The sequence below is a fragment of the Python bivittatus genome, unplaced genomic scaffold (genome assembly GCF_059951505.1).
Source record: "Python bivittatus isolate LINGU-HERP-01145 unplaced genomic scaffold, Pbiv_v1 ctg000590_np1212, whole genome shotgun sequence".
Taxonomy (NCBI): Eukaryota; Metazoa; Chordata; class Lepidosauria; order Squamata; family Pythonidae; genus Python; species Python bivittatus.
The window spans coordinates 1,377,010-1,640,993 of record NW_028277086.1 but is presented as its reverse complement, the minus strand read 5'-3'; the positions used below and the strand labels follow the sequence as shown (position 1 = coordinate 1,640,993).

At 50.6% G+C, this 263,984-nt stretch overlaps 12 protein-coding genes and 1 non-coding gene across 36 annotated transcripts in view; 7 read left to right on the top strand and 6 right to left on the bottom strand.

Annotated features, from left to right (window-relative positions):
* Nucleotides 1-7,367: 7,367 nt before the first annotated feature.
* Nucleotides 7,368-22,285, top strand: LRRC24 (leucine rich repeat containing 24). Of its 2 annotated transcripts, none has more exons than XM_088148846.1 (5): nucleotides 7,368-7,622; nucleotides 14,880-15,051; nucleotides 16,493-16,771; nucleotides 18,457-18,625; nucleotides 19,502-22,285. In XM_088148846.1, the coding sequence occupies exons 1-5, from the start codon at nucleotides 7,597-7,599 to the stop codon at nucleotides 20,512-20,514; spliced, it is 1,659 nt and encodes a 552-aa protein (XP_088004972.1). In that variant the 5' UTR covers nucleotides 7,368-7,596; the 3' UTR covers nucleotides 20,515-22,285. The 2 variants fall into 2 exon arrangements, with proteins under 2 accessions (XP_088004972.1, XP_088004971.1); XM_088148845.1 differs by having other exon boundaries at nucleotides 14,877-15,051.
* A 130-nt stretch (nucleotides 22,286-22,415) lies between these two features.
* On the bottom strand, nucleotides 22,416-25,854 carry LOC148214722 (uncharacterized). Its single transcript, XM_088148858.1, has one exon. It carries the CDS (start codon nucleotides 23,922-23,924, stop codon nucleotides 22,428-22,430), a length of 1,497 nt encoding a protein of 498 aa, XP_088004984.1. The 5' UTR covers nucleotides 23,925-25,854; the 3' UTR covers nucleotides 22,416-22,427.
* A 9,366-nt stretch (nucleotides 25,855-35,220) lies between these two features.
* LRRC14 (leucine rich repeat containing 14) lies at nucleotides 35,221-50,652 on the bottom strand. 5 transcript variants are annotated; one of them, XM_088148853.1, is made up of 6 exons: nucleotides 50,514-50,597; nucleotides 45,984-46,096; nucleotides 41,080-41,448; nucleotides 40,155-40,512; nucleotides 38,039-38,674; nucleotides 35,222-36,446 (listed from the first exon to the last, which is right to left on the bottom strand). In XM_088148853.1, exons 4-6 carry the CDS (start codon nucleotides 40,475-40,477, stop codon nucleotides 35,876-35,878), a joined length of 1,530 nt encoding a protein of 509 aa, XP_088004979.1. In that variant the 5' UTR covers nucleotides 40,478-40,512; nucleotides 41,080-41,448; nucleotides 45,984-46,096; nucleotides 50,514-50,597; the 3' UTR covers nucleotides 35,222-35,875. The 5 variants fall into 5 exon arrangements, with proteins under 5 accessions (XP_088004981.1, XP_088004979.1, XP_088004977.1 ...); XM_088148855.1 differs by lacking the exon at nucleotides 45,984-46,096 and having other exon boundaries at nucleotides 35,221-36,365; nucleotides 50,514-50,652; XM_088148851.1 differs by lacking the exon at nucleotides 45,984-46,096 and having other exon boundaries at nucleotides 50,514-50,652.
* An 80-nt stretch (nucleotides 50,653-50,732) lies between these two features.
* RECQL4 (RecQ like helicase 4) lies at nucleotides 50,733-80,148 on the top strand. Of its 3 annotated transcripts, none has more exons than XM_088148835.1 (26): nucleotides 50,733-50,819; nucleotides 51,537-51,652; nucleotides 52,099-52,208; nucleotides 52,338-52,371; nucleotides 53,368-53,468; nucleotides 54,151-54,294; nucleotides 55,306-56,417; nucleotides 57,353-57,452; nucleotides 57,691-57,814; nucleotides 59,954-60,076; nucleotides 60,947-61,093; nucleotides 63,384-63,476; nucleotides 64,480-64,616; nucleotides 65,265-65,348; nucleotides 66,085-66,273; nucleotides 67,726-67,908; nucleotides 68,418-68,613; nucleotides 70,035-70,312; nucleotides 71,309-71,446; nucleotides 72,113-72,269; nucleotides 72,928-73,057; nucleotides 74,526-74,698; nucleotides 74,980-75,166; nucleotides 77,085-77,244; nucleotides 78,303-78,411; nucleotides 80,016-80,148. In XM_088148835.1, the coding sequence occupies exons 3-26, from the start codon at nucleotides 52,125-52,127 to the stop codon at nucleotides 80,135-80,137; spliced, it is 4,305 nt and encodes a 1,434-aa protein (XP_088004961.1). In that variant the 5' UTR covers nucleotides 50,733-50,819; nucleotides 51,537-51,652; nucleotides 52,099-52,124; the 3' UTR covers nucleotides 80,138-80,148. The 3 variants fall into 3 exon arrangements, with proteins under 3 accessions (XP_088004961.1, XP_088004959.1, XP_025027727.2); XM_088148833.1 differs by having other exon boundaries at nucleotides 57,691-57,820; nucleotides 77,085-77,238; XM_025171959.2 differs by having other exon boundaries at nucleotides 57,691-57,820.
* Nucleotides 80,149-82,751: 2,603 nt separating this feature from the next.
* SLC33A2 (solute carrier family 33 member 2) lies at nucleotides 82,752-89,618 on the top strand. Of its 4 annotated transcripts, none has more exons than XM_088148861.1 (6): nucleotides 82,752-82,985; nucleotides 83,925-84,610; nucleotides 85,574-85,679; nucleotides 86,813-86,916; nucleotides 87,560-87,669; nucleotides 88,110-89,618. In XM_088148861.1, the coding sequence occupies exons 2-6, from the start codon at nucleotides 83,944-83,946 to the stop codon at nucleotides 88,260-88,262; spliced, it is 1,140 nt and encodes a 379-aa protein (XP_088004987.1). In that variant the 5' UTR covers nucleotides 82,752-82,985; nucleotides 83,925-83,943; the 3' UTR covers nucleotides 88,263-89,618. The 4 variants fall into 4 exon arrangements, with proteins under 4 accessions (XP_088004987.1, XP_088004985.1, XP_088004986.1 ...); XM_088148859.1 differs by having other exon boundaries at nucleotides 85,532-85,679; XM_088148860.1 differs by having other exon boundaries at nucleotides 83,878-84,610; nucleotides 85,532-85,679.
* Nucleotides 89,619-92,257: 2,639 nt separating this feature from the next.
* Nucleotides 92,258-109,362, top strand: ADCK5 (aarF domain containing kinase 5). Of its 4 annotated transcripts, none has more exons than XM_088148836.1 (15): nucleotides 92,258-92,408; nucleotides 94,519-94,622; nucleotides 94,790-94,939; nucleotides 95,318-95,393; nucleotides 96,852-97,052; nucleotides 97,744-97,884; nucleotides 98,131-98,244; nucleotides 98,970-99,101; nucleotides 104,321-104,404; nucleotides 105,003-105,084; nucleotides 105,612-105,690; nucleotides 106,302-106,393; nucleotides 106,762-107,020; nucleotides 108,338-108,454; nucleotides 108,611-109,362. In XM_088148836.1, exons 1-15 carry the CDS (start codon nucleotides 92,391-92,393, stop codon nucleotides 108,723-108,725), a joined length of 1,764 nt encoding a protein of 587 aa, XP_088004962.1. In that variant the 5' UTR covers nucleotides 92,258-92,390; the 3' UTR covers nucleotides 108,726-109,362. The 4 variants fall into 4 exon arrangements, with proteins under 4 accessions (XP_088004962.1, XP_088004963.1, XP_015746701.1 ...); XM_088148837.1 differs by having other exon boundaries at nucleotides 92,259-92,408; nucleotides 94,519-94,619; XM_015891215.3 differs by lacking the exon at nucleotides 92,258-92,408 and having other exon boundaries at nucleotides 94,257-94,619.
* Nucleotides 109,363-110,391: 1,029 nt separating this feature from the next.
* CPSF1 (cleavage and polyadenylation specific factor 1) lies at nucleotides 110,392-136,277 on the bottom strand. Of its 4 annotated transcripts, none has more exons than XM_088148831.1 (38): nucleotides 136,142-136,277; nucleotides 134,627-134,783; nucleotides 133,780-133,807; nucleotides 132,787-132,917; nucleotides 131,859-131,939; nucleotides 131,272-131,423; nucleotides 130,448-130,594; nucleotides 129,742-129,881; nucleotides 129,330-129,440; nucleotides 128,677-128,770; nucleotides 127,650-127,737; nucleotides 127,317-127,439; nucleotides 126,498-126,549; nucleotides 125,862-125,956; nucleotides 125,091-125,165; nucleotides 124,763-124,843; nucleotides 123,834-123,929; nucleotides 123,065-123,178; nucleotides 122,543-122,684; nucleotides 122,152-122,330; nucleotides 121,537-121,673; nucleotides 121,043-121,217; nucleotides 120,753-120,959; nucleotides 119,941-120,030; nucleotides 119,444-119,587; nucleotides 119,033-119,185; nucleotides 118,793-118,909; nucleotides 118,525-118,615; nucleotides 117,582-117,666; nucleotides 117,134-117,275; nucleotides 113,592-113,744; nucleotides 112,894-113,070; nucleotides 112,741-112,807; nucleotides 111,879-111,926; nucleotides 111,401-111,556; nucleotides 111,021-111,150; nucleotides 110,778-110,916; nucleotides 110,392-110,590 (listed from the first exon to the last, which is right to left on the bottom strand). In XM_088148831.1, the coding sequence occupies exons 2-38, from the start codon at nucleotides 134,768-134,770 to the stop codon at nucleotides 110,543-110,545; spliced, it is 4,332 nt and encodes a 1,443-aa protein (XP_088004957.1). In that variant the 5' UTR covers nucleotides 134,771-134,783; nucleotides 136,142-136,277; the 3' UTR covers nucleotides 110,392-110,542. The 4 variants fall into 4 exon arrangements, with proteins under 4 accessions (XP_088004957.1, XP_088004955.1, XP_088004956.1 ...); XM_088148829.1 differs by having other exon boundaries at nucleotides 132,787-132,920; nucleotides 136,142-136,276; XM_088148830.1 differs by having other exon boundaries at nucleotides 123,065-123,175; nucleotides 132,787-132,920; nucleotides 136,142-136,276.
* Nucleotides 136,278-137,438: 1,161 nt separating this feature from the next.
* SLC39A4 (solute carrier family 39 member 4) lies at nucleotides 137,439-158,820 on the bottom strand. Of its 3 annotated transcripts, none has more exons than XM_088148828.1 (12): nucleotides 158,396-158,820; nucleotides 151,312-151,590; nucleotides 149,339-149,543; nucleotides 148,045-148,532; nucleotides 147,220-147,391; nucleotides 145,917-146,089; nucleotides 145,263-145,427; nucleotides 143,604-143,717; nucleotides 141,575-141,632; nucleotides 141,139-141,291; nucleotides 139,983-140,170; nucleotides 137,439-139,088 (listed from the first exon to the last, which is right to left on the bottom strand). In XM_088148828.1, the coding sequence occupies exons 1-12, from the start codon at nucleotides 158,594-158,596 to the stop codon at nucleotides 138,960-138,962; spliced, it is 2,325 nt and encodes a 774-aa protein (XP_088004954.1). In that variant the 5' UTR covers nucleotides 158,597-158,820; the 3' UTR covers nucleotides 137,439-138,959. The 3 variants fall into 3 exon arrangements, with proteins under 3 accessions (XP_088004954.1, XP_025031546.1, XP_025031547.1); XM_025175778.2 differs by lacking the exon at nucleotides 158,396-158,820 and adding an exon at nucleotides 153,561-154,078; XM_025175779.2 differs by lacking the exon at nucleotides 158,396-158,820 and adding an exon at nucleotides 153,497-153,517.
* A 19,934-nt stretch (nucleotides 158,821-178,754) lies between these two features.
* TRNAR-CCG (transfer RNA arginine (anticodon CCG)) lies at nucleotides 178,755-178,827 on the top strand. Its single transcript has one exon. It is a non-coding gene; the product is annotated as a tRNA-Arg (tRNA).
* Nucleotides 178,828-181,105: 2,278 nt separating this feature from the next.
* EFR3A (EFR3 homolog A) lies at nucleotides 181,106-218,957 on the top strand. 4 transcript variants are annotated; one of them, XM_088148825.1, is made up of 26 exons: nucleotides 181,107-181,515; nucleotides 183,092-183,305; nucleotides 185,716-185,831; nucleotides 186,232-186,284; nucleotides 190,960-191,036; nucleotides 192,333-192,460; nucleotides 192,798-192,948; nucleotides 194,905-195,026; nucleotides 195,845-195,994; nucleotides 196,209-196,343; nucleotides 197,374-197,452; nucleotides 198,126-198,261; nucleotides 200,854-201,018; nucleotides 201,756-201,870; nucleotides 204,248-204,299; nucleotides 205,153-205,325; nucleotides 207,078-207,153; nucleotides 207,670-207,831; nucleotides 208,031-208,162; nucleotides 208,545-208,612; nucleotides 210,078-210,205; nucleotides 213,203-213,291; nucleotides 213,945-213,993; nucleotides 214,585-214,688; nucleotides 215,320-215,369; nucleotides 216,467-218,957. In XM_088148825.1, exons 4-26 carry the CDS (start codon nucleotides 186,272-186,274, stop codon nucleotides 216,570-216,572), a joined length of 2,460 nt encoding a protein of 819 aa, XP_088004951.1. In that variant the 5' UTR covers nucleotides 181,107-181,515; nucleotides 183,092-183,305; nucleotides 185,716-185,831; nucleotides 186,232-186,271; the 3' UTR covers nucleotides 216,573-218,957. The 4 variants fall into 4 exon arrangements, with proteins under 4 accessions (XP_088004952.1, XP_088004951.1, XP_088004950.1 ...); XM_088148826.1 differs by lacking the exons at nucleotides 183,092-183,305; nucleotides 185,716-185,831 and having other exon boundaries at nucleotides 181,106-181,515; nucleotides 216,467-216,561; nucleotides 217,875-218,957; XM_088148824.1 differs by lacking the exon at nucleotides 185,716-185,831.
* A 2,473-nt stretch (nucleotides 218,958-221,430) lies between these two features.
* Nucleotides 221,431-224,248, top strand: VPS28 (VPS28 subunit of ESCRT-I). Its single transcript, XM_088148827.1, has 9 exons — nucleotides 221,431-221,604; nucleotides 221,708-221,736; nucleotides 221,959-221,996; nucleotides 222,212-222,301; nucleotides 222,636-222,741; nucleotides 222,903-223,004; nucleotides 223,106-223,159; nucleotides 223,430-223,521; nucleotides 223,719-224,248. Exons 1-9 carry the CDS (start codon nucleotides 221,568-221,570, stop codon nucleotides 223,834-223,836), a joined length of 666 nt encoding a protein of 221 aa, XP_088004953.1. The 5' UTR covers nucleotides 221,431-221,567; the 3' UTR covers nucleotides 223,837-224,248.
* Nucleotides 224,249-224,258: 10 nt separating this feature from the next.
* Nucleotides 224,259-248,155, bottom strand: TONSL (tonsoku like, DNA repair protein). 3 transcript variants are annotated; one of them, XM_088148820.1, is made up of 27 exons: nucleotides 247,936-248,155; nucleotides 247,063-247,158; nucleotides 246,453-246,595; nucleotides 243,010-243,193; nucleotides 242,699-242,828; nucleotides 241,578-241,749; nucleotides 240,390-240,504; nucleotides 240,148-240,296; nucleotides 239,230-239,382; nucleotides 238,957-239,082; nucleotides 238,043-238,235; nucleotides 237,162-237,223; nucleotides 236,942-237,031; nucleotides 236,017-236,089; nucleotides 235,728-235,891; nucleotides 235,187-235,310; nucleotides 233,858-234,522; nucleotides 233,701-233,771; nucleotides 232,049-232,205; nucleotides 230,952-231,030; nucleotides 229,560-229,861; nucleotides 228,243-228,414; nucleotides 226,948-227,043; nucleotides 226,296-226,474; nucleotides 226,089-226,162; nucleotides 225,433-225,566; nucleotides 224,259-224,945 (listed from the first exon to the last, which is right to left on the bottom strand). In XM_088148820.1, exons 1-27 carry the CDS (start codon nucleotides 247,964-247,966, stop codon nucleotides 224,740-224,742), a joined length of 4,140 nt encoding a protein of 1,379 aa, XP_088004946.1. In that variant the 5' UTR covers nucleotides 247,967-248,155; the 3' UTR covers nucleotides 224,259-224,739. The 3 variants fall into 3 exon arrangements, with proteins under 3 accessions (XP_088004946.1, XP_088004945.1, XP_088004947.1); XM_088148819.1 differs by lacking the exon at nucleotides 226,948-227,043 and having other exon boundaries at nucleotides 247,936-248,042; XM_088148821.1 differs by lacking the exon at nucleotides 224,259-224,945 and having other exon boundaries at nucleotides 226,309-226,474; nucleotides 247,936-248,043.
* Nucleotides 248,156-250,452: 2,297 nt separating this feature from the next.
* The window catches only part of ZFTRAF1 (zinc finger TRAF-type and ring finger containing 1), a 21,724-nt gene continuing 8,192 nt past the window's right edge, over nucleotides 250,453-263,984 (bottom strand). The window contains exons 2-4 of the mRNA XM_088148818.1: nucleotides 260,041-260,279; nucleotides 258,753-258,964; nucleotides 250,453-255,855 (exon numbers count right to left, since the gene is read on the bottom strand). Of these exons, the coding sequence (XP_088004944.1) occupies nucleotides 255,464-255,855; nucleotides 258,753-258,964; nucleotides 260,041-260,279 (843 nt within the window). The 3' untranslated portion in view covers nucleotides 250,453-255,463. The remainder of the gene's footprint in view (nucleotides 255,856-258,752; nucleotides 258,965-260,040; nucleotides 260,280-263,984) is intronic.

Genomic DNA, 263,984 nt, shown 5'->3' with positions numbered 1-263,984 from the left:
CCCGGCCTTAACTGGGGAAGCCATTGCAGGCCTGACTTTTGGAAAGGCGGTGGGGGGGTAGCCTCGCTGGCTTGCCCGATGGCTACTGCAGCCGGCAGATGATCTTCTGCTAGCACTGATCACCCGGCCAGCAGCGGCGTCTGCGGGGTGGGGAATTGCCTGAATGTTCCCTGCCTGCCGTGGGGTGCTCAAATGCAGGCAGACACCCTAGAGCTGCTCTGGGGCCAATTCATGAGCTCCTCCTTCATGCATTGCCCTCAGGGAAGCCCGGGCTGGCTTTGAGCTCAGCTGTCGCTGGCTGGCTGGCGAGGGGTCTGCAGGGAGGGGTCAGAACAGGGCATGTGCAAAGCACAGGCCCTCAGTCGCATGGCCAGGCCACCATCTTGCTTCGGAGACCCCCAGCCACGCAAGGAAAAGTAACCGCTCGGTGCTCTTCCAGAGCGGGAATGAAACTGCGCCTGAAGAAGACAGAGAGCACGAGGCAGGCGGGGAACGTCTCCTCTCGGGCAATTTGGCAGGTGGGCTTCATTGGTTTTCAGCCAGGGGCCAGGAGCCTGCCCCCAACCCGTCCCGGCAGCTTGGCAATCTTCATTCCTCCTCCTTTCATTCCACTAATTGTTTACATTCATCAACCGGTTTCCCATCAAGATTGCAGAAAGCATTGCAGTATCAAAACCCAGAGCAAAAATCAAGGCGGTAACGGAAGGAAAAAAGCATCGCTCCCCCCAGAAGCAACAGATGAACAAATGCATTAGAGAAAGATGCACTTCCAACTTGGAAAACTAAAGGGAAATGCAGAACCTCTCACCGATTAGTAATTCTGTGGCTGTTGTAAGGGAAAAGAGCAGGTCTGGGCGCAATCTGAACTGGGACCCCGGCAGGGGATGGGGGGGGCCTTAATCTTTGCTAAGTAGCCCCACACCAACCTGCGGCTCCAATACAGGTCGAGGGCCCTGCAGCTGCTATTTACGCTTCTTTGGAAAAGGCACACAGCAGGGATGACGTCCCGGTAGTTCAGCAGGGCCTCAAAATGTTCACAGTTTGCATAAGGAATACCAGGAGGCAGACAGAGGATGATCCAGAGACAGAACATACCAAAATTTATATTTTCCTCTTTTACATCTCAGTAACTCTGAGGAATTTTATTTTATTTTTTTTACAAAATAAAATCAATTTTATTGATAAGGGGCACCAACCAGCAGGGGGTCCATCTCATGGGTTCCTTGCAGCCACGCTCCCGGGAGACACGAAAGGACTTTGAGATTTCAGGAAAGGAAGTGGGTGCACTTAATGCACCCAACCCCACCGAAACTGACTCTGCTTTGCTCCAGAGCAGTGTTTCTCAACCTTGGCAAGTTGAAGATGAGCGATAAACATTCACCATTAAATAAATGAAGAAGGAACAATGTAAAATCAGGTAGTTGCTAGGCAAAAGCCGTTCTGGATTCCAAATCTCAGAGAGCTGGCCAAACAAATCATTTTTTAGTAAGTTTTCTAAAATCCCTCCGGGAAGACATCGGCCAATGAATGTGAGAAAGGGGACAGTGAGGCTTCTCTATTATTTATTGATTCATTTACTTACTTGTTATATTTCTGTACGACTGCATTTTGCTGCTCTGGCTTTGTGTGCCGAGCAGGCCTTTCCTCCAGGGCATTGGGCGGGAGGCACCCTGTGGAGAGGGAAATTTTGGAGAGTTCAGCGAATCCCTCCTTAGCCTTTGTGGGATCCAGAGGACGGGCAGGCAGAAGTTTGATCCTATTAACCAGCATTGTCTCTGAGCGCTGGCCTCTGTGCAGCGCTCCTGGAAAAACCCTGCTGCAATTTTCCCTTCTCACGGAAGAGCCACTCAAAACAGCTTCCAGTGAAAAAATACATCTGGAAACACCCTCGTGGTACACCAAATGAATTGATCCAGAGGGCTCTGTCCTTGGAGACAAATAGATTGGCTTCTCACGGAACAGAATTTTACTTCTATTCCTTGTTTTATTTTCATGCGCATCTGTCTGTATGTGTGGGAGAGGGAGAGAGAGGAGGAAGATAAATCTTTAATAAAGATGCAGAGATACACAACCAACATGGCCTTTCTTCCCTGCAGGAATCGTTCCTATAAAAACAACATCCCTCCTAACGGAACCTTTAATTAACAAATTGATCAATGCGCTAACGATGCTTTCAGCCCTAATGGCAACATGTCCAAACTGTTTCTTCTGCCACGCTCGGTTGATCAATTCGCAAGGCAGAGAACGCTTGTGGATTGGTGTTCCATGGCACACGGGAGGACACGCACGCACCACGATGCAGCACGGTGGGACGGAAGGAGCCATTTGGCCCCTTCCTCAATTGTTCCGTTTTTTCCCATCTCACCCCCACCACGCTCCACACCAGCGCCACAAGGAGGAAATTAACGCTGCGATATGCAGATGTGTATTGGCAAGAGAAGAGAAAACACATTGCCGTGGTAACACCAAGGAAGCGATATTTTTTCCTCCTGACTTCAAAGACGCAGCTCTCTTTCTGCTGCAGCTTTGCAGTCCCTCCGCTATGGCCAACGCACCTCAGTTCCTTCTTCTTGCTAGCATGTGCCACCAAACCCAGGGAAGTTGGGCTGCCTTGCAAAGAAGCAGAACTGGGAAGGGGGCCCTCATCCACCATTTCAATAAGGGGCACCAACCAGCAAGGGGTCCATCTCATGGGTTCCTTGCAGCCACGCTCCCGGGAGACACGAAAGGACTTTGAGATTTCAGGAAAGGAAGTGGGTGCACTTAATGCACCCAACCCCACCGAAACTGACTCTGCTTTGCTCCAGAGCAGTGTTTCTCAACCTTGGCAAGTTGAAGATGAGTGGACTTCAACTCCCAGAATTCCCCAGCCAGCATGAGTTGAAGTCCACTCATCTTCAACTTGCCAAGGTTGAGAAACACTGCTCCAGAGCATAAGAAAAGCCTTTCAGGTTCAAGCCAGAAACTCCTCTAGGGTAGACCAGCACACTGGGGGCCTCCCTATGCCAAGCCAGCCCCTCCAGGCGGCCCAGCAGCAGAGTGGGAAATCAGGAACTCCACGTTGTGTTTTCAGAGGGCAACCGTGGTTCACCCAGCAGGGCCTGCCTCCTTCCTCAAGAGGTTCATGTGTAGAAAAAAGCTTGTTCTTTGCAATGCACCCTGTCCTTCCCCACCCCAACAAGTTCCAGTTATGTGTTCAGGTGATAGCCCCCGGGACCCCCAGTTCCAGCTTTTTTGCACTGCGGTCCCAGAATTCATCGAGTTGGCAAGTGGGATTTAAAGATGGCTTCCTTCCTCCACTATGGCCAGGATTTGTAACCTAGAGGAGGGGCAATGATAGGGGATCTCCAAGGGGTCATCACTGACATAACTGACCTTGTCTCCCAGGTCCAAAGGAATTCATTGATTGCCTCTTTGTCTGAGCATCCTTAAGAAATGGGCCACTTGGATGGTTGGTTATTGGATGATGTAGGAAGACCTCCATCACCTCCTGTGATGAAAGGAGACATCTGGTGCCAGAAATGTCCTGCAAGGAGCTGCTGCTTTTCTTGGTGTTCCTAAGCAAGCTTGAGCACTGTGAGCTTTTAAAGTGGGTCACATTCAGAAGATTCCAATTCTGTTTCTTGGAAGACTGGGCAATTGGGGATTGATCCCACTTTGGCATTTCTCTGGTCTGCACTCTAGCCCAGCTCTGCATCTTCTGTTGTTTCTTCTGGTTCCTGTGGTTCTTTTTAGAAGCAAACCATCCCCTTGTTCTTCTTCTTCAGAAGCACCCCCCTCCTGTCTCCATGCCATCTGCTCATCCTGTCCCCCGGGATGGCTCCTCTTGAGCTTAAGTGGCCTCATCTCTCTTCCATTTTTCTCGGGAACTTCGCTCTCCTTGACAGTCTTCTCCAAGCAAGTCCTTGTTGCGGGTTTACGTGAGAGGAAGGGGAGCATCCAACTGACCTCGATGCCACAGCCTAAACAGTGGAAAGAGTTGGGCTGTTTTTCCCAGGCACAGCATAGGCAGCAAGAATTGGACACACAGCTTTTTGTGGCACTTCTGGGTATCCATTTTCCACTTTAGAGGGGGGGCAGGGAGAGAAGACTTCCCCAACCTGGTGCCCACTCCTGGCATGGGGGGATGTACTACCTACTAAAGGACATAAGGTTATCAACGGCTGTAGACCTCAAGGACATGTCTTCCTCTTATATTCTTCCTAGAATATAAAGGTGCATGTAGCTCTTGAACATGTGCTTTTTCTTCATCCTTTGCTTTTCTTTTCCTTTTTTCTTGGCTGGGAGCATAGAAATTCCACACCCCATTAAGGTAGGTGTTTGAATGCAAAAAAAAAAAAAAAAGTCACGGTACATTTATATCACACTCCTCCTCAGCAAAGTGCTTCTGAGCCTTGCACCAAAGCTTTCCCCAGCATGGTGCCCACCAGATGTGTTAAAACCCAAACTCTCCAGCCTGTATGGCCATCAGTGTCTGGTCGAAGCCACAATGGATGACATCAGGTCACACATGACATCATCGTGGCTTCTACTGGACACCTACGAATACAAATGATTGGTGGGATTTTTAATGCGTCCATCTTGAAACCTTCTCATTTGTCCCTGACAAGCCATGCAGGACGGAACGGTCTTTCTTCTCTTGCCCAAATGGCAGAAGGAGGGGGCTGGCTCCAAGCAAGCCGCCGGAAGGCTCAGGCTACCACAGGCAGCCCACTCCTCCCTCCCCACTTTAGAGGAAGGGAAGTTGGCAGAGCACAGGAGATTACCTTCTCCTTCTCCTTCTCCCCTTCCAGCATTTCCTTAGGGACCCTTAAGGCCAGGATGTCTGTTAGTAGCTTCCAGGGTAGACCTGTCAAACAAGCCTTCTTTTATTGGGCAAGATCCAGACTGCGTTCCATGACTAGGATTGTTCCAAGGGGAGGGTGTCCAGATGGCACCAGACCTTTCTCAGCTCCACAGGCCTGTTCCTGGCTCTGCCCGAGGGGCGAATGGTCTCCTCTCAAGCCCCATCACCTGCGGAGCAAGATGCCTTCTACTTAAGGTCCTCTGCTAGGGGACCCTCTCTCACCTCCTGCTGAGGGGAAGGCAGTGCCCCCCCCCCCGCCCCACAGCTACAGGAAAACCTGCCCAGCCTGGCTGCCCCATGGAAGAGTTCTTTCTTCTGTTCATTACAGGAGGAGAGTCCTGTTAGTTTATGGCAGTGTTTCTCAACCTCAGCAACTTTAAGATGTGTGGACTTCAACTCCCAGAATTCCCCAGCCAGGGTGGCTGGGGAATTCTGGGAGTTGAAGTCCACACATCTTAAAGTTGTTGAGGTTGAGAAACACTGGTCTATGGTAGCTAAAAATCAGGAGGAGCTCACCAAATTGGTGAAATAAATAAAACTGGTTAGTGGAAAAAGGTGCTACTGGACTCGTCCTGATTTTTTTCCTCCTGTCGTGTTATTCACTTGTAGAATTGTAGACTTAGAAGGGATCGCTAAGATCACCTAATCCAACCTTTTATTCCCTTTAAACTTCAATTCTCAAATATTGGCTCAGAGGTCAAATAGGAAATTTATTATATACAGTACTTACACTGTCATATTGGTTTCCCTTTCTTTTTCTCCTCGGGTGAAAAAAAATGGTTTTTAGAGAGGCTGCCCTCCCCTCCCCATATATCCCCTGGCTGATTATAAAAATGTAATGAGAACAAAACAGAGTTGAAGGGTAGCCTTTCTACACGTAGCATTCACAAGATTCTGCTGGGTGTAAAAAAAACTGTTTAATGTCTTCTCCATTCTCTCCGCAGCAACTTTGCCCTCCAGGCATGTTGGACTACAAAACCCAGTGACACTCAGCCAGCTAATTTACAATCTCTATCCTAAAGTGCTTTCTAAGCATCGCCCCATTTTACTTCTGGAATTCACTTGCCGAGCCCCTGACTTTTTGGGGCCATCCTGTGCCCCCAAATTCTGGGAATGCACACTAAGCACTCACACGGTGGCTGCTGCAGGAAGACAAATACCTTCCTGATGGCTTAAGAAGAGGCTGGAAAACCGGCTTAATTTGCAGAGGGTGGGACTAGATGACCCTTGGGATCTGTTCCACCTCCACAATTTTGGATGCTTTGAAAATATCTGAGTAGAGGTGGCCTGGTCCCTGGACCCACTCTCCAGAAGGCAAACAGATGAGGGTGAAAGAAACATACAGTACTGTAGTTAGACACATCGGCACGCTGGATCTCAGGCTGGTCAGCCGGAGGCTTCCCAGTCTATGGCCCAGTTTCCCCCAAGGGAAACAGAAAAGAGGGACTGGCCGCTTCAACCCTTGATCCAGGTTGTGACCAAGGCAGGGCAGCATTAAGACCCTGGTGGGCCCTGGGCCCATTTATCTTCCTCCGCCCTCATTGTGGATATAAACTGGATGTTTAGGATTATAAAGGTATTCCCTGGAGCTCTAATGTTCAGTAAGTCATAGCAAGTATACTTACATTAGAAGACTAATAACATCTTAAATATATTTTATTTTAGGATATACCCATTTTTATTTTATTTTTTTTGTACTTTTCATACTTCCAGATTTGTTTTTAACAAAGCATTTTCGTAGACCCCAAAGTTGCACAGGCCCCAGCACTCTGCCTAAAGCAGGCACAGGCCAAGGGAAATTGTGGTGTGGGGTCAGCTGGCATTTGGATGAGGGACTTTGGTTGCTGGGTTGTTGTTAAGGTCTGAAGGGGGTCGGGCTAGATGACCTCCGGGGGGATTCCAACCTCTGATTCTCCGAACTTGGAACTGTCCCAGCTCAGGCGCTATGAACCGGACGGGATCGGTGTTCAGCTAAATGTGGCTGGACTCTTGAGGCCGCCTTCTTTCCAGCATCTGCTGTCCCCTCTCGGCTTGGCCGGCGCCCAGTTCTGCAGACCCACCTAGCCCTGAGCAGCCCCCTCCCGTCCGGCACGGCACCGGGCTGGGGGACTCAGGGGGGCCCGGCAAGGGGGCAGCGGTCCCAAAGGCAGCCTTGCTCTCTTCCAGGCGCTTCCACCCTCCCATCCCTTCCTCCATCCATCCCACCCGGCCGTTCCCTGCCCTGGCTGGGTCCCCACAGCGGCCGGGTCCGCCGAACCCAACGCCGGCGCGTCCGCACGACCTGCGGGCGGAGCGGGGGCTGGGCTGGCCTCCGCCTGCGCGCCGCCTGCGCGGAGTGCCCCGAGAGCGGGCGCCCGGGCTGCCCAGCAGGCGCCTCGCTTTCGGACGCGGCTCTGCCCGGCGGCCCCCGCCCGCGGCCTCGTTCCAGGCAGGGCGGCGGCGGCGGCGGCGGCGAGCGCCCCGGGGGGGCAACCGCCGGGGTCGGGGCGGCGCTGACGTCAGGCGCGAGCGGCGCGGTTGGCGGCCGTGGCTGGCTTAGCGCGGAGCCGCGCAGCCCCGCGGGTTCAGAGGCGAGCCAGCCAGCCAGCCAGCCGGGCGGGCGGGCGGGCGGGCGGGCGGGCCGGCAGCCGGGCAGCAGCCGGGCAGGCGAGCGAGCGAGAGCGTCCCGGACGGCCTGGAGCCGCTGCGCCTGCCCGAGCCGGGCGCCCGCCTCCGTCCCTCCTGCGCCCCCGCCGGAGCGAGGCCGGCCGATGCCATGGAGAGCCGTCCGGGGCAGGTGAGCTCCGCCGGCCGGTGGGTCGGCGGGTGGGCGGCCGGGCAGGCGACCCGCGCGAGGCCTCCGCATTCGGCTGCTCGGGGACGCTGCGCCGCTTCCCGGCCAGCCGCCGCCGCCGCTGCCGCCGCCGCCGCCGCCGCCTCCTCTCCCCGGGAGCTGCGGCGCCGGGCAGGGACGGCGGCTGCCCGGATGGCTTTGCGCAGCAGGCGGGCGCGGGCACGACGGGGGGCGTTTCCCCAAGGGCGGGGCGGGCGTCTCTGGGGCAGCCGCCTGGGAGGACCCGGCAGGGAGGGGCGCCCGCCTCGGCCGCCGGGGCTCCTCGCCGCCGGGACGGGGGGGCGCCGAAAGGAGCCGCGGGGCGGGGGGGAGAAGCCCGAAGCGCCCTCCTGGTCGAGCGCCGCCGAGAGGTCGCCCGCCGCCCCGTCGCCGGAGTCAGCGCTGTCCGCGGGGAAGGGCGGGTCACAGTCTCCCTGCCACCCGGCGGCCCGGCCGTGCCCACCGTTCCAGCCGAGGCTTGCATCTCGGGGCCTGACCCGCCCAGAGGCCGCCGCCGAGCGCCCCTCTTCCCCTCGGAGCGGGGAGTTCGCCGCCCCAGGCGCCCGAAGCCTCTCGCCCGCGCCGTCCCGGGGGGCGCGGAGCCCCGCCGCTCGGGCCCCTTCCCTGCCCGCTCCCCTCGAGAGCAGCGGCGCCTGCGGTACCGCCCGGCACGGGCGCCGAGGGCGGCATCCCCGGCATCGGGCTCCCCGCGGGCGTGGAGCGGGCTCCGTAGCGCCCTTTGCGCTGAAGGGGCGGGCGGGGGGCCGGGGCCAGCTTTGGGTTGATCGCCGGCAAGCTTTAAACAGTTGATTACCGCAGCATTGGAAAGGCGCAAAAGTCAGTGAATGAGAAGGAAAGTTTTATCGAAGTGGAGGGAGCAGCTGGCCTGCGCGAGCCAGTTGTGATGCCTATAACAAACTCTGTTGTGTTCTGGCGGGGTGCGGCACAATACGCAAACCCAACCGCGGATGCATTAGGTGGTTGACCCACAAGCAGCCCCGTGTGGCTACTTAGCTTCGAGTGCCCGGGGTCAGTCGAAATGTTGGAGGGTTATTTGTAAGGATTTCTGCTGATTTTTTAAAAAAGGTTTGCTTAAGAGTTTGTTCAGATGTGTTGTTTGCCACAAGACTGTGGTGAGGTGTGCATTAAAGGTTAAGCTGTACATTAAATGCAGTGCGGGAGGAGGTGGAATTAGGGAAAAAGGAGGATCAGCTGAAGCAAGGCGGAGGGGCTTTTACCGGTAAGAATAAAATGAAATTAAAGAGTTCACAATTCTGGAAGTTCCATAGTTGGAGACAGGACTGAATGGATCCTAATTTGCAGGCCCAGGGATTGTAAAGCGAGGCAGCTTGAAATAGGAAGACAATCTTCTGAATGGGCTCCAGTTCCATCTCCCGTGTCCTAGGGCAATGTTTCTCAACCTCAGCAACTGCAAGATGTGTGGACTTCAACTCCCAGAATTCCCCAGGCTGGGGGAGTTGAAGTCTACACATCTTGAAGTTGAGAAACACTGTCCCAGGAGGTTGCCATAGCTACTTCGGCATCTTCTATGAGGGGGGAGGGAGAGTAACCCACAGGCGCTCCATCCTCCAAGGAAGACGGTGGCGGCGTCTTTGGGTGGGTCTTGCGACACCCCCAAAAGGCTTAGCATGAGGGCAGAGCTGCCTCCAGAATCCCTGGTTGGTTGGTTCTGGCTTGGTGGTGTGTGCCAGCCCAGTCCTTGTGGGTTGTAAATCATGAGTAAACCAGCCAGCCAGTAACTCCTTGCAGTCATCTTGACTGATTGCATCTCAAAGCTTCATCTATTTAGTTTCTCCCTGTAAGGCAGCTGTTAAAGGCTGGAAATGACTTGAGACTTGCCCCCAGGGTATCCTCGGCCTCCGGGCAAGGAAGGTTTTCCCCAACCGCCACCCCCCACACCCCAGATACAAATAGTCCTTCTGAACCCCTTCGAGCTGCTGCATGTTGAGAAGTTCTCCATCTGAAGAAGTTGGAAGAGCCAGTTCATGGTGAAGATGGGGAGTCCGGGCACCCCCTTTCAGCCCAGCCAACTCCCCAGACCTGCTTGTGCCCCCTTCAGCTCTCAAGGAAGAGCCAGGACCTAAATGCAAGAAGAAACTGAACAACTTACATATAAAAAAGTAACTAATCGAAGAGAATATATGTAGTTCTGGGTTGAACTGTGGAGTCCTTGGTGCCCTCTGAGCTTGGTTGTTTTCTTGCAAATGTTTTGTTACCCGGCTAGGTAACATCTTCAGTGCTAGGACTCCACAAAAAGTTTATTCATCTGGGAGCTGGTTTGTACCTCACGCAAAGCCAGAATTTCTAACTCTGGTTTGTGAATAACCCACACTTGGTTTGGTTTTCTAAAAGCCATATTATGATTTAGTGTGAAATATGCCTTGCTTAAAGTGGCAGGAGAAGATGGCTTTTAGGAATCAAGTTTATGTGAAATGCCGCGTAATTTCCTACCAGTCAGAACCGAAAGTGCCCTCTGGGCACCAGGCGAAGGGCCATTTGAAGTTCAATTTTCCAGCATTTCTACCAACACCCTGAGGCCGATGGGCTTTCTCTGCCTGATGTCTAAACCAAACAGATATTCACCACTGCGTTTGTTAGATAAAAATAGGATTGAAATAATATATACATACATGCATACAACATTGACATAAAATAGAAAGTTTGTCTTGCCCCAAATCCGGTTGCACATTCCGACCTGTTTCACTCATGCTCTTAACCCATCACGTGGCTCAGGGGTGGCCGCCCACGCGGCGCATGTGGAAAAGCGGTGCAGCTTCGATTCCACGCCACAGCCGCCGTCGCAGGGGTGGCTCTTTTGGCCCTACCCCTCGGACCCCCTCGCGTGGCTTACCTGGTTTGGCTCAGCACGAAGTCCGCCAGATGGTTCAGCCAGCTGTGTGAATCAGGTCGTGATCCGCGTGCAGGACTCCAGAGGCATTCGGTGCCTTCACCTTCATTTGAACGTGCAGGAGCCTAAATGGGACAGGGTTCAAAAACAAGGAGGAGGCGTGTGAGTGGCCAACTCAGACGGGGATCGCTGCGCAGAAACTCTAGAATGCGCGGCTTTCGCTTGGACCCGTCTGCCCTCTGTGTCCCGCTGCCTATGTGGGCGGGTTTAGTTAATGGGGGGGGGCTCCGCCTGCTCCGACCCTGTTGCTCTGGGCCAGATGCATTTCACAGACCCCTTCTTCCACTCCCCCACCCCAAGGCACCACGAGAGCTTTCCTTTCATAGGGCCCGTTCCCTCGCTCCGTGGGAGCTCCTGCCACCTGAACCCCAGAGCCGGAGGGCTGGGGAGCGGCCAGCCACATGGCGCTGCTGCTGCTGGGAAGGCGTGCGCCCCCTCAAGATTTGGCTTCCTGCCCCTTCCGAGACACCATCGGCAGACGCACGCACGCCTCAGGCTCCTGGCTGCCCCCCTCCGGTTCTGCAGCCCATCATTTTCTGGCTCAGAGGCTCCCGTGCAGCTCCCCTGGGCTGCGTCTGGCTTAGGCGGGGAGGCTCCTGGAGGCCATTTCTGCATCAGCTGGTAGACATATGCCAGTCACAGTTTCCTTGACAAAACACATCTTGATTTTCCGCTCAACCTGTTGTTAAAAGTGGCCTTTTTCCTGCATTTGCATTCTGAGAGGAGCATTTGGTTCCCTCAGTGCCAGAGGAGTTGAGGCATTCCAAGGGGCTCAGCTGCCATCACAGGCAACGGTGTTTGCTGAACGTGGTTACCAAAGCAAGCCATTTTCTAGCTTTGCACAAAGCATTAAAGCATGCACAGAACAGGCCCGGGTTGCGCGTTGGGCTAAGCCAGAGAAAAGCCAACCTGCCAAGCTGAACATCTTGGGCAAATGCAATTCCTTATACATGGATCTGGTTAAGTATGTGTGAGCTCAACCTTTGGGTTCAACTCATGGAAAGGTTTGCTCAAGGAAGAAGAGTTGGCTAGTGACCAAATCTGACTCTTGCTCTTCATGAAAGAGCAAATGTGCATGTGCACCCACACGTACCCCCCCCCCCACAGCAGCTCTAGATCTACAACAATTTCTCAAAATCTCCAATGTGTCTGTGAGCCAAAAAGTTTGGGAACCCTCAATCTGCAAGTCTGTTGGCAAAGATTCTGAGTGACAAGACTGCCAATTCATTCATCTTGCCTGTAGCCGCCCATTCTATTTCAGATCATTTTTTCACTTCCAAGAGTATATGTGTTTCTGTAATTTATATGCTACACCATTCCAAAAAGGCTCTGAGCACTTACATTTCTTAATGTGGATCACAAGCTCCTGTTTCACCAAGATGCATAAAATGTATATCTGAAAGAGGGAGAAATGCTATTTTTTTCCTGTACTAAACACTCATTTGCTATATAAAACTTCCCATCTTTTTCAAAATAGGAGTTAATGGAGCTGGTGCACTTTTATTTAGTCTGCAGACAGTGGTAGCAAAGAAAGTCACTTCTCTGTATGGATATCTGCATTTTCTCTTTATGGAAGATGGGAGGAGGGGTGTTTTTTTCTTCCCGTGCCAACGCGTGTGCAAAGGACTGCACGGAAACTATTGTGGATCAAACATTCTCCTACTGTAGAAGAGTAATATCATGGCAGCTGTTGGGCATGAATTAATTTAAAGCAAAACATCAGAGCTTTTGCAGGCAATCTGGTGATACAGCCATGCGAGCTATCCCAGATTTGCAGCTGTTGCCTTAATACGTAGAATGGAAGACAGTGAATTCCTCTTTGTATCCAAACAGCCAGATGTTTTATAAACCAGCAAATTTAGGCTGTCTGCAGTCCCAATGGTGGCGTCCAAGGCTGACCAACCCAGACTTCTCTGTATTGTAGCACAAACAGGGTGCAGCAGCAGCAGCAGCAGCAGCCAGATTTAGTGCCAAAGTGTGCATCTGTGTGCCAGTGCGTGAAAGAAATGCCATACAGTATGAAGAAATACTTGCATCCTCAAGTTAAGAATGACGTTTTTAACCCGTTCCCTTTCAATGAAGGTCTTGCCAAAACAAAAAAAATCCTTAGATCTGTTCCCCCTAATCATTTGCAAGGAAGGGGTATGGCTCTGACTACTTTGGAGCACACGCGGCCCCATCTATGCCTTGGGCCTTTTGAAGCCCGTGTGTCCTTCTTCCTGAGATGTACGTGTGCACCACGTGTGCCTTCCCAAACAGCCTGGCATCAGTCAAGCCCTTCCTTCTCGCGGTGGGCTTCCTAGGGGCTGCCTCTCCCATCCATCCTGGGCCTATAAGCAGCTTTAGAATGGCCACAGTCTCCAAACGCCCCAGGAAACCAACTGGAGGGGGCTTCACTTTCTTCCTTTGCTGGAACGGAGCAGCTCCTGAAAGCTGCTGAGCTGTTGCAGGAAGAGCCCCTCGAAGATGATCTTGCAAAAATGTAGCTGCCGCTGCACCCTGGGAGTTTACCCCACAGATGCTCCTCTTGTGCCCCCCTGCCCCGTCCAGCATGGAACCTAGAAATGCTGTGCGCTGAATTTGGGGTCTGCCAGGTGTGGGGAAGATGATCCATGCCAACCAATTCCTCCCATAAATCCACTGCCTCGTTTTAAACCTCAAGGTCACATTCGTTACTTTCCCTGTGGCTGAGCTTTATAATGAACTGTCATGCTTGATCCATTGTAATCTCAAAGGAGTATCCTTTATAAGCCCTTGCTATTTTGTTAATGGCAGTTTTATTAAAAATTACAATTGCAACAATAAAAACCAAGGCAAACTAAATAAATAAATAAAAGAACAAAAAGAAGATAGAAGATGCAGAAAATTAAAAAATAGAAAAATAAAAAATAAAAATATAGTAAAGAAAATATATGAAGAAATGACTTCCCCGTTCATCACAAGTATAAACAACTTTAATAACTTATCATCTTCTCTTAAAACAAATGATCTCTTCTTCCCATATCCCATCTCTTATCTATAAACAAATCCATAAAAACCTCGTCATTTCAGCAAAAATCCATTTAGGGTTACCAAAGATAACAACGTATCTATTTTAACCTCGATCAAATAAACCAACTTTACATTCCTTCCTTTTAACAGTCTTGATCTTTAGTCCCTTCAAATAATGTCCTAGCACTTGATTTCTTTTCATTTTTTTTCTTTATCCCTTCTCACAAAATTCTTCAAAGCTTTAACAAGCCTTTTCTGTAAATCCAATATAGGAAAATTATCCAGGTCACTCTCTTGTTTATTATTTGTATATCCCTTTTAATTATTAAGACATCAGCTGGTTTCATTTGTAGATCCACTGTAGCATCCTTTTCCATGCCATTCTTGTAGCCTGTCATTTTTAAATCCGCTTTCAGATCAGTCTCAATCTTGTCCAGTAAAACTTGTTCCTCTTCCATAACATCTTTTAAACACAATCTGTCTACAAAGGCAGACACTCTTAAAATGAATTTCTGGGTCCATTGTTCAAAAATATCGTGCCCAATGTTCAGGTATGAGAAGAAGAGACATCAAGTTGTAGTGGCTTCTTAGCCAGTCCTGCTAGATCCATCAGTGGTGCAGAAGCCCCTTTCCCAGGTCCAAACTGGCGGTCAGGCCTGGGAAATGAAGACTCAGCGGCAAAGACTCTGGCTCAGTTTGACTTGTTAGTGCTTCAGCAAACTGGTTCAGAAATGGTGTGGGTCTTACCAGGTAAGCAGTGTGTGTGTGCGCCAGCCTGTGAATTCACTGGTTTTCAAAGCAGGTGTATGGATCCATGGTGAGCCTGATGCTTCCACAGCTTCCTCTGAGAAGAAGCAATCCCCATGATTGTTGGGGGCTTAATTCTGAGTAAACATAAACAGGATTGGGCAAGAGCAGAGCCTGGTGGGTCAGAAGATAGAAAATTGGACTGGGACCCTACCAGACACCCTCAGTCCAACCTACCTTGGAGGGCTGTAGTGAAATAAAAGGGAGAGAGTGATATATTAGCTTGAGTGTCCTAGGGAAGGGGTGGGATGAAATGTCTTTGATAATGAAGAAGCAGTAGGAAGTGGGGCAGTTATGTGTACAGCCTGTAGTCTGAGGCCACTTTCTCCAGCCCTCCCTGTGCTCTTAGATCATCTGAACAATTATCATCATCCCCAGATTGGGTGGAGCTGACCAAGGGTACCATCCAGCCGTCTTCGGGTGACCTGCCTTGGTCTCTCCTGTGGTGGGAGCTCTTTGGCAATTTCCTTTTTCTCTCTCTCTCTCGTCAGCAGCTGGTCTAGGATGGCCCCGGTGAAAGCCCCACTGGTCTGCCTCTTGCTGCTAGGGCTCCTGGTGCTCCAGGCCCACGTCTGCCCTGCCCCTTGCCGCTGCTACAGCCTGACCGTGGAGTGTGGTTCTTTGGGGCTGAAAGACATCCCGGGGAGCATCTACCCCTCCACCCAGGTGAGGCCATCAGTGCCCAGTTGTGGGCCTGCCGCTTACTCTCATTCCGGTGCCATGCTCACTAGCAAGGCAAGGGGGACTTGAAACAGGGACACTTCAGTGGTGGCCCCAGGTCTCCAGAACTCTCTCCCTGTGTTGATACCAGACTTTGAGGGGCTCTCACTACCTTTGAAGATGCTCCCAAAGGCTGTGGTTTTAGCCTAATGCAATGCTAGTTCTTTTTAACCACTTCTGCTCTTTAGCTGTTTAAGTATTCTGTGTTACACATAGAATGTGTTGGCTTGGCTTTTTCATCTATAATCAAGGAGCAAAGTTTTCCGCAAGGAGTAACGAAAGAGCAGTGGTGGTTTGGTTTGGTTTTTCACAATAGGGGTGCACAACCTACATGTGACCTCTGAAAGCCTTGGGAATGGCCTCCAGAGCCCTTCCAAAAAGGCTGTGACATATTGATCTTTTACACCATGGTGGTCCAGTGGTGAAGGTGCTGGCCCAGGAGTGGGGAGACACCGGTTCTAGTCCCCTCCAGTCATGGAAGCGTGACCATTTCAGCCTCGTGCAATATGTTGCATGAACCCAGACACGGTGGGTTCAAGGATCTTTCATTCGTTCTTATCCATGGATTGCGGTTTAAGGAAAAGGAAGGGACAGAAATGTATCCATTCATTAATCCAATTTATATGGTCACCATCTAGCCAAAGAAACTTTGAGTGGCAAACAAAATAAAAACAAATCATGCCATTAAAACCAAAAGAAATCAAATTGAGGCCCAATAAAACCTCAAGCACCACTAGTCCCATACCCCTGTGCCACCGGTCCCGTGACTTACATCCTGGCCCCAGTGCTTGGGGGTCTGAAAGGCTAATACAGTTAGAAAGAGGAAGAGGAAGCAGCACTGTGGAGCCTTTTCTTAGCTTCTTTTTTGTATAGTTGAAAGATTAATTGTATTAATTTTAATTTTATTAAGTTTATAGAGAACTTTCAACTCTCTCGAGTTTTTCTCTTGACTGATTTTCTGCCTGGGGGACTGTATCCTGCAGCAGTGTGTGCACGTGCAAGCGCATGTGCTTCTCAATGCTCTTGGTTCAGATTTGCATAAACTGCTGAAAGAACAAAGATTCTTTAGGGATGCAAGAAAAAGAGAAACCAATAAATTGAAAGACTCATAAAAATGTGTGTGGACCCCCACAAATATCTACTTCATCAGCAAGTCTTTGGGCTTCTAATCTGGAGAGAGAAATTTGAGTTTTTCTAGCTGCCCTTCTTCACTTTCAAAGGGCACAGCTGAACCGAGCCCATAGGGATCTGGTTCAAGCCCTGATGACGTCACATTAGCTCATGATGTCATTGTGCAAACAATGCCAGTGATGTAATTTATGTAACAAAGGACGTGTGACACCCATGATAGAATCTGGGCTCTCTCCCTCCCTCTCTGGCTTGGCAGACCATTTTCCTGCAGGACAACAGCATCACCCAGATCCGCCAACAAGACTTGGCTTCTCTTTTGGACCTCCAGTATCTCTACATGCAGAACAACACCATCTCAGCCCTGGAGCCAGGAGCCTTCCACAACCAGAATCGGCTGCTGGAACTGGCTCTGAATGGCAACCGGATCCATCTGATCAACAGCAGCATCTTTAAGGGGCTGGAGCACCTGCGTGTCCTCTATCTCTCTGGCAACCAGATCACCCGACTCCCTGATTTCACTTTCAGTGACTTGGAGGTGAGGTTCTCTGGGGGACCAGACAAAAGGAGGCTGGAGTTCATTCGGCCTTCTCTAACAGCAACGTCTGGCATTGTAAGCCCTGTTTGTGGAACTGAGGCAGAAATTAGCCTTATGCATTGAACTAAGCCTTGGTTTGTGTTAACCAAAGTTAAATAAACCACAATGGGCTACATTCATTCAGCGCCCGAAGCCATAGACCATGGTTTCCAATGCTTAGGAGCAACGTTCAAACAACAAGCTAAATCATGTTAGAGTTTGCAATTATGTGTGATCCAGGCTTCAGCATAAGCCCAGATTTAGCCAGAGTTGGATTCTAATCCTGCTCTTCACCGGCCCTGGGTATCCAGAGTACAAGTACGCGAGCTGCTTAAGGAAACTCTTACCTTGTTCCAGTTCCATCTCCTTTTTCTCTGAAAAGTAAATATCAGAAGTGACTTTAAATATCACAAAACGCACCATGACATTGTGCAATTTAACCAGAGAACCCCAGAAAGAGCAATGGAACCACCAGCTTGGGAAAGTCAAACAGGAAGGTTAGGAATTGCGCGTCAGGGGTATGCGTGGGGTGGGAGGGACACTCACTTAATAGGTGGCAGGCAGAATAATCAAACAAATTAAGTGAGGATGGAACTCCCAGGTTTCAGTCTCAGCCATGAGATAATGTTGGATCCTATTTATTTATTTTTAATCCAATTGAGTCACTCCTTATTCTGACCCTGCAATCCTTTTCCCACATTCTTCCTGCCTGTATCTCAGGTGAGGGCCTCACAAAATCTAATAGAGCAGTGTTTCTCAAACTTGACCACTTTAAGATCTGTGGACTTCAAATCCCAGAATCCCCCTTGCTGGCTAGGGAATTCTGGGAGTTGATGTCCACCTATCTTAAAGTGGCCAAATTTGAGAAACACTGCTATGGAGTAACGCTAAACTAGCCAACTCACCTTCTATGGAAGAATATAGACCTGGCCTCAGGAAGGGCAAAGGAGCAATGAACCATTAAGATTTCTCGCTCCTGAGAAAAAGTGTGAAAAAGAAGCTCAAAATAACCTTGTGTTGATTGTGTAGGGTGTAAGGCATGGTAGAGAGAGGATTTCAAGATTAGTATCAGCCCTTCGAGGCAGGCCGGGCCAGGAAACAAAAGCAGCAGGGATTCCAAAAATGTTCTTTCTTGGTGTGGGATAGAATAACAGAATCTTGAAAGCCAGTCAGTGTTTCTCTCTACTTCATCTTATACCCAGCAAAATCAAAGTGGGGTTATGTTGAGGTTCTTTCTCACACTTTCCTCTTTCTCAGGACTGAGAAGTCTTTTCTCCTCCCTTGATCATTCATTGTTCCCTTCGCCCTTCCCAAGGCTGGGGCTACATTCTTTCACACCTTAGCCTCACCCACACTTGCACAGGAGAAGGCCATTCATTTTGCATTGCGACTGTGATCATAGCAGCCCTTGCTCTCTGCTGCAAAGGGTATTGAATGGGGTCTTGGTTACCAGAAGAATAGGTACCCCTGAGTTAGCAGGAGTTGTGCATGCCCATGACACACATCCTGGCCAGGACCACTTCTGCCCTCAGGCTGTTGTCAACCAGGCAGATGAAGGAGGTGAAGATACAGGAAGGAGTAAGGAATGGAAGAGCCAAAGAGTCTTCTGCTCACTCTGAAGATGTGCTCCTGTTTTCCCTTTGCAGAGGCTGCAGGAACTTCACTTGCAAGAGAACAGCATTGAGACTCTGGAGGACCAAGCACTGACCGGGCTGACCTCGCTAGCCCTGCTGGACCTCAGCAAGAACAACCTGCGCACCATCAGCCGGGTGACCTTGCGGCCTCTCATCAGTCTGCAAGTGCTGAGGCTGACAGGTGTGTCCAAAGTGACCTCTGGCAGTCCTCCATTTCTCCTGGATGAAGGAAAAGCTGGGGAAGAAAAAGAGATCCTTTAGTCAGTGGGGAGGAATCTCAGCAGAAAGGACTAAGAGAAATGTGGAGCTCCTGGGAACTTGGATCCAACAATGTTCTGTCAGGTCCATTTGGCAGGGACCATAAAATGTGGGAAGCCCTTGGGTGAGGATTTTGGGGAGTGGGGCCTGGCATATTGGAGTTGGGTCTAGCCCTGGAATTGGACTCAGCTTTAGCAAGACAATAGAGCTGGATTCAAAGCATAAGAAGCCCTGGACCAAAGGCTGGTAAAGAACTGTTGATAATTCCTCATAACGGTAGTTCCCAGGCTTTGTGGGGAAGGGAGGGATAATGTCACAACCACTTGCACACAGTTTGTGTAAGAGATGGGTCTGAGCTGTGGGTAAGAGAATCAGTGTCACTGATGATGTGACCTAATCGGGTCATGAAAGGTCCTCAAGCCAACCGCCAAGCTCGGAGAGCACCAAGGACTCCTTAGTCCAACCCTGAGCTACAGGGATTCTCTTCTGTTGGAAGAATCAATGTCTTTGAGTCACCTCCAAATCACACTGGGAAGCCTACCTCAACTTGGTCCCTTCTCAGGTGCTGGGGACAGTAGGTCCAATGTGTCTTGAAGGTGCCAAGTTGGAGAAAGCTGATGTCAGAAAGTCAAGCGGAGTGGGTTTGGCAGGCAGGATCCCTGGCTCAGTTTCCTCCTCCATAGGGGATGCAGGACTGAATGGACCATTGGGCAAACAGTGGAGTGCACATGGGACCCAGGTGGCTTATGGGAGCTGGGTGAACTCTTCCTGGTTGACAGGACACTTTTTTTTCTGGCAGAGAATCCGTGGCGATGCGACTGTGCCCTGCACTGGCTCAGCAGTTGGATCAGAGAGGAAGGGCAGAGGCTCTTGAGTCCACTGGACAAGAAGATTGAGTGTTCGGAGCCACCACGCCTGGCCTACCAAAGCCTAGCAGATGTCTCCGGCAACAGCTTGATCTGCATCCCTCCTGTCGTGCAAGTGCAGCCCCTCGAAATAATGGCCCGGCTGGGTGACGACTTGCGCGTCTCCTGCCAGGCCTCGGGCTACCCGCAGCCCCTAGTGACATGGCGTAAACTGGCCCATTGGCGGGCAGGGGGCTCCAAGGGAAGCCGGGCCCGGCTGCTTGGTGGAACCTTTGAGCTGAGTGAGCGCAGCGTGGGGGAGCGCTTTGAGCAGTCAGACACTGGCAGCGGGATGCTCTTCCTCAACAATGTGACGGTGTCCCATGCCGGTAAATATGAGTGTGAGGCTTCCAATCCAGGTGGTATGGCCCGGGTGCTCTTCCACCTCATGGTTAACCTCTCCCAGCAGCAGCAGCAGCAGTCGCAGGGCTACCCGACTTCAGTAGACATTAGCCAAGAGCCCCTCTACGACATGGAGAGCATGGAGTTCCATGCCCTTGGCATGGCCACCCAGACTGCCATTGCTGTGGCCATCTCCCTGCTAGCACTTGTAGCCCTCTTGCTGGTGATCATGATCTACCGGAAACACCGCAAGCGGAAAAAGGCCAAGAAGGAGGAGAACATCCTGTACGTCAATGACTATTCCGATGGGCCCACCACTTTTGCCCAGCTGGAGGAATACCGCGATGAGAGGGGCCACGAAATGTTTGTCATTGACCGCAACAAGCCCCTCTTTGCTACCTATAAGGACCCCCAAGGCTTGGCAGGGGTCTTCCCGGATCAGCTGCAAGATCAAGCTACTCAGACTCTGGAAGGGGAAGAGGACTGTCCCCCAGAAGCCAGTGAGCTCTTTGCCAACCAGGGACTGATGTTCCAGCCTCAGATAGCATACGAAATCCACTGCTGAGTGGAGCTACTGAGCCCTGGGGTGGATGGACCTCCAATGGAGCTGTTTCCTTGACCTCCTCCCACCTCTCTCTGCTAAGTCTGCTTTCTCTGTGAGTTCAGGGTCCTGAGAGGAGCAACCTGTAATGTTCTGTTGACCATCCCCATGGGTGCAGAGAGGACTCTTGGATGTGCAGCGAGGGATATCACCCTGTGGGCATGTTCTGCCCTCACTGTATTGACCATCGCCATTGCGTTCTTGGAGTTTTCCACTGCTCTCTGAAAAGACTGGGGAGCAATTCATGAGGCCCCACTCAAGCTCACCCTCGAGTCCGAAAGTATAACACACAAGAATAGCTTTGCTAGAAGGGTCGTCTTAGTCCAGCATTTTGTTTCTCACTGTGATCAACCAGATGCCAGATGGCACTCACAAGCAAGAGATGGATATGCTCCTCCTCCTCCTGACATTGTTCCCCAGCATATAGGATGTGGAGGCACGTTGCCCCCAACCTGGAGGTCTTCAGAACGATAGACCTGTCAAAAGCACGATAGGGCAGCTGATGGACAGCAGCAGATTTGACCCCTGAACTTTTCCCAGCAGTCAGCTGTGACCCTCCCCAGGTGCTCTGCAACTGGACATTAGGACCTGCACGCTGGGCTTTCGGTCACAGTCAGCAAAGGAAGCGCAGCTTGAAAAAAAGTCACAGTTCTATAAAGACGGCTGGGCGAGACGTTCACTGTGCAAATTTGACCAACCCACTTGTGGAGAGACTTCAGTGACGATGGACAATCTTCTCAGTCCCTCGTGCAGGCTGAGTTGGTTAAGTGGAAATTCTGTTTTTTTGGTTTGCCTGTCACTTTTTTTAAAGAGATAAAAATAATGCCAATCATGAGCAGCAAAGCTGCCTTTGTCGGCCCCACGGGAAACTCCCTCCTTACCTCAACCTCACCCTCCTCTGTAATGTGACAGCTCCTTCCCCCCACCAGTCCCAAAACCAGAGAGAACAGGGAGGCTGTGTAGTTGCGCCAGGAAAAAAAGGCTGCGTGGGTGACTTGTTCGAGCAAAGCCTCAGTAAAACGTAGCCAGCCCCTTGGGGCTGCCAAGGCTCGGTTGTCTTCTTTTAGTGGGTTGGTGACCGGGGATAATGGGGAACGGAACCTCTGTTGCTCTGAAGGGTTCCTGCTAGCTGGACAGTTTTCTTGCTGTCGGGCTGCGCGTGCAGCGATGCCCGTGGCTGGGAAGGTGCCCACGTAGGTGGTAGCGTCTCTCTGACCAACACAGTTGCAGCCCAAAGGATTCTGCCGCCCAGCGGTCACCTGGGGAGAGCATCTGTCCTGCTCCAGCTGTGCGGCTGGAGGATCAGGGTGGAAGGGTCCCCAGAACAGGTTACAAAGGGGTGGCAGTTGGTTGGTGGTCTCAGCTGGAGTAGGAAGTGCATCTTTCTTAATGGACTGTTGTGTTTGCACATGTGTGGGGCTTAAAGGAAAAAAGAGGGGCAAAAGGGTGGGTTACCAGGGGAAGGCAGAATTCTCCGAATCCCTTCCCCCTTCCTTTTATTGCGCAACTGCAATTCTGTTTTGGAAGCCTCCTACAACTGTGCTGTAAACACAAAGGACTGAAAATGTTACTTCTTTGGTATGAGTGTGTCTGTGTGTGTATAATATAGCAGATTTTATACGCAACTACATTCATTCACATACCTATATAATATGTGGTATCAGATATATGCGGCGTCACATGTTAGACTCATAGATCTGGAAGGTGGGATGGAAATGTAATAAATAAGACTGAGAAACATTCATAATTAGGATCAATTTATTAGGATGCAAGCTTGCTTGTTAGAGGAGGCAGGGAAACAGAGGCGGAAATAGATGTTCAAGCCTCTCTCTTCCTTCCCCCCGGTTCTCAGAGGACCCAGTCCTCCGAAAACAGTTTTAATCTGTATCTCCTTCACTTAGGACTCCCACCTCCATGAGGTAGACTCTGGTCCGGTAACCCCGATAGGCAGACTGGATCTTGATTGCAGCTTCTTCCTGGACACGCAAGAGTTGCCGTGCCCTCCAGCCCCGCCAGAAGGCCTGGATCAGGGTGGCTGCGCGTACCACTTGCCACATGTGTTTCCTGGTCTTGAACACTCGCTTCTGGCCTTCGCCCATCCGGCGGCTACAGTAGTTTTCGTACAGCCAGTCGGAGGTGCCCGGGGAAGGCATGCCCTGCTGCTGCTGCTGCTGCTGCTGCTGCTGCTGCTGCTGCTGGAGGCTGGTGGATGAGAGGCTCCGGGCAGTGGTCCGCTCCCGTGTCAGTCGTACGGAGGTTGGCGTGTTGGTGGCCAGGCGCTGGCTTAAGCCTCCGGGTTCCCGACCCTGCCTCCGCGGCTGCTCTTCGGCAGGAGTATAATAGCTTTTTGAAGGCGTCTGATAGGAGTGTTGGGGCCCATAACGGCGTGCCTGGCCAAGCACCTGTCCCTCCTTCTGCCTGGAGGCATAGGATATCCTCCTCGTGTTCCTGGAAGGAGGGAGATTTGTGTGCCCTTCACACTCACTGTCCTCCATTTCTGATTCAGAAGGCGGGCCTTTGCCCACACCCACAAGCACACGGATGTTGGTGCACCTCCCACAGCGTGGACACGTCTTGGGCTGGGAGGGTTCTGTGTCCTCTTGCTGGCCCAAGTAGGATGGGGATCGTGGGACCTTGCTTCTCCATTCTTCAGGGTCTCCCACAAGGCACTTGCGCCAGTGTTTCCTGGGGTACGGGCCCACCCAGGAGGAGCTTCCTGGCATGTAGCTGGGATGGCCATAGTAGGTCCCCGTTGGGAGACTTTTGGGGCTGTAGTGGGTCCTCCTTAGGTGGGCAGGAGGGTAAGTGTGGCTTGCTCCTTGGGCCAAGTCCCGTCGGGTACGGTATCCCCTCCAGTGGGCTTGAATGGTGGTAGCTGCCTGCTGGCATTCGGAGAGGGCCTGGCGAGTCATGTAGCCCCGATAGTGTGCCTGGATGACCTGGGCAGCTCTCTCCCTGTCCATCCTGGGGTGCCCCCGGGATTCTCTTCCCCCCCCAAAGGATGAAAGGGAGGATGCTCTTCGGCGCCTGTACACTTGCTCCAGTGGCACCTGCTGCTGCAAGGCCCGGTACTCGCGGGCTATGTATTGCCTCCAAGCGGCCTGGATGGTGGCGGCCGCAGCCTGCTCAGTCATGAGCTGCTTCCTGGTGAGGTAGCCTCGCCACGTAGCCTGGATGGTGGTAGCTGCCTTGTCCATGAGCATATCAAGCTCGTCCACCAGGAAGGAGGACCGCCGGCGGGATCGGCTGTTGCTCCGGGCTCTCACTTTGGCCAGCTGCCGATCATGGCGCTGCTCCTCTTCCTCATCTGTCACCTCTTCCTCTCCACTTGGATAACTGTAGGAGCACCAAGGGTGATCCTCATAGGTCTCCATCTAGAAGGGGAAATGCAGGGAAGTACTGACACCCTTGAGAGAGAAAACAGAGATCTGGATCCCCAAAGGAAAATAGAGAATTCTGGGGATGGAATGCAAGTGGCAATAAAAAACATCTAGAACTGCGAATTTAAAACTTTTCCCTGACCTTCTACTGTTTCCCCTCTGCTCAAAGGACCTGCCATCTTTCCCTCCCCCTCCTCCTAAATTTGTTAAATTTGTATGCCACAGAATCCTACCAACTCTCTAGAAGCTTATAACAAGATAAAATACCATAACCTCTTGGGGCAAGCTTTAGAAATTAAAACTAGCATGGTTTGGTAGCCAGTGCGCTATCTAAGACAGGTTAAAGGGATCATAGCAGCTAGCTCCAGTCAACAAGCAGGCCACCAACCATGGTGTCCAAGTGGTCTTCAGAGGCAGCCCCACAAAGAGTGCGTTGCAGAAGTCTAGGTGCGTGGTGGCAGGGGCTCGAGTCACTCCGGCCTAATTTGTCACATTTCAGGACGAACTGCAAGTGGCACATCCAAGGAACGTATAGAAAGCCCTCCTGGCCACAGGTTCCACCTATCCATCCATCCAGGGGTGTCCTCCGAGTATGGTCAAAAAAGTCCAAGATGGTAGGTGCAAAGGTATGATCAGAGCTTTGCTTGTTTTTTAATGTGCAAAATCTATGTGGTCACCAAGAGTCAACACCGACTTGATGGCACATAATAAAAAAACACGTGACACACATGAAAAGCAAGTGGAGGTTCAGTCGCACTATTGTGCCTGCCATCTTGACTTTTTTGACCATACCCTGTAGATACCCCTGCATCCAGCAGTAGCTGTTTCATCTCTTTTCAGGGTTTTCTGTAACATTCTGCTTAGGCCTGAGTTTCTAGTCCTGAAATTTAAAGACATCAGTTTGCTTCAGACTTTCCTTAATCCGCCTCCACTTCCCCATCTCTCAATCTGCCATCCCCGTCTCCAAGTGCCTTGAACCCCAGCGATAACTTCCACTGTAAAGCAGCCCACCCTAAAATTGCTGTTACAAGGTGCCATCCAGCTCCCAGGCAGGAAGGAGGCAAGATGGCTACCCAATACCCGGGTCCAATTCAAGGTGTTGGTTATTACCTTTAATGTAATACATGGCATGGATCCAGAGTCCCTGAAGGACCGTCTCATCCCCGTCACATCATCCCGTCCCACCCGGTCATGCAGAGAGGGCACGCTGTGGACCCCGCCTGCAAGAGAATTTCATCTGGCGGGGTCCAGGAGGCGAGCCTCCTCTGCAGCAGCCCCTGCCCTGTGGAACACGCTTCCGCCAGCAGTGAGGTTGGCCCTCACTGGGTTTTTCAGAAAAAAACCGAAGACCTGGTTCTGCATCGCGCATGGGGCGGGGATGGGAATAGTTGCCGTCTCTTGTGTTGGGGTCTGAGGTAATTCAGGAGTTCATGGCCACCATGATAGCCATGGGCCTGTCCCAGGTCATCCAGAGCTCAACACATAATGGTGGTCATACGCCCGACCTGTTTTTTTCTGTCGGAGCAGCGGCAGGGTATTCTGGATTTGGGGGAGATACTGGTTTCTCCCCCGTCGTGGTCAGATCACTCCCTGGTGAGCCTCCAGTTCTCTGGCGTCACCCCGCTCCGCAGGGAGGCTGGACCTAGAAGATCAGTCTGCCCCAGGTGACTGGTGGACCCAGTTAGTTTCTAGACCGAGCTTGGGGTTGTTCCAGAAGGTCTGCTGCATGGTCTGATTGAAGCCCTGGTGGCCACCTGGAACAGGAAGGCAGCTGAGGCTTTGGGTCGGATTGCGCCTGAGCAGCCTCTCCACACCCATGGATCCCGGAACTCTCCGTGGTTTATGGATAAGTTGAGGGAGATGAAGTGGGCGAAGAGATGCCTTGAGCGTCGCTGGCGGACAACACGGAGCGAACTCGACTGAACATGGGCTAGAGCAGCTATTAGACCAGTGTTGTCCAAACTTGGCCACTTTAAGATGAGTGGACTTCAATGCTGGCTGGGGAATTCTGGGAGTTGAAGTCCACTCATCTTAAAAGTGGCCAAGTTTGGACAACACTGTATTAGAGCCTACCTTGTGGTGGTAAAGGCAGCAAAACACAACTATTTCTCTGCCCTTAAACTGCATCCACAGCGAGCCACCCAGAGGTCCTATTTTGGGCAATTTGGACCCTCCTTGGAGGGGTAATTCTGAGGTTTACCTACAGCAGTGTTGTCCAAACCTGGGCACTTTAAGATGAGTGGACTTCAACTCTGACCTACAGGGTTAGGGTTAGTACACTAGACTCTGATGGATTTGCTCTGCACTGGACACCAGCCTTGAAGCAGGGCCAGTGGAGGCTATGGGGACTGCCTTGCAAGGTTATCTGAGAAGAGTTTGATCCTGTTAAGCCTGAGGAAGTGGACAGAGTTCTTGTTGCTGTTAGTTTGGCCACCTCTGTATTAGATCCGTGCCCCTCCTGGCTGGTCAAGGCTGCCCAGGAGGGGATGTGGGATTGGGGCCGGGCAGTGCTTAATTCTTCCTTTAAGGAGGGGGTGGTTCCACCCGCTCTTAAGGAGGCGGTGGTGCACCCCCTTCTCAAGGGTCCATTGCTTGACCCAACCAGTCTGAAGAGTTTTCATCCAATTTCATCCAAAGGGAAGGTTGTGAAGGTGATTGCACTGCAGGTTCAAAGAACTCTGGATGAAACGGACTACCTGGATCCCTTTCAGTCAGGATTCAGGCTGGGCATGGGCCAGAGGCAGCATTGATTGCGCTAGTTTGTGGGGGGCTCAGGGCTCGGTTCTTTCTCCCCTCCTGTTTAACATGTACATGAGGCCACTGGGTGAAGTCATCCAACAGTTTGGGGTGAGGTATCACCAGTATGCTGATGATGCCCAGCTTTATCTCTCTACCCCGGGCTGCTCGAGTGATGCTGTGGACGTCCTGTCCCAGTTTCTGGAGGCTGTGGGGGCCTGGATGTGGCACAACAGGCTTCAGCTCAACCCAAGCAAGACTGAATGGTTTTGGGTGTTTGGACCTTCTGGTGCCAGGGACTTTCCGTTGTAGGTCTTGGATGAGATGGCACTGCCTCAGACAGACCCAGTGTGCAATCTGGACTCATGGCTCCTGCTTGAAGAGCAGGTGGCAGCCACGGCTAGGAGGACTTTTGCATGTCTTCAAGTCGTGCACCAGTTGTGCCTGTTCCCGGACTGGGAGGCCCTTGTGAGCTCCCAACTGGACCACTGCAATGCGCTCTACATGGGGCTGCCCTTGAGCATTTGGAAGCTTCAACTGGTGCAGAATGCAAATGGCACTGGTTGTTTGGCATGTGTAACACCTCTACTCCGTGAGCTGCATTGGTTACCAGCGTGCTTCCAGGTGCAATTCAAGGAGCTGGTTGTTACCTTTAAAACCCTTCATGGCTTGAGACCGGGTTCCTTGAGGGACTGTCTCTCCCCAGTTATTTCTATCCGTCTGATCTGGTCAGGCAGGATGGGCACGCTTCAGGCCCCGTCGCCTAAAGAATGTTGGTTGGTTGGCGGGCCCTAGAAGACGTGCCTTTTCTGCTGTAGCGCCTGCCTTATGGAACATTCTCCCTCTGGAATTCAGGATGACCACTATCCTGCTGGCTTTGCTAAGTCCTTAAACGCCTGGCTCTGTGGCTGGGCCTGGGGCCCCAAGCGTGTGCAAGGACCCTTTTCGTGGTTAATTTAGTCATTACGATGGGTGCTTTATTCTTGGCTGCTATGTATTTTAATCTTCGTATTATTTTAATTGTTTTTCTTTTTTAAATTTTGTTCGCTGCCCAGAGTCACTTGGCGAGATGGGTGGCCATACGAAACAAACAAGGCAGAATTACAATCTCCTTTACCTGCACACAAATGGACCGTGCCCCAGGAAAGTGAAAGATGGCTGCAGAGGGTGGATGGATCCAAAGTGAGCAGGAGCAGATCCATTATTGGAACTTGTTCTGAATGATGATTCCCTGGCTGTAACACTTTTTTTTCCTGGGCACGCATAAAAAACATGTCCCTCCTAAACCACTGTTATGTATCTTTCATTTCCTGAACATTAACCGTTAGGGATGAAGCAAAGCAATTTGGATTAAAATAAAATATTGCCTTCAAAGTGGACAAAGGAGACTGAACCAGGAGCTTCCTAGAAAATAAATGGAATTATGGTTTACTTACAAGTGCTGTGTATGTGGACACAAGAAAAGGAAGAATACTTTGTATTGTCAAAGGCTTTCACAGCCAGAATACGATGGCTGATGTGGGTCTTCCGGGCTGTGTGGCCGTGTTCTGGAAGTTTTGGTTCCTAACATTTCGCCAGCATCTGTGACCGGCATCTTCAGAGTGCAGGAGCACAGACAGGAGCGGTTCTCTCTGGGCACCAAAACTTCCAGAACACGGCCACACAGCCTGGAAGACCCACATCAGCTATCGAAGAATACTTTTATTGTCCACTTGCTAAAGGAAAAGGTAGCAAGAGAGAATGCAAAAACTACAGGGGATTCGTTTGTTAAATGACTCTGGGATGCTGGGATGTCTGTGGGGAGGAAAGTCAAAAAAGTCAAGATGGCACTGTGACTCTGCAACAGACTACTTCAGTATGGAAAAGGGGCAAGGCTTTGATCATGCGGTTGCAGGTGGCACCTTGAGTTGTTTGAATTCCCCACCCCCCCGGGAAGGTAACAGTGAACTAAATTAGAGAAAGGCAGTGCGACTTGATGTGAGGCAGAGAGCGGGCAAACCGGACATTTGCTCTTTGGCAAGTTATTAAGAAGCGGCTGCAGCAACGGTCCAGCCTACCTTTCTCAGATCACCATGTCAGCTCCCTCGGCTCTTCCTCACGGCTGCTTCTGGGCTGAGGAACAGGGCTGGATGTTCCCTGGGAGGAGAGAAGCTGTTCAGAGTGTCCCGGAAGGAACCTGCCACAGCATAGAAGACCACCCCCTTGGCTCACACCCACAGGTGTCTTCTCCTGGGATGGGATTTTCTCTGGAGTTGGCACGAAGAAGTCCTTCTTGCAGAAGGTGACTTTGCAACCTCTTTCCTGCTTGCCCACCCATTTTTCCTTTTCCTTCTTTTTTAACCTTACAGACACTTGTCAGCTCATATAGGTAGTCCTTGACTTATGACTGCAATAGGGACTGAAAATTTTGTCATTAAGCGCTCCGGTTGTTAAGTGAGGCATCATGTGACTATGACATGCAACCTTCCCTGCCGGCTTCCCTGTGACTTTGCTTGTTGGAAGCTGGCAAGGAAGGTCACAAATGATGATCACATGACCACGGGGATGCTGCGACAGTCATAAGTGTGAGGACTGGCCATAAGTCACTTTTTTCAGCACTGTTGTAACTTTGAACGGTCATGAATGATCATAAGTTGAGCGTTACCCGTACCTAGGTAAATCAACTTATTTTTCAAACCCATCTAATCACCTCCATTTCATCCACAATCTAACCTTGAACAATGAACATTCTTTCTAGTAAACTAGGACGGAAGGATCTTTATGCCAACAGCTATAATGCAGTTGAAGGAGCAAATATCACCCTTATAAAATATTCCCACTCCTGTACTTTAATTTTAGTACCTTTCAGGCTGTCAGTCCCACTGAGGTCATCTCTGTTAATTTTAGTAGTTTTCCTTATATTTTACTTGCTTTTTGCAATTCTTTTTAATATTTTTCTTCCTGAATGTTTAGCTTAAATCCTCAGGCTTATAATATAAACCTCTTGAGCCATTCTTGCAAATTTTAAACATTTACTCTTTTCACATTATGCATTAATCAAATCTATCTCCCATCCTTGAAGGATGCTTGGCACAGGTTGGGGTTTTATTCTTGCAACAAGTCAGTGAGGTGCTTTAGCCTGAGGAATGGTATCCCAACCATCCTCTGTGAGGAAGTGAAGCTGGGATTGCTGTCCATGCCTGGGAAAAACAGCTGCAGCCAGGCAGAAACATTTCCCACCCCCACTTCCCCAAGGCTCAGCACAGCTCATCCTTTCTCCCAAAGGGCCATCAAAGTTTAAGAAACTTGAGGGGAGATGGGCTCATTCATTCCCCACTCACACAGTTTACTCACAAGCATCCACACTGGCGTTCCAGGTGCCGGGCTAATTGAGCCACACCCTGGTGTTTGTAGGAACATGCCAATGTCTATAGGTGTGATGGAATGGAATTATGAAGGCCAGGCTCAGGGAGATAAACATTTTCTTAGCTCCCCAGAAGAGCGTGGGAGGAACAAGAGGATGAGGCTGGCACCTCCCTGAGGAATTCACACTGTTGTGGCTGGCTGACTTTGGGAGCTGGGGTTTCAGTCTGGGAAGATTCTTGCTAGAGGTTGTAGCTAATAAACATAACTGGACTGAATTTGCATTGTCTCTTGGAGTTCCTTGGGCCAGGCCTGACATCAATCTTCCCAGACTGAAACCCCAGCTCCCAAAGTCAGCCAGCCACAACAGTGTGAATTCCTCAGGGAGGTGCCAGCCTCATCCTCTTGTTCCTCCCACGCTCTTCTGGGGAGCTAAGAAAATGTTTATCTCCCTGAGCCTGGCCTTCATAATTCCATTCCATCACAATAGGCAGCTTTACCCCACCGGGGCCTTACCCTACAAAAGTGTGGGTGTGTAGGAGAAAAGGAGAAGACCACAGGCAGACAAGGAAGTGGGAAGCGACGTCTGGAATGTACGATGATTGCAGGCAAGCAAGAGAGCTATCGGCCCGTGGCCAGGACCACAAGCTACGGTAAGCAGCCCATTGTGGTGGGATTCCTGCCTGGAGTTTGGTTTAGAGCTTGGCCTAGAGCTAAGGCAGCCCCTCATCCCAACCAGGAGCTTGTGGAGGGAGGCAAAGGTTCCACTTGACAGACTTTGAGACTTTCGTTTGTTTTAAGGACTGAGTATTCAAGACGTATTTACATGGCTACATCAACTTGCAAAGCCTAGGAGGATGGAGTTAAGCCAGAGCAACAGCCTATTGTTGCAGAAAGCATGTGCCCCAATAAAGCATTGTGTACAGTTAGCTGCTATGCCATGGTGTGTCCAGTCCTTGGAAAGCAAAGAACCCTCACAAGGGATGATCGCGGGGGGTTCCAAGACTGCAGAGCATCCCCCAGACACCAGCAGATGGAGGAAGAAAAGGCAAAGATGGCTGCCGAAGGGCAAATGGAAGAACATGAGACAGAGGACGAAACTGAAAGCAAGCTTGACCTGGTAGAACATGGGCCAGTATTATGAAGGAAATGCTTCAACAAGAGCGGGAAGAGTGTGCACATCTCTTCAGAAGAGAGGAAAAAGAAAAGAAATGGCGAGAAGAGATTGCCTAGAAAGAGAAAGGAAGGAGAGAGGAGGGCTAATTTCCAAGGGGTGAGTTTAGAGAGCTCATTTCCCTTCTCAAGAACACAGACGCCGCTAGGCAGGAGTCTCCAGTTTTGGCTAGCTCTACTCCTAGTATAGGAGGTGGTGTAGGTCCCTGTTAGGGATACAAAAGCCCATAAATTTAGTTAGGATGAGGACATGGAAGCACTTTTCTCTATGTTTGAATATGTGGCAGCATCATGTAAATGGCCAAGGGAGGACCGGGTGGCTGAGTTAGCCTTATGTTTGACAGGAAAGCCTCTAAGGGCGTATACAGGTCTCTCTGTTCAAGAGGTAGAAGATTACAAGAAAGTAAAGGAGGTGATCCTCTACCCTGATGAAGTTATGAAATACACTTACAGGCAGAGATTCCAGGAATGTAAGTACCAGGAACAGGAAGGAATGAGAGAACTTTGGGCAAAGCTGGCAGAGTTAGCTAGAAAATGGTTACAGCCAGAGGGACATAGAGTGGAGGAAATGATGGAGGAAATTGCTTTGGAACAGTTCCTGCAGGCCCTGCCTGGTCCTGTTTGGTTTTGAGTGCAAGAACATCACCCAGATGAAGGGATTAAGGCAGTGTCCCTAGCTGAAGACTACCTTGCAACCAGAAGAGCTGAGGAAGCTAGAAGAGGACATGGAGAGGTTGGAAAAGGGAAGAAAAACGCTGAGACTGAAAAAGAAGGTATATAAGGGAAGGCATCTTTCTTCCAGACTAAGGGAGATGGAACAAATAAAGGGCAGGCTAGATCCTGTTGTAAATGTGGCAAGGCAGGAGACTTAGCTAAAGATCGTCGAAATCGCGAAGGACAGGGACCTTTCTCAGCCATGTTGAAAGCCCCCAGTGGGTCAGAAATAATACAAACTAAGGTCAATGGAATTCCTGTTAGTTGGTGAATTTTCAACCTGGGATTCCTGGTTCACACTCAGCTTATCTCACTACAATGAGGTAAGAGGCCAGCTCTTCCAAATATGAGTTTCTGTGGAAGTCTTAGGTGGGTTCACATGTCATACTAAGCCAAGGCACCATAATATGCTTAAAGGCAATATGTGAACCCATCTTGCAGAACAAGTAGCAAAGATGTGATTCTGAACTAGATTAATTGGCATTTAAAATGGGGGTTATTCTCTACCTCCTTAAAGAAAGAGGGCTTGAGAGGAAGCCATGGTGCTTTTGCTCTCTTTCTGAGCCAGTAAGGAAGGATTTAGTGCAGATGCCATAATTAATTAGGTTATAAACCAAAAGATAGTTCTGTATTACTCAACATTTATGAACTCAATGGCCCAACTAATTAGAAAATAGTATTTCCCAACTTACTTGAAATGAAAATTGCATGAGCAAAACAACAGGGAAAAGGCATCCAGGATCACTGTATTAGTAAGGTCAGGAAACATACATTTTTGTGAGTAGAGATCAGAGTTTGCTGTGTCTATTAACCCAGCCTCATCAATTTTCTTGCAAAAAGTTCTTATTCTGATCAATGAAGAGAAAGGTTTTCAACCTTCTCTTGAATTATTTATGTCCCTGGAGCCTTTTTTCTGAAATGCATCTTTGCAGAGAACTAGAATAGATGAAAACCGAGATAGTTACACTGCCCTAGTTTAGTCAGGAAATAGACCTCTTTGTCTCCTTCCGAGGATTAGACCTGAAACCTTAAGCTGGACTAAGTTTTGGAAAGTAGCCATTGTTTGAAGAAGTCAAGACTTGCTTCAATGAAACTTCACCCTGGTCAGCCTAAGATCAGCAATCTTAGTCTTCAGCAAAACCTGTTGGAAATTTCAAAGGCAACCTGCACTGATTGATTTTATGCGCAAACCAGCAGAGGTGGGCTACCTTGATGGCTTTCTCTGTGGCTGATCTCTGAAAGGCTGGGCTGCGTTGCTATGAGTTGGTCTGCGACCTGGTGAAGAGAAAACAAGAGGGTGAGTGGGCAGATGAGAGTGCCCCTGCCCTCCTGAAGGCTTCTGCATTCTTGGTGAAGCCAGCCTAATGCCATATCTGGCCCAAAAGGGAACACTTGTACACACCCTATTTTTTCTGCCTGCAGGGCCTTCCAGCCAATTCTTACTTAGGCCAAGAATTCTGCCAACCCTGACCTCAAGTGGTGATGTCACCACAATTGTGGCATCATGGCCTGTGTGCAGCCAAGCATAAATTGCTGGGAAAAAACTGGGGCAGCTGACATTCGGAATGGGAGCATCCATCTTTACTGTATTTTTCACAGGTATGACATACAGCCAACGAGTGGATAAGATCCCTGGGCCCAGTTTTGAGTCTCTACTCAACCACAGAGCTCACTGGGCGGACTTGGACACTCCTCCTTAGCTTAACCTCTGTCACATGGTTGTTGCAGGGATAAAATTAGGGCTGACCCTTATGCACGCCATATTGAGCTCCTAGAAGAAAGGCAGGATATAAATGCAATAAATACATACAGGTCTATATTTCTAAAAAAAATTGCTGCATGTTATAGCAGCCAGCAAATCATTCCTAATGTTCCTGCTGGTCTGTCTTGAACAAAACTATGGATGCTTGTATCTAAATGATGAACAAATCACAGGAATTATATTACGTCAGAACTTTTTTTTTTGGCATAATGCATAAAAGTTGGTCACGTATTCAGTTGGTGTCTTGATTCTAAAATCTGCTCCATTCTGGAAGATTTGATTAGCAGGAATGACAGAACCATGCATCTTGCTCACATTCTTGATTGCAGAACTATAAGAAACACGTCTGTAAACAGAGGCCGTGGCCTCCAGTAACCTGACTAGTTCATTGAAGTCCAGCTGCAGGCAGATGAGAGAGAAAATGCTGTGGGAAGGCTGCCTGGATAAGCAAGGGAGCTTTAGAAGGGGGCGGTTTCTGCTTTTGGGGTTACTGTATTACTCTCTTTTGCGTGTCTTTTTCTGTCTTTCTTTTAGGATGTTTTCACATTCCCTCAAAATCAAAGTACTCATCCAGGTTTGGTTTCTCTGACCTTTTTTTGGGGGGGTGAGTACAAGCTATTTCCTATCCTTTTTTTCAAAAGCTGCTGGGCCACCTCAGTTTGATTTAAATTTAGTTTGGGTTTGGGTGCTACCCAGCTGACAAGGGAACAGTCATCTGTTACAGGGAAGCCCTGAGGAAGGCTGCAAAGGACTGGGACACTGGAAAGAATGCCTCATATTCTCCACGTGTCGAGATTTCCTTCCTGCCTTCTCTAAAGACTCAGGGAAGACCACCCAGAATTTAGTGCAGTCCTCATGACAATCCTTAGTTTTGATCAGTCTTAGCTCTCTCATGCTGAGGCTGCTACTCCATAGGAGAGTGTTTCTATGCTGGGGAAAAATGTACCATTACAGCATCCAGGACTGAAAGCTGCAGAGCGTACGTGTTGCCCTGGTTTAGTGCACTGGAACAGCAAGAAAAACACACAAGTCATGTCAACTACACACAGGGATTTTTCACTCAATCGTCTTCTCCCCATTCCATTATAGGTTGGATGGACAGCCCACACGGACCAAGGCTCAAAGACCTCCTTGAAGCACGTAGGAGGGATGACCTACTTATCTCCGGTTTGATAGCCAATTAACCCATGATCTTAAGCCAGTGTTTCTCAGCCTTGGCAACTTTTTTGGCTGGGGAATTTTGGGAGTTGAAGTCCACACATCTTAAAGTTGCCAAGACTGAGAAACACAGGTGTAAGCAATGGTAGCTGAGAATTTTGCAGGCCAAAAGACCTGCTGTTGAGTCAGAAGTCTTTCACATCATTTCCTCTTCTTACCATCCCATCACTTAAATTTTCTCTGCTCAGCTATAATCCAACTTGGACCTGACCAGAACTTAATTCAAGATACTCCTTGGAACTAGTTCTCATTGCAGGCAGAATCCAGCCTTTCCCATAAGTAAATGACAGATACTAGTACTTTGCTCTGAGAGGCATCATCTTTTATTTCAAGATAAAAGTTCACTGGGTAATCTCCCCCCCCCCGCCGCCCTTAATAAAATCAGGTGTCCCTCTAAATTCAGGATCCACAACCTGCCTGCTCCCATCCCATCCATCAATGAGAGAGGGCAAATGTTACAGGTGAAAAGCACCCAACTGCACCCTCATCTCAGACCCCACAGCAACACAATGCTACACTCTGATGTTACAAAATAGAAGTAAAAAAAAAAACAACAACCAGAAAAAGACCCCCCTCCCTAGCTATTGCTACATGCACTGGAAATGGTCTTCAATCAAAAAGAAAAAGAGGGCTTCTTGGACCTGGCCTTCAGTGCTGGCATCCACCTTCAGCAGGGATAAAAAGAGAGCAAAGGCTCCCCCTCTCTCCCAGCTGTGCTTCCCCATTCCTGCAACGCAACTCCTGTTCACCTGCTCCTTTAGGGTCCAGCACAACTGGCTGAGAGCACTCTGGGCAATGGTTGTCCGGAGGTGGCTATTCTGTCGTGCCCCAGGAAAGCACCCGCAGGCTCTGAATGGGCTGCCTGCAGGGTTACCTCAGGCACAGCTTCTGGCTTAGAAGCACAATGACTGCCAGGCTGGTTCAGATCACTGACAAGGGGGGAGACAGAGGGGTGGCCTATTCCAGATTTGTGGGCAGAAGAGTACTGACCCCAGCAGGGCTATAAACTGAAATAGTCAAGACTGTTGTGGCGGCAAAGGTTTGTGGTCCAGATGGCGTCTCCCCGGTTTGCACTCAGCAGCATCTGCTGCAGTTCGTTGCTGACCCGGGAGAACTTCTCCTCATCCACCGAGCCATTGAGCAAGTTGGAAGAGGTGGGGGGCCAGGGCAAGTCGTCTCCGTAGCAGTCCACAGGGTAGGGGTAGATGACGAGCTGCAAGTCCAAGAGGCCCACAGTCTTATGGAGCAGGTTCTTCACCCCCTTGGCTGAGATGGGGTTGCCAAACACGCCCAGGTAGCGAAGCCGGGTGCAGCGGCAGAGTGCGGGGAGGAGCAGATTCAGGTGGGTATCCATCAGGCGGCACTCCATGATGTCCAGGTGGAGCAAGGTTGAGGCCGCCTCAGTCAGCAGACCCTGGAAAGGCTGGAGAAGGCTGTCGGACAGGTTGTTCCCACTGAGGTCTAGCTTCTTCAGGGCCGAGGTGTGGAGGCTTTGGGAAAGGTAGGCAAAGTCATTGGGCAGCAGGTAGCAAAAGGCCAGCTCCAGGCTCTCCAAGGGGCTTTGCAAGTCCCTGCAGAGACAGCAAGAGAAAAGGCCACTTACGGACCGGCAGGGCACCCCTTGTGCTCTCCTGGTGCTTTAACACAGGGCTATGCAGCAGTTTCTGGGGGAGAAACACCCTCAGCCCTACAGCCAGGCATCAGCGATACATTCCCAAGAGGAACAGGCGGGGCCAGGATGCAAAAGAAATTTTGATTTATTACATTTGCCTAGGAACATATGCTTAAGAGGATATAATTAATAAATCCAATAATGAATTTCATTTTTTTCTCTCCCCTTTGGTCACGCTGAAAATTACAATTTGATACAGGTAGTCCTCACTTAACGACCACATGATTTGCTTAACAACCATTGTAAAAAAGGTTGCAAATCGTGATTATGTGACTGTGGGTTGGTATGATGGTTTGTGATGTCATAAGTGCAAGTACAGGTTGTAAAACACTTTTCCCGAGACCATCGTAACCTCAAACCATTGTTAAATGAACGGTTGTTAAGTGAGGACTATCTGTAACATGTCCTGAAAATCTCTGAGGCTTCATCAAAGGTTTTCAAGGGCCACACCTATGCCAAGACCTGAGATTGTGCAGCTCCAATTTAATGGGTCTTTTAAGAAGCAAAAGGCAGTACAGGAGAGAATTAAACAACAAGGCAAAGCTACATTTTAAGCCCCACAAACACCTGCCATAATACAAACTTAAACAGCAAGCCTATACCTATCAGCTCCTTCTCTGCTCCCCACAGGTAACCTGCCCCAGAAAGGAATTACGCTGCCACAGAGAAGACCCTATCCAGGTTTCCTTCCAACCTAACCTCACTGGGGACCCAGAAGAAGGCACCTGAATCAGATCTTAATGTTCCATCTCATACAAAGGATGGGAAGTCTTCTGAACTTCCAGCCAAACCATTTAGGACTTTGTAAGTCAGCATCAGCACCTTGAATTGTGTTGGAAACAAGCTCAGAGAACCAGTGCTCTAAGCTGAGCTCAAAGCGCACATCAGAAAGTAAACCAAAAAGTGTAGTTTGCATAAGCTACTGTTTTCAAATGCTCTTTGAGGTCGGTCCCACAGGCAGCGATTGCTAAATGGGGGATTATTATGGGATGCATGTTAAGGAAGCAGCACAACTGGGTAAAAGTATTCCGAATCCTGACAGTACTTAGATGAGGGTCTCCTTCTGAGGACTGAAAAAACAATCCCACTTTTAAACCGACTGATGTATGGCATCAGTCAACCCAGATCCATGCTGGGCCATCTAGAAATACCCTTATGTTCTCTCAGCATTCAGATGTATCACCTCATGCTGTTCTTGTGTCTGAATTTACACCAGCCCACAGATTTGGTCTGGCAACCTCCTGAAAACTATGGACATCAAAAATCACCAATAAGGAAGGGAGCTTGCAATTTGTCCCATAGCAAATGTTCCACCTGAGAGAGGAAGCTCAGAGATGAACAAGTGGAAATCAAAAAGCACTTGAGCAACACAGGTGGCCTATTCTGCATTTGGACCTTTGAACCAGGGTGTGGATGCTTTGCTAAAATCAGTAAATCTGCACTCCCTTTCTCTGCCCCACACACAGACCCAACTCTTCTCGAATCTCTTACCCTAGGAGTTGCCGTAGTTTGCCCGAAAGCCTGGAGGAGCCCAGGTTCAGCTCTTTGAGGCAGCTGAGACGGCTGAGCTGGGTGGCAAAGTACTGCAGGTTGCCTTCCATGCCCACTGTTAGACGCCGGACATCAATGTTGCTGTAGGGCAGCTTCAGGCTCGCCAGGTTGGTGAACTTAGTCAAGTGCGGGAGGACCACTCTCAGGCCAGAGAGCCCAAGGTTGTTGAACCTCAGGTCCACCTGCCGGACCCCAGCTGGGTCCAGGAACTCCAAGAGTCCCACGGTGCTGGCAATGGAGAGCTCCTCTGCCCGGAAGTCCCGACACCGCAGCCGCAGCGCGTTGCTGCTGTTGATCTGCAGGGCATCCTTCAGGACCACGTAGGAAGTGCTGTTCACAAAAAGGTCCACCCAAACGTCCACAGAAACAGGCTGAGGTGCTGGCAAGGCCACTGAGCTGCTGTATGGGCCCTTCCTCCTCTTGGAGGACCGCTTCAGGCACTTGCTTTGCTGCTTGGAGACGTCCAGGCAAGCCTTGGCCAGCGTGACCGTCCTGGACCACAGGCTCATGCTCTCCGGGCCCTGCCCTTCATCCTGGAGGCCGGTCATATCAAGGATCTGTAAGTACTGCCCCTTGCTGCCAGAGAAGTGAAATAATCAAAGCTATTAAAGCAGCAGCAGCAGCAGCAACTACCAGAATACCTTCAGCTGACCCCTGGGTTGGCTGGCTTGCCTTCCTAGAGATCCCCGTTTGCACAAGCCTACAAAATTTTTCCTTTGCTGCGATGGAACTAAAAAGGATCACAGCAAAGGAAAAATCCAACTCCATAAATACCCCTGTAAATTCCTAAATTATTAGTTATTTAAACAATGAAATAATGAATTTAAATTAAAAAAAAAAGAAAAATACAACTGCATGTTCTTAGATTCTGGCAGGATTCTTCTTGAACTGCGCCCTTTGGACAGCTGGATTTTCTGCTCTATGGCACCAGCAGGATAGATATGATGCACAGAAATCTGGACACTTTTTTGAAAATGGGATGGCCTGGAAGAAAGGAGAACAATGGGGTAGTAAACTGGGGCTCCCTGACTGTCCCTGAACTCCAGTTCCTGAGGTCCAATATGACCGCTGCTAGGGGGCCAAGAACTGTAGCTTGTCAGAATCTGGAAGGGCCATGGCCAAATTCGCAGCTAGATCAGATACAGTAGCATGCGAATTCAGATCAAATCACACTCAATGAATACTCTGCCAATAAAAAAAATGATCAAATTCTTCAAAACTTTTCTATTTTGCTGGTGGATTTTTCAATTTTTAGTGGCAATTGCTATATCTACTAATATTGCTGTACCTGTTTTAAAATTACTACTTTCATTCAAAAATAGTATTAGTTTAGGCACTGTTTATCAATAAAACCACTGTTTTTTCCAGTTGGAAGTGTGACTATGGCCTGGGCACTGGTCATGTTTTATCCTCTTGCCTTCTGGACTACACCTGGACTTGGATTAGACCACCAACTTAATGGGAACTGGATATAAACAGCAGCAAAGAGAGTGGCTCATCCTAACCAACTGATTACAAGGGACATTATCATGATGATGGAATCGCTGGATTTAGTGCCCCACTTTCTCAAGTCAAGTTTGATTCCTTTGTGCCCACTAGTGATTATACTGGATTGCTCCCTTAACAGTGATCTTTGCTAAAATTATTCCAGCCTTCCCTGGAGGCTAATAGCTTTACTACTGGATAGCATTATTATGCACCGCTTGGTATGCTCAGCATCTACAGAGATACGGGGTGGGGACTGGGCAAATAAAATGAACATAAGGTGCATGAAACCAACGTGCATCTTCACATGCAAAGGTTTTAACACCATTGTGTAGGAAACATAAAGAATGAAGAATGACCTTCCAGACAGATAGAGGGTCACGATCTTAGAAATGCTGGAGAGAAGCTTAAGTTTGTGATAGAAGTACAGCCTAAAATGAAAAAGCCAGGCTAGATGTACCACAGATCAGAAATTTTAGGGAATCCTGGTTTTAATATTCTCTGGTCTCAGTGAAGATGCATCTACTCCCCATCTCACTTAGGAAGACAAAAGAACTAGGGATGCACATACCTCTTACTACAGGTTCGATCCTCCAGCATCTTAATGAGATATGTCACTACGCCCAAAATAATGGCCTGAATGCACAACTTGTTTGGTTTCTCCCGGATCAGGGCCCGTTCACAATGCTGACATTTCCGCAGGAGTTTCTGGAAACTGAGGACTGGGAATGGCCAGGTCTGCACTAACTGCTGGAGTGAGGGCGTTCTCTTGTCCATGAAGGCAGCCTTGAACAGGACAGGATAGAGCTCCTTCGGGAGGAAATCCAGGGCATCTTGCAGGGTAGTGTAGTGGGAGACAACCTTCTGAGCACAGAGGAAGACCAGGGAGTACATAGCACCGGCTGGATGGGGAGCGAGCCGGAGGGTCACTATGGAAAAGAATAATTTTACTAGGCAATTTTTCTCCAGTCTACCTCAAAACGTCCATCTAGGTTTTCAAAACTTCCTAGTGACTTTAGTCTTGAAAACATTTGATGAGAAAGTGACACGCATAGTGCACTTTATAAACAAAAACAACAAAATTCCTGCAAAGGCAACAACCATTATTTGTCAACTGCTGCCAAAAAGCCCACATCTTGAGGCACCTTAACAACTAGTACATGGATTATTGCATCAGCTTTCTGGACTACTGTTTAGTTCATCAAATATATGGATCCAATTAAGTGCTCTGCAGTCTGTGAAAGCCTATACTGAAGGACCAGGTTAGGGGCAGACCGTCATGGAGAAAATCTATCTACTGTACAGTAGGTGGTCACTAAGAACTGACCCCGACTTGATGGCACATAATCCATCAATCAATTAATCTTGAAAGGGCCACAAGCCTCATTGTTAAAGTTAAGAAAGGGCTTGAACCCGGTATTTCAATCACGTTCCACTGGCTGTAACAGAAGAACAAGCATGTGAAATCACTGCCTAGTTAAGTTTAGATTACATGCCTTCTTGGTCCTCCAAGGGATGGAATGCTACGTTGGATGATCCCCCTTTGAAGACTTACAGGTCTTGGAAGTTTCTTGATGTCTTGGGATGGGAGAGGGATTTTTCCTCCCACAGATACTACCAGCTGTTCCAATGAGACATGAAACTCTCTCTGGAGAGAGGTGAGCTCAGGCACTGTAGCCAAAGAGCAGACTCAGCACCTTCCAACTCTAAGGACTGCTGCTGCTGCTGCTGCTGCTGCTGAGGGACAGTTTCTTCTGACTTGGTCTACAGAGCTATCCAAAATGAGTTGACTTCCTCATGAGATGTAGCTTTTTATACTGTATCTTCTTCAAAACGCTTCTCTTCGGATTCATCCATGACTAAATCTGAGGCAGAAAAACAACAGTATAATTAACTAATGAATGGAGTTTTTGATGGAGCAGGGGTCTCTTGCAGATACTTGCCTGGCCAAAAGTATGGCCATCAGGAAAAAGAATGTCAGGCACTATTTTGAATGGTTCAGGAGGGAGGCATTGGTTAGGCTTGCAATACAGTGTGTGGTTTCAAGAGAGCAGTCTGTACGCCATTATATAAAAATTCCAATTATGCTTTATTCCTGTGAAGTGGTAGCTAAGGTTTGCTAGCCTTCTTAAAAGCTACTATAAACCAATTCTGATCTTCATAAAGTGCTGTTGCAGCTATAAGCTATATCTGAATTACTACTATTGAAATAACTAATGTTAACATTTAAGGTCTTTATAGTTGTGTAAACAAGTATCTTGATCATCTGAATTATTTTCTTCTTTACTTTAAAGACATGCACTTTGTAAAACTCCCCAAGAATTTCTTAAAGAGGAGCAACTTTTCTCAAAACAAATCTGACTGGGCTCCATAACTTGTTCGGCCTATGGCTGGATACCCAAAGAAGAAAACTAGGTTCTTCACTCAGGGACTTAAAAAGACCCTGCTCTTGTCCAAAGGGGGTGGGGAGACAACCACATCAGAGGGACCAGTGATATGACTCAGCATTTTGCAATTTGCAAACTCATATACTGGTACAGTCTTGAGAATAGGCAGAATATAAATCTACCCCCCACCCCCCTGCAATAATGATAAAGAACAATCCTGGGGGAGGAATGTTGGTTTTGTTATTAAAACTACCCAGGAGCCAGTGATTCCAATCATTCCCATTCTCTTGCCTGAAGGAAGAAGGTGCAAAGCGTTCAGCTGGGAGAGGCATGGTTGGCAGCAGGACTTCCCATCTTATTCTTCACATCTTATGCTTACCTGGGAGAAAGCTCTATTCAACCAATGGTGCTTACTTCTAAATACATACAGTCAGGACCAGAAATATTGGAACAAGGATAACTGTTTTGGCATTTGGCCTCTGTATACCACCACATTGAAGTTGAAAGGAAACACACCCAGATGGGAGCGAAGTCAGGACTTTCAGCTGTAATTCAAGGGGTTTGACAAAAGTGGGGCACTAACCATTCAGGACATACAGCCAGTGGCATACACACAACCCCATCGTTGGTGGCTCATAAGTAATGGAATGAATGGCTGACAAGCAGCTGCATGGCCAGGTGTGGCCTGTTTCCTGGGTACCCCATGACCAATCAAGCAGATAAAAGACCTGGAGATGGTTCTGAGTGTTACATCTGCATTTGGTAGCTGTTCACTGGAACTCTCAACATGAGGTCCAAAGAGGTGTCCATGCAAGTGAAGGAGGCCATCATTAGGCTGAGAAAACAAAATAAACCCATCAGAGAGATAGCAAGAACATTGGGAGTGGCCAATACAAGAGTTTGGAACATCCTGAAAAAGAAGGAATTAACTGGCAAGCTCAGCAACAGCAAAAGGCCTGGAAGACCACGGAAGACAACTAAAGTGGATGACTGCAGAATTCTGCTCATGGTGAAGAGGAACCCTTTCACAACATCTAGCCACGTCAAGAACACTCTGTCAAGTCCATGATGTCCAACTCTCAGTTCTGAAGCATTCTCACACAACCAGGCTTGGGTCAGATAAATACTTCTTTATTAAGAGGTACATGTAGCTTGTAAACAGAACATTGCTAAAACTAACGCCTTGGGTAAACCTCCCTCTATTTATCCCCCCTCCCCTTATTGCCTGGCCTCTGACTCCTCTTCACTTGTTGTTGACCTCTCTCCTTCCTCCCCTAGCTTCTTCCTGGTTCTTTGGGCCCCAGCTGCCTGGCCGGCAATCAAGCCAGTCTAAATTGCCCATATATAGTTAAGCTGCTTCCCAACTCCCCTTACAACCATTAACAGCCACCCCCCCTCCTTATTTACAAGTGGCAGAAACAAATCAATCCAACTCCCAACGAATGCAATACAATGGAAAACAACAACAGTTGGGTGATGCAAGTTCTGACACACTCTTGAGGAGGTAGGCATGTCATTGTCAACATCTACAGTCAAGAGACGGCTTTATGAATGTAACTCAGCATTTGGTCATGTCCATGGGTTCCAAGCTTCAGGCAGTCATTGACTGCAAAGGATTTTCATCCAGGTATTAAAGGTGATCCTTATGTTTGTCATGATGTTGGTTTGTTCCACTACTTATGAGCCACCAAGGATGGGATGGGGGTGTATGCCACTGGCTGTACTTCCTGAGTGGTTAGTGCCCCACTTTTGTCAAACCCCTTGAATTACAGCTGAAAGTCCTGACTTCGCTCCCATCTGGGTGTGTTTCCTTTCAACTTCAATGTGGTGGTATACAGAGGCCAAATGCCAAAACAGTTATCCTTGGTCCAATATTTCTGGTCCTGACGGTATGTTTAACGTGTAAAAAAAGTATTAAACTTTACCAAAGATTCTTCAACAAGCTGAAATGTAACCTTACCACCAGAAAACTCAATTCTTCTCCTCTTTCCTCCCTTTATTTCTACCTCTTTTGCCTTGATTGATTTTTACCTCCTCACTGTTAAGAAAGCCATTTTCCATTCTAATACTTCTCCCTGACTGCAAGATCTGCAGCCTGAGACACTTTCCTCCCTTGCATTTATACTTGAGCCAAATGGCCTTGGGACCCCAAGGGTTCCTTCTTGAGCCCAGGATGCTGGTTTTATTGTGGTGCCAGCTCAGGATTTAAAATATGATTGTTCCTCCTATTCCCCCCCCCCCAAAAAAAGGTTCTTTAAAAAATGTCTAACTGATGAGGTCCCAACATGGTAATAAGTTATGAAAAAGCCATTGTCTGTCACCACCCCTTTTGGGGGAGATGAGATCAGGTAGACCCGTTGCAGCGTTGGACCAGAAGTGCGCCTTGAGTGTGTAAGAAAACGCATCCCTATCCCCTTCCCTTCAGTCCCTGGCAAAGGGCTATATTAGGCATGTCGCTGATAAGACATTAGTCAATCGCTGGCCTGAAAATACGGTCACTTAATTCACCAGCTCCAGTGGTTTGCGAAGCAAGGTGCTATGAATATAGGACAGGGGTCATAAACTGGACAACCTAATTCAAAATTGACACAGCTCTTTCTTTACTGACAACAGCCAGCCAGGTAGGTGGCTGCTAGCGAGGAAAGGCCCCGAGACAGAAGATCAAGTTCCACTGTGCATTTCTCTATCCTGATTTTTAAGCTGGAATCTCTGCCTGATTTAATTTGTAGCCGAAGAGTTGTGTTAGTCTATGGTAGAAATAAAACAAGCTGTCCAAGCTTCTATATGCATCTACTCACCACAATGGGAGGGCTCCACAAACCCACCCCTCAAATAGTGTGAACCTATATTCCACCAAGCTGAAGAATCTGTTCTTTCATGAAGCTTATCTTTTCTTCCCACTAAACTCACAGAAAATATGCAACTCTCTGGGGACTTGGAAACTTGAGACTTAAGGAATACTTTCAAGACAAGAAGCAAGGCACAGAGACACAGCCATCCTATCCTATGACAACATATAGCTGCAGATCACATCAAATCCTAAATGCCTAAAAAAACGCCTCATGGATACTTCTCAATGGAGGTAACATTGAACTGATTTCTAAACCGAATGCTTTTGCCAACAACCTCAAGCCATAATCATCAATAAAGAAATTCTCCTTACACAACAATCTCAGCAGAGCAGAACAAATGCCATCGAGACTAATAATGACATCATATTCAAACAAGCTGAAGGGAAGTTGACTGTGCTCAGACTTTATGCCACCACCAGCACTCCCAGTGACATAAGAGACACCACAGACTTCCTAAGAAGACTGAAATCTATTGACAACCTCTAGGACAACTCCATTTAGCTATCATTGATGGTGAGGTGCCACAGAACAACATCCCACAAACATGGGCATCAAGCTATCAGGATCATCATCACTGATGTCAACACAGTATGCCTTGCTACCAGACTGTGTGAGTTTGTATTCACCGATAACTACTTCATCTTTGGCAACAACATATACCAAGAGATCAGTGGCACAGCCGTGGGCACATGTGCAGCACATTATATTTTTATAATATATCTATATATAACTCAAGGCAGTGAACATACCTAAGACTCCTGCCTCCTACTTTCCTGTGAGGTGGGTTGAGAGAGTGACTGGTCCAAAGCTGGCTCTCATGCCTAATATGCCAGTATCATCATGGCTGACCTAGAACAATGCTTTCTCAATTCCCATCACCCAAAACTCCTCCTTTATTTGAGATTCATTGATGACATTTTCACCATGAAAAAGAATAATCAAATTCTATCATGACTTCAACAACTTCCACCCTATCATCGGCCTCAAAGATAGGCCCACTTCCTTGATGACATGATAAAACTACACAATTGGATATATAAATACATTATACAAGAAATCTACATATTGTCATGCATGCCTGTATGTTTCCAGCTTCCATCCAGAACACATCACCATATCTATCATCTACAGCCAGGCTCAACCACACTTATTGTGACCTACCTGACAGAGATGCTCAACTGATGGAATTAAACCAGGCGTTCAGGAGACTGATCCACCCACCCAGTGAGATCAACAGACAAATCAATAGAGCCAGATCTATTCCCAGAGAGGACCTATTAAAAGACAGACCACAAAAACAAAATAACATAACACCACTAGTTGTCACTTACAGTTCACAGCCTAAGACATTCAAATGCATTATTAATAGACTACAACCATACTTGACAATGACACTGAACTTTCTCAAGTACTGGGTGGCAGGCCCATACATGCATACAGACAACCACCCAGCCTTAAGCAGATTCTCACAGGAAATAAGAAAAAACAAAATTATGACACAACATAGGAACCAGATCCTGTAGCAAACCCAGATATCTACTTTGCCCCAACATTTATATCAACAGCAACATCACAGGCCCCAACAACTTCACACAGTATAAGTTCTTGATTGAGAGCTCAAATTCTGCAGATGCTTTTACAATGTATAACACATAGATATATAACCTTCACAGTTCTCTATCAATAGACTATCATCCTATAAGCAGATCCCTCCAGCCTAGGCAGAAAGAAATTCTGGTTTGATCAGGATTCTATACAAGCCAGGGTTGATTTAGTAACAATTTTCCAATGTCACACATTCAGTAATTATTCTGTCAATAGGAATCAGCTTCTAAATCTCAAAAGAAGCTGTAAAAACCTAACAAAAAAACATACAGACAACCACTCAATCTAAAGCAGATTCACACAGAAACAAGAAACAACAAAAATGCGAAAAGAAACAATGATGCTAAAATGGGAATCAGACCCTACCAGAAGTCCAGATGCCTACTTTCCCCAACTTTTATACCAACAGCGCCATCACAGGCCCCAAAATCTTGGAGGAAGAGCATGTGAAGGCACCTCTAATATGATATATGCTGGATTCTTCATAGGACAAACAGGACAAACTTTCAGCAGAAGAATTAATAGACATAAGTTTGACATCAGAACTCAAAACAAGGACAAAGTAATATCAGAGCATTTCATGCTTCCAGGACGCTCCATTACAGATCTCAAAATAGCCATCTTGGGAGAAAGAAGAAATTTTGCCAGCAAGAGATTGCTGAACTCACATACATCAAAAGGTTTCAGGCTATCTCTGAAAGCCTCAACAAACCCAATGGATTTTTAACACAGTACAAAATCTGTTTTACATATAATCTGCATCTGTATAAGCAAACTCTTCCTCTCCTCTCCTCTCCTTATCCCAATTTAATTAGCCACTTGACTGCATCTGATGAAGTGAGCTGCTGCTCACAAAAGCTTATAGGTAGTCCCTGGGATGAGAATGCCCAGGCTACAGACTACCCATAGTTAAGAACGGAGCCTATTGTAGCAAAATTTGAGTTAAATACACAATGGTTCGAGTTCATTACACAATACTACTTATACAGTATAATATAATAGTATTGTTCTGGTTTACATACAAATTCGACTTAAGGGCAGACCTTGGGAATGGAACTCATTCTTAAACTGGGGGCTACCTGCACCTTTTAATAAACGTGTTAGCAGAAAAGGCACCACCAGACTCTTCTTGATTTTTTGCTTGCTTTAACTTATTACACAGAACTACATTATCTACAGTAACAAGTGGCTTAGTTCCCTCCATCTTCTTACATTTGAATTTGAGCTATCTGTCCCAAATCATAGACAAACTTAAATGCCTAATTATCACCTAATTCACTTGCTTTTCAAGTGAATAATTACCCTAAGAATGGCTTCATCAAAACCTATGCAAAAGAATGCAGAACAAAAGGCTGAAATTAATTTCTGGCCCTGACCCAATCCCTTCCCCTCCCACATTTGCTACAAAGGAACAGATGTACCAAATTCCTCACTCAGGCTCCTTTAAAAGATCTACACCCAATGCATAGGCCAAAACTTGAGATTCAGGCAAAGTATTCTTCTTCTTTTTTTTTTTTGGTGTGCCTTCAAATCAGTGTTAACTCCCAGCGACTGCCTGGACAAGTTCCCGCAGTTTTCTTGGCAACGTTTTCAGAACTGTCTCCTTCCTAGGGCTGAGAGTCACTGGCCCAAAATCACCCGGCTGGCTTTGTGCCTAAGGCAGGACTAGAACTCACAGTCTCCCAGTTTCTAGCCTGATGCCTTAACCACTAAACTGGCTATCCTTTTTTTGCTTCTAGGCCAACCCAGGATAAGGGGACTTTCCAGAATAATCTGGCTGATTACAACAGGAAAGAGACAAACATTTAATCCTCACATATTTTTAAAAGTCAGTCAATATGGAATATCCTTCTGCACATTTTTTTCTTCCTAGCATTTTCCCCAAAGGTGCAGGGTCTGCTTTTTTGGATCAACCAAATGTTGATCCATTGGTTGCAACAGCAATTGATCCACCAGCTTGTCACCTGAGCCTGACGTCGTGGGTTGAGAGGCAGTGACTGGCCCAAAGTCACCCAGCTGGCTTTCATTTCATTTATTTTAATTTATTAATCTATACATGTAATCCTCACATATTTTTATAAGTCAGTCAATGTGGAATATCCTTCTGCACATGGGCTTGGGCAAATCAGATTTATTATTTTCAGAGGACAAACTATGAAATATGATACAGAACTTATTTTGTCTGATTTCATAGCTGAGGACCACCTAGATTAGGACTAAGTAAAATGTTACCAGAAAATGTGCAAGCTTCTGAGTTTTTGTGTGGCTTAAAAAAAAGGGAAGTCTCCTCTGAGTCAAACTTGACTTCTAGTGACTTTTAGTTGGTCCAAATAAAGCTATATTGTGAAACTGAGGATGAACATGCTTTTCTTTTGTCTTTTCTTTTAAAACTGCAGTTCTCAAAACCGTGCCTACAGACATCTTTCTTGGTGACCAACATGCTCAAGTCACTGCCCTGTGGCAGCTTCCTTGGTGCTTTAAGAGTTTCAGGCTCACGAAGGAAGACATAATCTTCTGCTTTGGTTCCTGCCTGTTGCAGGGGAGCGTAGCTTCTGTTTTGCTTGCACGTGTGCATGTTGCATATAACTACAGTAGTGTTTTCTGCAGGGCACTGTGGGCACCTGGAAACTGAGTGTTTTGAGAGTAGACATAGGTGTTGTGATACCCATTTAATGAAAGCACCCACCTCCAAATTTCAAAAGTCTGCACTAATTCAGAGACTTGGTAAGCCCTATATTAACACCACAAGGCTGCCTATCTCCATGGCTTCCCAGATTTGGGTTTTACTTGTATATAATAATGGTGTAAAACGAATTTCTCTAATTTGGCATTCTTATGTTGCTAGACTCAAACTCTCACACCAACAAAGAATCTTGAGGAGATTCTTAATGAGACTTCATTAACCATAATCACAGTCCACATCGTTAGATGCATCAATTTTGAATCCTCAGAACCTTCTGCTAGTAAAACTAATGTTACCTTTAAGGTGTCACAAGACTCTTCACTGATTTTGATACAAAAGCAGAGAGTCTTGGGATCGCGGCCGACCAAAAAAATCAAACTGGAAATTCTCCAAGTGGGCCTCTATGAAGCACCTTGTAGTCCAACAGGACTGGAAGACACCAGATTAAGGGAACGCATTTATGAGCAGGTGCAGGCACTCCTAAATCTATCAGCAAGACACGGATGCTTACTGTTCTCCATCAAAGATACGTTTTGGTTTTCTGCCAAACTTAGTATGAAACAGCATGTAAACCTGGCACAATATGGTGGTAAAATGTGATATGACCTACCAGGCTGCACACCAGATATGACACTTCTCATATTCAAAAAAATAAACTTGCCACAAACAAATCCTGCGCACGAGGAAGAAAAGCCAAATCGCTGCTGCACCTTCACAACTTCCTGAGCACCCCCTTGCAAGCAGTTATTTAAGGTGAGCGTATAAAAAAACAGCCTCTCTGGATGCCTCACATTCAAATCTTTGCAAGCCCACTGCCCTCCCAGCGGATCCCAAGGCAGGGTTCCTCAACCTCAGCAACTTTAAGATGGGTGGACTTCAACTCCCAGAATTCCCCAGACAGCCATGCTGGCTGGGGAATTCTGGGAGTTGAAGTCCACCCATCTTAAAGTTGCTGAGGTTGAGGAACCCCGCCCTGAGGGACTAATTCTCCCGCAGCCGCGCTCCCAAAATGTTGGGCGGCATCTCCCTGCAGGAGGGAAAGCCTCCCAAGCTGAGAGTCCCGGGGGAGACCGACGTGGGGAGGTGGGGGGCTTCAGGGGGAGGGTCCACAGGGGCGAGCCGCGGGTCCCGTAACGGATCCCAAGCGCCCCGGGTTGGACCCAGCCCCGCAAGAGGGAGGAGATCCAGCGGCCATCCGGGGGCCCCCGCAGGGCTGGCCAAAAGCCCCTGAGGTGTCAGGCCCCGCGCAGTAGCTTCCGGAGTGATGGGTGTTGTAGTCCCACCAGCCCGGGGGAGCGGCCGGTCTGGGCTCAGCCCCGCTCCGGGCCTTCTCGAGGGGGTCTCCATGGTAACAAGGCCCACCATTACCCCCGAAGGCCCCGCCGACCTGGACACGCCCTTACCCGCGCCACGCTCCACTGAGCCCCCGCTTCTCCGGAAGGCCATTCCGGGGCCCCAGCAATCGCAACCGAGGTCCCGCGGCGGCCTCCGTACTTCTCCCCGCCGCGCACGCGCAGACGGCGCCCCGCCTTCCGGCCGACGGGAGAGGCTGCTGATTGGTCGAGCGGGCCCTGTCCGCGCCCCCGGCTCCCCTATTGGTCAGCGCGCGGGGAGCGCGGGAGCGGAAAAGTCCGCCAGCCTCGGCGTGGGGAAGCGGGGCTTCCGCGCCTCGTCGGAGTCCGCAGCGGCCTCGGGCGCCGGGCTTTCCTGTAGGTTTGGCCGGCGGGGAAGTCGGGAACCCGGCTTCCTTCTCGTCACGTGTCGCCCTCCTCGCTCCCCTCCTGGGGAGGCTCCGGCGCGGTCAGGCCAATGACAGTCCCGGTTTCTGGGCGGGCAGCCAGCCAGCCAGCCTCCCTCCCCATTCTGGAATAAGGTCGATTCTGGCGCTGCTTTTGCCCAACCCTTCCAGGAGCCGGCGCCCGGGCCCCGTCCAGGCCCGCCTTCCCTGAGCTGGTGGCCCCCCGCCCCGCCTTCGGGAGACGAAGTCCCTCTCTCAGCCCAGCCCACCTCACAGGGTGGTTGTTGTGGGGAAAATAGCAGGAGAAAGGAGCATGACGTGCTGTATGTCCGCCGCCTTGGGTGATTTATAAAAGTAATAAAGGCGGGATAAGCAATAATAATAACAATTTAAAAAATTGTTTAGGAAACAAAACTTCCAGAACACGGCCACACAGCCCGGAAGACCCACACCAGCCATCGTATGCCGGCCGTGAAAGCCTTCGACAATACAATTTTAAAAAGAGTTAAAAAGCCCGACGCCTGGGAGGGGAGGGGGCCCGCCTTCATGCTCTGCACCCTCTTGGCCCTCCTTCCGGCCTTCTCAGGTCGATATTTTACGATTCTCAGGATTTGCAGGCCAGGCCTCAGTCCCGCGGTCTCAGCTTACCTTCTTCCACTTGTCCCCTTCTTGTCTTCTTCTGCTTCAGCACCTTCCTTCCTTCCTTCCTTGAAGAGATCTCCCAGGGAAAGATGGAGTTGCTGCACAGCGTCTTTGGGTTCCTGTAACCCCCCTACTCTTGTATTGTGCATCTTCATAAGAAAAGTAGGCAGTCGTAATAATTTATTACACTTAATAATGTTGATGTGTTGGAAAAAAAATAGAAATGGGAACTCTGTGGTCACAGCTTTGGTAGGACCAGCTCACGTAGCACAAAACCATCTCACCCGTGATGTGTGTCTGCTGTAAAGGATCTCCAGTTCCACCAAAGTGTTAAGAAGATAAAAAGTACTTTTAAAATTCTGTACCTATGCTTAAACGATAAGAAAATGAATAAAATATTTTAAAGTGGAATTTTAAAGATGCTGAGTTGACTGTTATATATCAACATCTGAATGAGAATATTGTGTGATGATTGATGTTTATGTGAACTATTTGGATATAGTCTGTTTGTAATGACCGCTCTATGTTCTCTCATGCTATTTCTTGCTAAGTTTTCTGAGGGAGTTTTCTTGGGACTAATTAACCTGACATTCTGTCTTTTCATACAGTTTTTGGGAAATTACCAAATGGAGCTATGGACCCTTTTAACAAAATTAAGGTCCTACTGAAAAAATGGGAGACTACTTTTTTTCAGGAGCACCAGAGGAAGCCCAGCAAGGTATTTGGAATGTGATTTGGTACCTGAATATAACAGGTCTCATTGTTATATTCAGACTGATTAAACCATTTGCAACACAGCGGAAATCAGGCAGATTTCTGAAATTATTTCTTTGTGTTTGTTTTCCAGGCAGATGTTCTGGATGCTCCTGAAAAAATAAAAAGTAAGTATGAATCTTCTCCAAAGCACATTGTATTCCTGTGTATGGAGATAGCAGATGTGATAAAATATCAGTTTTGATTAGTGGAAAGTGATAGTTATTTGCAAACATTTAAAGTGTTATGATTTGCTCATTTTCTCATCAGAAAGGAGGTAAGGAAGAGTAGGAATCTTATCTAAAACCTTTTAACTAGATGCTAATTGAAATGGTTTCATAACAAAAATAAATTGATGTTGCTCGTTTTGATTGCATTGCTATATGTTTTGTTAAAAGTGACTTTAACTTTTTACTAGTGGAAAAACAAAAATACTAATGGTATCAAGTCAGTCATAATATAGTATGAGGACACTGGTGACTGCCACCAAAGAGACCATTGTTCAAATCCGCCCTCAGCTACTCCCACTCAGCTCAAACTTTGTCAAAAATTTGAAAATCTGTGATTTTTTTTCCTGGATTGAAGCTAAGGTTTCAATCATTTAAAGGAAGAGCTATAGCTAAATCTTTCCTTCCCCGCTTCTATCAACTGTAATTTCAATGAGTTGTAACTAAACACGCTTTTGTGCCTAATTTAGTAAGAGAATTTTCACTGTTTAGGATATGCAAAAAATTTATTCTGAGGGCAACATTTCACAAACCTCCCCTCCCTTCATCCCATGTTTTGAATATGAAACTATGTCTTTGAGTGCAAAGTGGATTGTTTTGAGCATTTGAAAGCTCAGAGGGCTTTTAAAACAGCCACTATCATACTCAAAACAGTTTTTCACACAGAGCAGAATGTTTTGTGAAACTTTGGTCTTTGACATTTCAAAACAGAATGACCCCCTGTTAACTACTGAACAATATTTCATAGAGATAGGTTTTTACATAATTAAATATTTTAAGTCTCATACTGTCTGAACAATTGGATAACATGCTACCAAAGAAAGATTGTGTATTTGATGGACAGTAGAATTGATTTGAGTATATGATTCTTAGCTCAGAAATCTCATTTGCGCACAGATCTATACAAAGAGTACAAGGCTCTAAAGGAATCCAAGGGGCATCTTGTATCTGTCATGACCTGCCAGGAAGAAAATCAGGAACCTCCAGCATCGGAAAAGGTAATGAATGGGCCACTGTGTTTTGCAAATATGTTGTTCTCTATGAGTCCTGATATTGAAGGGAAAAATATTCATTGCGTGCTTTTTTCCTTCAAAGCAAAATTTGTTTCAACAACACCTCCTGGTGGTTGGGTTTGTACAACATGCTTAACCTAGTTACTGCAACAATCAGGTTTATGAGTTCACTCAATATATTGAACTATAAACTACCTAAATGGGATGGGCTCATACAATACAATACACTGGGCCACAAAAAATAAACCAAGGTTAAAACTAACCAAGCTCATATGTTGTGTGAATGCGGCCACTAGGTCTTTAGTTGACTTGTTAAATGAGTTGCATGAACACAGTATCAGTTTTCCTGAAATATTTCTTATGGCTAGTTAACATTTTCTTTACTCCTTTTGTATACAGCATTCAAAACTCACTGGTTGTATTTGCACAGAATACAAACCCTAGTTTACCTAACCATGGTTTACCCATTTAACCCAACTGTCATGATTTGCATAACACTGTAAACTGTACAGTAAACTAATCACACTAGCTGGAGTCACACAACTGGGCAACCAAAAATATGATTGTCAAGTTTGTGGCTCAGTCTGGGTCTTTTTGAAAAGATGGTACCAATATTAACAACTGAGTTGCCTTTCCATCTTCTCTCTGCTTGGGTCTATTTTCTAAGATACCTGATTTTGATTCCTGGGGAACGCACCTGAATCGAGGCCAGAAGATTCCTAAACTGACCCAGCAGGATCCGGAGGCACTTCAGGCTTCTGCACAGCATTTTGGGATGAAGCTGAAATGCAACTTAGGTGCAAGAATTAAGGTCTGAGAAGTGTGTGATTGATTTGAGAAGTGCATACAACATACTTAACTTGGTTGCTACACTGTTGTGTTTTCTGGTTTCATACAATACAATATATATCATGCAAAAGATTGTAGTTTTGAATGTAGAAGTAGCTTGGCTTCTGGAGGCCGAAAGTGGCTGAAGAGGCAAGGGGACCCATTTTCTTTTTTAAAAAGTTATTCCTGCTTTACTGTCAACAAAGTTAAAACTATTGTGCCTCATTTTGGGTTAATTACTATAGGTCCCTCCTACTGCACTTCTCTGCCCTAATAATTCAGAACTGTTCACCAACAGTTGGCCTGGAAGTGAAATCTACATCAGTTTTTTAATATATTAAAATAGCAGCATGACGTGACTGATGAAATAAAATCAAATAAAATGAAGATTAGAAAAATAGCCTTCTACAGGTGTATCACTCCAGTCCAGAAATAGAGAAATAAACCTCAAGAGAGCTGACTTCCTCAAGAAGAACCAGGGAAATAGAGTGCAGAGAGAAAATTAAAGGGAGTTTTTTCCTCTGTTTCTTTGGTTTTTCATGACCAGGCTTATCTCCTGGTTTTAAATATAATTTTCTGATATGACTAAAGAATAACTTTAGAGGCTGTCATAGTTTATACTCTAATTAACCCAACAAATAGTCTTGATTGTTTGGCTTCTTTTGACCATATAAGTAGGGCAGGGGAGAAAAGGAGGTGAAAGTGTATATTTAGGCCCAGTTTTCTATGAAAACTAGTCAAATGAGCCCCAATTTTAAAATGACATTGTTCTTCTTTTGGCCTATGAAGAATATATTCATTACCCAGAGTTTCTTGGATAAATGGGTAGCCGTATAATTTGGATAAATAAATAAAATATCCATAGAGTTTGCAGGCAACACCAAAATAAATATGAAATAATAAATGTTAGATTTGAGAAGTTGGGAGTGTTGTGATAGTTGTCAGCATTGATATCCATCTGATTCTACTAACTGATTTTTACTTTTGATCTCAGGAGTGTCCTATGACTTTAAGGAGATCCCTCACTCCCAAAAGGAAACCAGTTAAATTAGCACAGAAGGATGAACCTCAAATTGTGAACATTGTGCCTTTCCCATCACCAGAAGTTCATTTGTTAAAAACTGACCCAAATAATTTGCCTGATTCTAATGCCAAGGAACGTGCAGCTCTTCTTCCTTCTTCATTTCCAGATCTGACTGGAACTCAGTTCCTCTCTCCTGATCCAAAATCAAGAGTGTCACCACCAGATCGGTTTCAGTGGCAAAAGCAGACAGTAACAAAACGACTGAGCAGTTTAGATGCTGGGTGGCTAGACAGGTGTCAAGGGACAAAATTGGAGACTAGGGAGGAGCTAATCAGAGACCACAGTTTGGTCCCAGTTAATGGAGCAGAGCCATACCAGGGATTGCCAGAATGCATTTCTTTCCAAACACTGACTCCATTTTTCCAAGCTGAGAAAAGAAAATGGGAGAAAGATTGTAAATCTCCCCAGGGAAATTGTCACCAGGACACGTTAGAGAAGCAGCCCCTGGCCCAAAGTCCTAAAGGCCTCAGTACATTGAGCCTACCGGATAATCAAACTGCAGGAAAGGCATCAGACACAGAAGGGATAAGTGTTACATTCAGTGAAACCAATGCTGACGCTTCCACCACCAAGCAGATTCAGGGCCTGGAGACTGGCAGAAAAGATGGCAGCCAGAAAACGGAGGAGTCTCTTCTGCAAGGAGGTTCGCCAGGGCTGAGGGGTGCTTTGGGGGATGTGGAGGGTGGGCAGCTTCCCCCTGCCAAGAAAGGGAAAGTGTCTTGCAAGAAGAGGCGTCTGGATGCTGCAGTTGGTGGTGATGTTGCTCTGGGCATTTCTGAACGTGATGGCATTTGTACAAAGCACCCAAGGACTACAGAGCTAGTTGAGGACTGCCCTGTCAAAAAACTGTGCCACGTCAGTCAAAAGCCAGGGATGGATGAATATGACTTTGATCAGGACACTGTCAAAGTGCAAGAGGAAAAGAAAATGGTGGTTCCCTTTTCTTCTGAAAATGTACTTGGAGACCTCAATGAGGAAGAGTGTCCTAAGTGGAGTGGGAAGTCGAGCATTCCAAGCTGCAGGTATCTCTCTCCCTTTACTGAATGAGGAACTGCACTTTTTCTGTTACAGGGCATAAAAAACATCCTGCTGCTTGCTAAATTTTAGGAGAAGTGGTAGCATCCATTGAACACCATTGTCCCTAGTTTGCTTAAGTCAAATATCTTGAAGCAAGACTCTCCCTCCCCCACCTGTTTCAGCTTCATTTTATGTTCTCTTTGTTAGGATGATGTGCTCACATTGATTTCTGGTGCAAAAAGGGAACTATCCATTATGTGGATCTTATCCATAAGGTCCATTACAGGATGGCTGTTTTTCCTCATTGGACAAATTCCTGTCAAATATTCATTCACTGCCTTACTGCAGAGTTTTGAAGCCTGGTGTCTTCTGGGTATGTTAGATTTCCACTCCCATAATTTCCAGCCAGCATGGAAATAGAATTTAAATCTAAAACATCTGGAGGGCAGTTGGGAGAACCAGATCCTTAGAGACATCTCTGTCCATGTTATTATTTTCCCTGCAATTAATTTCAAGAGTTGCTCCAAGTTTTATCTCCATAAATGCATGAAATCGCAAAGAAATTTCCTTGGGCAATAGCAGAGGCTGAGAATTGGAAAGAATTTCTGTTCTTAATCCATAGAAATCTTCCTCAGCCTGAGAGATAACTTGAACTACAGTTCCCACAGTCTATTGCCACCATGGTGTTTGGCCATGAATTGTAGGAGTTCTAGTTCAATACATCTGGATGGCTCCAGGTTTGGGAAAGCTGGCTTATGTGCTGCTACTGCAGCATTTTATTTATTTTATTTTTTATTAAATTTATATGCCGCTCATCTCCCCCAGAGCATATCTTGCCCTTTCTTGCTACTGTCTATATAGGCCAGAACAAAAGAGCAGCTATATATTCCCAGGGCATCAGGAGCCTTTATGCTGAAACGAGGCTGTTTTTTTTCCGCAGGTTGCCACCAAAGAAGTGTGGCAATTTTGTCCGTCTCAATATGAAGAGAAAATCCCACGTAAAGAGTTACACCTTGAAAGGAAAACAGCTTCGCAAGCAGGTAAATTCCCTTACGACCAAGGTCTGTAATGGATCAATACAGTATTAAGGCCTTTAACTGTTTCCCAGATTCTGTGCGGGGTCACCTTTTTTTTCTCTCATGCTGGAAGATCAACTCTTAGGATTTAATGCCATAAGTCTTACTGAAAGAGCAAGCAAGACTAGCCCTGAAATCAACGGTGATGTAGGAAAGGACCAGACAGGCCCTCTTTGGCTCATCTGTCTTCGATTCTTCCTAGGTGTGGAAGCAGAAGTGGCAGAAAAAAGGGCAGCAGTTTGGCGGAGGTGGCAGGCTCGTGGACCGAAGTTCTGATGCTTGCTTCAAATGTGGGGGACGTGGTCACTGGTCTTCGCAGTGCCAAGGTGAAGGTGGGTCTGGCTGGCTGATGTTATTGAACTGGAAAGTTGGGCTACAGAATCCAGGCCAGTTATTGGCAAAGGTTGCCTTGAAGCCACAGAGGGACATGCTATATTTATAGAAAAGACTGTTCTGGATTTAAGACAATGTTCTCTCCTGCCAAAGAAAGAGTAAACAGTAAAAAAAACCAAAACAAAAGAACCTTCCCTACCTTGTTGATCTGGGATTTTGTTTTTTAAATTTTTAATAGTGGAATACAAGCAGCTCCAACAGAAAGAAAGTACAGTGGTGGTTACAGAATGAGAAAAGAATCTACCTACACTGGTGGTGATTAAAATAAAGTAAACATGGCAAAAAAAGAAAGGATAACGTTATTAAAGGAAAAAAGAGCCATATTCTGTCAACTTAATAACAGTACAGAATTAATTCCTTACGCTTTTCATTAAATCTAGACCATATGGAGACATAGTATTTCATCTTTTCATATTTAGAAGATACAGATTTTTCAAAACTAGATAAGAGACTCGTATCCTGAATCAATTCCTTGGTATCAGGTTTCTTTCCATTTACATAATATTCTCTTTTTTTCTGAGGCCCAGGATTGGTAGAACCGAAGCTCTTCACAAAATGACAAATTACTTATTTTAGAAATACAATTTGGCGCCATATTTACATCTTTAACAATTAGATTTCTTTCCAAAGTTGTATTAACATATCTATGATTTGAAATGAAAACAAAGCTATGGGCTGGATAAGACCAAATCTGAGGAGTTAAAGAATCCTCAAATTTCTTTCAGTGCCAGCACAAAGAATCTGATGCCCAACCCTTTTAAAGCATTCTTTGAGGGGTCTGATAGACACAAAAGAATATTCTCTGTTTCCTGGGTTACATTTCTTAAAACCTGGATGCTGATTTTCCACTTCTTCATTCCACAGTTTAGTTACATAACAAATGCCAACCTTCATTCCCTTTTTTAATTCCTAATTAAATTGAATTGTTCACTTTGCTTCAAGCATTCCACCTCTTAAGGATCCTCAGATTACAAGTACCTCTGAGGCTGCTAAAGCATCCTGCCATCATGTTTAGTCAGTAAATGTTATTGCCAAGCATGTGTTACATAGAAATCATATTCAGAACGCAATATTTCAAAGTTTTTATAACTACCATTATAAATCAATGGACTTGAGGTATTCCTTCTTTGGCCCCAGTGTTCTAATAGAACATCTTCTCCTCCAGCTTCACATTTCACTTGTTCCCCAAAGTCAATTTCTCATGTGCTTCTGGATCAAAATTTAACTGCTTACCTATTGAGAATCAAATAGGTCTAGCAGTTTTTGAGGCTGGAAATGAAGATTGTTTTAGGGTGCCAGGAGTTCTTTTTTTCAGATGTTTTTTTTTAATTGTTTGGAGTTTTCTTTTTACTGTTCTGTGAGCCACCCAGAGTTTTGGTTCATAAGATGGGTGGCCACGTAAATATCTTACATAAATAAATGATTAATCATAAACCTCTTATAATACAGGTGCCAGGACATCTATCAAAGTTCTATATACCATTCAACTGAATTAACTGGGTCCAGGGTTTTCACTAGTTTCATAGATTTTATTGTCCCTATAATTTCTTGTAATGTCATTGGTTCTCCCATGCGTTTTTAAAATCTTCCTGAGAGATTTCTTCCAATTCAGTATTTCCCAAGAAATTAATAATTTGCTATTCAGTTACAGATGTCTTATATTGATGTAACTGAGTATAAAAGTAATTAAACTGGTAATTAATAACCTCTGTCTCACTACATAACTGACCATTGTTGGCTTGAATTCCAGATATAAAATTGTACTGCTTTTGTTGCTTCAGCTTGTGAGCCAGTAATTTTCCAGCTTTCTTTCCTGATTCCCCTGATTAATGCATTTCAAATTGTTCTGAACATATTAGCTGAACAGAGAGCCATACCTCCACGTAGACAAAATATTTCTCAAGGTCAATTTCCCAGTGTAACTCGTCTTAATAAGTAGCAGAGGCATAAAAAGAAAGCATTTAAATAATTATCTAAGCTAAAATAAACATAATACAAACGTGATTAAGAACTCCCCCCAAAGTGTACTAACAGAAAAAGTTATTTGCAATTCTTTGGTATCCCCCACACAGGTCATCTCTCTGCCACTGACACCCAGCTGGAGGAAGACAGCTGTGCTGCTGAAGAGGAACTACCTTTGTTAACCCTGGAGGAAGTGGCTCAGATGACAAACACAACCTACACAATAATTTCAGGTAAGGGACAAGAACTGCATCTGCCATGCCGAAGTATCTACTTCTAGACTGATTCTAGGTTGTTTCAAACCAGGAGGTAAGGCATATAACCACCATGAGGTTGGGCTGCTATTACCCATCAGTGGTCATGACGTCTGGTTTCATTACCCCATTGATGATTTTTAATGCAACCTTTATTTTCTGTAAGATGCAGAAATAACTAGATAATGTGAACAAACACTTGCAGCTTATGTCCACATATCTTCTACAGATACAAAGGGAAGACTGAATGTGCGACATACAGTAAATTTAAAAAAGAAGCAAGCAAAATACAGGAATTCCATCTGAGAGTAGGTACAGGATTGCAACCTAAGGAAAAGAAGGCTTTACTGCAGTTGCTCTAATACACGGGCTAAATACATTGATGGAGTTAAGATACAGAACTTTGCTTTGAAGTGGGTTATTAATTATATACAAAAGAGATTATGAGGAGATCTGAAAAAATCGTTGCCAGTTGGGCAAAAAGCCATAAAAGGGTAGCTAAGACTCAGAATGCATTATTGACTGTGGGGGTGGGAGCTGGGGTCGCCTAAGAGGGCTCCAGTGAAGTGCAGAAGGTAGCTTGGAAACAGTGCGGTCAAGCGATAAAAATGTGGTTTTCCCCAGCTGTTGTTGAAAGTGAGATATAAAAGTTATTTATTTAGAAATCAATGTATGTAAATGTATGTAAGTTAGCACCTCCACTGTTAACATACATATATCACTCTGGGGGGCTAACAGCCATCAACAAGAAAATAATATAAAACCTCTGTAAACAGAACAAAACAGAATTTTAAAAAACCACAATACCTCCTTCTAACAAGGATGTTTAAGTCATTTCTCCTTTCTCAGCAAAGAGTGAGAGCAGTCAAGAAACCCTGAAGCAGGGTGCTCAGGAAGGAGGTTACCTGCAAATAGCAAGGCCTGCCTATGAAACATTCATTCCACCTGCACCAACAGAGCCTTTTTATGAATTGGGGCCAGATAAGAAGGTGAGAGGTAAGTGTAGTTTTTGCTGACTGTTGGGTAAGAGAGGCAGAGCTCATAGCAGAACCCTGCTGAAGAGAGGGTTGACACAAGAAAGCTGTAGCAGTTTAGAGCTTGCCTGTGTTGCGTTCTGCTCTGTGGTCAACTGTAGAGATGTAAGCAACTGCTCTATCTACATAATCCCCTTGTATGTCAATTTTAATTAAGTCATTTGTTTAAAAGATTACTGGATGCACAGAATTTTTGAAGCGTGACATCAATGTTTCTATCAAACATAAATGAGGTCATAAATGGACAGCGTTTATGTTTGAATCATTTTCTGAGGCCAAAAGAGTCTATCTTTTTATGAAAACATAGCTCTGTTACAGTTAAAATAGGCAAAAATCCTATCAAAATATTTCAGAATTAATTTAGTGGGTGCAGCATTCACACATTCAAAACACTGAACGTCCTTCTACACCAAGGCTTGTACAGGTAGTCCTGGGGTTGTGACCCTTCATTCAGCGACCATTCAAAGTTACAACAGGGCTGAATGAATGGTACTTACAACCGGTCCTTGTAGTTCCGGCCATCGCAGCATCCCCGCGGTCACGTAATTGTGATCTGGTTCATGATTATGATGTTGCAGCAAGCTGCGGTCACATGATCACAATGTCCAACGTTCCCTGCTGACTTTCCACAAGCAAAGTCAATGGGGAAGCCAACAGGAAGTTGGAAGTTGTGATCACAGGAGGTGCTTGCTTATGAACCTGCGTGGTCCTCGCTTAACAACAACCAGGACTGCTGGAATTGCCGTCGCTAATTGATGCAGTCACATGATGTTGCACTTTATGACCACATCACTGAGCAATGGAATTCCGGTCCCAATTGCCATTGTAACCTGAGGACTATCTATAAAGGAGTTTCTTGTCATTGCCTTCTTCCTAGGGCTGAGAGAGTGACTGACCAAAGTCACCAAAGTCAAAGGCTTTGTGCTAAGGCAGGACTAGAGCTCACAATTTTCTGGTTTCTAGCCCAGTGCCTTTAACAACTACATCAATCTGGCTCTCAGTCTAATATTTACTTAATTATTTGTATGCTATGTTTGACAGATACTTATAAGATAATCTGAGTTGACACCATCTAGTCTCCCAACTCATAAAATATGTCAAATATCTTTATCAATGTACATTTTTCTGAGATGGATTTACTTAGGTAAAATAATATTCCCAATATTTGAAATATCTGCACAAGGTCTTCTGTAACACTTTCTTCTGTCAAAAAAAAAAATCAAACAAGGAGTATATGATTCAAAGACTTCTCATTATATGGTCCTTCCAGACTCTTGAGTTCTACCAGGGTCAGAGTTAGGGGATTCAAATTAGCGGTTAAGTGCTTTTTCCCAGGACACTTTTTGTTTCATTGACCTGCAACCAAATGCTGTTAGAGATTTTTTATATTCACCAATGTTCTCATCCAAATGAAACTGTGCAGGTGATGCTTCTATCACAGAGAATCAAATACTTAATTTAGGATGCCAGAGATTTATGAGGCCTATCGGTGCTGAATGCAGGCATCAAATAAATCCTTAGATGAAAGGGTCTGACAAGAAAGTGCCTGTCACACACGTGCCCCTCTAGAGTTAGAGGGGAATATAAGTATTCTGGCCTCCAGATTACATTTCTCATAAACTCTAATGCAGGGTTGCTCATCAAAGCCAATGGGGTCACATGCTGTCCCTCCAAATACTGTCACCAAATGCATCACTTCTGATATTGCAGAAGAGAGCCAATTTGGTATATGGTTAAGGCATCAGGCTAGAAACCTGGAGACTCTGAGTTTTAGTCCTGCCTTAGACACAAAGCCAGCTGGGTGACTCTGGGCCAGTCCCTTTCTCTCAGCCCTGGAAGGAGGAGGCAAAGGCAAGCCACTTCCAAAAATGCTGCCAAGAAAACCTCTGGACTAGCGCAGGCAGTTGCCAGGAGTCAAGACTGTCTCGAAGGCACCAAAAAAACAAAACAGAATAATAATATATAATTGAATTAAACCAAATTTATTTTTGTCCTGGCTCTGCAAATTTGGACCACAGCCTCAGGCACGCCACTTAGCAGCCAAGAATGAGCCTCGACCTCAGAAAAGTGGTGCCTTCCTACACTAATTCATTAGTCCTTTCCATATACAGCTGAAGGTAGGATGTAGAAGCTGGAGCTGTCAGCTGAACTGGCAAGAGGGCACCTGGAAGACTTCTTGATCAGCTCCTCCTGCTGAGTCCTCCTTGAGGACGAGCATCCTTAACTGCGGTTGTGCACTATGTCTTGTCCAGATACGCCTCCCGAAGTGTTCCGAGCGCTGGCTGAGCTGGGCTATACTTCCTTCCGGCCAGGACAGGAAACAGCAGTGATGAGGATACTCTCAGGTAAGACGTAAAGAAGCAAAAAGTTACCCTTAACTAGATGGATCCTGGCCGTTGTTGCTGGTGGCCAGACGCTTCTAGCAAGCCTGACTCCTGAAGGACAAGCAGGTGGCTCTCGGCTGGCTTTGGTTTGTCCTAGTCTCCTGACAGGGCCTGGTGGGGTGACATTGGCACCAATGGGTGCCGGGCACAAAAGGTATCTGCTTTTTTCCTGGAATGCTTGTGCCACTGCACATGGGAGAAGTCAGGACTGCCCCCTGGTGAGTCTCCGTGGTTACCTGAAGCCGCCTTCTGTCTACTGACAGTAGGGTCCAGTGAAAATGCACATTTTGGATTATGAAGCATCGTTTTGTGTTGCAAAATGAATGGAAAGAGAAATATAAAGTGGTGTGGCACCTTCTCTATTTTTCTGAGCAAGACGTGGCCTCTATTCCCCAACCCTCTATGCATATATCAGGTGAAATTCCTGTTTTCTACTATGTCTGCTCTAATATGTGAGTGGGCACTGTGCATCCTAGCTAATTCTTTAGACTGACTCGCCTCATAGGACCTCTGTAGTCAATTCCCTGCCAGCAACCCTTGAACTGACAAGCATCCTGGAGCTGTCAGAAATGGACACCTAGCTCTAGTGGGTTTTTTTTTTTTGCAATTTGTTGGATAAATGTTTTTCTCTTCTTGCATTCACAAGATCTCTTGGAACCCTTCCTGGTCTTCAGGGAAGTAGGTTCAAGCTAAATGTTAGGAATTTTTCAAAAGTATGGTCAGTCAGTGAGTGGAACAGGCTGCCACGTGGAGTGGGGAGTGTTTCACGGAAGGTCTTCATATAGAGGTTCAGCGGTCATCCGTCCAAGGTGCTGTGATGAACCCTGCGCTGAGCAGGGGGTGGGACTTGATGACCTCTAGGGTACCTTCTAACTCTGCAATTCCGTGCGAGTGCCAGGCCCAGAGGAAGGCTCCCACGGCTGCTGGCTCTGAGGCTGACTCCGTGGATGTTGTTCTCCTGCAGGGCTCTCCGCCTTGGTGGTCTTGTCAACGGGAATGGGAAAGTCTCTCTGCTACCAGCTGCCTGCATATCTGTACAGCAAACGGGCCCCCTGTATCACTTTGGTGATCTCTCCCTTGGTGTCACTGATGGATGACCAAGTAAGCTGGAGGGTGCCCTTGGCTTGGGAGCTTGGTGTGGTTGGGCCTGGAGGGCTTTAGAGGTGACAACCAGCACCTTGAACCGTACCTGGAAGCAAACTGACAACCAGTGCAGCTCGCGAAGCAGAGGCGTTACATGGGCGTATCGAGGCATGTCCCTCACGGCACGCGGCACTGCATTCTGGACCAGTTCAAGCTTCCAGGTGGTCTTCAAGGGCAGCCCCGTGTAGAGTCAGTAGTCAGTGAGGGGTCAAAAAATGTAACTGGGTATAAGCAGCATACTGATGATACCAAACCCCAAAGCAGCGGATGAGGCAGTGGCTGGGCTTGGAGAAGGACTGGGAGGAGGAGGAGAAAGGCAGCTGCTGTTCCAGGTGGGGGAAAAAGAAGGTGAGAGAGAACGAGGATAATAGGGAAAGAGAGTGGCACTGACAGCTGATGGAAAGTAGTGCAGGCCAGGGACATTGTAGCTTCACAAGGCAGGCAAAGGGTCAATTCAGCGTTTTTTTCTGGGGAGAAGTTGCAGCAGGAGGAAAAGCAGCAGGGGCTTGGCTCCTGTTCGATGTGCAGGAGAGGGTTCTGGCTTCCTGACCCTGGTTGACCATGTTTGCCTGACTCTGAATGAGGTGCGGTCTGCATTTCTTGCAGGTCTCTGGCCTTCCTCAGCGCCTGAAAGCAGTTTGCATCCACTCCAACATGTCAAAGGCTCAGAGGGAGGCTGCGATGGAGCGGGTGAGCCAACTGTATGGAGGCAAAGCCTTCTTGTTGTAACTGAAGACTGCCCTACCTAGGACCCTCCAGATATGCTACCCTGCCAGGCCCTCCATTCCCGTGCAGTCTAGGAACTGTGGAATTTGTGGTCTCAGTTGGGGTAGGGTCAGGTCGCTGGGGTGTGTTTGGGTTCCTGCCAACCTCTGGTTTTGAACTTATGCAGTAAATAATGAAATAATCCTTAACCTTTGTAATGTTTCAGAATGTTCATAGCACTTGTTTACAAGAACGTGGAGTAACATAAATCCCTTATTTTTCTCCCTGTTGCAGATGGGTGGGGAAGGGCTGAGGCTCAGAGGCAGCCTGGCCTAAAGCTCCTGGAGGGTTTGCGTTGGAGACTTGATTCAGACCAGGAACTTTCTCATTCCCAGTTTGACCCTTCAGCAGGGGGCTAATGAAGGGGCCCTGTTGCATTTGGTTCTAAGCTGCAAGGAGCTGACAATTTTAACCTTAGGACAGTTCCATGGGAGATTTAAAGGGGGTCGAGGGCAGCTTAAACCATGTCTACCACCAGCAGGACAGAAATTGGGTCAGTCTCCTCCTGTTGCTCAGGAAAGGGGTGTTGGCAGGAGGCAGAAGAAAAGTGGGCAAGGGAGATATTCAACCCTGCCACACAAGGCTACGGCTGAATGTCCAAAGCTCAGCAGGGTTGCAATAAAAGCCAGTGCCCCTGACCATCTGGGTTGTGTGCTTGCAGGTAAAGGCCGGGAAAGTCCAGGTGCTCCTGCTCTCCCCCGAGGCCCTGGTTGGGGGGGGGCTCTCAAGTGCCAGCTGCCTCCCTCCTGCAGATCAGCTCCCCCCTGTGGCTTTTGCCTGCATCGATGAAGTGCACTGTCTGTCCGAGTGGTCTCATAACTTCCGCCCTTGCTACCTCCGGCTCTGTAAGGTACAGAAGAAGGCTTTGCATGGAGAAAAGTGAGTGGAAATGTGGGTTGGGGAGCAGGGAGGAGTGGCTTGAGGGGCCTCTGAGGTCAGTGACACTGGGCAACCATGCCAACATCCCGTGAAGTCGTCTTGCGCTCTCTCAGCCTCAGGGTGTTTCTAGAGGAACTCAGTGGCCAGAAGCTTCCTGGAGAGTTGGAAAGAGTTTGAAGAGGGCTGGGCTCTTGGAGCAATCCAGCGGGTAGAAGTAAGGAGTGGGTATGGGGAGCAGGCCCTCAAGTGGGCAAGTTTAGCTTGCAGAAGAGGGAAGACCGCTAGAAGATGTAATAGCAGTCTACAACTATCTGAGAACAGACCTGTTCTCTGTTAAAAGTGAGAGCAGGACACAAGCCAGCAGGCTGAGGTTAAAGAAGATTCAGGCTGACTATTAGGAAGTGTTTTCTGAAGGTAGCAGCTGTAAGCAGTCTCTCTAGAACAAGAGTGGACTCCTCCTAGCTGGGAGATTTCAAATAGGCTGGATGGTCACCTGTCAGAGTCAGTTTGGTGGATTCCTGCATTGAGCAGGGGTTGGTCTAGATGACCTCATAAGAAAGCTCCCTTCCAACCCATACCTTCTGTGATTCTAAGTGGGAGAAACTCCCCATCTGCAGTATTAATTGGGGAAAAAAAACAGCAGAAGGGTTTGGCTCAGGGTTTGTGGCCATGTAACTGTTCAGAAGAAATGCTTGTTGCTTTTGGTTGCAAGATCGTTTGTCTGGGAAAATGTGCTGAACTCATTCCAGGGAGCGACACAGAAAGAGAAAGAGTACCACGGAGCATATGAAGGGTAGGGAGAGCCCTGAGCAAGAACAGAGTGCTCTCTTCCCATTCTGAAGCACTCCGCAGGCACCTTAACTCAAAGGAGGCCAAGGTAAAGATGTTAGGGGAGATCATAAGTCTTCTGGTAATTTGAGCCGCCGGCCCCCCCCCCCGCCCAACAGATCCCTGTAAACAGAAATGGAATTCTGCTTGAAAAGGACTGAAAAAATAGTAGTGTACAAATAGGTCTTTGAGGCTGTGCTGTACTTTAGGACAAGGAATGGCCATGTAAGTAAAATAATTTTTAAACAGTCACATGTGATAATAAATCTAAGTATGATGCCCCAACATTGGGAAGGCTGGGCTACCGAAGACCTGCCTTCATCCTCATTTAATGCCACTAGCGATGAGTAAGGGGAATTGCAATTCCCTTTGAAGCGATTAAGATCTTGCACAAATAAGCTCTCTTATCAAAACTTTCCTTTTCCACTGGGAAGAGCAGTACACGATGTGCAAAGGGGTGCGTGAGCGTGAGTTTCTGAGGTGAAGGTGGCATTTTTATTTCTCCAGCTGGGCATGGATAAGCATACGGCCAGGGCTTTGGCTTCTTGTGCTTCCCAAATTGGGTGACCTAAGCCTAACCATTTCTCCCTGGCAGGTTCTTCGGGAACGCTTGGGTGTGCGGTGTTTGTTAGGCCTCACGGCAACTGCCACCGTTTCGACGGCACAGGATGTGGCCCATCACCTGGGCATCCCAGAGGGCGAGGGGCTGGCTGTGCGTTCTCTTGCAGTTCCTCCAAACTTGTGTCTCTCTGTCTCTACAGACAGAGACAAGGATCAAGTAAGTCTGGAGTCTAGCCAGATGCTTCCATGTAAGATAGCAGGGGGGAGGGGAGGGGCAGGCGGAGTTCAGAAGCCTCCTTTAGCAATGTTGCTAGGTGTATATGTTGAGCTGTGTCTTCCAGAAGCTCACGATAAGGCGGAATCTAAAGGCTTTTCTAAGAAATCTGGTTTTCTCCATCAACAGGAGTCAGGATATCCTGTGCTTTTACTTCCCATCCAGAAGATGCTACACCTTTAGAATGCTTTTGCAGTATTAGTAGCCAGAGGGCTGGAATGGATCTGTCCAGGTTCAGAACTCCGCTGCTTTGGGAGAACTTGCTTTGGGGGGTCAATCTCCTAGAATTGAGAGGAAGGCCAGGCTAAAAATGCAATAAATAATTCCCTAGATAGGAAATGTTTTCCTTCTGGGTATTCTTTTCTCCCATCTCTAACGGCACAAGCATCTTTTCCTAAGCTATCCAGGAAAACAGTTCTGCATCTCTGTTGAAAAAGATTAACTGATTGCAGGCTCTTGTAAGTTTGCTGCAAGGGGAGAGGTTTGGAAGCCTGGACTCAATCATTGTGTATTGCACGCGCCGGGAAGAGACAACACGGATTGCAGCGTTCCTCCGCACGTGTTTCCAGGGGGTGAAGCTAAGAACCCCACCCCGTGAAGAGACAGAGGAAGAGGACCATCTCCCTGGAAAAAGGAAGAAAGCCAAAGGTAGTTGTTGACTGAGGATTATCAGCAGAACCAAGCTGGGGAACAGCTGGGTAGGAAATAAGAAATGTGGCAGAAACTCAAAACAATTATTGTTCTTTCTGAAGTATTTGTTTGCAGCCTTCCCCAACTCAAAGACTTGGAGTGGATGACAATAGATGTATCATAAGCAAGACTACCCTTAAAAGCAAGAAAGTATTAGAACCCCCTTAAGGTTCATCTACACAATGGCTTACTTCCAACCCCTTACCACAACCTCAATGTTCAACTGAAAAAAGCAAAATGTGGTGCTTCTAAAGGATTCTTAGGCTTCCAGAATTCAGGTTAGATACTTGAGAGCCAAAATCATTCTGGTCAGCATGACGATTTTAAAGCAGGGAGGTCTGTTTATAACCCTACGCCATGGTCAGTTAGAAAGACCCAGAATGGACTGTAGGTGCAGACAGGAAGCCAAGAGAGGCAAGAGGCTGGATGTGCATTGCTCAAGGCAGGGTGGATGAGAAAGCAGGCCTGATTCCCATTCAGGCTGCTGCCTTCCACCATCCTGAATCAAAAGCCATTCAAAGTTTGTGTCTGCTGGGAGTGTCAAAACCATGACTTCCAGAATTCTCAGGTTGCATGGCCCAAAACCATGCAAGCTAAGAATATTGGGAGCTGCGGTCTCTGGACTTCTAGAGGGCAGAGGCTGGTTTTAATGTGCATACAAATTATAAAATAAAAATAGCAGGCAGGACATCTGGGAACGTGTCTTATGATTCAGAGGAGTTGGGACTAAGTCACTGGAAAGTCACAGCTTGTTTTTTATTTATAGAAACATCTAACCAGCATATTGCTAAGGCAGCTTTTAAATAAATAAAATAGCTAAAAACATAGATTCTTCCGAGCTTGGATCGTGGCAACTTCATGGGCGTGTTCATGCAGAATATTTTGGCATCAGTATGAATGTGCTCTGCTGTTGCCTTTTTCCAGGATGTCTTTTGGATTTCCTGGCCTAGCCTATGGCACTGGGGTTCCTTGGTGGTCTCCTGTCCCAGCACTAACTTAGTTGCTGTTGTTTTTTTAGTGCTGCCATATGCTGTGAAATATACAGACAACATATTAGAAGCAGAAACATTTGAAAAATGGCACTGTAAAACTATAAACAAGATAAAGCTGTCTACATTTAAAAATTGGGGGAGGGAATTAATATATCTTTGCCTAGTGCCAAAATGATGTCAGAGTAGGAGTCCACTAAGCATCTCCAAAGTGAGCTCCTTCTGGAATTGGAGCACAGCCAAATAGAAATGAAATCTTTCTGCTTGTGGAACACGAACCAGCTTTTTCACCACATTTGAATCCTTGAAACAAGTTGTGGTTTAGTGGGGTGATGTTTTTCCCAGGCTCACAGCGAATCTTGTCTTCATTCTCCTTTGATTTCCACATAGCTAAAAAAAACATCCGCCACCCTCTGAAATGGATTGCCGATGCCTACCATGCCGGCCTGTCTGCCCCTGAACGCCGCCGCGTGCAGAACAGCTTCATGTCCGGACAGCTGCGAGTTGTAGTGGCCACAGTGGCCTTTGGTATGGGTTTGGACAAGTCAGATGTGCGCGGGGTTGTGCATTATAACATGCCCAAGAACTTCGAAAGCTACGTGCAGGAGATTGGGCGGGCAGGACGGGATGGCAGACCAGCCCAGTGTCATCTCTTCCTGAATCCAGAGGTAAGGCATGGCTCGTTTTGTGGGATTTATTCAGAGGAGAACTTAAGCCTGAAACCGGACCATGTGCATGCATCACATGCTTGCGAAGGAACTTGGAATTCTGCATCTGAATCAGATATTCCCATGTAGCAATTTCACGCAATGGGGATTTGGGATGAAGGGAGGAGGGAGGCCCTGAGGCGTCCAGCCAGTTGTAGCGCTGATGGAATGAGGATTTCTTGCTTTTCATTTCTGTCCTCCATCATGCAGAGGCATAGCAGGCTCACACGAGCACAGTGTGTAAAAGTGGCAGTACAAAAAGTAATTAACAAAAATGAAAATAGTCTAGGTCTTGCATAGCTCTGGTGGAGAAAACCAGACATTGCAGTGTTCCTGGAAAGTATTCGGGCTGGAGCCTGGGTGAACCTCCATAAGCACAGAATTCCACAATTATGGAGCAGCCAGTGGGAGTTCTCTCCCAAAGGTTTGACATTCTACTGGCATGATCTTGGCTGTACTTCAAGGTCATGGGGAAGAGGAGTAGGTCTGGTCCTTGATGGAGCCTTCTAAAGCTTGAAGTGTTCTGATGAATTCGGATTGTAATGGTTTTCCAAATTCCTGGACAATATGGTCCTGGTGGAGAAGTCTGGCAGCCTGGATTCATCTGGAAGGGATCAGGTTGGGAAAGCTGGTGCCCTCTGTAGACTGTCTCCTTGTTCTAGCAGCACTGGCTTGCTGATTAGTGCTTGGAAAATAATAGAAAATCACTGGTACTTTATTAATATTTCATTCTCCACTAACCATGAAAGGCAGAATGCCTCATGGAGTACAGTTCAGTCTATTGGGTCTTCTTCCAAGAAGTCATGGCCACATTCCTTATCTGTCCTTACCCTCACTGCTCCCTTGTGAGGTGGTGTTGACACAAATGATGGTCACTTGGCCTTGATCAGAGATTGCCTACCTGATGAAACAAGTGATAGGCGTTTCTACCATTCACAAACTTGGTCTTCTTGCCAGGGTGAAGATTTGCATGAATTAAGGCGGCACATTTATGCAGACACGGTTGACTTCTTCACCATAAAAAGGCTCGTGCAGATGGTTTTCTCACGCTGCAGATGCCAAGAGCTTCATCAGAAGCAGCAGGAACTCAACAAGGTGAGGAAAGAGGAGTGAGCAGGCGTAGGGGAGGACAACTGGCCAGAAACCTCTTTGAAAGCTGCTTTGTTCCTTATGAGAACCAGCATGGTTGGATGTATCTTGTGGTTGTAAGAGCTGATTCAGGCTGTGCAATGAAGAACCACCTCATTTTCTTGCATCATTGAATCCTGTCGTTTTTTTCAAGGCACCCCAAGAATTGCTTGAATGTGTTCCTGAATCTCAGCTGGGGCTTTAGCTGACTTTCAAGAACATGCACATGACCCAAAGGAAAGACCTTAGAGATCTGAGCAGAACAAGGCAGCACCAGCTTCTCCTAAGCCCACAAGGCCTATGAGTCCCTTGATAGCCAGCTGATTGCCCAGATCGGGAGAATTCTGTTTCCTCTTCTTCCTTCTCATTGGCTGCACGTTCCTCTCAAAAGTTTCTAGTCCAACCACACTGTTTTCTTCCCTCATGTTGTGTGGCTTGGGGGGGTTGAAGAATCCAGTTGCAATATCAGACATTAGCCTAAAACTCTGCTCCCAGAGAAAGAGATTTAAGCCCAGTAGGACTGTCTGACTCTCTGGTTAGCCCATCCCTCTGTGCTGGGGACTCGAGATGAAAGCTGGACTCTCTGCCCACCCCATTACTCTTGTACATGACCAAAACGTTTTTAATCCCCAGGGCTGTGAAGTGGAGGATGCGGAGATGCTGACTGCCCAAGAAGGAAGTTCAGAAAAGCCACTTGACCCAGAAAATGGACAGTCGCGATTATGTTATAAACATGAGAGAGCTGTCCCTATTCAACAGACTGTGGAAGCTCTGGACATCCGAGAAGAAGGTGAGGACCTCAGGTGTTAGGAATCAGAGAGTTGAGAATTGTCTTCCTGAAGCTTTAAATATGAAATAAAACTAATCTTGTGGAAGCAGGGGAGTGGCCCTCCATGTCTGGCTGTTCAGAATGGCCTGAGAAAAAGAAAGAGTTGAAGAGGTTTTCTGTACCTTCCTTGATTAATCATGCTGCCTCAATTTCTTCCTTATCTGAAGAATCCAAATCTGATTCAGGATAACTATCAGCCAGTATTTAATAAGATACTGGAAAACATAGTGCCTTCTCAAATCTAACTGGTTTTGGATTATCCTAAGGGTTGGGCATAATTACAGATTGATTTCTAGCTTGGTTTTGGAATAGAAGCAGCCTGGGAAAATATTTTTTTTACCATAGGATTCTCTGGAAGCTTAAGTAATCTAGACCTTGATCCATCTTGAGCAGGAGGGCTGGTTTCCTAGAGCTTGATTTTTTTTAAAAAAATTTCTGAGCTAAACAAAGACGGCCTAGCTCCTTTGTCAACAGATGGCACAAGTCTGATTGCGGAAACTGGGGTGGGGGTGGGAGCGTTTCCAGCAGATGGATGGAAAGCACTAGCGAATATGCTATCAAATGGATAGGGCAGTGCTTGTTCCTGTCCACCTAACAGATGGCATTTGTCATCATTCAGGTATAGAGACACTTCTGTGTTACCTGGAACTGCACCCCTGTCACTGGATAGAGCTGCTGCAGCCTGCCTTTTCCTGTTGCCGGGTTTCATGCTACGGAGGTCCTCAGCAGCTGCGGGCGGTTTCTCGAAGGTGAGGGAAGGAGGGAAAGGAACAGGACAGCGTGAGGGCGGGTAGGGAAATTCAGAAACAAGGCTGTTTCCCAGCAATCACGCAAATCCAGCAGTGCTATTTATTTTTGCAGGCCAAAAATTTGGTGTGCAGAGTTGGAGGTTGAGGATGAGAATGAGGATGATTTGTTATAGCTTCCCCAGTCCAAAAGATTCTGGGCAGCTTACAACATCCAATATACAACTTAAAACTATTAAAAACAGCCACACAGCGTAACAGCCTGGACGACAACAACAATAAAAACCAAACATGACAGACCTCTCCTAGCACATAAGGGCATCACTTTTACTGTAGAAGGGTTTGCTGCAGTTGGCATTTTGGAGCAATTGGCTTGAACATGATATTGCTGTTGTACAAAGATGCAGCTGAACTGGGGGTGGAAAGTGCCTAAGTCAGACTGTTTTAACCAGTTTTCCTCCACTCTGGGAGAAGTTTTTTCATTTATTTTAGTGGCTTATGAGCCATTCCAGTCAAAGCCGATTCTTCAGACTGGCCATCCATTGCCATCTGTCAGTGGCAATGGAGTTACTCGGGCAGTGTCTTTCAACCTTGGCAACTCAAAGATGTGTGGATTTCAACTCCCAGAATTCCCCAGCCAGCATGGAAGTTGAAGTCCATCCATCTTCGGATCTGAAGTCCACGCATCTTTAGATCACCAGCATCAGGCAAATAGGCGGCCATGCCCAATGTGTGCTCTGCTGCACACGTGAGAGCAGATACCATTGGTGCAAGTCCATGGTCACAAAGCCTGCAGATGCTCCTTAGACAATCTCAGGGTGGACACTGAAATCCCCCAGGACATGGAGCCATGGGCCACTGAATGCCGTGCCTAGATCACTCTGGGTAGTTCAGGAGACACTGCTAGGCAGCAGGGTGGATAGTGCACAAACTGTCCTGGTCAACCACAGCAGCTCTCATTGAGGAGCAGCCATCAACAAGAGGGGATTTGGGTTGGCCACTCCAAGTTCCTGCCTTCCAGTCCTACCTAGCTGGGCTCGAAGGGATGAATCATCCCCTCGTCTGTCAGCTGGGTCAGCGCTTTCATCCAGCATTAAATCCTGGATCGTCGGTGCTTTATCAACAGCTGATCTGGCCTCGAAGACCGGGCTGCTTCCTCAGGGCTAGGGCCAGGCTGTGAGTAGAGCCCAGCATGTATGGTTTGATTGGATTATAGCTTTTAGGGGCCTCAGCTTTGCTGTTACGTTGTTTTATTATTTTTGGTTTTTATGTCTTGCATTATGAAGCTCTCAGAGTCATAAAATTGAGATGGGCCACTATATAAATTCTGTATTGGTAGAATATCAGGATTTTGAGGTTGGAGTATAGAAAAGGTATCGGTGTTTGTTCCATTCCTGCAGTGAAGTTTGGTGGGTAAGCATAGGCTGTTGACTCTCCCGGACTCCTCACTTGCTGCCTTGTCCGCCTCCAGGTGCCCTCCCCTTGCAGTTTGCTTGGCCCAGCAGCGTCTAAAAGGGATCCAGGCCAGCCAGGCCAGCTCTGTGGAGTTCGACATCATTGAGCTGGCAGATTCTATGGGCTGGGAGGCCCTGCCTGTTAAACGAGCTCTGCAACAGCTGCAGTGGAACCCTCAGTGGCAAAACGGTAACCCAACGGGGAGCTTGGTCGACTGGCCGGCAGAGGGCCGCCACGGGAGGCTTTTTACCTGAGCTAGTTCTCAGTCATGGAGCAGAAAAGAAGCAGAGGACCTGAACTGTGTTTGCCACTCATCCCTTGCTTTCAGAATTCATGAGCACCAGAGATCTCTCTTGCAGTCTGCTGCATTTCAGGGAATATCTTTCCCCACCAAGAGACAGGGATTCAGAATGTGCTGGAGGACTGGGTGATTTAAAGACATTTTTCACCATTCTTTTCTTCCTGCTCAGGTTCCCAAGTGTCTAGGAAGAGTAAGATCCTGGTGGAGTTCAAGGAGCTCTCCTTTCATCTGCGCTCCTACGGGGACCTCAGTGATGATGAGTTGGATGCAGTGTGTAACTTCCTGCACCAGCGAGTGATGGATCGTGAAAAGGCAGCCCTCCACCAGCTCCAAGTGTGCTTCCAGGCTTTTCAGAGGTGGGCAATGGCAAAGAGGCCATGTAAACCCCACAGGAGGCTGGGTGGATGTCTGACAAAGTATCTCTCTTCCACATGACATGCTGAGGACAAAAGAATTAAGTATTCAGTAGAGTGAAGGGAAAGGAGACAAACTTTCATTCTAATAACTTGAGGGGTGCAGCTCCCTTAATATATATTCAGCAGGGAATCTTGCTTTCAAGCTTTTCTTTTGCTCTTGCTTTCTCTCTATTTCCAAATTGTCTTTCTGGGGAACCCCAACATGCTTGAAACATACTCTGCAATTTTGCTTTTTAAAAAAAATCTGGACCTCGATTTCATTTCCGTGATGAAGGGAGAAATGACTTTGAGGCAGACAGAAAAAAACAGAGGTTCTTTGGAGATACAAAATGGATGTGGAAGCCACTTGGGAAAAACGGCTGCTCTGTTTTGTACAGATCCCAGTTTCCCCATTGTTTCTATCAGCAGTTTTTCCATCTGCTTAGTGTAACCTGTGGAAGGACGGATGGAAGGAAGCCACTCCAATCTGTCATGACCCTGGGCAGTGTACAAAATAAGACAATAAAAATAAATGCACTGTATACTGTATATATATAACCATAAAAAATAGATTGAAACACTACATAAAGAGTCCGTCACCCATGTTAACCCAAGGCCTGGAGGGACAGCCAGGTTTTAAAGGCTTGTTTAAATAGAGACAGGATGGGAGCTGTATAAATCTCTTCTGACCCAAAGCGTTAGCACACATAACCTCTTTGCTCTAAAGCAGTGCTTTTCAACCTCAGCAGCTTTTAAGGTGTGTGAACCATCTTCCAGAATACCCCCAGGTGGCAGGAAGTCTACGCATCTGAAAATTGCTAAGGTTGAGAAACACTGCTCGAAAGGGTAAGTTAGGTTTTGGGTTAAGAACCTTCCTTCAAGACCTTTAGAAGAGGTCAGCATCAGAAGCAAATGCCCTTACTGAATTGGATCTTCCCCAACTGGATGCCTGGCAGGTGTGGGGCTGTGCAGACATCTTCTCCTACACAGTTTGAGAGGTGTTTTAGGAGGGTCGTGGTACGCTGCACTCTTCCCTGTGACTTTGTAGAGAGCAATGCCAGAGGTATTGGCCCACTGGAAGGCCCACTGGTACGTAACAGGGAGCCTCTGGGTTTCGTTCTGGAATGGAAGATCAGCTGGGACCACGGCTTTAAGATTAGAGGTAGTTGGATTCAAAACAACCCTACAAAGTTCTTCAAAGGCATAAGTGGTAGAAAAGCATATAATAAAGCTGCTGTGTGAATGAAATACCTTCTTATTGAGATTCTTTGTCTCCAGAATCTGACAAAACCTGTATAGATAGATGGACATGGATGCATATTCACTAATGTCTTTTCAGATGATTTCAAGACAGTTAACAATTATTAAAATACAGGCCATCATCTCTCTCCATTTGGATTGAAGGAGTAGATCGCTTTTATCAATAAACAAATAGGCTGAAGAATAGCTTTTATTTTAGAGCTGTAACTATGCTGAACTCTACCGTATAGTGCAGTATTAATGCAGTATCAGGGGTTGTGCAATGGTGAATGGAATGTGAAGGTTGTATTTTATGTGTTTTATGTGTTCTATGGTTTTTATATTTTTAAAGCTGCACTGGGGTGGCATTTAATTTCGTTGTACGAGAAGTACAATGACAATAAAGATTACTTACTTAAACACATGTCTAAGTTTTAAAATGAATTGTAGTGTGTAGAACGTTCATCTACAGTTTGTTTTGTGGCTTCATTTTTGTGTGTATGCATATTTCTGCAAGACATACTGTCCATGCTGAAAATAATAAGTCAGGAGAATCTCTGACATCACAGAATCAAGACTGGTAAAGGAGCACAACTTCAGGCTGTCCTTATCTCCCTTGTGCGTCTGTGTTTTTCCACAGCGTGGCTTTCCCTACTTACGACTCATGCTGTGACCATGCAAACAAGGAGAGGAGCACCCAGCTGAAGTGCCTGCTGATGGCTTACTTTGAGAAGCAGACAGTGCTGGATGAAACATCCCTGGGTGGAGAGCACGAGGCTGATCACCTCCAGGAGGTTCAAGTCAGAAAATCCACTCTTTCCTCTTCTGTTGGCTCCAAAGCAGGGATGCTCACGAGCATCTATTCTGGCTTGCCTTCTGCAGACTGGTGCCTCTGCCAGGCTGTGGGAATCTTGGGAATTGCAGTCCCAATGCCAGAGGGGGAAGGCTGATCCAAGGGAATTGTTTTATTTATTTAGAGGGTGACTTTCTACGCCCCAACAAGGCATCATTGTGGACCTTCTCTTGCACACATCCTGAAAAGTTTCCAAAACTTCAGAGACTCAGTCTTCTTCCTCAGCTGGTTAATTACCCTTCTGTGTGTCACCAGGCATTGCCAAATATCTTTTAAAGATGGACACCCTTTTATATATTTGGACTGTGTTATCATGGAGTACATTTTGAGAGGAAAAAGTTTGGTTTCTATTCCTGCTGCCTTCTTAATTTCAATACCGTAATCCATTCAGTCCTTGATATTTCTGGTTAAAAGAGTTAGGGAGCAGTTGACCAAAACCGGCCTTTTCTGTCTAAGATCCTGCAGAGCTGCCAATAAACTGGGTAGCAGAAAGCAGCCGCCTATGCCCCTTGCTAAATAACCCGTGAGGAATCTTCCTTGATGGGGGAGACCGGCCATAAGCCACTACCCTCTCTCATATGGAAAAAGACACCCCTCCTCCTGTAGAGAGCAAGCTTGCCTGCCCTTCTCTCCCTCTAACCGGAACTAGAGAACCAGCTTAGGGGGAGACACTGCCAATTACAGTGAGCTATAAAGACTACAGTCTAACTTGATATAAAGCAGTGTCCTAAGTCCAAATTAAAATGCATGCATCTCTGTAAAATTATCCATTAAATGGCACTGATATTATGCAGGTGATAAAAAGCCATCCCAGATCAATTGGAGTGGTTTAAAGTTGAGATTGGTAGGAAACGTTCATGCCTGGCTGCATAATTTTATAATTTAACAGCACTTGCACTGAAGTTGAAAACTTGGCCCTTGCTTGAGATGTATTTTTACAGTGCGCCAACATTTATTCCCTTAACACTAATTTCACTTTCTCTGGAATTTGCTTCCTAATTATAGTTCCAGGAATGGGAACAGCAAATCCGAGCTGACATACGCCACTTCCTCTCCATCCGCCAAGATGAAAAGTTCTCTGGGAGGGCTTTGGCCAGGATTTTCCATGGCATTGGTAAGGCTCCTATTACAGCGAATCTGCATTCTGCTGAATTACATGGAAATGCACAGATCTCTTAGTGAATTTTTGTTCAGTCGTTTAAAATAAAGATAAAGCCTCCTAGGCATCACTTTAAGCCCCAGGACCACACATTCACATGCACAGAGTTTTCTTGGCAACAATATGGAGGTGGTTTGAGTTTTTTTAAATCCAGATTAACCCAGTGCAATCTTTTTTAGTTTATGAGCTCAGAGAAGGTCCACCGAGGGTGAACTAAAAAAAATAAATAAAGGCAACTTGACTAAAGATCTCCAAGGCTGAGAAAATGTTGGGCTAATAGGTAGCTGATGGGCTGATAACCTTATTTTCATTTTTTTTTGAAGAAAAGAAATTACAGATTTTTTCCTGAGAAATAGAGATATCTATTCCTGCTCACCAAATTGCTGCAGCACAGTGGTAACCTTAGTTTTTTAATATTCAGATTACGATTTAACATTGCTGGTGAAATGAAGTTTTCCATCCAACTAAAACTGATCCTAAGATACCTGAGACTCCTTGTGTTTGTGGCTATTGATTACACTTACTAGATAGAGCCTGTGATATCATTAACTATGACCTTGTACCATAATCTGGTTCTTAAGGGTAGATGCACAATTTAAACATGAATCGCAACATAGAAAAATATACTTATTTAATTCATGTGTATCCTGCCTCTCTCTGAAAGCCATATGTGTACGTATCTCCTAATTTTTATTCCCAAAGTACTCTGTGAGGTAGAGAGAGCTGAAGCTCCAAAATCACCTGTTTGCTTGAAATGATGATTTCAACCTGGGTCTCCCTAGTCCAAATCCAACACCATACTAGTTTTCTAAATCTTGTGTTCTCTTAAGGGATTCAACAGACTTTTAAGTGGTAAAGTGGTGATAGATGTCAGTATGTAAAAAAAAACCAAACCAAAGAAGACTGATTATTTATTAAGCAAAACAAAAACAAAACTTCTTTAGGAATTATAAACAGACATTTCCCCCATTTGCCAACTTGGTTCCTCAAATTGCAACAGGACTATTTCCAATAGTTATCCTGTACAGATTGCCTGCAGAAAGAAGTTGAATATAAGCACGCTGTCAGCAGGAAAGTCATTTCTGTTATTCCAAAAATGCTTTCTTTTAGGTTGAAAATTAAAGATAGTGAAAAAACATATTGAGATGAGTTGCTCTGATCCCTAAAAAGAAATGAAACACAGGGAGGATAATAAAGAGAGCTGGGGCTGGGGCACTGAAAGGGACTGATTGAAGGAGAATTTACCAGTCTTTAATCCTCTTTTGGAGCCACAGTTGTTTGTAAAGCAAGGTCTTTAAACAAGGCCCATTCTGTTATAGCTCTACTCTCCGAGGACTGTAAAATCACTTGCAGAATCTGAAAAGAGGTGATGATAGGAAGAGATGATCCTTGGGTGGGTGAGAGCTGCACTGAGGCAGAGAATTAGCTAGTTAAGGAGGAGAGGCTCCAGCGTAGAAGCTCTCCTGCTATCTCTACTACTTCAGCTTTGCTAATGCAAACATCAGGTTCTTTGATTTTGTGGCAGCGCTTGCTTCACTGAGCTTGCTTTGTCTACACAGGGAGTCCGTGCTACCCAGCTCAGATTTATGGCAGAGACCGTCGTTTCTGGAGAAAGTACCTTCGCTTGGACTTCCATAAGATTATGCGCTTGGCTACGGAGGAGATCATCCGTTGGAAGTGAACTGAGCTGGGCAGAATCTGGAGAGATGAAGCCCCATCGCAGAGCTGCTTGTTCCCTCAAGTCTGAATGCAGGTTACTCTGGCTGCAAAAAGGAGGTGGCCATATGCCAACTGGTAAATTGCTGGAAGACCCTCTTGCAGCCAGATTTTCCTCTGGTTAATCGTCAAAGCTTTCTACAGAGTAGGTGGAGCAACTGAAGAAAGGTCACCATTCTCCTGGCCTAAACAAGAGTTGGTAGGGAGAGCCCTTTAAAAAAAATAATCTCTAGGCTTTTGCATTCACTCCAAAACATGAAATACTACATATTTGGCAAATCTTGAAGAGCATTCCTTCATCTCATGACTTTCCCCTCCAGAATTTGGGCAATGATGGGGTTGGACTGAGGATTTGGGAGTGGATTAGCATTGATTTATTGATTTTTTTGAATGAGAGATAGGCAGGTTCTCTTCCTGAAGAGAACTGGAAGTCTTGATCTGCGTTCTGGCATTTGAACTGGACAACAAACATATATGTTGCTTATCTACACCAGGCAGTATCATTAAGTAAATACCTCTAAGTAAGAAGAGGAACGTTTTTGTATAGTGTCACAGAATTTTCCCTGGCAGAACTTGACCTGAATATACCAGTTTTCACTTAATCTAACATACCATTTTTGTCTTTGTTGTTGTTGTTGTTCTTTACTATATAAAGAGCATATCTTTCTCATTTCAGTGGGATGTTAAAGTTTTGTGTAAGAACAGTGACAGGAGGGGAAGGTAGGGTAAAGAGAGTCCTTCCTTGATACTGTGTCCTCTGAATCACATAATATGAGAGCCGGAAGGGGCCTTTGAGGAGCCCAACCCCCTGCTCAATGCAGGAATTAAAGAATTCCCAAGAAAGGGAGCCCCCACCTCCCTTAGCTGTGGGTTTCACCATCAAACTGGTTCCAGTTCAGTAGTTTTGTTCCTAACGTTGACTTTCCACAGCATCCCCCCTTGTGAGGCTGCTAAGGGCTACCTCTCCTTCACCCACCCCAGACTAGGCTACCCTCAAGGCAATGGCAGGGCTCACCCAGTCTCAGAGAAGCGCCCAAGACACTTGCAACAAGCCACACAGGCTTGGAGCCCAGTGGAAAACCACAGGAACTTGGAAGGAAAGAGGCCCGTGCCTGTCTCCCAGGCCACTTTTGTCATTGCTTCTCCCTCCCTTCAAATGTCTAACCAGTCTCCTCGTTGTGGAGAAAATGGTGTACTCTGAGCTAACCTAGAAGCCTGGGACAAATAAGGCTGAGCGATGTTTTCTCTTTCTTCAGCATGGCCACTGGGCCAAAGGTCAGCACCGCCATTATGGTTAAGTATTAACAGAAGTTCCTAACTCCAAACTGCTTTGCTATAATGAAGGCTTACTTTCCAGGGGTGGCTTGTGTAGAAAAGCACCTTGTGTGAGACTGCTCCGCCGTCACTAGAGAGCAATGGCCTCTTTACGCTCCCTGTAATTTTGGACACCTTTATGCCAACAGTGTTTTCTGCGAGCTTTGGAGCCCTTGGGGTTCTCTGAGCTTGGTGGTTTTCTCGCAAACGTTTCATTACCCAGTTAGGAAACGTCTTCAGTGCTAGCTTTTGTAGGGCTAAAGCACCACTAGAATACTTTGCTAACTCAGACTTATGTGCCAGCTTTATGACATAGCCTCCAGCCAGATTTAAGTCACGATTAAGGCTTCTCTGTCTTGTACTGAAAAAAAAAAAAGCAGAAGCGCCCTGCTAAATCAATCCTTTCAGGAGACCGGATTCAAGGCAACCTTCAAACGTCCAGATGTTCCCAGCACTTCTTACTTTTTGGAGAGCAGTTCTTCTGTTAGGTAAAACTCAGCCAATTCGTGTTTCCAAAAGAAGCGAATCCGTAGCCCAGGGCTGAACGGGGGGGGGGGGGGGGGGGGTCCTTGGGGTGCCCTGGGCTTGGCTGTTTCCTGGCAGGCGCTTCGTTACCCGGCCAGGTGACACCTTCAGTGCCGGAGGGGAGCGGGGTTCGCCCTGCTCCTACCCTGCGGCACGCCGTGCGAGCTCGCCAGCCCGGGTGCCCACCTGGGAGGCTCGAGGCGCTGCGAGCTCAACGTTATTCTTCGCACAGGCCCGCGGGAAGACGCGAGCGGGGATTTGGAGAGAGCCGGGCCCGGATTCGGACCTGGCGGGAGACGTCAGAGGCATCCCGCTCAGGGGGACGGGGAGGGGGCGGCTGCGGAGCCTGGCAGGAGGGAGGCTGCCGACTCCCGTTGCCGCTCGGCGCCTACCGACCACAGCCCGCGGCAGCCCCGAGTCAGGGGCCCCATCCCCGGAATTGCGCCCCCGGGGTCGGGGCGACCGAGCGGCCCCCCCCGGCTGCGCGCGAGGGGCTTCCGCCATAGAGCGGTGAAGCCCAGAGCGCCCCTCCAGGGCCGACGGGACGCTCCCGCCCCACAGAACGCTGCCCCTCCTTCCTCTTCCAGGCTCCCGGCAGCAAAGCCAACTGACGGGCGGAGGCCCAGGGCGCCCTGGAGTCACCGGCAGAGAACGGGCGGCCACCCCGCCTCTGAGGGAGCGGGCTGAGCGCGGCTCCCCTCACCAGCCATTTCTCTCACGTCACTTCCGCTTCCTGTGGTCAAGGAGGCCGGCTTCCCCCGACGAGCGCCTCCTCCCGGTTGCAGCGCGGAAGGGTCCGCGAGCGGAGTTGCCGTGGCAACGCCGGGCTTGGGGACAACGCTTCGCCGGCCAGATGGGGGTGCCTGGAAGGGGCGCCGGGTGGGGGAGGCCGGCCCGGCCGGCCCTGAGCAACAGCCCCTGACGGCCTTCTGTCCGAGGGCGGCCAGTTCCTCTTGGGAGCCATCCGGCCGGCGGTAAGGAGTTCCGCAGTCTCTCCGGGATCCCTGGCCCGGCCCTTGCAGGAGGACCCCCCCCCCGGCAGATGCCTCGGGGGAGCGTTGGGGAAGCCGCTGGACCTGAGGGGGAGACCCGGTTCAGCCCTCTCTTGGCCAGGGGGTCCCTGGGGGGCTGCGGTGGAAAGCAGGGAAAGCTATTGTTTCAAGCCGCTGTTCTTCAAACTGGGCAACTTTAAGAGGGGTGGACTTCAACTCCCAGAACTCCCTAGCCAGCCGTGCTGGCTGGGGAGTTCTGGGAGTTGAAGTCCACCCCTCTTAAAGTTGCCCAGTTTGAAAAGCACTGGCTTAAATAAAAGGCAGCTTTATGTTCACAGGCCAAGGAAAAGAAGGTTTCCGTTGGCTGCTTGTCTTTCCTCCCGTTTTTCTCTTCTGCTTTTTACAGGGAATCCTGCAATGACAAGAGTCACTTTCAGTAATATGTTTACTTCCAACAATACTTCCATGCTTCCCCATTCACTCTTAAGGACGTGGGAGGTGGGGTCTGAGATGCTGTGAAAGATATTTAGGATGGTATTATGTTATATTAGGAATACAGGTGAAGGCAGGTAGAGTAAAGGAAGAAAAAAGGAAGAATCTTTCTTTCTTACATGCATTTCCACTTCCTTCCAAATGGAGGAGAGAAAGGTGTAATCCATCCTGTAGTCTCTCATCTTTCTTTTCTGGGGTGGCAGGATTTTCATTTGGTAATTCCTAGATGCCTAGTTGCTGATGGTGGTGTTAGACCCCCCCCCCCCCCCAATGGTGCTTTTGAGATTCCTGGATAAGGCAAAGAGGTTCTGGATTCTCCCCCTGTTATCTGGAAGCCAGCCTGCTCTTCTCAGGTCTCCTCACTGAAGCTTTCCTTCTGCAGATGTTCCAATCAGACACCGCTTTAAGCCTGCCCACCTTTCTTTGCAGGGTGGACCACAGGTGAAGAATGACCTTCAAATATTTGTTGCTCTTCCTGCTGTATTTCGTGCAAGGAATACCATATGGGCTACAGTCTGGACTGCTGCCGATCTATTTCCGAACAGTGGGTGTCTCCTTCACCAAGATCAGCCTTGCTAGGCTGCTTTATTTGCCATGGATCCTCAAGGTGCTGTGGGCCCCCTTTGTGGACTGGTATTTCACCAAGAAGATCTGGCTGTTGTTGACCATGTGGGGCTTGGCCCTGACCTGCCTGGCCTGCTCCTTGCTAACACCAGAAGTGGACTTCCTCTGGGTGGCCATCATTTTACTGCTCATGAACTTGTTTGCTTCTGTCCAGGATGTTGCAGTTGATGGGGTTGCCATCCAGTTGTTAGGACATGAGGAGGTGGGGTTCGGCAACAGCATCCAGGTTGTGGCCTACAAGCTGGGCTCTGTACTGGCAGGAGGTGGCCTGCTCGCTTTCCTCCATCATCTAGGCTGGAGAGCTCTCTTTGTGTATCTGGCTCTATTGTATGTCGTGGCCATCATATTCACCTCAAAATTTCATCTGAGATCCCCTTCCCAGGACAGCCATGCTAAGGACACGAACTTAAGCCTTTGGGATCTCCTCCACGAGCTTCTCCTTGTGCCAGACACTCCTTGGACTGCTGGCTTAATCCTAATCTATAAATTGGGTGAGTCCTTCTCAAGACTAGGAACTGCAGAATTGATTTGTTGGTGAACCTTAGTAATACTGTATCTGTTGTTTGTGGAAGAGGTGTTTGTAGTCTGGAAAAACATGTCAGTCCAACTTTGTTTGAGAGCTGCTCTGTGCAGGCCAACCCTGTGCAAGTCTCACAATTCTTTTCTGGCAATGGCATTTCACACCAGATGCTGCAATAGGAATTTCACTTCTGGGTGTGCTCCATGTGAAAAGCTTTGCTCATCTCTTAGATGTCCTTTGGGGTGGGGGGAATATAAATCTTGCTACAGATGGATTGATGAATAGCGTGGATTATTAATGTTGCTTCTTCAACATTTACCTTAGGAAGTAAAATTGACCTATAAAAGAAATCAGTGACCTAGCAGGTTTTTGCTAATGCTGTTAAAAAAGTTGCTGTATTATGAAAGAAAATGACCGCAGCAGGTGGTTGGTTCCAAGAAAATAGCAGGAAATGTTTGTGCCACTAAGGTTCTCGTTAGCCAGAGTTTTGCTAAAGGCTTGCAGAAGCAAAGAAAGGGTGGGGGCGTTGTACCATTAGCAGCCACCACCACCCCTTTTCTGAACAAACATTGTCTTTCTTAGGCCATCTGTTTTGTAAATGTCACTGGCTTGATTCACTCATGAGGCTAAACCATGGTTGGCTGAATGAAGCACAATTGTCTGCATTTGTGTACCATTGTGCTATGAATTGAATTTTACAAACTGCAAGAGCTACGTTCATACATCTTGTTACGTTACACTGTGGTTTGCTTAGTTTTGTGAGACCAGCCCAAGCCTTGAGATTCACAACGACAGCATTTCCCTTGGCCTTTTGGACTCTCCCACTTCGGCCGCCATCCAAGATCCCTTCTCGTGTGCATCACCAGGAACTGAACCTCAGTTCTCTCTGCAGGTGAACAGGGGTCGGTTTCCATGTTCCCCCTCTTCCTTCTAGATCACGGCTTCTCTCCACAGAAGCTTGGTTTCTGGAACGGGATTGTGGCCACCGTCTTTTCCATTACAGGCTCTTCACTAGGCGGCCACCTGACATCAAAAAACAGGTAAATGATGGAAAGTATTTTCTCTAGTAAATGGAATCTCAGTCCTCTCCCTGGGATTTAAAATCCAGCATCTCCAGAAGGCTGGTGTAATTATTCTCTTTCCTGAAGCTATTCCTCTCTCTCATCTTCGACATTTGCCCATGGGAGAAGCGGGGAATATTGAGGAGGCCTAACTTGCATTCTGGTTTCCTGTAAGCTTTATCTTTATGTCTGCACAGTGTTTGGACAAATAGGAAATCTTTTATAAGATTTGTATACCGCTTCAGTCTGGATGACTTTCAATGGTGTACACCAGAGCAACAGTACAGTATAGAATTATGCCTTCAAGTTGTCTTGACTCCTGGTGACTACATTGGCAAGTCTACGCAGTTTTCTTGGCAGCATTTTTGGAAGTGGTTTGCCCTGGCCTCCTCCTTCCTGGGCTGAGATAAGGTCAGCCAGTTGGCTTCCTGTCTAAGGCAGGACCAGAACTCATGGTCTCCTGGTTTCTAGCTCAGTGCCTTTAACCACTCTACCAAACTAGCTGTCACAATATAGAGTATACCAGTGCAAAATAATATTACTAAAATGCTATATTAAATATAACAATTTTAGAATTTTATCCACTCTTTTCTGGAGAGCTGCAGTTCAAAAGAACCCTTTCTTTTCAACAGTGCAGAGGCCTAATTGGCTGGCTCTTGTGAGAGTCATGAAAATTTGCTCCCAGCCAAAGAAATGAAGGGAAAAAAATGCTCTGAAAGTCCAGCAGAATAACTAAAGCTCCAAAGTGCTTCTACTTGGAAAGCTTTTCCTCTGGGGAACATCTGCTACTGAACACAGGGATGTGACTAACATTCCCAAATAGGCAACCCTGCTACTTTGGATCCCCTAAAATCCACCTGTTGACTTCCACCCTGGCAGTAGGGTTTGGTGGCACCATCCTTTTTTCTGGCTTCCCAAGGGAAGACCACTTTTTGCCCTGGATGCAAATTCTAAGAATTTTAGGGTTTTTTCCCTCCCAAATTGGCCTGACATCTTTGATTCTAAGTCTTAAGTCTTCACCCAAGCAAACATGTGATGTCCTGGAATGCTCCTTTGGTTCCATGCTGCCTTCCATTCCATGCTGACCTCTCCTTGTGGCCTGTTCCCACCAGGAACTCCAGGCTTCTGCAGACCTTGCTGACCCTCCGCTTCTGCAACCTGCTGTTCCAGACCTGGGTGATGGTCACCTACACAAACAAAGCAGTTGCCTTTGAAGGTGAGTCGGGTTCTGCCCAGCGCAGGAGCCGTTCCCCCCTGGCTCAAGAACGTGTGGCTTCTGCATGCAGGAGTCCCAAGTTACCACTCAGGAAAGCGATACAAAGTTTGGGAACCTTGATCTGAAAGTGGGAGGGGAGAAAAGAGGCACTGATCCTGGCATGTACCGGAACGACCAAGCGCAAAGGAGGGTTTCTCTGGTGTGCAAGAGGGAACCCTGTGAAAGGCCAGCGGGATCTGAGTTTTGCCCTCCTTCAGGGTTGGGGGTTGTGGCGGTAGAGGTGCACTGGGGGAGCAGCAGAGCAGAGACTCCAAAACGGGGGGTGAGAACTGTGCCACGCTCAGACACATGGACAAAGGAGGACCCGCAACCAAACGTGCATCTACACATTGTGGGCTGTGAGGTTGCCCATCGGTGGTTTAGCATGCTGTGTGAACCCAGACCATTGTGGCTTATTCAGTGAATTGTGGTTAAGCAAACCACGGGTCAGTGGACCGAGAACATGGCCCACATCTGGCATTGCATTTCTATCCAGTATTATCAGCGAGGGGCTGCCCTTCCTGATTCCAAGCCACAACCCTTTCCTGTTGATACAAGCCAAGCAGCTGTTCACCTGAGCTGACCAGATGGCATCTCATTGCAGTGGCCGCAGTGCTGAGCATCTGTATCCAGCACTTCATTGGGGGGCTGATCACCACGCTGGTCTTCAGTATGATGATGCTCTGCACTCAGAAGGCAACAGAGGGGATCCAGGTATGGTTCTTGGTTCAGAGCCTCATGCCTTTGCCCGTGGGGTTCATTGGGTGCATGTAGCCACAATGGCCCATGACTTCGATTCCCAGTAGAGAGTTTGAATCCCACAGAGAAATCTCTGGCTGCGTATGCCTGATGGGTGTGCGTGGCTTCCTGGTGGTCAGTGTAAGTAAAGACAGCTCACAGGTGGTGGGGAGTTTGTCATGTATAACCTCGTAAATGGGTGCATGAAGCATGTATCATCTGTATCTCTGGTCTGGGGGCTTAAGACAAGGAAGATGAGCTCACTGTGCTGTTCTAAAAGATGGCTTTGTACTGGGGCTCAGCAAAGACCCTGTCCCTTCCAGGGTCTGTTCATCCTCCCTTCCCCCTGGATAGCGGGGAGAGCTGTCCAGACTCCCCGCTCTGCTTGGCTCACCTTGCCTTCCTTTCCCCCATAGGCCACTCACTACAGCCTTCTCGCTGCCCTGGAGGTCTTAGGCAAGCTGGCCTTCAGCACCATGGCAGGTAGCCTGGTGGACTGGCTGGGGTTTCTGCATGCCTTTGGGATCTTCCTCGCCCTCTCCTTTGTCTCCTTGCTGTATACACTGTAAACCAGAACGGGGCGGAGGCTGCTCGGCCAGGATCAGTCCAGTGACATCGGCCAAAGAGAGAGAGCTTTCTTGGTTGTTCCTGCCCTCACGGTGAAGCCCTCGGGGAGAAACAGAGGTGAAGCCCAATGAAGCCAGGGACATCTCATTAAAACAACTGCCTCATGCAACTGTTTCCTGACCAGTCCTCCTTGACAAGGGTGGGGAAGGAAAGTCAGCACCACTCACGTGAGCCATGAGGAACATCAGATGGGGAACAGAGGTTGCCATGCAGATTACAGGTAGTCCTTGTTTAGCAACCACAATGGGGACCAACTTGTTTTTTAAACAAAGCAGTTGCTAAGTGAAATCATGACTGTGCTTACGATCTGACATCAATTTTCCTTTGCTTTACAGACCTGTGAAGGTCATAAATGTGAGGATTGGTTGTAAAGTTACTTTTTCATCACCATGGTAATTGTGAATGGTCGCTAAATGAGGCAGTCACTAAACGACTGCCTGTAATGTACTCGCAGCCAGCAACTTTGGGTGTCCTTTCCTACTGTGGAGAGGGTATTCTGGGATGGAGTTTCTCCTCCCATTTGCTCCGGTAATAGGTTTACTAGATGTGTAGAGTGGGAGAGCTTTCTTTATCTTCCCTTTTCCCCACAGCTGGGGAGCCCAACACTGTCACTAGACTTGGAGGGGGGAATTCCTCTGGTAACTGGAACCAGCGTGGCTGCGGTTCTGCCATTCTTCATGTTGCTGGCTTCCAGCTTCACCCAGTGCTGGGTTCACTGTCACTGACTGGAGGCATGCGAGCCTCTCCAGTGGACAGTAGAAGCGAAGAACCTGATTGCCTAGAAGGGAGGCATAGAATGACACTATTGTGGAGTTAGTTTTGGAAGGAAGTCCTTGCTAGCTAACTCAGAAGCTGCAGTGATTGAACAGCTGATGATGGTCTTCCGTAAGGATTTTCTGCACGATCCATTATTCTCTGACTTATCTCTAACCATTCAAAAGGGAGGATTTTTCCTACACTTTGTAAGTGTGCAGAACACTGAAGGAATATTTTAAATAAATGCTTATTATCTTTTCTGTCAAAGCTTTACTTAGGCTGTTGTACGCCTGCATCTTTTGCAATCTTTGGCCTTTGTGGGGCCTCCCTGCCCGTTCAGCAAAGAAGCGTGCTTTCAGAATTAACGTGCCTCTTTGTTAACTCTCACACGGCCACGTCTGTGTCCTTTCATCTTGGTTTCTCATTGTTTGTATCTTATTTCTTCCATTGTTGCTCCTGTTTTGTCCTGAGCCTAGACCATTCTGAACGAAGTGTTGCTTAAGCGAAAGCAAATAAAAGTCTCCTGCAAGTTGAGTTCGACTCATGGGATAAGTCCTTCCCATGTTGTGTTCTTGGCAACAACGCAGAAGTGGTTTGCCCTTGCCTTCTTCCTTTCACCTTCCCACTCCAGCCTACTCTCGCTGGAGGTCTGACCTCCTTAGCTTCCAAGCCCAAGTCAAGAGCTACTGAGATACCCGCAGAGGAGGGGCAGGCACAGAACTGTCCTTCTAAGCAAGTACCCTTCCAACCCAACCCATTGTCAAGGTAAATCTAGCCCTTCGTTTCCCCCCCCTTATGAAAAGTTTCCTTGTGCTGCTTTGGAGGGAAACAGGACCAGTTCTGCAAGGAGCATGGCTAGGACCGCCTGGGCCCTTCTTTTCACCGAGGCTCCCTTCAACGATAGATGTCAAGTTGCTCCATTGGCGTTGGCATCTTTTTTGATTACGGAAGTTCCTAAAGCTCTTGCACGGGTCTACCTCCCACCCTCCTGGGTCTGCTTTTGTACTTCCTGTTTTTTTACATCCCGTCCCTGTCAGGCTTTCTCTTGAATTTCTTCCAGTCCCACAACTGGAAGGGACAAGCTGGTCTCTTTGTTGCAACTGTCTTAATTCTGCCTGAGCAGCCCGCTTTGTGGATACCCTCCATCTGCTATAAAAAAGGAAAGCTTCCTGGGATTTTCGGTGATACCTTCCTTCATTATCAATTGAGAAGAGAAAGGCCGCATATCTTGCAAGCAGCCTGGGGACCCGTGAATGGCAGAATATCAGATAGATAGGTTGGCTGGTGTGGGTCTTCCGGGCTGTGTGGCCGTGTTCTGGAAGTTTTGTTTCCTAACGTTTCGCCAGCACCCGTGACCGGCATCTTCAGAGGGCAGGAGCACAGACAGGAGCAGTTCTCTCTGTGCCCAGGGTGAGGTGACCCTCCTGTGGGTATTTATAGATTCCCCCCCCCCTCAGATCTCTATAAATACCCACGAAAGGGTCACCTCATCCTGGGCACAGAGAGAACTGCTCCTGTCTGTGCTCCTGCACTCTGAAGATGCCGGTCACAGGTGCTGGCGAAACGTTAGGAAACAAAACTTCAAGACCACGGCCACACAGCCCGGAAGACCCACACCAGCCATCGTATGCCGGCCGTGAAAGCCTTCGACAATACATCAGATAGATACTTTAAATAAACGGACACAGAGGGGCTTACTTCTCAGGCTGGTGGTAAGGGAGCTGGCAACTGAAAGGAAAAGACCAGGTGGCCAGCCCCTCACAGCCAAAACATCCTCATCCTCGCATCCCACCTTTATTTTGTGCAACTCAAAGTAGTAGTCACAGTGCCCACGCTTCCTGTTTTCTCCACAACAAGCAGCCTGTGAGGTGGGTTGGGTCAGAGAGGGCGAATGGCCCAAAGCCACCCACCCGGCCTTCCGGTTTCCAGTCCAGCACATCGACCTCTAAACTGAAATGGCCACGGAGGCGCCCAGCTTCGCGATGGGGAGCAGGCACTCCCTGCTGTCAGTGCGGGAAGAGGAGGAGGAGGAGGAGAGCACCCCTTCCAAGCTGGGAGAACTAGAGACCGCTTGGCCGCCGGGAATGCGGCGGAGGTGATGCCACCAGGACGCGTTCCTCCAAAGATCAGTCAAGCGTCCTGCGCCAAGGCAGCCCTCCGCACCCTTCGCCAGGCTCAGCTCACCGCAAGCTCCAGGGGTCTCCTCCCTGCAGTCCGAGCTACCCGTGCGCGCCCTGCCTCTGTCGCCCTCTCGCTAACCTTTCTGCTGCTCCTCACTGGAATGGTCTGCCTTGCACTGAGGAGGATCTCCTTCTACGGGGACTCGCCCTGGCCCAGGGCTGCTTCTCCCTCCCTCCCTCCCTCCCTCCCGCTGCCGCCGCCGCCGCCGCCGCAGAGCCCGGCCTGCGAGCCCTGCGTCGACTGACGTCCCGGCACTGCCGCCGAGCCGCCCGGCTCTGGTTTTTCGTCGCGGCCGAGCGCCGCAGCATCCGGCGGCCACCTTCCCCAGCCAAAGCGTCTCCCTTGGCTGGAAGCGGTCGGGAACGACCCTCCGCGCCTGCCCGAGCCGCTTCAGGAGGGGCTTCTCAGCAGGAAATCGGGACCCCCCACCGGGAGAGCCGCAAGCCGCCCCCTCGCCCGCCGGCTCGTGCAGGTGGACCTCCCGGAGCCCCTCCCAAGGCCGTCCCCGCGCTCGTCCCCCCGGCCGCCGGGCAAAGGAGCGGCGGGTGCCTGGCCTGGCCCGCCCCCGGAGCGCCCCCGGGGCCCTGAGCGGAGACCCCGACGGGCGACCGAGCGGCTCTGCTCGCCGCTGCCGGCCGCGCCTGCTCGGCGGAGAGGGCTCGGGGCGCCGGGAGCCCCCGCGGCTCTTCCTCGAGGGGGACTGGAGCCTCCCGGGCGCCCGCAGACGGAGCCCCGGACGGAGCGGACCCTGCGGAGACCCCCCGACGCTCCTTTCCCGGGCTCTGCTCTCTGCGCCCTCCCTCCGAGCCCCAGAGCCTCCCCAGGCGGGGGACCGCGGAAGGGACCGGGCCGGCGCCGCCAAAGCCCCGCCGGCCTCTCGAACGCCCGGCAGCGGCGGAGGGGCGGGGTCGGGCCGGCGCTCCTCCCCCCGCCGACGAACCTCCCGGGCCGCGGGGGGGCTGCGAGCGCGGGGGCAGTCGGCGACGTCTCCGGCGGGGGCGGGGCTGGGGCTGGCCGCCGCGAGGCTCCTCCCCGCGGGGGGGCGCGAGGCGACCGCGGCGGGCCAATCGCAGCGGGGGGCGGGGCCTCGGGCTGCAGGCTCGGCGGCGAGGAGCGGCGCGGCGGCGGCCGCGATGGAGCTGCGGCGGACGGTGAGTCCCCGGTCCGCGCGCGCCCGCCTCGCCCCGCCGCCCCGGGCCCCCGCGGCCCCGGCGCTGGCCCGTCCGCGGCCCCGGAGCTGTCGCTCGGGCAGCCGCGGGCATCCTCTCCCGGCCGTGGGCGCCGCGTCTCTCCGGCGCGGAGACCCGGCGAGGGCCCCGTGCCCAGGAGAGGGGCCCCGAGGGAGGCGGCCGCGGGCGTGCCCCTGGCCCGGGCAGCCGGGCTCCCGGGAGCGGCGGGGAGGCTCCTCTCGCGGCTGTGGGCCCGGGGGGAGCGGCCCGGCCCGCTGAGCCCCCGAGCAGGAGGCCCGTCTCTGGGCGCCCGCCCCGGGCCCCCGGGGTTCTCGGCAACGCCGGGGAGAGGATCCGCAGCGCCGCCGCCGCCGCCCTCCGGGGCTCCGGGCTCGGCCGGGGGCGGGAGGGGCCCCGGGGGTCGCTGGGCTCGGGCCGGGCCCGCCCGCCCTCGCGCTCCCTCCGCGCGGCGCCCGGCCCCGGGGCGGGCGGCTGTGCTCGTGCGCGGCCTCATCCCGCGCTGGCGCCTCTCCGCGCGGTGCCTCGGCCCGCCCCGCCCCGCCCCGCGCAGGCTCTGCCGTCCGTGGGGTTGGGGTCGGGGTGCTCCGGCCCCCAAAGCGCGCACCCCGCCGTCCGGGCTCGCGGCGCCCTGCAGGTGGCCGGCGGGCGTGGGGCCCTCGCCTGCGGGCGGGCGGAACGGCATCTGGGCTGCGACGGGCCGCCTTCTCCGCGGGCGGGCGGCCGCCCTGAGCCGGGCTGGCGGCTGTTCGGGTCGGGGAGCCGCCGGAGCACGGGCCCATCCGGACGCCCCCTCCGCCAGGTGCCCCCCGCCCCGCCCCGCCTCCGGTGCTCGTAGACGGGCGTGCCAGCGGGGCGCGCCGCTGCGCTCGGATTGAGGAACCGCCTGATGAGCCGGCAGCTGCGGCCTTCTGCCTGCGGAAGACTTTCCCTGTTTCCACGTCTGGGGAGCCTCTGGGCCCCTCGTCCGCAAGTCTGGGGCGCCTGAGCCTCTTCAGGCTTGCCTACAGCCCCAATGGGTGGGCCCTCCCTGGCAGGGGGCGTGGGGGGCTCTTCTGGTGCGGCTCAGAGGGCGCTTGGGAGGGGCGCCCCTGGGCTGCTCCCCGTCTGCCGAAGGCCCTGGGTCTCTGGCCTGTCATTCCCAGAAGCCACCGTCGCATTGGTTTGGGGGTTGGGAGAACCGACAGGCCCCCAACGTGCTCCCGAGGGTGGGCGAGCCTCTCTCCCCCTCTCTCTGCCGGCCTGGCAGAGGAGGAGAATGGAGGTGCCTTTGTCCAGCCCTGGACGCCCGGCTGAGGCGCCCTTCGGCCGTCTTCCCAAGAGCAGCAGGTCCTGGAGAGCCTCGCCTCGCTCTGCGCCTCCCGCTTTTTGCCCAGATGGAGGGAAATTTGCTGCGAGCGGGCTCCTGCGGTCTTTCCATCCCTCCTTGACCCGTCTGCTCCCTTGAGCTGTGCTGCAGATGTCCTCCGAGATAATGCCCTCCCACCGCCCACACCAAGGCCTTGGCAGCCTCCTCCGTGCTGGAACGGCAGGTCAAGGCCCTCCTGCTTGGTGCACTGCAGGCTCTCTCTGTGGGGGGACCGGCATCTCCTGGGGCCGGATGCAAGCTGGGCGCGATGTTCTCCTCCTCTCCCTGGCGCCGAGTCCCGCTGGATCCCACAGCCTCTCTCTAGACTGCCCTCCCTCCTCCCAGGGCTTCGGGTGTGGGCACGGCAGGGGCAATGCTGAGCCTCCTCCCTTTGTTTGCCTTCCTCAACCAGGTTGGGCTGGAGGTGCTTGGAGAGCAGTCCAGCACCTCCAGGGTTCCCTTGGCTGGGGAAGGGGCTTCACAAAGCTGGAGCCATTTCCTTTCTTGGAGACTCGATGCCAGAGCCCCTGCCTGGCACCTAGGCAACCCTGACCCTTCCCCTTCCCTGCTCTGACCCCTTCCTCAACTGCCATAAAGGGGAGGATGGCCCGCAGTGCCCCGAATCACGGGCCTGAATGCTTCCACTCTCCTCCACAGTGGTGGCCACTTGGACTTCCTGGAAGTGGCCTGTGGGTTGAGTTTTCACTCAGTCTCTCTTTTCTGCAGCTCCAAGTTTGCCGCTTCCACCTGCACCTGCTTCAGCGCAAGAGGAGCCCCTGGCTGGTCTCTCCGCCCTGCCGGTCGTGCACTGAGGCTCGGTCAGCCAGGTAGCTGGTGCTCGACCCAGGCTGACTTGGGGCACAAGGGCTTTCTCGTTCCTACAGATGTCCCACCGGCGTCAGGAGCCTCCGGGATGGATCTGGGTCCTTGGGGTTGCAAGGAAGAGATGGTCCCTGCTCTGCTTGGTTCATGGTTGTCTGTGTCTCCCACCCTATAGCTCTACTGGACAGAGGGGGCTGCTGAAGAGGACCTTTCTGGGAACAGCAGTGGGGCTCCCTTTAGTGACGGGCATCTACTATGGCTTGGCCGAGAAGCAGGAACAGCGGAAGATGCGGTTACTGGCTGGTGGCGTGCTGCGCTTTGTCAGGTGGCTACTGGAAGGCACCCTTGGCCCTTTCCCTGGGGGGTGGCCTGGAGAAAGGAGAGTCCCTCCTTATGAAGGCCAGCTCAGCCATCATGGCAAGATGTGGCTGGCTCTGTGGGTCCATCAGGAGTTTGGCCCATGAAGGACACCCCCGAACTAAGGAAGCCACAAACTCTCTGGGCCTGACTGAGCTCACGAGGGTCTCAGGTGCCTCCTTAGGGACCTTCAAACACTCTGGGGCCAGCCCTGGAACAGGGATCCCATTATGCAGAAGGAGCCGCTTCCTGGATCCTCCCCAGACTGCCCCAGGTTTGGCCTGGGGTGGCAGCGAGCAGTGGGAGTGAAGGGACGGCCCTCAGCCTGGCTTATCCTTTCCCAAAGGTCCCTGCGGCTGGGAGTCCAGATCTCCTTGGATTACTGGTGGACAAACCACGTCACGTTGAGAGGCCTGGACGAGGTACAGTTGCTTTGAAACCAGTAATTCAAAGACTGAAACAACACGAAGTACAGCATATTTAAAAGCCTGGGAGAATAGAAAGATCTTCATACTTGTGCCGTTTCTTTGGCTAAGAAAAGGTTAGAAAAATTGTATGAGGCAGCAAAGGGTGAGAATTCCATCATTAACTTATCAAAGACCAAGATGGTTGTGTCTGACATGGAAAATGAAAGGAGTGACTGCAGGTTAGACATACATGGCTCCGAAGTGAAGCAAATAGATTGCTGAATATGGGGAAATGAAGAAGAAATTTTAAGATGTGCAGATGTTGTTAGAAAGATGGTGAATAGGATGTGGTCTGTTGGGAAGAATGAACGTACGTTGAAATAAGCAGAAGCCTCTATGCGTAAGAGCGTGCTTTTCCCCGGGTGTTGTACGGAAGTGAACGTTCAGTATGTCAGGAGAAACGCACAGGCAGGTTGAATGGGCTGCCTAAGGAGCATAATGGGTAAAGGAAGAGAGGCCAGCAGTGAATGGGCAAGGAGAAAGGAAAGCCGAAGACAAAAAGGGTACGAAAGCAGTCCGTTGAAGTGGCTTGGCCTTGCGGAGAGAACGAGGGAGGGAAACGCATTGGAAAACCAATACGTGAAGGAAGAGTGAACAAGAGGAGGAGGAGGAGGAGGAGACCAAGGGTGGTCAGGTGGAGCTGATGAGGTCCTGGAAGAGAGGGAAGCGAGATGTTTAAAGAGCAGAAAGCAGCGCCCTGAGCTGGGCGTGGGTGTGGTAGAAGCTCGCAAGGTGAGCGAAGTGCAGAGGAATTGCGAATAGCAGCAGCGGGGCAGCCAGATGTCTGGGCGGTTGTCTTCCTTGCGGTTTCTGACTCCTTTCCTGCTCTCGTGTAGCGTGTATCAGAGCGGTGCCGCGGCCCACCGTCCCTTAAGAGAGGTGCGGGGTAGAGAGAGAGGGAGGTTACGCTGTGTCGCCTCCCTGTCCATGAGGTGTGGTGGGACTTCCCCCCCCTTGGAGGGGGCAGAATTTCCCTCTTTTTGCACAGTGTGTTTCCTGTGGGGTGTTTGCAGTCGTGTTGCTGCTGGGAGGCAGTGCTGTTGCTTACCCCAAGAGGGGGTTGCATGATAGGTGTGTGTGTGCGTGCACGCGTGCGTATGTGTTTGCTTAGTGCAGAGGAAGCACGAGCAGCACACCTTTTGCTTCACGTGGAAGAGGAGAAGTTGCTCCCGAGCCAGCCGAGCCGCCTCCCTGCTCGCTTGTGACCGTCAGAATCCGGGGGTGGGGGCGGCAGCAGGCTGGGAATCCTCATCCGAAATGTCCCGGGGTAGCCTGGCTCCCCCCCCCCGCTTCTTGGGGGCGGGGGGCTGATGGGAGGGGCAGCCGGCCGAGCTGTCCGTGTGCTGCCGCCTGTGGCGAGGTCTGCCGGGCAGGCCTGACCACCTGCCCCTCGCCCTCCTTCCCTGTCGTCAGAACAGCCCGGAGTATGCAGCGGCCGTGTCGCGGTGTCACCAGCGCTCCGCCGAGAGCATCGTCTTCGGGGCCACCCAGAACGGGGGCCTCTACATCAAGCTGGGCCAAGGCCTGTGTGCTCTCAACCACCTCCTCCCCCAGGAGTACATCGACACGCTGCGCATCTTAGAGGACCAGGCGCTCCGGCGGGGCTACACGGAGGTGAGCAGGGCGGGGTGGGGGTGTTGTGGGCCGTGGCCGTGGACGCCAAGCCGGGCAGGCGGAGAGATCGCCGAGTTTCAGTGCCACGTCTGCCGAATTCAGAACCGGCTGCGCTTTGGGACCCGGGGCCACCGGCACTCGGTCTTCCCCTCTTTCTTGGGTCACCAGTTGCCGGCCCCAAAGCGGGGGGCTCTGAGCTTCAGTCGGAAAGTGACGTCCTTCCGCTCTTCTCCTGGCGGCCACATCGACAGCTTCCGTTCTAATAGCAGGAAAACTTCCCAGTTTACACAACGCCCCTCGTGGCTTGTCCTTCTCCTTTCCTTTCTGCCGTTTATTGCAAAATGTTCTCCTTCAGTTAACTTGGGGCAGATTTGGTCTTGCTTTAATTCAGTCTTTCCATGTTGTCTTATTTATCAGGCATATTCTTCAGTTGGCTATACGGGTAGCCTGTATTCTTCTTGTACCTAAAGGACAGTACGAATTGAAGTTTTAGCTTTGTGACTGCTCATTCCAGGGTCCGTCTCCGTTTCAGCAGACCTTGAGAACCTTCTTAGGAAACCTCGCTTAAGTGACTCTGCCTCCTTTCTCTTTCACCTTCCTGATCCGGAGGGACGGTTAGTTTCCAAACTCACCTCCTCCGTCCGAGGCGCTTGCTGACGCCCCGTCTCCTGTGGCCCTCCTGTGGCTGTAGGTGGACGACCTCTTCCTGGAGGACTTCAATGCCAAGGCGAACCAGCTGTTTCTGGAGTTTGACTACCAGCCCATCGCTGCCGCCAGTTTGGCCCAGGTGCACCGGGCTCGTCTCCACGATGGCACCCCGGTGGCCGTGAAGGTGCGTCTGGGGGCAGCTGAAGGACCAGAGGGGTGGAATTGCTGAACGACGCTTCCCGGCACCCCTTGCTGCTGGCCTATGGGAGTTGGGGGGGAGCAGTTCGAGGGGTCACCCTCCCCTAGCCTGGTCCCCTCTGGGGTAGGGCACCCGGTCGGGGAAGGCAGGCAGGCAGGGATCTTGAGCTGCGGCTCTCCTCCAGGACCGCCCCGATTCCCAGGGAATCACCGTCTCCTGCTCCCCTCGCAGGTGCAGTACATCGACTTGAGGGACCGGTTTGACGGCGACATCCGCACCCTGGAGTTTTTGCTGTGGATCGTGGAGCAGATGCACCCCACTTTTGGCTTCAGCTGGATCTTGAAGGTATCGCGTTGGGAATGCTGGCCCGGATTCTCCCGGAGGAGCCCCCGCCCCGGCACCTCTTGCTGCTGGCCTGAGAGAGCTGCGCCTGGCCACCTCCTCGCCCCCTGCAGCACCCTGGATTGATTTACTGGCTTGTGCTTCTGAGCCCCTCCAGTCACTTGGGGGGGATGCCTCAGGGCTGAGCCAGGAACCTTTTGTCTCCAGCCTCAGCTACAGAACCTGGCTGGTAAAAAGGAGGGTCTGAGGGTTGAGGGACAAGGCCAGGCCAGGGTGGACCTTTAAGAGGATCCCCCCACCTTTCAACACCCTTTCTTGCTCCCTCAAATGCGTCTGGAAGTTTCCAAGCAGCCCCTGGACGTACGAGCCGGGTCCTCGCTGCTTTAAGAGGAGCAAAGGGGATCCTGAAGGCCCACCCTTGGCATGCCCTTGTACCCCTCCCCTGGGAAAGGTTGGGCCCAGGGGGAGGGGTACAGGGGTGGCATCTTGGTGGCAGAGCAACCCTGGTCCTCACTCCCCCCACGTGCAAACCCAAGGTTTTGTTGCCGGAAGCCTGATGGGCTCCTGCTGGTTTGCCGAAGGCACTAGGAGCAGCAATGCTGCCTCCGCACCATGCTCTTGGGTCTCTGGGCGGTGCCCGGTGTGCTTGGCACCCCAGTCTCCCGGCGCTGCTTGGCCAAGGCTGCCTCTGCACCCCACTTCTCCTCCTCCCCATCTCCTTCCTCCAGGATCTGAAGGGGACGCTGGCCCAGGAGCTGGACTTTGAGGTGGAAGCCCGCAACGGGGAGCGTTGCGCCCAGGACCTGAGCCACTTCCACTTCGTGGTGATCCCGCACGTCTACCGGGAGAAGAGCAGCAAGGTGTGTCTGGCACTCCCTCCGAGGAGGGTGTGGGGCGAAGCACGGAGCACGCAGCTGTTTCCTGCCGAAAGGGGTCGTATTTCTTTTAGAGGGTGGCTTGTCCTCTTTGCTCCTCCCCAGAAGGCCGCCTAGCCAAGGCACGGGTATCGTGGTTGGATCCACGTACTGAGCCAGGCCCTGGTGCCGGTTACACACATTGCACTAAACCACAAGACGTTGTTGTCAGTAGCTGGTGTCGCACCAAAACCAGAGAAACCACACAATGGCTTAACGTAGGGATGGGGACCTTGCAGCTCCACCCGCTGGGCCACTTGTAGCATCCACCTTCGAAACGTGGCCGCCTCTGGTTTAGCGTGACGTGTGAATCCGGCCAGCGTCCTTTCAGAGTACCAGCTTTGGGTTATGGAGTGAGGCTGCCAGATTCCCGGTGTTTTGGGGAACCCAAACGTTTGTAGGTCCTTCTCTCTTACCCACCTGGAAACATCCCCTTAACTTTTGCCCTGGGGCTTCAGGCTGCTTGTGATGGCTGAGAGCTTTTCCAAGCCTTGCCTGATGAGCTGCTGCATCTCCTGGAGCAACGGAGGACCTCAGATCCCAACCAGAAATGGACACGATGCTGGGTCCGGATTTTAGGCTCCCTGAGTTACTCTTTAGTCAAATCCAGAACGGTGGTGACTGATTCTGACTTCTCAGTCCCCCTATAACAACCGAGCAGGAGACTAGCCATTATCATGCCAATGTTTAAGAAAAGAAATAGGGTAGATCCAACCAGCCACCACCTGATTCGTCTCTGAACCACCATCAGCAAAGGACTTCACCTGGAACGGTCGAGGGGGAAAGGTTAGTCCCTAGAGAACAAGCCAGATTTTGAGAAGAGGAGATCAGCGACAGACCGTTGCATAACCCTTCAGCATCTAATTGAGCTACACACCAGTATTCTCAGAGGATCCTTTTGTGTGACGTTAATTGATTTTAAAGCTGCCCTTGATTCAGCTCCAAGGCCTTCACCCCCTCTCTCAGAAGAAGGGGCCGCGTCAGTGGCCCCTGTGCCAACACTGAGAGGAGTAAAACGAGTGTGTTTTGACACTGTTACTATTTAACTCAGTAATTAATATAATTATGATAATTCATGTCCTGATTAACTGGTCATGTCCTAGTCAGGTTCTCCATGCATCTAAGTTTGTAGACAAAACAAGTAGAAGTTCTGCTTATTGAAGGTTGGTGAGAAACAGCCCTGAGGGGTGAGTTCTGCAGGCCGTTGTCCAGTGAAGCCCTTCCATCTGAGATGGAGGTCATTTAGCAGAAAGCCAAAATTGCGGGGGCTGTTTGCCACAATTCTGGGTCCTACAAAGACTTGCTAAGTAGGGCTGTGTGCCTGGGTGGGCACATTGCTTCAGGTGGACCCCCTTATTTATGTGAAACATGTCTTGGGCCCATTGTGTGAGCCCAGGAAGAGAGGCCTCTGAGCAACCCTCTGCCAACTTCATAGCTCAGCTCAGTGTGGCAGTAATTCTGGGACTCTTTTTCTCTAGAGGTTATTCCAGTGTCTTTAAAGCTTCTCGGGGCAAAAATTCTAGCCCAGTTTTCATGGAGCTGAACTTGAGGCACTCTCTGTATTATCCCTAATCCAGTCCAAGTCCCTGAGGCAGCCTTTCAAGTTCAGCTCTGTAATCAGCACTGTTTTGCAACTTGAGGTTGGGCTCCTGACATGAGAGGCATCTTCCTGGCAGGTTGGCTCGAGGTAGTGAACAGGCACGCAAGAATCTGGGAACAGGTTTTTCTTGTAGAAGAGCAGAGAAGGCACAACAGAAGAATTCCATCAGAGTTAGGCGGCTGATAAATTCAAATAAATAAACCAGGGACTGGCTTGCATGGAAAGCAAGCCCTGTATATGGCGCACTCAGGGTTCAGTGTTTGCGTCTCCTCCCACCTCCGCTGTGCAGAAGCAGGAACGGTGGGAGGCCTGGTTGGAGATCGGTCAAGAGGAACAATGCGTCTCTTGCTTTGGTAACAGCCAGATCTGATGTGAGGTGGTGGTTTTTCTGACAGCATGAGAACTTTCACACCAAGGTTCTGGATCGCTCTTTTCAATGTTGGCTGAAGTTGAAATTAACCCTACGGGCTTTGGCTCCCCTTCTCTTGATGGGCTCCTGTCAATCTTGGAGTTAGCTTTTACTGACTTATGCTCCAGGGCTAGAGAGGGCCAGAGCCCACATTAAGCGAAGTGCAAGCCATATCAACCCCTGCCCATCGGATGCTCCACTGATTCCAATTTGAATAGAATCCATTGTTCTTGGAAGCCAGCAGATTGATTATCCAACGTATCCGTTCCCAAGGACCTTCTTGTTGGCAAATGGTTCTGTCTGGGTACTATAGGAAAATTCCATACTGGTCGAGTGAGAACTTCCCGTTTCAGCCCCTGGGAGGGAAAATCTGGAGAACCATTTACAGTTGCAAGAAAAAGTATGTGAACCTTTTGGAATTTCATGGTGTTCTGCATTAATTTGTCATAAAATGTGATCTGACCATCATCTAAGTCAAGAGTACTGACAATTATAATGTGCCTAAAATAATAACACAAAAACAATTCTGATCCTTCATGTCTTTATTGAACACACTCATTCAACATTCAAAATGCTAGTGGAAAAAGTAAGTGAACCCTTGGAATCAATAACTGGTTGACCCCCCCTTGGCAGCAATAACCTCAGCCAGGCACTTCCTGTAGCTGTGGATCAGACCTGCACATCGCTCAGGAGGGATTTCAGCCCACTCTTCCTGGCGGAACTGCTTTAGCTCTGTCATATTCTTTGGACGTGTCATGTGCACAGCTCTCTTAAAGTCATTCCATAGCATCTCTGTTGGGTTGAGGTCTGGGCTCTGACTTGGCCACTCCAAAGGGCGGATTTTGTTTTTCTGAAGCCATTCTGTTGTGGACTTGTTCCAGTGTTTTGGGTCATTGTCCTGTTGCATCACCCAACTTCTACAGAGTTTCAGCTGACGTACAGACATTCTCACATTATCCTAAAGAATTTTTTTGATACACTTGGGAATTCGTCTTCCCCTCAATGACTGCAAGCTGGCCAGGCCCTGATGCAGCAAAGCAGGCCCAAATCATGATGTTTCCTCCACCATACTTTACAGTTGGGATGATGTTTTCACGATGATATGCAGTGCCCTTTTTACACCAGATGTAGTACTGCGTGTTCTTTCCAAATAGTTCAATCTTTGTTTCATCAGTCCACAAAACATTTTGCCAGTACCGCTGTGGAGTGTCAGTGTGCTCTTTCGCAAACTTCAGGCATGCAGCAATGTTCTTTGTAGTAAGCAGCGGCTTCCTTCGTGGTGTCCTGCCATAGACACCCTGCTTGTTCAATGTTTTACGTACTGTAGACTCATGAACACAGATGTTAGCCAGGTCCAATGATGCCTTCAAATCTTTGGCTGTCACTCGGGGTTGTTTCTTTACCTCATTGATGAGTCTTCGTTGTGCTCTTGGGGTCATTTTAACTGGGTGCCCACTTCTTGGTAGAGTAGCCACAGTCCCAAAGTGTCTCCATTTGTAGATCGTTTGCCTAACTGTAGACTGGTGAATTTCTAAGGTCTTTGAAATCACTTTGTAACCCTTTCCAGCTTTATGTAAATCAACCATTCTTGATCGTAAATCCTCTGAAAGCTCGTTTTGCCGAGGCATGGCTCACATAAGCGTATTCTTCTTGTGCGGAGCAAACTCAAAACGTATTGTCGAAGGCTTTCACGGCCGGCATACGATGGCTGGTGTGGGTCTTCCGGGCTGTGTGGCCGAGTTCTGGAAGTTTTGTTTCCTAACGTTTCGCCAGCACCTGTGACCGGCATCTTCAGAGTGCAGGAGCACAGACAGGAGCAGTTCTCTCTGTGCCCAGGGTGAGGTGACCCTTCTGTGGGTATTTATAGAGATCTGAAGGGGGGGGAAGGGGAGGATTGGGGGTGTGTGGGGGGGGGTTGAGTTACTGAGTGGCTGCTTGTTTTGGTGTCAGCATCTGTGTGTATTTTCCTGGGGATTAGGCAGGGTTTTTTCTTCTATTGAATGTTAACGAGGGGCTGCTGGGGGTGATTAGCAAGTTCATTGTGTGAACTGTTCACATGTCCTGGTGGTTGAGCTGAGCACACCCCGGGGACAGAGAGAACCGCTCCTGCCTGTGCTCCTGCACTCTGAAGATGCCGGTCACAGGTGCTGGCGAAACGTTAGGAAACAAAACTTCCAGAACACGTCACACAGCCCGGAAGACCCACACCAGCCATCAAACTCAAAACGTTTGAGTGGTTTTTATCAGTCAGTGTGGCTCTAGTCCACACCTCCAAACTCATTTTCTTAACAAGACTCCAGGCAGGTATGCTAACACCTGACTCGAGTTAGCTTTTCTGAGGCCAACTCAAGGGTTCACATACTTTTTCCACTAGTACTATGAGGTTTTTATGGTTGTTCTCAATAAAGACATGAAGGATCAGAATTGTTTTTGTGTTATTATTTTAGGCACATTATATTTGTCAATACTCTTGACTTAGATGATGGTCAGATCATCTGCAGAACACCAGGAAATTCCAAAAGGTTCACATACTTTTTCTTGCAACTGTATGTATGTATGGCGCGATATGGTTCATGGGGTCATGAAGAGTCGGACATGACTTAACGACTGAACAACAACATGTATGTATTTATATGTGTATTTACTGTTTTTCTGTATTGCCGCTCCTCCAAGGGAGTCATGCATGACAGCTTATGACTAACAACAAACCCTGCCTGGAATGAAATTGCATTATTGAATGGTTAAACTTGTCACTAAAATCCTTAAGCTCATTAGCTCAATGTTGCAAATGTCAGTGATTTTAACCTTGAAGGGTCCTTTTGAACAGCCAAGTGTGGTTTCCTACAAAAGGATTAAGGGATTAAGGTGCTGTCTGGGTCCCTGGGGAGGCCCCGGTTTCAGTCTCTTCCTGAATCTTCTGCATGTCTACCCAGGACGGTGCGGTGGAGGGTCAGTGCTGTTCAGCAGGTGGGCCTGCAGGTGCCCCCTAAGCTGTGTGTGTCATGCAGCCCAGAGGCTGTGGGGCTGCTTCATGCTCGTTTGCCCTATTCATCCATGCGGATGACCCACTCCCTGACTGCGGTACAGAAACGAATGGACTAAGGGGGCCCCCGAGCAGCCTCTTCTAACCTGCTTGCTCCTTTCTCCCTGCATTAGCGGGTCCTGACTGCGGATTTCTACGAAGCCTGCAAAATCAACGACCTGGAGGGGCTCCTCAGGCAGGGCTTAAGCCCCAAGGATGTGAGTGTCTGCGGGGATCTGGGGGGGAGGGGCAGGGGATGCCGGAGGCCCCTTCTGCCGCCCTCTCCGCTCGGAGGGGTCCCGCGGGGCCGTGCAGCTTCCATCCTTTCTGTTCCATCCAGAGGCGTTCATGGTCGCTCACCTTCCAGGCAGGGAGTGCAGCAGCACGAGCAGAAATCGGGCTGCCGAAAACCGTCCAGGCAGTTACTGCAGGATTCTGGGCTGTGGCTGGCCGAAGCGGCTCTGTCGCTCCTGGGCCCGACGGGTTTTGTTTTGCCATCCCTGCAGCCTTCCGCATCTGGGGCGGGTGCGCTTGCTCCAAGCACCGGCTCTTCCCTGGGTTTTCCTCCAGCTGACAGCAAGTGGTGGGAGAAGCTGCTGAGCGTGACCACGGCGGCTTCTCCCCTGAGTGGCGACCCTGGCTCTCCCTAGTTTCCTGCGGTGACGTCGGGCCCTTCCGCAGGCTACCCCGGGGCTCCCCTCCTGCGCCACGGTCTTTTCCTGCCCCCTCCAAGATAACTCCTGCTCCTCTAAGGCTTCTCCAGCCACAGCCTGTCCTTTTGCCCTGTTCAGAGACCCGCTTTCTCTTTCCCTCCAGGCAGCAGAGAAGCTAATCCAGACGTTTGCCGAGCAGATCTTCCTCACCGGATTCATCCATGCAGACCCTCACCCAGGGAACGGTAGGAGACGCAGCCCAGAACCACAAAGGGGCAGGAGGAGGGGAAGCACCAAAGCCTCATCGGGAGGCCCCGCGTGTGCGGTCGTGGCTGGTCCAGGGGGAGCAGGCTCAGCCAACAAGGAGTCAATGGGTTTGGTGGGTGAACCCGGGGACTGCCTTGTTGATCTGTTTGTGTGAACTGGCCCAGCTCGCTGCTCAGGCAGGCTCTGAGATTCCTGGGTGGTCACTCTGGGGGAGCAAAGGGGGTGTGTGGAAAGAGAAAGGGAACGGACGGTTGTGGGCAGAGCAGCAGAAAGGGGAGCGGTGAAGGAGCAGCCGGCTGCAGCGGCTTCTGTGCAAGACCCTGCGCAGACGCGGCTTGCTCTGCTTTTCACGGAGCCAGACCCACGAGCCACGCTGGATGGGGAGCCAGGCCCAAAGGAGGGCAGGTTTTAAGGGGCGCTTCCTGGAGGTGGGGGAGGCTCTTCATACCCAGGCAGGACTCCAGTGTGCCTCCTCCCACACTCATTCCCCTTTCCTGCCTTTCAGTGTTGGTGCAGAAGGGTCCAGATGGCAAAGCTCAGCTGATTCTCCTGGATCACGGCCTGTATGAGATCCTTCATGAGAAGTAAGGACAGGGTGGTGGGAAGTGGGAGCGTCCCTTTCGGAGTACAGGCAGTCCTCAATTAACAACCACTTGTTCAGCAACCATTCGAAGTTACAACGGTGCTTAACGAGTGGTGGTTACAACCAGTCCTCATGGGCCACCTGCACATCCTCACGCACCCTTCCCGGAGCCCCGCTGTGCTCGCACCGCATCTCCCCCGCCACTTGAGCACCCTCATACACTGTCCCTCACCCTCCCTCCCTGGCAGCAGCCACCCTAAGCCCCGCTGCACTTGCGCTGCGTCTCCCCAGCCACTAGCACACCTGTGTGCAGCTTCCGAGCCTCACGCTTGTGCCATGCTTCCCCTGCCACCCATGCAGGAGTGCTTGCTTGATGACCCATGATTCTCACTTAACAATGGCAATGGGGACTGTAGGGATTGCCATTGCTAAGCGATACAGTCATGTCACATCACACTTTACAACTGCATCACTTAATGGCAGAAATTCTGGTCCCAATTGCCGTCGTAACTCGAGGATTACCTGTAGCTGCCTTCTGGACCCGCGAGGGTCTGCAGCTGCATCCTCTCCCTCCCTCCCTCCCCCCCTGCTGATGACTCTTGCGCTCTCCAGGGAACGAGAAGCTTTGTGTAAGCTCTGGCGTGCCATCATCCTGCGTGACGACACCTCCATGCAGCTGTACTCCAACCAGCTGGGCGTGAAAGGTGAGGAGGGTGTGGCAGATCTCAAGCTGGGACTTGCTGTGGTTTATTAACTGCAGTTGGCTGGATCCACACAGCACACTCCAGAAGGGAAGCCACGTTACAGCTAAGATCAGCCTGCGTTTCCTGGTTATGCCTCCTCAAAGAGGTCCAGCCTCTTCCCTGCCCTCCACAGAAATCTCATTCCCAAGGGGGAGGCGCTCTTTCCCAGGATGCCTCCTGCAGATGGCAGGCGCAACCGAAGGGAACGGACACAAAGGTCTGCACTTCTCAATTTGCTGTTCTGCTTGTGGCCAATTTTCGACTGCCCTTCAGCCCGTTTTTGGGCTGGTGCACGGGTCCCTCCGCCTGAGTGCCGCTTTCCTCCCCAGACCAGGACTACTTCCTGTTCTGCGAGATCCTGCTGCAACGGCCCATCAACATGGCCCAGCTGGCCCTGGCCAACGTGCTGACCCAGGAGGAGACCGCCTACATGCGAGACATGGCCAAGAACCGCTTTGACCACATCATGCAAGTGCTCAGGGACATGCCCCGGTCCATGCTGCTCGTCTTCCGGAACATCAACACCGTGCGGGGCATCAATGTGGCACTGGGGGCCCCTGTGGACCGCTACTACATCATGGCCAAGAGGTGTGAGCCAGAAGCGCCTGGACAGAGGGCGGGGGGTGCCGTGGCTTCCCGCGCTGTAGCCAGCGAGCCACTCATACTCTGCATTGCTCTGCAGACTGGAGAGGTCTGGGGGTGCAAGTCCTGCTTCAGGAAAACAAGAAGTCGCCCGCTCCCTGCTTCCTTCTAAAGCAGGGTTTCTCAACTTTAAGATGTGTGGACTTCAACACCCAGAATTCCCCAGCCAGCATGGGAATTCTGGGAGTTGAAGTCCACACATCTTAAAGTTGCCGAGTTCCAAAGCTTTGCAACACTTGAGAGGAAGCTCGCTGTTAGCAGATGCCGTCTCAACGGTTCCTCTCTCGGTGAAGTGACTTCTGGAAGACGTTCATGGTCTTAAATAGAATGACCCAGAAGGCGTTTCATCGATCAATAGCAGCCATGAAAGCTGACACTCGAGGCGTTCATCTCTTTCCCGCGCTTGGGTTCCTCGGGGCTGGAGAGAAATGAATGGTCTGGAGTCTGTGTGCTTTCAGACCTGGACTCGGTCTCCCCTATGGCGAAAAGCACCAGGGCGTTTCCTGACTGGGCCCTTTGCTTAACTGACCAACCCGTGAAGCTGGCCTGGGCCAGGCAGGTGCAGGAAAACCTTTTGCAAAGAGGTGGCCTGCATTCCTGCAACCTTGCCTGTAGACTGACCTTTTTAATGGGTTCGCACCAAATCTTAAACCCGGTGGTGGCTGAATGGGCTGGGTCTGCCCAGTGCTCTAAAGCTGCAAAAACGCAAAATGCCCTTTCCTCATTCTGCAGTTGCTGGGCCTAGGGCTTAACCAGGATGAGGGAAAGCAGCCTCTGGGCTATTTGGTTTGGGGGGGGGAGGCATCAGAAGTGGGCACTGACTGGCATTTGCCCTAAGAGGACGTTTGGGTTGCATTTAGCGCCAGCCATCACAACTCTGCAGCAGAGTGCAATCTGGGGAAGCAAAGGGCTGTATGAAACCCTGGGGGTAGGGGGTGCTGAGGGTTGCAAGAGGGATCCTGGCAAGTTGTGCGTGTTGGGTGAGCTTGGGACTTTAGTTTAAATTGCTGCTATCTCGAAATGGAAAGAAGGTGCTTCAGCTTTCAGCAGTTATGGGCAAAGTGGCCAGAAAAAGGAGGCGAGAGGATGAAGCTGGCCCGCCTGGGCCTTCCGTCTGCCTGTCTCTCTTTGGGCACAGGCCAACCCATTTGTTGGGAGGCAGGAAGCCAGCAAGTTCAGGGGCGAGGGCCTCCATGCTGCCGGTGTGCCCTGGCGCATCCTCTTAGTGCCAAGAGCACGAAGGGCAGCTGTCTGTCTTCACAGTGCGGTGAAATGCTGGAGCCACACGGTCAGCCAGAAGTCCGGGGCCCTGGCTAACTTCTTCCTCATCCGCTGGATCCGTGCTGTTTGGGATGGCTTTGTGTTTGAGCTTACTCTCAGGTAAGGGTAAAGTAGGGAGGCATGTGCCAAAATGGGGGGTGGGGGGTCTCCTGCCTTTTAACCTCCCCCTTCCCTCCCAAAACTGCAAGTGACCCGTTACTGATGTTCTCTACCCGCCAATCATATCCTCTCGTTTCCCCCTCCCGCCCTGCCCAGGATCCAGATCACCTCCATGAAGCTAACAAGCTCCTTGTTGCAATTCCTGGTTTATGTTGGTTTCTTGAAATACAGTGAAGAGCAAGAACAAATCTACGAGTTCCTGCAGGCATGAGCTGAAGGCCCTGGAAGATGCCCAAGTGCCCAGCTGGGCGAGTGCAGGGTGGCAGTTGTGCCCACAAACTCTGTCCTCTTTTATAGAAACCAGAGCGTGGCCCACGGATTTTAAAACTGGACTTTCAAGAAAGTCCCGTAGTCTTTCCGTAACACAGTCTGTCTGATTATTTTTTAATTAGTTCAGAAACTTTAATAAGGGGCAACTCATTACGTTTAACTTAAAATGAACTCTACCAGCAAGAAATGGTGTTGCCATTTAAGTAGTTTGTTGCCTCTCTTTCTTTCCTCCTTACTTGAATTAATGGAGAAGGGCTGCTTGTCCATCCCCGACACCCAGTCTTCTGCATTTAAGGGATTTGCAGGGAGGTGGTGGTTGGGCCAGGCGCGGACCCTTTGGGGCCCTTGGAAGGGCCACGCACTGGCTTTGCTCGAGGGATGGCGGACACGGAAGAAGGCGTCCAAGGGGGTCCTTCTGGCGATCAAAGCAGAGAGGCGGTCCTGGGGGAGAAACTGCGTTGCCCCTGCAGCCACATCTCAGGGTGATGCTGGATCAGCCTCTGCCCCCCACCAGGCTACTGAGCCCCACGGGCCCTGGAACTTCTGCCTTTGCAACTGGATTAAAAAGCTTAAAGCTCTCCCTCGACTGGCACTGCAGTTCTTTTGCCGCTGAGGAATTAGATGGCTTGTAGTGCAAGGGACGGGAGCAAGAGCAGGCCCGAAGAGGCCCGCTGTCCTTGCCTGCACAGAAGGGCTGCGCTTACCCAAGGAACTTGCAGTGTTGGCCTGGGCAGGCCTCAGCTGAGCGCCAAGGTACCTGCCAGATGCCAAACCCAGCTGGCTTCTGCTTCTCTTGCCAAAAAAGGCTCACAGGGGTTGAATTCTTTTGGGACCTACAGTGTGGATGCCACCAGACCTGCATCCTTGTTCAATGAAGCTGTCAGCCCTCCAGTGCAGTGCAGGCATCTCGTCCCACTGCTTTTTTAAGAGGCTTTTTAAAACCAACAGATAAAAACCTGCCCCCCCACCCCCCCAGCAGAGCAGCACACCAGATGCTTAGTAACTGGTCTGCCTGCAGCGGTCCCACTTAGCCCTGGCAGAACTTCCTGGGGAGACGGTCATGGGGCTGCCACGCCCACTCTTCGAGGGACAAACCCCCTGCTCCTGCACCCCCCCGGGTGGCCCCCAGACGCACTCCAAGGCCCACAGACGGCCGGCTCCTGATCGAGCCCCCACCCCACCCTGCCCCCTTCTGTGTGGCCGTACAGCAGAGGGTGGCCTCCCAGCCGCAGATGTCGCTGACCACAGCCGCTGGTCTCGTCGCACCCGCCGCTGCCCTGCCGTCCCTCCCGTCCGCTCCCCCTCAGTCTCAGAGCAAAGCAAGACTGGCTGGATAACCAGGGCCTCGGGCAGGCCAGCTGGCTCTCGGGCCAAAGCCTGCGCTCAGCTCAGCAGCAGCAAGGCTGGGAACGCAAACGGCCTCCAGTCCCAAGCCCCAAAAGGGGAACTCCGTTCTGGGCTGTAGTGAAAGACACCCTTGGTCGAGATTTCCTCCTTCCTCCTTGGGGCTGTGGCCCCTTCCTCCCTCCAGAGCTGATTTCAGCCTGGCGTGTTTCTGCAATACGCGTGAGGGCCCTTCTGGCACTTCGTCTTGCTCCCCAAACAGGCAGATCAGGCACCGTCAGTTTGTCATTTCTTTACAAATTTTTACCATTTTGTACATATCAAAAACAAAGACCAACACAGTAGGCGGATGCTGCAACTTGGGGAGAAAAGGGGGACGTTGAACTGCTTCCTTTACCCCAAAGAGGGAACATCCTAGAAGTGGGCAGTGACACGATCAATCTCTAGTAGATCTTCCAGGATCTGTGCAGGGAAAGAAGAGACAGGATCAGGCCAAGAGGGAAGCCAAGCTTATGCCCGAGTGCGCCCCTCGGGAAGGGAGCAGAGAACGGTCGGAGGGTGGGCTTCCCGCAGCTCTTCCCAGGGGCCCGGCGCTTCCCGCGGCTCAGAGCCAGCCACGCTCCCACAGTCTCCCCCGGGCCCTGCTCACAATGTCTGGTGTGGTGCCGATTTTCTTGGCCAGCTCGCTGCGCTCCATGGTGCTCAGGTAGAGGTAGCGGTTGAGCAGCTCCCCATCCAGGATGTTGCGCACGGCATTCTGCAGGATGCGCCGGTCCACGTGCAGCATCCTAGACGGGCAGAAAGCGGCTCAGGGGAACGGAGTCGCCAGGAGCCCACCCGCCCCCTCCCCTCCCCTCCCCTCCTGTGCTCTGCTCCTCTGGCCCGAGAGTACCTGAAGGCCCGGGGGTTGAGGCCCGCATGGTGGGGCAGCATGGTGGTCAGCGCGTTCTGCAGCATGAGCAGCCGCCGGTAGGTCTTCTCCTGCATGGGCAGCAGCAGCCCGATCCCTCCATCCAGAGTGGCTGGAAAAGGAAGACCACGCCGTCCGGACTCAGGCCGGCATCCTGCCCCGCCAGAGCAAGCTCCGCCCCCTCTATGCACCAGTCAATGCGCACGTCCCAATCACGAAACTTCCTCTCCTAACAAGGCTGAGCCGCACCAAAGATGCGACGCTCCTCAGCAGGAGCGACGGAATTTGCAGGGCAAGGTGAGGCAGCCGTTCCGTTCTGACCAGAGCGGCTCCCTGGGCCCCCCGGCCCCGCCCTCGCTCACCAAACCAGGTGATGTGCTTGTTCTCCCAGGCGTTGGTCTTCTTCGCAGGCCCTTCCGTGGCTCCCCGACAAGGTGTCCTCCAGAAAGCGTTGACATGGGCGCCCACGTGGAAGTCTGCTCGGCGGAGGAGCCGCATCCCACCAAAGCTCTCCTTCGCTGCAGAGAAAGCACAAGGCCCCACGAGGCTGCTGGAATGCAGGCACCAGGAGGAGCCCCGAGCTGCTCCCCAAGCGCCCCCCAGCCCCTGATAGCGGGAAGCTTCAGCGCCCTCCCACGAGCCACTGTCCCGGCATTCTGTTTAGGGATCCGGGGACTAGCAGAGGAGATCCTTGGGGACAGGGAGTGAAATTGATCCAAATCTCCCCAGAACAAAGACAGAACTCAACCCAACTATCTCGCCCTGCGCAGCCACTCAGAGTTGTTGGGAGTCAGGCGGCATATAAATCTGATAAATAATGAACTCCTTTCTCATTCTCACCTTCAGGCAAGTACATGTAGACCAGGAGGTTCCGGTCCCTATCAGACACTGCAAAAGAAAGCAACGGCGTTTGGCCAGCTGCTCTTGGGACAAGAGAGGGAAGGGGCCCGGGGCCCGGCCCAGGAATCCAGAGAGAAGCAGGCCCCTTTGCCCATCTCCAGTCTGAGAACTGGTCTAGCGCATTTTGCTCCCAGGATGACCACGGGGGGATTTCAGTAGCCCCTTTGGTTGGAAGAGTTATATGGGAAAACATGCACGATCGCATAATGGAAATCAGGCTCACTGCAGCATTTGGAATGCGGTTTACTTGCGATCAAAATTTCCTGCTATGATTTCAACTCCACTCACAAGGTTGCCTTCATAATGAATCAGGATGTGCAGCGCTTTGGACCCAAAGCTGAAAAGGCGTCTGGAGCAGGTGGGGGCACGTGTGCTGCACCTCCAGCGCCTCCTTAAAGAAGGGGCTGGTTTTCCTGAGCTTGCACAGTAAATGTGCGATCCCAGAAAAATACGCGTTTTGAACTGAAGAGGCACCAACAGCACATTCATGCTTCTACCAAAAGGGTCCTTCCAGCCCTGGGATTTTACAGCCTATTGCCCCCTCTCAATGCTTCCGTAAGTCTAGTGAGATTTTCCTGGGATCGCACAGCTCGCAAGTCCAGGAAAGAGCACACAGCTTCTTTAGGGAGAGGCACCAGCAGGCGTTGCTTGGGCACGGATCCCTATCTCAAAGCCCCCTCCTCCCTCACTGCCCCCCCATATCCCTTGCCCAGCATTGTGGTGCAGGCAGAGCCTGCTGGAGCGAAGCCCAGCACCGGGGCCTAGGCTGCCCCAGCCTTCCCCAAGGCCCACTCTGACACACCAAGGAATCCCAGCTGGGCATTGTCCACCATGAAGTCCACGCTGTAGACCTCCAGGGGCTTGGCATCCTGCAGGCAAGAGAGAGAAATGGGGAGGTCAGCAGAGGCATGGGGCTGGGGGGGAACAGCCTCCGCACCACGCTCCGGAGCCCCACCCGGCTGACGAGAGACAGCGTCTTGCTCTCCTCCTGGTAGCGTAGCAGCGAGATGCTCTTCATGACGTCAGCAGCCAGGATGAAGTTCTTGACGCTGATCATCTGGTGGATGTAGAGCTGCGTGTCAATGAAGGCCATGCCGGTCAGGTCGTTGTCCTTCAGGCTCCACAGGAAAATCTGCAGCATGGTACGAGCAGGCGGGTGGGCAGGCAAGCCTGGCCCAGGGGACACGCAGGACCTGCCTCTCCAGAATCTGCCCGCCCTCCTCCCCCCTCACTCCCTCTCCCCCCTCCTTCCTACGCTAAAGAAACAACCAGCCCCCCGCCCCCAACCCTTGGCCGCCAGAGTCAGTTTTTTCTGTAAGAGCAAATCCTTCCCTTCTCCTGGGCTGTGCACTTTACTGACTGCTCTGGCCCCAGCTGGATCTCCTCCTCTCACTCCCCCACCGGCTGCCAAACTCTTTCCCCTTGGCTGGGTTCGCCCAACCTGGGTTCTCCGTGCAGTCACGGATCTGTTTCTCTCCGGTCTGTCTGCCCCGCCCCCCCAGGGCATCTGAGTGAGCCGACCACCAGCATCCCACAGGCACTCTAAAATTCCCGTGTAACCCCAGCTCCTAAAGTCCTAGCCTGAGGAGCAAGAAGCACCCCAGAGGCACACTGCACTGCCCTTGGCAGACCCTGGACCCCCGGGCCGCTCACCTTCTGGCCAATGGCCGACACCAGGTAGCCGTTGCAGTGGCAGAGGGCAGTGACGGGCCCCTTCTGCTCCTTCTCGTACAGCACTTTGAATTTATTCTTGGTGAGCGGCTGCCCCGGTTCAGGAACAACCTCAATGATGTCCATGATCAAGATCTGCACAAAGAAAGTCAGGGAGATGGGGGGAAGACCAGTCCCACTCTCTCTTGAACTCCTGAATGGGAAGCCCAGCCTTCTGTGCTGGGGTGAATCACTGTAGGGGGAAGAGGGAATGGCCTTGAAGGACAGGAGGAAAACCCTCTATCAAGGCAACAGTCAGGTAAGTGGGGCTTGAGCCTGGGCCAAGAAACTAACTTGAGAAAACCTCTCAGACAAGCCTCTCCCTAATTCACATGGAGAGAGGGAGAACCACATCCAGACTTGCATTACTGTAGCTGTTACAGTAAAAGTAGACCTGACCTAAATGGCATTGGCTTCTTAGTCTGGACTATCTTATAGGGCTGACAATCACTGGCACCAAACACGCATTAGAACAGGACTGCAAAACCCAGAGTGTGGTGGCATTAACCACAACATACATAAGGCACAACAAACTATACACGTTCATGGCCTTTTGTTACAGAGACACTAATGTTCAGAGTATGGCGATAAATAAGGTAAGCCTAAGATCTTAGAAGTGCAAACATGATTTCACTGGGATAACACAGACCTGGTGGGATGATCCCATGACTGGAATACAGCATCTGAAGGACAGGTTTGTTCTAAACCACAGAAACAATAGGAAAAGCGGAGCTGTGCTTTATGCTAAAAATGCCCATTCCTGCTCTGAAGTCCAAGTGAATTAATTTGGTAATGCTGCAGAGAACATCTGGGTTCAGACAAGCAGGGGAACAAATAACAGTAATATTGTGCCTGGTGCTTGCCATCGCCTATTCTGCAAAGAAGACAACCTGGCTGGTAACTTCTGAACACAAATTGCAGATGACAGGAGAACTGTTACCTTGGCATCTGTCTGGGAAACTGCCAGAGTGGCCCTTCCTAGAAATTCCCAATTTGTCTTGCTAAGAATGTTCTCCTTTGGAAGGTGGAGGACAATCAGCTCTCCTTGACATGACCTCATCAACAGGGAAAGCTGAGTTGAGAAGACAGATGGAGCAGGAACGTTGGGGGAAAGGGGCCACGCGGTGCATTTTAAGGGAAACTAAAGCTGCATGTAATCAAAGACATCCAATGTATCTCTCTGAAAATCAGATTATAACGAACTCAAGAGTGCTGCTTAGAAGATGGGAAGAGCAGCTAAGAGAAAAGAGAAATCTTGGAGAACTGACAATGAGCTAGATGACTGGAGGAGGACATGTGTCTCAGTGGTGATCAACAGAAGATCCTAGGAATAACAGACCAGTCAGCCTGACATGAACCTCGGGGAGAGTTTTAGAGCAGTTTGTAAAGAGACCAGGAATAATGCAGTCATGCCCAAAATTCAGCAGGATGTGTCAGGAACAATTCCATTTTTTGATCACCCAATCTCTTCACTAGTCTGAGGGAATGCTGAAGACCTAATACATCTGGGCTTCAGCAAAGCATTTGCAAGGCATCCAATGGTGGGATGAATGGCACAACGTTTAAGGAGGATACACAGCCGGGGCAAAAATGGCTCAAAGAGCGACCCTCAATGATTGCAACGAGGGAGAAGTACTGAGCGAGGTGCCACGGAGATCAGTCCTGTGCTTAGCGAATTATCAGACGACACAGAATTGCGATGACTAAAACAGAAATAAGATTCCAATGATCTTGATAGCTGGAAAGAAATGACCTAAAAGCTAATGAAATTTAACAGAGAAATGCAAAGGCCGTAACTTAGGAAACAAAAAACAAACAGAGCAAGAGGAATGCCTGGCTCGGTAGCGCAGGGTTCCTCAACCTCAGCAACTTTAAGAGGGGTGGACTTCAACTCCCATGGCTGGCTGGGGAATTCTGGGAGTTGAAGTCCACCCCTCTTAAAGTTGCTGAGGTTGAGGAACCCTGCTGTAGCGATTCTTGTGGGAAAAGTCCTGGAAGAGCAGCGGACTGCAAACCGAGCACGAGCCAGCAGGGGTGATGCGCCTGCCAAAGAGGGTGCGCGCTTTAATAGAAGCATATCTGCACATCCCTGGAAGCAATTCTTCCACTTTGTCCTGCTTGACTCAGGCTCCCGTGAAGTACTGTATCCTGTTCTGTGCACCCAGTTTAGGAAGCTTTTGGGCCCTGGAGCAGAGAAGGGGTGCGAGGGTGATCCCGGTGCTAGAAATGACGTTCCAGGGAGGGAGACTGCAGGAGCCTCGTGCATGATTGGGAGCAGAGGTGGGATCACACCCTCCGACCTCTTGAAAGGCCATCACACAGAAGACGGGGAAGACTCGTTCCCTCCTGTTCCAGAGGCAAGACATGGAACAACGGTCTTCCAATATTCAGGAGCAGCTTCCAACTGAACATCAGAAAAAACTTCTTACACATAAGAACAGTTCAGCAGGAGAAGTGATCGCCCTTCCGTTGGTGTTCAAGCAGAGCCTGGACAAACATCTGTCTGGGGTGCTTTATTGTGGGTTTCAACACAAGGCAAGGGGTGGACTGGATGGCCTCAAGGCCCCTCCCACCTCGGATTCTCTGAATCTGGAACGCTCCCAAGGAGACACACGTTACTGGCATCCTGGCTAAGTGGGTAGTATTTTCCTTTCAAAGGAGCCAGCACCCTAACCCTCACCCTGTTCAAGATGAGGATGTCACAACTTCAGTCACTGAACATTTGAGTTTCTGCTTCCTTGCAGGGAGTGAGGTGGCTTCTATTCTGGAGGGCTTCAGCCCCCAGCAGATGCAAGAGCCTATCCAGGGGCAAGACGCTGCACAAGACTGCCAAGCACCATTTCTGAAGTCGGAACCCTAGTGTGCTGGGGCTGCCCAACCTTCACCCACCACCACAAGACTCCTCTCCCAAGCAAGGGATATGACATTGTCGGGAAAGGCAGCATTTCATAACAAGAGTGAATGAAGGGCCCAAGCCAACCTGGGTGGACCTCAAAAACTAACCAGAGTAGAATTGTTAGTACTTGCACTTGGAGAGCATCAGGGAATCAGACTAGACTGCAAAGTCAGAAGGCCATGAAAAACAGTTGCTGCCCCGAAAATGGCACAGGGGGGTCCATACCACCTCCTGCAGTTGCGACTCAAGGAAGCCTGAGGCTGAAGGCTCATTTATCAGAGAGGGTCTATAGCAGTGTTGCTCAGCCTTGGCCACTTGAGGACGTGTGGACTTCAACTCCCAGAATTCCCCAGCCAGAGTTGAAGTCCACATGTCTTCAAGTGGCCAAGGCTGAGCAACACTGGTCTAGTGGATCCTGCCCTGAGCAGGGATGGCCGAGGTGATATGTAAGACACCTCCGAACTCTACAGTTCAACGATTATGTGCCCAGCATCTGGGGTGTGGGACACACAACCGGGGATTGGAGCAGGGACCAGAACACTGGAAGGAGCAGGGAAGAGCTTCACAGACCAGCGAGGAGGCAACTCACCCGGCCCCTGCAAGTCACTTCTTCGCCCTGCATGAGGCAAGTCCCGATGGCAACGTAGCCCTTCAAGCCGGAGACCGTTTCCTCGCTCTTCAGAGACACCGTCTTCATGCAGGTCACGTGTTCCCATTCCTCCAAGTCAATCCTGCAGATCAGGTGAGTGGAAGATGGCGTGGGGAAGCCTGATTTGCGTCTGCTCCTCCAAAACTGGGGTGCTAAGCTGCCCTTCTCTCTGCGGGCCGCTCCTTTTGGCAGAGAGGCATGTCTGCCAGTCTCAGAGGATGACCCTACAAGCTCCCTTGGGGCTTCTGGAGAGAATCTGGACTGCCCGAAGGGGACGGGGGCCACTGGACCAGCTCTGATCCGCCTTCTGAGCTCTGCCCACGAAACCATCGCCCTCCCCACAAGATCCTCCATGGCTTCATCGAGGGTCCTCGCCCCCTCCTCTCACCTGGTGTTAGGGATAGTCTCCCAGCTGACTGGAGAGATCAGCTGAATAGAAAAGGCTTCCTGCAGAGGGTGCATGTAGCGATCGTCTGCAGAACAGAAGGAAGAGGGCTGTCCGGCTACTGGCCCCTCTTCAAGAGGGAGGCGGGGGGAGATTCAGCTCCAGAGCTCCATAAAAGAGGCCCTCCCTTGGACACAGAAGGTGCTGGGCAAGATCCCTGGAGCACCGTCACTTCAAAGGATACGGGTGGGTTGCACAATACAGCCCAATCCAATCAATTAAGATTCCTGGGAGCTGTGCGAACCCACTAACCCAGTCAGCACCAGAGCAAAAGAAGGGGAGCTTTCACCCAAAACGACTCCCCCGCCTGGCCAGCTGTGTTGCCCAAACCCAGAGACCCAGTCAGCGGTGGGGTTGAGTCCAAGCGCTGCCAACTTAGTCCTCCAAGCAAAAAAGATATAGTTGTAGAGCAGCTGAGAACACACTCCTCCACTGTGCAAAGCCTGCTGCCAAGCTCTGGCGACCATAGAGTGCGAGGAGACTGGACTGGAGGAAGGGGGCAGGGAGTTTGCGCTTCCCCAAAGAGCAGCCCTCCACCTGGCAAGTCGGACTGCCTCTGTCCAATGCAGCAGGAAGGAGGAAATCATGACTGGATTAAGAATGTGGCCTTGACGCAGCCAACAAGGAGAACCAGAAACCCACCTGTGCAGAAACCCACCCGTTCCTGCCTAGTTTAAGGGAGCCTCTGCTGCTCCCGCCCACGGCTAAGGGGGTTCCTCTTCCAAGGCAGCCCGGCACACCTCTTTCCCTGCTCTTGCCACAAAGCCTCCCTCTTGGGCAGGAGCAGAAGCGACTTGCTCCAGAGGGCATCTTCAGCTTGGGCAGAGCTTCCGGGAGGAAGGCCCCTGGCCAGAGGACGTCACGCATCAGCCACAGGCACACCCACCTCTCTCAATCGTCTCAAACTCCTTCTCCTCTCCTGTCATGCGGGGGATGCGGGTGCAAGCGTTGTTGATGCTGGTGGCCACGGCATACACCTATCCAGAAGCGGGAGTTCGTTCAGGCAGAGGGCAGAGAGGTGAGTCCGTGGGGAGTGCTCCACCCACACAGTCCTTCCTGGCCACCCTGGCCACCAGGAGAAGGCCTGGGACATCCCACCCAGGGCCACCCTGTTCCCAAATCAGTCTAGCATCACGTGCAGCACCCAGCCCTACCTTGGACTCCACGTGGTACGCCACGTAGTGTGCGGTGCAGCGCAGTGGAATCTTCCGGACAGGCCAAGGCGCATCATAAGAAAGGTAGGCGGGCAAGACGCTGATGCGCAGCTCCCCCTGCACGGCAGAACACAGTCAAAGCCTCCCTCTTCCAGGTTCTGGAATGGCTCCAAGTAACTCAGAGGGGCAGGTCGTCCAACCAGGGGGATCCTCCCAGTTCTAACCCTGGGTCTGGCTTACCTGCCGGTTGAAGTAGAGGAAGCCCTTGGGGCAGTTGACGTTGTGAAAGGGGGCAAAGGACTCAATGGGGCCATCTATGGTCATGGGGTGCAAGCGCAGGGCCCCACGAGACGTCACCAGCAGCCAATGTGGCGAGGGCCCACAGATGAACACCTAGAAGAAACATGGATGCACGAGGAACTGGGTCTCCAGATTAGCCTTCTCTAACGATTTCTGGTTAGAGGCCCCACCCTCCAGGCCTCTGCACAAAAAGGTCCCACCACCCCCTACTCTTTGGGATCCTATTCAGCGGCTCTTCCACTGACCATCCCTGCCAGGAGACCCCCAACACTCTGGCCTCAGCTGCTCTTCAGGGAAACACAAGAGGCCTCTCCTGGCCAGTTCTCCTGCCCCCCTGAACTCCTCACTCACCCCTGAGTAGCCGTAGATATCTTCAAAGTAGCGGAAGCGAGCGACCCGCCCCCGGGGAGCCCCCGCTTCCTCGCCCCCTGCGCTCTCAGACTTCTTTTTGGATGGCCGGGACTTCTTTTCCCGGAAGTTAATGTTGTGGGGAACCTGGTTGGAAGAGACCAAGTGAGTCAAGGCAGCAAGTGGGAAAGAAAGAAGGGTGGGAGGATGGCCTGCAGCACCTCAAGACAGGTGGAAGGGTGGGATCACCTGCTGTCCCTCTGATCTGTTCTTTCCCTGGTAACACAATACTTTAGACCAGTGGTTCTCAACCTTGGCAACTCTAAGAAGTATGGACTTCACCCCAGAACATGGCTGGCAGGGGAATTCTGGGAGTTGAAGTCCACACATCTTAGAGTTGCCAAGGTTAAGAAACATTGCTTTAGACACAGAGGAACAGGGTGATTGCACTCTGTCTCTCGCTGACTCAGAAGACCGAGTGTCACAGTTGGAAAGGTTACCTTTTTGAATCGCACTTTGAGGTTGGTCTGGCCCAGCTGAGAGTCGTGGTTAAAGGCCTCATAGATGAGCAGCTCTTGATCCACATGGACCTGGCAACAGGATTTGGAAATCAGCTGACGGTCACTCCGTCCGAGTGGCTCCCAATGCCCAAATCTGGGCGGCAGGCTGTGGTGACCCAACTACCAAACCCTAAGCCTCCCCCACCTCCATTCCCCAATGACTGATGCGGAGAAGAAAGCCAGCCAGGAAGAGACTCAATACAGCTCCTGGATCCTCCTCTATTGCTTCTCTACAAGACTGGCCGTTCTACTCTCCTTTCCAAACGCCTTTGTATATTAACAGCAGAACTGGGGTTTAAATACCAGCTGATGCACCAAGATTTGTAAAGGGGTTCCTGATTTAAAAAAAAAAATAATTTCAAAGCGTGATCAGAACTGGCTGGGGAATTCTGGGAGTTGAAGTCCACCCATCTCAAAGTTCTCAAGGTTGAAAAACACTGGGCTACAGTAACAGAATCTTGCGAGTCTCCTCCCTCTTTTATGTTCCTGTGAATTAGGAGGGTGCCTGGCTGAGAGGTTTCCATAACCCACCCTCGTCTGGGTTTCTGCAGTGTTTATCTCCTTGCTGCCTCTCTGTTAAGGTCATTCTCTTTACTGACCCCACACGCTCCTTTGGTGAGACCACTGCTTCACGGAAGCGGCTGGTTGGTCTACTGGACCTAACGTCCCATCTGGCTTTTATGGGAGAATTCAAGTCTCCCTTGGCCCTGACCACTGCTGGGATCCCGGGTGCAGGTTACCCGGAAGCTCACCAAGAGGTATGGCCGGCTTTGCCGATTTCCGAGGGCCACCAGCAGGACCTCCTTGACCAGCGGCATCTCGGTCTGGCGGATGACTTCCTCCTTCTTGACTTCTCCCTGGCTGGCTGGCTGTCCAAAGGAGCTGTCTACCAGGACCCGCTGCCCCATGGGGAAATTCTTCACCAGAAAGACCAGGCGCCAGTCGGGCAACTGGTAGATCTGTCAGGAAAAAGAGAGCACTGGGAGGAGCAGCAGAGACACGATGCGGAACTGCGTGCTTCTGGCACGAGAAACAGGCCTACCTCCATGGCACCGTTCTCCCGGACCAGCACACACCAGTGGGTTGGCTCTGCCTTGTACTGGTGGGAGTCCCGGTCAGCCGAGGGCAGGCTGCAGCGCCGTGGCTCCTCCTTGGTGGGACTGAACAGAGCGCTGGAGTCCCCGTACAGCATCTCCTCTTCATCGTCCACCGTGTTGCTGCATAGGGTGAAAGAGAAGGAGCAGAGGAAGCTCATTTCTGGGGGCCTATGCTGAATTTAACCCGTCCCCCTCGGCTACGAGAACAAGACCATGGAGATCCAGTCACACCGGTTTCTACAGGTCTCAACGCTTTTATGTCTCTTGATTCCCAAATAACAGCAGGGTTTGCCTCAATTGGAGAGGGTTGAATAAGGGCCCCAGAGAGACCGGGGGAGGGGGCACAGGCCAAGAGGAGTTTTCTTGTTGCTTTAAGAGACTGGAACCTCCCCGCGCCCCCTTTCCTCCCCGGAGAGTTCCTCTGCAGGCACTGCCCCACCTGATGTCCTGGATGGGGGTCTCTGTCTCAGACTGGCTCCTCAGGGAAAGCTCATCTCGAGAGCTGGACGAATGGCTCTCGGTGGTGAACATCCCACTAACATCCCGGTACACGCACAGGGCAATCACCCTCGATTGCTGGGAAGGGAGATGAGAGAAGGGCTAGCCAAGCCACAGCCAAGATGTGCAGATCCCAAGCAGGGAGAGTGGGTGAAAGGAGACCCTCCGCTTTCCTCCCAATTAGGCTACATCTGCCAGCGCACCCCTTCAGACATGCAATCCAAACGGTCCTTAACACTGAGCACTCCCACAACCGACCTCCCAAAGGTAAGTCACCTCAGACCCAAACAAGCTGCACATTCTCCATGCTTAAGCACCCAGATCTGAACCCTCAATAAGGAAACCAAGCAAACGTGATTGAACTGCACACAAATGATGTTGCTTCTGCCAGCCAACAGGAATCCAGAGAGATCCCTCAAAGCCCAGATGCTCTTAAGCATGTCCAAACTGATCCATCACGTGGTCCAGAAGCTGCTGCTTCAGGGACCTTTTCAATGATCTTGGGACTATTCGTTCTCATGGCACAAGACTGGACACTCCTCAGAGCCTCACTCACGTGGTGCAACTGCGGCTTCTGTAAGGTGAGGCGGTGCGTCCGGCCCCCGTAGGTGTCACTCTTTAGCACGAACATGGTCACCTGCCCCTCAGAGCTCATGATCACCACGTAGGGATCAGCCACGGCGCAGTGCACAATGGGCGAGCCAAGGTCCACGGGGATAAAGTGCAGCTGGTTCACTGGGGAAAGAGGCATAGACAGTTGAGAAATCCATGGACCTGCCATGCTTCAGCCCCGAGAGAAACAAGGCACACTCCTCGTGCCAACTTTGTGGCGCTATCCAAATTAGGGCATGGAACTGTCTTTCCCATTTCCTCCTCTATCCCTGAGTTACTGAACTTCCAAAATGGAACCACCGGAAAGGTGAGCCAGCTAGCGTTTTTGCACTCACCTCCTTCCAGCAGGCGGATACCCAGAGGGGACACTTGGACGATGTAGCGGTTCTCGCCAATGTTGCCAGAATACACGGTGGGGCCCTGAGTGGCAAAGCCGCTGGTGTCAAGCTCCATGATCTCCTGGCCAGTCTGCAAGATCTGAGGGAGCCAAAGCCAAGGCAGAGAGAGGATCAGAATAAAACTGAGGGCAAATATTCCCAGCTGAGAGCCAGGCCAGAGAGCAACGGTCCCTGCAGGAAAAGGGGCGTGGCAAGCAACTCTTGCAGGTGCTGCTTCTCCACAAAAGCAAACTACTAGCCAAGAGTCATCTCACACGCTCGCAACTCAGTCCTCTGTTTGCCATTTCTGCTGACATCCTTAAGTCACCCCTCACCTGCCCAGGATGGATCCCTGGGCTACCCAGAACCTCTTGAGACAGAGACATGCTCAGTACTGGGCCAAGTGGCATCTCAGAAAGCTGATGCCCGCCAGGCCAGGCCAGGCCAGGCCACGCCACCGAACTACAGATAAGCACCCACCATGGTGGAGTCTTCACGGCTCAGGATGAGGAACCCGTGTCGCTTCCCGTCATCTGCCGGCTCAGGTGGGGAGGGCTCCTTCTCAGCACTTTCTTCCTGAGTATCTTCTTCCTGCTAGGAAGGGAGGCTGACATGGAGGATGTTGTCAGGATACAGACCCCACCCCAAGATGGAGCCCCATACTGACACGGTCTCCCCATACATACAAGGTCACTGTATAGCAAGACCCCACAAAAAAACAGTAAAGGCCCCAATCTTTGTGCCTGGTAGAGGCCGCTGCAGACAGAGGGGGCAACATTCGTGGGGGATGCGAAATTAGTGAGAATCAGAGTACCAAATCGGCTTCAAACTTGCTTTAGGGCTCTCTGGAGGCCTCCTGGATGTGAAGGGGTCGCTAGCCTGGCCCAACAGAACTCTGCTCTTTTTCTCACCAGCCATGCAGCCAGAGACAGGTAAAGTGCCTCTCTGCCCACCCTCTCCTGTCCTTTAAGCTTCAGCAACAGGCCGCAGGAGCGCTGGGCCAAGAATCTTCTCTCTCCATGGCTTGGGGGATGCGGCTGCCCAAAACCCAAACATTTCTAGCCCAAAACTCCTGGACAGGCCCAGGCTGGGGTAGCCAGCCCAGGTCCTGTCCTGGAAACCTGCAAGGAGCAAGGGGCACCACTGGGGTCCGCCTCCTCAGTTGGCAGTGGGAAGGAGCGCCCTCAGCTGCAGAAGACAATGACTTCGCACCCCTCTGTGAACCCCCAAGGACAAAGGCTGGACATACGGTGGCCTCCTCCGTCTTCCGGGGCGATATCACAGTCCACATGTCGTAGCAGCCTGGGAGTTCAAAGGTTGTGACCACCTGAGGACGGATGCTTTTCTGGAAGGAAGGGGGAGACATTGGAGTCCAGCACCTCCATTTTCCAGAAGAGAACATAAAAGCTCTTCAGAAATGCTTCCCGCATAGGAGTGAGACTTCTTAAATTTTATTTCGGGATATTTATTGTTTTAAGGATTTCATTCTGGCTTCAGAAGCCACCAAAGGTGGAAGGAGCTTTGGAGGTCCTGTAGATTCCCTCACTTGTAACTAGGAGTCCAATTAAATCCCCTCTTTGAATTCACCACCTGGAATTTTAAACCAAGCAATCCTCAGAATAGATTCCTTTAAAACCTAACAAAATAAGAAAGCGAGGTTGTGAAAAAGCTCAGTTTAATGGCAATACAAGAGATGGGTAGGGGAGAAATCTCTAGTTCCATGGAAGTCTATACACCACAATGCTGGATAAGATATTCCCCCTACTCTTGAGATGTCCAGTTACTTTCTACACATCTTCGGCATCCATTCCTTACAGATCCCTCTTTCTTCTTCAAATACTTCTAAAAGTTCTTTTAAATTCCAAATGCAGGGGATAAGCAAAGAGCTGAACAACAGCTTTTCAGAATTTATTCTGCACACTAAAACAGTGGACTTTTTGGTGTGGAATGTCAAAAGCTTTCAAGCCCTGAGTGAAACATACGAACCCGAGGCTCATCAGAGGAAAGCTACCCCATGGCCCTTCAGGGGTCACCCCCCACCCCTACCCTTAAGAGCTTATAGGCTGCTCCAGCGTTCTCTGGGGCGGCTCTAGACTGTGCTGCTAATGGGGCCTTAGCAACTGACTCTCCTCCCTGGCACAGGTCTGCACGGCACTCCCCAGCTGCGCAACCCCTCACCTGCAAGACCGAGAGGGCGCCATTCTTGCCATAGCCCGAGCACACCACGATTTCCAGGTCAGGTTCAGGACTATTCTGGAACTGGAAGGAGAGAGAGAGAAAGAGGGAGCCATACTTAGGTTGCCTGCCTTGTAGGTTTTGCACAGCAGGACTCCCTCGTTTCCCCAAGAATTGCTCTGCAATTATCTTAAGGAAATTTTCTTAATATTTTTCCCCCCAAGGGGCCTTTTCTTCAGGCACCAGATGGTGGCCCACCTCCCACTCCTGAAGGAAGCAAATTGGTGGCATCCATGTGAGGCTCAGAGGAGGAGAGAAACAGAGCACACACCTCCTCGGAGAGAAAGGCAGGTTCCCCCATGGCAGCGTTGGCACAGGGGCCGATGTTCAGGATACTATCACAGACCTTTCGGAAGAGAAGAGAGAAGCATCAGCTCACCTGCAACTTTCTGATTAACCAAGAAAAGAGGTGGGTATGCACCACTTTTTCTATCTCAGGAAAGCAAGAAGGGACCCTCTGCACCCCTCACTGTAGTGAAACTCTAGCTCAGGGAAGAAAAAAGGACTTCAAATCAATTACAGATATTCCTTGCAGGATGCTGCGATGGTCAGAAATCCAGGCCAGCTAAAGCACCTGGATTGCAATCGTGACCGCAGAGACACTGAGACGGCTGGAACTTCGAGGGCCAGTTGTAAGTACCACTCATTCAGCACTGTCACAAGTTTGAATGATTGCTGAACAAATGGTCGTTAACCAAGGATCACCTGTACTGCTATATTAGACATATTTATATCCTGCCTTTTGGCAACGGTTGCATTAAGTGATATCAAACAGAGAAAAATATACCAATCCTATAAAATAATATCATCCTAAGGAACCCTGGTTACAGAAAGGAATCAGAAAATCCTACTTAAAACTACTTGAAGCTTGGCAGAGCCACCCAGTCTTCAGTGCTGGGAGGGAGCCCTCTTTCAGGGGGTGCTTTGCAATGAAAAGCCCTTGTCTGAAATGCCACTCCGGTTTGGGAAGGCTCAGGGAGTGTTGGGTGACCCTCTGGGTGCTGCAAGACTCTCCTTCCCAGGAAAACCAAGGCAGAGGTACCTCAAAAGAGTAGGTGGCCAGCTGCGTCCCAGACTGGGCCTCACTGCCATACACTTCGATCTCGTCCACTTCATCCTGCGGAGCCGACTTCCCTCCTGCACAAGATGGGTTGGGAAGTATGGAGCTACAGCCTCAGGGGTCCTGCCTTGTCCTGCTGTCCTGACTTCTAGCCCCTTCCCCTCTTTTCCCCAAGCACTCCCTCCTCGTTCGTTATTCCCACTTGCTTCCCACCAAACCAGGGATGGAAGGAGCTTTGGGGTTGCGAGAAAGACATGCGGTAGACCTTCTGGGCAGGGAGCTCTTGGTAGGCCGAGCGGAGCGCTGTCACAAGCCTCTCAGATATCAGCATGGGCGAGGCTGATGAAGGACCCCCATTTCCCCCCCATCCGCCCATCTGTCAACAGAAGGAATCAGAAGACCCACTTGAGGTGGGGGAAGGGAAGGGTGGGAGGGAGGGAGGGAAGGAAGGAAGGACAAGCTGCCCCGACCAGAAAACTGACCACAGAGGCAGAAGGCATTATGCCAAGTGCATTGGCTCATTTGCAAGATGTACCCAAGACAGGACCTCTTCGCCCAAGGCCCTACAGAGTGTCGGTGCCTTCCTCAGCCCCCCTTGCTGAGAACCAGGACACCCACCAGCCCAGTTGGCAGATTGCTCCACGCGTTTCTTCTTGAGGGGAGGTTCCTCCTGTAAATCAAACAGAGCTGTGTACTGGTGAGCAGATGCGAGAGACCCACAAACGCTCCCACGTCTGCTCCTCCTAGAAGCCCAAGGCCTGTCCCATCAGGGAAAGCTCCCAGTGCGGAACTCTCTCAACTCTTCTGTGAACAGGTCTCTCTAACAGGGGCATTCATGGGAGGAGGGGGGTAAAATAGTCACCCCCACCATCTAGCCAAACCCAGGCACTGCCTCCCTTTCCTTTTACCTTCCCCAGATCCCTCAGCACCCATATTTTCGGTTGCACTGATTAATTCTGGGGATACTGCTAAGCCACCACACTGGAGCGTACGCAGGTAGTCCTCGCTTCGTGACCACAGTTGGGACTGGCAACTCTGTTGCTAAGTGTCACAACTGCTAAGCAGAAAATCACATGACTGCGACAGACTTACAATGTCACTTCCCATTCAGTCATTAAGCGAATCACCACAGTCACTAAGCAAAACATCACATGACTGGGACTTACGATTTTACTGCAGGCTTCTCCATTAACTCTGCTCATTGCAAGCCTGTTGTGAAGCGCCCAAATGGCGCTCACGTGACTGTGGGATGTTGCAATGGTCGTAAATGCAAGGATTGGTTGCAAAGCTGGGTTTTTTTTTTTAACACTGTTGTAACTTTGAATGGTTGCTAAATGAGGCAGTCAGTAAGTGAGGAATACCTGTACTGTCCTGGCCTTTAAACGTAGGGCTCAGCTCTTTCTGTGGAGGATGGAAAGATCCCAATTAACTCCTCACCTTCTCTGTGGAGTCCTTTGCAACACTCATAGGGGCCTCCTGGAGCTTTTCAGTGTATTTCAGGAGTAGGGAGTTGCCAAGACGAGAGCCCAGGAAAAGATAACCAGGTTCCAAGGTAATCATCTGAGATCAAAAAAGGGGGGAGGAAGAGGAATGTCGGACTAGGCCAGAACGGAGGGTTGACAGACAAGATGGTAGGGAGCCCTCCAGCTGACCAGAATAAAATAGCTCAGATGTCACAGCTGCTTATCCAGTGGCCCATCCATCCATCCAGTCAATCAATCACCCTCCTATCCCAGCTTGTCACTGCCTGCCTGGCTGAATGGCACTTACACACGTGGTGAGGACGCTGGCCGCTGCCTTGTCAAAATGGAAGGAGCGGACACTTCGCATTCCATCTGTGATGAGGGTGAGCACGTAGCTGGCAAAGGAAACGGAAGCAGATGATGGGAGCTGCTGGTTCATGAGTAGAATGAACGGCATCTGAACCAGCGGTTTCGAAAGAGCTTCTGCTCCATCACCGGCTCACGCTCCACAAGGACATAGCATGGTGAGCAGAAATACAGCCAGGACTGGCACTGGTGTGCGTGGAGCAGGAGACTCAATCATTCCAGGAACCCTCCCGATTGTTGATGTTCCAACCATGCCAGCAGATGGAGAAGACCAACTTCTCCCTCTTCAAGGGTTGACTAATGCCCCTAGTATATTCAGGCAAAAGAATTAAGCCACCTAAAGAGGAGGTAGTAAGAAGTTGTCCAGCAAAGACCGTAAAAGAGAAGGCTCCACTTCAAACTTCATCCATGCCGACCACCACTGGGTGGTTCAGAGAAGGAACTGCCCCCACGCTGGAGTGCCTGTGGAAGGGGCTGCCCTGAACAGCAGCAAACTCAGCTTCTCCAAATTTCTGCAAGGAGTCAAATAACCTGTCTGATATTTTAAAGCCTCCTTTGTTCCTTAAGCCTCCATATCTCCAACATCCTCAGGTTTTTGTTTCCCTGATGAAGTACTTCCTGCTTTGTCTACTTCTCTGCACTAAGAGGGCAGCCTGGGGAAATTTAGAAGTCCATTTCCCAAAGCTTTTGACTGCAAGATCAGAATCAGCTGCTCTCTTCTTCTGGCCAAGAGGGAGTTTGTCAACCCCTTCCCACTCCCAGCTCCATTACTGGGACAGCTTTCTTCCTCCCAACCCCGATGCAGCCTTCCTGCGGAGGCTCCCAAAAGCAGCCCCCTAACACTACGGGAGAGAAGCGAAAGCTGTCCAGCTGAAACAGGCAACCCAGGCCCAGCGCTGACCCTCCGCCTCGCCAAGCTCTGCCCAGGCAACTGCCTCTGGCCCCAGGAGGACAAGCCCCAGCCTTACATCTCCCCTCCTTTCAGCGAGATCACCATTTTGTCGTAGGAGATGAAGGTCGCCTGGGCACAGTCCAGAGTGATTTTTACTCCTTCTTGGACCCCTGCAAGACATGGGGGGGGGACAAGTTATGAACAGTGCAGCAGCTGCCCCCTTTGGCAAATATAGCCCGTCAGACTACATCCTCGGGTCTGCAGCAAAAACTTATAGATTCCTGGCTCTGGCAGGATTGTAGAACCTGAAAACCTCAGCTTTCCGTGTAGGTGTGTGCAAATAGTGTGTGCCCGTGTGTGCATCTGCATGCATTGCCAGCTATGCACAGATCTTTTAAAAGCATGTTGACCCCTGGTTACAAAGAAAAGTGTGTAAAAATGCCATTGTGCTCTCCGTAAACCCCAAAGGTTTCTTGCAAGTAAAATTACTTGAAACCTTAGCAGCAGGCAGTAGCAGGCCTAGTTTGGCCGTGGCATTTGAACTGGGTGACCAGCACCTGATCTAACCAGAGAAGGAAAACAAGAGGGCAGGAAAAGGGGCTGAACGGAAATGGCTCTTCGACTTGATCTGGAAAGGACGGAAGCAGTTTTCACAAAGGTTTCTGTCTCCAGAGCTAGCCAGGAGCATCCACCAATGGTCACTCCAGGGGGAAAGGCAGAGAGACGTACTTAGCGGGAAGACGGTGGTGCCGTTGGTGAGGCTGTTGAGAGACACGCCGTACGGCGGCACGCTCTGGTTCAGGTAGAGCAGAGAGTTCACTGCAAAGATCACCACGCCTCCTGGAAGGGAAGAAGAAGAGAGGCAGAGGAGGGGTGGAGGACAGTAACTACCTTCTTACACATCCCAGAGTTATAACAACATTCATGGTTCTCCTTCAAAATCCTGTTCCTCCCTGCAAAGCTGCTTGCAATCTCCAGCCACCGTTCAGTCCCCCCACCCCCAGCAAATGCAACAGCTGGAATTTCCAGCCGAGGCACTGCAGTCCCAACACATCTGGAGGAAGGCTGTTTGCAACACAGGCAGACGCCAACCTCCGCACCAGCCTTTCCACCCGAGGCCGGGAAGGGCCACTCCCCTCACCAATGGGCTTGGGCACTGCCAGGGCCTGCGTGCAGTCAAAGGGCAGGTTGCTGAGGGACCAAATGACTGGATGGACCTTCTGCATGATGTTGAGGGAGATGGCCACAATGCTGCAAGTGTCCTGGCGCACAGCCACCCGCCTGCGGGAAACAAGAGACAATGACAAGTTCACGCTCCCATCCTATGTAAAGGAGGAAGAATGTTCATGAGTCTAAACATGGTGAGGGGAGAGAATGGGGAATGGCTGCTGGCAATTTCAGATCTAAAGAAAAAAGGGGTTGGAGCATCATATGCTTGTTTCGCAGAGAGGAAACACTTTGCGATGCTCCAGTGTTGGTTCCCTCCCTTTCATACAATCAAGACTGGGCTTTGAAATTCAGATTAGATTCCAGAGCTGAGCCCCCTCCCCAGTGAATTCAGGTAAAAGTTGGCATGTTATAATTAAAGCCATCTACAACTGAAAGAGCGATAGACAGTCATGAAAGGCACCATACAAGACCATTTTGCATTAGTGGAAAAGATGCTTCAGCGACTATCCCCGGAGTGTCAGGCCACACCCACTAACACAGAGGCATCTTTAATCCTACAGCCTTTCAGTGACTCCCACCCTTGCTGCAAGGGCACCACGGCGGGCCTTTGCTGAGAGCCAAAGAGCTTGGCCGAGGCAGAATCACGAGCGGCCAGGGAGGAGGCAGCCAGAACGCACCCCGGCCAGGTCTGGTTGGGCTCAAAGAGGATGAGCAAGGTGGGCTCATAGTAGCCATACAGGAACTGCATGTCAATTATGTTCAGCAGCTTCTCGTCCAGCTCCCGCACATCGATGATATAGCTGGGCAGAAAACTAGACTTCTGGCTGCAAAGAAAGAGCACAGGAATCAACAGGGGCCCAGAGATTCTCTGGGGAGAAAACAGGGTGGGACTGCCCGAGGCAGGCCACAGACAGGCACCCAGACTCAGTCCGAAGCGCCCCAAAGCAGCCTGGCTCCAGCTTCCACATTTTCCAAAGAGAATGGAAAAGCTGACTGAAAGGAGTCAACAAACTGGTGGACCAGCAGATCTAACAATTTATTTATTGTCAATAAACTTTTTTATTTATTAATTAAATAAACTCTTAAATAAATAAACACTCTACAGTTCCTGGCAGCCACAATAGTTAGATGGCCCTAAACTTTGTCCAGCGAGGTGGAGAGGTGTCGTCTGATGTAAACCAGTTCTAGCTAAGCTTCCTTTTCTTTTCCCTTCCTCATGCGTTTAATTTCTTGGTGTGGCTATCGGCTTACTCTGTTTCCATACTTAGCCTAACACTGCTTATCCCAAAAGGGAACAGCACGATGGGCATTTATGTTACAGTATTACCACCTCACTATTTCTAGCACCACCACGATTTTATGATTTGCTCAATTAGATTTTACATGGAGTAAACCTGAAGAAGGAGATTCTTTGGCCTTGGCCTGATATTTGCAGTTGTAAGAACGTCATCCTTCCAAGCCCTTGGTTATTTAGGATGTCTGCTCTCTCAGCAGGCCTTACCCTTCACCCACCACGCCTTCGTGCTCATCCGTCAGGGTATCTCTGCGGAAGGGCAGGACCACCAGCCGTGTGCCGTAGATGAGCATCACGGCACAGCGCCCGTCTGGATCCACCCGCACTTTGGGGATATGGACATTCTGCACAAAGCCATCCTGAGGAAAAAAATAGAGCAAGCAGTGAATTCTGGGCCACATGAGACAGACGAAAAACTGTGGCTTTTGCCCTCTTTTGGACTGGCTCTTACGTTACATCTCAATACATGGAAACTAACTGCACTTGGCTAGAGCACAGAGTTGCAATAGATCCAGGAAATACGAAGTTTTGCTTTGGTACAGATGCCACCCTAAACACTTGCTAATGGTGGCTCTGCGCCACAGTTCGTGAAGCAAGCTAGTCAGAGGGCAGTCTGGCTCCCTTCTGGGTCAAGTGGAGCTTGTCTCTCTCGTACAGGTTCAGCTTCCCCCCCCCCCCGAGTCCCCTGGGGCCTAACAACTCTAAGTGCCACTCCCCCTTCATTCTAGGAGGCTGAGCAAAAATTCCTCCCACGGGCACTTTTGATATTCAATCGTAAACCTTTGGACACCTACCCTCAGCTCCGGCTCCTCAAAGTAATGAAGGGAAAGTGTTTTCAGATCGTGGGTGCCGGGATCGTATTCAACCACCGAGAGCTGGGAGGCAGGAAAAAGGGAATTAAAGACTGAGGCTAAAGTCCCACTGGCCTTTTGCTCCAATGACTAACTAGAAGCAAAACCATTACCAGTCCCTCACTGTTCCTAGGCCTTCGCTCTCAGCCATTTCTCAATCCGGCTGAAATACAATGGAACGACGCAAACTGACTTCGAACTTGGAGTATCCTGTTTTAAGATGGACAGGTTTTCATTTTACACAAAGTTTTTGTGGGAAAGGCTTCGGTCACACGGACTTGAGCAAGCCAAGGGCAACTTTGGCTACACTATCACAAACTTGCCACTGTCCCAGGCCAGTTGTATGGGGCAGAGCAGATACCATCTCAGGTGACTAAACAGCCTCCAGACTGGTGTTTTACTAAATTATTTTTCAGTTGGGTCAGAGAGAAAATAATGTAACTTTAAGGCAGCCAAATGGCATCTATATCTAAACAAGGTCGCACTGCTGTACTTCTACTGCTCTCTCTTCCCAAAACAAAAACTCTGTTTAGCTGTTGTAGAGGTCCAGAGCGGCTTGGGAAGCTGGTTGAAAAGCAGCTGAGCTCTCCTGTAACGTGAGAACTTCAAGAGTCACACCATTGAGGGGAGATGGGCAGGGACTGACTGACTGACTGACTGAATAAATAAATAAATTTCTGCCAGGCAAAACCATCACTGGGAGCCAATTAGGGACAGAGTGGACAGAGCTCTCTAAGAAGACTCTACGGCCCACGTGTCATCCCTTCTGAGCAAGAGTGGTTGCCCCCTGGGGCTGCCCCAGCCCTCTTCCACATACAGAGCCCTCCCCACAGCCTGCTTCTTTCTGCCTCCCCCCCCAGCCACCACTGACCTTTGCGTCCTTGAAGCTGAGCAGAAGCGCATCTCTTTTGGCCCCTGCAAGCTGCACGCTGGCCATGGACATGACGTTGCCAAAGAACGAGAAGGCAGCCACCAGCTCCAATTTCTCCCTGTGGCCTTTGCCTTCTGTGCAAGGCAACAAATTAGAGACCAGCATAGACAACTGGTGGCCCACCTACAAACCCAAAGTCTGACGTAACTCTTTCACCGCAAGCCTCCTGCCATCAGAGTACCATCAGCACAAAACAAGCTTTTGCCAACTCTCAGCTTGCATTGTCTCATCTGAATACAATCCATGGACATAGCCAAGATTCTTCCCGGGGCAAAACATCCCTCTCTAATGCAGGGCAGGTTTAGGCCTGCCTCGACCTCTGGTGCTCTGTCTCCACGCCTCTCCCTCTGTATAGCACAACAGCACCGAGACAGGGCGGGGGGGGGGGTTAAGGGCAGAAAGATAAAGGCAGGAAAGGACCCAGGGAAATCAGGGATGACAAGGACCTGCTCTAGCTGGCCATCCCAGCTTGTCTGCTCTGATGGACTCTGGCTGCCCAAGGCTTCAGTCACTAGTTTTCTGCCCTCCATCCTCTTAGCAGGTGATGCCAGGCAGCTGCACCAGAGACTAGGGGCTTACAGGCCCTGCAGCAGGATGGAGTTTGTCTTCTCGCGTGAGGGTCCAATGGCCAGAAACTACTGGCTGCTCCCAGAGTGGATTAATCCCCCTCCAGTTCCTCAGCAGCTTCAGCAGGAGGCCATCTGGAAGCAGCCAAGTGCCTCCAACACCCGCAGAGCCGCTGGCAGGACCTGCCAGGCCACAAGCAAATTCCCAAAGGGCCAGTGACCATGGGAGGAGCTTCCTCCAAACTGTGCAGGCAAACTGAGGACAAGGCAGGGCTTGGGTAGCAAATATCCCTCGGAGCTGCTTCTTCTCCCCACCCCTTTCCCAGGAGCTCTCTGCCTGCAGCCCAGGCCTCCCCTCCCCACTCACCTGTGTTCCTGTCATTTTTTGTGGAGCTCTGGAAGACAAGAGGAGCATCATCAGTCCTGCAGACCCACAACTGTAGCTACACCATCCTCCTGGCTTTCCTCCCCACCGTAGCCCAGTCCCACTGGGATATTAACAGGTCAGAAAGAAAGCTGGAGGTGGGAGATCTCACTGTACAGGTAGTCCTCACTTATCAACCGCTTGTTCAGCACCCATTCAAACTTACGATGGCGCTGCAAATAGAGACTTACAACCAGTTCTCGAACTTACAACAGTTGCAATGTCCCTGCAGTCACATGATCACAATTTGGGTGCTTGGCAATTGGCGCACATTTACAACGGTCACACTGTCCCATGGTCACATAATCACCATTTGCAATCTTCACATCCGGCTTCTAACAAGCAAAATCAATGAGGAAGTAGGGAGAAATTTGCACGTCATGGTCATGTGATGTTGTGCTTAACGATCTGTGGCAATTCACTTAACAACTGCAACTGGAAATGACGTTGTAATTTGGCGCAGTCACATGATGTTGCACTTAACAACTGTGCTGCTTAGTGATGGAGTTGCTGGTCCCAACTGCGGTCAGTAAGTGAAGACTACCTGTAGAGACCAAGGCTCCCTTGGGCACACAAGCATCCTGGCACGTCTCCACCCTAAGTCACACCCCAGCACTGGACCCCAACTCCCAGCTTGGGCCGCTTCAGTTCCAGGTTGACTATTTCTGAGCTCTGGGCAACACCATTCTTCCTAAAAGGCGTTCATGTGATGGGGACACACAGATGCCGTGATTCTTCCTTGATTCCTCAACCAACCAATTAACCCCCCTAACCAGGGGATTTGTAATACCTCAGAGTCATGGTTGAGCCTGTAAACATATAGCTGCGAGGTTCCTGCCACCACCAAGTTGCGCTCGGCGTTGGAGAAGAAGTTGCAGTACATGGAGAATTCCAGCCCAGTGGGAGGGTGGGCTTGCTTGTACACAGCATACATCTTGGCCCCCTCCCTGAAGAGAAAAACAGCTTGGTTGGTGGGGAAGCTACAAAGGGATGGAGTTCCCATGCATCTGGAAAGGTCTCGGTTGGGGGAATCCTGGCAGCAGGGACTCTTGCCCTGATCACTACCCAGCTGGACTACTGCCATTTACTCTATATGGGGCTGCCTTTAAGACCACTTGGAAACTGCACCCGGTGCAAAATGCAGCAGCCAAGTAGGGTTCCAGGAACAACTCAAGGGCTGGTTTTAACCTGTAAAGCCCAATGTAGCTTGAAGGTTGGCTATCTACAGGACCAGCTCATTCACCAGAATGGGCCCACCCAATACAAGCATTTCAGGAAAAGCTGCTGGCTGCTGCTACTACCAGGAGATTAGTGGGATAAGAGATGCCCCATATTGCAGAATCACTTGCAGGGGGTCCTGTTGATCTTCACAAGCAGATGAAAATAAGGATCCTCCAGACAGCCTTTTAATTAGTTAGGACAGCACCTTGGAATTCTCTAGGTGCTCCGGTCCAAGTTTAACTATTTGTTATGACTGTAATTATTACAGTATTACATTATTGTCTTATGGATGTTTTCTTTTTCTGAGTTATACAATTATGGCGGCGGTTAAAAATAAATAAATAAATAAATAAATAAATAATCAATCCAGCATTCATCTGCCCTCCAGGACAGTATCTTGGCGTGATCGGAAAGGGCGATCGAAAGATGAAAAAGCGGCCCCAGGGTTTCCCTAAACAAGCATCTTTGGGCTGTGATAACCTATCACACGTGCGTAGCTAGATTACAGAATTAACCCCTTTGGGGGGTTCACAGGAGGCACTAAATCAAAATAACCGCAGAGTTTCGAGCGGCACAAGACGTGAAGCCACCAAAGCTTTCTGAGCGGGGGATGTTCACGGGTTCACGCATTCACACGGCCCAGGGCTGGGCTGGGCTGGGCACGGGGGGGGCCTTCCCTTTTCGGCTCAGCAGGATGGGTCTTCCTTTGCAAAGCAGAGATTAGGGAAGGAAATCCCGCAGGCGGGGCAGAGAGGACCCTTCGCACGTGCTAATCCGCGGATACTTAAACCGGGGTTCATCGATGAACCCACGTCCTGGGTCTGCCCAAGAACCTTCTCCACGGATGAACCGCTGGCTGGGTTCCCTCAGGACAAAGCAGCCCCCCGCTTCTGAGCCGAGGAACCCTCGAGCGCCTTCTTTGCAGAACACCCACGAGGGCGCTCCAGAGCATGTACAGAGTGCGTTTTCTTGCCACCGAGTACCAAACCTCGGGAGAAACACGCCTCCGAGGCGGGGCCGAGACGGAAAGAAGGGAGCTCGACGGAGCCCCCCGCCCCTCAAAACCACCGGGCACCTCGCTTACCTCCGAGCCCCTCGCCGGCGGGAGCAGCGGGAAGGCGCTCCGGGTGGAAACCGCGCCCGCCGGAACCCTCGGCGCAGCGGCGGGGAGGAGGGGCATCGAGACGAGAGGCTAGAGCGGACCGAGGGAAAGGGCGTGGCCAAGAGGCGGAGGGGAGAGAGGGCAGCAGCGCCAGAGATGAGGCGCCTCCGGATGCCTCGATTTCCCCGTCTGATTGGGCAGGAGGAAGGGAGAGCCGTCCAACGGCAATGCCCGATTGCCGCGGGGCAGGACTCCAAGTCCCATAACCCCTTGCCGCGCGCGGTCGGAACGAAGGCAGGGGGCGGGTCCGCGTCGCCCTCCCGCCTGAGGAGCCGCGCCGGGGCTGCGGCAGCCGTCCCCAGGGCCGGTTCGGCGCCGAGCGGGGCGGGCGCTCGTCCCCAGGAACGGCGCTCCGTTCATTCCCGAGCTTGCTCCCGCGGAGGGCGGCCGTCGCTGCTTCTGAGCACGTGCAGAGTGTCTTTGCTTCGGCCCCTGCAAATTCGGGGGCGGGCCTTCCGAGGGTGGCGGGACGCGGGAGACAGGCCGGGGGGCCAGCCCGGCGTCCCCCCCACGAGGCTGCCGGGGCGCCCGGAAAGCCGCCGCCGGGCGCGGGGGGAAGGCCGGCGGGGCGTTGCGGCCGCGGAGCCGAAGCGCCGCTCTCGCGGGGGGCTTCGCGTGGCCGAAGCGGGGGCCTCCCGCTGCCCCCAAGTCCCGGCGGGGCGCGACCGGGCTGAAGGCGACTCTGCAGCGGGGCCGGCCGACCGGGGCGGCCGCGGAACGTCCTCGGAGAAGCGGCGGGCGCGGGGGGCGTCTCTCCGCGCTGGGTCTGGCGGGGCGGCCGGGCCGACCCGACCCGACCCGACCCGCAGCCTGGCCGGCAGGAGCGCGGAACACCTCCGCGGGGGCGCGTCCCGCTCGTTCCCGAGGCGCGGGTGTCCCGCGGGGTCCGGCGCCCTGGGCAGCGGGGAGGGGGGGTCCGGGTGGGGGCTGCCGGCGGAAGGCGCTCTGGGGAGGCGGCCCTGCCCCGAGGAGACCGCCGAACCGTGCCGGGGGGCGCCCGCGCGGCCTCTCGCTGTTTTCCGGGGGGGAAGGGGCGAGTCCGGGGGCTGGGAAGGGAGCGCCGGAGAGGCCGCCTGTCGAGCGGGGCTCGGGCCCGCGCCCCCTTCGCGTCACCCGCCAGCGATCTTAGACTGCGGGCTCGCTAAAGCGGCGCACCCCCCCGGAGGCTTCGCCCGCCTCGACCCTTTCGCGGTTCAAACAGTGCACGCGCTGCTCGGTGTGAAATGCTCAGAATCCGTAGGTTTTATTTAGCAACGATGAGACGTGGTGCTGTAAAAGCTATGCGAGGTCTACGTCCGCAGCCCACCATCTGCCTGCCCAGGACTCCAGACCTTGGCGTGGTGTGTTTCGGTACCGGTGAAGTAGGGTGAGCGCGCTGCTCGACTTGCAGCGTGTCCACAGCCCCCTCCCGACTCCAGAGTGGGCTGTATACCCCTGAGCTGGGTTTGTGAGCCAGCCTCCCTCTCTAATCCCTGACTCTAGGGATGTTTGCAAAGAAAGGATGAACGTGTGCCCTTATGCGTAATAGACTCGGTCAGAAAATGGGTCCCTGAAGCTGCCCAGTCTATAGCTTGCTCCACCAATGCCAACTACCTAACGGTACCTTCCAGATGGGCTGGAATGCAACTGGCAGCTTTCCCGCCATCTCTGGGAGGCACTAAACTGGAGACAGCTGTTGTAGGGTGGAATCTGCCCTCACTCCACCAGCTGAGATGCAGGGCTGGTCTTGAGACCCTGTTCCCCCAAGCTCCTCCTGCTGCCTCTGAGTTGCAGATATTTTTTTCCTGTTCTTGATTTACACAGCTGGGACTAGTGCACAAAACTGCCTCGGTCCCACGCTTGTCTGTACCAGCTCCAACCTCCAGAGGCCAAATTTTAATAAGCCTCCTCAATTGGTGTTGAGCAAACTATGGACAAGCATAAGTGGGTGTAAGCAGCCTTTTGGTAGGAAAGTCGCTCACTTTCCTTGCATGATTCTCTTTGCAATGCAGCAGCTGTAGGCTGGGGATGAATTCAAAAGAGTGTGCTTTCAGTTCTCTCCCAGGTTCACTTACACTTGGTGAGAAGCTGCACTGGAATGAGGGTCTGAAGGGAAAACAGAATTTGGAGAAGTGCATTTTGGCCCAAGTTCCTGTGTGTGTTAAGTATCCGGGGGGTGTATGTGTGAAAAAAGATTTAATAAATACAATAAATAGAAGGGGAAGACAGGATGGACATCCTTCCAGGGCATGCTGGTGTAAGAAATGAAGCTGGCAAGGCAGAAACTAGGGATTCCCAGGTTAGAGAAGCCACCAAGAGAATGGCCAAGTATCCACTGACTCAGAAAGTCAGGAGGAAAAGGCCTAGAATTTAAACCTGGGAGTCAAGCTCTATAGAATGGCTTTCTTTTCTGTGTGCTGCAGTGGACAGCTCTTCCACATGGCCGTGGCTTCATTCTTTTCTGCCATAAGGGCTCTACCAGACCAAGTCATGTCTGAGAGCCAATTCCAGAATTGAGGAATTACAGTAAATGTGTGGAGAGGGGAGATTGACAGCCGAGCTTCAGGTGAAGCCTGGCAGGTGTCTCCGAATGCTTCTGCCAACAGCTTGTGCAGAGCTGAGCTCTGGATCTTGACTTGCCCCTCAAGCACTGCACCCCCTTTCTCCCGTCTAGTGAAGGATATCCCTGAGTCAGCCATGTCTGCTGGGGGTTGCAGGGAGGCTGAGGTGTGGCAGGTCCTGATCCACAGGAGTGCTGCATTTAAATTGTGATATTGTGCTCAAAAAGCGAAAGCAGCAGAAGGATGGCCCAGCCAGCCAGAAGGCCAAAGTTTTGCAAGCCGAAGAGTAGCCAAGGTCGTTTGTCCTTCACGTTCATCAGGGCTGGAAGCTGCAGGAAGAGTAGACAAAGACCAGACAGTGAGCAATCATGGTCATAGCTTATTGCTCCCTAATTATATATCCCTGACTGGATTCAAGGAGGAAAAGATGCTTTGGGGTGCACCGGCCAGGTACATGGCAACCATCAGCAATTCCGTAAACGTGTTTTTGATACCGCTGCTTGAATCAGTGGCCAACATGACTGTCCCCTTCAGAGCACTTTTCCCCTTCAAATCCAGATTACTGCACAGGCCTAATTTAAATGTTTTGCAGCTGATCCTCCCAAAGGCATGAACAGCAACTGTAGGCAAACTTAGCAAAGCAGAATTCTAGGAGAAAAGTAGGAAAAGGAATTACTACCGTGTGAAAATCCTAAGTGTGGCACAGCCCCAATTTATAATGCATTGCAGTCTGACAGTTGCATCTGTCAAACTTCCTTCTTCAGTCTAGACTGGAGTTAATCCCAGGATGAGGCTGTTTAAGGGGACAACACATGAATTCCAGCAAGTGTCGCGCTTTGAAATGAGGCACCTGCTGTGGGTGCAATCTATGGCCACAAGGCTCTTGTCCATTTCCTCCTTTTTCAATTTTTCACCTCTTTTTAAAGGTGGGGCAGTCTACAATCATTCAATGTTTTGGTAACGAACTGCTTTTCTTTTTTTTCCTTGAGAAGTAACTCTCACAGAACCCTCCAAATTTGTATTTTAGTTGTCATGGTTCTAAGGCTGCCTTTTCTAGACCTCTTGGATTTCAACTTCCATAACTCCCAGCCTTGGCCTGGCCAGCTGGCAATGATGGGGCTTGCAGCCCAGCCCCTCTGGAGGGGCACAGATTGGGGAAGGCTGCCCCAGAGACACATCTTCTGGGTGGGAACTGGGGGCAACAGGAAGGAGGCATGACTTACCATATCACACAAGGCCACATAGAGGAAGAGGCCAGTGGCCACTGTGAAAACCCACGCCTCAAATTCCTCCCCGGTGCTCACTGAGAGGGCGATGTAGAGGCCCAGGAAGGCTGTGAGGGCACTTACGAAGTTGAGCAGCAATGCGCGCTTGACGCTCAGCCCAGCGTGCAGCAGAGCTGCAAAGTCTCCTGGGGAGACAGAAGGGGCCAAATGAGAAAGGGGGAAGGGCTTTGGCTAGGACTTTCCCAACTCCTGTGGCCAACGTTGAGCTGACCTGATGGCTACATCCTGTTCTTAGACCAGTGTTTCTCAACCTTGGCAATGGTAAGATATGTGGACTTCAACTCCCAGAATTCCCTGGCCAGCACATGCTTGCTGGGGAATTCTGGGAGTTGAAGTCCACATAACTGAAAGATGCTAAGGTTGAGAAACGCTGCCTTGGACACCCATTTTCACAATCCCCACGTGGTGCAGCTGATGTGCTCTCGGGAGCCTGGCCAGCAATCCTTTCTTAGAATTGACTTTGGGGGAGATTGAACAAAGAGGTTTTGCTGCTTGAATATAACCCAGCTTCACTTTTATCTAGCTCAGCCTCCTCCCGTCGGGTCTGCAGCTCTTCTCTGATGGGAGCTGTAGTCCTAGGTACCTAAAGGCACCAGTTTAGGAAGAACGGAGCTCCTGCGAGAATTCCTGGCACAGGACCACCAGGGAGCAGCCAGCTCCATTTTCCAAAAACGGAGACGGTTGTGCCAAAGACCAACCTATTTCCAAAGTTGTCTGTAACATGTAAATTGGTTTAACTATTTTAACTCAGAAACGCTAATCTTCTGGGCACTTCGAGGAGATTACATCGGTCCCAGAGGAAGAAAGCCGAGTTCCTTTGCATCTGGAAATGCAGTTGTGAGATTGCTCACAGGCTTACAAAGCAAAGGCGGGTGTCTAAAAAAAATCAACTAGAAATCAGCTGGGGAGCCACAAAGTGGTCAGATGCAAAACCTCTGCTGTCTGAACCCCAAGTTTCCCATGGGAGAACTCTTGGGACTCCACCGTCCCACTGCAAGGAGGAGATCCTCTCTAGCTGAGCCCCACAGGTACCCTCCAGCCCAGGGGGTACCATCAGCCCCCCCAGCCAACCGCTGACTCCTCTGCACCTCACCCAGCTCATGGGGCAACTCGTGACACAGGACCGCCAGCGAGGTGGCCAGCCCTGTCTTCCAGGAGGAGGAGAAGGCAGCCCCGATGGCCAGGCCGTCGGCAAAGTTGTGGATGGCGTCTCCGATGGTGATCATGTACGGCAGCATGCGGAGTTCTGTGGGGCGACATGGGGAGGAGGTCGTTGCGGTGCGAGGCGCGTGAGCCCCCAAGAGCTTCCTTTCCCTTCCTCACATCTGCCGCAGCTGCCGCCCAGACGCCTCGGGAAGGAGAGGCCAAGGCAGGCTTCCCACACCAGACCAGGGACCCCAGCCACTCAAAGGGGGAGGGGATGTGGAGGAAGAAGGCTCAAGGTTTGCTCCCAGGGAGCCGTTCTCGTTCAATGGCTTGGGAAGGGTTAGGGCTGGGGGCTGGCGCCTGGAGCCCCGGCTTCTCCTCACCCCGACCAAGTTCTGTCTTCCGCAACTGCTGGCCGAAGTCAGTTTCTTCCCCGGACACCTGCAGGAAAGGATCATGGCAGGAATTCCCTCGAGCAAGGCTTTGAGAAAAGGCTGTGTGGGTTCAGGCCCATCCCCGCCTCGGTTAGCTGAAGGGTCATTCTACTGCCCCAGCCCCTGGCGGAGGGGGTGCTCTGTGTCCTGGCCCTCAGCCCCTGGGTCTTCTGCGTTCTGGACACAGCAGATGAAACCATGGTCTGCCGAGAGCCCTTCCTCTTGGGGCTGCTCACGGTAGGCACTTCTTGGGCGACTAATTCCTGTAGCAGGGGTGGGAGTGCGTCTTTCCACTCCTCCAGATCCCAGCTAAACGTTTCAGTCTTTCCCAGAACTCAAAGGCATTTTTGGTGTATATCTGCAATGCCTTTAATCACAAGCAAAACAATTTAACCCCTCCTGTCCCAAACTGGCACATCATTTTGTGACATACAGACTATTGCCCTGATGCCTAGCAGGTAAACAGCCTATTCTCACTGTCCTGGCTTGCTGCATGTTTAATGCTTTATGTTAAACTAGTGTTTTTCAAACTTGGCAGCCTTAAGATGTGTGGACTTCAACTCCCAGAATTCCTCAGCCAGAACACTTAGCGTATTAAACTTTTATGCTAAGTCTTGATATAGTCTGCTGCTCCAGAAGGCCCATTTATCTTCTTTTCAGCTTAAAAAAGGGGAATCAACTAGCATCATCATCAGAGAAGGGATGTTCCTCTCTAACAGAGCCCTGGCTTTCCCTCAAAAAGATGCCAAAAATCTAGATAACCCCTGGGGAGTGAGAAAGTGAGAATTTCCTGAACAACTTGGCTACCACCTAGTGGTCATCTATATCAGGGTGTTTATTCCTCTCCACCCCAAGTATAGGAATATAGGTAGCTCTCGGGTTATGAGGGCAATTGGGACTGGAATTTCTATTCTAAATGAAGCGGTTGTAAAGTGCAACGTCATGTGACTGAGTCACTTAACAATGGCAATCCTGGAAGTCCTGGTTGCTGTCGTAACCCCAAGACCACATGAGTCATTAAGCAAGGACCTCACGTGACTGCAACATGGGAAGAGGCAGGAGTCCCAGGCCAGTGGGTGAGAGCTGTGGGCAGGCAGGCAGGCAAAAAAGTGGCAGGAACCTGCCGGTTTCCCCATTGACTTTGCTTGTGGGAAAGCTGGCAGGGAATGTTGGAAATCGTGACTGTAGGGACACTGTGGCAGCTGGAACTCCAAGGACTGGTCATAAGTCCCCTTTGTTCAGCACCATCATAACTTTGAATGGTTGCTGAATGAGTGGTCAAAACCAAGGACCACCTGTAATCCCATTTTTCCTCTAGATCAGGGTACGCTAGAGCCTGGAAGGAAATTGGGAAGTGTTGGTGAACAGCCTTGGTTTTGATTTTCTGCAGGGGGTTCCAGAATGCTGGCGGGAGCTTCATCTTATCAGAATTAACTGCATCTGGGGAGCACCGTGCAGTGCTTAAGGTGTTGGGCTAGAAATGGGAGAGAGTAGACTTGAAGGTTCAATTTCACCTTCAACCAAGGAAATTCACTGGGTAATACTCGGTAATTTGGGAATGGCCACCATCTCTTATCCCATCCTACCTCCCAGGGATATTATTATGGGAAACAGAGGGGACGCTTTGTAGACCTGGAGCTCCTGGGCGAAAGGCAGAATATAAAACTAACAAATAAATAAAATGTTTAAAGGAGAGGAAAAGTTTTCATTAACATAGTCTCCTTCCCAATCTAAGTGTCCTTCAGAGGTTGTGCGTTCCAGTTTGGCTCATCCCTAAAGGACCTGCTGGCTGGAGATGATGGAACTTGTAGTCAACCACTTCTGGAGGTTATCAGGTCACCAGCTGCCTCTGGCTGCTCGTGGTTATCTGGGGCTCTTTTCCAGTAACAGTTTAAGCTTCAAACTCATCCCTGACTTATTTAAGTAAAGGCGCAAGGGAACTGAAAGCCCAGGGGGGTTGGACATGGAGACTACCCACCAGGTCCGCGTTTGAAGCTCCTTTCTCTTGCTTTCTCCTCTTCATCTCGTCTTGGTATAACTGCAGGGACAGTCCGTGGTCACACTGGTGGCCCTTGCTGGATTCGGAGGCCTCCTAGGAAGAGGGAAAGGAGGGAGACGTCCATTTGGCGTCACAGCAGCGCCTATTTCTTTTTTAGGAATTTGGCACGAGAGGAAATGCAAAGAAATGGCGTTTCTGCGGGGGGGAAGCTGCCAGTCAAGTTTAAAGTCTGTTAATAGGACTGTTAGACCCAGGGTGCCAATACAGTGGTACCTTGGGTTACGAACTTAATTCGTTCCGTGACTCTGGTCGCAGCCCGAATTGGTCACAACCCGAAGCAAATTTCCCCATAAGGTTCAATGTAATTACCGTTAATCCGTTCTGGCGTGGAGGACAGGGAGGCGGCTATTGTTTGGAGGGAGAGTCCCCCTCCCTACGACCACGTGTCCGTAGCGGAAAATGGCCGCAGACCACATATCACAGGCGGGAAAATGGCTGCGGACCGCATGTCACGGGCGGGAAAATGGCCGCAGACCACATGTCACGGGCGGGAAAATGGCTGTGGACCACATGTCGGGTGGAAAATGGCCGTGGACCATGTGTCAGGGGCGGAAAATGGCCGTGGACCATGTCACGGGAGGGAAAATGGCCGTGTATCCTGTTCGTACCCCGAGGCGGAGTTCGCAAACCGAGGCAAAATTTTGCAGCCGGAGCTGCTCGTAACCCAAAAGGTTCGTTAACAGAAGCGTTCATAACCCGAGGTTCCACTGTATTTGGGGAACCACTAGCTGGCAGCAAAGGGTCTCAGAGAGCTCCCCCATACTGTAGTGCAGTATTCCTCAAGCTTGGCCACTTGAAAACGTGTGGACTTCAACTCCCAGAATTCTCCAGCCAGCATGCTGGCTGGAGAATTCTGGGAATTGAAGTCCACACGTCTTCAAGTGGCCAAGCTTGAGGGACGCTGCTGTAGTGTATCTTGGCAGCCTGTTTGTGGTAGCTCTACCCTTTCTCAGTGCCACTGCCTAGCTTTAGAACAAACAAGTAGATAAGAGCACCCCTGAATAATGTACAAGAACTAACAGCTTTTTCAAACCCAGGAGGCCAGGAAGGAGTTCTATGCCAGGAAAAAAAAAAAGTTAAAATCAATGTATGTGCAAACAGAAATTTACAGCTAGAGGTTTAGGAGAGTCCAGTCCCTCCCCCATTTTCTCCCAGGTTGCTGGAAACTTGAGGGGTGCAAGTGGTCCAAGTCCCTGCAAAATATCTCCCTCTCCGCTTGTCCCCCCCATGTCCCAACTTCCTCAGCCACCTCAAGGAAAGCATAGAGAGGCCATCCACGGTTATATTCTCCAAACTGCTCTGCTGTTACTATAAGCAATGCTGAGCCTCGGTTCAAATTGAAAATGGACTTCCTTGACCTGGTGTCCTTCCAAGGTGGGGTTCTCCAATTTCCTGTGAGTATAGCCGAATCCTGAAAGGAACAGCCCAATGCCTTTGGAGACCAGCAGGTTGGGGGGGGGGTGAAACTGGAATGAGCTAAGAGTCAGGAAGGCACTGAGGTTTGATCCCACTCGGTTCCTGTTGCGTGCAATTCTGCTACTGTGGGAAACTCAGGCTCAAATTAAGCAGCCAGCCTACCTCGCCATGTGAATGTCCCAGGAGGATGAAGAACTTCTCCAGGAGGAAAAAGAGATAGAGACCTCCTAGCACAGCCAGGAGCTTCCACAGTTTGTCATGGTCTTCAGCTTCATGGTGGTCATGGACATCGCCCTCACTGTGGGAGTGAGAATGGAGGCCCAAGAACTGAAATGAGAATGATGGTCCAAGTTTGATTGGGACCCAGAACAAAAAAAGGGGGAGAGTCTTTCATAGCATGGAGATCACAAGAGGGCTGGGTCTGGTAGAGCTACTAGTTACACTTCCATTACATTTCTTCCTGCCCAAATGCAATGCTGCTCTGGAATAGTTTGGGGGATGAACAAGGGCTGTAGAGCCCTGTCATTCCCTCCACTAATGTCAGTAAGTTTGGAAACCCCATCAGATCCCCTAACACAGAAAGGGCTTCCCTCACCAAAACCTCCTTCAACATGGATTTGGATTTGCCCACCAGTCCAAAAATCCACACACCTCTCTCTCACACACACACTCTTATCCTCATGCCTATAATGCATGCATGCAGATGGAAGGAGCCAGCTGGATTGCAGAGACCCACCTAATCCAGCACCACACCTGTGACCTCCCTCCAAACCTTCAGGCAGCCTCTCCAAGCCTCCCTTCCCCATCTGCACTGACCCTGGGGATGAGGTGCAGCATGGCGTCCCCGGTGAGTGATCCTACTGCCAGGCTGACAAAGGTTTGGATCACATATTGGTAGGCGCTGATGCAAGTCGTACAGAGCAGAACCACAATGCCAAAAAGTGCACACAAGCAGACGACCAGCGTGGCCAACGAGCCATAGATGTACTCTAGAAAAGGGGAGGCATAACATCAAAAACAGCAGATCACGTTATTCCAAGGCAAGGTGGTCACAAGAGGGCACCTGCCATGCAAGTTTTGTTGATTCTGGGTGATGATCCTGCCCAGAGTGGGGACTTTGAAGGTGTATCTTCTCACTGATGTTAGTTCTTATGTGGTCAGCCACACATCCCCTGCCTGTCCCCTGACTAGGATTATGTGCGTTCATGACGCCTGGAGGAAGCCAGGCTACAGAACGGTAAGAGTGCCAAACCTGCTTAAGGAGGGCATTCTACCATTTGTTATTTTTACCATTTCTATCCTCCCTTTCTGCCCATAGGATATTCAAGACAGCTAGCACTAAGACGTGAATCGTTCAATCATTACTGAAAGTAACCCAAGGCTTTTTCTGCCTCGATCCAAACCAGGATAGGAACATGCCCAGCCAGCAAGCAACCTCTGTTCTTCCTGGACCCCATGAGGCTGTCCCAACACCCTGAATGGGACAGCTGGAAAGCCCTCTGAGCTGGAATGGTGTCAAAGAAGCCTCCTCACCTTTCCTCTGGCACCATCCAAGGCAGCTTTGAGGTGTGCAAAACCTGTTAGGCTTTGTCCCCAAGCTATTGGTGGGAAGGCAGGGACTGGCAGGGACTAGGAACAGGAGCAGTTGAGGCTGGAGAAAGCTTGGCCATGGGGACAATTGCTCTTAGGCCGGGAGAGAAGTGTTTGCCAATAAGGATGCATGGGGGGAGCACCTTAACTCAACTCCAAAGGCATTGTTGAGGAAGGACTTATCTCCTGGCTTCCAAGCAGGAAGAGTGGGGCAAATGTCAATTCCACGGAGAAGGCCTTCTCCCACATGCCTCAGAAAGACTGGGCTTCTTTAATGGGTCCCTGGCTGGCTTGATAGGTTCCCAGTGAGGTACACATCCCAATCACGTCCAGGTTGGTTAAAGCTTTAGAGGTAAAACACCTGAAATTCTGACCAGAAGCAGCTGGTCATCATGTGAGCACAAAAGCTCAAAACGTCTTCAGCAGCATCCAAGAGAGGCCTCCAAGACAAGGGACCAGCAGAATCTGGGGCCCCACTTTCCTGACAGCTTTAGAGAGAACAAGTAGGGCCTCCTGGGGATGGACTCACTCTCGGCCGTGGTGAGGTGCCCTTCTGCTGGGGCATTCCGAGGGGCCCTGCAGGCTTTGCTGAGTTTCTGCTGCACCAGAGCTGGGCTCAGGCGGGTGAAATCTGGGTGGGTGATTCCGGTGGCATCATCGATCCCATAAATCTTAAAGATGTCACTGGGGCTCAGGCAGACCTGGAAGGAAAGAGATGCCCTTGAGTGATAATTCCATCACTGGGCATTGATCTGCAGCCATTGGCAAGTGGTGCTCTTGGGCTCCATGCTACAAAGAGGGGCAATGGTGGATTTTGGCTAGGAAAGCCTCAAGAACTGCCAGTCCTGCTTTTTTCCAGCTCAGATGCCAACCACACTAACCCAGCTCTTCCCAAATGAGGATCACAGCCGATCCTCTCTATCGGGCTGTGTGGCAGGCGGGGAACAGCTGCCATGATCCCCTCTCAGAAGGGGAGAAGGCAGCCAGAGTAGCCGCAGCAGATAATGGCTGTAGCATTCTGAAATACCGTGCCCTGCAGCAGCGCCCCACAAAGCAGGGATTCTTCCTCCCCTTCCTTGGAGCAGAGCACCATGGACAAACAGGGACCCAGTCACTCTTGGGACACCTTTTCCTGCTGTGCCTCACCTACAGGAAGAACCTTTTGCTCTGAGATCCTCATTAAGTAGCTTTCCTGTAGCAACCAAGGTTGTTCTAAATTCATGGGTACAACAATTCTAAGTCAAGCACTCTTTTCCCCATGGAATTCAGAGCAGCAGTTGGAAGCTCTCCCCCAGCGACAGGCAACATAATTCACCCAGATTACTAAGGAGTAGGACAGAAGAACATGCCTCACCGTATCCCAGATGTTCTGGTGGACGTCTTGTTCTTCCAAGCCAGAAGGACTTCGTTTTGAGCGCACCAGAGAACCTTCACTTCTGTTTCTATGGGGCTCTACATGGTGGTGATCTGTTTCGTTACCGTGGTGATGGTCTGTTTCATTGCCGTGGTGATGGTCTGTTTCATTGCCGTGGTGATGGTCTGAGTGATCTTTGTGGTCTCCGTGGTCATGACTATCTGGGTGATCGTGTGTAGCATCTTCATGGTCATGGTCATCATGTGTGTGTCCACCATGTGCATGGTCACTGTGGCCATGGTCGTGTGTGGTTCCACCATGTGTGTGGCCACTGTGGTCATGGTCATGTGCATGGCCACTGTGGTCATGGCCATCATGTGTGTGCCCACCATCATGTGTGTGGTCGCTGTGGTCATGGTCACCATGGTCATGGCTCTCATGTGTTCCCTTAGGGCCCACCTCCAACTGTACCATTAGTTTGGTCAGCCCTGTTGTAAATCCAGAGAGGGCAGAGGTCATTGTACATTCTTGGGGACCGCTTCCCATCCTACCTGTTCTTCTACACTAACCTTCCCAGTTTGGGGTCCTCTAGATCTGATGGCCACTACACTGCCCTCAAAAGTTTAAACTGGCATGGCCCAAAGCCATTTGAATCATGGGAGTGCAGTCCATTTGAGGGGATGTCCTAATCTCTTTACTTGGGGCGCTCCCTCAAAGGTGACCTGCAATCCAATCAAACTATAGTCTCTTATGGGCTTGACTGTCTTTTCTAAATCTTTGACCATGCTAACTAGGAACTGTTGAAGCCCAGCACATCTGGAGGGCATTCTGTTGGGGAAGGCTGCTTTGGCTCTTCTGCTATAGTCATGTTATAGACGGGGGGGGGGGGGGTCCCAGGACCTTTGTTATTTATACATCATATACAATGGCCACTGTTCCCCAAATGTAGATGGTGTCATGAAACAGTTAGATAAATGAATAGAGAATTGCTCTGAACAGCTGCAGGTCATGATGGCAACTCTACTGCATCTCTGGATAGCACACAGTGAGGACACGGGGGATATCCCCACCCCTTCCAAGAATACCAAACGCTGGACAAGTTCTGCTTTTCTCCTAATCTCATAATGTTGCAAGACATCTCTTCAAAACAGGCTTCCTGAGACCAGAGGTCCTGGGCTGGCACCAAAATAGGAAACCCTTGGGAACTGACCGCTCCAAGACAGGGGTCACAAATCCTTGGCCACTCCCTTCCTAGTTCCAACACGAGTGTGTAAGCCATGGCTTGGAGACCTACCTGCCAGAGTGAGGTTTTGAGTCCCATTGCTATAGTGCTGGAAAATATAGTCCAAGAAGTAGTGCTGGTGAGGAAGTGCGTGGAAGCAGCTTCCTCGTAGCACGTGGTAGGAGAGAAACACCAACACCTGCCCGGCTGGATTCGGTGCTACGTGGCGGGAAACGGACATGCTGTTTTCCAGGATCTGGCCCACTTCTGCACAGGGCTGGGGAGTGGAGAAGAGCAGACAAGAGAGCAGGCTGGGCTTCCGGCCTTTCTCAGCACAGCCCTTATTTCCCCCAGCTACGAATGCAGAGCGACTAACAAGCACAACGAATTCATATTCAGAGGAAAAGCAACAGATGGGAGTAGAAGAAGGGAAAAAGAGAGACCGAAGTGTGGGATTTAGCCCTAGCAATGGTTTCCAAAACTTGCGTGTGACTCTGTTGTCTTCACAAGGAGGACTAGAATGTTGGTCTCGTCATGTCTAAACAGTGAAAGCCGCTTTCCCCATATTTGAAGGGTTAAAGAGCGATGCCATATTTCAATAGAAACAACCCTGCTTGCAGCCTGGCCTTGAAGACTCGTAAATCTGTAACTTTAAGAATTACCCGGAGAAAAATTCCCCTTGCCTCAGATGTGGGTTTTTTTGAGCAACTTCAGAGGCCGCTAACTAACTACTCGTTGCGACTTAAAATAGCATAGAGTTTTGATTTGGGTAAGCTTCATTTTTAAGACACTTGTAGCCCTTTTCAGGCTGGGTCTCCCTTCTCCCCTCTGAACCCTTGTGTGACATGAACTTTCCCAAGCTCATCATCTCGTCAGAAACAGTTACAGCTTCACTCGTGGCAGGTCTGCGCATGTCCTGGAGAAAAATACATTACACGAACATCCAGCTGCAGCTTCTGAGTGTCTGCAAGCATCTGTCGTCTGGAAAAATCTTGGGCACCTTTGCAAGAACGGAATGGGCTCTCCCTGCACCACCACCCCGGGAATTGGAGGGCACCAACTTTCTTGGCCTTCTGGAAACCCATTAAGGCCTGGCTTAGGGCCAGGACATCAGGGAGCCCAACATATTGATTGATTGATTGATTGATTGATTGATTGATTATATCCCATCAAGTCATTTTCAATTCCTAGTGACCACAGAGATAGATCTTTTCCATGACAATGCATGCCTACGTATGCTTGGATGTAGAACTCATGTTATATGGTGCCTCGGTTTCCTTTTGTACCGGATTACTTTTAACTGCATCTTTCTTTGGTTATGGAGGTGTTTTATACTGTTTTTTAATAAACTCCTGTTAACTACCCAAAGTTATGTATTTATGATAGGCGACCATATACATTTCTAAATCAATCAATAACAATATTTTAAACTCAATCCATCGGCTGACTTTGGATTCTGAATGTGTGGTGGCAGAGGACAGCCACTTCAGCCATGGGACGTTGATCCTGCGGGGGATGTGTTAGCTCCTGAGAGATTTCCAAATATAATTCCAAGTCCTGGTAGTCATCCGTGAAGCCCTCCGTGGCTTGACTACCAGTTATCTTTAGGACCGTCTCCTTCCTGCTGAATCCGCCCATCCTGTGTGGCCAGCTCAGGAGGCCTTGGCCCCAGCCCCCCCACGCCGTGAGCTGCACAGGATAGGGGCCAGAAGGGAGGCCTTCCCAAACCCTGATGCAACAGCCTCTCCCTGGAAATCTGGACCAACTCCACTTTATTGGCCTCTGAAGGCCAACTGAAGCTATGCGGTTTCTCCAGAATTTGGGGCTGTAGTTCATCGGTTAGGGCTTATGGAGGGTTTTATGGTTAATCTGGATTTTATCTGCACTGTTGCTGTATCTGATTTTATGACAATTATGTTTTATTGATTTTTATGACTCTGAACTGCCTGGAGTCAGCTTGAGCTCCACAGTTTCCAAATGCTGTTATCTATATGGTGATCTCTCTCTTCTTTCCTGCAGCTCGCCAATTATCACCCCCCCCTTACCTCTTCTTTTTTGATGACATGTCTCTGCATGAGCTGCATCCGCCGCGCCACTTTCTCTGGGGTGGGTCCAGCTGCCGGGTTTCCACTGAAGAACCTGACTTGGAAAGCACGGACCTCGGTCGCCCAGCGTCTGTCGGTCACCGCCTGGCAGGCTGCCTCGGGATCAGAGAAGTACCACACCAGCCCGGCAGAGAAGGGCAACAGTTCCAGGGACGTGAGGTTGGCCTCCCCAGAATCTGTCTTCCCCACCAGTTCAAAGATGTTTGGGGCAGAGAGACACTGCAGGAGAGGAGAGGAGAGGAAGATTGGCGTTATCTAATAAAGAGTTCTGTGTAATTCCCAAACTGGCACGTTTTGAAATCAGCCCCCACGCCCACTCAGCCTCAGCAAACATGGGCTCCAGCAGATTTATTTCGAAATGGGTTTCAACATCCAGCTAGAGGAGGAACCACTCTGGAATATGTGGAGATGGGGTTAGTCTCTGCCACGCAGAGTCTGGCGGCATCTTCCGGCCTCCCCGAGATGACTGGGGCAGGGTTTCCCGTGAGCTGCATCTGCTGGCTGCAAGGTTGGCAGGCAGGTTGGGCTGCACCCCACTCCTTCACAAGCATGGAAAAGGACGAAAGAATAAAGAAAAGGAGCTGGGGCTCCTCCTCACTGCCGTCAGCACTTCCTCCCCTCCTGACACCGCTTTGAAAAGCTGAACTCGAAAGGGGAAAAGACCGGGAGGGAGGGCGGGAGGGAGGGAAGCACCACAGGGCAGCTTGAGGAGGATCCCCACGGCTTCACGGCCGGGTCAGGTCGCCCTTCGCCCAACGAAACAGAAGGCTGGCTGCTGCCTTCTCTCTCCCAGACGGTCTTTCCGATTGCCCCACCTAGCCTACAGCCCTGGGGTTTTCTGGAGTCCCCCATCCAATATTAACCAGACCTGCCCCGAGTGCTTCATTAAATCTTGGGCTGGGGAAAAGGAAGGGCCCCAGCCAGGGAAGCGGGGAAGCCGGGGGCTGCCAGGCTGTGGCACAACGGCCAGGGAGCTGCCAATGAGAAGCTCACAGCAGGACAGGGGGTAGCCCAGCCCTTCCCCAGCGCAGATTCTTCCGCAGCCAGATTGAGGAGGCCTCTCCTCCAGCTGGGCACCCCGTGACGAGCTTATCCCTATTTGAAACTTTCCAAACAGGCATTGATTTATTTTTATTTTGTCCATTCAAATCCTGTTCTGCGTCCTCCGTTCCTTCTTGTATTTCTTTTGGGCAATTTTTGTTCCTGTTTGGACGGAGCCTTCCACCTTTGCAAGGAAGTCTTCCTCCCCTCCGCCATACCAGCGACTTCTTGGACCTGGCTGTAGCTTTCCTGACCCACAGCCAGGGGTGTCTGCAGGGTGTGGTCCAAAAGGTCAAGATGGCACCACGGCAGCGCAGTTGAATCTCTACCTGTTTTTCCTATGTGTCACCCATAAAAAATAGGCAGAACTTCAATTGCACCAACATGGTACCATCTTGATTTGTTGGGACCACACCCTGCAGACACCCCTGGTTTCTACATGGATGAAAGACCAGCAGGAGATCTTAGGGCTTGAGGCTAGACTGGGAAGTTGAAGGAGAAGGCAACGGCATACCACTTCCGGATTCTTGCCAGGAAAATTAATGGGTTGCATCTCTGTAATCCCCAGCAGCCCAGCTCAACTTAAAGGAGATCTTACTTATTAGGGTGTCTGGGTGCAGTGTGGCCCCAGGCATACAATGGTAGAAGGACCTCTGCTCCCCACCTCACCCATCTCCCTCCCTCATTCCAGCCTTGGGCTGTCCCTCCTGGTGCCCCCAAAGTCATCCTGTCCTTGCAACACCATCCAGGCCTCCCTTTGTGCCAAGAGAGGGAAATGCAGCTGTTCAGGCAGGGCTGGGCCTGGCAATCTGGCCCATGAAACCAGCTTGTATACCTGTTTCATTGTGAAACAGAAGGTGGATCAGGCCAAGACACCCACCCAAACAGCTCTCAGCTCTGCAGAAAAGGGGCCCGTGCAAAATCTGGGCGTCTGGGTGAATACCAGCCTGCCTTGAAGCTGAGGATGGACCTGAACCCAGGTCTCCCCACTCCAGCCCTTAAGCATCCTCTCCTGACTCTGCACCCATCTGTAAACTGCCAGGAGCCTTAGGGAGGAGCAGCTGGGGCCACTCCCCACACACACCTCCATAGCTGCGCCTGCCTCTAGAAAGCTTTGGACAGGGGCACCGGGTTCTCGGAGAGCTCACTGGCTCAGCTGCTCCTGGCCATGTCCCTCCGCTGGGCTGGGCCGCAGCACCCTTCCCTCTCTTCAGCTGGCAGGGATGTAGCCCCAGATTGTGGAGGCCACCGATTGGGGAAGACTGGCACAGGCAGAAGGCCCCTTGCAGCGGGAGCATCGGGTCACTCTGGGATGAGCACAGGAGCTGTAGGTTGGGCCCAAAAGGGATGGGGGACAAAGAACTTGTCTGCTCCTTCTCCAGTCTTTGAGACCCTCAACCTAACCCAGGAAGGCATCCCAGTATCCTCTGGAATGATGCTTCCCAAGGCTGCTCCAACAGTGGTCCCTGCCTAAGGACTTCTTGCATTCCTTGACACCTCCCCACCCTCCCAACGGTGGCCAACGAGACCTTTCCCCAAAGCTCTGATGCCTCCGTGCTCCAAGTGGGAGGAAAGGGGCTGCTCAAGGAAACGGCTGCTGTTCCCCGTAGTCAGAGGCAGTGCTGTCCAAGTCCTCAAGCCCTTTCCTCCAACCTGGCAGCCTGCAGATCTACTAGGCTTCCATTCTTAGACCCCCCCCAACTAGGAATTGCACCCCCTCCCCCAGTTCTGATGGGCATCAGGCCAGCAGTGGCAGTGGCTGAAACAAGGAAGTCTCCAAGATCAATCCTAGCAACTTCGGGAGGATAGCTGACAAATTGGGTGATCTCTGGACACAGAAGCCCCGTCTGCAAAACCATCAGTAACCCCAGTCTTGCTGGGCTCCCTTGGCCAAGTTTGCGCGCCCGGCTCAGTTTCCTCCCAGCCCTTGTAACATGAGCACTTCAGAAACAGCTTGTTTGAAGGGCCTTTCCTAGTCCGGCAGCCCCTCGGCATTGCTGTAGCCCTTTGACTCGGCTGGAGGTGCTGGGAACTGTAAACAGACATGGCAAATGGCAGTTGAGTAGAAACGTGGATGATAAATTAAAACCCTCTGTCTGGGGCAAGTGGGGAGGGGCAGGTAGCTTTGGGACATGATCATTGCCTGGAATCCAAAGTCACTTTCAGATGGCTTCGCCCCCCAGGCAGTTTCCATTGCAATGGAAGAGACCTTTTGGGCATTTGATTCTAATTCTTTGGCTGGTATGGTTAAAAAAAAAAGGAATAGCACATTTACAGGTGTCCTTCACATAAAAACAGTTGAGTAATGTTTAAATGCCAACAGAACATGTACACTGGGGGAGGAAGGGAATTAAACCAAATTAAGGTGCAGAGACATCACACTGACAACAGTGGGTCAAAGTCATGGTTTCCCCATCCAGCTGGGAAAGAAAATGAATGTCTTCGGACTGCGATGCTGGAGAGAACTGCTGAGAATCTCTTGGACCACAAGAGCACATCCTTCTGTCTGAGATGAAGTACAATAAAACAGCTCTCTGGAAGCCATAAGAGCGAAGCTAAAGCTTAAATATTTGGGCCACATAATGAGAAGGAAGATGTCATCGGAGGAGGCAGAAGAAAAGAGGCAGAGAGAATACAAGACGGTGAGTGGCTATCTTTGAGAACACAAAGGAGCCATTATGGCAAAAGGAAGAGTTAAAGGAGGCTGAACCAGGGTTTCTCAACCTCAGCAACTTTAAGATGTCTGGACTTCAACTCCCAGAATTCCTCAGCCAGCACTGTGGACTTCAACTCCCAGAATTCCCCCAGCCAGCATGCTGGCTGGGGGAATTCTGGGAGTTGGTCCACACATTTTAAAGTTGCCAAGGTTGAGAAACACCGGACTGAACAATAACGCAGAGGAAAGGCTTTGGGTGTCATATGGAAGAGCAGTTAATGATTCTCTGGATTCCTGGTGAGCCTGAAGTGCTACAGAGTGTTCTTGCAAATAATGCCCCACCCCTTGCCGGAAAATGAAGGTGTTTCAGATGTCTGCCTGTAAATGGGAGGTGTAAATCATCAGGCCTGGAAGGGTGAGGAAAGGGGCACTTAGAAAAACTGGCACTTCCACACCATCGTTACAAGCAAAAGGAAACATGGCCCAACTCTTGTCCAGGCTGCCAGAGAGGGCACCCAGGATTTGCCCTCTATTTCCTGCTCCCCTTCCCTCTCCTCTTTTCCTCTTCTGGGCCCCCCAAAGCAACTAAGATGGCACATTCACACTAACAGCACCAGAGCACCAGTTTGTGTAGTGGTTAAAGGCACCAGGCTAGAACCTGAAAGATGGTGAGTTCTAGTCCTGCCTTAGGCATGAATCCTGGGTGAGTTTCGGCCAATTATTCTTTCTCAGCCCTAGGAAGAAGGCAACAAGGGCAAACCCCTTTGGCAGTTGTGAGAGAATCGCATGGATTTGTCAAGGCAGTTGGCAGAAGTCAACACTAACTTGAAAGTGCGCACACACAGGCTTGCAGAAATTTGTCGGAGAAGCCTGCTTCAATACTGCAAATTCTTGCAGATCAGGCAGCCCTTAAAGGCACAACCATTGGGGCTGGTCTGGTATTTGCAAGAGAAGCCTGCCCACGGCTAACTGAACTGTGGTTGATCCAGTTAACCCAATTGTGCACTGTTCCGCACAAATTTTAAAAAGTTGTCCAAAGTCTTCATGCCAGCATAAAATGCATAGTGGAGGGGAAGGGAATTAAAGCACGTTAAAGGGCCGAGACTGGATTTGCACAAGATGTGCCATGAGGCTAAAGGGAGAGAGGCATGGCAGGGCAAATGTGGGACTTCTATGGTTTTGGTTGCTTGGCTGAGGAAACTCCACAGCCGCCCTAGAGAAAATGGGCGAGGGAGGCAGCAAAGACAGTAAGCAGAGAAAGCCCTGGGGGGTTTATTTGATCCCAGTAGAGCAGTGTTTCCCAATCTTGGGAACTTTAAGATGTGTGGACTTCAGCTCCCAGAATTCCCCAGCCAATGCAGGCTGGGGGATTCTGGGAGTTAAAGTCTACAGATCTTAAAGTTGCCAAGTCTGAAAAACACTGCATTGGAGACTGTTGGGCTCTATGGAATTTCTGCCATGAGATGTCCCAATAGGGGAAAAAACTTTATCTCTAGCATCTCCTCTTCTGAAGCATTAGTCCTAAAGCACAGGTGTCCACAGGGTGTGGTCAAAAAAAGTGAAGAGGGTTGCCACAACAGTGTGATGGAAGCTCTGCCTATTTTTCTGTCTGTCCCAGCCGCCAGCTTGACCTTTTTGACTGCACCCTGTGGTCCTCCTCAGCCCACCAAAATGCCCCAGAGGAAGCCCTCGGCCACCCACTCCTGCTAAGGAACCCCACAGGGGTGCTCAGGTTTGACTGCATAGAACGCGATTTCCTTGCTAAGGTGACTGGGCACTAATGCTGGGGCAGGGTGGGGTGACGGGAGTGCCGACTCTAGCAATGTGCAGTCTGCTCGAACCCCTTTCTTGGCACCCAGAGGAAAGGATGAGAGAACCTCCTGGCTTCCCAGCAGTCTTTCTCCCTTTCCTCCCACTAACCGAAACACTTTTCTGTCTCATGGACAAACGTGCACAACCCGTCTGGGCGAGGAATCTCCATGCCACACTTTCGCGCTGCGCTCCTGGAAGCAAGGGAGCTCCGAGCCTGTTGCTTAAGGCTGGATGGGGTTCCTGGCTAAAGCGATATTTCCAGTTCTGCCGTGGAGAGACTGCCTGAGAACACACGCAAATGCTCCTCCTGCCTCAGCCATGTTTCCCAACCTTGTCAACTGTAAGATGGGTGGACTTCGACTCCCAGAATTCCCCAGCCAGCAGTTCGCCTGGGCTGCTTCTGGCCATTCTGGGTCCAAGGCCACACTGCCCTCAGAGGAATTCCCTTTCTGAAATTATTTTTCTCATCTCACAATCTCATCCTCACTTGTCCCTCACCCTGTAGATGCTCTTTTAAGACTTTCGGTATTCAGCGTTCAAAACAAAATATGCCCTTAGATGGAAAGTCACACTTCGCTGGCCCGTTGCCCCTCCCATAAATATACCACCGTTTCGCAAACGATGTTTCCCCCTGCTTGCTGATTAATTTGGGACTGCTGCAGCCTCCAGCTCAGAGATGCTATTAGATCAGTTGAGGGGCGGGGGGGAGCTCTCCATCCTTCCTCCCTTTCTTCACCTTCCCCAATCTCCAGAGTGTGGGGTTACAATGCCCATGACTCCCCGCCACAGGCAGCGCTGTCCACCGGCTTGGGGAAGACGTCCTTCCAACATTTCCCACTTCGTGACAATAGCGTGACCCCCTCGCCGCCCGCTCTCCTCGTCCCACCCGGGAGAGGCTCCCTCCGCAGGCTGGCCGGCCCATGCCTCTGTTCTTGGATGGCGGGACGTCCTTCCGCGGTTTGCCAGCCAGCCCCACCCGCCTCCCCGGCTTCTCGGCGGGCAGCTCTGCCGACCAGCCCCTTCCAAAAAGCCCAACGAACGTCCGAAAGCAGAACTTTCTGCGCGCTGCGCCTGACTCGCGCTCTGCGCGTCTGCTGCGGCTCGCCGAAGCTCCTGCCCGGGAATCCGACTTGGCAGCCGGGAAAGGGGGCGCCAGGCTCCTCCTGATTTGGGGCTGCCCCAGACCGAGACGGCCCTCTTCCTGCAGGGTGGAACGGACGGGCCAGCCGGAGCCCAGCCGGCCTCGCCGCCCCTGGCCTCCCACCCGCACGCCCATCGGAGAAGGCAGGCGACGGGGGCTGCCGGAGGCCAGCGCGCTTCCGGGCCGGGAAGGGGGCGCCGGAGCCCGCTCCCCGCTGCCTCCTCCTTCGGCCCCCTCGGCCCCTCGAGCGCGGCCGCCGCGGCCGCGCTCTCGCCTCCTGCCCGGCGCCGGCCCTTTGCACCCGCGCTGGAGTTTGACCCGGGCCTCCGAGCAGGCAGCAGGCAAGACTCCCCCACCCGCTGCCCCCGCGTTACCTTTCCACACGGCCCCGCCGAGCACTGCACCCGGGCCGGTGCAATATTTAACAGGGGATCCAGCGAGCGGCGGGGCAGCGCGCCTTCTCCGCCGGAGGATAGGAGAGTCCAGAGCTCCAGCAGCGCGGGATCCCGGGGGGCTTCTGGCAGCGCGGCCCGCAGCAGGCAGAGGAGCAGCAGGGGGACCAGGGCGAGGAGCATGGCTGGCGGGCGGCGAGGCGCTTCTCCCGGAAAGGCTGGGACCGGGCGCCCGGCGCTGAAGTCCCGATGGCTCCGCTCAGCTGCCTCTTGTGATTGGCTCAGGGTGGAATTGCCCCAGGTTAACCATTCCACCAAACCTGTCTGGCTCCACAGAGCCCTCGCCCAGATAGGGAGGCTGGTCTTGGCGAGGGGGGCCAGGAGGGCCCGGAGGAAGGCAAGGCAAGGCAAGGCGAGGCGCCCGGCCCCTTGCGCAACCCTCCCGCTGAGCTCACCCACCGCATGTCCGTCCGTCCAGTCCCCGCGAGGGCAATCCCTTAACCCCGGCTGGGCGGGAGGCAGGAGATCCCTGTTCAAGCTGGGCTGAGTCTTTTGTGTGGCGGGGGGGGGGGGGGGGGCGTTAAAAATGCTACCTGAGCGGTAAAGGAATGCTGGTCCAACCTGGGGCCAGGTCAGATGGAGAAGCAGCTCAGGGAGGGGACTCTGCTTTCACCGTTGATCTCCCCTCTTCTTCTTGGAGCTGAGGGAAATAGAGAGAGGGAGAAACGTGTTTAAAGGGCCCTTGCCCTTCCCACCACGGCATCTTTGGGAGCAAGGACTTTCCTGATGCTCAGAAGAGAAGACACAGATCTGGAGGCGAACTCACAGCAAAAACTAAACAGCAAAACCTAAAAAAGGCCGTTCCAACAAGCAGAGCAGCCAAGCACACATGTGAGGCGAGATCGGCTTTTCGTCTGCATGAGAGAAGCAGCGAGGGCAGAAAACGTTGTCTGGATGGTACTTATGAAAGCAGCCTTGTGACACATACTCTCTTGTGTGCACACACACAAAGACACATAAATGGCGGGGTGGGGAGAAGCGGGCAACAGATGTAGCAAAGAACAAGGTACAATTGAAAGCCTTGAAGAACTGTGTACAGAGAGATTTTGGTAGAGGCTGCTTGGCTCGCTCTGCTCTGCTTTCGTGCAACATGGATGCTTCAGACTCATTGCAGTTGCGACAAGTGGGGAAAATGTCACCGGGGTCGGCCTTCGCATTCATTTCTGCTCAACAGTCGGCTCAATTTTTCCTTCCTCTGATTCCTCAGAAGTAGAGACTGCAGGATTTGACTCAGCCAGCTGTTTTCAGCTTTAACCACAGGATGACACAACCCTTTTTCAGCTGCTGGGTGCGAAATGCAGGCATTCTGAGTCACCCAACCACCTTTCCAGCAGGCAGGCTTTGGAGTTGCAGGAGAAGTCTGGAGTCTGAAGACCGGCTGTTCTTGGCTTGGGCAACGGAAACCGCATTCGTCTGCTGAAGCTTCATCAAGGCCCTGTGCACCGCTGCATTTTAAGCGGCTGCCCAGGACATTTCTAGGAAGTATCTAAGGTTCAGAACAAAAAAGGATCAGCACCCTGCCACAAAGGCATATTCAGAAACAGGAGTATCAGACTGCTGAATGAGTCTCAGGAGGAATATCAGCCTTCCCCAACCTGTGCTTCCTGGAAACTGGACTAGAACCCCATCATCCCCAGCCTAAACAGCATTCTTAGGTTTCCTCTCTCAACAAGTACTGGCTGGCCTTTTGGAAATCTGTTTTTTAAAAAATAGCACCCTTTACCCTTGGCGGGTTTTGTTTTTTTTTTGGTTCCTTGTTTTCGTTTTTTAATAAGATGTAAATGTGTGCCCTTAAAAAAAAAAAAAGCAAAATTCACAGGCATGGAATTCCACACTCCAGTCTCGCTTCCACCTGAAATGTCCTGCGTCGTTCTGGGCAACCTCCTCCCTTCTTTCCCTCAGCGCTCTCTCTCTTCACTCAGTGGCCCAGCTGACAAGACGGGGACGGGGACGGGGACCGGCTGGTCCTGCAAGGGGGTTCTTGGCTGGAGGAAAGGAGAGGGTGTGGGCTGGGGGGCCTTTGCAAATGCTCCATCAGTGAGGAACCACAGGGAGCAACTGTCACCTTGCGGCAAAGAGGGGTTGAGAATTAGAACTCACTCCTTCAGGTACGGGAGGAGCTCTTGATCGGCCTTCTCTGGCCTGGTGAGTTTCAAGTGTGCTGGGATTCAATCGCCACCATCCCCGTAATCTGGGGGTTCTGCAGGGTATGGTCAAGAAAAGCAAGATGGTGGCCACAATGGTGCCATCAAAGTTCACAAAGCTCATAAAACACAAGCAGAGCTGTGATGAAACCACCGTGGCCACCATCTTGACATTTATGACCATGCCTTGCAGACACCCCCACCCATCACCCTGGGTCCAGCATGTTTGGAGAATACCAGGTCAAGGAAGGCATCAATTCATATAAAAGTCAGTCCTTTAAGTGGATGGATGGATGGATAGATGGGTATTGTGGTCCACAACAGACTGGAGAATGCAATTTAGAGTGAGTTTTGCTGTGTTGGACTAACACAACTTCTGTGCTGGAGGTTCCAGCAACCATACCTGCTGTATACCAAGGAATCAGAAAGCACCCTTCATGGAGACATTTCCAGGGACGGAGCTGCTGCTTCCAGTAAAAGCAACAATCTTGTAGTACCCTAAAAGCAAACATTTATTATTGTATTTGCTTTTGTGAAACACAGTTCACTTTGACATTTCATCCGATGAATTATTCTCCTTGAAGCCATATGACATAATAAATGTGTTTGGTCAGGCCCTGTCTCAAGTACTGCATCCAGTTTTGGCACCAAAGGGTTTAAGAAACTGGAACAGGTTCAGAGGGAGACAGCAAAGACAATTAAGAGACTAGAAATGAAATCCAGTGATGAAGAGTTTGAAGAAAGCTGGATGTATGGCTGAGGCTCCTCTTCAACCTCCTGAAAGGATGTCACACAGAAGAAAGTTCAGGCCTGTTCTATCTTGTTCCAGAATGCAGAACATGGAATAATGGATTCAAGTTGAGGAAGGCAGATGGTGATTGGAAGTTAGGAAAGCTTCCTAGGGGTAAGAACAGTAGAAGATGGTGGAACCAATGACCCAGAAAAGCGGTGGACTTCCCATTGCTGGATGGGTGCAAGTGGAGGCTGGAGAACCCTCTGTTGGGATGTTTTAAGGTGGATTCCTGCACCGAACGGGAGTTGACTTGAGGGCCTCCATGTCCCAACTCAAGGATTTGACGATTCTGTTGTAGTTTTGAGGTGCTGCAAGAAGCTGTGTTGATCTTGCAAAGGCTCTTTGATGATACCATGAAATACAGGTGTTTCTGTCCTTAATGTTTGAAAGAAGTCTCTTTCAATTAGTTGAACACTTCCACACTTTAATGCCTGGCCATTAACTCATCCCCTTACAAGATTAGCTTTCTGCCTGTGTCGTGACAGTTCCAGACATAAAGATTAAGTCTCCCACCTAGACTTTTTATGGTTTTTATATAGCCAAAACCAACAACAAGCAGAGAAGGATAATTGATTCAGCTTTTCTGGTTATAATTCTGCCCCACCCTTGAGATAATGCTCCTTTGGAGAAACAGCTCCTCTCTCACCTGAGCTTAAACAAATCCCAGAGGTGTGGCTGCTCTAAGCCACAGGCAGAAAGCTGATCTTGTTAGAGGATGAGTTAATGGCCAGGCATTAAAGAGTGGAAGTGTTCAACTCATGGAAAGTGACATACGATGGGACATAGCTAAGCACAAGAAGCTTAGAGTCATTCCAAGATGTACCAGGCTGCAAAGGGATAGAGAATTCTTGAATCTCTTATTCTGACAAATTTCTTGTACTTCCTGGGTATGGGAATAATCAGATATATATATTTACCCTAAAGGTGAATGACTTCTGCAGATTGATGAACACTCATCAATCCATTACAACCCAAGCTATAACAACAAGGTAATTCAACTTTGACTATAAAAATAGCTGAAGGAAAGTCTGAAGTCCCATTTTCCATTCCATCAAAGATCATCTCAGAGAGCATTCCTGGACTTTCCTCCTCCTTTTATTGCTTGGCCAACAATAAGAAAGGCCTTGTTTATGTATATATGGCTTGTGTGATTGAGAGAGTGAATGTGAGATCTTCGTATTGCTAAAATACAGCTTTTCAAATCTACCAGGAATTGTTGGGTGGTGTTCCCTGACTTTGCTCTGGTGCTGCACAAAAAGATTCCTAACCCTGTAGTAGACTGCAAAAATTTAGCAACGTACCTTTATACTGTAGTAATCTCCAGATCTACTAAATCTCTGAGTGATTTGCAGTAGGATTTCTGATTGCTCCTCTGTTTAGCAGTGTCAGGAACAACGTAAGTCCCTTCTCAACTTAAATTACAGAGCTAAATTAAGAAAGCTTGAAGAAATTCCTGGGCTTAGAACTTTATGATGCTCAGGTTATCTTCTCAGTCCTTATTTGTACAGCATTTTAAAATAGAAGGAAATTGAATATTAATGAAATGTTTATATAAGTGGTTCCTAAAACTAAGCATAGGATAGCACTTAGTCTTTTAATAAAATGTGTTTGTTGGAAAAGGTGCTACCCGACTCCTGCTTTATCAGTGGAAGCCTCTTTCAAAAACTGAATTCTTGTCTGAATTCTCCAAATAAAGGTCTTTTGTTCCAGACATCAATGGTTCGGTCAGAGGTGTGTTCAAGTACGAACTAAGGAACGTTCCCCGAATCAAGCCCATTGTTTCCTGAGGCTGAGAAGCCAAACATTTCGTCACCACAACCACAATCTACAATGGTTGAAAAGGTCACCTTGATTGCCAGCCCTTCTTGGCCCCAGCTGAGGGGCAAAGCCCTCCATTCAGGGGTACCCAGCCCTTGGACTTCTGACCTGCTAAGGCTGCAAGCAATCCGTCATGAGGCATGTCATCAAATAACTATAGAGCAGTGAGCCTTTCCCTTCTCACCAAGTCAACAGCCAATGTAATTACCCCTCTATACAGTCATCTACAATCTCAGGGACACTGTTTTCCACACCATAAAATTTCCAGGCACATCTGAATTCTGGTCTCATCCTCTCCTGGGTCCTTCCAGTGGGTACGGTGGAGTGGCCACCCTGGCCAGCAACTTTGGGTATCATGAAAACGTAGCAAATGTTCAATTAATAAAGAATAATTGTACAGTATTTTTACAGCCAAGGTGGGGGAGAGAAGCTTAATGGGTTTTTAATAAGTTGGTTGGCCTTTAGTCCTAGGTTTGGTTTTGGAGAGAGATATTTCAGTCCGGGCATTGTAGAAGGAGAGCCGTGTTAGTCTACGGTGGCAAAGAATCAGGAGTTTAGTAGCACTTTTTCCAACTAATAAATTTTATGAAAAGGCAGAAGCTTTTGTGAGGTACAATTCATGAAAGCTTATGCCTTTTAATAACATTTGTTAATCGGTAAAGGTGCTACCAGACTCCTGATTTTCAGCCCGGCCAGCACAATATTTAGGGCCACTTTGTACCCCAGGCAAGAAGCAAAGCTCGTATCTTTGATCTATCAATCGAGAGAAGCAACTCTTGTTCTTTGCTAGTTTTCTTGCCTCAAACAACCTGGACCTTTAAGACATTGCCTGAGGAAGAAATCTGCTTTTAGAAAAACTACCACTACAGCAGGGCCAAAATGGCTTGAAATGGAAGAAGAAAGAGGGTGGGGTGTTTGGGCATAAAGTTCAGAAATGTTGACAAGATAAGACCAACATCCTCAGACAATCACTGGATTCCACCTCCGGGTTATCTAGGACCATAGGAGCTGCAATTATAAAGATATAAACAGAGATAACATTTGTTTTTCTTTAGGAAAAAATCAGGCAACCGGTGTTTATAGGCTCACGGGTGGATGAGTGTCTGTATTTATGATCCCACAATTCTTTGTCAAACATTTCTCTTAATACAGTCATTATTCCCATCTGTACTTTCTGCATTTCATTGCCCTCTGACCTCACTGTTTACAGTTCTCCAGCACTTTCAGTTCCCCAGCTCCCATCATCCCCACCGCTTACCTGGAGTTCAAATCAGCACTTCCTGCATCTTGGTTGGAAATTGCCAAGTGTGCCTCTAAAAAGCACATGTCCTCCTCCGCACAGGACCTTCCCAGAACTAAGCCATCTTGTCATGTTATGACGGGTTGGATCTCTTGTTTCCAATTCCTTCCCCCACTGCCCTCTGTTCACATCCAAGTATATCTACCAACCAAGGATAATACATGATACACTTATGGATGGCTCAATAAATATTTGAGAAAAGTCAAAAGGGACCGGCGTTCAAGATATGGCATCTCTCCTCGAAAGGATCTGGTCCTTGGGGAGTGGATCGCACTGCTTTGGGAGTGAATCAGGTGTCAACATGCTGGATAAAGCATTCAGGCAGATTGGCTCCAGGTGATGGGAAAGGCTTGGCTGAAGATCCTGGAGAAAGGCTGAAGGGTGCTGCTGCTGCTGCTGCTGCTGCTGCTACTAGAGCAGACAGGACTTGACTAGGCTGGCCAGCCATCTGAGGGAGAATAAGGTATCTCATATCGGTCATAGGGTTCCTTAAGAAATCTTGGTTGTTTAACCCCCCAAAACAGCCAAACACATTTTCATCAACAAATGAATAATGTGACCCTTGAGGGGAGGACATCTTATGGTTGCCTCTTCCAGGAAAAACACATGCAATTTACTATTACACAGACACACACACACACAAAAACCCTAGGAGAACATCTTCCACACTGACTGGCATTTTGCTGCCAGATGTGGACAAAGAGGTGCCCAATGACAGGGCTGGCCCTGGGGGGACTTTCCAGGCAGCATCCTCTTGTGTAACACTGGATGTATGAATGGAGAGGTCTTGTGGCTACAGCCTGGGAAAGGCGTGGGCTGTATAGGGGAACCGAGCAGAACAAAAGGGTTGTGTGGTCTTTTCACACAAGGCTTACAAGCTATGCTGAAGAGCAAGAAATAGGAAGGAAGGAAGGAAGGAAGGAAGGAAGGAAGGAAGGAAGGAAGGAAGGAAGGAAGGAAGGAAGCCAGCCATGTGCCCTGGCTTTGTGTCTTCTTCTTTCCCTTTCCATTAATCTCCTTTGTCAGCCTCTACGTTTACAAGCTTTCTCCAGCTAAAGAAACCTTGGCATGCTTTGTGCCCCCTGTATGTGGGAAATTAACCTCAGCTCTGCAACAGGAAGGGGCCTTCCATTGTGTTCATTTGCTTCAGGGGCTCCCCCATGGTGTCACCCCTGCCCACTTCCTCATAGCTGGGATGTCTCAGCCAAGACGTAGCCCTCTCCAAATACCAGGGAGGAGACAGGTGGATTGTGTGCAAAAGGGGGTTGGATTGCAAGCTAAGAATCTCACTCTTCAACCTCCTCCACTCACCGAGTGCCCTTATCAGGTAGCAGCTTAAAGACTGGTTTCTCCCAAGAATATTTGGCAAAGATGTCACCAAACAAAGGTGAGACAGCTTGGAGAGCTGCTGCTGTAGAGGCCACATGTAAAACTATGTCTCCAGCCGTTGTCATGGTTGACTTTTCCTTCTTAAGACACAGCAGTTGATCTTCCAAAAAGCTTTTCAGATTCCATTAGGATGATGGAAGTTTTAAAAAATACTCTTAATAAGTCATAATAAATCAATTACAGTTCTTGGAGTGTTTTCAAAGCTGTTTTGCTGGGCCATTATAATAAGAATATAGTAATCTCACCCCTATGTGTCTTCCTCAATCTCGGGTCCTCTACCAGAGGCCTGGGAGTTTGAGGGTTCTGCGCAGGATCTTAGCTGTTCCTAGCCCTGCACTCTTCTGGACAGAGAGCTCTGATGTTGCTCCTCAGATCTGTTGGAGCCACTCCCTCAGCTTAGGAGTCCCAGCCCCGCGTGCTCCTACCACCACTGGGACCACTTTGGCCTTGACTTTCCACATCCTCTCTAGTTCTTCCTTCAGGCCCTGGTTCTTCTCCAGGTTCCCATGCTCCTTCCTGATGTTGCTGTCACTTGGCATCACTACATCTATCACCACTGCTGTCTTCTGGTCCTTGTCTACTACCACGATGTCTGGTTAATTGGCCAGTACCTACCTGTCCATATGGATCTGGAAGCCCCACATGACCTTAGCCCTGTTATTCTCCACGACCTTCTGTGGAATCTCCCATCTGGACTTGGGAGGGTCTAGCCCATACCCTGTGCAGATGTTCCTGTACACAATGCCAGCTACTTGGTTGTGCCGTTCAGTGTATTCTGTTCCTGCCTGCATCTTACACCCTGCCACGACGTGTTGGACTGTTTTTGAGGCCTCTCTGTACAGTCTGCACCTTGGGTCCTGTCTTGTGAGGTAGACCCCTGCTTCTGTGGACCTGGTGCTTAGTGCCTGTTCTTGTGCTGCTATGATCAGTGCCTCAGTGCTGTCTTTTAGTCCTGCCCTTTCCAGCCACTGGTAGGATTTCCCATCTGTCAATGGTACATCCCATGCAGGGCCTTGTCTTGCCATGGCACTTTCTCTGCTTGAGCTTCTTCCCATGTCTTCTGCTGCCTCAGGCATTCTCTCAGCAGCTCATCTTTGGGTGTCATCTTACTCTTGGATGCTCTGGGTTTCGTCCAAGGCAGTGGCTTTGATATCACCAGACCCCACCCGCCCTCTTTCTGGCCAGTGTCTCTGGGTGTTGGACTTGAGGTGGACAGTTCTGTACATTGTGAGGAGCTTCCGGGTCTTCACATCGGCAGCCTCCATGTCCTCCTTCGGCCAGCTCACTATACCAGCAGGGTATGTGATGACTGGCAGGGTGTACATGTTGATGGCTTGGCTCTTGTTCTTCCCATTGATCTGGCTCTTCAGCATCTGTCTTATCCTTTGGTGGTACTTGGATGTTGCTGTCTTCCTTGCCTCCTCATCGTGGTTCCCATGTGACTGGGATACCAAGGTACTTGTAGCTGGTCTGTATGTCTGCTATGTGGCCTGCTGGCAGTTCCACCCCATCAGTCTTAGCTACCTTCCCTCTCTTTGCTACCATCCGGCCACACTTCTCCAGTTTGAATGGCATCCCAATGTCCTCACTGTCAGGTGGGTCAGCGAATCGATGTCTTGTTCACTCTTAGCATACAGCTTGATGTCATCACTGTAGAGGAGATGGCTGATGGTAGTTCCACTCTTGAACTTGTATCCATATCCAGTCCTTGTGATTATCTGCCTGACGGGGTTCAAGCCTATGCAGAGCAGCGGGGACAGTGCATCACCTTGGTATATGCCACACTTGATGGCCACTTCTGCGAACTGTCTTGAGTTGACTTCCAGCGTTGGCTTCCACAGTCCCATTGAGTTCTTGAGGAAGGTCCTTAATGTCCTGTTGACTTTAACCCTTATCCCGCAGACAGACCTTAAGGTTCCCAGACATGGACCAGGTAGACGGCACTCCTGAAGCTGAAGCTCTGAAGGTCTGAAAGGGACAAGGTGACCTTTGTGATCATCCAAGCCGGCAGTGCTCCAGGTTCTGAGGTGGCTCCAGCAACCTGGCTCTGGCTCCAGCTTGTTCCAGGGCAGAGGGAGGCCCAGAGCTGCTCCAGCCATCGCCAACTGCTGCTTTGGCCTGGCTCCAGCTCTGGAGCTACGGGGGGGAAATAGTAAATTAGTATGGCACCGTCATGACCTGATGGAAAAGAAGGACGATCGGCGTGAAGAGGTTTGACTCACGGAGCCCCAACATGTTTCCAGTTGTCAGGGAACCAGGACAATACAAAGTGCTTTCAAAAGTAAGGTGCTCATGTGAGACGAATAACTGATGTTAGCGGATAACAGCTATGCCAACATAATTATGCAAACTTCAGGCCAAGCACCAGATACGTGGCAGAAATGAGTCTGTGGAAGCTCACCACTTCTTGAAATCGTCAGGATAGATTAATATGATGAGGTCAACCTGCCCAAGGCTGAGCAGAAAGCCAGCAGAGGTGCCTTCTTCACCTGCAGAGCACAACCACGACATCGGGCTGCAACGAGAGAAGGGGGCCTCCGGGGTACAGAAGATTATTAGAATAAGATTATTTCATCTGGTGCTGGTAAGAGCTCATATCAAGTAGGTTTACATCCAGTTGTGAGCATCACCCTTTATGAAGCCTTCACAGAAATAGAAAGAGGTTCAGGGAAGGGCAAGGAGATGACCAGGGACTAGAAAGAGAGTTCTGAAATGAGAGACTGGAGGAACTGGGGCTGAAGGGGGACACAGCAGCACTGCACTTGAAGGACTTGAACAGGTTTCAGGTCTTGACTTCTGGGGCCCCCAAATGCAGGACATGCAGAACAAGTTTAAGGGCAGCTGCGCATGGCAGCCACTCACGTCTCGGGCTGCTCTCGGCTGTTCCTGAAGCCAGCTGAACTACGTCTGGTCTGGATTGCAGCAGTTTGGCAATGGGGCAAGGTGGTTCTCAATCTGGCCTATGGCCACTACTGGCTGTTCCCTGCTTCTTGCCTTTTGCATTCGTGCAAGGAAGGCAAGATTTCCCCCACTCCCATGTCTACTGGCACCTGCTGTTCCCTTTTAGGGACTGTTCCCTTCTCCGTAGCCCATTCTTTTCCTTTCCTTCCTGAGATGTTTGCACCTGTGGGTGCCTTCACACACTCCTCCCACATTCTCTCATTGGATGCTAACAAAGGCCCTTCTCCTTTCCACCCCTCCCTTTATTGTAGCATCATTATTTGGATGCTATAGTGATTAAAGCAAAGAGAACGTGTTGTTCCTCATTTGACTGTGATTTGATCTGTAGAGATTCTATGGCAATGAAGACCTGATGGTTCAGGTGCATGGAAACAAGGGAGTAGCATTTGTTGAAGGTTTGCAGCATCTTTCCAATGTGCTCATGTTGCAACTTGAAAAATTAAGCAAAGAAAGGGAAAAAGAAAAGGAACCAGTATAGGACAGAGGACGCAAGGGCAGGGCAGGGCAGGGCAGGGCAGGGCAGGGCAGGGCAGGGCAGGGCAGGAGGGAGGGAGGGGAGGAAGGAAGGAAGGAAGGAAGGAAGGAAGGAAGGAAGGAAGGAAGGAAGGAAGGAAGGAAGGAAGGAAAAGAGAAAAGAAAAGAAAAGAAAAGAAAAGAAAAGAAAAGAAAAGAAAAGAAAAGAAAAGAAAAAGAGTTTTGCCCAGCCTGGATAGAAATCAATAGGTGGCCACTGGGAGATGTAAGAGTAGAACCGGGGTGCTGGCAGAAGAGATGAGGAAAACTTGGTAGCTGTGAGGTTTTACTGAACTCCGTGGTCTTTATGGGCCAATGTTGGATTAACGGGAAAGAAAAAAGGAAGCTGTTAATCAGCCGAGAACAGAGCTGCCCAGCAGCCCAGGATGAAGTGCCCATAGAGGGCAGCCACCAGCCCGTGGAGCGGAGGGCTGCGTCACAAGCCGTAATCACTTGGAGCTGGAGATGTTGCTCAGCTGGAATGAACAGACGCACTGCTTAATTTTTGTATGAATAAATGGAACATCATAGCACGAAAGCAAACCAAACCTTGTGTCTACGGCCATCAAACCAGACCACCCTGGAAGTTCATCAGCAAGACAAAAGGATAATCATGCACACCCTCGCCCGGGCTTATCAAGTCAAATCAAGTCAAGTCAAGTGGATTCATTTAACTACAGTCAATGACCAGCAAGATGAAAAGAAAAACTCTGCTTTTGTCTTGATATCCACTGACCAAATACAGCTAAAAGAGTGTAACAGTCGTATAAAGCTTAAATGGTTTCGACTTAAAACCAGAGCGAGAGTGCTCGGAAGGGCTGAAGACAGACCAGGACTGAAAACAGTTCCTTTGAAATGGCACTTCAAAACAGCGGTGGGGGGGCGTGTTTGAGAGGAGGGGGAGAACCTCGTGGCCCCTTCCTGCGCTCAAGGCACGGTGGGCGGCCAGTATTGATGAACAGGCGAGCGGAAGTGCAGGCTTGGTATCTGACTGAATGGAAGAAGAAAACCCGTTTTGACATTGGAATAAATGGCCCGGGGGAGGGCTCCCCTTCGCTGGACGGGCTCAAATGGAAGCTGGACAGCCACCCACCAGTCAAGGAGGCTTGCCCTGCAGTGCTTGCCCTGAGCCAGGGTTGGGACCTCAGGGGTGCCTGCAGGGCGTGGTCAAAAAGCACGTAAAAAACAGGCAGAGCTTCAACCACTCCCCCACCTTGACTTCTTTGACCACACCTTGTGGACACTCCCGATTCTGCTTATCTTCAGACTTTCGAAAGGATGGAAGTCTTGGGGTCTCCTGAAGGAGGAAGATCCAGCAGCAGTTTTCTTTCCTTGGAAACACTTGGCATCAGGAGGAGCATCACGAGGCACACCTGCCCTTTGGTGATTGGAGAAGTCGTGAGCGAGGCTGCTGGCGTGCAAGGGAGCTCCAGGAACCAGAAGGAAGGACATTCTTGCAGCAGATTCCCGGCTTTATTTGCTTAGTCAGTTCAGGAGTTCCGCTGTTTTCTTTTCTGAAGGGCTGGATGACTGCAGACAGAAGCTGTCCAGCCTCCCCATCCTCCAGATGTGCTGAATGTTCCCGTAATCAATAACCACGTTGATTGAAAATGGGCCTGTTGTGCAAACAGTCCTCATAGCTCTGTTCCTGAACTTCGTGGCAATACCCATCATCACCCCCCGAAGTCTTTGCCCTGCCTTTATCCACGGGTTCACACACCAGTCAACCAAAGGAAGCACAACTGCCATATAAAATCAATATGCCCACCTGTAATTCTCTTGGCATCAGTACAGAAGTGGCTGGCCATGGCCTTCTCCCACAACACTTTTTCAGAAGTTTTACTCCATGCCAAATCTTTCTTGCTGAAAAATCAAAATGTTTGAAACTGGAGGAGTAAGGAAGGTGCCGAGCAATTCTGAGGGAGAGGGTCTGCGTGATGCCCCCATCCTTAGAAATGTTCATTGGGAATCCTAACTGAGTACCCAGAGAAAATACTTTTAAAACGAGGAGTAACTGAGCACGGGCTGGTGGGTTTGAGAGAACAGTCCCAGCTCTCTGCTTTGAAGCACCGTGGGACTGTGGCCTAGGAAGGAGCAGGGCCCACGTGTGAGACACACAGCCATGGTGGAGAAGTAATGAAAAAAGCTGAAGGAGTTTGGGAAATGGCCAAAATCAACTGGCTGAAGGAGAGTAATTGTGCCAAGAAGAGTTTCTCTAACGTGTACCCTCCAAATGAGTGAAGGGATTCTGGGAGTTAGCACATCTGGAAGGGGCCCAACTGGGAAGATGGTCTCCAGAGGCTTCCCTGTGGGAGAAGCGGCCAAAGAGATCAGTGCCCCTGGGTGAAATGCCTGGAGCTTCTCAGCCCAGAAGCTTCTTTAGCCCACCACCCTCTTTTGCAGGAGGTCCCCCTCCGCAAGGTGCTGAAAGGGATTTCCCTCACTCTGGCTTTCCCTGGACTGAACTGAAGCGCCAAGAAGGGGAATGACGCTGGAGTGCTTCTAATCCTGTCCTGCACAAAGACCAAGGAACCTGGCGGGTAGAAATCTGCCCTTCTGAAATGCCTTCAGTAATGTGGATGGATTTAGTAACTTTGTAATTTGCTCAAAAAGGTTATTATTATTATGGTTGGTCGCACCGTCAGCCAGATGCTTAGGCTGGATTTGGCATTTTTGTCCACCTGTCGAGTCCTTCCCAACAACCTGGGACGGGCACAGGTTGTTGTGTGATGGGGTTAAAGGTATCGTCGCAGGATGTGAGCTGTTCCAAGCAAAGCTGCCTTTTGCAATGGACCGGTGGCGATTTGGTCAATGCCAAGGGTCTTCCAGTGGTGCTCCAGATGTTTTGGGATTGCACCAAGGCGCCTATTACTGTTGGGACTATCTTTGCTTTCTTTTGCCAGTGTAATTCTACTTCCATTTGCAGGTCTTTGTATTTTGTGAATTTCTCCAGTTCTTCTTCTTCTCTTCTGCTGTCTCCAGGTATTGCAGTGTCCACTATCCAGACTTTTTTGTTATTATTGTGGTTGGTCACACAGTCAGCCAGATGCTTAGACTGGATTTGGCATTTTTATCCACCTATCGAGTATTATTATTGTTGTTACTGTTATTCACAACTACTGCTGCTACTATTCCTGCCTTGGCCTGGCGTTCTGATGCCTGTAAGCACCTCCCCAGATGCCCACTAGACACCTGGCCTGATCTGAAGTTTCATTTTGTGTTTCAGGACTTCCAAATTCAGGGTGTGAAATGACAGGAAGTTGGCGTAGAATAAGCGAAAGAAGCCTTCGGCAGGAACTCGCTTTCCAAGAAGTGGCCTGAGAGACGTCTACAGAACATAAAGAGGGTGGGTGGGCGTGCCTGGGGGAAGCTTCAGTCTACGCTTCATTTGGAAGGGGCCCATTGGCCCTGGGAAATAATTAGGGAAGGGGGGCAGCAGGGCAACAGAAGGGAGATGCTCTGAAGTTTCCAACTCCCCCCAGCCCCCAAAGGCAGGAGCCCCTCCCGTCGACCGCTGGAGCGACGCCCTTCCCAGAACAACGCGAAGTCTCCCTTCCCAGCAGGGGAGTTCTAGATTGCCGCAAGGAAGATTCATGGGCTTGAAAGAAGCACGTTCTTAGGGGAAGCGGAGAGAGTGAAATCAGAGGGATTGCGCTTTCGTCTTCCAAAGGTCCTGAATCTCTCTAACCTGATTCCCTCCAGGCGCGTTGGAACTGCAGCCCCCAGTGCTCCCAGTCAGCAGTCCCAACCCTTTGGGAAGGCACCAGTCTGGGAGAAGCAGCCTGGACGGATTCTGTCTTTTAGCCAGTTCGCTCTTAGCCTGTAATTGTTCTGCAACATCAGCCCTGCATAGATACCAGTACTTGGCGGGCCATTTCCCACCCAGCCTCTTCTCCTTTCCCAACCCACAGGGAAACTGGCAGCCCGCTAAGTCCTCCCATGGATGCCTCCCACCCCCTGGCTTTCTGCTCCGAAGGTACACACACCAAGGGGGGTCCCCCGGGGCTCAGCTCAGTGACATTCACCATCTTCATAAGCCAACTGAGGATGGACTGCAAGGGTTCCTTGTCAGATCCGAAGAGGACACCGCGCTAGGAGGGTTGGCTAATACCTCAGAAGGTAAAACCACAACCCCAAATGACCCCACAGCTTGAACAGGGACAAATCCAACAGGATGATGTCCAGCTGTGATAAGATTACGTTCACGCATCCAGAGGGGGGAAAATGGCAAGTGTTAGTACAGGACTGGAGAGATCCGACATGGCAGCGAGGCCCGCAAGAAGGACCGAGGAGTATCAGCAGACCACCAGCTAAACCTGAGCATCCAGTGTGATGCAGCAGCCAAAAAGGCCAAAGCAGTTGTGCACTACACGAACAGAAGCTTTGTATCTGGACTCACCAGAGATAATGTGTCGGTTAGACCTCATTTAGGGTGCTATATCTAGTTCTGTGCACTGCATTTTAAAAAGGGATGGAGAAAAACAGGGTCAGAGAAGAGCTACTTAGATGATGGTCTGGCAACCAAGTCAGAAATGTTGAAATGTTTCCAGAGGCAGGAAAAGCCATTTTTTCAGCTTCTTTCCCCTTTTGGGCGAGTTGGGAAAGGTAAGCAAAACAGAGACATCACACATCCGTTTTGCTTTTTATTTTGGGGGAAAAAATAAAAGCAGGAAAAAACAAACAAACCAGAATCACCAAATTTAAGGAACTTTTCTGCCAAGCTCTGGCAGGGGGTCTAGCTGGGTGGCGGAACGTGGCCCACTGCAGCTGACTTTGGAAGTCCAACAGGAGGGGTCCTCTGGAGGGGAATCCCCTTGGCTGAGACAAGGAAGTGGAAGAAGGAGAAGTTTTTTCCCAAGAAAAAGGCACGGGAGCTGAGTTCAACCAAATGGGGAGACTTGGGGGGGGGGCGATGGTGCAAGAGACCAGCAGGTTGCCCTTTCCTAGAATGGAGGAAAGTTGGTTTGGATGTTGTTTGCTTGCAGGATGGGGGGCAGTTCTCCTCTCCCCAGGTGAACTTACCACCCCTGCCCCTGCTTGGCTGGGAGCCCTTTGCTCCCTGCCCCCCTCCCTCATTATTGGCCCTTGATCCCAGAAGAGCCGATAAGGCGCCTCATAAAAACACCCTGGCAGAGGCTTTAGCTGCTGGGGGGGGGGGGCACTGGCCCAGATCATGGGACTCAGAGGCCAGGAAAGACCCTGGTTTGGGGGGCCAAAGCATGAGAGCCTAGCCAGGACACCTCTCTGAATGGACAGTTTGGGTTGGGAACTATCGTACATTATTGATGATAATGAAGCAGGTTTTGCATCAGTTGTACACTTCTGCGGCTCACAGAAATAAAACCGAATGGTAATCTTTTAAAAAAGCCCCACTGTACAAGCAGGTGAGCCTAGTTGCCGATCCAGGCGTGAGAGATCTGTTCAGGCCTCTGGCAAGAGCTATTGATGGGCTGCTTCTGCTCCACTTGGCAGAGACCTCCTGTGGGTCAAGGGCTGGGGGGGGGGCTTCCCAGTAAAGCAGAAGAGAAAGGGCTCTCCTGCTTCATCTGGAAATCCCCACCCCACCCACCTACACATCACCAATAGCACTGGATCCATGGGACTGGGGGTGACGGGCCATGGGGGCGTTATTTCCCTCTGCTTCTCCCCCCCTCTGCTTTTTTTGCCACCCCTCTCAGGGGGCACAGGGAGAGGGAAGAGAGGCAGAAGGGAAGGATCCCCTTCCCCACTTTTCTGCCAGCCTGGGAAAAATGCCCTCCAGAAAGGTCCCTTGCATGGCAGATGGGATCTGATGCTGAAGCTTCCTGCCTGTTGGGGTGTCTTTCTACATCTGTTGGCTGGTTTTGCATGAAACTGCCAAGCATGTGCCAAAAAGGAGTCCATGTGCGACTGCCTGCCTGGCATTTTGCAAAGGTCACTTGTGTGGGCAGATGCTGGTGCTTGGGGTCTCTGGCTGCCCAAGTCTAAATGTCCATGGAGGATGGTCCTGAGCACCCAAAGAAGACCCATGTCTGCAGCAGCCGAAAGATGCCAGTAGGAGCTGGGGAGATGCCAGTCCTTGCTGTGTCACCACGTGCCACCATATGTGGGAAATCATCCATCAAGTGAAGCTTATGTTGGAAGAAGATGGAAAATGCCACTTTAATTTTAGTTCAGACAAATATGAAGTTAGGCAGTTCGGCTATAGGCTGGGGATGGGGGCAAGGCTTGTCATGAGTTCCTGCGCTTAAAGATTGGTGGGCGGGACATCTCCAAGCTGCAGTTAGGTGGACATGTGGATGAACTCAGCCATGGCATCCCAAACATGAATAAAAGGGGTGTCAAAGAGAGAACATTGCACAACAGAATGGTTAGCTGTGAACCTTTACATCTTTGGGGTCACTTGGGGTACACTTTCAATGCAGCTTTATCATCATTTTACAGTATTATCCCAGATTTTTCAGGAATCCACCTGTCTGACAGGAGAGCAAGGCCAAATGGTCTGCACATAACAGACAGCATGGAGATCCTGGGTTGTTCAGCTGGTCAGAGTGGATGAAGGGGGTCTCGTGAGGGTCAACCCAAGCCTGCAACCAAGCCCAGAGAGGTCCACAGTCCAACCCTGAACTACAGATATGGAAGGCTTCTCTTTCTTCTCAGTTCTGGGTCTTTGGTCCAGCCAAAGATGGACACTCCACCCTCCCCTCAACCGTGAAAAGAGCCCTTCTGGACAGCATGGGGTGAGAGTGTCAAAGAGTTGTTGTGGTAAGGAGGCAACAGGGTTGACACCTTGGCGTTCGGTAAGTGTACAGGAGAGTGGCTAATGTTGCCAAAGAGCTGGGAGTGGTTTCAACAGAAGAAGTAGGGGCAGAACCACGAATAGCAGCACAGCCTGGTAGGATCCAGATGCCAGCAGCAGTGCCAGAAGCCAGCCAGTGCCCACCCAGCAGGAGAATAAGGGGGCCCAAAACTCTTGGTTACGGCTGAGGCCAGAAGCAACAAGGGCCCAGCCACAAAGACCAGAAAACACCAGCTCCAGCCACGGAGGCAGCCAAGCTAGGGATAGCGGAAGGAGGCTGGGACTGAGATCGAGGAGGAAATAATGCTGGGAGAACAGCCAAGGCTGAGGAATGTAAAGTCTATAATTGCTGGTAGGTGTGAGGAGCAAAGCTGCCTGCCACAGAGCAAGGAGAGATCCGGGAAGCTTTAGAAATTAAGAGAAAGATAGAAGGAATATAGACAGCCCATGTAGAACTAGAGTTACGCAACTATAGAAACATCAAGATAAGAAATGGAGATATATATATTCACACATGTGTAAACAAATGAAATAATGTATAGCTATAGAAAAAAGAGATAGACCTAAGATCTAAGAATCAGAAGGAATCTGGCAACAACTTTTCCAACTCACAAACTTTATTCAAAGGCATAAGGTTTCCTGACTGGCAGCTCATGAAAAAGACAGTAACACTGAATGAAATGTGTTAGCTGGAAAAAATGCTACTAGACTCCTGATCTTTTGCCACCACAGACTTAACAAGGCTCTCTTTCTACAAAGTCTAAGGTATAACTATAGAAATTTAGAAGTAAGCAAATAGATCCATTTTGTCTGAAAAACAAATATTTGTCTGAAAAACAAGTATTAGAACTCCACTCCTGTGGAGATTCACCGTGTCCATGGCTTCCACCGAACTACTTGCAAGAGTGCAAGAACTTGTCTTCTGTAAAGGTGGTTATTCTTTCTGTAGTGTCCCAAAGTAACTTGGATTTATTTTTTGACTTCTTTATTGAACTCCTGTGCTGTTGGATCTATCAGTGTTCCCAGTGGCTAACAATCATAGTAACCACATAGAATAGTATGAATAAATTAAAGCACCCGTGGTAAAAGCGTCAAGACAATGTGGAGCCATAATCAAAAAGGAATAAACACTACAAGCCCTCAACATCCCATCTGTCCCTGAACGCCCTCCGGATGTGCTGTTGCCACCGATTTCTGAAGGTGGTGACCCCACAGACTTGCTTGACTTCCACTGAAAGGCTTCTTCTGAAGCACTGTGGCCATAATGGAAAATGCTTCTTTTTCAGGCCTTCTGGGTGCATGAAGGTAAAGCATCGCCAGCATGTTCTTCCGGGACAAACGTCTAGGATCCGTCAACTCTGGTTGAAGACGGGGTGCTATAGGTACCTTGGTGCCAGCTAAGTCATAAAGAACTTTACAGGGTAAAAGCAGCACCTTAAACTGTCCCTGAAAAGTGGTGTGTCCACTGGGATGAGAAGCTGTTAAAAGTCAAAATGCACAGCCATGACCACGTAATTGAAGCCTTGCCCCTTTCTGATACGTGTTGCACGCACAATGCACGCAGAAAACAGACAGGATTTCAATCTCGCAGTCACGGCTGCCTCCCTGACTATTTTGACCCTCCCTCCACTACCAGTGCGGGGCCAGTGATGTAGGCATAACACAATCACGGCAACAAGCGTCAGCCAACAACTGGATGGCTGCATTTTGAACCACCAACAGTTTCTGGGTGATCTCCAAGGGCAGCCCCAGGTAGAGTGCATTGGAGTAGTCCAACCAAATTGTGATAATGGTGTGAGTCACCGTAGTGAGATCCTCCTGCTCTAGTGAGGGCTGCAACTAGTGCTCCAGCTCAAGCTGAACCAAAGTCCTCCTGGCCATAGCCTCCTCTTGCACACTCAGGAGTAGCAGTGAATCCACAAGGACACCCAGGTTGTGGACCCCGTCCCTCAAATGCCATTCCAGGGCTTGAGAGACAGCGCTGGAGCCCACAGAAGCCCGCGATGGATGAACAGCACGTCCCCTCGCTTGGGCTTTGTCCCGTCCGGACCCCGACAGCCTCCAGACGCCAGGAGACTTCAGCGGCATCTCAAAGTGGCAGTTTGTGGCAGAGCGTCATCTGCCCGCCGGTGATGCCTCACCCTCAACGGAGGGATGAGCTTTCCCCGTGGGTTCGCGTAGGTATTAAAAAGCAGGGGGGGGGTTAGGTCAAACTTCTCAGTGCCCCTCAAGAGAGCAACACCAGGCTGATTTCTTGGTCCCCAAACCACCAATTTGTTTTCTGTGTGCGTCAGCTGAGCTTAACAAGCTGAATCATCACAAAACCGGGTTGCTTTTGCGGCAGAAACTGGCACGGCTTCCTCTCCAGAGATCAGGGCAATAAAGCCATAACGGTAACAACGGGAACCTCCCACCTCTCTGGAGTTTTTCAGGATCCACATGCCGCTCTTGCTTCCTACCTTTCCGTCTGGCTCTTCCTGTCTGCAAGAGAACGGAACTGCATCCACACGTTGCATCTGTGGGCAGAGGGTGGTTTCTGCCCCAACCACTGTTAGCTCCAGGAGCAGCAGAAGGTAACCACAGGGGGCCCAGTGGCCTAATGGATAAGGCATCAGCCTCCGGAGCTGGGGATTGTGGGTTCAAGTCCCACCTGGGTCGAGGCCATTACAATTTTATTTGGACCCCAGGAGAGCCTCCAGAAAGAGCCGCTCAGAGCTTTAACCCCAGAGGTAGACCTATCGGCAGAAGGAGGAGGTCAGAGGGGAGTGAAATGCCGGCAGTACAGACCGTGGTAATCAGCCAGACCCACTGACAGCTGACCCAGACCCTCTTGTGAGGGGGTCCAAAGGCTCCCCTTAGGGAAGGCATTCATATCCAGGCCCTGCATTTGAGTTGCCCCAGGTGTGGAGAGCCAGCCCCCCGAATCCCAGGTGGGGCCAAGGATCCCTGGGGGGACCCCAGCCTCCACCGAAGCCTCAAGGCCACAATCCTCCACCCACTGAGACTTGCCCGGTTGTGGAGACCCCCAACACCCCCTCCCTGGCTGCCTCCCTGGCAAGGCCTGCGGTCCAGGGCAGCTGGGGGCTCATGCTGGAGGGGAGGGGAGGGGAGGGGGGCTGGCTGCAGAGAAACCGAGCCAAAGGACAAGGCTGCCTGCGGCCCAGAAAAGGGGCCGAGGGGAGAGCATGTCTTCATGAAATGGCTCCAGCGTCACTTGCAGCCCCCGCCCCACAAACCAGGACTTGCCTGGGGGAGGCAGAGCACAGGTTTGCAGAAGGTAAGAAAGGGTCCAAGGACAATTTAATACACAAGCAGGATCTGCCCCACCTCTCCCCACATCCTCCGGTTGTCTCCAAATGGTTTGGATCCCAGCACCCCCCCACTGGCTGGGAATGATGGGAGCCGTTGTCCAACACATTCGGGAAGAGGGGGAGAACTGGCCTCTAACATCTCATGGAGCGGTGCCACCATCCTGTGGTCATAGTTAGAAGTTACACCTGGAGGTTGTGTATAGAGGGTGGACTTGCACTGCCATGCTCGGGGTGCTCTGGTTACGCCCAGCGACCCTCCTCTGCATGACCTTAAGCAGTGAGCCGCTGCGGACGGCTATATTATCCTGAATATAAAATGCCATCCCCCGGAAAGCCTGCCCAAAGCCCACCTGGATGCCTTTTCAACACCAGGGTGAAAAGTTTTTCTTCCCCTTCCCATTTCACAATTGTATCCATCAAGTCCGTTTGCATCTCTTATGATCTCCTTCCTTTGGTACCCGTTAATTCATTCTTAAATCTTGTAATCTACCCAGAGTTATCACAAACCTGAGTTACTGGGCAGATTAAAAACAACAGGCTTCAGCTCAACCTGCCAAGACTGAGTGGCTTTAGGTTTGGGGGACTTCTGGTTCCAGGATTATGCCATCTTTGGTGCTGGATGGGGTGGCACTGCCCCAGACAGACTCAGCGCGCAATCCGGGGCCCTTCTGGACTCACAACTCCTGCCTGATGAGCAGGTGGCAGTCGTGGCCAGGAGGGCCTTTGTGCAACTTCAGCCGAGCGCCAGCTGCACCCATCCCTGGATCGGGAGGCCCTCCGCTCAGTCAGTCACCCCCGACACAGACTACTGTAACGTGCTTTACGTGGGGCTGCCGCTGAAGGGCATCTGGAAGCTTCCGCTGGTGCAAGACACAGCTGCGTGGGCAGTTAGGTGCTCGCCCGGAGCGGCGCACGTTACACCTCTGCCCCGCAAGCTGCTTTGGTGGCCAGTTCGCTTCTGGGTTCGGTTCAGGGGGCCCTACACGGCACGGGGCCAGGTTACTTGGGGGAGCGCCCCCCTCCGATCCCGCGTCCCGTCCCGTCCCATCCGATCCGATCCGATCCGGCCGGAGGGGATCAGATCACGCCGCGGTCCTGCCCGCTGGCGTCCCGGCCTGGGATCCGCGGTGGGAGGAAGCCTGCGAAGCGGCTGCGCGGCGCCGCCGGGGCAGCTGATCTGCTCCCGCAGACTGCGGGATCTGGTCCTGTGGGGCTCGAGGCCTTTTGAGGCGGCTTTTTAACGGTTGTTGTTGTTGTTCGGCTATTTGGCGGTCTCGTTTTGTGTCAACGCTGTGCGCCGCTCGGAGTCGGGCCGGCGGGGGTCGGCTGCGTGGATCTACCCAATTCGCAAGCGAGCAGGACCCGCGAACGAAACGCCCCGGGGAGACCGGCCGGAGAGGGGCCCCGCGGCGCGGCCAGACCCCGCCGCGCCCTCGGCCCCGCCGGCCGGATCCAGGCGGGCCGGGCAGCCGGTCCCTCGGGCGGGGCAGCGGAGGAGGGGGCGCCCCGTCCGGCTCCCTTCGCAGACCGCCCCGTCTGAGGCCGGGAGGGAGGGAGGGCCGGCCGGCCGCCCCAGGGCCCGGGGGGCTCCGCGCGGAGGAGGAGCCGGGCGGGGCGGGGTCCCCCGGGGCACGGCTCCCACCCGGGCCCCCGCCTTGGCCCCGTCCCTCGGCCGAGCTCCCTGAACCGCCCCCCGGAGGCCCCAAGGGTCCGGCCCAGGAGAGGCTGGGCGGGGACCGAAGCCGGGCCCCAGGCCCTTCCTCCGGGGCTGGGCCGGGCGCGGGAGCCCACAAGGGCCGCCTCGGCTCCCGGGGGGAGGAGGAGGAGGTGCTCGCGCAGGCGCTCCAGCCCCGGCTTCGCACGACGACCGGGACTCGCGTCGGCGTGAGGGCGGCCGGGAGGCGCGTCCCTTCCCCGGAGCGCCGCCAGGGGGCAGAACTACCGCGCCCACAATGCACCGCGCGCGGAGCGGCGGGCCAAGATGGCGGCGGCAGCGGTAGCCGCCGCTGCTGCTGCTGCTGCTCCGGGGCGCCCGGTGAGTCGCCGACGGGGCGCTGCGGGGGGGCGGGGAGCCAGGGCCTCCCCAGGGGCCCCGTGCCGGCGCCCTCCACCGCGGCCCAGCAGCGCGGCTGAGAGGAGTCCCGCCCGGGGGGCGCCCCGTTGGCGAAGCGGGGGGAGAGCGCCGCTGGGGCCCCGGGCCGCCTCTTGCCGCAGGCGGGGGCGGGGGGCCAGGCCCGCTCGTCGCCCCCCCGGCGGGGGCCACAGCTTGCACCCCTGGCCGGGGGCCTCTCTGCGCCCCCTCCTCGCGCAGCCCTCCCGGGAGGCTCGGGCGGGCTGAGTCTGGGTCGGGCCTCCGGACGCGCCCTGCGGGGGGGGGTCCAGCCGCTCCCCTCCGCACGTCCGCGGGGCTCCCGCGAGCCGGCGGGGGGAAGAGGCGGAGGGGCGCGGCGCGGAAGAGGGGCTTTCCCGGCGCGGCGTCCGGGCGAGCTGCCCCCGGCTTGCCTCTCCGCCCGCTTTCGGGGCCGTCCAGCTTCCTCGAGCCCCCCGAAAGGCGACCCCCGGGCTGCCCAGCCGCTCTGCGCGCGGGCCAGCCGGGCTGGGGAAGGGAGGGGAAGGGGCTTTTCTCGCCCGGCCCGGCTTCACCTCCCTGCCCGTCAGAACGGCTCCCCCTCGCCAGGAACTCCCTCGCGTGGCATTTGGAGCGGGGCTCGGCGGTGTCCTCGAGGGCGTAATTTCTGTCCCCCGCCCCACTGGAGGGCGGTGCGCCGAGAGGGTCCCCCTGGTCGCAGGGGGCCGTTCGGGGTTCGGGCACAGCCCGGGGAGGCTTCGGTGGCGGTTCTGAGCCCGGCGCATGAACTGGCCTTTGGCCGCGGCGGTGTTGTCAAAGGCGCTTTAGAGTTGCAGCGAGCATCTTGCGCCCCTTGGACGGGAAGGCTTTGCCAACCCCAGGAAAACAGTCCCGGTCGATGGCCGGTTGGGGGAAGAAGGAAGCGCTAAAGGAGCGCGCTCTTTCACGAAGGGGACTCGGTGATCCAAATTCAGCTCTGAATTTGATGCCTCTTGCGTGCGGCGCAGGAGGTTGCTCATCTTCAAAATTGCTCATCTTCAAAACGGTTTTTTGCCAGGGCTTCGCTAATTGACCACTAATAGCAGTTAGTTATGCACATTTTAAAGACCAAGACTTAGAAAGGTACAGAAGCTTCTTTTCCACCTTTTTCCTGGCCGCATGAAATATGGAAAATAGAATGTACGCTCGATTAATTTTTTTTTCCTGATATGACGGCAGTGGTGTACTTTTTCCATCAGATGGCCCCCATTTTTTAAATTAAATCGAAGAAAGGTCAGGATTAAAAATTGAGGCCAAATCCTTTTCAAATGAGTGCCTTGACTGAAATCCACGCGCAGCATTGCTGCCGTTTCCGTTCCGTTTTGTCGGCAGCAGTCTCTGATAACATTGACGAGGGATCGTGAGTATTAATACTGTATTTTTAAACGTGCAGGCCTACAGCAGGAAGAGCCTTGCAGATCAGTCACCGCATCCTAAAATTAGGATTAGGAAGTGCTATGGAAAGGCTGGCCAAGGACAAAAGTCTATTTGCTATTTTTTGTAGAAACGGACGCTTGGCGCTGCGTTTCCGGGTTGTGGCCCTCCCTCTCTCAGCTGCCCATCTGCTGGCCGTTCGTCTCTTCAGGAAGTGAATCCAGCTCTTTAATCCACTGGCCTTATGGCAAGGGGAGCGCTAGGGCATTCGGCTTGGCTCCCTGCCTGGATGACAGGGATTTCAGGCAATGTTAAAAAGCATCTTAGACTTTGCTGTTGGAAAGGTTGGTAAACTTGTGTCAAGCTCAGGTGTCCCCCAGAGTCACCCCTGCTATCCATGAGGCCTCGCCTGAGTGGCGCCTGATAGACTGTAGGATTTGGATTCCTTTTGCTTCTGGCGGCTTCGTGAAATCCGGCCTCTGCTCTCCTCCTGTGGTCAAGCATCGTCCCCAGACAAGCGAGGTCACTTCAGGATATAGCTCTTGTATTTTCCTTGCTTTTGTTCCTAATCCTCGCCTTACATTTAACTTCCCTTTGAAATACACTTGTTGCATCAAGACTTTGGGAATAGTTGATTGAGAGGATGGATAGCTGATACATCCCATGCGGGTACTGGAAGACCTGGAAGGGTGCCTCAGGCAGATCAGATTGCCTGGCACCACACTGTGAATCTGATGCCATTGAGCCAGACTAGATCTTGAGGAAGGCCTGGCACCTCAGCTGGTTGCTAGTGACCGCTGAAGCTCATCCAAGAGCATTCTTGCAGGGTCCTTTTGTAAGATGATTGAGCATGTTGATGGACCAACTAAAGCTCAGATAAGACTTAACAGTTGCAATTCAGATTCTATTACGGTTTTAAGTGGTATTAAGCAGGGCTGTCCCTTATTCCCTTTATCATTCAATCTAGCTATAGAAGTGTTGGCAATAGCATTTGGATCTGATTGATGGGATAAAATTGGGTCTTCCCCTCCTTCTAATTCTCAGGAACACCTTAACTCTGGCTCTTGAATTCTACCTCCTAAGCCCAACCCCACCCAGCAAAACAGAAAGTCAGCAAAGAAAGCACCAGAGAAGCCCACTGCTATGTTCCCCCCAGGTCTGGCTTTGGTTGAGATTTTGAACTTCTCTGCTCAGAATCACTGCTTAACCTACAACCCAGATGTGCTGAGTTGCACAATCACTAACCTCCCTCTCTCAGCTCATGCAAATCTTGGTTGTAGGAATTTCAAGCAGTGGCACATAGAAATTGGCAGCAAGCTCTTGCATGGCATTGCTATCTCCTGTTTCTTAACCTCACAGCTCTTTGATATTCTCATTTTGTTCCTTATTTCTAACCAGCAAAATTACTCTTCAGATCTCATGACTCCCCCCTTTATGTCTCAGCCTAGCCTAGTTCGTAGAATTGTAAGGATGTATTTTTCATTTTTAAATGTTTTATTATTAGTTAGCGTTATACCCTTCCAGATCCACTGCAGGATCTCAGTGGTATCTAATCCAGCACACGCTGCTGTTGAAGCTGTTGGAGAAGGAAGGGTAGGCCAAAATTGTCCAAAGTATTAGTTTGGTCCTCATAACAGGCTTATTCAGCCTAAAAGCCCAAAGATGGCAAATGGTCCAGGGCCATGCCACCAACCCTACCTGCAGAGTCCTGGCATGCACAGCCCACTTCTCAGGTTCCCATATTTAGCTGGAAGCTTGAGGGAACCTTGAATACTGTTCCCTTGAATACAGGTGGAATGGTTACATGGAGAGAAGATGGGGTTCTCTGCTGCTCAGGTCAGCAGTGTTCCCAGCAGGGTGGGCAAATCTGAGACTGGGAGGAAAAATCACTGTATGTGAACCCATGTCCATTTCACACATTTTTTTAATTTGATTGGCATAGTACTGGAGGAAGCCTAGTGTAGAAAACCAGAGTTGGCCTTGCAGAAGGAATGCAAAGGCCATTAGCAGAGCATGATTCAGGCCAGGGAAGATGAGGTAGCATGAGAAAGAAGCTCAAGATTGCCCCATTTTGATTCTCTTTGGTATAAGACGGAGGGAAGGGAAAACACCGTCATACTCTCAAGATTCTGTTACTGTAGCCTAGATCAATAAAGTAGAGCTCTAGCCAAACTTGTGGAATCTGCTTCCTGACCTGACCTCCCTTGAGAGGCTGGCACCCAGTCATTAAGGCTTCTTTGGGTTTTCTGTGCTTACCTGGCTTCTTGTGTTTGAAGCTGTTCAGGCGCAGATGACAAAACTGTATCCACGGAGGCCTGGAAACTGTGGGAAGTTGTTAGCTCAGTTCTCACCCGTCCACCTCTGTCTCTGTGTTTTGCATCTCTGCCCACCTCGCCTCTTTCCACAGCTGTGCAAAGCAGGTTTCTTCTTGGCTCTGCACTGTGGTTTTTCTTCCCCCTTCTTGAATTTTGTGTGGGAATACGTACCTTTGGAACACCAGGAATGCTGAAGGGAGCAAAAGTGGAATGCGAGCAGTAAAGCACATCTGTTTCCTGGTATAGCTCTTTTTTCAAAAGTAAGGCTGCTCCCCTTTGGCTGTCCAAGGGGGACAGAGGATTTCTCGGATTCCCCCCTTGGATATCAGATGAGCTTTGACCTTGGGGACAGGAACCTGGCATTTTCTGTGGTTGGGAACCATGCACGCCCTGTATTAAAACTAGCAATGGAAAATAAAGGAGATTTTTAAAAATGCAGGAAGATGAAAATCCTCGTCCTCAGTTTTTCATTGAGCTACTGCAGAGTTTGTCAGGATCTACTCTTGATTTTCAACCACCACTCTGTTGTCATGAGAACAAAACTGCGGCTGAGATGTAAGTCTACCATCCAAGAGATTCATTGTTCTTTATGTATAAGTGGCTCTCGTGTTCAGCTGATAAATTAAAATGGTTAGTAATAATTAATAATAATAATCGCAAGAACAATTGACGATAGCAAGAAGGCCACCTCATGCAATTGGATGGGAGAAGAATGAAGTCAGAAGAAGAGGAGCTTAGTTTGCCCTAAGCTGCTTGGCTGCTCCTTTCGTATTTCAGAGGAAGACCGGCCCCTCAGCCCAAACCTGGACCTCTGGCATCGGTCAGAGAGAAGGGCCCAGGAGCTTTTCTTCAGATGCTGAGTTGTTAGCTTTAACAGGAATTGGTTGTAAGGCCCCTGACAATTATCAGTGAAACGGTTCTGACGTGGCCTATTTTTTCTTCTTCTTTCTTGCAGGCTGTCACCAAGTGGGAAATAGAGGCCAAATGACACATTAATGATGCCAGGACGTGAGTATAGAAATCTGTTAATAACCTGCACTGGGGCTGTAAGGGTCAGTTTTTCCAGCCCTTGAAAAAATGACAGGGGTGGTGTGGTGTTTATTTTTGAAGATAAATCCCTGGTTTCACATCTTCAGAAACTGAGAGTCTGGGTAATTATTATCTGGAAAGGTGTTGGCAATTTTATTTGCTTGGGAAAAATTTGCAGCAGTTAAAAGAATCCTTAAGGGGAATGAAACTGCGTCTTAAGCTGTGGTGAGCCTCTGCAGCTCCAGAGGAAGCTTGTACGGTGAATGGGCAGTTGAGTAACGTGGATATTTATTGTTAAAGTAGAATAAACTTTTTGACTTCTGCTGTCATAAAAGTGGGAGAGATCAAGAAACACTTTCACCCTTTAACCCGAAGCCTGTGGAAGAAAAGAAACAGCCGCTTGATTCAAAATCGCAGTGAAATAGTTCGACATAGAGAGAAATTGGAATAGGTGCTTCACCTAAACTTGCATGCATTCTTTTGTTTTTAGTATTTCTGAACATGTATCCTCTTATTTTCCAAAACAATATTTTTTGCAAAGGAAAAGCAGTGGTTTCATGTGAATGGCAGCTTTCCCTTCTCTGATTGCACAGATGGACATGGATGCGTTCGACTTCCATCTTTCCAACATGTTTTCTAAGGATGAAACTTAGATCCCACTTGAAGCATTGCAGCACTGGGTCTTGCCTGAACAAGTCCCACAGCCTTTTGTCGGCAGCCACATCTCTTGCTTGGCTCTACCCAGTGGCGGGTTCCTTTTTATAAATAGGCATTCCTTTCATTGAACGCAGAAATAAATCCGTGCAACTTCCGCTTTGGAGGGACTGAAATCTTTCAAGGCAGCCGAAGAGCAGTGGAGCGTCATGTGCAAAGCAGAGACTGTGTACAAAAGTGTGGAGACTTGCGGAAGCTGTGCCAGGTCATAGTTGAAGGCCAATTCGTTGACAGCTTGCGTGATGCTATGAGTTCCTCCACATTATCAAAAGTGCCTTCCTTTGAACCGGACATAAGCACTCAGCCGAGATCCCTTGTTTCAGAGAACAGTCATCCCCAAAGCTTGCTTAAAGTGTATTCAGTTGACAGTGACTTGGAAATGCTTCACAGCAGGGATTCTCAAGCTTCATGATACCATAATCCCCTAAAATAAAAGAACTTGGATGTACCTTATGGATAAAACCAATGATTTGTATATTATTATTAGATGTTTATCCCACCTTTTTAAATATATACTTTATATTTTGGTCAACTCAAGGCAGCTAACATATCTAATACTCCTTCCTCCTCCTATTTTCCCCCAACAACAACCCTGTGGGGTGGGTTGGGCTGAAAGAGAGTGACTGGCCCAAAGTCACCCAGCCGGCTCTTGTGCCTCAGGCGGGACCAGAACTCACCATCTCTGGTTTCTAGGCCAGCACCTTCACCACTACACAAAAAAAAGCAGGAGCTTTCTCGAAGCTTGCTACAGGCTTTACTCCCACCTTTGCAGTGGGCAAAACGAGAATGAATTTTAACACCTCTCCTGCTTTGCCTGTACGAGCCGCCTCATATGTATCTCCACTTCCCCCAAGTTGCTCATGATTCCATAAGGGTTCATGGCCCACAGTCTGAGAATCCCTGTTTTAGGGCATATTTTAGTATTTAAATGAATGTCCATCAAATCAAATTTAGATTTTGTTTTGGCCTCCATCATTGTTTGAAGTATGGCCTTGGTACATCTTTGAAGCCCAGATGTAGCGTTCCACTCGAAAGAAGCTGCACTTTTTTCAGCTTGAACAACAAACCTTGTTCGGAGCAGTTTGAGGATTTGGGTACTTAACTGAAGGTGGTGCTCCCCCCTCCCCTTACAAATCAAGAGGGAATGGTCCCCTGACAGGTTATCCCATGCTGGTGTCCTGAAAATGGATGGAAACTGGAAGAATCTGGTACAGCCCCATTTGAGCAGGAGAAGGGCTGGCTGAAACACATCGGGTGGATTCAGTCTGGCCGTCTCTTGATCCGACCACGCCGCTGAGAGGGCTGCCTCATCTAACAGAGGAGACACACCTGGATTTTCTCCCATCTTTCCATGCTCTTTTTTCTACTTTAACATATGAAGGGGCTGCAAGAGGAAAATGCTGGACCATGGTAAATTGAAATACAGACCTTTTAACGCCAAAGACTATCCCCACAGAGGAGTTGCGCACGTCTCTGTTGCCACAGCGAAGAAAAGCTGAACTTCAGAGTTGGAAATTTCTAATTATGATTAGAGGTTTCAGGAGGAGCTTTGACCTTTCTTCTCAAGCAGTTTGCAGGACATGTTCCAACTTGTTTGAAAGCTTGTTTTTAACCACTCTTATTTGACTGCAAGGGATAAACTCTGCATCTGTGCATGTTTTCCTTCGGAGTGACACCGTTTCTCCAGTTGTGAGTCATGTTACAAAGTGAGCAGACGGTTCCGAGCACATGAGCTAGAATGACTAGACCACAAGAGGCCAGCAAGCTGGCCTCTTGTTTCCAGGGCCCTGCATTGTTAATGGAATTGAATATGTGGTGTTCTGGTGTCTTGAGAGCCTTGGTGTCGATGTCAGATAAGGACTGAACACTGGTGCCTGAGTTCAGTGGTGCTCAGCTCGGACTGAAAGGAGAGAGAGAGAGAGAGAGAGAGATAGTCGGAGGCAGCTTGGAGGAGGTTGAGTGCAGAAGCTGGGAAGGATGAAGACCTACGCGGCTGTTCCTATAGCTGAGCAAGACAAGTCCTATGACTACAACCCTGCTTGGGAACCAGGTCCGTGTGCGTGCTTCGGTAGGTGACATGCCCCCTCTTCAGCTCATGGCTTTGATGGAAGAGCAGCTTCCTCCAGAGTCAGGAGAACTGTGATGGACTCAACTCATCTTACATTTGTCCAGTTTCCTGTCTGTTTGGCAGGAGAGGGTTTGTTTTTGTGGTTTTGATGCGAGAAAACACCTAACCAGTTGGTAATCTGGAAGCCAGTTTGGTTACCCCCAGGGACCGAAGGTCCAATAAGCAATGGGGTAGGATGGGGCGAGGGGATAGCGCATGCATGGAGGATGACTGGGCATCTTATTATTTGCAGAACTCTTCAAAATCAGTTTGTTCATTGACAAAAAACTATTAAAGGGATTTTTTTTTTTCAAATTCTGAAAAAAGAGAAAAATTACTTATTAACAAGATTTTTATACTGCCAGAATCACTTCATTCTGGGTGGTGAACATAACAGCATAAATTCCCCCAAGAACACCTCTCCTCTCCTGCATGCTAAATAACCTATGAACGTAATAGAAAGGTAGGTTTTGATGGAGCAAAGGAGTCAGGTGTATCCCTGGAGGTGACATGCTCCAATATACTGAAGACAGTTTTTTCTAGGATATTAGTGTGTTCACTCTGTGCTTAAAAAAGTCATTGCTTTTTCTGCGACTCCATTTTTAGATTATAATTTATAAAGGCTGAATCTTTTAGAGAGGAAATTCAGGCAGTCCTCCAGATATTTTTTCCTTTCCCTTTCCAAGTTCATCAACAGACTCTCATTTCTTGAAAATTAAGGAGCCATTTGTGGTGATTAGGATAAAGAGCTCCAGTTTTTTTTTTAAAAAGCCTATTGATCTGTTTCCGAAGGATAATAGCTGCCAGGGAATAAAGTGAGTTATAGTGGGACCCATCTGGAGACAGCTCTTGGAGACCCTGAAATGCAGTTGCTTTGGGTCAGGCATGCATTTTTTGCTATCCTTATGAAAGCTCACCCATGTTTATGTTAGGAATTTCCATTGTCTGTTCAGCAGAGTTTGGTGTAACTTTCTGGAAATGCTCTAGTTTAAAGGTGGCTTTGAGGAAGAAATACATTACTTAACTCATTTTGGTTTTTTCCCGTTGTCAAGATACTCTTCGAATGTCTGCACATTTTTCCATGTCTTTCATTGTGAGTGTGGAGTTTAGAAAGAGGTGAGAGAGGAAAAATGCGAGTAGCATAAAACTTATTTTGATATAGATATATGTTGCTTAATCACATTTAATAATAAAAGCAAGGGCTAGCTTAGAGATGACCTGTGGGGCACTGACAGGAAATAATACTTGCAAAACCAGAGCAAACTGTTAAATAAGCAGACTTGTTGATGGGAACAGACGTGACAGGGACAAAGGGAACAGGAAAGTGTGATGACCAGGGAACAAGTCTGCTTATTTAACAGTTTAGAGATAGAACTTTGACGTGACTTGTTTTATGGTGTGTCTGTCTCCCGTGTTTAATGAGGTTTTTTCCCTGACAGAGGCTTCCTTGATTTCTCAGATGCTTCCAAATTCACACATGCATGTGTGTGCTGCTGACGAGTATTATTCTTTTGAGGAACAGCTTAATAGTGAAAGTCTGCCCGAGTCTCTGTACGCATGAAGACCCTCCTCCTCCTCCCCCCTTCGGCTGCAGCTCCCCCACCGTCCTACAGCGGTGTCTCAGGGTTGCGATCTCAAATTGTTGCACAGCTGCCATTTCACGGCCTGAAACTGATCGTTAGGAAGACTTGAGGGGGACGCCACGCAGGGCCACCTCGCTGCTCTTGTGCCTGCCCTGTAGACACGCACTCCTTGCGTTCCAGAAGAAGAACCCTTCTGAAACGACCTTCCCCTCCCTGGGGAGCCCCGTTCTCACAGCCGCTGTTTCCGCAGGTGTCTGCTGCTGCTGTGCTGCCCTGCGCCCTCGATACAAGCGCCTGGTGGATAACATATTCCCCGAAGACCCCAAAGTAAGTGAGGAGCTTTTGCAGCAGCTCCTGATTAGCAGCTCGGTCGTTATGCAGCCCTGACCTAGACGCATTCGCAAACACCTACGTGCCTATTTCTTTTTTATTTCACACAAGACCACCTCTTCTCAAGCTGATTCTCTGGGTTTTTACCTTCAGTAAAACTCGAAAGCCAAATCTTACTTCCAAAGACTTTTCTCACGTAAGAGCAAACTTTCACAATATCAGAAAGGAGTCAAGCGAGTGACTCTGCCCTGTGAGGAGATTTTGGAGAAGGGAGTGGCCCTTGGGCTGTCGTCTTCCTCCATTCTTCAGTCAGTGCAGGCTGGGTGACATACAGAGCTGAGTTAGATTTCTTTCAACTCTGGTTTGTTAAATAAATTGCAAATGTCTGGCTTCATGCACCATGTTAAGTCCCAGACGTTATGGCTTTGTGCAGCCAAGGGGATTGGAGGCGTTCTCTTGATGGCCAGCTGCTTCCCAGCATTTTTTTTTTAGATTTTTATCCCGCCTTTATTATTTTTATAAATAACTCAAGGTGGCAAACATACCTAACCCTCCTTCCTCCTCCTCCTCTTTTCCCCGCCACAACAACTCTGTGAGGTGGGCTGGGCTGAGAGAGAGGGACTGGCCCACAGTCACCCAGCCAGCTTTCACGCCTCAGGCAGGACGAGGACTCCCCCTCTCCTGCCTTCTAGCCGGGGGCCTTCGTCACTAGACCAAACTGGCTCTTATTCTATCCAGCCTCTGCACTGGGAGAATGCTGGTTTTTTTCCCCTCCTCCTCGAGCTGTAGTTGCTGTGAATTGCGGTTTTGTAAATGCCAGGAACGTATGGAATAGTGCCCAGCTACATAATTGTGTTTACCTTTTAAAGCCCATTCTTACGTGTTTATGATTAAGAAGCGGCTTCCCTTCTGCTTAAAGACAGGAGCATTGAAGGAGTTCTTTAAAAATAGGTGGCCAGCCTGAGCAAGGATCCTTCCTTCTTTCCTTGCATTTTTAAACGTGGAACTTGTGTTTGCCAAGGCTGACAGTGAGGAAAGTCAGTGATTAATATCTGAATTCAGGAATCCGAGGTTATTTCTGCTTCTTTGCTGCATTTATTTATTTTCCTCCTCCTGGGATTGCTGAAGATCGTGTTCAGAGAGGTATCAAACTGACCTGACTGCCAAGATTTTGCAGTTCTTTTCCACCTGGCGTGCCCACACCTTGGGGTTGAGGCAGATCCTCCAAGATGGAGCGTAAAAGGGGAAGCCGCCCGATGCTTAACAACCCCGATGGTTCTCTTGGCTACCTAGGATGGCCTCGTCAAATCCGACATGGAGAAACTGACCTTCTATGCGGTCTCTGCCCCAGAGAAGCTTGATCGAATCGGCGCCTATTTAGCAGAAAGGCTGAGCCGGGATGTCATCCGGCACCGCTATGGGTGAGGTCTCCATGCGTCTCATGTCCATTTCTGAAAGTGTGACTCTAAATCCCTTCTGTGTGTGTTTCAACTTTCAGCACCCATCTGGGTCGGAAAGCTTCTTTCCGCTTAGCTTTTGGGAAGCTGGACTACTTCTGTAAAAGGGAAAATGGGATCAGTCCCTTCCCCCCACACACACACATTTGGTTGGCACAAGCGTGCCTGTGCCTGTGCCTGTGCCTGTGCCTGTGCCTGTGCCTGTGGACAGGCCTGGTGGAAGAGGCCTTTGCCGGCTGGTGCAAGGCGGCTCCCACGGGAGGCCCGCGCTGACCTGTCCCTGTTCTCTCTTGGTGCTCAGGTACGTATTCATTGCAATGGAAGCCTTGGATCAGCTCCTCATGGCTTGCCACTCGCAGAGCATCAAACCCTTTGTGGAGAGCTTCCTCCACATGGTGGCCAAACTGCTGGAGTCTGGAGACCCCAAACTGCAAGTCCTGGGAACCAACTCTGTAAGTGAGCTCTCCCTGTACCTCCTCACTTTATTCTCTCACAGTCTGGAATTTGGGCCTGCACCCCGACAGGAGCTTTGGAGGAATGGGGTAAAATTCACAGCATGTGAAAGGCAGAATGGGGCAGCCTTTCTTCAGATTTTTTTTTCCAGTCTAGCTTACAGCTCTAGGGTATCTGGGTGGTTCTTCATCCAAGGACCAACTGGCTCTGAACTTGCTTAGCTTTTTGGAGTTCAGCCAAGGTTGGCCAGGTGAGCTGGTCTCCAAACTCAAGAGTCCTTCCCAAACCAAAGGAAAGTCCCAAACAAAAATTAGGTTCACATTTCCTGCGGGGGCAGGTTGGGAAGGAGAACCTGCCTCCCGCCATGCCTGCAGCCATGCCTTTCACGGGTGGGGTTGCCTGCCTTGGGCAGAAGGCACTTTTCCGTTTGGCATCTTGGCAGATGGTCCCACTGGGGGAGATGGATATCTTCTAGCCGGGTGCTCTGCTGATTCATGTGCCTCGAGTTTCCATAGGTGACTGAAGGGCTAGTGAGTTGTCCTTTACGTTTTTCCAGCATGGTTTTGCTTTTTTGGGCAATGTTTTCAACGTCCACTGATTCTGCTTCCTCCAGCTGACTGAAAGACAGCTGTGTTACCTGCCTGTCGTGGCCCCATTAGACTTCACAGCCTGATGCAGTCCTGAGGAAGATGGCCTGGCCGTTTTCTTCCTAAGAGCTGATGTCTGCAGTCTGGCGGGGAGCTCGGGTGGGATCTTGGGCCTGGGCACTCTCCTCCAGAGCCCAAGGGATGGAGACGCTTGAGAATAACTGCCAGGGCCAGGCAGTATCTGGGGTGCTCAAGTGTTTCTTGGGCGATGTATTTCAGGGAGGTAGCTAAAATGTTTTTATCGTGTTTCTTAGTAAACAAATGTAAAGCACAATTTAGCATCCGGTAGGCCAAGCACAGCTATAAGAAAAATGCAGGCTGTGGCAACTGCGTTTCAAGACAGAACTAAAATCGGTCCTGTTATTCACTGAAAGTGCAGCTGGCATCAGAAACATTGTAGAGTGAGTGATGCAGACCCAGGGTGAACTTTGGGTATTCCCCACCTCACCTTCAGCTGAAGAGGGGTCTCCAGAGATGATCTGGGTGGCTAGATAGCTTATATGAGTTGATCACCAGAGGCCTCTTTGCTTGTCTTATGGTAAAAGGACAGTTAGTGGCCTTTTGCCATTTGGGGAGATGAGGTTTGCCATCCTGGAGATTTGCCAGTGTGGTCCTGAAGGCCCAGAGGTTTAATGTGTAGGAAAGCTGTGGTGATCCTTAAAGAAGAAGGCTCTCCTGGGCCTGGTGTAGCCACGTGGTTGAGGGCCTTTGCTTCTTGCTGAGTCACAGCCTCTTGCTCCTTCGGTCTGGGATCTCGAGAGAAGATTTGCTTTCACAGACAGCCTTACGGCCAAACACTTCCACCCAATAATCTGGGGCTAAGCAATTAATAAACAATTAGGAAAAAACTGACCAAGGGCAGTAGGAATGGCAGCCATAACAGACCATCTGCACTCCCTGTGTTTAGAGCCTGGGAGGTGACCGTGAAGAAGGAATCCAGAGCCCTTTAGGGGAACACCAGGTGCAGGAGAAACAGATGTTAAGTCCAGAGAGGAGAGGTTACCAAGAGACTCAGATGCCCACTCTCTGACTCCCTGGGGTCTAAGAGGGAGGGAAGGGACAGGACAGGACAGGACAGGACGAGACAGGCAGACCTGCAAGGTTCTCTTGTTATAGCCTGTCTCAGTCAAGCAGGGTTCTGGTCTTCCTGTGGAATTGGTTTCCTGATCTGATCTACCTTGAAGGGTAGACACCTTACTGTACCGCAAGCTATGAAAAGAAATAAGCCCTGCTGCTTTTACTTTTTCAGAGCTTTCATCGCTTTGTACCTAACCTTGTGGCTGGCTTGCTCCTTTTCTCACCCTGCAGTTCGTCAAGTTTGCAAACATTGAGGAGGACACACCTTCCTATCACCGTCGCTACGACTTCTTTGTGTCTCGCTTCAGTGCCATGTGTCACTCCTGCCATAATGATCCAGAAGTACGGAATGAGTAAGTAGAGGGGGGTGAAAGGGGTGCTTTCCAGTTGTTTCTTCAGTTAGCTAACCAGGAATCTTTCTCCACTGACTCTCAGCCATGCACAGTTTTGTTTAATTTTATGGAAGGAACAGATCTGACAATATTTATCCCACACATTTTTAAGGTCACCTTTCCTGCAGTAGCATCTGTGTGCATCTCTTTGAATGTGCTAATTTCAGGGGACAGCAAGGAGCTGTTCTCTTTTTGCCCAGTGCCTCTGGTCATCGCAGAGAGTGGAGGCGCTTTGCAATGATGAGCAGTGAACTTCGTGTGCTCTTCTCCCACAAAAGTGCTCCCGGCAGGGCCTCAGCACTTTCAGACAGCATCCAAGGGCACACAAATGCAATGGAGCAATTCCAGTACATATTTCAACAATCAGAACAACCCTGTTTTTGCCACCAGTGGGGAGCAAAGTGGAAAGGGGTGGGCAGAGGCCCATGATGTTACAAAGCACCTTTGGCCCGGGGCTGTTCCTCAGCTTCAGAACCTGAAGTTTAAAAAGATCAGCTGTGGTGTGATTGCTAAATCCACGAAGTGGCACCTTGGGCAATAAAAAAAGAGGGCTAGAAACTTATTGTTAAAAGTGGATAGAGGGGCAGCAAACGTGCTGGCTTCTGTTAGTATGTTTCTATCTGTCATCCCCCCCGTCACTTCATTAGACCCTGTCCCGTCTGCCTGCACAGAAAGATTGAATTCAGAGACTTGGAAACTGGCCTTGCCAGGTCTGTGGGTCGCACGGTCACCCCTGCCCCCCTTCCCCTTCTGACAGTGTTTCTGCCTCTCCCCACAAGGATCCGGATCGCCGGCATCAGGGGCATCCAGGGGGTAGTGCGCAAGACGGTGAACGATGAGCTCAGAGCCACCATCTGGGAGCCTCAGCACATGGACAAGATTGTTCCCTCGCTGCTCTTCAACATGCAGAAGATGGAAGACCCCGACGGGTACGTCTGCCCTGGAGAAGGCTGCTGCATCCTCTCTCCCTTCGAGTTTCCCCTGGGAAAGAAAATGGTGGCAGCCGTGTGCGAGGGGGAGGCAAGAAGGAAAGGGGCTCGGGGAGCCAGAGGCGGACGTCTCACCCAGGAGCGCTTGTGGCCGTCAGCATCCCTGGCAAGCTTCGGCTTGGCATTCCCATCCCAGCCTCTGTTTTCCTTCCAGTCGAATCGGGCCACCCTCCTCTCCGACGGGTGAGAAAGAGGAGAACCCTGCTGGGCTGGCCGAGAATTGCTTCCGGGAGCTGCTGGGGCGTGCAACCTATGGAAACATGAGCAATGCCGTCCGGCCGGTCTTTGCGTAAGTGGGAACTCCAGAATTGTTAGGGTTTTGCTAGGAGTGAGAGATAAGTGAGACGGTGCAGCTCCTGAAGCAAGGGGTTCTGCTAAGCCGTTCTGATCTTCTCTTTCATTCTTTAACGATCCATGTTTGCAAACTGGATTGGCTTGTCAAAAGGACTAAAAGCAGCGGGGAAGAGCGGGCAGAGCGTGGCCACATACCGTACAGCCTCTTGGGAACCTGAGCAAGGGCCTTGCGCCTACCTGCTTAACTTTCCCTGTGGAGTTAACACTGGAGGAAAATGAATTAAGTACATCCTGGCTTGTGCTGCATAAAAAAAGGACAGGATATAAACTTCCATGCACGATTTCCAGCCACGCTTCCAGGTAGATGCCAGCTCTTAGGCCCCAGCAGGCAATACTAGGGCTGGCCAGGTGTAAGCTTTTTCCCCCTCTAAGGTACAGGCCTTCCTGGGCTGCCAAGTTTAATCCACTGCGCCATGTTTTGTAGTCTCAGTGACAACCGGAAGGGCTGCGTGCAACACAGGGCCCCTGGCCTTGGCCCCTGGGAGTACGCAGAGATTCTGTGTCAGCCAGGAGATCGCCTCTCCTTTCCTTGGCCAGAAATGCATCTGCCCAGTGAGGAGGGGGAATAAAGAGGAGTTTCCAGACTGCGAGAGCTCTGAAGCAGTGGAACGGCCTGCCTCTTGGAGTCACGGGTGCTTTGCCACCAGAGGTTTTCAAATGAAGGCTGGACAGCCATTTGTCCAGACTGGAATGAGGATTCCTGCCCTGGGCAGGGGGTTGAACTAGGAGGCCTCCCAGTCCCTTCCGGCCCTACGACTGTAAGATTGTGGTTTTCATTTTCAGCAGTCTTATGGCAAACATTGGCATGCATTCAGGATGGCAGTGCCATCCATCTTTGTAAGTCTTGGGAGAACTAACAGCAGCCTATGTAGACATCTTGCTTTTTTGTTACTATGCTGAAATTGAAGACCAGTTGTGTGCCCCATGAATAGGTAGGGAAATAAACATTCACTTGTTTTTAACAGACATTTAGGCCATCACAGACTGTGGGACCCGAATGAATTTGCTGTCCATTGCTTTAAGATCATTATGTACTCCATACAAGTAAGTCTGCCCTGTTCCAATGCAGGTAAAACTTTCTTTGTAGGAAAGAGGTATAGCACAAAGCCAGACGGTTTTTATATTATCAAAACCAGAGATCAGGTTCATTGATGTGAAATTTTTCTTATGGCCAACGTGGTCTTTGATTTTTTTTGTGTAATTTCAAACTGATGTTCAGTAATCCTGACACCTGAACTTTCATTTTAAAAATTATGGCAAGAGCTGACAGCTTTCTTACCTGTTGCGTTCCCGTTAGCCATTGAAAACAGGGTCTCATTTCATGCCTTTACATACTTTAAAGCAGTGTTTCTCAACCTTGGCGGCTCTAAGATGTGTGGACTTCAACTCCCAGAATTCCCCAGCCAGCATGCGCTGGCTGGGGAATTCTGGGAGTTGAAGTCCACACATCTTAGAGCCGCCAAGGTTGAGAAACACTGCTTTAAAGAGACTGCTGCTCTGCCTTTTCTGCATGCCCAAAACCTGTCCTTCCGGCTCCCGTTTGCTCCTCTCCCACTTCTTCTGCCAGCCAACTGTGTGTTTCTTGTTGGGGCTGGGAGTTGCAAAGATTCCTTTGCCTTCCCCGGGGTGGAATGTGTGTGACTTGAATCCTGCCAGCGCAGCGTGACGGTACCCTGGAGGGGACCCCATTTTGTGGCTGTTTCCTTTTCCTTCCAAGGCACAATACTCCCATCACGTAATACAGGAGATCCTGGGGCACCTTGACAGCTGCAAGAGAGACTCTCCCCGTGTTCGGGCTGGGATCATCCAGGTCCTTTTGGAGGCGGTTGCCATTGCCGCCAAGGGATCCATTGGTGAGTTCAGTCAGATGAGCCCTGCTCGCAGCTTTGAGAGTTTGGAACAAGGGCTGGTTTGCTTCTAGGGACATGCAATTGGACGTGGCCTCTCGGGACGGGTTCCTCACGTTGATTGCTCCTCCCAGTGTTAAAGATCTGCAGATGATCCTCCGTGCTCAACACCTCCCAGTGACAGCCGTGGGGATTTGGGTGCTAAAGTGGCTTTTGTCAGAGAAGTGTGACAGGAAGCGGCTTGACTAAACAAGAACGTGTTTAGTGGCGTTATTAGAGGCTGTCAGTCCTAAAATGTCAGGGATGGTTAAGGGAATAATCACAGCACGGGAAGACTAATTAGTGATAATTGGGCTGGGGATAACGCATGAGATCTTCTGGCTCAGACTGGCTCAGTTCTGGCAGCTGAGAGGCAGCAGGATCCCGAGGCTAAACAGACATACGTTGTCTGGAGAAGAGGGAGCAGAAGAGCGAATGTGGATAGAAGAAGAGCAGGGTCCTAAATGGCAGCTCAGGGTGGCAAACTGGGCCAGAAAGTCCGGAGGGAAGATCCAGATGGTAAGGAAACTGTTTTTCCCTGGAGCAAAAGGTCATTTGTTGAATGGTTCCAGCTATAAGGCAGAAAATACTCTTGCTAATTTAATCCCAGTTGTTTTTTTCCCATGTCTTTTATTTATTTAAAAGTAGAACTAGTTCTAATGTATAAATTATTTCTAGCCATTCTACTCTTATCTTAACTATATGGTTGAACATTTTTAATTGGGGGTTACCTGGTTGCAACAAATCCTCTATAGAAAATGAGAGGGAAAAACAGTTCTCAGTTGTGAAGATGCTCTTGGTGTCCCTAACATTCTTTTGCTGTTATCTTTTTTTAGAAAGCCTAGAGCTGTAGTTGTGGGTGAATTTGGTAGTTTATGCTTTCTGCCTCTTTATAGCGATTGTCTTTTGGTGATTAATGTTTGAAAGACCACCCTGGCTTTGTAACAGGATCAGCAAGTAAACTTTCTCCACACCCCATTCCCAAGCAGAGACGAAGGAGTTTGATAAGGAATCTTTATCCTGCCAGCTGTTGATGGTCTGAGGCTTTGGAGCTACAGAATTGGTCTCCGGATGTTAGCGTTTAAATGAAACCTAGGCCCGGCTCACATTCTACACCAAAGTCACTTGAATATGTTGTGGCTTAAAGTGATATTTGACTCGGTACGTTGTGACTTATAGAGCCAGTTTGTGTAGTGATTAAGGCGCTGACCTAGGAATGGGGAGACCTGAGTTCCAGTTCTGCCTTAGGCAAAGGAGCCATCGGGGTGAGTCACCTTCTCTCAGCCGTAGGAAGAAGGAGGCAGGGGAAAACCGCTTCTGAAAACGTTGCTCAGGAAACTTGTCCAGAGAGCCAGTCTGGTGCAGTGGTTAAGGTGCTAGATTGGAAGCCGGGAGATGAGGAGTTGGGGCCCTGCCTTGGGCACAAAGCCGGCTGGGGGCCTTGGGCCAGTCCCCTCCCTCAGCCCTGGGAAGGAGGCGAACCTCTTCTGAAAACATTGCCAAGAAAACCAGGGACTTGCCCTTGTGGTCACCAGGAGTCAAGACTGACTCAAAGGCCGGGGCAGGGAATGATGGTTTGCCATTGGCTGACGTGTAGGAATTTGGACTCATGCTCTGATACTATCTTTAACTTGATACGACGCCCAAAAATAATTTTGGCATTTGCCTTGCCTCTGTGCTTGTCGTAACTTCTTACCCAGTGCAATTGTCCTGGCTGGAAAAAGATTTATTTTCTCTGCAGGGTTTACCGAAAGCCCAGTCGAGAAGCAGGTCTGCTGGTCTCATGGCCTGAGAATGCTCTGGGCATACTGACCGGTGCCCCTATTTCTGAAATGGCCTGTGGATGCCCCCTGTGAGGGCACCGCATCAGATTTGGAATAGGCAGCCCGTTAGGCGCAGAAGGGTGAATGTGGAGTGATTTTCTTCGGCTTCCAACTTTCAGGGCAGAAGCACACTGGCTCTCCGCAGCAGCATCAGTTTCTGGCTCTGACTGTGGCCTCCTTGTCACGGTCCAGCTCCGTTGCGGCACCCCTCGAGGCGCACGTTGCCGGCTCTCTCCACTTACAATGCTCCACGGCTTGGGAATGAGCGCCTTAAGATTGCTCAAGGGGCAGCCTTGGTCAGCGGCCAAAAGTTTAAGCAGGGCGTACACTTTCAGTGGCATCTTGGACAGGCGCATGGCGCCCACTGAGTGGCACCCAGTGCAGAAAGACTTTCTTAGTTAAATTCCTCGCTTCCCTGATGACAGTGGAGCAAGGCTTTGCTTAAGCACGCCCAACCCTGAGGGGAGGGGAGAAGACGGATTGCAATCCAGATGGTCGTGTGTAAAGAGGTCTCCGTCCAGTTTATGACAGTTCTCTAATTCTCCACCCCAGCTGTGGTCCCCTTGGTTGCTGCTGTTGCTGGTCCAGTAGGTTTGATTGTTCGGTGGGCAGTTCTCACCTCTAGCAGCCACCTTCCAGCCTGCTCTGCAGGGTCACTCGTCGGTCCCCCCACGCCCAAGGCCACGCTACTAAATTCAGGTGGCATCCATACATTTTCCAACGCTCTCTTGGGCAGGACCCACCGTTCTGGAGGTGTTCAACACCCTGCTGAAGCACCTGAGCCTGAGTGTGGATTTTGAACTGGGCAACAGGCGGGGCTCCAACGGCAGTGCTGCCCTCGCCCCCCCCTCCAAAGAAAACGATGAGCGGATAGTCCAGAACGCCATCATTCAAACGATCGGTGAGTTCCGGAGGTCGGGCTGAAAGAGGACATCTCACGCTGTATCTTATTGTTTAGTACCTTTTCATCCTGTTGGTACAAAACAGGGCAGCAGAGAGGGCCCCACTCTGGTTTTCCCCCCTGCAGCCATGATACAGTTCAGTCATCAAGCAGACGTTATGGCTGACACAAGCATTCTGCAGTTTGTGCCCTAACCATGAGGGAGTCTGCCTGCCCTGTGAGGTAGGGAATCGGTGCAGGGTCCGGCACCTTCCCCTGCCCTGACAGCCGCCCCCGCTTCCTTGTGCACCGGTGTGGATACTTCTTTCCGTGCACAAAACGAGGCTCTGCCTCTGTCTTATGCTGTTGATTGACAGAAATGGAGACTGACCTATAGACTGAATAAATTGTATCCAATTTATAAGCAAATTCTAAGCAAAGTACTATTTTTGTTCCTAAATGCCGTAATTAGCCAGAGTCTTGTTCTAGTTTCTTATTTTGATTTTTTTGACTATTTCCCAGCCAGAGTTTTCTGATATAGCTCTTACGAGGAGCTGCGAAAGGTCCTGTGTTGGCCCTGTACTCCTTTCCTGCTTCCTCAGCGATTGTTGAAAAAGGTGGTCCAATGACTTCACAAGATGTGGATGGGGAAAAATTCCTTGGGGTGTACTCACTGCCTTCCTTGTGTTTCCAGCTCTTCTCCGTCTTAGGTATAGATGGAGATTCATCCTCCCTTTGCTTTTCGTTCTGTTCTGTAGGTTTCTTCGGAAGCAACCTCCCAGATTACCAGCGGTCAGAGATTATGATGTTTGTCATGGGGAAGGTCCCTGTCTTTGGGGCATCCTCCCAGACCTTGGACACCAGCGAGCTTGGGTTTGTGTCCATTCTGCTTTTCTTTCTGAAATCTTGCCTGCAGCATGACTAGTATTAAGGCCATTGCTGTTCCTATTAATTCTTAGGATGACTAGAACTGTTGTTTTTTCTATTGGGCCACCCATATTCATGGTGTTGGACGCCTCAGAAAAGATAGACCTCATCTTCAGAGTTCTGATAGATGGATAATTGAATGTGAAGATGCAGCTCTGCTGACTATGAGATTCAGAAGAGCCTAGGCCAAAATGTCCATGGAAGTAGCAAGTTTTTGGACGGTTTTGAAAGAAAAGAGTTGGGTTCTAGGAGAAAGGGATCCAAGCCAAGAAGAGGTGAAGCAGTTTAAAGACATCCGAGGGTGACAGAGGGCTAAGATGTAATGAGACACACGGGCCTAGAGACAGCATGGGGGAAAATGCTATGGGGAGTTCAGAAGGAAAAGACAAAGAAGTTACTGCTTCGACTGCATATGGGAAGGCAGGGAGGAGAGAAACGATTGATGGGATCTTAGAAGGAATGGCCAAATGGCTGAAGAGGAAGATGGTTTGGGCAACCAGGTTCTCTAGGGTGGAAAACACAGATGTGTGAGAGCCAGAGGAAGAAAGTTTGCAGGAGATGCCTAGAGGTGAGGGGGCTAAGAGGAACGGGGATAGGAGAAAGCTTCTGGAATGGAAGGTCTTTCAAGTTCCCATATGGTCAAGCACCCTGAGGATTGGTTCTGTTTCTGAGCTTCCCTGCTTGCGCTTCGAAAATCTTTTGAGGGAACCGGAATGGAGCTATGGAGGAGTGATGGCACTCTAAAGAGGGTTCCAGGATGCATGGTTGTCATTTATATTTTTCCTTACTGGTTGCCTGTTGGTGCTGTCTTTGGCCATTTCAGACTCCACAGTATTGACCTGTAAAATGTTTGAGAAAATTTTTGTTGGAACAGGAGATGGGTGGACTGAAATGAGAGGAATAACCAAAATACATGTAATCCCTCTTTTTTTGCACCCTTGGCAGATATCTATTTATTGCATTTATATCCTACATTTCTCTGAATGCTCAAGGCAACTTACATGGGAGTCTTCCCTAATTTTGTCCCCACAATAGAAACCCTGTGAGGTAGGTTGTGTTGAGAGAGAGAGGTTCTCCAGAGGTTTGGGACTCCATATATTGTGTCCAAAGTGTGATAATTTGAGCCTGGTCATTTGTGCCTCGAGAGATTTGTTCCATGATCCATTTGTCCATCTTCCTGGCTATTCATGGTATGCTCAGGAGTCTTCTCCACCCCCAAAGTTCAAAAGCGTCAATAGTCTTCCTATGCTGCTGCTTCAGAGTCCAACTTTTGTTTCCAGAGAGTGTCACAAGTACTACACGGCTTGCACAAATCTGACCTTTGTAGGTACAGACACATCACGGCATTTGAATATCTTTTCTAATGTCTTCATGGCTGCTCTATGGCGTATTTCCTGACTGCTTGTTCTTCGACTGGATGATCCTGAGAGGCAGAAGCTCTCCACCACTTTGATATCGTCATCGCCAATTCTAAGGAAGTGAATACACCTTGGTGGAAAAAAGGCACCCTTGTCCTGTGTTATACTGCGCAGCATGCCCTCTGTGTACTGACCGTAAAGATCTGTTATGGTTAATAGCATCCATAAAAGTCTTTCTAGTATGTAGTTTTTAGAAATCAGACTTAATGTTTTGATGCATACTTTAAAAAGAAAATACTCAGAAATATTTTTTAAGCCCTTTGTGTTTCCATTTTTCTGGTTTTTGGGAAAACTGAACAAAATTAACAAACAATGCCTGGGAAACCAAAAAGAAAAAGTTAAAACTCTTGTTTTCCCTCCCCCTTGCTCCCCTCCCCATTATCAAACCTTTATTCCGGTAAAAGTTAAAAATCAGAAAAAGCGAGTGGTCAGAAGAGCCCCAAGCTGACCCGTGTTCTCCACCTGTCCTGATGTGGCAGAAACAGCGAGGCTGACCTTCCGTGAGTAAGAAAAGAGCACAATGAAGACCTCATGCCCGGCGATTCAGGGCTGGCTGTTCCATCTTCTATCATCATGAAGTTGACTTGAAATACGAGCAGATGGCTTTTGAATCCTGGCCCCATTCTGGTGTATTTTGCTTCTGTAATGCTGTCTTGGAGAAGCGTGCCAGAGTTTGCCATATTCTTTGCCAGTCAACCTGGCACGTATGTGAGAGAGGGGCAAGGGGCCGGTGCGGTCATGCGCCCCAGAACAGTTGTGCCTTGTCCTGGCTAGATGGTTTTCCAGCCAGGAACGCTTCTTGCTCGGTGGGTAGTCACAGCATTGCTTGGCAAGCTACAGCCCTGAACCTTTTCCCTGTTTCCTTCTGGAACATAATGTCCTCTTTGCTCTTTCTGATCCCCCAGGGATTTGGGAACCAGGAGGATCCAGATAATGCTGCTGCGGTCCTTGCTGATGGTAAGGAGGGCTTCAGGGATTTGTGGTGCGGGATGAGGTGCCCTATTTCAGTGGTACCATCTCCAGGTGTGTTTGGATTACAGCTCCCCTAATCCCCAGCAGCATGGCCTCCCTCCTGTCAGAGGATACTGTTACAGGCTTAGTGTCCATAGAGAAATTCATTGCTCTGTTTAAATATTGAGACTATTTCAGAAAAACCTTGAAGTGAGTGACCTGCAGCCAAGATGAGGCTGGCTGAAGCTTGGAGGAGCCTCTTGGGTCCTCTCCTCATTGGCACTGAAATTTAGTTGTGAACTTTGTGTCAGATTTCTACTTGTTCCCACTTGGGAATGATCTCTAGTCCTCTGAAAGCCTTAGGAGTAAGACAATCCCAATAACCTCTGCAAACTAGCCAGGATAATAGAGCTATATATAGAAACCTTTTGGGATGGCTCGCTTTATCCTGTCTTCCTCTCCATCTGTTCTGCTTATGGGCACCCTTCACCCCTGGAAAGGTTGCACAGGTGACCCTTCCAGTGTAAAAGAAGGATGGCAGATCACAGTAGTGTTGATTTCCTGGTCGTGGACTACAGCTCCCACGGTCTCTTGACATCACGGGCTGGAGCTGATGATTTCAAGTGTAACGTTTGGAGGGCACGGGGTTGTGAAGTGGGGAGGAAAGACCCTGTGTTGTGAGCAGAACCCCCATGGTCAGGGTTCCCGTTCTTGTATTTCTAAATCCTAGGATTCTTTGCTAACTCACTTTACTGCAGTGTGTCTTGAGTAGCACATTTACTTATTCGAGCAGCCATCAGTCCTGAATATGATGGATGAATCGGGACCGCTTGCTTATGTAGACCTCCCTCCTTGGCAGGTGACCTCCGGGTACAACGCCAAGAGCATCGCCTCAGTCCTCTCAGCCCCCTTCCTGGATCCTCTGCTCTCCCCGTCCCTCATGGAGGACTGTGAGCTCCGGCAGCTGGTCCTGGAGATACTCCACAACCTCATTGATCGGCACGACAACCGAGCAAAGCTTCGAGGGATAAGGTAGGGTAGTCCTGGGCTAGAAGAAGCCGTCGAGGATGGCCTTGACTGGTGTTTAGCTGAAACAGGAAAATGAACAGCAAAATACCCTTGCTCTCCCAAAGAGACTCCATTCATCGAGCCTGGGAAATGTTAATTTATCGCTAATTGGCTTTGTCTTGATTGCTGTTGCACTGTCGTTGTTTTATTCTGTATTAGTCAGCCAGAGCTGCTGTTGCAAGGTGGACAGCTCTATCCATCAGATCAGTAAATCAATTATAAAGTTTCAGAAGATGCTCCAGAGCTCGCCGTATTCTTGGCCAGTCGACCTGGCACATACCTGAACATGCACAGAGCCCTGGGCAAGGGGCTGGTCAGGCCAGGCACCCCAGCGCGATCGTGCCTTGTCCTGGCTGGACGGCTTTCCAGCCAGGAACGCTGCTTGCCCTGCTGGCAGTCGCAACATCCCTTAGGCTGGACCTTTCCCCGGTTCCCTTCTAGAGCAGAACTTTCCCCCTGCTCTTTCCCATCATCCAGGTATTTGGGAAACATATCTGTTCTGAAAAATATATGAGATTTCTTCCCTGGATTTTTGTTGAGTTCTCAAGTCAGTTCATGACAAAGTACAGACTACTTTAAAAGGAAAATTTAAAAATTCAAGAAAGAATTAAATGAACTAACACTTAAAAAGAGAGGGCAAAATGTAGTCCCCAGGTGACTTTGGTTTTTATGCAGAAAAGTGGAAAAGCATCCAAGCAGATTTGTAATAAGAGAGCCCCCCCCCCCCCAAGAATCAGCCCCTAAATTGTGGAGGCTTTTCAGAGTAAACAGTACTGCCATAAATAGTGCCTAGAAAGCGATCCACCCATGATTGAAACAAACTTTTTCCTGAGAAGGCACATGGGGCAAGTCCTCCCTCCTTCTTTCCTGTTGATCTACCAGTAGTTGGACCAGTTGCTGCTGACGGGTGCTGGGCCTGGCTTAGAGCGGCATTCTCTGGGGAGGGCAGATCTTGCCACGAAGCTCAGGGACCGTGGCCCCCAGGCTGGGCTGCTGCCGTGTTCCAGTGGCTGGCTTTGCTTTAAGGCAGCCTGAATGCTTCACCTGGTGCAGGATGCACATGTCCCAATGCTGCCTGGGCAGTTTATGTGGTATTAGTTGTGCGAGTTGTCGGTGTTTTTCAGGCTGAACTGAAACGGCGGGTGGTGATGCTGAACTCCCCAACTTGTTTGGGGCTGGTGACTAGAACGGCCGCTGGCCACGTGGGACGATAGACTTTTAAGGCACAGCTCGAGCAGCAGGTCATTCAGCTGACCAGGGGAGCATCCAGACTGGTGGATCTCTGGTCTGTTTGGGATTTGCTACGTTGCTGCCAATCCTTAAGCAGGCATGGACAACCGCTGTCTTTCCAACATTGGATGGGTTTTATCGGAGGCTGGTTGCTGGAATACTGGACCCCTGGTCACTGAGATAAATGCACCGTCCATGTGCAAGAGCTACCTGCTCTGGGTGGGTTTTCAGGTATTCAGATCTTGACTGAATCAAGTTTGACTGCCGTTGTCCTTCAAAGACACGTTCTGTTATTCCATCAGAATTTTCCATGTAGTTCTTTTTCGTGTGGCCAGTGAATATGCAAAAAGAGATGAATTATCTGCCTGGGGCAACGCTTTGAAGCAATGCTCTAGTGCAAAACCAACACAGTTTACAAAGACTCAGCTTCCATTCTCCTCCGAGTGCTTCCTGATTGTAAGCTGTGAGCATTTCTTCCATTTCTAGAATCATACCTGACGTGTCCGATCTGAAGATAAAGCGGGACAAAATTTCACGGCAAGATGTGAGCTTCATGAAGAAGGTAATCCCCAGAGGCGACTTGCTTTCGTCAAAGCACGCTAATGTCAGTCCCTTTTGTTGCTGTTGGAGCGTCTGTGTAGCTTTCATAAAGAGGTCCTGTATTTTCCTTGGACGTGCCATGCCTCCTGCAATCTCAGAGCCTTGGCCAACAGGCCACTTCTGCTTAGCAGAGGCTTCACCAGAAAGAGGCAGCCCTTTCTTGCTTATAAAAATTGTCCTTATTTAAAAGAGAAAAAGGAGGGGATGGGCAGTGTCTGCAGAGAAGCAAGGTAGTCCTGTTAGTAAAATGAATAAATAAAGGACGAAGGGGAGGCCCTGTGGGTGGTGATTGTCCCCACGCAGCAGGCAGAAGATGACGGAGGTATAGGGCTGGGTGGGCCACAGCCCAGTGGTGGGGAATGTGTTACAAAGCGTGATTGGAGCATGATCAGGGGGAGGGCACCATAAAGCATTTACTCTTAGCATCAAAGATCGTATCTCACCGCTGCATTGCATAATTTTTTCCTCTTCTGGGCAGCATGGCCAGCAACTGTATAGGCACGTTTACTTGGGCTGCAAAGAAGATGACAACGTGCACAAGAATTTTGAACTGCTCTACACGTCGCTCGCTCTGATAACAATTGAGCTGGCAAACGAAGAAGTGGTCACTGACCTCATTCGCTTGGCCATTGCTCTGCAGGTATTTAAGAGGTGGGGGAGAAAGCAAAGGCAGAGGGAGCCCAGTCAGGGGAGATGAGATGCAGGTATGTACGTGCAGATGAGCATCTGTGAGAGAAAAACAGACATCAATGACGCACGGCTGTCTGGAATATTTCTGAGGAAGCGACTTTGCTCCTTGTGTGTCTGATTTTGTTCCTTTCTCTTCTCCCCCCCGGCAGGATATGGCCATTCTTAATGAGGACAACTTGCCAATGTTCAACCGCTGCAGCATCATGGGACTGGTCGCCGCGTACCTCAACTTCCTGAGCCAGATGATAGCAGTCCCCGCCTTCTGCCAGCATATTAGCAAGGTCTGCCTCATTCTGCTCCTCCTCGGTTAAAGTAGACATTACGGGTTGCTCCCTTTTCCCTTCCTGTGGGCCCTTCTCCCTTTGTACCACCTGAACCTTTCCCAATGCTTCACACCTCTGGAGCGTTCCGCGGGCAGGAGCAGTGATGTTGCTCCTATTCCGGCTCCTCCAGATGCTCCTCCAGGACGTATCTCTGGGTGTCACTCGCATTTTGGTGTGAGAACTGCTGCTCCTTTTGACTTCTTATCAAAGAAGCTGAAAGAGGCCGAAGGGCCACCAAATCTAGGCTTCTGCTCCTCTGCCAACAAAAATTGTGGGCAACAGATTTCATTCTGCTCCGTTCACAAGTTTGAAGGGTTTTTTTCCCCCCACTGCTTTTCAGGTAATTGAAACTAGAACGGTGGAAGCTCCATACTTTTTGCCGGAAACCATATTTCGAGATAAGTGCAGGTAAGTGTTTCTGGTTTGGCTGATAAATGGAAATCAGTCATTACAGCCAGCTCTGAACCTTTAAGATAGAGATGGGGGAAGACGATGCCAAAAACCAGTCCTTGGTCCCCGTGTAGTTTGGGTGCTTCGGTATTCTTCCAAGATATATCCCTTCTCTGAAAGTGCAGATCCCAGCTTACAATACTAAAACTCCTCTTCCTCTCCCCATTTTGAATTATGAAAGATGCGCTGAAAAAAGAATGGGACCAAAATCCAAACAGGATAAGAGAAAACCGTATGGTTATTATATTTGCACTTTTTAATGGCCCTCCATTCCACCAGGATCCCAGCTGAGATCCTGGGAAAAGATGGCAAAACCAAACTAAATCTAAGAATTGCACAAGAACCATTTCAGCAGCGAAACGTCTGTATTGCCATCCTTTTTCATATTCATTTCCTTTTATCTTGAGGAATGAAATTTTCCATTGGGTGGATTTTTCAAAGCACATGGATGTAGTTTTAGCAGTTTCATTTTCATTAGGACATCCTAAAGATGAACCTGCAGCATTTTACTAAATCTGGTGTTAGATTAGATTGGCGTAGTAGGATATTACAGGGAGTCCCCAGTTGAAGAACGAGTTCCGTTCCCAAGGTCGGTCCTTAAGTCGGATTTATATGTCAGCCGGAACAGGATGATTGGATAATACTGTGTACATAGTATCGTGTAATGAACTCAAACCGTTGTGTATTTAACTCGAATTTTGCTACAGTAGACTCCGTTCTTAACTAGGGGTCATCTGTAAACCGGGCTTTCTTAACCCGGGGACTCCCCATATCAATAAAGAAATTCAATGAAGATTTCACTGGGGTCATCCAGCTAAGAGGAAGGAAGTTGAATGGATCGTAAGGAGAAAATTCAGGGGAAAGCTTGAAGCATGTTGTTAAGGCAGTGGGATGCAATGGGCAGGCCAAAATGACCAAAGATGAGACTAGCTCTCTGGAAGGCAGAAGTCACACTGAGGAAGCTCACTATATGAACACCCTGGCAGTTCCCCCAAGCTCTGGGCTAGGAGGGGGTTGAGCTGCCAGGATGATCGGTCTGGCACCTGGGGGAAGGGCACCTTTGTTTTTAACCATGTTTTATGGATTGCTTTGAGCCGCCTAGAATCATTGCGTGAGGTGGGCGGCCATATAAGATAAATGTAAATAAATAAATAAATGCTTTCTACCATCAAAAGAGTTCTGTCCATAGGAAAAGGTTAGAGAAACCTAAGCGGACTGTTCCCTGCCCGCTAGAGGAGGCCAGACATATCCAGTAGCCCAAATTATTGTGGTGAAGTATGGAAGGGAATGACTAAGAAGAGGGATGTCTGCCTGGCTGGCACCCCAGTTGGGAGCCCTGACTTCCCTCTGCAAATTTTTGTTAGAGGTCCACTGATAACCTCACTGATTTTCCCCTTCAATTCTACCAACTTGTTTTTCACAGCATTCCCCAAACCTTTGATAAAGACGACAAGAGCTTGTTTTTCCTGACTCACAAGATCGCTGAATCCTTGGGAGGCAGCGGCTACAGCGTGGAAAGGCTGTCTGTGCCTTATGTGCCCCAGGTGACAGGTGAGATGCTCTGGGCATGGTCTTGCCAGTGGGTGCTTGGGTGACTCAGGACAATTATCGGAGACAACAGACCGGAGAGGAAACAGCTTGGTTTGGGGACCTTGATTGTGAACAAGTAGGATGAAACCACCTCTGTTTCTGTTGGAGATGGGCAATTTGTGGCTGAGCCAATGATGTTGCTGAACTGCAGCTCACAGCCCTGGCTATTCTGGATCTGGAAGGCCACCTGTTGGCCATCCTTGATGCCCTGTTGAAGATGCCTTGGATGCTAAGGACTCCTTTCTTCTCTTTTGTACATCTTGCCCCTTCCGATTTTGCTTCCCCAGGCAGCCACGTTGTCATTTTGCTGGGCCGCTTGACAGTACGCCAGGTGGTCTGCTTTCCCACTAGACAACATAAATGGTAGAAGCCATCTTTGGGGGCAGCAGTGGGGAAAGGTCTGTATGGGCAGAAGCAATGGTCCTTTGGATCACATTTCTTATACCTCTGCCTCAGTTTGACCAGTCATCATTTCATGGTTGTATCAGCCCCACTAAGTAGATCAGACCAGAAAATCAGCTCCACAGGAAGTGTAAAACTACTTTTCTTGAGATGGGCTACAGTCGTGTGAAAAAGAAAGTACACCCTCCTTTGAGTTCTATGGTTTTACGTATCGGGACATAATAAAAATCATCTGGTCCTTAGCAGTTCTCAAAAGTAGGTAAATGCAACCTCAGATGAACAACACATGGCATATTACACATGTCGGACAGATGGCCTCACATTTGACTCTAGATTACTTTGGTATACAGAGGAGTTCATGGTGACTCAATGACTGCAAGATGCCCAGGTCCTGTGGCTGCAAAACAAGCCCAAATCATCACTCCTCCACCACCGTGCTTGATGGTTGGTATGAGATGTTTGTGCTGATATGCTGTGTTTGGTTTTCGCCAAACATGGCGCTGTGCATTATGGCCAAACATCTCCACTTTGGTCTCATCTGTCCAAAGGACAGTGTTCCAGAAGTCTTGTGATTCGTTCAGATGCAACTTTGCAAACCTAAGCCGTGCTGCCATGTTCTTTTTAGAGAGAAGACGCTTTCTCCTGGCAACCCTTCCAAACAAACCATATTTGTTCAGTCTTTTTCTAATTGTACTGTCATGAACTTTAACATTTAACATGCTAACTGAGGCCTGTAGAGTCCGAGATGTAACTCTTGGATTTTTGGCAGTTTCTCTGAGCATTGCACGGTCTGACCTTGGAGCGAATTTGCTGGGATGTCCACTCCTGGGAAGATTGTCTTGAATGTTTTCCACTTGTGAATAATCTTCCTCACTGTAGAATGATGGACTTTAAATTGTTGGAAATGGCCTTATAACCCTTCCCAGATTGATGGGCAGCAACAATTGCTTCTCTAAGATCACTGCTGATGTCTTTACTCTTGGGCATTGTGTTAACACACACCTCAATGCTTGAGACCAGCAGACTCCTAAAACTTAGGCTTTTATAGAGGTAGTCACACTTGCTGATGCTCAATTGATCAGGAGCATTTGATTAGCAGCACCTGGCTGCTACTTAGCCTCTTCATACCTATGGAAGCAATGAGGGTGTACTTAGTTTTTCGCCCATGGCTTCTCCATTTTGGCTTTCTTTTTGTAAAATAACTGACATGGTGTAATATGTCATGTGTTGTTGTTCATCTGAGGTTGTATTTACCTACTTTTGAGAACTGTTAAGGACGAGATGATTTTTATTATGTCCCGATACGTAAAACCATAGAACTCAAAGAGGGTGTACTTTCTTTTTTACACGACCGTGTATCACAGAACCTTGTAAGACTGACTATGCTCCTCCTCCTCCTCCTCCTCCTCCTCCTCCTCCTCCTCCTCCTCCTCCTCCTCCTCCTCCTCCTCCTCCTCCTCCTCCTCCTCCTCCAGTGAATTAGGGAGGTGTCTGTCTGAGCTGCTTCTGAATGCTTTCTTGTTTGTCAGGATTTAAAAAATGTTTCAGCCCTTTTTGCTTAGGTATATTTGCCTGCATATTTCTGTCAAGGTCATCTTCCTTACTCTCTACAGCAGCATTTCTCAGCCTTAAAAATGTTAAGATGGGTGGACTTCTGAGGGTTGAAGTCCACCCATCTTAAAGTTGCTAAGGTTGAGAATCACTCTTCTACAGGTTTTCACTCATATTCCTAATTCCTGAAACCCACTGGTAATCTATCTGTCCGTCCATTCACCTCTGACTTATCAGAATGTGGAATATTGTACACTATAATTTAGATCACCCAAAATGAGAAATATGATCTTTTCTGATGCAGTGGTACCTCGGGTTACGAACTTAATTCGTTCCGTGACTCTGGTCGCAGCCTGAATTGGTTGCAACCCGAAGGAAATTTCCCCATAAGGTTCAATGTAATTACCGTTAATCCGTTCTGGCGTGGAGGACAGGGAGGCGGCTATTGCTTGGAGGGAGAGACCCCCTCCCTACGACCGCGTGTCAGGGGCGGAAAATGGCAGCGGACCACGTGTCAGGGGCGGAAAAATAGCCGCGGACCACGTGTCAGGGGCGGAAAATGGCTGCGGACCACGTGTCAGGGGCGGAAAATGGCTGCGGACCACGTGTCAGGGGCGGAAAATGGCCGCGGACCACGTGTCGGGCGGAAAAATGGCCGCGGACCACGTGTCAGGGGTGGAAAAATGGCCGCAGACGTGTCAGGGGCAGAAAATGGCTGCGGACCACGTGTCAGGGGCGGAAAAATGGCCGCGGACCACGTGTCGGGCGGAAAAATGGCCGCGGACCACGTGTCAGGGGTGGAAAAATGGCCGCAGACCACGTGTCAGGGGCAGAAAATGGCCGCGGACCATGTCATGGGAGGGAAAATGGCCGCGTAACCTGTTCGTACCCCGAGGCGGAGTTCGCAAACCGAAGCAAAATTTTGAGGCCGGAGCTGGTCATAACCCGAAAAGTTCGTTAACAGAAGCGTTCCTAACCCGAGGTTCCACTGTATTATGTGTGTAGATGAGGACAGGCTGTCCCGAAGGAAGAGTATTGTGGATACGGTGTCCATTCAGGTGGACATTCTTCCTGGCAATGGCGCAGAAGATAAGGTAGGTCCATCTGATCATGGAACATCTTGCAGCTTAGGAAAAACTTTTGCTTTTCTTACTCATTCAGGAAAACTCCCATCAGGCTGTTTTGTTTGTCCCGGAGTTATTGGTGATGGGGTAGCCCTACAGTTGCATGCGAAGGTCTAGGCTGGTCTGTTTGTCTCAGTAAATCCCTAAGTGAAGAGAAGATGGCGTAGCTTCTACATGGTAGAGGGTTAAACGAGATACCTTTCTGCAAATCTGAATGCACAGTTCCCATGTACAATTCTTTGCAGATTCAAAATAAGAAAGTGTGAATATGGCAGGTGCAGAAGCTTGGATATCCTTTCAGTCAGCAGTTCATGCCATCTTCTCTGGTCGAAATAACGGCTTCCAAACATTTCCAAAACCAGCTGGGAGTCTTTCTAATCTTACTTTTAGAATGTTTTCCCACATTTCCTGCCAGAACTCTTCTAGCTCAGAAATACTCTTGAGTCCCCTTGCAGGTACATCCTCTCAAGCATATAGTGACTTTTAGGTGGCTAATTGTTGTTTCCTCCTTGCATCCCCCTCTTGCTAAATCATTAGAAAGAGCTCAACATCACAGTTAATTATATATTTTCCTTATTGTTCAACGGTTAGTGTGATTGAAGCAAAATATCTCTCCCCTCCAGGTCAACAGCATGGAGGAAATTACCTTTGAAGCACTGAAGAAGGCTATAGGTAAAATGTATCACAATGTATAGTAAAATTAATCCTCCTTCCTACCCCCGTCCTCTTCTTTTGCACTCTGACAAGCAGTGGTTCTTTTCCAAGAATGTGACCATAGGCCTGGTACTGTGGCTTGGATCTCTTCAGGTAAACAATCAGGGGTGAGGAAATATGATCTCATGTTTGATATCTCATTTAATGTTAATGATGTGTGGAATTAGACCCCACACTGGATCAGGTTCATCCACTAAAGAGTCTGAACTAATAACCCTCCAACCAAACCAAGGTTTTCTTTTTAAATATTATTCACTTATTAAATGAGTAACTCAGAAATGTATATTGAATCAGATACGGTGGAATGCTAGGTGTCCCCGAACTTCCCCGAACTGCCCTGGAGTGACTCTGTCCTCTTGCAGGCTGCAGATACTCTTACTCTAAAGGAGGCCTGCACAGCTGGACTGAGACTTGAGTCCCAGGCAAACTGCTTCAACTAGGATGTTTGGGGAACTGCTTCACCGTGTATTTTGGGGCAAGGGCTTCATTTTTCTCTCTTTCTTTCTTCATCCCATTCTACATTTTTTAAAAAATTACCAACTTCTAAAGATAATACTGGCCTCGAAGAGCAGGAGAAGGAGAAGAGGCGCCTCGTAATTGAGAAGTTTCAGAAAGCCCCCTTCGAAGAGATCGCAGCCCAGTGTGAAACCAAGGTGAGCCAAGCAGGCTGGGCCTGCTTCCACAGCCCCCTGCTTGGGAGCCCAGATAGCCTGTGCATGGCGGCCGAAAGGAGTGAGAGACTGGCAGGCCAGGTCAGGACTCCACAGCTCCAGCAGCTGGGGTGACTGAGGGTCTCCTTTTCCCCTTGCCACGCTGATGGTACCACCTTTCCCGACAAGGGTGGAGGGCTGGGAGAAACAACCGGGTCATCATGTTTTATTCCCCATAATGAAGGGTGTGGTGTGCAAAGTAGGAGGGGGCGGCAGAATCCTTCACTGTCCCTTTTGTGGCTGGTGGATGGGAACTGGCGTCCAGAGGAGGGTTGCCAGATTGAAACCCCTGGCCAAAGAAGAAAGTCCCTGTTAAAGACTCTGGCTTGATAGAGTAGGAACAAGACTGTAGTTGGTGGCAAAAGCACTGCCTTCTGTCTTTGGGAGATGTAGGAAGATGGAAGTGAAACCGAGGGTATCGTGCTACGGCATTTTTCTCCCTGGGACTCTCTTTCCTGCTTCATCAGTGCCCGTCAGTGTGGGATAATGTGGGATGTGCGGGGCCTCAAGAAAACGAAGGAAGGAATCGTGCCTTCAGTATTATCAGATCTCACTCAGTCTGTTTTCCTTCCAGGCAAACCTCCTCCATGACCGACTGGCTCAGATATTGGAGCTCACCATTCGGTAAGGGGAAAGGCTCCCATCTGGGAAAGGCCCTGTGCTGCCCTTATTGGCAGCCTCGCTGAACAGAGCCCCCTTGTGCCTGAGAGAACCCTATCCCTGGGCAAGAGAAGCTGGTTGACACGATTGGAGCTTGGAGTCATGAGGTCAAAGGGTGGGAAATTCAGGGAAGACAAAAGGGCTGTTTCAAGTAAGCCTTGTTCACATTTTTCCTGGGTAAACCAGCAATCAGAGATGCCCTGGTCAAATGGGGATGCCTTGGTATCCATTCACTTTCTGATTTTTTTTCAATGTTTCAAAGAAAAAAAATGGCAGAAATCTATTTGGGCTTAGTGTCAGCCCCTGAAAGTGCAGGTACCCACTTACCCACTGCTCATTCAGCGACCATTCAAAGTTACAGTGGTGCTGAAAAAGGAGATTTACGACTGGTCCTTGAATTTGCGGCCATAACAGCATCCCCACAGTCACATGATCGTGATTCAGGTGCTTGGCAACCAGTGCACATTTACGATGGTCACAGTGTCCCATGGTTATGTGGTCACCATTTGTGACCTTCACAGCCAGCTTCCAACAAGCAAAGTCAGTAAGGAAGCCGGCAGGAAGTCACAAGTCACAGTCATGTGACATCCACTTAACAACTGTGGTGATTCACTTTATAACCACAGCGGGAACTGACGTCATAAGTCGGACATGGTCAGTGATGTTTCACTTTATGACCACATTGCTTAGTGATGGAGTTGCTGGTCCCAATTGTGGTCGGTAAGTGAGGACTACCTGTAATCTTTTTGTCCTGATAAGTTGGTTCTCAGTAACAATTGCTGGATTAACCAGAGTCTGTGTTAGTCTCTGTTGGCTTTGATTACTTTTCCACCCTACCATGTACTTTTACTGTTCAAGCAGTAGATAGATTGCTAACTGTCTCCAGTAGCAAAAACAACAATTTAGGGATAAATACATTCCAAGACCCCAGAGAAGCCATTTTGGATCTGACTTTACCAAAAACCTGGGTTCGGAGCTTACTGAGATGTTGCAGAAAGACAGAATGCTGACTTCACAGTGGCTAGGTACGCACTGTAATCATTCTCGTGTTTCTCTTACAGCCCCCCTCCCAGTCCTTCTGGAACACTGACCATCACTGCGGGATGCCCCCATTACCAATCTGTTCCCGTCTATGAGATGAAGTTTCCAGATCTTTGTGTGTATTGAGAGTCTTCAGGCCTCTGCTGGGAATTGTTTAGTCTTAGAGCACACGCTGTGTAAAGTCCAGAGCTCTTCTCACTCTTTCCCTGTCACATTTTAATAGAGCTTTCAGAAATAGTCCTGAACAGAAAGTGCAGTTAGGCTGGGATTGTGCCTGAAAGATCTTATTTTGTACACTCTACTCCTGAAGTTGTTGTGAAGAAAAATGAAAAGCAGAAGACAATTTATTTTTGGCAGCTGGTTTTATGGTTTAGAAATAGAGAGTGCTTAGGCTAGAAGCCAGAGGCCCACAATTCTACTTTGTCTAGAAGTTACCAGGCTACCTATCAAACTCTGAGCTGGCTTGTTTACTATCAGTCGTTTTTGCAACACAAAACTTAAGCACCTTACACAATGCTAGGTCAGCACTTTGCTATCAACTAAATGATGATGCTAAATACTAGGCCACACTGAAGAACTGGCATGTGTCCCCATCATAGTAGTTAATCTGAACCATAATTTGCTTTCTCAGAATTCCATACTCTTGCAAATTGCTGTCACATGCACTGTTCTGGTAAAGAAAAGCCTCCTTTTGAGCATTAAAGCCTGCAATATTTTTCATGTCTTAAAAATGTCTAGTCTACACCCCGTACTTTGGGAAAAAATGTATTTTTGCTGTGCAGCGATATATAAATTATATAAATATATATATTTAGTATAGCACAAGATATTAAGGGCATTTTAAAATGATAGGGTTTTTAAAAACAAATTTCTGAAATTGTAATAGAAGAGCTGGTTATTCTATGAATTATTTCTCTCTGTAGTATAGTGGTAAAAATAGTGATATTTTGTTAACTGAAAAAAGAAAACCTGGATGGAGCATCTAGGGAACTTAGAATTTTTATTGTAATGCACACGTCCCCCTTCTTTTCCATCTGCCAACTGCCCTTCTTTCCCCAAGGCTAGAATATGTCTCCCTCCTGGTCTAGAGACCGAAGCTTTCTGAGGACTTTCTGCTTAACACCCATTGCACGAGGGTTGTTTTTTTTTTTTAAATGTTTAGCCCATCCTGCAAATATCTTCAAAAGCCCAGTAACCGCTGGCAAGCTTTTGTAATCTAAGGCCCACACTGTCTTCAGCTGCCTGGGTCAGTTTGCTGATGAAAGTGGGGCAGGGTGGGGGAAACAGATCTCTTTGGCATAGTAGTTTTTTACCTAAGAGAAATGAATTGGGGAGAAGTCAGGTCCTAGGATTTTTTTTTTTTTGGACCAACCTATTGAAAGAGCTGAACTCAGGAGGTACTCACTGTAACCAAGCCCTTTTTTTCAGTTTGACAGCGCAATCACAGCTCTTAGTGGAGGACGAAACCGCCTCTTTCGCACAGCATTCCCCTGTGATTGCAGCTGCTCCGCCCTCCCGCCCTGCTCAGACGAGGCGCAGCGCCCCTCGCAGGACGCCCGGTGCCTTTTCTTGGCACCCTTAGCGCCCCCTTTTTGGTTTTGGAAGGTAAGCTGTATGGGCGTCTGATGTCATCCCAGTGGTGTCTTGCTGAAAAGCAAAAGGCAAGGGGGCCCTCCACACAGCTGTCTTTTTCCGGAGCGTGGCTGCTTTTGCACAAAATCAGAGGAAAGGCCGGATGCCCTCTCATCTTCACCCGGGCAGCCTGTGGCCGGTCCTGCTCTGTCCCGCCGCTTCCCACTCAGCTCTGCATGCCACAGATGCCTCGCCTTGCCTTGCCTTGCCTTTCATGCCCCATCCGCTGAACTGCATCCATGTTTCGTTGTTGTATTCCACAGTGGAACTTCTACATTTCCCACACTCTTGTTGCTCTTGTGTGGCGTTTAACGGGGTGGGGAAACGCGCAAACAGAAGCGGTCATCTTTTGAGGAGGGGCTGCCTCCCTGGGTCTAAAAGTACTCATTCCATTGTGCATTACGCTGGCATGGAAGAGCACAGTATCCTGTATAGACAGTGTCCTGACGCTGGTCAAGGAAACCAACCCGGCCCCCTGGCTGGCTTTGTGACAACTCCTTGGACTCCAAGAGCTCTGGAGAGTGTCCGATGCAAAGGCCTGCGTACTTGATCAACTGTGCTCATGGCAGTGTTGGTGTTGCTTGAATGTTTGTCATTTGGAAGTCCTGCTGGTAGTTTTATATATTCCAGGCTGTTCCTCAGCATTTCAGCTACTATATTTAAAAGAATGCATAGCTTTTCATAGGCATTTTATTTTAACGCAAAAATGAATATTGTTCTACTACAGAGGACAGTCGTAACAACTGAATTATCTGTTTCACCAATGCTTCGGTAGATGCATTCTGCGCTCTCTGTAATGAGCTGTTTGATTAAATGTAAGAACACTGTGCAAATCCACTTGTAAGCAATAAAATTTTACATAAAGGAGGAATCACACAATATGAATCAGGTTTTTTTCTCCTATTTTAAGGCTTTTATTGACATTTATGTAATGGAAGCAATTCTGGGCTGGGAGATAGTGAGGTATCTGCCTTTCGGCATAGGAGGGAAAGTGTAGCAGGGATGAGCCACCTGTAGGGCGCCTGGCCACCCCCCTTACCGGCAGCCTGCAAAACTGTTCAAGATTGCTTATTAGGAAGAATCCCCAAGCCAGGCCATATATTCTGTCCTCTCCCTCTGCAGTCATGCACACTGCTTACCGTTCTGCTCCACACAGCCTCGGGCTGCAATAAAAACAGGGATTAATAATATCATTTCCAGCCATAAGAAGAGTGTCCAACCCTGGGGCTTGAGAAGGTTTGATCTCATCTTCCTTTCAGCCTGCTGGAGAGCCACTGCTGGCAGCCTGAGTGAACTCAATGGAGCCCAAAGACCCCACTCAGTATGAGGCAGCAGCATCTTTTGTCCCCCTCCCCAGCACAGCTTTTCCCAACCAAGTCCACCAGATGCCTTGGACTACAACTCCAATCATTCCTGATCTCGAACTCCTGTGAACAGACTGCTACCAAGAATAATCCACAGGGCAGACCAGGAAGGTACATTGGAGATGTCACCTAGCTGGGTAATGAAAGGTTTGCAAGAGAAGAACCAAGCTCAGAAAACCCCAAGGGCTCCACAGTTCAACCCTGAGCTACACATACTCGCCTCTATTGAGATCAGGAAGAGGAGTGGGGAAACATTGTTTGCTGTCACCAATAACTTTCAGCTAAAGCCATAGCTTTCAGACCACCCTGTTCTTCCTTACTGACAGCTATTGAACTGAAAGCAGCTATTCTACATGATGCCAACTCAGCCCCCACCTCAAGGGCATAGCTAGGGTGGAAAGGGCTCCTGACAAATCAGCAAGATGGTCCCTCAAACCATGCAAACTAAGATCAAGCACAGCCAGAGTACAATAAAAACAAACACCAAGTTCTGCAGCCAACCAAAACAAAGCAGTGTACAGGTAGTCCTTGACTTACGCCCATTCATTTAACGCCTGTTCGAAGTTACAACAGCACTGAAAAAGTGACTTACAACTGGTCCTTACAGTTACGACCGTTGCAGCATCCTGTGGTCACCTGATCAAACTTTGGGCACTTGGCCACTGGCACGTATTTACAATGGCGGCAGCATCCCGGGGTCACGTGATCATCATTTGTGACCTTCCCAGGGGCTTCCAACAAGCAGTCAATGGGAGAAGCTGGATTTGCTTAACGACTGCGGCAAGAAAGGTCATAAAATCAGGCACGACTCATTTAACTGCGCTGCTTTGCACCGGAGGTTCCGGTCCCAACTGTGGTCCTAAGTCAAGGACTGCTATACCGAGATCAAGAGCGTACAAAAAGCGCACCGGTAGTAAGGCGAGCAGCCGAACCAAACCTTTATTAAAAGAGCAACAGCTGACTTGGCGGGCGGGCTGGCGGGCGGGCACACAGAGGTGCGGTCCTCCTCTCCCCCTACTCCTGCCTGGGCTGCGGGGCTCAGGGCGGAACATCCACGCGGCAGACGTGCGGGGGGGGAGGCGGCCAGCGCCATCCTACCCCGCCGGGCCGCCCAGACGAGCGCCGGGCCCAGCAGCGCGCGGGGGAAGGCCGGGGGCGCCTTTCGAAGCTTTTCTTGCTATCCGCAGGTGCCGAGGAAGCCGCCTGGCCGAGCCGGCCCTTCTCCCAGTACCCGGGCCTTTCTCCGGAGCTCCCGGAGCCCCAGGCGGGCCGCAGCCTGCACGGGCGCCGCCTCTTCCTCTCTTCCGAAGGCAGACGAGCCGGCGAGTTTCCAAGGGAACGTGGGAGAGCGGCACCGCCCCTCCGCCCGCGCTCCCCCGGCGTGCAGCGCGCCAGCCGAGCACCCGGAAGCGGCCCGCTCTGCCCCGCCGTCTGTGGCCGGAGGACCGGAAGCGGGCGTGGCCAGGCGGCTGGGTGGGCGGGAGAGCCGCAGCTCCGGCAGCGGCGCGCCGCTCCTCCCACCCGGGGACAACGCGGGGCCGCCCCCTTTCTCCTCCGGAGGCGGGAGCGCCGCGCCGCGCCCCTCACCCCCGCCCGCGCGGACGGCCTGCGCGTCTCCCCGCGGCCCCCGCCGGCGTGGCAGGGCTCGGAGAGGGCCGCCGGGGCTCAAGGGCGCAGAACCCTCCGGGCGTGGCCCGGCCCTGCCCCGGCTCGGCCTCGCGGGCGTCCGGCCCTGCGGCGGTCCCGGGGCCGCTCGGGCGCAGCGGGCACCGCGGCCGAGTAGAGCCGAAGGCCTCCGGGGCGGCGGGAGCGGAAGGGGCGTCCCCCGGGCTCGCGGCCAGGCAGCCGGGCCGGGCGCGGAGAGGCCGAGCGCGGGGGCGGAGCGAGGGCGGCTCCGGCCCCGCCCAGCCGAGCGCCGAGCGGAGCAGGCCCGGCGAGCCGAGCGCCGAGCGCCGAGCGCCGCCGCCCCAGCCCGCCATCTTCTCGGAAGCAGGCCGGCGCGTCGGCGGGGCGAGGGCTACCCGGGCGGGAGCGACGGATTGGGCCGCGCCCGCGCCTGCGCCCGCGCCTGCGCCGCCGTGCCCCCGCAGCTCCCCGGCGCCGGGCCGCCCGCCGCGACGGAAGGATGTTCCACGGGATCCCCGCCAACGCCGGGACGGGAGGTGAGGCCTGGGCTCCGCGGGCCCCGGGCAGGGGGCGATGGGGGGGCGGGCCCGGGCCCCGGCGCGCGGGCGGCGCTGACCCCTGCTCTCCCTCTTCTTCCAGCCCCGGGGAACAAGCCGGAACTCTACGAGGCAAGTCGCTCTTCGCGGGCCCGGTGGCGGCGGCGGCGGCGCCTCCCCGGCTCGGGGTGGGGCGGGGACGCCGGGGGGCGCGCCCGCCGGCCGCTCGGGCACCGCCGCGCGCCCCTTCCCGGGAGCGGCTCTCCCGCGGGCCTGAGGGGCGGGGGTCCGCTCGCCCCGCCCCGCCCCGCCCCGCCCCCGAGCCCGGTGCGACCCTGCGCTCTTCCCTTGCAGGAGGTGAAGCTGTACAAGAACGCCCGGGAGCGCGAGAAGTGAGTGGCCCCCGCCGCCCGCGCCCTTCGCCGGGGGGGCGCCGCGCAGCGGCCGGGAGACCCCCCGCGGTGGGGCTGGCCCGGCCTACCCGGGGGCGTTTGGGCCAGGCGGGGGCAGGGCAGAGGCGGGGCAGGGGGCCCCGGCGGCCTGCGCCGAGTCAGGCCCTCCGTGCCCGAGGGCCCCGATCCAAGGGATCCTTCCCGCTCGGTTCCAGGTACGACAACATGGCCGAGCTGTTTGCGGTGGTGAAGACCATGCAGGCCTTGGAGAAAGCCTACATCAAGGACTGCGTCAACCCCAACGAGTAAGTCTGAAAGCGCTCGCGGGAGGAGAAGGAAGGAGCAGAGGAAAACGGAGAGGACGGATCTGTTGGCCAGAGAAAGCTTTCTGAAACGAGGGCCCGGGAGGAGCCCCGGTCTCTTCTGGGTCTCTTCTGGGTGACGTTTATCAAACGGCTCAGGGCAGGGTTGCTGTGTGCCGGTAGAAGCAGCGCCAGTTAACCGCCTCTCCTCTCCTGACGGAGCGACACCCACCTCCAGCAGCCCCAGCGCTCCGGCCTCGCCAGCCGCTGCTGAGGAGGGGCCAGATCCCTCCCTCCTCCGCTGCTCACTGGGCCCTGCCCTCCCTGGCCCTTCCAGGTACACCGCCGCCTGCTCCCGCCTCCTGGTCCAGTATAAGGCTGCGTTCAAGCAGGTGCAAGGCCTGGAGATCAACTCAATCGATGACTTTTGCCGCAGGTTTCGGGTAAGCAGTCGAGCACGGGGCGGGGGGAGTTTGCACAAACAGCACTGGGAGGTTGAGAGAGGGCCGCAGCTGGCCTCGTGACAGAGGAAGGAGAGCCAGTCCCAGGCCTGTCCGGAGCGGGTGACCGCCATGAGAAGTGGCCCTCTCTCTTCCCTTCGCAGCTTGACTGCCCACTGGCCATGGAGAGGATCAAGGAGGATCGGCCCATCACCATCAAGGATGACAAGGGCAACCTCAACCGCTGCATCGCAGACATTGTGTCGGTAGGCCGGGGGACCGGTGGGAGACCCGGGGGAGCTTCACAGGATGCACCGACCTCCTCTGCCCTGCTTGACTGGGGGTGGGGGGCCATTTTCTCTTCCAGCTCTTTATCACGGTGATGGACAAGCTGCGCTTGGAAATCCGGGCCATGGATGAGGTGAGCAAACCGGTCACGCAAGTTGTCTCTGGGGAAGAGTTCGAAGCAACTGCTGCTGTGGGCTTACTTGGGTTGAAGCCCAAGTTCGTGCATAGGCTGGGTTGCAAACAGGAGCGGCTGGCAAAGGATTCATGTAAGATTTGTGCCGTTCTCCCAAATCCTGTTTGGCTGGTAGATAATTAGTTTCTGCATTTGCTTCGTTCAGTGCTCTGGATAGGAAATAATGGAGACTGAGCAAGGAAGATGAGTGTCCTCTCTCCTCTTCCACAGATCCAGCCAGATCTGCGGGAATTGATGGAAACCATGAACCGCATGAGCCATTTGCCCCCGGACTTTGAAGGGCGGCAGAAAGTAAATCAATGGTGAGCTCTTTCCTGGGGGAATAGAAAGACCTGTGCTGATGTTCTGACCTAGCACTCTGTTCTAAGGTGGGAAGGGGGCCAGAAAGGCAGGACTGGGCAAAGGAACCGGAGGTATAGGAACAAAAGCCAATTCTTTTTTCCCCCGGGGAAAGCAAGCGGGGTCACTAGTCTTGTGATCAGGATCTGTTTCTCTCTAGGCTGCAGACACTGAGCGGGATGTCGGCTTCTGATGAACTGGATGATTCTCAGGTCCGCCAGATGCTCTTCGATCTGGAGTCAGCCTACAACGCTTTCAACCGCTTCCTGCACTCGTGAGGCCAAGAGTGGCCGGGCCCGCCTGCCAGGGCTGAGATACCCATTCTGCAGAGGGAAAATGCAACAGGTGCCCTTGGGCTCCACTCTGTGTACACGTGGTCCTGAAGGCTGTTGAGTGTCCGTATGCCCGTTCCTCCTCTGAGTGCAAGGACTCTACTTTCCCTTCTTTTTGAAAAAGAGGAAGCCCCCTGTCGATACCTACATTTTACAACTCTGCTTTCATTGCATAGGTTGCATCGCAGAGATAGTTACACCATGGGGGTGGGGCCATGGACCCAGCCCCTTCTTTTGCAGCCTTGAATTGGGGAGCAGTAGCTTATTGGGGGTGCGTGTATTTATTTGGGTTTTGCTTTCGCCTCAGAGAGGCAGACGTTCTTCGGTCTGAAGCAAATAAAATCTTTCTACAATTAAACCCGTGGCCGTAGCATCTATCAGATTTATTCAGAGATGGTTCACCATTCCTTCCTCAAGGCCGCACATAAGCTTTCGCCTCCACCTCCCCACCCCCTGCTTAAACAGGGAAGGCCTGCAGCCCTTCCTGTCTCTGCTTACTGCCAGCGCAAGAAAAGCCCCGGCCTTCAATAAATATGGGACAGTTCAAAGCAAGGGGACAGTATTACAAGAATTATTAGTTAAAAGCAGCAGCTTTGTCCACGGAGAAGACGGGGGTGCTTTTTCTCCCAACCAAACTCTCTCTGCAGGCACAAAGTTCTCAGTCACACAAGTCAGCGTCACATCCATCCACAGCTATAATGGCTTGTCTTTAACTCATTGGCTGTCTTGAGTTTGTTGTGCTGCTACTCGCTTTCAACTGAGAATCATCCGTACTGGTCCTGTGGAGGGCGGTAGCGGTACGCAGCCACGTCCCCAACTCCTCGGTCCTTGATGGGCTGACCTCCATCTTCAGGGTGCCTGTGCTGCAGACTGGTAGAACAGCTTGTGGTGACGTGTGACAGAGTGACGGGAGGTGTTGGCTGGGCTGGGCCACAGTTCAGCGGCCTCCCACTGATCGCTTCTGCTTAGTTGCCGACTGCAGAGTTGCAGCTGACGCACCAGGGAGGACAGCTTTGTCCATGTGATCTTCTCCAGGGGTCCACGGACAGAGCAGCCTAGGAAAGGGGGGCGGGGAAGCCTGTTGGTTGTGACTCAGCATCACCCGGGAACTTCCCTCTTGAGCCCAGGCATCCTCCTCCTTGTTAAGCAGCAAAGGGGGCTGTGATGGGGAACTTTTGTATAAAATACTATCAGAGCCCTTCAGAGAGAAGCAGGGCCTTGTGAAGTAACTCCAGAAGCCAGCTGGTGACACAGAAAAACTGGTCTGGGGGAAAGCTGCTCTCCTGAGCACCGCTCCTAGAAGGAACCGAAGCGTATTTGGGCAGGGAAACAACATGGGGTACGGAAGAGGTGCAGGCCGCACTGCTTCATTTTCTGTGAATGGCAGAGTAGATACACGGGCTGGAGTTGCCCAACGTGCTAAACACACACACGTGACAGGGCAGCCTGACATGATACCCTGGTTCAGGTGACAATGGCCGGGTCCCCAGCTGCAGCCTTCGACCATTAGGGGAACAGAGTAGAAAACCATGACAAGCTCACCAGCCAGGCTAAGGAACTGGAGGCCCTGCTTTCTCTCCTCCAGGGCGAGTAACAGCGTCCGGAGACCAACAATGCCGACTGCAGGGTTTGTGGACAAGTCCAGCGAGACTAAGGACAGGCATGTGGGGAGGCTCCTGCAGGGAGAGCAAACTGAGCAGTGGATGTGCTCGGAAGGCAGCCTGTTCCTTCAAGGCAGCTGGAACACCCATCACAAGGCCTGGTCCAGCTGAAATGCTCCCTGGGCTCTGGCCTTGAAAAGGGAGGGGCCCGCAGAGCATTTGGCCAGGCTCCCTGGACCCACAACTCCAGTCCCACCAACCTGCATCGCTCTACTGGGAAGGAGGCCCCACCTCCTCCCATCTACCTCGCAGACAAGGCAAGGAGGACTCTCTTGCTTTTGTCCCAGCTGTTGGGAGGAGTCACCCCCTCGTTTTCGGAAGCACCATCTCCCACTGGATTGCAATGAGAAGAACTAAAGGCGTGGCAGAACAGAAGGGGGCCCACCATTGCCTCAAAGACAGCCTGGCTTCTGCCCAAAGATGGCCTCTATGACCATCAAAGGTTTCAAAGCCAAGGATGCCATGGGCTCGTTTCTAGAGAGCTCCCTTTTCGGCAACCCCCCCCACCCTAAAACTGAGCAACAGCGGCCTTCCTACCTAGCTAGCTCTGAAACGTCGCTGTCGTTGAGGTGATTCCCAGAGAATCCCAGGTGGGTAAGAACGCAGCCTTCCTGTCCAGAGAAGGATCAAGATATAGAATTGAGACTGGGGGTCATGTGTGTTCTATCTTCTCCCCATCCCAAAATTCTGCAGCAAAGACAGCCCACTGCTTCAGCAGCCCCCTGGCAACCAGAGAGCACAAACCTGCGCCAGATACCTGACCACTGCATCCCTCAGCTGCGGCTGGTCCCCCGCCCTGGGCTCCACTGAGCCGATCTCGAGGTGGGTGAGCGATTCACAGGGCAGGCTTTTCAGCAGCACCCCAAGGCCACGGGAACCCAGTGCATTGTGGGACAGAGTCAGTCGCTTGAGGTGCACAGCTCCTGCAAGGAACAGAAGGGAGATGGAACATCTCCAGATGTTTGAGGGGCGAGAGCATCGCTCACAGCTAGGAGAACAAGGGAGGTCAGTAGGGTGCCAAAGGCCAGTCCTCCAAGGGCCACAGAAGGAGAAGTACTCACATCATTGCTGGACCTTTTAGCTTCTGGAGGGGCTTATCTGGGTTTGTCACCTGGGATTGTTCTGTTGTATGAAGGAGGTAAGGCTGTGCAGGTGCTAAAAGGGTTCTGAACTTGGGGACAAGCTGGGGGAGGGCAAATCAACAGAAAGGAGACATGCTGGGGTAGCAATCACACAACCACCTTTACTAACTCAATCGTTGGCCCAGGAGCTCCATTCACACAACATCTAAGTTTGGTTAGTTTCTGCGGGTCTTAGTGCTTTTGTTTAATCATTTGGTTAGTTTCCAGTTCTCAGCAGTTTGTGAGGACATAGAAAAATGACTTATTCTGATCACCAGCTGCACTGTGCCAATGCTGTTTGCATGAAGCAAGTCTCAGATCCATGCAGTGCTTCATCTGAGAGCACGATGGGGGCTCCAATTTCCTCCCAGCTGGATTAAGGAAAATAGAGGATGCTGTCACGGGAAGCTGACCCCAGGCAGCCAGGCAGAAGACTCAGCAAGTAGAGCTTCAGCTGAGGCAGCCCAAAGGAATCACACGCTCAGCTGGGACAGAGCATTTCCTCTTTCTCTGGTGCTCAGCTCACCTGCAGAGCCCCAAATGGCCTCAGACCCCAACAGCATCTGCACCAGACTGAACTTTTACAATGGAGGAATGGAGCGTGAAGGTGGCAGAACTTGCAGAAATGGCTACATTGACTTGTTTGATTAGGGAAGGAACAACAGCTACTTTTATAAAAGACTGGAAACCCTTTATGGACTTTTTGCTGAAAATGGGAAAAAAAGAAGAGTGATTTCTGGATTTACCGATTAATAAGGGTTGAATATGGGGAGAAGGGAACCGTGTCATATAATTTAGAAGGGGGGAAAACGGTCTCATGTATGTCTATAACTGCTGTAGAGAAGACTGGAATTCGCTTCATTAAGTATTTTTTGTTCTTTTTCTTTCTCTTTGCTTTCTATTGTTTTCAACACTTTTTTTCTTTCTTACCATTTTTCTATCTAGTTTTGTGTTTAGCTTTTAACTCGATAAAAACCTTCTTTAATAAAAACTATATGTTAAAAAAAACAAAACACCAGACTTAACTTTTACAGGACGCCAGCATTGGAAGCTGGCGCGTGCTGGATTGCTGTTTTCCTGCCTTGACTTCCCCTTTGGTTTATACACTAGTTTGGTGTAATGTATATGGGTACAGTGTGTGACTGTGAACCAACCGGAGACCGAAAGAGCAATGCATCATTTATGCTCCTTTATTACTCATTACTCCAGTATGGCAGAGTGCATAAGCTGCCGAACTAAAGCCAGGATGTGCAGTCCAAGTCCACCCTCAACCGCAGACGATCGCTGGGTAACGCTGGTTGCATCACACTCTCAGCTAAAGCTACCTGTCAGGGTGGGGGTTGTGGGGAAAAACTGGAGTAGAACTCTTGATGCGTGATACAAGTTTAAGAAAGATGTTTAGGGATGACTGTACCACATCCTGCCTCTAGAAAGAAGGGTTCCTGCCACCATTACAGTTTTGGAGCTTCTCTCTTTTGGTGAGCGAGGGCCCTCCTCCAGCAAACCCCCCTTGACTCTGAAGACCTCCCATCACCCCTGATCTTTCAGCATCCAGAACTCCCCCTCTCACCTTTCAAGGCGTTGGCCAGCAGGAGGTAGTGGGGCTCCGGGAAGGTGGAGCCAAGGCCGCAGGCTTGCAATCGAAGTGTGCTCAGAACAGGGCAAGCCTGAACCAGCGAGGCCAGAGCCTGGGAGCTGCTGTCACCCAGCGGGTTCAAGCTGAGATCCAACTCTTCCAAGTTCTGGAACAATGAAGGCGGGAGGAGGGAGTGAAGGGAGAGCCAAGCACTTGCCAGGGATTTGAGGGTCAGGAAAGATAATCTGATGCCCCAAACAGTACCTTAACTGATCCCCCTTGACCTATCCATCTGAAGCTACAAACACCCTGTCCAGTTCTGAGGGATTATTAAAACAACGATCATCCTGAGGGCACCAGGAGATTGCCAACTATCTCCGAGTTAGTGGAATGCAGGGCAGACTACAGGCCCTAGCTTGAGCAGAACGGCATGAGGTAGCCCAGTAGTAAAGCTGGGCTCTGGCTGCACTTGTGGCATCTTGGCCCAAAAGCGCCCAAGCTGGCTGGTACTGTCCTTACAGTTAGCAGGAAATGCTGAGCGTGACATGTCACGAGTGAGGCTAAGGCCAGCGACCCAGCCTACCCCTTCTCTGCCTTAGTAAATAGCTTTATGCGAAAGCCTCAGTGGGCCAAAGCCACGATAGGCCGTGGAGGTCGATAACCGGGGACCATCCGGTGGTGACTGTGGCATATGGCAGAGCTGGGAAATTTGGAAACGTGCCAACGGGGAGAAAGACCGTCAGCGGTGCGTGGGAGGAATGCAGGCTGAAACTTAAAGGGTAGGTTGAAAGTAGTAGGAATGGGGGCTTCAGAAGGACATGTGGTCAAACAAAAAGAGAAAGAGTGAAAAACGAAGGCAGATTTTAATACAAAACTAAGGACCTCGTATGAAAGTAGAAGATGCGACGATGGCTGAATGCAAATCAAATTGCAGAATGAATATATGAAGGAAAAGCAACTGAGCTAAGAGGAAGGGAAGACCGAGAAAGTCGTGGTTGCGAGGAGTTGAGCTCCTCAAAAAAAGGGGGGCCAGGACAAAAAGCAACGTATGAAGTGGTGGGTGGATGTAGTGGAAAGGAGGAAAGAGACAGAGAGGCAGAGGGAAAGGGGTTGGTGTAAAATGGTTTTAGCTAATTCCTTTCCTCCTCTCATAATGCCTCGGCTTCCTATTTCTTACTCCCTTTCTGTACTTAGCACCACAGTGCTTACCCCCAAAAGAAACATAAGTATTTATGAATGGATCGTTTTGAATTAAATGTATAGTGCACTTTTCTTCCCACACAGCACTCAAGGCAGGGCATAAACGTCTACCTGGAAGGTAAATGAACCGGCAAGGCCTGCAGCCAGCCTGCGTACACCGTCGGGGCCCAGCTGGTTGGCCGAGAGATCCAGCAGCTTCAGCCCAGGGATGGTACTCAGGGTGGCCTGGAGCTCTTCAGCAGAGTCGTCACCCAGGCCGGTTCCAGAGAGGCACAGCTGGCGGACGGAAGTTTGCAGCTTGAGCGCCCACAGGAGAGGGCCCAGGTGCTGGTGACGCAAAGCCATGCCAGAGACACGGAAGGATAAACCCGATTCCTGCCATTCCAATAGCTTCACAAGTAACGGATGCTCTCCTGCAGGTCAGAGGGTGAAAAAAGGAACCCAGGCCAGAATAGCAGCTTGCGGGAAGGAAAAGCAGATGTGGAAAAATAAAATGGGCTTCTACCACGTGCGCACACCATGGCTTAATTATGTTTTTTCATTAAACCACAGCTTATTGTGGTTTGCAAGCCAGGCCACTCTCTGCTCACGGAGAAGCTTTACTTTGCAGTAGCTCTCATAACAGGCAGCTCTAAAGATCATTCAAGCACAGGTACAACCGATCTGCGGGCTCGCCCCCTCTGCTACGGTGACCCTACGAGGGCCGCCTGGCTTCATCCCGGAGCAAGCCCAACTCCCCCTCCGCGTGGCTAAATAGCAAGGGAAGAGTTCGCTGGAGGCTTTTGTGCTTGGAATTTCCCGGGAGTGGCGGCAGCAGCTGCCCATGGGGAGGGAAAGGGCCCCAGCCCCACTGCAAGCTGCAGGAGGAAACGTTCCAGGATGCCAGCATGAACGCAGAGTAAGCCACGCTTCTATTGAGGAGCTAGCATTCGATTTTATTCCGTATGTGCTCAAGCCCAGCTTGATTTCTTTCCAAGACAGCCCTGCTCAGAAGCCCAGCCTTCCCTCTGAAGGGGCTATCCCTCACTCCTTTGCGTCCAGACTTCTGCACCAAGTCCATTTCTTTAAGCCCAGCGTTCATCCTTTTTTCCCTTTGCTGTTGCGTGTTCCTAACAACCTTTAAATGCTATTTTGAACAAAGGCTTTTGGTGCCAATTTGTGCCTTGGCGGCTGTAATCCGCCAGCGGGCCTCGGGAGACCCAGACCTTTGAAGACAAAAGCTGCTCTTGTCCTTCTCCAGCAGCAGAGACCGGGAGCCGTTTCCCTTCTCTTGGCCCTGTTCCCGCGAGCCCAGCCGAAGGGAAGGAAAGCAGGGGGTGCCTGCAAATGCCAGTCAGAGGCAGCCCCAGCAGCAGCTGTGCCACCTGGGGATGCGCTGACTGGGCAGGGCAGGGCAGGGCAGGGCAGGGCAGGGCAGGGCAGGGCAGGGCAGGGCAGGGCAGGGCAGGGCAGGGCAGGCCTGGTAGGGGGTGAGCTCCACGCAGCAGCAGACCGGACGCTTACCCGCAGCCAGGTTCCGGCAGGCCTTGCGGTACCTCTCCACGAGGGGCGGCAGGTCCCAGGACTGCACTTCAGCCAATACCTGAGACAACGAGGGCGGGAAGGTCAGCTGGCCCGGAAGATGAAGGAACAGCCCCCCACCCCGTGCCGGATTCCCCTTGCAAGTCCCTTCGGGCCTCCTTCTCCCCTTCCAGAAGGGCCTTCTGGTCAGAAGCGCAGAGCCTCTGCCTGCTGCCACATCTCACAGCTTATCCCGAGGCTCTCCCGCTGTTCCCATCCCTCTGCCAGCAGTTTCCGTTGGGAGTGAGCAAAAACCACTTTCGATCTCCCTTCCCCAAATTCGCACCCTGCGGTCACAGTGCGTCTCTCCAAGCTACCCGTCTGCCCTGGCTGAACATTTTGGGAACTAACGTTCAGTGCTCCAGAACGTTCCACAGGCTGGGAAGGCTGCTCGAACAATTCCCGTCGCCAAGGGAAGAGAGGAAAAGCACCGCCAGGGGAACCCCAGACCTCTGCAGAGCGCAGGAACGGTGCGCTCAGCCCCGGAGGCCTTGAGCTAGGATTCCTCTGGGCTCTGGAAAGCTTCTGGCTGAAGCCCCCAACCATTTTCCGAGAGAGGGAGAAACCTTGTTCATAAGAAGCCCATAATCCAGGCCACAAGGACAAGCAATCCCAGCGCCCCAGGGAGGTGCGGGAGAAAAAAGGTGCTTTGGGGCAGGGATGGCCACACCTGCTGGCGCCACCTTAAAAAGAAGCCGCATCTTTTCCCAGACTTGCGTGGCCCCAGGAAAACACAGGTTTGAGCTGAGGAGGTGCCAACCAGGTGCTTCAGCGTGGGCATGCTGACCGCTGCGAGTGTGCATTGGCACCCACCCCAAAGCACCTTTTCAGCTTCAGATCTGAGGTGCTGCCTTCCTTACGATACAGGAGAGACTCCCCGGTGCAGGGCCAGAGATGCTGACAAGGGAAGAGCCCCATTTTTTGCCCACTCGGATGTGGCTTCCTCCCTCCCAAGTACTGTAGTTGCCCCAGCCACACCCGCATCCCCGAAGAAACCCTGCCCATGTTCAGTCCCCGCCCCCCCCGCAGCAGCCACTCACCTCCTCGTTGCTCTGCAGGACGTCCACCACGTTGTCTTGAGGAGCCAGGAGAGCGCCCTCCTTCTGCAGGGTCAGGCGAGGCAAGAGCCCGCGGGTCTGATAGTAGCGCTGGGAAGCTTGCTCTGCCAGCCACGAGACCGGACGGGTCTCGCCGTCACTGCAAGGGAAAGGAGGGCGCTGGCAGCCACAGGCTCTCCACCTTCCCCTTTCCCCCTGTTGGAGGAAGCAGCCCCAGCCGCTTCTCCTCTGGGGTCCGCGTAACGGCTTCCTAGCTCCTGCCCCAGATGATATTCAGCAATGCCAAGAGAAAGTGAGGGACCCTGCAGCCCTCCTTCCTGGGGAATCTCGGATAGCTCCCCACATTCAAGACTCATAAATGCAAAATACAGGTTGTCCTCATTTAGCAACCACAACTCCATTGTTAAGCAAAGCAGTCGCTAAGTGAAACCACAACCATGCTTGTGATTTTATTTCAGCTTTCCTTTGCTTTACAGACCTGTGAATGTCATAAATGCAAGGGTTGGTCGCAAAATTACTTTTTCATCACCGTCATGACTGCAAATGGTTGCTAAATGAGGCAGTTGCTAAATGAGGACTACCTATACAACTAAAATCTTATTCTGTCCTTGTGAAAATAACGTTCCTGAAGGCCAGATATTCTGAGCCAGATCGCCAAACTGGACTGTGCTGCATAGCTATCAACAGCAGAGCAAAACGGGTTTACTGCAAAACGTTCAGGGCAATAGTGGCTAATAATTGCATTTATGATGCTAAAGTATGTGATAGCGAATAGGAAATATTTGACTAAAGCAGAATTCCGAGCAGTTCTTGGCAAAAGAGTCCAGATACTGATGTTCAAAGGAAGGAAGTCTAGTTGCAAGTTAGCCCACCTAACTCACTCCCTGCCAGGTGTGCTGGACTACACTTCCCATAATTCTCATCTAGCACGCCTCCCACGACATCAAGGTGAGGAAAAAGGTCCTGTTTATGAAACCAAGAAAGAATGAGGAATATAGGAAGGCTGATGAGGGAGGCAACTATATATAACCTGGAGCTTCAAGAGATGCCTTCTGCCTTATCAACATTTGCAGGCTCTCAAGACTGTGGGATGTCACAAATCCGTACCCAGAGACTCAGAGTGGAAAAAGGCTGCCCTCATTCTGGCTTCTTTTCTCCTTTGGGACAACCAGGAAGAATTTGGAGGAAAAAAAGTAAAGAAACTAAAAAACCCTGGGAACGAGTTTTCCATGTTTGTCTTTCTTACAGTATTTTAGCATTATTATTTTTTTTAAAAGCACATCAATGCAGCTGCTATCACATCCCCCTTCAAAGATGCATTATTCTCTTTTACTTGGAGATTCAGGCACAAGCCCAAATGCAAAAAAGTCAGGAGAGCAGCCACAACGGTGCGCCTGAAGCTCTGCCTGTTTTCTATGGGTGTCTTGCACCAACTTCTTTGACCCCACCCGCAGACAGTACTTGAGGCTGGGGACAAGTAAGCAGCAGCAGCGGGCTTTACGGACTTGAGGCGCTGGTGGGAGGCCAGCGGGAAGGCGGGGCGGGACGGGGCGGACTTCAGACTGACCCAGCACGGGCAGTCGCGCAGTCAGGGAGGAAGCTACGAGCCCCGCGGCCAGCCAGACCCCTCTTACCTTTGTGGCACGGGAATAAGGAAGACGCTGTCCTGCACCCGGACACGCACCCGGACAGGCGGCGAGGGCAGCTGCCGAGAGAGGGGAGAGGGAGGCTGAGGAACCCGCTCAGGGACCTGCCCTGCTCAGGACAGCTGGCTCAGCCCTGAAAACTCACCTGCGTTACCCCTGACGGTGGGCCTTCTTCATCCCCCATCGGACTGCTGGCAGCTGCTTCCAGAGGGCTGTGGGCCTCAGCAGCAGGCTCTGGTCTTTGTGCCATGCCAGCCCCTCGGCTCCTCCCCAGCAGGGTCCGGTCTACGATCTGGGTGAGGCGACTCTGTCGGACGCGTCTCCTCCTCTTCCTGGTGGCCTCCCCTTCGTTCCTGGGCACCGGGCATGGCCCCAACTCAGAGCCCCAGGCTTCTGCTGGGCTCCGGCGGCTCCTTTTGCGGGAGCCCGCGCTCGGCCCCAGGTCGTCCTCCAGCCAGTTGTCCCCCACGTACTCCTGCAAGGGGATCAGGGCTGGCCTGGAGGGGGCCTTGTTGCGCTCTGGGCTCAGAGGGAGGTGGAAGTGGGCACTACCCACCCCAAGCACGGCGACCTGATATTCTGCAGGGGCAGCTAGCCCTGCCTCCCCCGCCAGCGCCTGGTCAAGCAGCCGCTGCCTCTTCTTGACCGGCCGTAGCGGAGCCATGCAGTCCTCCTCTGCTTCCCGATGGCTGTGCCCAGTGCCGTGGGGTTCTAGAGCTGAGCCCGGAGGACAGGGTGCCTGGTGCTCTGAGAGCTCTGCGTCAAAGAGCTGGCTGGCCGGCTCTCCTCGGGGGGGCTGGGGCCTGGAGCCTGCAAGGGGCTCAAGAGCAGAAGAGCCCTGAGTTGGCTCAGGCCCATGGGCCCCCAGTCCGGCCTTCCGGCCCCCCAGCTGCCTGGCAGACGCCGCTGGGAAGCTCTGGCGGCAATGGCATTCTTCCACTGCTGCTCCTCAGCAGCTCCTCATTTGGGGGGCTCCCTATCTTTTGGGGGGAGCAAGGTCGTGAAAACTAGGAGCCGTGCTCGCGTGTTCATGTTGTCTTCCCCTTGCATTGCTAGAACAAATCGAGCCGGAGGCTCCTCGACCCCAATTGGGTTCTGCAGCTTAAAATGGCTTCCCACGGGCCTGAGCCCTCCTTAGCCCCATTCTACAGGCCAGAAGGTTAAGCAAGAACTGGAGGCCATGGAAACTCCTGGGCATGTCACTCTGTGCTTGTGCAGGGGGCGCCCTTCACCAGGGGGAGCCCCTGAACTGCGCATGGCAGAGGCAGGGAGCCCCCCCCACCAGAGTTCCTCCGGCTGAGACTGTGTGCACAGAAGCAAATCAAAGTGCCGGGATTCTCCTCTCTTGTTCGGCTGCCAGCTCTTCCCACTGGCACAGCAGGGACCCCAGCAAGGCTTCCAAGGGGCTACCCTTGGACCACATCCCACCCCTGACCAAGTCTGGCTCCTGGCCGCCCCCTCTGTGGAGTCTCACCTTGGCCTGCCATGGTCTTCCGGAGCAAGCTCTCCATGGCTTTGCAACACTCCCGGGTTTCCTGGTCCAGATCCTTTCCATAGAGCTGCATCCAGGCTTGGAGGGTGCCCAAGGGGCTCAGGCCCTAAGGTAGCAGAATCGCACAGAAGTTACTCTCCCATGTCGTGCAAAGGCCCGCCCGAACCGGCCTTCCCTCCCCATCGAGCTGTAGATCTAAAATGGCTTCTGGAGGGACTGGCCTGCCCAAAGAATGAGACCTCCAAGGGGGCTGCGCATCCGCTTGCTGGGAGCAGAAGAAGGTCCCCACCCCTCACCTTCCAGGGGCTTTTGGCTCCAGGAGGCTTCAAGAACAGCAAAGGGCAGGGGCCGTGGTGAGAAGAGCCTCCTGCAGGCCCTGGCGGGGAGGAGTCGCCATCCTCTAAAACTCCCAGACTGCCCAGCCGCCCAGATGACGTCACACCGGCTGCTCCCCCCGCCCAGGCTCGCCTGCCGCTGCACACCACCCGCTTGGGGCCAAGAGCGCCTCCCAGCGCCTCCTCACCATGGCGTTGCGCAGCAGCACCGAGGCGCCTCTCTGGATCAGGAGCTCAGCCACGTCAAAGTGGCCGCAATTGAGGGCATCGTGCAGCGGGGTGATGCCGTCACAGCCAGGCCCCCCGGGGTCATCGATGGCGGCGCCGTGGTCCAAGAGCAAGCGCACAAGCTCTGGAGGAAGGAAGCCAAGGGTCACGTTCAATATTGTCCTCCAAGCCACACCAAGAGAAGGCCCTGCCCTGAGCCTCCAGGCTTCAGGCCAGCACTTGCACCCCAACTTTCAGCCCAGCGCTTACCTAGATGCCCGTGGTTGCAAGCCTCATGGAGAGGGGTCCATCCACAATAATCCCGAGGGTTGAGAGGGTGCTCCTGACACAGAGAGAGGAAAGAAGGGGTGAAAGAGCCCAAGGGTTTTCCCGTCTGTCTCCCCAGTCCTGGCCCCAACTCTGCTGGGACAGAGAAGCTGAAGAGACCCTGCTGGCTTATCTTGACTGACCTGTCCTTTGTGAATTTATCCAATCCCTGTTTAAAACCCTCTAAGGTAATGGCCATTGCATCATGTAGCAATGAGTACCACTGATCAGTTGCATATTCTGGGGAAAATTGCTTCTTTTTGTCTCTCCTAAATCTCCTTCCAATCAGGTTCATGGAACGACCCCTAGTCCTAGGGCCTGTCCACTTCCTCCCCGCTGTGCATGACTTGTACACCTCAACCATGCTCTTTCCCACCCCAGCCCGGTCATCGTTTTTTCAAGCAAGAGTTCCCAATATTCAAGGCTTTGGGAAGACATTCAAACCCTCTGATCATTTTAATAGTCCTCTTCTGCACTTTATCCAGCTCTATTAGATCCTTTTTCAAATGCAGCAACCAGAACAGTGAGACACATTCTTGATGGGGGCGCACCAGAGAGTTGCGTAAGGGCGCTAAATGTTTCATCTAGTTCCTAGTGATTCCTGGCAGGACATGTGCCTTTTCCACAGCTGCCACCCAGAGTCAAAATCCTTCATTGAGCTCCCCGCTATGACCCCAAGGGCATAGGCTTCATAGAGGAGGAGGAGAGAGAAGATTCTCTGGCCAGAGACAGAAGACCTGGGCTTGAACCAGAACCCCACCAGCCAGGCTGCACCGGAATGGGAACGGCCCCCCTCCCCACCTGCCTCCAGGCACAGGGCTTCCCTCCCTCCTTCCCCGACGATCTTGCCAGCAGGCCCAAGACTTGCCTTCTCCACAAAATACTGTGCTTGCCGCAGATTCCCTTCAATGCAGGCACGGTGCAGCAAAGTCTCACCCTTGTCATTCCGCTGGTTCCACTGAGAAAAGGAAGAGCACCCAAAGGTTTGTTCCTCCCATCCACAGGAAAAAACCAAGCCACCTCCCATCCCACCCCAAGGGCAAGGGATGAAAGGAGGGCTCCGCTCCACATAGAGCTCCTGAGCTGACCTTGTTGATCCTGCGCCGTCCAGGGACTGTTTTGCCATAGCCTTCCATGTCATCCTCTTCATCTGGAAGAGAACCAGGGGGTCAGAGGAAGCACGGGGAGTTCAAAGTCACAGCCCAGGCAGCAGAGCCTCCTGGACCTGTTGGGTGGGCCACCAGAGGGCTCGATGTGCTCACGGGGCGAGACCCTCTCCAATCTGCCCTCCTCTCCATCCTAAAAGCAACCCCTGCAAACTCAGTTCCAAAAATGTTGGTGTCTCTGTGTTGTATAAAGTCCTTCCTTCTAACTTTATCCTGCTCCCCGGGGGCTTAGTAGCTGCAAACCGTCTTGCAGCTGCATTCCAGACAAAGTATTTCAAAGCAATTACACCAAGAGGGTTGCAGCAGTCCAGCGGGGAGGTAAACAAGGCCTGTTTGATTGCTCCCCACTCTGGCACTTCCAGGAACAGGTGCAGCTGGTGCAATGCTGTTGGCGTGGAAACTCATTCCTGACTTCCTCAAACCTGGGCACCCAAGTCAAGGACTGACCTCAAGAACACACCCAGATGCAGGGCTGCCATTTTAGCGGTGGAAGCTCCTCCCCGGCACCGGCTGGTCCCTGATCTGCCTTTTGACTGACCAGGAAGAGCCTGGGCTAACCTGGATTAAGGTGGCAACCTCACTGCCACCATCATTCCTGCCCCCCATCTTCTGCAGGAACTCACAAATGTTGAGTGACACTTTCACAAGTCTGGAAGATGGCTGTCCACCCTTTGACCAACTTCTCTCCTCTCCTCCGCAAGGAATGGCGAGACCTAAAAACTGGACTCCGCGCTTGTCCAGGGCCAGCAGGGTCAGAACCCACTGCCACCTCCATCTTCTCCCACATCACCCAAGATACTCACCACTGTCGGAGAGCTCCAAGTCGCTTGCTTCCAAGGGTTCGCCGTTCTGCAGCTCCTCTTCCTCACTGCTCTCCCCATCTGAGTGCCAGCCCTGCGAGGCACAGAGCGCCTGCAGCCTGGCTAATGTGTCTGCTGCCGCTGCCAGGCAACCACACCTCTGCTGAGAGGCATGGAAGTGCCGCAGGATCTGATGCTGGCAAACGGTTATCAGTGTGATCATCAGCTCATTTTGCAGATCAGGACACAACTGTCAACCCCCACCCAGCTGGGCAAGGTCAAGGAAAGAAGACCTATACAGGAAATCAGAAGAAATCCCCCTTTCCAAAGAACAAATTTTATTCAGGGTCAGAAGCTTTTGTGAGCTACATCGTATACGTCCATCCTACATCCACCGTAGATTAACACGGCTCTCCTACAAGGTCTCCAGTCTCCAGGAAAGGGGCTTTAATGCTCCCCGGAGGTGTCTTGGAAACTACAAGAGGAATTTCCCAGCCTCCTCTGCAGTGAGTTCATTAAGGTGGAGTCTCTCCAAATGAACGGAAATGCTTCTTCCAGGTTTCTGGCCAGCCGGGCCAAGTTGCCATTTATAAGATAAGCTACCAATGGATGCTCCTTGATGTTTTACGTCTACCGCCCCATCCCTTCCCCAGCCTCCTCACAATGACGTTATCAACTTTCATGCCTCTGCTTATTTATCTCGCTTGAAACGCGCCCCACCTTCCCACATTTACTTCGTGATCTTTTCCCCCTCAGCCCACCCCTGCCCCCAACCCTTTCAGAGGCCAGCAGAGCAACAGAGGCACCCATCCCTTGGAGAAGTCTTTCAGGCTGTAGCTAGATGCTTCTTAAGGAAGCAGTGGTCCTTTCTGGTTTTTCACTGCCTTCCTTTTGCGATAGGCCCATCCCCTGCTCACCTCCAGCTTGGGGTCGCTGGCCCTCCGTGCATGCTGCAGAGCAGCTTGGAAACAGGGCTCCAACTCCTGGTAACTCTCTCCAGCCTCATCTTTGGTCAAGGCAATGTTCAGCCATGTCTTCCCCTCCTGGTGTGGACATAACAGACCAGGCGTAAGCAGTCTTTTGGCTCAGATTCTCCCTCCCTGATGCCAGTTCAGCTGTGTGAATTTGCTGGGGGAGAGAATGTCCCGCACACATGCCCCTGGTGCCCTCCACCACCTGCCCCCTTTTACCTCCAGGGGATTCCCGCACCGCAGGGCCAGCTCTGCCTGGTAATGCTGCACCGCCCGGGCATGCTCCTTGAGGTCCCCAAAGGTTGCCGCCAAAGAGACGTGAATCACAGCCAGCTCCTGCTCTGGACGCTCCAAGGCCTGGGCATGGCCGAGCTGAAAGAGCACCCAGCGCAGGTTTGGCAAAGGGGCCCGGCCGTCTCCCACAAGGAGACCTGCATCCTGCATCAGCCGGGCTCCCATCACTCTGCCTCACCAAGAGGCTAACATTTCATTATGGCAGAGACATGCGTTAATCCAAGTGCCACCTCCTCTGATATATGCATCTCGCTTCAGTCCAGCCTTTGCAGTAAAGGGACTCAAGATCTAGAGCAGCCGACCAACACTCCAGCACGGCTGCTGTCTTCAGCTGCCAGACTCTGACCGCCTGGACCCATCCCAGAGTTACCCTCTGGGGGAGATGGGTGGCATATAAATTTAAGAATGAATGAATGAATGAATGAATGAATGAATGAATGAATGAATGAATGAATGAATGAATGAATATCTTAGAAGGCCAGGACTGCCTGGCCAGCTCAGCAGCAACTCCAAGGCTGCCCCCTGATCAAGGGAGCAGCAGGGGTTTGATCTGACTCTAAGGGGCACCGGAAGGAGGACAGGCGGCCCAGAGACAAGGGAGATAAAATCCACAGACGCCTTCACAGGCAAAGCCGCAGGAGCTAGTGGTGTGAACTGAGCAGCAGTGGCTTTCTTCCCAACCAACTGTGGATCAAGACAGCTGCTGAGCCCAGCCGGCATACCCGGAGGCTAGCAGGAAGCCAGCTGGCTGGGCAAGAGTCCCGAGGGGGCCTCTCTGGCGGGGGCAGCCAGCCCCTCTTCCACGTGACTTCCCCACAGCCTTTGCCCGCCAATCAACCTCACCTGCTTGTCGTAGGCTTCCACGGCCCGCCGATAGTCCCCTGCCTTGCAGAACAGGTCTCCCAGCTGCTCGCACAGGCCCAGAGCTGCCTGCAGGTTGCCAGCCACCTCTGCGCCTTCCAGGGCTCGCTGCAAGCGGCTCACCTTCGTGGCTGCCGGACAGGAAGAGTCACACCAGCACAGTGAGGCATGGAGCACCCCACCCCAGGGGCCAGAGGCTGGGCCCCCCAAGCGCCGGCACTCACCATAGCGCAGACTGCGGCCAATGCTGTCCCGCTGCTGGGGCTGCCAGGAGCCCAGGAGGTAGGCCTTCTTCAGGGATCGCTTGGCAGCCACGAAGTCCCCCAGGCCCAGCAGCACCTGAGGGTGACCAAGGGCAAGGGTTGGAGACAGCCCCTTCCTCCCCGCCCAGGGCAGGCCAGCAGCACAACTCCCTCCTCAGGCAGGAGACAGGATACAGCTGCCCTCACACCCAGAAGCCTCAGCCACACCATCCCAGCCTTGGAGGGATGGGAGGCCATGAGCAGGCCAGGCACAGAAGGGGGCTTGAGTTGGCTTCCACCCCAAGAGCTTCTAGCCCAGCGAGAAGCGAGGGGAGAAGGCCAGGAGGAAGATGGGAGAGCCAAGAGGCCCCCAAAGCAAGGGGAGGCTTCTGCACAGGGAAGGAGAGCCCCTAGTTCACCCGCAAACACCTTCACCAACAGGACAGAGGAGGGGAGGAGGTCCCTTCGATCTCAAGGACCTCACAGGAAGTCCAGTTTCCTCCCAACCTGCCCTCCCTCAAATCAGAGCAGGAAAAGTACCGGCCCACTAAGCTGCTCTTCCCTAACAGCAATGGCTTGCAATATTTGCTAAAACATGACAATAGCATTTGATTTCCTTGTTGGTATTGCTTGGTTATTCCGCCAGGCACCTGGATTTCTGGAGCCTTGGCTTGGCTACTGTGGATCTGATCAGCAGCAGAATGGCTCACCTGTACAGGTAGCCACCGGTTCACCTTTCCAAAGACCCCACCAAAGAGAGCCTCTCGAACGCCCGCCTTGCATTTTTCCTGCAGAATGGAGGGGCTGCCCCCCCTTTGGTGCTTGTCACTAAGATTGGAGCTGGGCTCAGCCTGGTCCTACTGGCCCAAGCTGAGCCCAGTTCCAATCGTAGCCCAATCTCCCGCACAAGTTTGCTGTGAGAATGAAACCGTGGGCCACCCAGAGTTCTGCTGCAAAGGGTCCACCAGGACTTTAGCCTGGGAGAAGCCTGCTCTGACTGGAGGTGAACGCCTCTTAACGCAAGAGATAGGAATGGGTTCCCTCCCACTCACTCTTGTAAGGTTCCCTCTTTGGTTTAGCCATGCTCGCGCAGAGCAAGAAGACAGGGGACCTCAGAAGACTGAGGGGTGCAGGTGAACCCCCTTCCCCTTCCCAAAGCGCCTCTCTCACCTGGGCAATGCTGGCATAACACTCACTCTCCATGTACTTCTCCTTCATCTTGCAGGCACACTCCCGGGCGCGCTCCAGGCAGCGCATGGCCTTGGAATGCTCCTTCTCCCGCAGGTGGATGTTGCCCAGGTTGAAGTAAGCTCGGAAGAGGTCTTCATGCAGGTGGGCCTGCCTAGGAGGGGGAGGAGACAGTGGGGACTGCAGCAAAGCCCTGCCTGAGGGACCAGGAGACCGACCTGCCCACCCGGGCTCAGGCATCCTCTCCGACTCCAGGAAAAGTGGCCGCGCAACACCAACCAAGAGCTGCTCGCTTCACATTCCACCACGTACGTGGCTTTGGTCTTGGCCACCTGGAGTCAACATGCCCCTGGGCATTGTGCCCCAGCTCATCTCCAGAGCTCAAGGATTAAGAAACCGGGGCATTGGGAGAGACGGACGTCAAGAGGCTGAACGGCCAGCTCCCCAATGCTTCTGCTGGGGCTCAGGGAGCTGCTGCTCACAGCCATTAATGGAGAGCCATTAATGGTCCAGCCAGCAGGGTCAGCTTTCCTAGCTCAAGGCAAGCTAGAGCGGCTTTTTAAAATTCCTTTATTGCCCCTGAATTTCAGTGCCCAGTCTTGAGGGGCTCCAAAGGGTACAAAAAGGGAACCTGGGGTAGTTGTCCTTTCCCAGCTCTTCCAAGCCTGTGACTTCCACTACATTTGGGGTGCTAATCAGGAATGCCACCCTTTTTCCCTTGTTGACAGTCACATATAAGGCAGATAGTCCCCTTCATGCTGGGCTGAGTTGTACCTGCTGGCTCAGGAAAGCATCTGGCAGGGGGCACAAATAAGCACAGGGCACTTGGCTTTGCTGTGCACCCTCAAGGTGTGGAAAGACAGGAGGCCAGGTCCCGGCCCTGAGTCCTCAGCAGAGGGTCATCCAGATTGACTGGCAAAGAGACTGAAATGGCTTTTCCAGCAGCCAGAGCACAGACTTACCCTGCTGCCTCCCCTACCGCCCCCCAACCGCCTTTGGAAGGGTCACTTCTCACCTCCAGCAGACTGCAGATGAAACCCTGGGGGACAGCGAGAGGGAGACACGCCATGGCCCCTTAAGAGAAAACCCAAGCGCTCCCTTACTCTGAGATGTAGATGCTCTTCTTGATGTAGGATGTGCGCATGTCTGAGTTCCTCAGGCTGTCATAGATCAAGCCAAGGTTCAGGTAGAGCCTTGCCCTCATCTCGCTCACCTCCCGCTGTGGCACTTCCCCTGCAAGAAGAAGACAGTTTGCTGTTGACCAGCCGGCTTCCGTCCCCTTCAGGAAGCATCCACCGGGGAAAGGAGGAACATCTAAGCCCCAAAGAGGCTGCTCCACCTTCAGCAGGGGTGAGACACATGTGGTATCCCGTGGGGCACTGCCCCACCTCCCACCTGCCTCGGTCCACGGTACCTTCCAGCTTATCCTCCAGAACAGCCAGGCTCTTCATGAAGGCTCTCTCTGCCTGCTGCAGGGCCTCCCCCGACTGGTCACTCTCGGCCATGAACATGTAGGTACGGCCAATGGTAGCCCAAGCCCTCTGCTGCTCAACGTGATTGGAGAGAGAGCAGGCCAGCTCCAGATGGCGGCGCTGGTGCTGGCAAGAGAGACGGAGAGGAGGCTGACCTCACACAATGCCCTACCCTTGTTCATCTGAACCTCCCATTTGCTGGGCTCGCCATTAAATAACCAAGCAGGCTGCTCTTCCACAACATACTAAGCCACAAAAAAAAACTAGCCAAGGTGGTTTAACACAAACAAAGTTTTGCATATTGTGCAAATGCAACCCTGTGAGTCTTCAACTGAGCTAGTTAAGCTACAAACACAGCCAGCATCATCCTGACCTGGAAAGAATTAACATCGTGTACGTTTCCACTGGCTTCCAAGTTCAAGCAGGAAGCCCACGTTCTGCTAGAAGAATGTCCAAATGTTGACAAAATCTGTATGCTATCTTGGCTAGGAGGCAGATGGGGGAAAGTTTCAGAGTAGCGAACTAAATTCAGATTTGCTATGCCACCAAGTTTGCAGGGGGACAGTATCACCTCTTCAGCTTTACCCTGCCCCTTAGAGAATAATGCAAACTAAGAAATAATAGAAAAGCACCCACAACATTTATTTTGCTTTTGCTAGACTAAGAAAAATAAAATTAATGAACACTCGGGATTATCATTCAGAGCACTCTCTTCTCCATTTTTACTCACAACACCAGCATGGAAAAGCAGGTTGGGCTGAGAGAGAGTGCCTGGCCCAGAGCCACCCAGCAAATTTTCTCTGCTAGACTCCAGGTGGACTCACACCTGGAATTCCCAGGCCTGCGTTATTAGTGTCCTGGAAGCACCTAAACCCCTGGGCCAGAACAACGTTTGAGAGGAAGCAGAGGACAGGCATCTGCCCTAATCATGGCCACCCCACTAACAGCCTTTTGCACCATGAGAACCAGAAACTTGCCCTTTAACATGCATAAATAAAAGCCAAGAGAAATTATCAGAGAAATTCTCTCATGTTTTGAACGGCCAATGAAGGAGCTCAAATCCAAAACTTCAGATGTCTCTCCACCCACTCGTTTTCCCAGAACAAACTTGCTATACGTGGGGATCCCTTTACAATTCTAAGCCATTGCTATCCTAAACAACTTTTTGGGCCAATATTAAATTATTACGAATCCTCTGAGCTGACTGGCTGCAAGTGTGAATTTGCTCAGAGTAACACTGTGCTGTGCTGCACTGCACTTGTGGCAGACTAGACAAATTGTGCCCAGACTGATCAATTCTGTCCTTACAGCTGACAGGTCACACTGCAGGTAACACAGGTACGATTAAGACCAGTCAAAAAGCATCATAAGAAAGCCTTGATCAACCTTAGCCAAGGTGGGCACAGCAGAGATCAATATCTGTGTGCCTGTCTGGAGACAATCATGGCATATGATTCATTCATTCAGAGTCATTTCACGAGATGGGCGGTGACAAATTTGATGAATGAATGAATGAATGAATGAATGAATGAATGAATGAATGAATGAATGAAATAGAGAAGATCTGTGAGCTGAAAGGCAAGAGGAGTAAATTATATGAATTAAGGAACAAAACTAATAAAAGAAAAACAGATAGGTTACATGTCTGTGAATCCCAGATAAAGGGAGAAAATGTAATAGGACTAAATAAGGGTGGACTGATACATTTGTGGAGTGGCACAGATGTGGATACAGGCAAGGAAGTGAAGGGGTACAGGTAGTCCTTGACTTATGACCACAATTGGGACCAGAGGTTCCATCACTAAGCAATGTGGTTGTTATGTGAGTCACACCTGATTTTATGACTGTTTTTGCTGCAGTCATTAAGCGAATCACTGCAGTCATTAAGCAAATCATGTGGCATTGGGCAAATCTGGCTTCTCCCATTGACTGCTTGTCAGAAGCCCCTTGGGGTGGTCACAAATAGCAATCACATGACACCAGGATGCTGCAACTGTTGTAAATACATGCCGGTTGCCAAGCACCTAAACTTTGATCATGTGACTGCAGGGACACTAGGATGGTCATAAGTGCAAGGACCAGTCATAAATCACTTTCAGCACTGTCGTAACTTTGAATAGTCATTAAATGAATGGTTATAAGTCGAGGACCAGCTGTACTCAATTATCAATAAGAGTACTAAAATATATGTCAGTAAAAATGTATTTTTGTTACCTAAGTTGTTGTGGATGCATATGAAAGTATAGGTTGGTGACACTTTGTTACATTCCACTCAACGGTGATAATGAAAGAACCAGAGAGCTTGAGAACAATTTTGTGTAACATTCTGAACAAAAGTGATCCCAGGAGGAAAAATACTCTGCAGGGTGACATGAATGGATGGGTGGGAAAGAGAAAAAGAAATACAGAAAAAGTGACTGGGCATATGGATACCCAAGAATGAATCAGAATGGCAATTTTTTGATGAGAATCTGCTTACAAAAAGGACTGCTTTGTTCTGAATATGTGACTTAAGTGTTTTCATGCATGCATGCACATGGCAAAGGAATGAATATAAATCTAAAAGGATGTTTGACTTGATGAACGAAGGATTGAGAGAATTAGTGAGAAATCAGGGATGAAAAGTTCTGAATGTGGGAATGACTATTTTTTGGTAGTGTCAAAAGTGGAAGTGGAGGAAAAATGGACATGGAAGACAATTATTCAGAGGAATAGGAATGGAAGTAGAATAACTGCAGGAAGAAAAAGTACAAGTCCTGTATATTAATTGGCATCCCAAAAGAATGACTAGATATTGGACATAAAGAAAATGATGGGAAAACTGCCTGGAACTGAGGAAAAAGAATTATGGCACAGAGCATCGCAAAAGGGTATGGAGTGATTTTGACGGAAATAAGAAATTGTTCTGGAAGTGGGGAAGAGGGATAAACAAGGAGCCTCCAGCAGAGTGAATGGGATTAAAAATCAAAGTGATAAATGACTTGGGATGAAACTGAAAGGAGGGAATACTGGAAGGGATATTTTAGAGATTTCTGTGGAGGTGATAGTGATACACAAGAGTAGAACTGAAGCAAATTCTTTTGGATTCAATTTTTTTTTAATACGAATCTCGTTGGATGAGAACTCACATCATTTGCAGTGAATTTCAGATACAACTATAAGATGCAATAAAAAGTGGGCCTGAAAATTAAAGTGTCAAATTAAGGCAGTTGTGACTGACAGGGAAAATGGAGTAAACAATGACGGGGCATATATATACAGTAAGCAGAACAAACTACGGCGTGAGACGTCTCACGTATTTGGCGCATAACGGCAATCTCCGGAGAATGCTTCCGCTTGCTACTAGTTTGCCGCACTCTCTCACTCCGTCTCCTGGCCTTCCTACCTTCAGGGCAGCTTCGTAGCTCTCCAGCTCAGCCAAGCACTCCCCAATTTTCCGGTGGGCAACAGCACAGCCGATGACGTCGTCAACGCTCTCCAGGAGCTGCAGCTCCAGCCTGTGCTCCTCCAGTGCCTCCTGGAAGCGTCCTGGGGGTGGAAGGGACAGCTGTGAATGGCAGATGGCAAAGGAAGGAACTCCTGTAAATCTACCAGGACGGAGCAGTGGTGGGGAAGAACGGCCACGTCTTAATTTCACTCCTCCGGGAAGCTTTCTGTGGGGTAGCCTGCGCGTAAGACAGGGCGGCCACTGGGGGCTACTGAAGTGAACTGGGAGCAGAGGTGCAAAAGAGCGCAGCCAAGGAGATCCGGAACTTAGGCCTTCCTCCTGCTGACCGTGTCTCTGAAGGCAAAGGCGCCAGCAAGAATTGGAAGCTGGTCAATCCCGCCTCTGCGTTTCCTGCATCTCCCCTTGCAACTTCAGAGAGTTACTGCACGCCGGATTCTCTGTCGCCAGGCTTCCTCCCGAACCAGTGGAGCCGTCTGACGCGACCCGTTAGCAGCAGCTGCTTCTCTGAAGCGCACTTGAGCTGACGGCTTCCCCGTCGGACGCTCACCATGCCGCGCCAAGATCTCCCCCAGCCGGTTGCAGAGGGCAGCTTCTTCCTCCTGGTCCCCCTTCCGCTGGGCCTTCTCCCTGCTCTTCTGGGCCTCTGAAGGGCGGAGGCGGAGGCGGAGGAGGAACGTTAATCTCCGCGCAGGGCCTAAAGGCCAGTCCCCCCAGCACGCCCCCCCGCTCTGCCGGCCTGGCCCAGCACGGCTCCGCTTTGCCCCTCGTCGCGCGTCAGAGCAGTCAGGGGGCCGCCCTGGGGCCGGGGCCGGGGCCGAGGGGCGCCGGGTGATCTCGCCGCGATACTCGCGGAAAGCGCTGGCCGGCTCCCGGCCGGAGCGCGCGGCGGGCCCAGCGCACAGGCGAATTCGGGCCTTTCGCTGCCGGGTCGGAGCGCCCCCGGCTCCCTCCCGGCCGCGGGCCCAGAGCAGCCTCCGGGCACCCTCCGGCGGGCGTGGCGGGGCCCGGCCAGGCCGCTCCGCCCCGCCGCCGATTTAGCCCTCCCGACCGGACGGAGATCCAGAAGGCGTCCCGAAGCTCCCCCTCCCCGGCCGCCTTCCTAGCCCTCCCGGTCAGCCGCTGGAATTACTTCAGGGCTTCAGACCGCTGGGCCGCCCGCCCGCCCGCCCGCCCGCCCCCCCCGGAGACCCCCGCGGCGACCAGAGCTGGGCCGCCCCGCCCGGCCCGGCCCGGCCCGGCCCCGCTCCCTCGCACGCCACCCCGGGCCCGGCTGCGGGACTCCGGGGGCCCCGTGCAGCCACGCGAGGAGACGGGGGCCCGAGGAGGGCGGCGCTCGCGGCCAGCCGCGGGCGGGACGGGGGAGGGATCGGGGCGGCCGCGGGGCACGGGAGCTGCCGCCCGCCCCTCGCGCCCCACTCACGCCGCAGCTCCCGCTCGCTCGCGTCGCCCATCCCGGCGCCTTCCGCCGGCCGCCCGCCGGCCGCCCGAATTCCCGCTCGCCCAGCCGCGCCCTCATTGGCCGCCGGGAAGCCGGCGGCCGCTCGCCATTGGCTGACGGCCACCCAATCGCGGGCGGACTCCGCCTCCGCCCGGGCCACGCCCCTCGCCCGGCGGGGCTGACACGGAGTGAGCTCCGCGCGTGGGGCGAGAGGGCGGGGCGGGGCCGCGCGACCTTCCCCCGCCGCGGCCGCCGCCCCCTGCGGCAGAGGGACTTCGGCCGGACGGCCGCGTTCGCGCTGCCCGCCAGCCCCGTCGACGTCAACTTGGCAGCTTGGAGATGTGCGGACTTCGACTCCCAGGAGCCCCTAGCCAGCGTGCCGGGCTGGGGAACTCTGGGAGCCGAAGTTCACACGTCTTCGAGTCGCCGAGGTTGGGAAGCGCTGGGCTAGCCGTCCGGGGAGAGCGCTCGCCTAAGCCCCCCCCCTTTGTGCCCCTTTCTCCTGCCTGCGACCGTGGCGGGGGCCGGGCCTGCTTCAGCCCGTTGCGGGGCGGGGCGGGGCGGGAGGTCTGCGCTGCGCGGAGGGACGCGCAAGCCCCGCTCGAAACTAGGGAGGCGGGCCGCTTCTCCCACGCCCCCTCCCGGTCTTCCAGCTGTGTTGCGACTCGAACTCCCCCGCTGCATGGGGGGCGCAGGTTTGGGGGCCGCTCTCGGCAAAGCCAGGTCCAGCCCAGCGCGGGGCGCCGGAGGTTCTGCGGCGGCGGTTGGCGCGCATCTTGCCGTCCCCCTGCAGGGAACTGGGGGGGACCCGCGAGTTGCAGAGAGCGCTGGGCCAGGCACCGGTTCCCCATCCCCAGCCGATCCTGAGCTGCCGTTACCCTCGACCGGGGACCAACCCTGAACGCCGTGCCGCCCCATCTTCAGCTCCACCTCTGAAGCTGAAGCTCAGCGGGTCCTCTTCACGTGATTTGCCAGCTTCAAAATTACTGCCCGTCTATACATTTTGCTGTTAAAGGTCTGCTGTAATGCAAATACCTTTGGTGTAAACGAGATGCTAGAACGAAAAAATATTTAGAAACATCGAGTTTCTATTCCAAGCCTCAACCACCCCTCCCCGCTGCCCTGGCCCTTCATTTCGGTAACAGAAAAAAGGGGATGTGCAGACCTGGAATTAAAAAAAGACGACCCAAACATACAAGCACATAGCAGGGCAGTGAAGATATGCCAGTTTCCACCCATGCCCTGATACGGTGTCCCAATTTGCAGGATTTATATATTGCCTTCCACAAATTCTGAGAGTATCCAGGACTACGTGGCCCATTTGGCTGCAACCGTTCTAACATTTAAGGAAGGGGTTTGCAGTGTTCCCCAAGAAACTTCCATGATGCCGTTACCCCGTCTGCTGTTTCCTTTAAGTAAGCATCTGCTGTTGTGTGAATGAAAATAGGTTTGAAATCGCTACAGAAGGCACTCAAGTGGGGTAAAAAAGGTAACATTCCTCATAGGCAACTCTTCAGAGATCACAAACCCTGGGTGATCTGGCTCCCAGGATCCTCATCGGGAAGTAGGCATGGGGGGGCCGGGGCACACTAAGTGTGCTGCACTGTTTCCATTGGGGTGGTATTTGTTTGGTCCTGCATTTGCTCAATGAAGTTCTTTCTTACAGGCTGCTCTCTAAATCTGATTCAGGGTCCAAAAATAAGAGCACATTCTCTTCCTGTTCGATTTCCTCCAGACATATTTAAATGCCACAAACTGCCAGCCCCAGGGCAAGCCGCAACTTCAAGCAACGGGAAGGGCTTCTCATCCTCTTCTTGGTGGTGGGGACAGGCCTGAGGAGCCTCCCTAGTTCTTTGGGGGCAGCAGCAGCAGCCTGAACCAAGTCAGGGGTTACAGCATTACCAACAGAGGAGAAGGCACAGATAATCACCCATGGCTCTGAAGGAAAGGCCAACCACACTGAAATGACAGGAGCAGGGCCTTCTCCACATGCTCTACAAGCAAAAGGTCTTTAAGCAAAGGTGGGATATGATTAAAAGACGATTGACAGGTGGGCTTCATCCCAGGTTCTCCCAAGGGTGTCACCCTCCAGGTGGACTCCTCCTCCTCCCTCTCACAGAAAGCCCCAGGTAGGACAGTGTAAATATCAAACCTACTGGGACACAATGCAGAAGGTCTTAAGTGTAAGAGTGTATGTGATTGTGTGTGTGTGTGTGTGTGTGTGTTGGGGTGGAATTAGGAAAAATGGGTGTGGGCCAGGGAAAAAGTCAGGACTGCTGTCACAGGCCATGTGGGCACAGACTTACTCTTGGCCCTTGGTTTAGACTTCACCATGCCCAAAAGACCACCACATCTTTATTTTACAAAAGGACAGGCTTTTCCCCCCCAGAAGATGGCTCTGCATTCTCTGACGCCCCTTTGGGAAGACCGAGTTCACTACAGCCCATCTAGAAAGGCACTGCACGTTGACCAGTCACACACATACACGGAGACAGCATGGTTTGGCAATATTTTTTAACTACATTACATACAGAAACTTGAAACGCAGACCACAAAAGAACAAAAGAAATCATTCCCAACGACATTAAAACCATTCCTCATTTTAAAAGCCATTTAGGTATATGTTTAGTGCTCACAAGAATGGGGAAGACACACGGTGGACGGAAGCAGCAGAAGCGATGCACAGGCTCCCAGCAGTGGTGCTGAAGCTGCCGCAGCCCCTCCCTGCTATTCTTGCCCCATATCTCCCTAGTGTCCGGTGGGTGGGTGGGCGTGACAGACGTGCCAGCCCTGCGATAGGAAAGTGCCTGGAGAGTGAGCCCCCCACCCCTATTTTCTCCTCCAAGCAGGATCCCCTAGCTGGATTCTGAGCCCAGAAGAGAATCCCTTCCTGCACAACCCAAAACCAGGAACACAAATCATGAAAACTGGGCCAAGTACAAAGGACATACAATCTTGCAAACAAGCCATTAGTTTTCCTTTTAAATTATTTTAAACTCTACATTCACTAGTTAAATAAATTACCCACAGTGAATACTGTAAGGAGGTTTGTGGCCTGCCAGGCATCAGGTCCTGGCATGGAGAAGCAGGCTACAATCTTTAGACGTCTAGCCAGAACTAGACAGGTAAGGCTCAGCTACCAAGCAGAAGTCGGACGGAGTCCCAGAGAAAGGAGACAGTGGGGAGACAGAAGGATGAGAATGAAGGCGGAAAGCAAAGACACTGGCAGTGATGACCCTGGCTGGACAGGGGTTCCCAAGGAGCCCGATGAGGACAAGGCTTTGCAACAGAAAATAGCCAGTCTGATAAGGGTGCCCTTACAAATCCAAGTCCCGGCTCCTCTGATGTAACTATTCCATCTTGAAAGTGACTTGTTCTTCGCTATTTACAGATTCCAGCAAAGATCTTTCAGGTCTTCAGGACTACAGCTATGGAGTCGGGCAGATGACTTTATCTAGCACTGATCTTGAGAAAGAGTTGTGCTGAAAGAGAAGCTGCAGGTGACAAGAACTATCCATTCCCCCACCCTGACAATGATGCAGGTGAGTTGGACAAGCCTCTTCTGTTTACACTGCAGAAAAGGAAAGAACATCAGCTTATCAACTGCTCCTAAAGGGAGGGTTCTTTGCTAGGTTTTCCAAGACCAGGACCGGCTGCACTGAAATAATTACACAAAACTTCCCTGCAAAGAAATCTGCTAGGGATAAAATAATGTTTTTAAAGCCAGAAGTGAAATTTTGTAGCCCTGCTCACCGGACGGGAAGACAATAGAGAGGCCAATATCCAAGGCATGTTGTGAGATGCTCATACCTGGAGTCGCCTGTAGTTCCCTCCAAGGGGCTACAAACACCCAAACCTCTACTTCAGCCCCATCAATCCACAAGTCCAGTTTGCTCCAACCTGGCACCTTCCAAATATACTGGACCGCAATTCCCACAAGGCTGGGAAAGACCCAGAGGATGGCAAGTTGGAAAAGGCTGGGCCACAATAAAACCTACTTCTGGATGCTTGGCCACTTCAGTACAGACTTAACTGTTTCCAAGGAGGGCAGATACTGTATCATCTACAGCACATGCACTATGACCGCTAAAGAGGTCATCTGCTAAAACCTCCTACTTTCAGACTCAATGAAGTATTTAGAAAAGCCAGCAAAAAAGATCCCCACAAGCTGGATTCCTTCAAATGAGCTCTAAAATGAGAGTTGAAACATTGCTTTCTCCAGCAGCATTCTAAGACAGCAAAACTTCAACCCACACTAAATGCCAAGTGAAATGTGCACCCCCGTCGAATAAGCTAAGTCTGTCGAATAAACTAAGTGATGCAAATTGCCCCCCCCCAGCTTTTGATTATGTCTCTTTTCTAAAGAGGGGCCTAGTCTTGGAGATAGCAGCGTCCCTCTAGCATTTCCTAGGAGTAGCTTCCTACTTCCTCCTATATTTTTTCCAATTTAAAGGAGGGATGGGTAGGCCAGCAGTACACGACAGGCAAGCAATGCCCTCTTGCAGTACGGTGGGTGCTCTTCATCACTCTGGAAGCCTCTAGTATGTCAGTGCCATACAGAATGCATAGACGTGGCTGTATGTGTGGAATCTAACTTCAGCTCCCACACTGGAGACTTCAACAGAACTATTTGTTCCCGAGGAAAGAATTGCTAGCTTCTGTTAAATGAATTCTTCTTCTTCTCTTGCACGTGGACAAAGTTAGAGGATGCGTGCAGCCTCCTCCAGATTGCTGCAGAACAAGGCAGATCTACCTGCACTTTTCCTGAGGTCAGTTTCACCTCCAGATACAGCTAATGGAAGGCAGCCTCTGGAACTTTTTTTTTTACACATACCCAGCAGATCTTTGGCCACTGAAGACCATGAGTGTAAAATGGGCTTTTGTTTCAAGAAAAATGCCTGGTGTGGGGAGATCCTTTCTAATGCACCAGGCTTGGAGAGGACACATCTTCTTAATTCCACATGTGCTCTAATTCAAAGGTGAGAGAGACACTAATACTGGCTCCTAATGAAAGACAGCTGTCTTGAAATTATCTTTATGGGGCCTCTGCCCCGCAGGAAAAGCATGTCCTCCTGGTCTGCAGCTCCCTGCTATTCACATCCAGTCATGCTGTACATTTTTTTGTGTGCACTGCACGGGCATTAACCCATGATCATCATCTTCACTCCAAATACGTATGGAAAGGTGCTTGGTGGAAGTGGGCTTCATGCGCTGTCACTGAACCACACACATGTAATCTAAACTTCACATAAGTGTGTTACTCTTCATAGATCACTTTCAGAACAATCTTGCAGACTGCTGGCTGTCAAGAAGTGCCAGTTACAACAGAAAATGGGTATTTTCATTTGATCTTAGCCAAAAGGCTAAGGAACCATGGATGTGCCAGTTACAAAAAAAAAAGACATACGAAAATAATCTGCAGTCTACTTTGCAGAGATCAAGAGGTAGTTCCTGGTTTAAAGTCACTGCCACACCTTAGAGCAAGAAAGACCTGATGCAAATAGATCTGGGGGCTTTGAGACCTCCTGCCTGTGAATCTTCACAAACTTGAACTGAAACAGCAATGCGTATGACTGGCCATTCTTCCTCTGCCGTTTATCTTACAAGAGAAGCCAGGCTATCCACCCACTTCTCCAATTTTAAAACAAGCAGCTGAAAGAACTGTTCCCCAAGCCAAGCCTTCTGCAGAACCATTAACACCTCAGCAGCTGGAACATCCCAGAAGTATTCTGGTGAAGAGCCTGCCAACCTTCTATCATATTACCACTGGATTCACACTTTTGTCCAAAAAAAACAAAACAAAACCCCACTAGGACAACATTTGTGACTAGCCAAACTGAATTCTGGAGTTGCGTAGGACAGCCCACCAGCTTTGGCAAAAACCAAAACAAAAGCACAAGAGAGCTACCTAGCAGCGGGCATGACCTGATACACAGCTGTGAGTTTGCACAGGACTTGAGGGCTATTACAGGTTCAGTCACTTTTCTAAAATTGGATGTGGGTAGGAGGAGAAAGGGGGAGAATGAAAGTGAGGGCAGAAATGATATTGTTACTCTTTACAAGTCGCAGGAAAGGAAGCACCTGCAACACAGTTTCACATGTTTGTAAAACACACCTGATCCAATTAGTTCATATAAAGTGTAACTGCAATCACACGCAGCTTCCCTTAAAAAAATGAGGTGGGGATGCCAGGTAGGGTTTTGAAGGAAAAGGAAGGAAATAATATTGACAGCACAATCAACATATTTCTCATGATACATACTAGACTTCATCCACCACCAGCTCCCCCATCCCACTTTAAAATAGGTTTTAAGAGCAAGAAGCAAATATCCCTGTAGATCTCACTGAAATTTGGTGAATGTCTCCCACTATCCTCATCCATAAACTTGCTATATGTGTATATATATATATATATATAATATATATATATATATATATATATACTTTTTTTTTACATACATAAAATCACACTGTAAAATTGCATAATTACTAGAAGAGCCTGTTAACTCATTTGCACAAGGATGTTCAAAATACTGGGAAAGTTCCCAAAACGGCAAAATAAATCACCCTGCATTCCGAGAAGAACTGCACTGATTTGGGTCGGTTCTATGCAACATCTTAGCCTGTGTTGGGGGGTGGGGGGTGGTTAACAAAACAGGACCGTGTAGGAAACCACAGGGAGGGGTCTCTGGATACTTTGTGAAGTGCAATTCAAGCCACTTTGAGGGTGCTGCTTCCTGCTAGAAAGGACCAACTTTCTATGATCCCTCTATCATTAGCCTCCTATAAACCTGACTTTATTTCAAATAGTCACCAGCTCAGCCACAGTGAAAAAGCTGGGGGGGGGGGCGAGGGGGGACAGCAGGGAGAATCCTCTGGACTGATACATTCATGGAAGTTTGTGGTGCTCTGCTGCTTATTCACACCATGAAGCACCTCTTGGCAGAACTCGTCATTCTGGGCATGGGGCATGCACTCCACTAGGAGACTGGCAACCACCCCTTCTTAGGGGTCCCTCAGATATCTACTGGGGAACCCCCCCCCTTCTTTTATTCCAGTGCAACAAGGTCTGCCCACCACTTCCAGATGCTATGTAATACTTGTTGCTGTCAGGACAGAAGGCCACCCCCTAGGATGGAAGGAAGGACAGAGGAGACCTCAGCCCCCCGAGACCCCATCATGGAGATCACACACAACCATGACACAGATGCAGCCTTTTCACAATGTATTGACTGGTAGATGCCCTCGAGACCCCCTCAGGCCTCCTCAGTACCCTGCATCAAGCCAACTCCCCAGCCGCCTTTTTCGGGCAGAAATGGGGAGAGTCAAAGAAGGCAGCAACTGCTCAGAGCTGTTGTATACCACACATGCAAAACGTTCTCTTTAAAATAATCAGATAATTGTGGAATTATAACGGGGCTGAGGCAGCCATACGAGGTAACTCTGGTTCAGTGGTGCGTGCTCTGTCTCCCCTTTTCTTTCTCGGTCACTCTCCCAGTTTAGCTTATGCTTACTTCTGTATCTGGAATATAAAGAGACGTAGGTTGATGTTCTTGGCGGCCAGCAATTTGTTACATTCCACCGAGTCTATGATGGGGAGCGGCATGTAGTCCGTTTCGTTATTCTCGTTGGAGAAGACAAAGTGATAGATCACTGGGTTGATTTTCACGTCATCGTAAGGTCCCTTGAGCAGCAGGAACGAACACTCCATGGGGGAGCTGATCTTACTCTTGAGAATAAGCTGGAAAGAGAGGGTGCGCTTACAGGACAAGTTGGGGTTACGCTCCGAGTCGTTAACCCGGGCCTTCAATACCCATGTCTGGTTCAGCACGGTAAACCTGGGCGTTTCGTAGTAAAGGCGTGTGATGAAGTCATCGGTTCGGTAAGGACGAAACTGAACCTCTGCAAGACAGCAAGAAGGAGGGGTTGGGGGCAGAAAAAAAAAAGGAAAAGCACAATTAAACAAGAGAAACCAGAAGCAGGAAGAAACAAAGCTCAAGTTACCTGTAACTACTGTGTGTGGCCTTCTTTGCCAGGACGTAAGGAGACAAGGGTGAGAGTAGCCATTCAGAGCTAGTTAGGGGCAGAAGCAATTTGGCTTTGTGGAAGGGGGAGGAGGAGGAGGAGGAGGAGAAAAGCAGATAAAATCAATACATTTTATCACTGCAAAACCACAACACAGTTTCATCATTGCTGAAGATTTGTGGAGAGAGAAAAGCAACAGGAAAGCCCAGATTACGGTTAATACAACCACTGCAAACGCAAAGGAGCCCGCCCGTCTGCAGCAACGGTGCCTCTGCCATAGGACGCCTCAGCGACATTACAAGAAGCCAATCTGAGACTCAGGGACAGGTTAGGTCTAGAAGCAGGATGGCCGCTACCCTGCGTTCTCTCATCCCAAAGGGGCGGAAGAAGTTCTCCTCGGGGGGGGGGCGTCTTCAGTCTTCCGGCCTCATCCAACATCAAGGCTGCTGCAGCCTCGGGGCTACGTATGGAGCGGGTCCTCTGCGGCCACCAGCGGCAGCTTGCCATGCCCCATGGCGTCCCAGCCAAGGCCAGACCTTCTGGGACAGCAGCTCGGAGGCCTCTTCAAGCACCCTCTTCAGCATTCCTCGAGGGACCGAAGAGCAGTCAAATGGATGCCTCCCATTCAACAAGGCAGATGGCTCCCTTGCAGGTGCCCAGACCAAGAGAGGTGTGCATAAAAACCAAATCAGACAAGACAAGTCAGGGAGCATGGCACCTTTATTTTATTAGTATTCACAATACAGATCTTTAGATGAGAAGGCACAGTTAGGTATCATCACAATGCAAACCCAGAATAGGTGGCTGGAGAAGCGACTTTCAATTTTAACAGGGCAGAACAGCCCAGGGTTGGGTACATGAAGACAAAGAACAGTACACTGAATCATTCGAGACTTTGTCCAGTTTTAGACCCAAATGGTTTAGCACAGTCCAGTGTCAGTCTGTTAAACCCTTGAGTCCACAGTGCAACAAAGCGTTTTGTTTTATTCAAGTTTATCAAGAATGTTGGCTCAGTATTTTAAAGTCTTTGGTGTACAAAACCAATGGAGTCTCACAGCACAAACTCAGGGACAGGGCACCTCTGTGGGCATGTTTGGCTTCTTCGGTGTTTCCAGAGGACCACTAGGAGGGCACAGCAGCAAGACCTGGACAAAGGAGGCGATGGAGTTATTCAAGCCACACAATCAGCCCGACTCAGCACTTTTGTTCTTTCCACGTTAAGCAGCAGCACCTGCCTCTCTGGCTAGAGGCCATCGCTTTTCTAGAGCAGAGGAAGGTCTCCGCCTCTCTTCTCTTGCAGGCAGAGCTGCACAGTGTTTGAGAACACCGGATGGGTGAACGCCACCCCCCGCTTCCGACTTTCAACCTATGCAGGTTGCACCCCACTCCACCCCCACCCCTCAGCACTGCGGCGAGGGTGCTGCCTGGCTCCGCAGGAGAGCCGTGTCCTTAGTGCGTTCAGATCTGGCAGCATCAGGACGTCCTACTGGACTGCTTGCCACCCCAATTCCAGCTCTGTGACCAGGCACCCAACGGCAGCAATGAACTTTTCAGCAGAGAGGCAGAGGGTCACCTTCCTTCACAGCCGGAGTTCACCAGGACTCCATTTTGTTTGCTTTTTAAGCTCTAAGCACCTTCTTTAACTTGGCTAAGAAACACGGTCATGATCTGAGGCTCCAGCATTTGTTGGGTCGGAGAGCAGATTATATCCAAGAAGACTCTTTCTGTAGAAAATGTGAATATTTATAGGAAAGGAAAGGAGATTTCAGCATCTATTTTCCTCCCGCTTTCAAGAAACCCCACAGCCATTAACAGTGCCTTTTCCATGCAATTCTGCTGAACCTGCTTTGAGCCTCCTTCAAGATTCAGAGAAGGAGAGTCACAAGCTTACCTGCAAAAGCAATTTAGATCCATCAGGCTAAACCGACATTTGTTTCCTTTCCCACCCTGAGTATTTACATTTCTTACACTGAATACATGCACGGGTTGGTAGCTTTGTGTACTAGGTCATGAAAACCAGAAAAGCTTTTCATACTAGAAAATTACAGGCTGTTTGAAGTTCCAGGGGAGGCAAAACCCACCGCACACTTTCAGAATACCTACAGCAACCAAGAGAGCAATCACCCTACTGGACAGCATCTAAGCAAGAAATGCTAAAATATTTCATCCCACAATAAAGGACTTTTACATAAAGCTCATCAACACACTATTAAAACACCAGAATTCCAAACTAGAGAAAACTCAATATTTAGTAGACACGGAAATAGAGAAAGGAGCACAACCAACACTGATCTTAATTGTGAGTCTGTATCCTTTTCTGTTAGCCACCAAACACAACTGCAACACCTTACCTGCATTTAGGAAAGATCCTCCTTCCATATGACACCAGTGCTCCCCAGCAGGGTAATCAGCAGAAGGAAGAACATTTAAGAACCGTTCAGCTCTGCTCAAGCAGCCTCAGTTGTGCGACAGACCTTGCCATTCCCTACCGCTCTCCGCCCCCACCCTGCCCAAATCCCCTGGTGCAATATGTGCAGGTAAACCACGGGCCTCCCTTAAGCTTGGATTTTCAAACCAAACAGAGAAATCTCCAGGAATGAACGTTTGGGGAAGTGGCCCTGTCTGACTCTTCTGAGCAACAGTTGCTGCATGTTAGGTAAGGGAAACAAGTTAACCAACAGATACCACTGAAACAAGACGTGAAGAGGAAGACAAGGCACAAGAGTCGCCCCATCAGCACTTCTGTCCCAAGCCAGGCCAGTCCCAATAGTTACCTGTGTATCCAATCTTCTCAAAGCTGAGCAGGCCAAAGATGCTGTTGTAGAGCTGCATTTCCTTTCTATGCGTTTGGTCCATTTCATCCAGAATCTCCATTAGCTCATTCCCCGTCTTCGTCGGGTGCGTGCACTCCGCTTCGTGGACAGTCAGCTCGTGGTATGGGCCCTGCCATGGGCACCCAATCCGCTTGTACTTGCACTGAGTCACCCTGCAGATTGAAAGTGGGGCAGACCTCCAATGAGTGGGAAGCAAGGGCCAGATGACAGAGGCAGCACGGGGCTCCGAGACTGTAGTGCAGCCAGGACGGGACAGGGCCATGCTGATCTCTCAGCCTGAAGAGGCACAACTGCCAGATTTACTTTTCTGCCAGGGAGACAATTCGCTCCGTGAAAGAAATTAGAAGACCATCTAATCTTACTACAGATAAGAGCCAACGTTCATTTAAACTAAATAGAATGTATCTGATTCTTTTTCACAGAAGCTGTCGAAGCCCACAATCACATTCTTACATGCACCCCCCCTTCCAATTCTGGTATATATTATATGAAGTCAGCCTCCCCTTTGCCTGTCCTGAACCTGCTGTCAGTTTCAATGGGTGGCCTCCATGCATTTCTAAAAGCACTAAGACTGCTTTAGAAATCTGTTTTATGTTTCACATTTAAAGGGAGAAACCTGTCAACAAAAGAGCTGCCCAGCTTCAGCCCTGCTTTCTAGATGCACCGTATGGCATTATGATGATACTAACAGTATCCTAATTGTCAAATCCTTTTCTAATAAGAATAACAGCTGTCATATTCACTAGCGTAATTAGCAGAAACTTGCAAGAAATGTTTGATCACCCTAAGGCAGCTCCCCTTACTTGTATAACCAAGAATATAATATGGGAAGATTTTTTTAAACATACTCTACCATCTCTGGATTTAACTCTGGATTCAAGAAACTGAACTATTTCTTCATCAATCGCATCACATCAGGCAACCCCCACCGCAATTCCCCTCTGAACTTCTCCCTCGGCCCAGCTCTGTTGCTGGCTAGATGTCACTACCACCAGCGCTCCAGAATCTGCCTATTCCCAGAAGTAAAGGTGACCTTCCCTGCTCGAGGGTCTCTTAAAGTGTTGAGCTACACCTTCCAGAATCCCAAGAAATGTCACCCTCAGGCTGGCTGGGAACTCTGGGAGTTGTAGTCCACTGTGAGAGAGACAGGGCTGAGAAAGGCAGCTCCAGTGGTTCTGCCTTCGATTCAGCTGTAGCACCATAACAAAGAGCAACCCACGCCATTTACCTGTCCTGGCATTCTTCTTTCTGGTGCCTTTCCAGAAGAGAGCGAGGGAACTGCCTCATGCAGAAACCACACTCTGAGGGCAGTTCGCTCACTGCTTTTTCTACAGCGAGATTTCGGCAGCAAAGGCTCTTGCTGATCTCGCAGCGACAATTGGGACAGGTAGCCTGTTCCTCCTTCAGCCGGGCATCTGCCAGTAGGTGAATGAAACATCCAGCACACATCAAGTGACCATTTGTACACTGTGAGAAAAAGGAAATTAGAACTTCAGAGGCCTTCTGCCACAGACAGTGTTGAAGAGCTGCCCTGTGGTCTGCATTACATATGCATTTTAGCTACCTTCAAAAGGTTCACCGCTGCCCTCCACAGGATTCTCATGCTGCATTTGTTTGATAAAGGCCTTTATTGCACTCCTGGACACAGTTACAAAAAGAAGATGGCGCCTCTTCCAGTGAGAAACAGCATGAACAGAGAAATAATTCAGAATTCTGCCCACCTCTGCATAAGCATTCAAAACATTCTGGCTTAATACCCAGACCTGATGCAAACTCAAGGGACCAGAACCCAAGCTGTTCAAAAGCAGGCACCAGAGCAGCATTATGCCCAACCCTGAAGGCCTAGACTGTCCAAGAACTCAGGAACATGGAGAGATTTTTTTGCAGGTCATAGAAGACAAAGATGACAAAACATTATTTTGAAGAGCTTATACTATCAAAACAGTCAGCAGTTTCAAGCTAAGAAAATCTGCTGTCAAGGAAAGGCATCCAATCATTGGATTATTGTGTTTCAACAGGTGGAACTTAATTAGAATCATGGAATGTGGAGCAAGGAACCACCTAGAGAAGTCCCAAAAATTCCATATTCAAAAACATATCTATAATAGCCAACTGCAACGGAATTTCATTTTATTATGCACTTGGTGTATGGTGTATAGTGGAATGACAATAAAGTTATTATTCTATTCTATTCTATTTTGAATCAAGTTCAACTCATCACATAGTTTTCTGGTGGACAATACAGAAGTGGTTTACGATTGTCCTCTTCTACAATGTTTTTTCAAGTTCCCAGTCTAGCCTGTATCAACCAAGGCTGATCCTGTTCAGCTTTTCAAGACCAGCCAAAGTCACTTATATCCTGCCATTTAAATAAATGTAAAATCATGCACGTTAGGGGGGGAAAAAACCCCTCTAGCTTTACATATACACCGATGTGAACTGAGTTGTCTGTAGCTATGCAGGAAAAAGTGTCAACGGGCATATTGATGGAAGTGACCCTATCAACACTATGCATGGATTTTCAAAAAGCCTTGATCCATCCTTTTAAGGATTGCTAATTGGTTAAAAACAGAAAACAAAGAGTAGGAATAAACGGGCAATCTTCTTAATGGAAGGAAATAAGAAATGGAGCTCCTCAAAGTCCTGTGTTCATAAGTGATCTCATTAAGCAGTAAGATACTGAGTAATTAAAAACATTCAACCTCCAAGGACCAATCCACCCATCCGTGTAACCCCACGGTGCCATCCCTGAGGATAGCCTAAACCTCCCCATCCCCAAAGCATTCCTGAACAGCCAAGTCTTGATGCCCTCTGGGAAGCTCAATAAGATGAAGGAGGACGGATATCAGGGACAGGCTCTTCCACAGGAGGCTTGCCCCCCACATCTTGTGGAGAAGGCTTGCCCCTACATCTTGTGGACGGCAGTCCCTCCAGTAAGGGACCCTCAGCAGGTCCTCTTGGGGAGAATGACAGCTGCTCTCTTGGACAACTTTGAAAGTGTATTGGACAAATTCATGAAAGGCACTTGAAGGGGGAGCTTTGGGTTGCAAGCTGCGTGCCTCCAAATAGCCACAGGAGAGGTGACATCTCCCTCTTCTTCTTCTTGCAAGCATCCAGAGGCATCTGGTTGGCCGCTGGGAGAAACAAAATGCCAGATTCCAATGGGCCTTTGCCTGATCCAGCAAGGTCATTCTTCAATCCTTTACTTTCTAATATCACTCTACCAGCAAAAGACCTTTTTAGCCTTCTGGCTGGTCAGGAAACAGAGCTGCAGCCTAACCTGGAAAAGGTTACCCAACTTTGCTCCAAGGTGTCAGTCAAGGATAGTCAGGAATTCTGGGCACTGTAGTCTTCATGTATCTAAAGGGCAGCAGGTTGGGAAGATTTTACCCATCTGCTGACCAGTTGAAACCAACATTAATGATAATGCAGAAACCTTTCCCCCACCATTCTCTGCAAATGATGCACAGAATGGCATGTTTGGTCAGTCCACACATAAACAGACAAATTTCACCTCTCCTTTGCTACTGTAGTGCTACACCAACAATGCACCTAAGTATTTATTTCCTATCCCTAATGTACTTCCCAATGAGGAACAGAATCTAGAAGGTCCACATTCCTGCGGAACTGGCTCTTTCTGTAGTGTTTAAGAAACAAAGGCAGGCCTGTGGCCTTGAAAGGACTGTGTTCCATTGCATCTAGCAGACACGTCCAACCCTTCATTTGTGAAAGTCTTCCTGAGAGAGAGGTAGTTGATTTGGGAAACAAGAGACCAGCTTTTCTTGTTTTCTCTAAGTCGAAATAGCACATGGAGCTTCATACCTTAATTGTGCAGAAAAGCAGAACCTTTATATTCAGGTATAAACCCAGGGAGTGGCCTTTGCCTGATGCAGCACTAGCCAGTCCAAATCTTTGAACCAGAACTATCCCAAACTTTTAGCTGCTAACTGGATGAGGGGAACTGCGACAAAGGAGGCAAAGCAAGGGCAATTTTGTCCTGCACGCTGTGCAGTTCAGGGCAGCTCTATATGAATCCCAGACTGAAAAAAATGCAAGCACTTGGGTGACAGCAATTAGTCACAAGAGGAAAAGAGGAAAAGAACATCCTGCCTCTCCACCATCCCAGCATTTGCTTCCACACTCAGTTGCCTGTTGAAGACTTGTGCGCATTCCTAAAGGGATCCCAGGTATGTCACACCCTCTGACACCATGGAAGAATAAAATAAAATAAAATAAAATAAAATAAAATAAAATAAAATAAAATAAGTAAAGTAAAGTAAAGTAAAGTAAAGTAAAGTAAAGTAAAGTAAAGTAAAGTAAAGTAAAGTAAAGTAAAGTAAAGTAAAGTAAAGTAAAGTAAAGTAAAGTAAAGTAAAGTAAAGTAAAGTAAAGTAAAGTAAAGTAAAGTAAAGTAAAGTAAAGTAAAGTAAAGTAAAGTAAAGTAAAGTAAAGTAAAGTAAAGTAAAGTAAAGTAAAGTAAAGTAAAGTAAAGTAAAGTAAAGTAAAGTAAAAGCACACCCAAATGCTACACTGGCTTGTTTTTTCCATCACTGTCCTCCTCTCCCTTTTGTCTCAGTGGGGGTTTCAAGGCATCTTTCATTCAGCAGTATAGTCTGAGTTGTACATTTCTGCTAAAAGATGAACATAGAATATAGCAACATTGTAAATGTACCCTGCCCAAGGTTACAACTAACTCCAGGTGATCCTGACAAATGTGTGCTTATCTGGCTTCCAAAAATGATCCATCATTGCTTTTCTAAAGACATTGTCAAGTCAAAGTCAGCTCCTGATTACACCCACACACTTCTCCTGGCGGTGTCATGGAAGGGATTCGCCCCTCGCCTTCCAGAATGATTTTCAACTTCCGAGTCTAGCCTCTTGATCACCGTCTTGTATTCCACCTGCCACAAAAAGGTGACACTACCTGCCTCCTGGAAAAGTCAGGCAATCCTTTCCCTTAGCAGTTATGGCCAAATCATTCTCTCGCCTTAGTTGCTGCTTCACCCCTACCAGCTTAAGCAGTCCAAGAGCCTGCAAGCTGAAGATATGGGAAAATGCAGCATCTGCCATAAAAAGAAAGAACTCAATGCATCTTTCAAAAAAAGATTGTAACACATTCCATTAGATGAAGGAACAGCAGGAATCCCCTTTGCCAAATTAAGTAGGAACCCA

Coding starts and splice junctions, on each gene's coding strand:
- VPS28 (XM_088148827.1), top strand. CDS start 221,568: ATGTTCCACGGGATCCCCGCCAACGCCGGGACGGGAG. Junction 221,997..222,211: donor AACGCCCGGGAGCGCGAGAA/GTGAGTGGCCCC, acceptor GCTCGGTTCCAG/GTACGACAACATGGCCGAGC. Junction 223,160..223,429: donor AAATCCGGGCCATGGATGAG/GTGAGCAAACCG, acceptor CCTCTTCCACAG/ATCCAGCCAGATCTGCGGGA.
- SLC39A4 (XM_088148828.1), bottom strand. CDS start 158,596: ATGCTCCTCGCCCTGGTCCCCCTGCTGCTCCTCTGCCTGCTGCGGGCC. Junction 146,090..147,219: donor GCACCTCACCACGGCCGAGA/GTGAGTCCATCC, acceptor CCCCTTTTCTAG/AGTACATCTATGGCTCGTTG. Junction 139,089..139,982: donor ATGTGGCCTTGTGTGATATG/GTAAGTCATGCC, acceptor CTCTTCCTGCAG/CTTCCAGCCCTGATGAACGT.
- LRRC14 (XM_088148851.1), bottom strand. CDS start 40,477: ATGTACTCCCTGGTCTTCCTCTGTGCTCAGAAGGTTGTCTCCCACTAC. Junction 38,675..40,154: donor GATCGAACCTGTAGTAAGAG/GTATGTGCATCC, acceptor CTTCTCTGGCAG/CAAGGGGCAGTACTTACAGA. Junction 36,447..38,038: donor AAACTACGGCAACTCCTAGG/GTAAGAGATTCG, acceptor CTGTCTCTGCAG/GGACTTGCAAAGCCCCTTGG.
- SLC33A2 (XM_088148859.1), top strand. CDS start 83,944: ATGACCTTCAAATATTTGTTGCTCTTCCTGCTGTATTTCGTGCAAGGA. Junction 85,680..86,812: donor CACCTGACATCAAAAAACAG/GTAAATGATGGA, acceptor TGTTCCCACCAG/GAACTCCAGGCTTCTGCAGA. Junction 86,917..87,559: donor CAAAGCAGTTGCCTTTGAAG/GTGAGTCGGGTT, acceptor ATCTCATTGCAG/TGGCCGCAGTGCTGAGCATC.
- CPSF1 (XM_088148829.1), bottom strand. CDS start 134,770: ATGTATGCTGTGTACAAGCAAGCCCACCCTCCCACTGGGCTGGAATTC. Junction 129,441..129,741: donor GGCAGTGCCCAAGCCCATTG/GTGAGGGGAGTG, acceptor CTTCCCTTCCAG/GAGGCGTGGTGATCTTTGCA. Junction 128,771..129,329: donor CACCACCGTCTTCCCGCTAA/GTACGTCTCTCT, acceptor CATGTCTTGCAG/GGGTCCAAGAAGGAGTAAAA.
- ADCK5 (XM_025177164.2), top strand. CDS start 94,396: ATGGCCCGCAGTGCCCCGAATCACGGGCCTGAATGCTTCCACTCTCCT. Junction 95,394..96,851: donor CGTTGAGAGGCCTGGACGAG/GTACAGTTGCTT, acceptor CCCTGTCGTCAG/AACAGCCCGGAGTATGCAGC. Junction 105,691..106,301: donor TATGAGATCCTTCATGAGAA/GTAAGGACAGGG, acceptor TGCGCTCTCCAG/GGAACGAGAAGCTTTGTGTA.
- TONSL (XM_088148820.1), bottom strand. CDS start 247,966: ATGGGCGACGCGAGCGAGCGGGAGCTGCGGC. Junction 239,083..239,229: donor GGTGCGGGAATCCCCTGGAG/GTAAAAGGGGGC, acceptor TGTCCACACCAG/GAGGGGAAGACATGGCTGAA. Junction 227,044..228,242: donor GCTGGCCAACGCCTTGAAAG/GTGAGAGGGGGA, acceptor TCCTTAATCCAG/CTGGGAGGAAATTGGAGCCC.
- LOC148214722 (XM_088148858.1), bottom strand. CDS start 23,924: ATGGAGACCTATGAGGATCACCCTTGGTGCTCCTACAGTTATCCAAGT.
- LRRC24 (XM_088148845.1), top strand. CDS start 7,597: ATGCCATGGAGAGCCGTCCGGGGCAG. Junction 7,623..14,876: donor TGGAGAGCCGTCCGGGGCAG/GTGAGCTCCGCC, acceptor CTCTCTCGTCAG/CAGCTGGTCTAGGATGGCCC. Junction 18,626..19,501: donor GCAAGTGCTGAGGCTGACAG/GTGTGTCCAAAG, acceptor TTTTTCTGGCAG/AGAATCCGTGGCGATGCGAC.
- EFR3A (XM_088148824.1), top strand. Junction 208,613..210,077: donor ATATTTCGAGATAAGTGCAG/GTAAGTGTTTCT, acceptor TGTTTTTCACAG/CATTCCCCAAACCTTTGATA. Junction 214,689..215,319: donor CAGCCCAGTGTGAAACCAAG/GTGAGCCAAGCA, acceptor TTTTCCTTCCAG/GCAAACCTCCTCCATGACCG.
- RECQL4 (XM_025171959.2), top strand. CDS start 52,125: ATGGACCCTTTTAACAAAATTAAGGTCCTACTGAAAAAATGGGAGACT. Junction 70,313..71,308: donor ATCTCTTCCTGAATCCAGAG/GTAAGGCATGGC, acceptor TCTTCTTGCCAG/GGTGAAGATTTGCATGAATT. Junction 71,447..72,112: donor AGCAGCAGGAACTCAACAAG/GTGAGGAAAGAG, acceptor TTTAATCCCCAG/GGCTGTGAAGTGGAGGATGC.